At 39.0% G+C, this 243,087-nt stretch overlaps 8 protein-coding genes and 1 long non-coding RNA gene across 19 annotated transcripts in view; 4 read left to right on the top strand and 5 right to left on the bottom strand.

Annotated features, from left to right (window-relative positions):
* Positions 1 to 1,599: 1,599 nt before the first annotated feature.
* On the bottom strand, positions 1,600 to 21,894 carry LOC109033913 (juvenile hormone esterase). The gene is made up of 11 exons (XM_019046766.2): positions 21,888 to 21,894; positions 18,155 to 18,395; positions 17,509 to 17,655; positions 16,068 to 16,212; positions 14,900 to 15,085; positions 13,352 to 13,548; positions 10,622 to 10,772; positions 9,194 to 9,381; positions 6,754 to 6,889; positions 2,310 to 2,436; positions 1,600 to 1,809 (listed from the first exon to the last, which is right to left on the bottom strand). Exons 2-11 carry the CDS (start codon positions 18,353 to 18,355, stop codon positions 1,644 to 1,646), a joined length of 1,644 nt encoding a protein of 547 aa, XP_018902311.2. The 5' UTR covers positions 18,356 to 18,395; positions 21,888 to 21,894; the 3' UTR covers positions 1,600 to 1,643.
* Positions 21,895 to 34,570: 12,676 nt separating this feature from the next.
* LOC109033947 (uncharacterized) lies at positions 34,571 to 177,117 on the bottom strand. Of its 3 annotated transcripts, none has more exons than XR_002009102.2 (5): positions 176,587 to 177,117; positions 91,401 to 91,461; positions 45,424 to 46,856; positions 39,043 to 39,198; positions 34,571 to 35,367 (listed from the first exon to the last, which is right to left on the bottom strand). XR_002009102.2 is itself a non-coding variant. In XM_019046810.2 (3 exons), the coding sequence occupies exon 3, from the start codon at positions 46,814 to 46,816 to the stop codon at positions 44,972 to 44,974; it is 1,845 nt and encodes a 614-aa protein (XP_018902355.2). In that variant the 5' UTR covers positions 46,817 to 46,856; positions 91,401 to 91,461; positions 176,587 to 177,117; the 3' UTR covers positions 42,812 to 44,971. The 3 variants fall into 3 exon arrangements, 1 of the variants encoding a protein (XP_018902355.2); XR_002009103.2 differs by having other exon boundaries at positions 39,043 to 39,195; XM_019046810.2 differs by lacking the exons at positions 34,571 to 35,367; positions 39,043 to 39,198 and having other exon boundaries at positions 42,812 to 46,856.
* On the bottom strand, positions 107,692 to 139,364 carry LOC140225235 (uncharacterized). The gene is made up of 2 exons (XR_011900380.1): positions 138,898 to 139,364; positions 107,692 to 108,943 (listed from the first exon to the last, which is right to left on the bottom strand). It is a non-coding gene; the product is annotated as an uncharacterized lncRNA (long non-coding RNA).
* Positions 177,118 to 182,262: 5,145 nt separating the features above from the next.
* LOC109033916 (activator of basal transcription 1) lies at positions 182,263 to 186,684 on the top strand. The gene is made up of 3 exons (XM_019046770.2): positions 182,263 to 182,575; positions 183,486 to 183,654; positions 185,639 to 186,684. The coding sequence occupies exons 1-3, from the start codon at positions 182,422 to 182,424 to the stop codon at positions 185,934 to 185,936; spliced, it is 621 nt and encodes a 206-aa protein (XP_018902315.2). The 5' UTR covers positions 182,263 to 182,421; the 3' UTR covers positions 185,937 to 186,684.
* A 575-nt stretch (positions 186,685 to 187,259) lies between these two features.
* Positions 187,260 to 208,043, bottom strand: LOC109033931 (microspherule protein 1). 7 transcript variants are annotated; one of them, XM_072303401.1, is made up of 12 exons: positions 207,840 to 208,043; positions 206,755 to 206,811; positions 197,949 to 198,015; positions 197,641 to 197,804; positions 196,837 to 196,970; positions 195,717 to 195,997; positions 194,168 to 194,386; positions 192,550 to 192,688; positions 191,387 to 191,510; positions 190,265 to 190,421; positions 189,252 to 189,467; positions 187,260 to 188,562 (listed from the first exon to the last, which is right to left on the bottom strand). In XM_072303401.1, exons 4-12 carry the CDS (start codon positions 197,769 to 197,771, stop codon positions 188,470 to 188,472), a joined length of 1,494 nt encoding a protein of 497 aa, XP_072159502.1. In that variant the 5' UTR covers positions 197,772 to 197,804; positions 197,949 to 198,015; positions 206,755 to 206,811; positions 207,840 to 208,043; the 3' UTR covers positions 187,260 to 188,469. The 7 variants fall into 7 exon arrangements, with proteins under 7 accessions (XP_072159502.1, XP_072159500.1, XP_072159504.1 ...); XM_072303399.1 differs by lacking the exon at positions 197,949 to 198,015; XM_072303403.1 differs by lacking the exon at positions 206,755 to 206,811.
* A 352-nt stretch (positions 208,044 to 208,395) lies between these two features.
* Positions 208,396 to 216,376, top strand: LOC109033937 (protein slowmo). The gene is made up of 5 exons (XM_019046799.2): positions 208,396 to 208,579; positions 209,560 to 209,725; positions 212,004 to 212,090; positions 213,083 to 213,256; positions 215,232 to 216,376. Exons 1-5 carry the CDS (start codon positions 208,548 to 208,550, stop codon positions 215,427 to 215,429), a joined length of 657 nt encoding a protein of 218 aa, XP_018902344.1. The 5' UTR covers positions 208,396 to 208,547; the 3' UTR covers positions 215,430 to 216,376.
* A 5,393-nt stretch (positions 216,377 to 221,769) lies between these two features.
* Positions 221,770 to 224,263, top strand: LOC140225283 (SCAN domain-containing protein 3-like). The gene is made up of 2 exons (XM_072303573.1): positions 221,770 to 222,185; positions 222,672 to 224,263. The coding sequence occupies exons 1-2, from the start codon at positions 221,849 to 221,851 to the stop codon at positions 224,261 to 224,263; spliced, it is 1,929 nt and encodes a 642-aa protein (XP_072159674.1). The 5' UTR covers positions 221,770 to 221,848.
* Positions 224,264 to 224,978: 715 nt separating this feature from the next.
* LOC109033935 (uncharacterized) lies at positions 224,979 to 232,176 on the top strand. Of its 3 annotated transcripts, none has more exons than XM_019046797.2 (2): positions 224,979 to 225,146; positions 227,284 to 232,176. In XM_019046797.2, the coding sequence occupies exon 2, from the start codon at positions 227,424 to 227,426 to the stop codon at positions 230,031 to 230,033; it is 2,610 nt and encodes an 869-aa protein (XP_018902342.2). In that variant the 5' UTR covers positions 224,979 to 225,146; positions 227,284 to 227,423; the 3' UTR covers positions 230,034 to 232,176. The 3 variants fall into 3 exon arrangements, with proteins under 3 accessions (XP_018902342.2, XP_072159506.1, XP_072159505.1); XM_072303405.1 differs by having other exon boundaries at positions 224,979 to 225,178; XM_072303404.1 differs by having other exon boundaries at positions 224,979 to 225,665.
* A 1,029-nt stretch (positions 232,177 to 233,205) lies between these two features.
* LOC109033936 (diacylglycerol O-acyltransferase 1) overlaps positions 233,206 to 243,087 on the bottom strand; it is a 14,470-nt gene continuing 4,588 nt past the window's right edge. The window contains exons 5-12 of the mRNA XM_019046798.2: positions 242,401 to 242,509; positions 241,254 to 241,406; positions 240,343 to 240,490; positions 239,050 to 239,158; positions 237,889 to 237,933; positions 236,737 to 236,915; positions 235,046 to 235,196; positions 233,206 to 234,104 (exon numbers count right to left, since the gene is read on the bottom strand). Coding sequence (XP_018902343.1) covers positions 233,928 to 234,104; positions 235,046 to 235,196; positions 236,737 to 236,915; positions 237,889 to 237,933; positions 239,050 to 239,158; positions 240,343 to 240,490; positions 241,254 to 241,406; positions 242,401 to 242,509 — 1,071 coding nt within the window. The 3' untranslated portion in view covers positions 233,206 to 233,927. The remainder of the gene's footprint in view (positions 234,105 to 235,045; positions 235,197 to 236,736; positions 236,916 to 237,888; positions 237,934 to 239,049; positions 239,159 to 240,342; positions 240,491 to 241,253; positions 241,407 to 242,400; positions 242,510 to 243,087) is intronic.

The following is a 243,087-nucleotide window of genomic DNA, read 5'->3' as shown; positions in this document are numbered from 1 at the left end:
GCTTAAAGGTAATTTCATTGTGGAAATGTTTTAAATCGATAACTTTCGTGACCAACATTAAAAGTTCTACAACTAGGGTGTTAAAATAAGAGTGAGAGAGATAATCAAGAGATAGGGTAGTCCTGTAAAATTAGGGTTGTCATAACCAGCAACTTCAATCACTAACTACCAATAGTAGATTGCATAGAATATAACACCGCAAAGAAAGTACGGAAACAAAACTCTGAGCATGACGACCATTTCTGAAAGCTAAGACTAGACGGTTAAAAGCAGCACAAAAAAGTAGAGGAACTAAGCCTCACAATAATGCTAGTAGCTCATTTTTCCGACACTTCGTCGCTCTCCTGACGTAAGGGCGTACCTCGATTTCTGGATGAGCCCCAGATAGCATGGATTTATATGTGGAACAGGACTCATATGGAAAATGAGATACACCCTTACGTCAGAAGAGCACGACTTTAGGTGCAACAAATCTTATCGAGGTCGTTTATCAACGCATTACTAGGAACAGCCACGGTCACCTCTGCCGTGCTAAGGAAGAACGCCGTATAAACATTCGAGAGTTGCCAAATTTTCCTCAATAAAATGGTTATTTTAGAGGAAAGTTATGAACATTTTTTCTTGAAATTTTCGGAAGTTATAGACCAAATTATAAACCAAATTATCTGAGGAATTGGTAGACAAATATTCAAAAATGTTCCTGAAAATTATTGATTGGCTAGGAGAAATTCGGCAACGACTTACGGCGTTTTTTCTCGCACGGCAGACCTCATTCTAGTATTTTGATTTTCAAATATGGACATTACGTAATAGCGTAAGACAAGTTTTGCATTCCGAATTATTTCCGGAACTCACCTTCGAGTTTCAGGAGCCATGTGGCGCATCATGCTTGATTTTCAAGTGGCCATTGAAGATTATTTAGGGGCCAAATTCACTTCTTGCCTATAAATCACAGCGCATTTAGTGAAAAGTTAGACGCAAGATGTTTCAGCCACAGAACTAGTAGCTATGTAACTTGGAGGAAATTTCGAAAAATCACCTCACAGAAAAATTAGGGTTTTTTAGGGGGAAAGTGGGTAATTTTTTAGGCGCCATGTTGGCTCAGAGCCTTCATTTTTCAGGCGCCATGACCGATTTCTGAGGTGCATTCGGCGCGTTGGTGCTCTGTGAGTTTCGAACACTGTACCCCATGTTTTTCATTCAAGATACAAAATAGATAAGTGCCCCCCAGAATCTGAGATCAAAAATTAATTCATGGCATAGAGCACTGAAAAATTATCACATTGGATCTAGAGTCCATAACTCTTGAAAACATTGACAAGAAAAAATACTCTTGATTCAATCGGATTTTTGCTTGAATCAAAACGAAATCCGCTTAAATTAAAGGGCTTAGTTCTTGATTTAAGCTAGATTTTGATTGCATACTTTTTCTTGTCGATGTTTTAAGAGTCCGGACTCTGGATCTAATGTGTTTTTTTCTTTCCAGTAAGGGTTAAAATAGGAAAAAATTGAAGGAAAAAAAATGCTCAAGATGCATTTATTCAGATGACGTAGCTATAAGGTGCCTAAAAGGTCCACTGCGATTTTTCAAACGAATTCATGATATCTAGTTCTTTGTTGCCCATCAGATTTCATTGGTTGATTCATGATTCCCGTTGCGATGACGATTCGTTGCTGTACAAGGACCGCCAAAAGTTTACTCTCTCTGGCAAAAGATCTTCCTCGACCGTCAGTCCATCTCCCGTAATGTGTAGATACTTTTTTGTATCAGCCGTGTCCCACTCTGGAAAGGCTGTCCGATTTGGTTTCCTAAATAAGGAGAGTAGAAATTTTAGTGCAAAAAAGAATAATGAACATGAATTTTAAAGCATAACGCTTGCGGTATTCTTAACTATTCGGTTGCATTCTTGTTCACTATAAGCAGCCCCTTCTTTTAAAGAAGCTCCCGAGGGGTAACGTTATATACTATAGCTGCTCAGGTCGTTTATTTGAGAAGATCTTAAACATAACACACCATGAACACAACCATTTTTACAAATCCGAAGTAACCCTCGACGGTGAAACTTTTGTAATACATCCCTCAAAGATGTTAAGATAATGTTGCACTACATACAAAAAAATAAAAGCAAAATGATATGAGAAAAAAATCCGACATCTCAATGTTGTAAGACTGAATTTTATGTATGTATGCATTAAGACTATTCTTACTTGAAATCATTAATAACTCATTTTTTTCAAAAACTGCACTTATGCGCTCTGTTCTTCAAAACCCTCAAATAAAGTAAAGATCAAGTATGATGTTCACTTACCCGTGAATGGCAAAATAGGTCCAGAGATCAATATTCCTTTTTGAAACAGCGATTTCCTCGTCAGTCCAAGTTCGGTTTTTAAGGATTGGGATGAAATCGAGTAAGTCATCAGCGTGACTCACAGTTCCTGTAGGAAATCAAGTTAATTTTTGATATGAGGTGTCAGTCAGTAGCGTGGCGTGCTTTGTGATATATCAATTGATATGCTATTTAAACCTATGGGAAAGGATCGATAAACAGGGTGTTCGCAGAGTACACCTTAATAGTCTATTCTTTTACTATAGCTTCAAATGCGGAAATATCGCTAATCGATTGTTCATGCCTCGTAACTGCCGGTAGTGTCAGTTTCTGTAATCTCCATAAAGAAAATTCAGTTTAATTCAAATAAATGCAATGCAATGTTCTTTAATGAAAAATGTAGAAAAATTTTTGTCCAAGTGGAAAGGAAAATTTAATTTTAAAATTTCGATGAGAAACCTTTAAGAATCAGCAAAGGAAAAAACCATTAGGAATAAGGCCAGAACTGCCTGTAACAAGGCGGTAAAATATTGGCATGTCGACACTATTTTGCGGTAAAAGTAGGGCCCAGTAATTTGAAAAATTTCAATTAGAATAAAAAATTTGAGCACTACACAGAGAGAAAACTCAATACAAAAAGTGGGTTAATAAAATAAATACAGCACAAAATAACCCAAGCCTTCGGTTGACTTTGGGGTTTCCTAGTCTCTCCGTTGTTTTCTGCGCAAAATTCACCACAAACTGTACTAAAATCAACACAAAATTTGGATTGATTTGTGTTACACTTCCAACATCAAGGAATGTAATACAAGAACACAAATATTTTTATCAGTATAATAGGACCAGCGGGGCAGAGGGGGAGACAGGGCTCATAGCTGTGGTGAAAGCAGCCTGTCTAGGAGACGGTACTCCAAAATCAAACCCTGGTCCTCCAGGTTGGGGGTTGGGGCATCGGGCTAACTCCCCGATACCCGGAAAAAACTTAATGTTAAAAAGCCTAATAAAGATAGCCTCGGTGATAATGGAAAAAAACGGATTTTGCGACACAAACTACGGAAAAGGACAATGGTTTTTGGGACTTGGAATGTACAGGGCATTTCTAATAAATTGACAGAGGTTGTATCGGAGGTAAAAAAGTATAATGTAGATGTCGCCGTGTTAACAGAAACGAAAAAGAAAGGCACAGGATCAGAAAACTTGGGATGTTATGATCTGTTCTATAGTGGTGTCAGTAAAGATCAACGCGCACAGCAAGGAGTCGCCATACTTATCCGGAAAAGTTTGCGTCCGTCTATAACTACTTGGGAAGCAGTAGACCAGCGGATCATCAGAATGCATCTTACACTGCATGGTCACAAGGTGGCCCTGTTAGGAGTATATGGTGTGAATGATGATGCTCCCGTCAATCTAAAGGATCAGTTCTTTGAGCAACTCAACGACGAGGTTCTGAGGGTTGGAAGGACAAGGGAGGTCATTATCATGGGAGATTTGAATGGTAGAACCGGACGAAGGAATGGTTCTAAAGTTGTTGGACCTTTCGGTGAAGAGGCGATGAATGACAACGGTGCACGCATCATTGATATGTGTGAACAAAACGAGTTGAAAATACTGAACGGATTCTACCAACATCGAGATATCCATAAGTACACGTGGGTTCAGCAAACTCGGGGGCTGAAGTCAATCATCGACTACGCGGTCACCAGGCAAACGAGTACCATGAAGGTTCAACAAGTAAGAGTTTGCCGGGGGTTCTCCTGTGGTAGTGATCACCACTTTCTCAAGGCGGAGATTGCATTTCCGGTTAAGTATGGGCTGCAGAGGAATACCTTGCAACATCAGAAGTGCCAGCCACAAGGAACGAAGATCGAACAAGTGCACTACAACATCGATAGCTTACAGCATGAAAGCGTGAAAGCGCTCTACAGGAAGCGGCTGGATGAGAAACTGGGAGTAGAAACTTTCGATACTGCAGAAGAGTTGTACCAGTTCATCAAAAGTTGCATACATTCAGCTGCGAAGGAAGCCCTGGGTATGTGTAATGAGAGCAAGGATGTACAGAAACCCTACTGGTGGGACAAAGAGGTAGAGGAGGTAATTGAAGAAAAGCGTAGGAAGTACCATGACTATCTGGCTTCTAGGACTGCAGACACCCGCGGCGCGTACAGGAAAGCCCAGGCGAGGGTTCGTCTTTTAATCACCAGGAAGAAAAACGAGTCTTGGGAGACCAACTGCTCAAGGATTGACACATACCTGGGGGGAAGGAAGAGTGCTGAGAGCTGGAAGCTGATCAAAGGCCTAAGAAGGGACATGAAACGGGACATTATATCTCCGATAACAATCTCACAGCTTGACGAACATTTTAATAAATTATTGACGGAAGGACGACCAGAGTTTCAAACGGGGAATGCTGAAAATATAGTCGAGGATCACTCAATGGAAATTCGAGTTGAGGAGGTGGTCAAAGCAATCAGGGAATTGATGAATGGAAGAGCTCCTGGGCCAGGAAACATTCCAGCCGAGTTAATTAAATGTGGGACTGGCAAGTTGGTTAACCATCTCAGGGATTTGCTGCAGAAATGCATTGACGGTGATGACATCCCGAAAGAATGGAAAGAGGCCTGGATAACAGCGTCGCATAAAAAAGGAAGGAAGGATGACTGTGGGAACTACAGAGGGTTAGCGGTGACAGGAACGATAAGTAAAATTTATGGAAAAGTGTTGAAAGCGAAGATCGAAGAGGAGTGGACCCCGTTCGAGGCGGAGGAGCAAGCAGGTTTTAGGGCTGGTCGGTCTACCGCTGATCATCTGTTCTGTGTTACCCAGTTAACCGAAAAGAAGAGAATTGTTGGCCAGGAGCTTCATTTAGTGTTTTTGGATATTGAAAAGGCTTATGATAGTATTCCTCTTGTGAAACTCTGGGAAGTCCTAGAAGAAACGGGTTTTAGTAAAGGACTTATTGGGGCAGTCAAGCAGTTTTATCGGGGGGCTTTTGCTAGAATTAAGTGCCAAGGAAGGCTTTCAGACGGTTTTTTTGTCACCAAGGGGCTTAAGCAGGGATGTTGTCTGTCACCGACGCTGTTTAAGATATATCTAGAGCACGTTCTGAAGGAATGGAAAAGAAAGTGTGCCGGCATGGGCGTCCCTCTAAATGACCAAGAAACACTGTTCACGCTATGCTTTGCTGACGACCAGGTAGTCATAAGTCAAGATCACGATGACGCGGAGTATATGACCCGGAAGTTGGTGGAGGAGTACCGCAAATGGGGCCTCGAGGTTAGTGTCCGTAAGACAAAAAAGATGTCAGTCGGAGGTGCTCAGCAAAGCATAGTCCTGGAGGATGGTCAACATATAGAAAGTTGCGAACAATACAAGTACCTGGGGGTGAACCTGACTTCGGATGGGAAGCTGGATCAGGCCATTCGGGACCGTAATCTTCTAGGAAGGAAAGCCATCGCCATGCTTAATGGGATCCTTTGGGACCAAAGGATTTCCAAAGACAACAAGAAGAGGATTTATAACTCGGTTGTCAAGCCTATTATCACCTATGGCAGTGAAGTGTGGCAGTTGAAGAAGCGGACCCAAGAAATGCTCAAGGCGACCGAGATGGATTTCTGGCGAAGATCGGCTGGAATCTCGAGGAGAGAACGTGTCAGGAATGAACGTGTCCGAGAGATAATGGGCGTTGAGGGGACGATTGTGCACGATATCATGACCAAGCAATTGGTATGGTATGGGCATGTGCAGAGAATGGCTGATACCAGGTTGCCGAAGAAGGTGTTGGAGTGGGTCCCCCCAGGTAGGCGACGGAGAGGGCGTCCAGCCAAACGGTGGGTAGAGGGCATCCATGAAGAGATGGAGAGATGCCACCTTCCGGAGGATCTCTACCATGACAGATTCCTGTGGAGAATAGGCGTCGCAGAGCGCCCTAGCGCGCCGTAAAAGCGGCTCATACATACACACATAACAAGACTGAGAGGGAGAGTATGTTCAGCTCATTCAAATGCATTGGAGTCCTTGCTTTCACCTCAAAACAGTGTGGACCCAACACTATTTTAAAACCTTGATAGAGAATAAGTTGTGAGCAGTTTAATTTTTTTTATTCTTCTTTTTCTCTTTTTCTTTTTTTTTTCTTTGCCGATAGATGGTTAAACCCTGTAACCTGAAGATTTCGTGTCCCGAACATGGTAGATTATAATTATGAAGCCTCCTCTCAAAATTTCCTTTTTTTAACTGCAAACAGTAGACGACCGATTTGGTTTGGCGATGTTGTACATTCTTTCATTTTAAAATGTGGGACATTTTGGTCTTGAAGGATCATAAGACACTCCTCTTTACTATAGTACCAATAACTCAATTTTAAGTTTTTGTGGGAAAAGAGTATTTTTTCCAAGGACAATTACATTGTTTTATTAAAGAATCCTCTAACCTTCGACCCTGTTTTTTGCAACTGGAGTCTTGCGAAAGTCGGTATGTAGATAATCATAGTAATAAAGGTACGCATCTCCCTTGTAATTTTCAGCAGTCGCGATGGTTCCGTGCAGAAACCACCTGTCCGTAAACAGCTGAAAAAGTTAGAGAGTGGGGTTATATAAAACAATAAAACAATTTCGGGGCATGTCAAAATAGGGAATATTTTAAACGCACAGCAATAAACTCTGCATCTTGATTGTGACACTTCAAAGTTACTTTATTACGAGTAACTCATATTTAATTTACATAGTGATTGTGAAAGTATATATCATACTACAGATGTAAGTTACGAACAAAGCCTTTCCATATTTTCTCAGGTACTAATATGGTGTACTTAACTCGAGGAAATGACGAGGAATTTTAGTCGTTCACCCTCATTTTTCAGGTTTTTTTCGAGAATTTTACCCCTGTACCTAGCTTCGGGCATTGCAGTTGAAGGTACGGACTTATTTTTTTCCAAAACTAGACTTCTAAATTTTTAAAATAAGCCCAATATCATGCCGGAGAAATGATATTTGACTGTGCTACGGTCGTTCCACGGTGCATTAAATGGAATTCTCAGCGACCCCAAGTAGCAGTGATCGCGATAAATTGCGATTTAATTGGAGAATGTATCGCGATTTTATCGACGTCGCGATTTATTGCAATATTATCGGGAGAAAAATCGCGATAAATTGCAACAAAATCGCGATATTATCGAACGCGATTTTATAGAGATAAAATTGCAATAAATTGCAATTTTTCATTAACGCATGAATGACGCATATGAAAGATGTTTCTATTCCGCCGCCGCCGTTTTTACCGAGATCCGTTGGTAACTTAACCATCTCATTTTTTTTTATCAATTATTAGTATAATGTTACAAAGACAGACTGGTAAGCTTACCTGAAAACCGGTATTTTTACTGATTTTTTCAGGTAAGAATACCACTTTTATTGGTAATCAATCCCCGGTAACTTTACCATTTTATCTCGGTAATTCTACCACAGTCGATAAAAACTATTGGCGTTTTTCCCAAGGTCCATCGGTAACTTTGCCATCTCACTATTATTGGTAATTTTACAGAGACAGAATGATGAGATTACCAATAGAACCTTATTTTACCAACCGTATTTCAAGGTATGAAATAAAATACAGAGGAGGGAAAAAAAAAAAAAAAAAAAAAAAAAAAAAACCAATGAAAAATCGGTGTCAGTCAACGCAAAGACATAAGTTGTGAGGTTGCGAAGCGCCGATCCATGTATAAGAGGCTTCAATTCGCACACGCAAGTCATATAGCGGTCATAGCATAGTGACAATGTGCTGGCCTTCCACCGTAGCGATTGGGGTTCGAATCCCCGCGGAGGCTCCGGGGATTTTACGCTCGTCTTCGTCAAAGGACCTGACGGCTGAACCTAACGGCAATCGGCTGACAACTTTAACCCCTTTTTTTTGGCGATTTTATCAATCGCTAGGATCATCAACATCTGAGCGATCATCCTCGATCTTATCGCGATAAAATCGCAATTTTTTCGGGCCGATAAAATCGCAATAAAATCGCGAAAAGATCGAGGATAATCGCTCAAATGTTGATGATCCTAGCGATTTTATCGCCGATAAAATCGAGGATAATCGCGACTTTATCGGCGATAAAATCGCGATTTTTCCGTTGAAAAATGCTACTTGGGACATAAAACGTCCTAAAAGTGCGGCCTTGTTCGGAACTTTTCGAAAATTCTCTAAAACTACCTAGAGATTAGCTCTATACACAAAAGAAACATGTTATCTAAGTTTTTAATTATTTAAACTTATTTCCAGATAAAGTGAAATGTAAGGTAAATGCGATTGCATAGATGGGCCAAGGGTGCCAAATTTTGCAAAGTGTCCTCCAAATCATTCGTACGTATCTGATAGTATGGACTTTTAACGTTTGAATCTTTGATCGATCAACGAGCTTCGAAACAAATTTTATGTACGTGATTATTCATGGCTGGAATCAGCGAGAAATTTTTTTACGTGAAAATTTAAAAATGGGTACAGCTCCTTCTGTAATAGCGCTAAAAATGTAAACATACGGCAATTCCAAGAGGATCTGTTACACACAGAGAAAAAAGATTCCAAGGACTAGTCTTCCTGCTCATATTGGAAACCACAATTTTCCGGATCAAATAACCGATGTTATCGGTCGTGGGAACTGAATTTTGGTGCCCGACATGAACCGATTTTTCTTCGCTCCGTACAAAAGAAACAAGCAACATAAGTCAGAGCAAAACTTTTAGTGCTAAACTTTTTAGAAACAAAGTTCGATTCAGGTAAAGCAAGATGAACGTAATTCATAATAATTACAGGCGTAAAAATCAATAGAAACTTCATTATACTGGGAGCCATCTTATCAAAATTACAGTACTTCTACATACTTCGACTATTCCGCCTATCTGGTTGTAATCGATAGTTTTTTGGCCGAAGTGATGTTCCATAATCTCATCGGTGACCGCACGAACTTTGTCCTTCGGGAAATCCTCCCGCAACAGAAGAAGCCTCGGCAGGATATAGTATGGTATGGTTTTCAGATCGTTTTCATACTCCGGTCCAGCATTGAGTATTTCTGAAACGTTTATAAAGATGACAAAGCTAAATATACTTGAAAGAAAATTCATTTTAAAGGAACTCATAATCATTAAGGAGCCGCCTGAAGGATCGAGTCAATGGGGGAAGTCGGATAAAATTTAGAAACTTTAAAAGCTCATAACACCATTCATACAAAACTTTGAGATTTTAAAAGTGATTCCATTGGTTTCCTCGTGAACTTTTCTACTATGAGCACCCCTCAAAATTTAAAATGTGACGAATTAAACATCAAAATATGCAGTTTGAGTCAAAAATTTCATGTCCGACCTCTCTGATTGACTCGATCCACCATGAGCCGTTATGATCATCTAAAAGTTATTTATTGGAGTGAGGAGTCAATTTCTAAAAATAATTTCCAGATGTTTCATTATTTTTATAATTAAAAACATATTGATGATACAAATTTAGTTCTTTTACCTCTTCGGCAGACTTGCTAATTTTTGACAACTCTATATTGAAACGCTCATGTTGACGTTTCATCTACATATAATGATCAAAGCAAATGTAATCAATTTGTTCATTGAAACTTCTACTGAATATTCTTTATAATTTCTCCCTGCACAGAAAATTTCGGAAAATTCTCCTTTGAAGTGCTCTCATCCCTCCCTCCCCTTCCCCCCTCTCTTTCCAAAAAAAAATTAATTCAGAAAAGGAGGTTCTAAAACACAGCAAGGCAGCAAAAGTGCTCTCTGTCTGCACCCAACACTTTAACATATGAACGCTCCTTACTTACATATGGACGTATTTCTATCAAACGGAACTATGTGCATTAAGACATGAGCTCTGAGACCCATAAGAATATGTGCATGACAGGGCTCACGTCATAATGCACATAGTTCCGTTTGATAGAAATACGTCCATATCAATGTCCAAAGAGGGAAACAACGCATCTCCATCGCAGTGTTTCAAAATGTTCGCTCCTATTTTATCATTTCGAGGAATTTTGAAGAAAAACAAGATAACTATAAAGTTTAGAATGTATTCAGAATATGCTGCTGACAGAAAAGAAAAATCAGAGAAGTTTTAAAGTAATTCCGCAGAATAGTTTCCCAAAGAAAAAATAAAGTATCTCAGGACGTTTGCAACATCATAAACGGAGATACATATTTTCGCACTTTAGCCATCAGTTTGATAGCCTTTTTGTACGTATAAATCGTTGGTCAATTCTGAGACTTCAACATTTTCAGTCAAAAAACCGCTAGTTTTTGGTTACTTACTCGGAGCAAATAGCCCTCCTTCACCAGAGGTCATGCCCAACAAGACAGGAATTTTCGATTCCAAAGTTCGAGGGTCCGCCGGAAGGAAATTTTTTGTGCCGTTTTTTTCAATAGTCGGCCTATAAACGATCGGCGGCACAAGGATCCACTCCTATACAGAAACCAATAAACGCCAGATTTATGAGAAATTGTACGGAGGAGAATATTCTTCCTAAGTTATGTTTAACGTTTGCTGTATGTACTACATTTTGCAATAAGGAACCACTATTTCTGGCTCAAATTAGGAACAAAATATACGCCATTGATTTACCTATGCAAAGAGGTGCTTTTATGGAAGAGCCAGAGATAGTGGTTCCTTATTATGAAATGTAATTCATATAAGGTAGCTAACATTATTGTCACGCGTAGGTTATTTTTATATTCAGGGCTGTGGCATCTCATGAGTAATGGGAGCATTTCCCCGGGCGCTGACAAAATGGGAACGCCGAGAAGACAAAAGACAGGCGGGGGGGAATTGAAAAAGAGGAGAGGAAACAAACAAGAAGAGGAGGAAGAAAAGCAAAAATAGGAAGAGAATTGAAGGAAAACAGAGAAGATGAAAAATAAATGGGAAGAAAAGAAGAGTATATTCATTTCAGAATAAAATAACAACTTAATTTGGGGAAAGGCTGCAAAAGGATATAAAACGGAACTTAGCGAGTTCACGCCTCGCGCCATCGCGCCTTCGATTTTGCAGATGCAACACGGACATCCATCAAGCACGAATAGTTGTATCTCTGCGCCGTAGTCAACCGCGCCCTTCTCCTTGCTCTATTTCCATATTGTGTTTGTTTTCAATTGTTTTACTTTTAGCGGTGCTTCAAGGACTGCGTGAGCAACACAGCCGAAGATGTAGACGCAATCGGGCCTAGTTTTCTAACAATCCGCCTGAACCTGATTGTGAGCGATACCTCATCGGGAGTATAGAGGAGAATTTTGCGAGTTCACGCTTCACGCCATCACGCCTTCAATTTTGCAGATGCTACACTAGCATCTATCAAGCACGAGCAGTTACTTCAGTGGAGAAATTTAGAATTTTGGAAAATACTTTTGAATATTTTTGCGTACCTCGGTATTTCATCGCAGGTTTCCTTGAACGAAGTTTGTCGCTGAACTTTTTTCAGAGTGGACCACCAGACAGGGTACGAAGTCAAGCATTCTGATCATGATACGTAACCAAAATTTTACGTAAAACACGATTCGCTTCACGAAAATTACTGAAATTAACTCCTAACCAAGATATTTCTTGTTAATTGACGCGTGAATAATTCAAACCTCCTGCTCATGAAAACGCAATAGTCTACGTGAGTCTATGCGCGCACCAAATGTTACCGTGCCAGTCTCCAGGGTCGGATTAAGGGGGTTGCCACATGAGCCGCGGCCCATGACGGCAAAATCAGGGGGCGGCAAATTTTGAAATTTTTTTAAATGCAGGTACAAAAAAATCGGATTCAGAATAAAATTACAAACAAGAAAAGGTAACAAAATCTCTCATTTCCTGAGAGTTCATTAATTTCTAATTTTGTCGTAATTCGGTGATACAAAAGACTGCGCACCGCCTTTAATTAGTTGAGTTAAGAGAGAAACCAAACACGTAATTTGGCCTGGAGCGGCGCGGCGCAGAGAGAAATGATGACGAGGACTTGAGATGAAAAGCCCTTGACGCGGCGGTCGGCATGTAACACATATTAGCGCCTACAAGACTCCACGAACACTTCACGCTATGCGTCAAACACAGTGCGGTCAACAGCGGTCGGCGTGGCGTGAAACGCACAGTGCCTACAAGACTACATGAATACTTCACGCATTGTGCCAAACGCAGTGTGGTCAGAGCGGCACAGCGGCAGAAAGTTAAAATTATTAAACCACATTTATGTTTGTTCTCTCTTAATTTTTTAGTTCATTTCTTACAAATGAAAGACCTTGTCCACACAGAGATAGGCTTACGGAACTGAACTTTCGCGCGAAGTTCCGTGAACTTTTGATAGTAGTGTTGACAGGGCTTACGCAAAAAATGTGTCCAACACGAGTGATCGTATCTTATGCACCCTTCTCCCTCCGGCACGTTCACTTGATGGTTTTTATTGATGTTTCAGAATGAATGAGAAGAGGGCGGAAAAATACAGGCGGCCCGTGGGCGGCAAGTAGGTAAATCCGGCCATGCCAGTCTCTGCGATTTGAAAATCTGGCAATCTCGATCTTGATGTTTTGGCTCAGCTATAGCAAGTTGTTTATAGTTTGAGCAACACAGGGTGGAAAATGAACATTGCTTGATTGAGAAGCCTGCCGAAACCGTTGTAGCACACGATTGAACTCGCGTAGAATATTGCGTTTCTCGTGACCAGGCAATCCAAATAACCATTGTTAAATAAAAACGTTAGTATCTTACTTAGGAAATGATTTCAGTAATTTTCCATACGAAAATCGTGTTTTACGTGAAATTCTGATTGAGACTGTGACTTGTATATGGGTGTGTGATGTTCTGACTTCGTACCTTATTTAGTGGTCCATCGGTCGTAAGCTATCCCTGGTATAGTTGATCAGCATGATATCAAAACGTGAATTGGCCGATTCTCTACGATATCAAAATCATATCAGCACCATATCAGAATGATATCAACATTATATCAGCACCATGTCAGAATGATACCAACATCGTATCAGTACGATATCAGAACGATATCTCCTTACATGAAACTTCCGAGCTGCATCCAGGATTTGCTGAAGCGGGACAGTTTGCAGACACTCCCGGAGCTCCGATGAGGGATTAGGGGGACAACCGCACAGCACAGCCAATGCCTTCGTCCTGTACACGGCGAGCCGGCGGGTCATAAATCCCCAGGGACAATCCACGGTTCCGCTCATTATAATGCCCCGTTGAATATAATCTAGATCAGAAAGGAAAATCATTTCTTCAGTGCCTAAGCTTATAAGGATTATTTACTTCAGAGCATCATTAGTTTTATGTATTTTTCTCAACTTCGTACACTGGAAAAAAATAATCTTAAATTTGCCCCCAAGAAGTATTTCTTCTTAAATCAATAATTTTGCTGGTTAATATAAGCTACTTTTTTGCTTAACCCAAGCATTATTTTTCTTGAATCAAGGAAAAGTCAGCTTAAAGCAAGATAAAGAAAGTTCTTGGAGGCAAATTCAAGAATTATCATGCTTGATCCAAGCTACTTTTTTTTCAGTGTAGAGCAAATATTTAGACGCATAAAATACAGATAAGTACATATCGACGGTGTAAGTCGGCAATCACATAACTCGGGTTGAGACGTCGCGTCGTAAACTTCCTATTGTGCTTTATTTTTTAAACGGAAAACTATACTCAATGGCAATTGTTTAAAACTGCCATGCTTTTTCTGCTCTGTGCGAAAAAAATTTTGCAAAAACTTCTAGGAATGATGTCAATTTGTTCTCCTTCAAAAAAATAATATAGAGGCGGAGATTTTCAGACACCGCAAACGAGTTATGTAATTTCCGACCTACACCGTCGATATGGAGGCACTTTTTCTACTGTGCAGATTTGTAAATCTGCACAGTAGGAACACATCTGCACAGTTTTAAGGAACCTTGTAAAGTTCCTTAAAAATTACACCCGTGCAGTCTTAGATTTGATTTCAATGCTGAAGTGCTAAGGAAAAACGTTGTATGGGCATTAGAATTTTCCCAAATTTCCTCTCAGAGAATATTAATTTCTAAGAGAGTTTTAAGTATTTTTTTTGAAATTTTAAGAATTTTTTGATAAAATTACGAAAAGAATTCTTAGAGAAAAATTGGAGGAAAATTGTTCAATAATTTTCCCGAAAATTCGTGATTTGTTGAAGGAAATTCGGCAACATCCGAAGGCTTATACGATGTTTTCCCTCAGCACGGCGGCATAACTCAATATTGAATTATTATGCACATTTTCCCGTAGACAATTGCATTTAAAAACTATAAGAAATAATATTTTAAAATATAAAATGAAATCCATGAAATAATATGACATTTTATACGTCATTTTATTACATAGATTTCGGTGAAGTTGCTCACAAAAATTATAATAAGAGAGGATTATTTCAAAACACAATTTGATAACACGACAAACGACAAAACATTTATCCATCCTATAAATTTAGAAGGGGGAGATGCAGGCTTACTGCCCGCCATTCATTTCTCTGTGTTCCAGAATCCTGGCATATTGGCTAATTCGTCTTTGCTTTTACTGTTACTTATTTGGGTGTCCAAACTCACCTTTGCTGAGTGGTGACAAGAGATGCAAATGAGTTGATGCAGCCCCTGCGCTCTCTCCCATTACGGTGATCAGATCAGGATTCCCACCAAAGTATTCAATATTATCATGGACCCATCTAATAGCCAATGACTGATCTTTCAAACCAATGTTCGCAGGGATAAATTCATCGCAAGTGGTAAGAAAGCCTGTTGAAAAACAGAGGAATAAATACTGCCGTGCTAAGAAAGAACGCCGTGGGAGCTTTCAAGCGTTGCCAAGTTTCCTTCGATAAAAACCGAATTTACTGGAAAAATTGTGAATATTTTCTCCCAAAATTTTTAGACAATTTTGTACGCAATTCAATCTAAAATATCTGGAAAAATCCAAGAGAGCTATGCATGAATGAAGTCAAAGATACAAGTTTCATCAAGGGAAATTTGGCAACTCTCGAATGTTCATATGGCGTTCTTCCTTAGCAAGGCAGAATGAAAGCTTGATGGGGATCCATTGTCTTCAGACTGTATTAACAATTGTTTCTATAAACTACCAGCAAGCCGAACTCTCCATATTATTATTCATAAATTGATTCGAGAAGACCTAGAAAGCAAACTTCAATATTCCAATGAAAAACTTAGGTAAAAGTCTGAAGTAGGAAGAACTTGATAAGTGATGTGTGTCTAATTTTTTTTTTAAATGACTCCAAAATTGTCCATGCAGAAGTATCAGATTACTTTTTCCAAAAATAATGCCTGGGGGAGCCCTTAGAGCTTTATTTGCCACCAAAAAAGTGTAGTACACCCGGCTTCCTCGATACATAAGTAGTTACCATGAAACCATGGTGGGTTTCAGCGACGACATTAGAAGTACAGTAAGCTTTAAATCAATTAGTTAATGAATCTCATTAAAATATATCTATGAGCTTTGAATATCAACAACTCACATGCATGCGCAGAGCTCCCGGAACTTTGGCGGAATAAGTTAAAGCTACATGTAAGTTGAAACTCATTTCGTCTGCGCCCAAAAGGGGCGCAAAAGGATGCTTATTGCGCAGCTGAGAGTTCCGCAAACCTTTGGTCAAATGGACAAGGTCTTTTGTGTTTCGGAGTATTTATGCCTCTCTGAAAGTCTAGAAAATTTTGTTACAAAGTTTCCAAGTGCAAAGTTCACAGAATGGCGGGAAAAGCATACCTAGAACACCCAATCTATAATTCACGGTTACCAAGCAGATGTCTTTATCCAGCATTAGCTCTGGCCCATAAGTGGCGCTACTCCCTGCATCGAAATTTCCGCCATGAAAGAAGATCATCACTGGAAGTTTTGCCGATTTGTTAACCTAGCAGAAACAGACTGATTACGTGCAATCGATGACTAGAGTGCCTATATAGACAGAGTACGGCCATTTCTGTGCCAGTTTTTCATTGGTCGCGTGAAAATAGGCTGACACGATGTTCTTACGGCCGTTAATAAACAGTCAAGATGACTGTTATCAGCAAGCAAGTTTGAGGTTATGCACATCTTATATCCTCCTATGATAAAGGCGAAAGGCGATTTAAAAGTGTTATCATGTGTTTTTTCATGTGTAATTCGTAGACGGGCTAGTTTAAATTGTTACTGCCGTATAATTGAAATTTTTGTAAAATTTTAGCTTCTTATCGATGTTACGGTGAGCCAGATTGTTTGTTTATTAAACGAATTAATCTCCAAATTTAATGTATTCTTTCCTTGTCCTAACTTTTAATTTTGTACTACCTTTTGTGACCCCTACTTTAAATTTTTAAATTCTGTACAATATTTTGATCTCTCCTCTAAGGTGTTAATGGATCAATTGAGGATGGCCCGCCACCATGAGGGAGAATGCAATAGTGTATTTTTCCTTCGGAAAATACACTAAAACAAAACAAATTGTGATGTATTCAATTACATGATGCTAACCTCAAGCGAGCAATTGACAGAGAAAAGATGACAAAAGAAACTTACATACACTAAACGAGAAATGATGACTATAAAATGATGGATCGAAACATCTGGTGTGTTGTAAGTTTCTTTCTTTTGTCATTTCGCCTTTGTCAATTAATTGCTTGCTCATCATCCAATTGAATACAATTTTTTTTTTTTTTTTTTTTTTTTTTTGGCTTGTGGCTCGATTATCATCTTCCTTTCTAATTTGAGAGCTCAGCCAGCCAATTCGCATTCCAATGTATAAATATTTCGTCATTTTCGGCCAAAGTATCACAGGCGCCATGCGACGTTTAAAAATTGCCGCTGCCATTTTATTTTTTTACAGAGAAATCGTTTGGTTGAATTTGTTTGAAAATGTCACTGAATTTTATCGACATCACAAAGATAATTTAATGAAATTTTCGGACAGCTTCGTCGATCAATTTCTCTGTAAAAAAAATGAAATGTCGGCGGAAGCTTTTAAAAGTCGCATGACGCTTGTGATACTTTGGGCCGGAAAGTGACGATTTGACCTGCATATATATAGAAATGCTTTACAAAATGGAAGGTAAATTCCTAGTCTCCGACGTAAATAACCTAGTTGCTGATCGTCATAATAAATATTAACTGACAAACTTGAGAATATTTGCTTACCTCCTCGTATTCTTCAGTCTGTGATTCTATGACCTACCTTCGGTGTATACACATTGAGAGCAAGACAGTCTTCCGTCCCCATGACCTGCGGATAAGGGGCATTATCATTCACAAGTTGAGGGCAATAAGGGACCTTTGTGGTTGCATTAATAGGGTCGTCCCAGGAGTCCAGTTCCTCCGGTTCCTGGAGGATTTTGAAGGAAAGCATAATTTTTTATGTAGATAAAAAAAAAATCATCCTGTATGAAAAATTAGAAATTTTTATTTATTCTTTAATCTCAGAAGTCTATCGGTTACTTCAATACGTTCAATTTTGCAATTTTTATTCTGTACGATTCATCAAATTTGAACCTGAAAATAGCGTAAACTTGAGCTGCTTTGCCAAAATTCTCTGAGCATTCCTTCACGTAAGGAATGTTCTCCTGGGAAATTTCACATTACGCCCCTTTAACCAGCCAAGGGTCTACGCCCCTCAAATGCGAGCCAGTCCGACCCTGCCTTCATTTTTCAATACAACTTCGCCACACCATTAGGAACTAAAAATTAAAAAATGAAACCTTGGGGCAATTGAATTTTCTTGTAATAGGGCAGTACGTGCGGGAAAGAAGGGAACATTTTTGAGTGGAGTTACGACGATTTTGCTGTGGACGGCAGTATAAAGCTCATCTTAGCTTGGGACTTACCTGGAACCTCATAATTCCAACAGGAGGCTTAGCATAGGGGATGTTAGTGAAGCTGTAAATGATACGATCGCCAAATATTGTCCTAAGTCTGTCAGACCCGATGATTTTACCCTTAGGTGTTGAAACTTCAATATTTTCACAAAAACAAACGCCTGCAGCGACAACCAGCAACATCCATTTTGTCCATGCTTCAATCTCCATTATGGTTGTATATTCGTAAAATAACGGGTTGGCTCGAAACCTGCATCATTGAACATAGTTTCCGATTATGCAGCATCTCGTCCAAGACATCGAACTTTAGGCTCACCTTTCACCCTTAATATACTTGAATCAGTGAGTTCGAAAACACACCAACTCGGAAAAAAGAAATTGTTCAGGAAACACCTAAAACTGCGCAGCGGGCGAAGAAGTTAGTTTAACAAAAACCTTTTCGGTGCCAAAGGACAAGTACTTAGAGACTTAGTAAAGCACCAAGTTGAAATCGATACATCATGTTTGATGACAGAGAATTAAGCGTTTAAAACTTTCCGAGTTGGTGTGTTTTCGTTTTCACCGACTTTCAGATTCATAGTCTGCCCAGAAAAATGTATATTTTTCGACCTGAATAACGCTTGAATATTTTTATAACTTGTTGGTACAAGGTATACTGAGCCGAAAAAGAAAACCGCAAAATCGGGTGATCACCTGTTTCCCTTGAAATGGCCAAAAATTGGTATTTCCAATGAAATACTTAGATTTTTCCCTTTTCCCGTCGCTGTTTCGAGCACTTCCGATGGCAATTTCGAAATTTCCTTTTGAGAGCAGATGCTTCTATTCATAAGTGTTACTAAACCGCAAAAAAGCGAAAATCGAAAAAAACCCAAGTTGGTGTGTTTTCGAACTCACTGATTCACTTGTCTGATCATCTCGTCCAAGGACCAAGATCTAGGACTCCGCGTGCTCATCGCTCAACTTTTCACCTCCTCGCTAGAGCAAAGAGTCCAATAGCACGGGGACCTCCCTCACTTTTAATGTCCTTCCATTCTTCATCGTAATAGGAAATAGTATACTTTTCTTATCTAATCTAACTTAAGCTAACCTGACCTTACCTTACCTTACTAACCTACTAACTCCACCTAATCTAGCCTTAACAAACGCACAATGTTCTACAAGAACACATTTTCCTCGCCTTTACTTCACCCGATGTCTTGACCGCCCTGCCGATCCTCGCTGGCGGGACAAACGCTAAAATCTCTGCGACACTTAGACGACGCGTCATTATTTATGACTTTCTTCTAATTTTAACCGTAAAAAAACAAAAATAACTATCATAATAGCTACGATTTAGAATCTTGGACCGCGGTTTTTTTTTTGGTAAAAAGAAAAAAAGGAAAATTGGACCAATTCTAATATTGTGACGAAATTTCCCGTGATTTCAATTAAAATCGTTCGTGAAGTTATTGTAAATTTTTCAGAGAATTAGCGCGTATCTTTTGAAAAATATTGAATGAAAGGGAAGCATTAACCGTGGTTTGCAACCTTGCAATCGAGGAAAATCAGCTCCTTTTCGCGTGGAACCATCGATATTTAAGTTCGTTAACGGCAGGCGTGACATACAACTATTTGACCACGGGTGTAAGCATGTTGCAGGTCCGCCGGATTGAAGGCGCGTCAAACTGCGAAGCTATCTTGACCGCCCTGCCGACCCTCGCTGCCAGGACGAACGCTAATATCGCTGCGACACTTAGACGACGCGTCATTATCTATGACTGTCTTCTAATTTTCATTGTAAAAAGAGAAAACATAACTACCCTAATACCTACGTTATAAAATCTAGGACCATGGTTTTTTTCGGGAAAAAGAAAAAAAATAAAATAGGACTAAATATAATATCGCGACGAAATTTCCCGTGATTTCAATTAAAATCGTTCCTGAAATTTTTGTAATTTTTTCATAGAATCTGTGCCTATAATTCAAAAAAAATAAATGAAAGTGAAGCATTAACCGTGGTTTGCAACCTTGCAATCGAGGAAAATCAGCTCCTTTTCGCGTGGAACCATCGATATTTAAGTTCGTTAACGGCAGGCGTGACATACAACTATTTGACCACGGGTGTAAGCATGTTGCAGGTCCGCCGGATTGAAGGCGCGTCAAACTGCGAAGATATCTTGACCGCCCTGCCGACCCTCGCTGCCAGGACGAACGCTAATATCGCTGCGACACTTAGACGACGCGTCATTATTTATCACTTTCTTCTAATTTTCATTGTAAAAAGAGAAGAAATAACTACCCTTATACCTACGTTAATATCCAGTTGAGGTAAAGGCTGAATAGGCTTCTTAAGAATATCGAATTATTAGCGAGTGCTTTCTGTTTACATGCAGAAAGTATTGTCTATAATGGTTTCTGCCTGAGACTAAATGCTCTAAACGGAATGTTTAGACATGAAATCGACAGCAAAATGTAGATATATTTAAGGATGGTTTCTAGGTGCCTGCGCATTTTCCAACTTACATGTAAAAGACCAATTTAACTAAATTTTGCGATAGGAAACAACGTTTCCTGGCTCAATTTAGAAACAGCGTACGTGCCACTTGTTTTCCCACGCAAATAAGTCATTTTACGGGAGAACCAGAAATAGTAGCTCCTAATCGCAAAATTTAGTCCAGTACTCCAATTTGATAGGAAAACTACCAAATCTCTCATATCGATTGTGATATTTGATAATTACCAACTATACCTACTTCATTTCTCTGATAGAATACTAGTCCACGCACTTTTCAAAAAATTATTTTTCACGAAATTTTCAAAGAATATCGCTGAATTAACAAGCAAAAATCAAACAAAACTCTGTACGAAAACAATGATCAGGCTTTTTTCGGAAAAGTAAAATGTGACAGATATTTGCAACGCTGCAATCCGGAATACGTGATTTGGTACTCTCGCCAACAAATTACGACGGACTTAAAGATACAAATATTTGAACGTATATCGATGGTGAAACAAACCGCGTGTGCAACGATTCAGACTCCTTGTCCTACTTCATTTTTAAATGGAAAACTACTGAAAGTCAATTATTTTGAACTTCCGTGATTTGTCACCTCTGCACAAAGCGAATGTCATGAAAACTTCAAGGAAGAATATTGATGTGTCTTCCCTGAGAAAAAGGCAGCGGAAATTTTGAAAAACTACAAACGAGATCGGGGTTTGGGAATTTCACCGTCCAATTAAATCTGAAAGGACTTATCAATCTCAACCTGACTTTGAGGCCAATGAGAACACATTCATGACGAGAACAATGTCACAAAGGAGATGGTTCCTTTTTATTTAATTCCAGTTGCTGTTATACTTCTACAGCACCTATATCATTCCATTTAAACGATTTTGGTGTAATAACATTTTATACGTATGTTTGTTGGGCCCGTTCTCATGGCCTAGTTATACTGCAAATATATGAGCTTACTTCGGTTAAATGATATTATTCTTAAGTTTTTTCGTGCTTTGATGAAAATGGTCTCTTAGAACCCAAAATGCATTCAAATTTTTTTTAATCAATGATTAAAAATACCTATATGCGATAGCAATATACACTGTTCCTTTGATCTCATTCATCTGAGTTAAATAGATTGAGTAAAAAAGACAGTGAAACACGTGAATGCAAGAAAAAAAACTGATATATCATTGAAAAAAAATATTGAAAATTTAAACCAATTGAACATTATTTTAAAAAAGAATGAATTGTTAATAAGGGTACCTTAAAAACAAGCAGTGAGCTCCAACACAATGTGTTGATAAGGCGCGTCATTAACTCGCACATATCAACCCCTTTAGGTTTCATTTACAGAGATTTCAAAAAAGGCAAGCAGCACAACAAGAGAATTCACGATCCAACACTGCAAGGTCAACGACGCACCTTGACGAGACCGTGTATTGTGAATCTAGAAAGCTATTCGAACAAATTTAAGTTTTTTGATCTGCCTCAAGCAAAATCTTATCAGATTCTTGAAGAAAAGTGCTACGGAAAAATTTAAGCGAAGAAAGGAAAAATTCTGTCGAACTCCTAAAAGATAAAGTCGATTTAAAGGTATTTTGGGGCTAAAATACCCAAATCACCGGTATTATAAATCCCGTTATATTATTGAAAAGAAATTGACTCGATATAAATGCAATTGTATTAAATATGTCTTGATTTTGTTATTTTAAACGTCTTTTCATGCAAAGAAGCTCAACCATGTCCATGCTTTATTCATTCATGAATTGAAAGTAAGCAATCCACATCCCGAAAATCTACCGATTTGCCGTAAAAAATCGCAGAAACTTGATATACCAGGTCGATGTACCCACTCTTTGAATTTACCAATCAATTTAGTGAGTGCACGTATGTGAAAGTCAAAATGCTATAGTCATTTTGGGTGCATTCATTTTTCATGAAACAATTGTAAGTAATTTCAATCACGAAAAACCATAAATTTTCCGTATAAAATCGAAAAAATCAAAATATGTCGACTCCCTGACGTGAAAATTAAATTCTACGTATGAAAATACTTATGTATCGATATGCTGAACAGAATGCCCGCCTCTCCTCGTAATTTACAAACCGTTCCTATACTCATCTCAAAATTTTTCTCAGAGCTTTGTGTTATTATCAGCTTCCATTTAAACCCGGTTTGATGGCCGAATCGGCTGCCCAAAAAGCAAGCCATTTTTGAAGGGCTCTATGAGAAATTCGTGATATTATCAGCTCTCAGGAAATCACCCCATGGGTAAAATTGCTGGTATAAATTTTCGAGTGCTTAAAATAATCGTATTCAAGAAACTAAGGCATTAAACTATGGAGTCAATTTCGTTTTAATAATATAACGGGATTTACTTGGCTTCAGGTCAAAATTCATACAAGGAAGCCCCTTGCAAGAGGCTAATTTTTTGTAATTTCACTCAATTTTTTCTCCTTTTTATAATTGAATTGCTTGTCACATTCTGAGGTCAATCATATTAAATTGTAATTTATACATTTCTTTTTTTCCCCCTTCATTTTATTTTTTGTTTGGAGAAGTTTTGTTGATTTCTTCGGATTTCGAATACTGTAACTTCTCTTCTATTTTGCCGATTTTTATGAATGAGACCTCTTTTAATTCGTGTTTTAACGGAGAGTAAGGAAAAAATTGCTAAAAACTCGCGAAACAATTTTTTTTGAAAATTGGACGAATCCTAGCGTGACGGTGAAATGGTTAATGAAGCGTAAGTAATTGGGCGAGGGGCTGAGGATCCCGGCCTCGCTTGGCGACCGTCATTAGCTATTGTTCGTCGAGACGCCGACGCAGTGATCAGGAGCGTGGGGAAGAGAGGGGTAAGTGGATTCCTGTATGAGCCACGTTTAACTAATGGTCTAATGAGTCTCGAGGCTCATCACAGATTGCACTTACACAGATTGCACTGTATATTTTCACATAAGAGGTTAATAAAAGTTTTCAGTCAGTCTTTGACATCTATTGATAATTGTTTTGGTATTTATTTATAATTACTACGTAATGATATATTTTTCTTATTAAAAACTAAGAAAAATATATAATTACGTAGTAATTATAAATAAATACCAAAACAATTATCAATAGATGTCAAAGACTGACTGAAAACTTTTATTAACCTCTTATGTGAAAATATACATTTTATCAGCTGACACTGACAATGTTGTCAGATGAACTGCACTATCAGAGCACGGGTACCAACTTTTGCAAAGTATAACCGAGGTTACAGATCTGTCAAAGCAACGTTTTGAACAAAACGGAGGAGTTAAATTCTCATTCCGAGAGTGCCGACCTGCTCAACCATCCTCGAATCAGTTCGCTTGATTCTGCTTATATATGCATATTTTAAATCAGCGCGTCGCATTCTTAGGCTTTTTTTAAAAAAACCAAGTAACGTAGACTCTTGGTATTCACTGCACATAAACTAGAGACCCCCAGAATGAGAAACAACTTTAAATCATAATTATTGACGGATAAATAAACTTTTTACACGCTTTGGAAAATCTGAGAAGTTCGCGGTAGTCACTTTTCGGTAAGGAACTAAGGGACTCGGTTATTGTATCGAGCAGGGTTCGAAACGATCGCAAAGGCGGTATACTACGTATACGCGCCAACAAGCGATGGATAAATCGTTAAAAAAGATAACATGAAAAATAAATGTTAAAAAGGTCGGTAACTTGAACGAGTGAACTTAAAAGTACATACTATACTAATCGCAGCCACTCCTGAGGTAAAATTAACCAGATTCATTGCACGTGTCACGTGTTTTACATTAAAACACTTGTAAGCAAACCACTCGGAATTTTCAGTTTATCATCATCGATAGCGCCAGGGTCTCCGAAATTATCTTGGATAAGAACAGTTGACTGTGCGATCTCAACTATTTCTCGAGTTCTGTTATCTTACTTATCTGCAAAAATTTTCCCTCGCTTTACTTTTTCATCTCATCTTTCTCTTTACGTCACGCATTGATTTCCTACGAATGAAATTATTCATTGATTTAGGGGCGCATCCGACCTCCTGTAATGTTCTGGTGCTGGGCCAGTGTACGTAGGTGTACCGTGGTGGTACCGAATATGGGTATGATGAATGAACGAAAAGACAACTACAGGTATCGTGGGTACAAACTATGTATAAGTCGATAGGCGTACAGTGAGGTGACAACAAATCTAACTGCTATGTGACTATGTCAGGAGGTCGCGATCCCGGCGCGGCGTGGTGGCCCTAGCGATGCCAAAATCAGAGTGTGGTCTACTGTCTCCTGGTTGCTGTTCAAGGGGATGATCATGATGAAGGGAAAGCCGGGAAAGAAACAGGTAGGGAATCATCCGTGCCAGGCGGTACCGGGCTAACGGGAGTTCCGAGGTCGCGGAATCGCGGACAAGGGAGGTGCCTGGCGCGGGGTTGAGAGGATGAAAAGGAGAGACAGGCGCCAGGCTGGTATAGATAGATATAGGCATGTTGGGGCACACAACACTCCTCCCTCCATGTGAGAAAAAAAAAAAATTAAAATTTCGAAGAAATTTAAATTTTTTTTTTTTTTTTTTTTTTTTTAAAGGAAATTGGATAATTGAAAAATGAAGAGGTAGTATAGAATACATGAATGATGGAGGTAATTTAGAGAATATTAAAGAAAGTAGAATGTAGATATAGACGTAAGGAGATAGTTTGGAGAAAACAGAAGAAATGTAATGTATGTTGAATTGAAATGAAGACGAATTAATGTGAGTGAGAAACGCAGGTTGAAGATCGCTGATTACTTTTTCGAATGTAATTGGGGTTTTCATTTTTATGTTCGTTCGTAGCTGGGTGATGATTTTTTACGTTGAAATTTGCCGAGTGAAATTTAGGGAATGAGTGCAATTTTGTGAGCAGTTTAAAGGGTAGGTTGGAGAGCATGTTTAAAAGTTTCTTAAAAACAGTGTTGTCAGAGATTTTAACAGAATCTTGGAGAAAATGAAGGATCAGAAGTAAGTGCAGTAGCGTGGTGATGAAAACGGACTCGCTTAGAAAAAGAGCTGAGAAAATGAATATGGCTGGATCTAATTTAATTTTGATGTTAGAACATGAATTACACTTTGATTTATCGAGAGAATGTTCGCTTGTGGTTTTATTGGATTTAAGATTGTTAGGAGAGGAAACTATGGGCGTTTTAGTTAACACTTCATCTTTAATTTTACCAGTGTGTTGCGGTTTTGGGAGCGACTTTTTTGTCGATTTTTGTGATGGATGTGAATTAGGCGATTTATTTTTTGAAGTCCTTCCTCGGTTTTCAGAGCGATTATTTTTAGCCTCGGAACTAACATAATTTTTGGAGTTAGACTGTATTTTGTTTTGAAATTGTTTGGATTGATGATTGGGGACAGAATTGCTCTGAAAATTTTTGATTAAATTGTATGGTTGAAAATACAAATTTGGACTGTAGTTCTTGTTACTTTTATCTTTAAAGCGTTGATTTTCAGATTTTTGAAGGTTATTCGGATGGTGATTAAATCGAACGTTGATATCAGATTTTGGGATAAAATTACAATAAGAAAAATATAACGAGCTTGAGTTTTGCTGATTACCGAATTTTGAAGGGGAACGATAACTTGGGTGCTGTTGAATATCATGATGTATGCGACTTGAACGCGAGTTAGTATTTTTGCTTTTTGAATGTTTTATCTTTAAATTTGGGAAAAATGTAGTTAATAAATTTCGATTGTCAAGAACGTATGTTTTAGAGTCTGAAGTAACAGGATGAACGTTAGAAGAGTTGAAAGTGTCACTATTTGATGAATGGCTAATAGAAGATTTTGAAGCAGAAGAGGAAATTTCAGAGTACACAGGTTTGAGAAAATTTTGATTTTCATGAACATAATTTGAGCTAGAATCTAAATGTAATGACCTTGAGTTGTTCATAGAAGATTTAAGATCAGGATTTAACAATGACTTGGTGAGTTCAAAGGTAGAATCTGTAGGTCTAAGGTTAAAGTTGGGACACATGGAAGTAGTGCTTGAATCGATCGAAGGATCAGGCGAAGAAGTAGTATTTTCAGATAAGTTCAGAGTATTGGAAAGATTATCAATACTATGCTTATCGATACTATGATTATCTATGCTATGCCTAGTAGTACTAAATGTACGTTTGCAAGAATCTTCGGACAATGAAGTTTGATGCAACGTTTGCTTAAAACTAAGAGTTTTGATTTGATTAGAATTATTTTGATTTCGATTTTCCTTAAGATTAACATTAAAATTATTAGAAGGGAGTTTTTGACCTTCTTTAGATGTGGGATCCGATTCAGGAGGATCTGAAGTAAAACTAGACTTAACATTACAGTCAGAATTTGAATGCGATTCGGAGTACGGCCTAATATCATGAGGATTTGAAGGAGAGTTTGACTTAAAACTAGAGTTAAAATTTGACTGTGAATGAGGATTCGGCTTGAAATCGTTAGAATTTGAAGCAGATTTTGACTTAAAACTAGAGTGAGAATTTGAATATGAATTCGAAGAAGTATCATGATGATTTGAGAGAGATTTGGACTTAAAACTAGAGTAAGAATTTGAATGAAGCGAATCAGAATTCGAAGAAATATCATGAGGATTTGAGAGAGATTTGGACTTAAAACTAGAGTAAGAATTTGAATGAAGCGAATCAGAATTCGGCTCGATATGATGAGGATTTGAAGGAGATGTTGACTTAAAACTAGAGTAAGAATATGAATGCGAATGAGCATTTGGCTTGAAATCATTAGGATTTGAAGCAGATTTTGACTTAAAACTAGAGTTAGAATTTGAATGTGAATCAGAGTTCGGCGACTGATCATGAGGATTTGAAGGCGAATTTGACTTAAAACTAGATTGAGAATTTGAGTGCGAGTTCAAAGACCTCAAATTATTAGAATTTAAAATCTTTTTTGACTTAAGACTAGGTTCAATATCTGTATCAGAATTTGATCCAAAGTTTGAAGGAGAATTTGAATTAATACTATCAAAATTCGTATGAGAATTTGAATCAGGGTTTGAATAACGACTTGACTTAAAACTAGAATGAAAATTTGAATTTGAGGAAGTGATCGACTTAAAAGTAGTTTTAAAATTTGAATCAGGATTTAATCGATGATCTGGAGTTTCGAAAGAAAAAGAATCAGGATTTGATGTAAAATTTGATTCAGGAACAAAAATAGAAGTACAGTTGGAAATGGAATTTGAAAGTTGATCGAGATTTGAATCATATTTGTAGCTTGATAAAAATCCTACATTCCTATTTGGATATGCGAATTTTGAGTTAGAAATTGAAGATGTTTTCTTTTGCTTCTGCTTGTTCAGAGTCTCCATAAAAGTTTCTAAATTTTCAAATGAGTCTTCTGGAATTTTATTTTTAATAACTGGAGGTAACTTTTCACTTATGACTAGAAAGAAGCATACTGCAGCTTGCTCGGAAAGGGCGTTTTTGACGAAATTAAATACACTAATTAAGAAATCATATTCGTTTTCAGTAAGTTTTGAAATTCTGGGAGAAACCATTTCTATTAATCTTAGACAATATTGAGGTTCATCCGTGGAGAATGCACAAGGAGGTTTAGCATCAGAGATAGTGTCTACATTCAGACTTACCCAAATTTTACAATTTAAATGATTATGTTCTGTAGTTTGACACTGCGGACAGTACTTACCAAAATTTTCCCGTAACTTAGACTTTAAATCACTCTGAAAGTTGTAAATTAAAGCATGCTTGAGAGTTTCCCAAGAATTGATGGAATTTGCGTTTAATTTATGGCTAAGATTTGAAGCTAATTTTGGAATTAAAATTTGAGAGACTACTTGCTCTCGAAGCAAAGGCTTGGTAAAATAAATGATAGTTTCACATGATTCAACGAATTCGCCATAATTGTGTCTGTCACCACCGGAAAACGAGGGAAGAATAACACTTAGAAAATGCGATGGGTTTTCTAAATTACACATGTTGCACAAAATTTCGATGAGCTTTGAAACGTTGAACTTTGGGCGGTGTGGTCTTGGCCGTAGTGTATCCAGAAAATGTTTAGTTTCGATAAACTTCGCGACGATGCAGTCCTGATGGAAGTATGTCCAGAAAATAGGCGAAGTGCTCGGATGTCCGTCTTCTCATCCTCTTTTCGACTGCCAGACGACTGCCAGAATGGTTGGGAGAGTTCTTTTCAAGGGAGTAGTTCTTTTACCGACTGCGCCACTGTAATGTTCTGGTGCTGGGCCAGTGTACGTAGGTGTACCGTGGTGGTACCGAATATGGGTATGATGAATGAACGAAAAGACAACTACAGGTATCGTGGGTACAAACTATGTATAAGTCGATAGGCGTACAGTGAGGTGACAACAAATCTAACTGCTATGTGACTATGTCAGGAGGTCGCGATCCCGGCGCGGCGTGGTGGCCCTAGCGATGCCAAAATCAGAGTGTGGTCTACTGTCTCCTGGTTGCTGTTCAAGGGGATGATCATGATGAAGGGAAAGCCGGGAAAGAAACAGGTAGGGAATCATCCGTGCCAGGCGGTACCGGGCTAACGGGAGTTCCGAGGTCGCGGAATCGCGGACAAGGGAGGTGCCTGGCGCGGGGTTGAGAGGATGAAAAGGAGAGACAGGCGCCAGGCTGGTATAGATAGATATAGGCATGTTGGGGCACACAACACTCCCCTAGAAAACTTGGGGGCATGAATTTCAGATTAGCCTTTGCCCGTGCCAACAGATACAGGATACGGCACAGCTCCTTTAACCAGCTGGTTGGTTGTGAGCGCCTTCAATTGCAGCAAGGGCCACATCTCATGCATCCGCGATAATAAGCGTCATAGTCATAGACGGCGACTTGACCCATTGATATCAGAGAGGCTATCGCTATCTTAAAATGAAACGAGCTTATTTGATCGGAAACTCGTTCGATTATAGCTATATTTGTAAACTTTCAGGGAAAACAAAAGAGGAAAAAACTTTAAGTTTTTTTTTTCTTTTTCTTTTTTTTAAACGTGATCTTGCAAAGCTGCTGTATTCCAATATATTTACAATAGATTAACGCTACAAAGTCTTATTAGGGAACAAAATGTCTATACGATAGCCTCCTTCTGACATCATTTTGATTGCTAGAATAGTTTTTTTTTTTTTTTTTTTCCAATTTCGATCGATTGACCCGACCTCGCGTAGTTTGGGCTAGTTTTCACAGAGATCTATAGTTGAACTGAACTATTGTAGAAAAAATCCATCTTCAATGCTGTCGTTTATTCTTCTCGTATTTTAATATATTGAGGGTCAAGCCATCACAGTTATTTTTAAGTAATTATTTTGAATTTTCTGTGCCCTTTCAAAAGGAGAATCTCAGTGAATTTCACAAATATATCGAGTCATGTTTTAAGAAAAAACAAGCAAATTTTTCACAGGATATGCACTATAACCAGTTTTACTTGAAATCATTAACATCTCAATTTTTTTCAAAAAGTGCACTTATCCGCCTTGTCCTCTAAGCCCCTTAATTGACTATTGAGACTATGTTTACATGTTGAACCAATCGACAGCGATACAATCTCACCTGTTTGATGTATCGAATACGATCCATGCGAACGTATTAGAGCTTTTCCCCCTTGTTTTCCTTTCTTCCCTATGGAACGAGCAGGCATGCATACGCGTATGCGTTGTCTGCCGTGGTAAGAAAGAACGCCGTATGAACATTCGAGAGTTGCCAAATTTCCGTCGATAAAACGTTTATTTGGGGGAAAGTTATGAATATTTTTCCTTGAAATTTTCAAGAACCTTATGTAAAATTAAGGAACAAAATTGCCTGAAAAATTAGAACACAAAAATTCAGAAGTTTACCAGGAAATTCGTGTTTTACCAAAGGAAGTTTGGCAACGCCTGATGGTTCATACGACGTTTTCCTTAGCAAGGCAGTTGTGCCCTGCTAGATTACAGATGGGTACTTGTTACGCAATGGTACTTTGTACGAGTGGACATGCGCTACGACCACCATGTTGTAAAATTTATAATGAGTCTTCGGACAAATATTAAAATTACACTAGTGTACAAACTTGGGTACTTTTATACGGAACGTGGCTGCACGGCGTAGACGGGCAGTAAATAATGGGGATCACCTCGCCCCCCGCCCCATAAACCAAAACAGAGAAAAAAGGTTCAACTTGAACTCGAGTAACCCGGCTCTGAGCTTCAGGCCCTGCATCTTCGGGGCTCTCAGCTTTCTCGCTTTGATAGAGTTCTGACAAGTGCACCCAGAAAGCTCATTTTTCAACGAGCGTCCAGACTGCCGTGCTAAGGAAAAACGCCGTATGAGGTCTCAGGCGTTGCCATATTTCCTTTAATACAAGAGGAATGTACTCGGAAAATTGTGAATATTTATCTTCAAATTTTTTAGGCAACATTGTTGGCTTTTTAATCTCAAAGATCTGAAAATTTCTAGGAAAAATACGCATTACTTTCCTCAAAAATATATATTCATCCGAGGAAACTTGGCAACTGTCGAACGTTCATACGGCGTTTTTTCTTAGCGTGGCAGCAGGACGATCCAGCCTCGGGATGAAGAGTCGGATGGGTTTCGTTGTATATGTAGGTATGTCCTCCTTCGAGAGCAAGGGAACCAGAGCTGAGGTGTAGGGAAAGAATATTGACCAAAACGTACTAAGTCTCAGTTTGGCAAACAAAAATAACTTGAGAGAGGTTTTGAAATAACTAATCAATACGATTCAATCTGTTCTGTCTGTTCTGTTTCAATTTTAGGGTGATTCAACGGACGCCACTTTTTGTGTCAGAGCGACGTGCGATATATCGCATCGATTAGTTCCATAATTTCAGCTACTTATCATTTGTTTCAAATTTTGAGACCGCACCTCTGTTGTCATGAGACTGAAGAACTCATACCACACATTTGACAAAGAAATTTAACGAAATAGAGACGTAGTTTTTTAGAGGAAAAATATCGCATTCGATCTGATATCGAAACTGCACTCGAATGCGATATTTTTCCTCAAAAAAACCACGCCTTTACTACGTTGAATTTCTTTGTCAAATTAGGGACATGAAGTGTTTAGACTCATGACAACAGAAGTGCGATCTCAAAGTTCGAAAAAATGACAAGTAGCTGAAATTATGGAACGAATCGATGCGATATATCGCACGTCGCTCTGACACAAAAAATGGCGTCCGTTGAATCACCTTAAGCAATGAAGTTGGCTCGCTTCTCTTCAAAAAACAAGAGAGACGCGGTAATTTCGAAGTATTGCAACGGAGATACTTATTGGTTTTGCGCTTCGGCCGTCAATGTGCAGAAGCTCCCTGTATCGTTTCAAGATAATTCCTTTCCCTTCCAGATTTGATGAATTCCACATCACGTGAAATTCTTGGCAAAAAAATCGTGAAATATCCTCTTGAAAAAAAGTAAGCTGTGTTTTCTCAGGATTCCTGTAAGGAGGTCTTCAGGTTTTGACTTTTTCGACAATCCAATGAATAGGAATCAGCAGTTTCATTGTGCGGCTGCATATGAGCATGTGCGAATTCTGCACATTCCGTCCCTTGAGACTAAGTGAGAAGCGACGACATCACAACACTCATCTCCTCGAACGGTTTTCCACTAATTTGGGGGTGATTAGTGCATAGAGCATTGACAAAATGAGCGCGGGGTTATCTACCAGGTCATTCCTTGGTCTTTGTTTTGATTTCAGATGACCGACCGCCACGCTGCCCGCCGCACAGTGGATCGAGTCAATGGAGGAGGTCGGAAAATATTTGGAAACTTTAAAATCTTATAACTCCATTTGTAGAAAATGTCGAGATTTTAAAATAGGATCCATTGGTTTCCTCATGAAATTTTCTACTAGAAGCGCACCTTAAAATTTAAAATGTGACGAATTAAACATTAAAATTTTCGATTTTAGTCACAAATTCGTGTCCGATCTCTCTGATTGATTCGATCCATTTTTTGCCGTACAGTGATCAGTAAGCGTAGATGAACTGCATTTTGCAATTCGGAACTATTAATTCTCGCTCATCTGAAAAAACACTTATGTGCATAGGGAAAATAATGGCACATACGTTGTTTTAAAACTGGGCGGGAAATTATGGTTCCAAATTGCAAAATGTAGTCCAGATCATCCAGGGTCCTCAGAAACTACAGTCTTGGCAAAATCCGAAAAAATTAATAAGGCTGGTGACTCCAGAGTAACGTGACATAGTTAGATAATAATGTACGGATGATTTCATCATTGTAACGAAAACCAGGGCTGTGTAGCCCCAATGACACATTGGGGGTGACTACTTAATATTTTCGTCCACTGTGCGTTGCTCTAATCCTTCGAAGCCGACTCACCCCTGAACTTGCTCCACAAGGCGTGAAATCTCGCGTCTCTCGTGGGAGAGTTCGAATCAGGAAGAGCGACTCCAAGTTGAGAAGGGTAGGGAAACTAATCATACGCGTGGGAGAGCACGAAAACGTATTGAATGAACACAAAGCGAGATTAACACGTAAGTCAGACGGGACGAATTGTCGTCTTTCTTGACAGATCTCTGCTTTTTGACAACGGCATGAGGGTGTGACTGATGTGGCTGATTACTTACCTCCTGTTCCGGTAGGTTTTTTAAGTCAACGTCATCTTCGATCGTGGAAAGGGTTGCTTGTAAAATGCGCCTCGAGTTAGGTTCATTCGGATTCATCTTTTTTCTCTTTTTTCTTTTTTTCTTTTTTTCATTTTTTTTTCTTTTTTTCTTCTTTGCATTTTTTCCATGTAAATTTATTATTGTTACTGCCCTCTTTAGAGGTGTAAATGGCCTTAGATGCTAAAGCACCGCTTTAAAATAAAATTATTTTACTACTACTACTACTTATTTTCTTTTTTCATTTTCTTTTTTTTTATTTTTTGCATTTTTTCTTTCAGTCCTTTCTTTTTTTCTCTCTTTCTTTAGGTATAAATGGCCTTAAATGCTAAAGCACCGCTTTAAAATAAACTTATATTACTACTAATACTCCTTTCTTTCTTTTTTTTTTTTTTTTTTTTTTTAACTGGGTAAAGGAATATTCTGTATGCCTCAGTATCTTCCAAAGGCCCGAAAACATTAGAAGAGATCGTACATTACTATTGAAAGAATATTACGAATGAAATTGAAAGCAATAACCTATTGCTAGGGAGTTTTATCTCTTTTGCAGGCAAAAATTTGCAAAAATAGTGTTACTCCCATTATTCAATCTGGAAAAACTATCTTTATACCTTTTTTTTTTTTTTTTTTTTTTTTTTTTTTTTTTTTTTTTTTATGCAGCCCCACGCTGCGAATTTTTTTACGAAATATTTCAGCAATACTCTCTAAAAATGTTGCTTTTAATCAGAAGGTGATTTAGTAACATTATTTTTTGTGTTTCAAGAGGCCAGCATACTGTCGTGCTACGGAGGAACGCCTTGCGAACTTTCAGACATTACTAAAGTTCCTTTCATTAATACGAATTTTCTGATAAAATTTATCAATACTGTCCTTCCAATTTGCCAGAGATTCTAGAGTCTGAAATATGTGAGAAGTTCAAGAGAAAATTTGTTTAAATTCTCTTCAGAATAAATATTTTATCAGGGGGAACATCACAACATTTGAATGCCCGTTATGTTCATACGGCGTTTTTCCTTAGAACAGCAAAATATCCCCTACTTATTGCATCCCCGAATTATCATTATCACCTCTTTTCAGAAAGGACACTTAAAAGTTTTTATCTTCAGAGGGGTGCGTAAATCATAAACCTAACCTAACCTCATAGGATCCATATACTCGACAGGGCCTATGTTCTTCGGACTGCATTGAGATAGTTATCTAAACGTACTTTATACATTCTGATTTATCACCATTTTGGATATCCGAATATGGGTTGTAAATTTTTTTTGCATTTAAGAGAGAAAAAAATAAAACATAAAGCATATACATTTTGATCTTGATATATTTTTTTTTTACATTCATTGATTTTGGTGAAACAAGTACAGTAAATATACTTGATACATATTGAAGAAAGCTTAAAATAGAAACTTGTATTTACAGTTCTGTGACAAAAGATGACTGATTATACTTCCGAACGTCAATGTACCTACTGCATTCTCGGCATGGAGCTTAAATACTTGCAACAAGCTGATTACTGCCTTTGGGCTATTGACGAGGTCGTAAATAATCGGAATTTATAGGATTTCTATTTGGTAAACCGTTGCAAACAAAAGGAGAATCTGCGTCTACAAAGGCTCTACGAAAATCCCCCTGTAATATATTAAAACCCACAATAAATGGAGAAAATCCTGGCAGTTAACGAAATTAAATTACGAGCATAAGAACTTTACGCAGCATCCATTTGATATAAATCAGAGCTGTTCAAAACAGCTGTCTTAGCATTCTTCACTCAAATGTACAAGCATAATTCGAATTCTACAACAAAGATTTCAACATTCATAGAGACACCCACGATTAAAATTAAACATAAACAATAATAATAACTTTCAGACATAAGACTGAGATTGAGACTAGATAAACTGATACGTTATAATACCAAGGGTCATAAAAATAATTTTAATAGTCGATAAATAAATATATTAACAACCTTAAATAGTACGAAAAATAAAATATTTATTTTACACTGCGTTTCGTTCAGACTGTGCTGCTAGCTCAGACGAAAAACAGATCATGAAGACAGCATCAAAGAAGGCAGATCACTGGAAAACAGATCCCAAACGTCTAGAAAAATAAAAAAAATTATATGAGTGAAATTTTCTATTGAAGACTTATGAATGCCTAAAAAAGTCTCGTATGAATATGAACTAACGTGCATCATATCTATTCTTACTCTTATTACTTTTTAGTTTTAGGAGCATCAAGATATCCAAGTATGTATACCGCAGACGAAGATATCCGAACAGTTTTGAAAGTTTTTATTATTTCTCATGTATGCAACAGTTGATGAATTCTGAGAAACAACAAATAAATATAAAAACATTCCTCAAAACTATGATGGATTCTTATAAATGACTTAACTGACTGAGAGATGGAAAGTTCAGTATATATCACTTTATTTCTTTTTTTAAGCATAATTTCCACAAACTAGGTTTTTCAGCGGAAAGAAATTTTACTCATCCTTGGCTTCAACAATTACCACGGGGTAAAAAGAGAACTAGAGTTTAAAATAAATCTATTACAAACTTTGATTTTTTTAAGATAAAATAATTACGTGCGTGTAAGTGATTAAAAGGTCCCACACATGCATCAAACAATGACTTTAGATATTCCTGGTTGTAAATCTAGAGCAATTGTTTTTTTTCGAGGTGCATCTAGAGTTATTTGGATCCGTATGAACAAGGCAAAGAGGTTAGACTATCATTGAAACCCACTAACTCGTGGGTTGTTTACTGTTTGTGCCACTTGTATAGCTTCGAGATCTTTGTCCTTTGCAATCATTCATACATGTAAAACATTGTCAGATGTGGACCTTCCTGTGGTGAAGAGTTTGGATTCCTGCGGGTAATTCGTATTTCGGATGAAACAAACCAAGTCGTTTCGGATTTTTAAAATAGATACATGCATACTTTAAATGAGCATCCAGTAATAAAGAGCATCCCCGTAGATTGTGCAAACATGAATGAGGAAGTGGCAAAGATTCATCGTAAAAACATGTTCAAGAAAAAATATTCTTTCAGGTGCGTGACTTATGATTACTTAGGCTGGTAAGATACATATATGAATACTGAAAGCAATTATTCACTGCATTATCAGTATCGTTCATTGATGTATCTTGAAATTACTATTTTCTCCTGTCTTGATGGAATTTCAATTAGTGATCTGATATTGAAAGGAAAAAAATGAAAAAGAAAAAAAAAATGTGCGTGAATTACATAGTATGCTATTTCAAAGAGTAAGCAAGTAGTATTAACAATACAAATTTTTAAACTTGAAGTTGAAACTTCTTCCGAAGATGTCTTCCTATAAAATAAAGGAAGAAATGTCAGAAAACGGGAGAATATACGTATGTCATTTTTTTAACTTGAAAAAACACGAGTCCCATCATGTTTTTACGAAAAATCTCTTACAATGTCTTACTAGGAAATACATTTGATGGGTTTTGGAGATAAGATGTCCAAAATGTATGATTGATTCATATAAAACATCTGGAAATCTCACTCGATGGAGAATTGAAGTAAGAATGACTAATGCTTCATGATTTCTCACATTCTCTTAAAATTGATCCTCAGACTCTACTTCTATAAAAACTAACAATTAGATTTGAAATCAACAAGTAACACCTAATTTCAAGATAATATGAGTCTCCTCCAGCGATTTCGCTTCTTTACAAAATAGCACTTTCCCGGGAAGGTCATCTTTCTCCAAAACCCCATACAGCTAATGAGAATTGCTCATGCAAAAACACGTAACGTCAAAACATCATTTCATGAAAAAGCAAATAAAACCAATCGTGACTCATTGAAATGCTGCTAATGGCTCTTATTGATCAGTGATACCGAGTTTTCTTTACGATCGTTATCAACAATTATACAGTTACGTGTTTTTGCACTTCTTGTGGTTTAGCAAACATTCTAAGCAACATGGAGCTAGTAATATTACGTACTAAAAGCTGTGCATAACTTTGGTCATAGTAAATTTAAACAAGATTTCACGTTCTACATGAGAGAAGCGAGGAAAGACGACTTGAGGTCGTTTTGATGCTCGCAAAGAGACAACTTTGAATCCAAAATCACTCAGCAAAGATCCGTGATACGTGGTAACACGCACTGTAACTTACAAAGCAAATTCTTTCTAGGCAATACAAGCAACAGATTGCTGTAACTTTCATTTTGCAGGAATTACTATATTACTTTTTAATTTTCTGGAATACATCCATAGGCGCATTGATTTTAAAATTTTCAAAAGAATTGGTGCGATCGTTGAAATTCGAATTCACAATTTCGAAAGTTAATCATTTGACGCTGAAAAACCCAGATTCGTTGCAATACTAGTTATAGAGTTATGGCGATTCGGAAACATTCTGGTGGGTGATCGGTTCAAAGCTTGAATAAATCTACTTCATGCACATTCTTAACATCCTATTTAAAAAAAAAAATTCAACTAAATGTAAGTGTAACGCTGAGCGATGTAAATGAAAATAATTGAAGCAATTAGCAGTTGCTTAAAAACTTAAACAGACTTGATAATTTTGATTTATTTTTCTACATACTCATCAAGAATTTACGACGCAAATTTAAGCATTCCTATTTGTTTTCAAAGAGTGCTTGATTTCTCAGAGGAATTAATAACATGCATCATGAGAAAATGTTTATAAACGGGAAATATAGGACTCTGACACATGTGAGTCAATACTATTCAAGAGAGAGGTATTGGCTGTGTGAGAGTTATTATATGAAAAATCCCAAATAGAAAGTATAGGTACACCCTCAAAATACGTTATCTCAAAATAAAATTTCGTTGAATAAATAATGATTAATCAATACAGCACTGTTGAAATGGTAGAGAAAAAAGCGTTGAGCTTCCAGTCTGTCTTCTTGACTGAAAGAATGACAATGAAGTAAGCATTACATTTTAAGAGTGGAGGGGAGGGCTCCAATGTATACTGCATTTTATGATGTAAAAGTATTATCTTCAACGGGAGTCATGCATTCTTGGAAAAAATAAACAGTGTTGAAAACATTCATGAGCAATAATGGTTGACGGTTATGACATGCAAATATTTCCTTTTCTTAAGAGGTCCCCTTTCCTCCTCCTAGGAGAACTTTGTAAAAATCGTATTTCTTGAATGTTTCGCCTAAGTTATGGAGGTAAAATATATAGATTGCATTACTTGTGATGGGAAAACTGGGTCACGAATGAAGTTCACACGTCGAAGTGTAAAATAAAAATTAATTTAAGACGTTAATACTTGGATTCTCGTATTTTAGAATGTTGGTACTACCTTGCATAAAAATATACCTAACAAAAAAAAACTTGGAAGTATCAATTCAAGGAACCAAGGCTCACGACTCTCAATCATTATACAAAATCAATAAACTGGGATACATTAGTGAGATATGGAACTAAAATTGTGGGTTTAAGTCCAGGTTTTCTGTAAAATTTAAGTAAAAACTTGCATGCCACAATAATTGTGGCATGCAGTGTGTGGCAAGTTCAATTATTGAACTTGTTTGGAATCGGAAAATAAGCAACCCGATGGCCGATCCAACGTCAAAATTTCCGATTTCGCGAGACATGTTTCTGAAGTTTGATCGCATGATATGGTATAACCCCGCAAGCAAAATGGTAATGAAAACGATGATGGACAAGCATTTTAGTGAGACCAAATGGTGTCATTCTACGCCCAAGACAACCCGACTGACATTACTCACGAGCCAAAAAATAACTTTGTTTTACCAGGTTTCTTGAAATGGGAGGCGAAAATCGGTTAACGGCCGAAAACAGCACGGTCGGGCTTGCGTTGGATTTACGCATGCTGCCAACCTAACAGTTCTAGAAGCTTGCTCTGGCTTATTTTATACACAGGCAGTCTATCTGTACCTGAGGAAGCTACTGTAAAATAACAATTACACGATTAGAACACATTGTACATGAAGTTTTGTGACAAGACATAAATTTACACTTGGGTGCTGAAGTGAATGAAAGGAAGTAAAAAAATTCTACAAAAAAGTATGGGCAGGGGAGGAGGACGTCATGAAACTATGCTGCTTTCCAATTCTTGTGCAAGTATTAAAATATACTTAACAGTTATACTGATTATAGGATCATTTTGTTCTATGCATGTGCTTAGTGTGTGCTTGTATGATAAAAATTCCACCTAGTTTTGGATAATGTAAAAATTTCTTTGTTAAACTTAATGAGACTGTATGAGGCAGTATGACACGCTGTTTGAGACTGTTTCTAAGTTTTGATGAGTATGTAGGTGAAAGGCACGCAATTCAGGTGAAAATGTATTAGATTGTGATGAGAAAACCCACCAACCTCGAGACAAAATTCTCGTGCACTCAAAGTACTTGAATTATTTAGACGTATTTCTGTCAAACAGACCTATGCGTGTTAATACGGGTTCGTGTCTTAAAAGGTACACATAGTTCCGTTTGACAGAAATACGTCCATTTTGTGCCTCGTGACCTCGCCTTCTTTGCAGCGATATCAAAGAAAACTGTAAGTAAGTGGAGCAAAGAAGAAAACTAAAAGTTAAAAATTAGACACGTGTTTATCATGCATCCACTTGAAAATTTGGTAAGTGCTTTAAATTGAACTATACCTACAAAGATTAACAATTATTCTGAGAGAGCTTTTTCCATAACTACATATTTACAAATATTTATAAACTTTGCACGAGATAACTGAATAAATAATTTACAGAATATTCCTACGTCACGAAGGATTGTGATGTGGGCGGCATCCGCCAGCAACGGTCTGAGTACATCAGACATTCTTTATGTTCCTCCTATATTTTACTTCAATAACAGAAAATTGAAGACTGAACTTGAAATGTTTTAAATATACTCATTATAAAGTGGAAAAACTCCACAGAATGTCTTACGACGTTATGATGCCCAGTGCTCTGTAGAAAATTCACATTTGGGAGGAAATTAGGCAAAGTGAAACATCGAGACTCGTCCTCGTCAAATTATTCCACATCATGCCGTAAAATTGAATTAAACGGCGACCTGGGTTCTATAGATTGCATTTTCTGGTACAAGAAAATAATGGCCAAGAAGTAGAGAGAGACATATGGAGAGAAAAGGAAACAAAAAAAAATCCAAAGAAATTACGACTCATTAGAGGTAGGTTAGAGGAAACTCCTCATATCATACTCAGATACCTCATTTTTCCCCGAGGACCGGCAAAATTGTAATGCATTTAAGTACTGCAATTCTAGTAAAATTGACAGTGTCGGGATAAAATCAGGTATGATTTACTTCATCCGTATATGTAACGCTGGAATTAAGTTAGGCCGTAAGTGAAACAATCAAAGCTTCATGTTAGTGTCACGTACGATGGATACATTTTAATGCCTGGATACAACTATTCGGGTTTTATGGATGTCCGTGTTGCATACGCACGGAATTGAAGGCGTTTTGACTCTTCGCCGAGTCCAATCAGAAATGAAAATCAACCTACGACGGTTAAAGTAGAGCTCGGCGAGGCAGGAGCATGACCCAAATCAGTTTGTGAGGAAATATGTCTTAGGTTACGATTGCTTCAGGATTATCGATCCAGCGATCTGGTGGTATCTTTAAAATTTTGTCAAGTTGTGTAAAATATTTGTTAGAAATCTTAAAAATTGATAATGAGCCGTATGCTTCAGGTAAATTATCAAATGAGAATGAAAATCCTACAAAAATGCAATTCTGTTGTTTATTTAATTTTTCCGCGTGCTCGCTTTGTAATTGTTATGATATGTTTTGAAATTTGATTGTTGGCAACTTAAAGTACACTGATAAATGACGCGGCTGAACTTTCAGAGAACTTGATTCGGCTCCGGAAATTATGTCACTCTACTTTCTACTTATTGGCGAATCAGAAGATGAAACTTTAGAGGCTTGTTGTCTTTATGAGGTGTTTCAGGTTCCCTCCTCTAAGAGAATTTAATCAATGTGTCCTCTTGCGCTAGTTGCAAAGAAAATTGTGTACGTAAACTATTTTTGCTTCCTTTCCCTTTTATTCCTCCTAAGGAAGATTATATTCACTGATTAATGAAAAAGCGGAAAAGGCACTTTGTTCAGTAAACAAAAACAAACAAGCAATAAAAAAAGAATGCAGAAAGGAAGAGAGCTACCGCGGCGAAAGGAGATAGAGTAATTAATTATGAGTAATATCCTGAAGTAAGTATCATTTACATTTTTTGCTTGTCTAATAAAAAAAAAAAAGAAAACCGAGGAAAAAGAGGTTGAGACTAACAACTTATCTAGTATGAGTTTGTATGTAAATATACACACTGTGATAGGGTGTGTTCGTATTGTGTATTTGTGAGTGTACGAACTTATGTCAGCCAAGGAAGTAAAAATTCCAAGGAGTCTGGATCAACATCAAAGTTAAAGAGCAATTTTGAAGTAACTGTTTTCCTGCTAAAAGATGGTTAAACACGGATTCATTTAGTTGAAAGACACTGATGCTATCGAGGTCACTCAATATAAATAATACTGATCGATTATAGATACGGTAATATCTTTTATCTATTGACACCGGTATTTCTGAATTCAACAAAAACAAAAAACAAAAACCATAAAACCAATTCCAATTCGAATGGACAATGAAGATGGGTTGCCTTGTGAAGCACTTCCTCTCCTACTTTTTTATGATGTAAATTAAGTATTAACATGGTAAAATTGCATCGAAAAATTGGTTTTTCACATTCTTCCCAAAAAATGGAAAAACTCAACCTGGCTATATTCGTAGCTCCTCAGTGGCCAAACATTAGCTTTACTCGAGAAAAATTTAAAAAGAGCTCCGGGTGTATTTTTCTGGCTTGATCTTATTCTAACTGATCTTAAGTTTTTTGGTCCCAATACTACGTCAGTAACTCTGCGGCACAGCTATATAAATTTTGCAGGCAGAAAAAAGGGGCCTTTCTTGTAAAGAACACAGTATGTGCTCATTTTCACTTCGTAAGATTTTAAAGTGACAAATATCTAAAATAAAAACTATATTAAAAAAAAAACAATGCAATTTCTGGAGAAAATACATCTGAAGATAGTATTTGAAGAATCCGAGGAAATAAATATTAGGTGGATCATACCTATTTATGTAAATTTGTGGTATTAGTTTCTTCAATTTGTCTGAATTATTTTAGAGGAAAGTCTGCGTGTGTTATTTCTTTCGATTCAGCAAATACAGCCAGTACGATCGCAAGAAAAATGAAAACAATCGTAGTAGGTTGCTTAAATCTTGTGATCGAGCAAAATTATCAAGTCAATAGAGAGAGTTGCGAGTAGAAAACAGAGTAGTTAAAAACTACCTATCAAGTAGGTAAGAGATAGCGTTTTTTCAAATATTTGAGGGCTGGATGCACGAAAACAAGGAAAATTTCAAGAAATTGTACCTATTGATAATTTGAAAGTCATCCTATGGCCGAGGGGGGTTCTTTTTTTAATAAGTTAAAAGCTGATCCAATGATGGAAAGAATTGATATCGAAGTATAAAGTTCGATCATCGTATGCTCCTTAGAGCATGCTAACAAATATAGGTAAGGCTATACTTCTCACCTGAATTGAAAGGAATATTGAAGAGTTAAAAAATCAAATCAAATACTAAGGCAAGCTGTGTCTTTGTGTGAAATTATTCACGGTAATTAATAAATCTCTCCTAAGACAATAATTCAAAATGTAATACTAGAAATCTTGACGGTCTTAATAACTCTTGCATAATCATGGTTTAAAACGCAAAAAATGCAATGATTTATTGCTCCTGAAATAGTGCGATCGAATAATAAAGCATAACCATAACCATAACCAAAAAATTAACAAAATTGCATTAAAATCTCAGTGAATTTGAGCACATACTAACAAAAGCAAATGTACGCACAACAAAAAACAAAAAAATAAACCTAAGAAACCTAAGCAGAATCAGAAACATATGAACAAGCGTTAAGGGTTGAAATTATTAAAAATGAAATCAGTTAAATACATAAAAGTTACCGAGAGAGAAGCCGAATCGTGTTCTCTGAAAGGTGAGCCATGACACGCTTTTTGCGTTCATGTGAAATCAAGGCGCGCTTTCCCCAGACAGAGCAACATTTGGAGACCGTTTACAATCGTGGAAATACTTTCATAGCTAATTCTAAACGAACCACGGTTGGCTGTTTTATAAAATCGCAATCATCCATATGAACTGAAAGAGGAAAACTCTCATTTCGGGGAAAGTTAAAAGCAGAAAGAAAGAAAGAACCCAATCAGTCTTAGGACTGTCTCAAAAGAGGGCCACAAATCTGGGTTAGCTCTCTGATAAGTTCAATCGACATGACCGAAATTTGATCAATTTTAGAACAACTGTAATTACGATAACCTGAGACACGACGAAATTATCAACAAAATTATTTCTTTCGCGAAATTGGATACATAAAACTTACTTAAAATAGAGCAAGCCATACAGTAAAAAATCAGAAACTCGGTTGCTCTTACGAGAAAAGACTCTGTTAAAGTTTTTTTTCAGGCATAAGATGATTCTAAGCCAAACCGATTTGGTTTTGGTTTCAGATAGGTTTAAGTTGATTCGTGGTTTTGAAGCTGTTGGATTAGCCGTGTCGATACCTAACACACTTGAAGAACTCATCACACAATAATTGGACGTTTTCCTGTAAAATAAATCTACCTATCTGCATCTTCTAATGAGCCTAAAATAAATAAAAAATTAAAGTTCAAACATGTTCAAACATAAAACATGTTTAAAAATACAAGTTTATCGGGGCCTAAGCGGACATGCGGCAAAACTTATTTTGGAAGCCTAGAAAGGCAATTACTAGACTGTATAATAAAAGCAAATATATGTTTTTGAGAGGAAAGCTGTAAAACATGTCCTTTGGCCTCACTTCTTCAGATTATTCTTGTAGTTAAAAATGCATCTAGAAAACCAGGGTCGCCAGTAAAACAGAAACAAAATTAGAGACGCGAAGTATCAATTCTTTGGTGCCATGCATATACGTAATGAAGAGATGTGTTTATCATCAGTACAACAAGCATCAGTCACACGAGACCAAATGATGACTTAACTTCACCATTCGACTGAAATTTCAGGTTCAGACAATTTCGGACCTACGTGACGTCACGGGCTCGTATCCAATCAAGGGCAACAATTATTTTTCATTGGGAGAATTAAAAGCGGTTATGTCGTTGTTTCGAGATTGATCAAATCAGACCTGGACAACAACATCACTTCTCCTGATTCCCCCTTGGAAGACATCGATACCCATCGAATAATCGATACTTGCCTGTGGTGTAGATCTTAGAACAGAGAGCGGGTAACCCTAACCCAGGGGTGCAACCCGTCGTTTCCCGTACGAGGGAACGTAACTCAATTCCAAGGTTGCAAAGTTGACTCAGAAAATTTATTGTTTTACAAGAATGTACTTGTGTACGTTTTGTCGAAAATTTTTCTAATTTTCGTATGAAATCAGAAGAAAAATCGGCGGAATTTTCGGTTGTAAAAGATCTAGATTCTCCTGGCAAAAATCATTTTGCCAGGGGAAATTTGGCAACATTGAAATGTAATTACGTTCCCTCGTGAGGGAAACGACGAACTATAGTACGGATCTGGGATACCGTCCAGTCGCTAAATCTGGGAGGTAGACACTCGATCTACGACCGTAGCTAAAAATCGTTCACGTGTGCACAGTAAAAGCAGTCACAGTATCCGTCGAGAACGTCGTGGTGGCCCAGTCGGCACTTTCGGTGGACTCCGTGTAAGTGGTTTGGTCGGGAGGTGGGTTGGTGGTGGTCGCATCTTGCGTGGTTGTTTCTACGTGATAGTCGGAGGAATTAGGAACAACGATTAAAAACGGCTTCTTGACCACCGCTTCGATAGCCTCGGTGGCCGTCGACGAGGGATCTGTGAGATTCCGTCTGTCCTCGTCGAGGGATACTGTCGTGGTGGAGGGGAGGGTTTCGTCCAGGCTGGTCGTGGGGTAGGTGTCCGTCTCTGTCGTGGGGAGCTCTGTGATGGGGGTCGTGGTAATGGTCGCGGAGGCAGTGGTGGTTTCGTAGTAATCGGACGAGTTAGGAACAACAATTAAAAAGGGTCTCTTGACCAGGTGAACGGTCGTTTCGGTATTACCTAAACTCGAAGGAGCCGCGGCAGCGTCGGCGTCAATACTGGTAAGATTCGGTCTGTCGCCGCCGCCACCGGCCGTGTAGTAGGCCGGGAGTCTGTAGTTACCGTTACCACTATGACTGCCCGCGTGGTAAACGGTGCTGCTGGCCGGTGGCTGCTGGTAGGAGTTGCTGAAGGACGCCGTGTTGTACCCGCTACCGGCCGGTAGGTTGTAGATATTACTGCTTCTCACTGGAGCCGTGTTGTAACCGCTCGCACTGCTGGATGAAACGTCGTAGGGACCGCTGTTGGACGGGCTCTGGGCCGTGTTGTACACGTTGCTGCTGGCGGTTGCCGTGTTGTACAAGTTACTGCTACTGCTAGGCGCCGTGTTGTACGCGGCGCTGCTACCGATCGGGCTCCGGTGGAAGATGCCACTGGTGCGAATCGGAGCGATGTTATAGCTGCTGCCGCCGATCTTTATGGGGGCCGAGTTATAGCTGTTGCTGCTGGTGGCTACTGAGGCGGTGTTACTGCTACTTATCGGTGATGTTTGGTAAACTATACTATTGCCACTGCTGGCGACGGGTGATGTATGATACACGTTGGAAGCGGAGTTCTGACTGTTGCTTCCGGGCGCTGAGCTATAGGCGCCGATTATGCTACTGATTGTAGCGGTGCTGTAACTACTGTCTATACTACTCGAGTTTGAGCCACTGCTATTACTTGGAGCCAGATGGCTGCTCCCATTGACAGTGGTGATATTGGTCGTTGTTCTCTCATCTGTGGCGATGGGATATTCAGTGGTGTCACCCTCGGTATCGGGTGAGTCTGTGGTGACTATGTAGGTATTTACATCGCTGAATTCGCTTACGGTTGTAGGCAGATCACTCTCCGGGGTGGAGCTGAGCTGGAGGCTGATGCTTGGACTTGGGGGTTGGGAGCTGGTAGGTGGGGTAACACTGGTGGTGGGGGCCTCGGTGGGCGGGGGTGAGGAGGGGGTGGTTTCTTTGGCGGAGCTGTTCTGTTTCATGAGGGGGATGGAGAACTGGAAGGGGCCTCGGTCCTCCTCGTTGCTGCTGGGCACGGAGTTGGCGCTGGCGCTAGGCGGCGCCGGCTCCGGGGGGAAGGTGCCGAACATGGAGTTGAGCTTCTGGAGGAAGAACTCCCACTGGTTGGCCGGGTCGAGCTTGACGATCTTCACGCAGCGGCCCATCTGGTCGGTGCGGTAGCCCTCTGGGCATTTGTTGATCGGCGGAGCGATGAAGACGGACTTGGGGGTGATCCTGCGGACCGCAATGTCGCCGGTGGGGATTTGGTCCTCGATGAGCAACCACGTCTGGAACTGATCCGTCGGGCTCTCGAGACCTTCAGCTGCACACCAGCACACCAGAAGAGACAGCACGATCACCAACATGCCGCCGTCGCATTCAGGACACCCCTACCCCGGCCATCGACTGAAACACAAGAAACACAACGACTGATTACTAATTCACTCCGGTTAAGATACATCATTGGATAAAGAAACTTGACATGAGTACTGACGTGCTAAAGGAAAACGCTGTGCGAACATTTAAATTTTGCCATTTTCCCCCATAAAATTTGTATGTTTTAACACAGAAAAAAAGTATGGTAAAATCTACTGTAAGTCTACTTGATTTTTTTATACAATGATAGTATTTAGTAAATATATCCAGAATCATAATAGTATTCACCAGAACTTTGGTGATATGTACTTTAGTATGGTAAATGCTACCACAGAGTCTGGTATAGATTACCATACTCAGATCACTGTGTCAGAGTATGGTCAAATCGACCATATTTTTTTCAGTGAAATGTCAAAATTCATCAAAAAACCATCAAATTGTTTGCCTAATGTTTAGGTTTACAATAGTCCAGGTTCTTATGTACTCCCGTGGAACGGTAAGTGAAGCAAGTGTGGAAAATATCTTAATCTCTTCATTTCGATGCGTAAAAAAAGAATTTCGATGTTGTCAAGCTCAATTTTGCGTCTAACCCCCCAAAATCAAGATGGCGGCCAAAATGGGGGCTCGGGGGGTGAAAATTATGGAATTTGATTTTGATGTCATGATTGGGGTCAATTCTTATGTAATTTTGGTCGTAGAATCCGAATTTGAGGTCCAAAATACTCTCCGACCCAAAGGGATGCCCCAAATCCAAGATGGCCGCCAAAATCTCCAAGATAGGGTCAAAACTGCGATACGTATGTAAAAGTGCCAAGTAGGGTATCCTTGGTAGGGTTCTTTGGGTCGTAGATTTCACCTATGATGTCAAAAACTTACCACGGATCCATTGAAGCCCAAAAAAAATCAAAATGGCGGCCAAAAGGGCTGCCGTTGCGGGGTGAAATATTTTGTTGAGACAAATATCGTCGAATGAGGTGTCACTGTATAGGTTTTTTGGGTCGTAGATTCCAAAAATGAGGTCCAAATAACAAAATAAGCTGATAGAAGTTCTCCAAAAGCCAAAATGGCGGCCATAATGGCTGCCGCCCAGGCATTGAACGCGTTTGAACAGTAGGGTGTCCCATTTTGGACGTTACAAAAAAAAAAATTGCGAAATCCAACAGAGATACCTGCCAAAAAGTTGTCTCATAGTTAGAAAAAAAAGCACAAAAAAATCTCAGGGTCGTAGCTAAAGTTTGAGTGGTCCCGCAAGGTACTTAAGATGTTTCACCGATTTCTCATCTTGGCAATCTTGGCGATCTTGCAGATTTTTTTTCGGTAAATGCAATCGAGGTAAAAAGTCGCAAATGCGGATAATGAGACTTCTGATACTATATTTTAAGAGAAAAATAACGGTTTGGACCCACGAGGATCAGAATCCCTCGTTCTTAGCTCTCAAAATGCAAAAATCAGCGATTTTAGCATTTTGTAGTCAAACTGCTGCTCGACCGTCGCTCGACTTAAATGTCGCGGCATTTGACGCGCTGTTTCACAATGATCCCATTGTAGGAGTAAAAAGTCCTTCAAGTATGTTCATTAGAGGTGTAAGAGGGTCACTTTGGCTAATTTTTGTTGCTTTTAAACATTGAGCTCATTGTTTAAAATGTTTTTTTTTTTTTTTTTTTTTTTTAATATAATTTTCCTGTTTTTCATCATTTTTTATAATGGTTTAAAAAGGGCGACTCATCTTACACCAAAATTGAACTCCTTTGGCGAACAATGTACGTAGATGGTCAAATACTACCTCTAAAAAAGTTTTTGGATTCAAAGCCTCCCAAAAAAGCCGATGTTGCCATATTTTATCCCCGGAAAACACAAAAAACTGAGTACCTATTTCAGTATTTGGAGGCTGTTCCTCACCGAGCTCATTGAGCAAATTTCAGCAAACCTTGAATTTTCATACGTTATGACCACATTACTAGTGATTATGTACTATCGCCGAATTTAGTTTCACGCATAGGCCGCTCCAAATCAAATGTAAACTGTGCGACGAGGCGCAGCGCGGCGAGGCGCGTTTCGGAGATATCGGGTGCTAACTGGACCTATCTCATCTCATGCCAACGAGGAAAACGGAGGCACATGAACAATTGACAAATCTGCTACTTTTTCAAGAAAATATCCCTCAGACAAGCATCTATAGGTGCAAACCCATAATTGACAGCGCAACACCGCGGTCACTCGAAAATAGAGCTAAAATTTCATGAGGTGCAACTGATTTTTTTCTTCTAGACACCGCCGTGCCGGCAGGTTACATGGAGTTCTTTGGGACAAAGGCGTATGCGCGCATCCGCCCTTTTTCCGGAGAACGCGTTTTCTGAAACTGGATTCTTCCTAGTTTCAGGAAATATACATAGTGTATTAAAAAGTCGTGCCCCCCCCCCCACCCTTTTTACACAACGATCCACGTTATCTTGTAGGGATCATAGGGGAATGTAGTCACAATGTTCCGTTTTTGCAAGTATACTCTCAAAGACTTGTTCTTTCAAACTAATTAAATTTCGTGCGAAGATATTGGCTAGTACCAACGCTATGCACTTCTGAACTTTCAAATGCGATTTCCGCGGAACTACCTTTTTGAGCACACACCCTTGTTCCAAAGGACTTCTTAATTCAGGATATACTTCTTCGCGCAGGAAGTTTGAAATTGACGCAAAACTGGTCCGCTGTTGAATATGAAAGATTACACAAGTATACACCGAAAAAAAAATGAATGCTTCATTAGCGAATTCTCGTGTAATATTCAGCCCTGGGTCCAAGTATGACCTCGGTTTGTCCCTGTCTCTGCCATTTTCCAGGCAAATTGGGATTATTTAAAAATGAATTTTCCAAGGAAAATTTGATTTTCTGGAATTTGATGCATGATCGAGATAAACCGAAGTAATTCTTGAATTTAGGGGCCAAGGATACATAGACACTAGCTAGACATGTATTGCATACCGCATGTCCAAAAAACATGTCTCCCTTTTTCTGATGAGAGTTTTCCGGTCAAAATGGCATTATCCACCCACGAATCATATATAAAACTGATCCGTTGTTTTGAGTCCGGAAGGACAAAAAATCATTTTATTCAGATAGCTATAATTGAGCTACTATATCTTATTTGTTGCTTCTGACCCCGAATCGACCTTTGTATATTCCACAACCCACTAATTTTCCGAAAGATCGAGTTTGCAACAAAAAAAACCCTTATTCAGATGCCAAAAATACGCATTTGTATAAACCTTCGGATTTCCAAAGTATTGGTCAGAAGTATATATAAAAAAAAAAAACACGGCCATTCTCTGATCTAGCAGCAAACATATAGTTAGTGGAAGGTCCTCCATTAAGGACCTAGATAAAATAATTTTTCCGTTCTTTCGGACGAAAAACAAAATGATGCGTTCCACTTGGGGCTTTACAAGCGCATTATGTCATTTGACTGGAGAAAAATTGTTATTAGAAAAAGTGAGAGACATTCGTTGGACGTGCAATAACCTGTATCCTTTTGTATTATACTCGATCCAAAAATTACCTTATTCATTTCTATCGGACACCAGTTCCCTCGTAAAATTAAACGTTCCTCGCATGGACGGACTGGCTCACATCTAAGAGCGTGGACCCTTGGCCGGTTAAGGGGGTGTCGTATGATATTTCCCGGGGGGATGCACCCCCAGAGAAAAATTTTTAAAATTGAGCGTGTTAAAGTAACCGATGGACTTGTGAAACGAAAAAAAAAGAGAACAAATCACAGCTACCAGACGCATCCAAGCTCCGTTATTTCTAGAGATTCTGAGGCAGATCTGGCCACCTAAAATACTGCTTTTAAACACTAAAAGTCTGAAAATGATGAACCCAAGAAACATGACAGCTGGAAAGATCTTTTTAGCTTCCTCGATTGGAAAATGAAACATGCAATCTAGTTAGTACAAGGTGAAATTTTGAAGGAGAGAGAGAGGGAAAAAGAGTGTTGAGTCTAGCAAAGGACAAGGTGTTTAGTAAGGCAAGTAAAAAAAAGAGATAGGAACAAATCAATTAAATGCATCAGGTATATACGGCAGGAAGATCCATTCAGCAATAATTTTGTTGGAAATGAGAATATTTTCAGACGTGACCGAACAATTGAAGCCTAACTTTGTGAGATAGCATAACCAAATTTTATTGAAATTCACAGACTGAATGGCCTATTTTGGATCCAATGTTGAATACTGACTTTTTGCGAGGAAGGTGCAGTCATTTTAATGATATTTTTATTAACACTTAAATGCTGAAGCCGGGTCAAATTGCGAGGCTTCCTAACAAAACCTGCCCCGCAGATTGGATGGGGCCGGTTCACGCGAGCTTTAGATGTTGGTCTGCAAATCATTCCAAAAAAGAATCGAGTATCAAATCAACACAGTCGAAGAAAGGAGGGACCTATTTGGGCCTCTTTTTTAACTTTTCTCCCTGAATCTAAGAGACACCTCATTGGCAGCACATAGCGGAGCATTGCGAGTTCATGCCCCGGGCCATTGCGCCTTCAATTTTGCAGATGCAACACGGACATCCATCAAGCACGAATAGTCGTATCTCTGCGCCGTGATCAACGCGAGTCCTTTCCCTTGCTCCATTTCCTTATTGTGTTGGTTTCGTTTGTCTCACTTGTAGTGGTGCTTTAAAGGCTACGTGAGCAACACAGTCGAAGGTAAGAAAAACGTAATCCGGCCTCGCTTTTTAACTTTTCTCGCGGATCTGACTAACAGCCTAGAGAAGAGCATATTGCGAATTCACGCCTCACGACTCACGCCATCGCGCTTTTAATTTTTCGCGATAGAGGATCACTTTCCGAGTCCAAAACACCGACGATTTTTGAAATCAAACAAGTACGGATAGAGAGAAAAGGGTTCAAAGATAAATATTTCAACTCGCATATCTCGTGAACGGTTTGTCGTAAAGCGATGATCTTAGTCTCAAAATATAGAGGAAACCACCACCTTTCAGACAATGATGACAAAATTGGTCCATTTTGAAAATGTCATCCATTGCTGTCACGTTGCCGTAGTTCAAATTTTCAATTTTTAGCTGGGGCGATACCTTTATAGGTCACTCCTAGATTAAATCATTCGTCAAAAATGACAAGATCAGGATAAATGAGTAATATGCAATGGATACAGGGAAATCAAAGTTTTCGATCATACAAAAATGTATGTTTACCTTCAACGGTTCGCTGGTAGAAATAAGAGGAAAAAAGAGGAATTGCTAATAAAATCGTACCATTTGAGCTTTTTAAATTTAAGTCCATCCTACAGAAACGATTTGAAAAAGAGGCATGAATTTTTGTTGATGCAACGAGAGTCAGCTGAGGCTGGTCTTGTAACATTCATATGTCTCGATATTTTGTTCTTTTTTAATAATTTTCTTCGGGAATTAGCTATAATGGGGTATAAAAATGCACAACCTTGCAATTCGTGATTGGTTTGGGGGCATTTGGTGATCTTGGGACTCGGAACAAACCAGGTCCAAGTGTACCACATCCACTTTGAAAAATCATATCTCTCCTCCAACTTGTTTCCTCAGGATAAACTTGTGCTTGTTTTAAAGCTTAAACGGTCTACTTTCATCAAAAAATAGTTAGATTACTTTTTGTGCGATTCCTTCAACGTCGCAGCTAAAAAGGTGAAAAACTGAACATTTGAACTTCGGCAACGTGGCAACAATGGATGAAATTTCCAAAATGGACCAATTTTGTAATTATCGCCTGAAAGCTGGTGGTTTTCTCTACATTTTGAGACCAATATCATCTTTCTACGACAAAGCGTTAGCGAGATATTGCGAGTTTAATTTTTTTACTTTGACTCCCCTTCCCCTCCCTCCGTGATCGTCCGATTTCAAAATGCGTCAGTGTTTTAGACTCGGGAGGAGATCCTCTATCAACTTTGAAAATATTTCGAAGATCAGGCCAAGGTTGAAACGGACAATTTGGAATGAGGTCCTTTCTTCCTTGCTCTAGTCACAAGAACAAGAGGCAAGTGAGAATGGGAATCGATGCGCGATACGTCATTACGAATCTTTGTTTACATTCCAAAGAGCCAAAAACGTGAATTCTCACGGTGAATGAGTGAAAATGTCTGTGTGTGTTTCATGTGCGTCTGTGTTAGTGACTACGCGCTCACAAAGGAACCAGTGCGTCTTCATGAGAGCGTTATCAGGCAACGCGCCGCGCCGCGCCGTCGCTGAATAGTCACCAGAGACTCTGCGTGAAACTAAATTCGGCGATAGTACATGTGTTTATCTATACAGCCTCCCACCGCGGCGCGACGTTGCCACATACCATCGATAAAATTCGATAGAAATCTGCGTTTCCTTAGATTTGAGCCATTTTTTCGGATATTGCACATGGAATACTTATGTAAAACTTAAAATGCAGTATTCAGAGATGGAAGGGGATCATACCTTGTGGCAATAATCATTATTTTAAGATCCTTCGCTTATTGACGACCCATTTCTTACGAATTCTAAGCATGATGTTTGTGGTGTCTCCTAATCTTAGGGAGTGCAAACTCCTTGAAGGACTTTGGGAGGGTAGAGGAATTTCCACTTTGCGGTTTGAGAAGAAAATGGGGAAATTACGAGGCAGCATTCTTAGCAATCGGTACCCGTCCAGAAGGACGGGGGTGGGGGGGAGGGCTAGGTTTAAGGGTGGGCAAAAATTCAGCATTGAGCACCCGTGTTTTTGAAATGTGGCACTGTTTCGTTTTGGTCCGCAGATCACGGTCAATGTTTGAAAGTCGCATCCTCGTGCACAAACATCATGACTAGAAATCGTAAGAAATGGGTCGTCAATAAGCGCAGGGTCTTAAAATAACGGATATTGGCACAAGGTATGATCCCCTTCTATCTCCACGGAAAAAACGAGTTTAGGGTCGGGACCTAAGGGGCAGGGCCGGTCTTACACCCGGGGTAGGTAAAATTGCTTCACCTAAACATCGAAGGGGCAGGCCCATGCTGAAGTTAAGGTTCAGCCCTACCTGCCTCAGGGCCCAGTCCTACCTGAGGCGGGGCCGAGTACTAACCACATAGGGCTGGGCCCTGGAGAAGGTAGGGCTGCGGGTCCTGAAGAAGGTAGGGCTGGACCCTGCAATGCGGGAAGGGCCGGGCCCCCTAAAAAAGAATTCGAGGATGTTACTCTACTTGTACGAGCATATTTCGCGCGCTCAATGCACTGTTCTATGAAGTACTCACACACTGCCGGTAATATCGTCTTTTTTTACCAATTTTTGACATTTTTTTGGCTTATTTGAATTTTTTTAGGCCCTTAACCGTCCGAAAGCAATTGAAAAAAGGATATCAACCAAAAGTATATATCTTCAGCTTGAAGTATAAAACAAAAAAATCAAAAATCGGAGAGACTGTAGCTTGGATAATTCAGTTTGAACATTGAATGGCATTTTATCGATGGTATGTGGCAACGTCGCGCCGCGGTGGGAGGCTGTAGAGATAAACAAAGGTACATAATCACTAGTAATGTGGTCATAACGTATGAAAATTCAAGGTTTGCTGAAATTTGCTCAATGAGCTCGGTGAGGAACAGCCTCTACCCTCCCAAAGTCCTTCAAGGAGTTTGCACTCCCTAAGATTAGGAGACATCACAAACATCATGCTTAGAATTCGTAAGAAATGGGTCGTCAATAAGCGAAGGATCTTAAAATAATGATTATTGCCACAAGGTATGATCCCCTTCCATCTCTGAATACTGCATTTTAAGTTTTACATAAGTATTCCATGTGCAATATCCGAAAAAATGGCTCAAATCTAAGGAAACGCAGATTTCTATCGAATTTTATCGATGGTATGTGGCAACGTCGCGCCGCGGTGGGAGGCTGTATAGATAAACACATGTACATAATCACTAGTAATGTGGTCATAACGTATGAAAATTCAAGGTTTGCTGAAATTTGCTCAATGAGCTCGGTGAGGAACAGCCTCCAAATACTGAAATAGGTACTCAGTTTTTTGTGTTTTCCGGGGATAAAATATGGCAACATCGGCTTTTTTGGGAGGCTTTGAATCCAAAAACTTTTTTAGAGGTAGTATTTGACCATCTACGTACATTGTTCGCCAAAGGAGTTCAATTTTGGTGTAAGATGAGTCGCCCTTTTTAAACCATTATAAAAAATGATGAAAAACAGGAAAATTATATTAAAAAAAAAAAAAAAACAAAAAACATTTTAAACAATGAGCTCAATGTTTAAAAGCAACAAAAATTAGCCAAAGTGACCCTCTTACACCTCTAATGAACATACTTGAAGGACTTTTTACTCCTACAATGGGATCATTGTGAAACAGCGCGTCAAATGCCGCGACATTTAAGTCGAGCGACGGTCGAGCAGCAGTTTGACTACAAAATGCTAAAATCGCTGATTTTTGCATTTTGAGAGCTAAGAACGAGGGATTCTGATCCTCGTGGGTCCAAACCGTTATTTTTCTCTTAAAATATAGTATCAGAAGTCTCATTATCCGCATTTGCGACTTTTTACCTCGATTGCATTTACCGAAAAAAAATCTGCAAGATCGCCAAGATTGCCAAGATGAGAAATCGGTGAAACATCTTAAGTACCTTGCGGGACCACTCAAACTTTAGCTACGACCCTGAGATTTTTTTGTGCTTTTTTTTCTAACTATGAGACAACTTTTTGGCAGGTATCTCTGTTGGATTTCGCAATTTTTTTTTTGTAACGTCCAAAATGGGACACCCTACTGTTCAAACGCGTTCAATGCCTGGGCGGCAGCCATTATGGCCGCCATTTTGGCTTTTGGAGAACTTCTATCAGCTTATTTTGTTATTTGGACCTCATTTTTGGAATCTACGACCCAAAAAACCTATACAGTGACACCTCATTCGACGATATTTGTCTCAACAAAATATTTCACCCCGCAACGGCAGCCCTTTTGGCCGCCATTTTGATTTTTTTGGGCTTCAATGGATCCGTGGTAAGTTTTTGACATCATAGGTGAAATCTACGACCCAAAGAACCCTACCAAGGATACCCTACTTGGCACTTTTACATACGTATCGCAGTTTTGACCCTATCTTGGAGATTTTGGCGGCCATCTTGGATTTGGGGCATCCCTTTGGGTCGGAGAGTATTTTGGACCTCAAATTCGGATTCTACGACCAAAATTACATAAGAATTGACCCCAATCATGACATCAAAATCAAATTCCATAATTTTCACCCCCCGAGCCCCCATTTTGGCCGCCATCTTGATTTTGGGGGGTTAGACGCAAAATTGAGCTTGACAACATCGAAATTCTTTTTTTACGCATCGAAATGAAGAGATTAAGATATTTTCCACACTTGCTTCACTTACCGTTCCACGGGAAGCTTTTTTTGAACATAAGAACCTGGACTACAAATCCAACATAGAAAATACATACTCTGAGTACCTAACATCTTTTAATCAAACTTTAAAATTATAATAATGATCAAGCATTCTTGTTCAAGAATGGGCCTGTTGCATGCAAGAGATACAGCCGCGCGAATAGACTTTTCAGAGGTTAAATGACACGAAAATTACGATGGTCACATTAAAAAAGTCTGAAATACACTCCTTACTGCGCAATTTGCGTTGTTAGGAACGCGCTTTTTCAAATTTCCCGCGCCTGGGGGCAGTTTTCTAATCACCGGAAACGAGCAAACGGCGGGCTCGGTGATTTCCGGAAGATGCCGAGTCGTTGTTGTTGTTGTTATTTTTTCCTTCAGTTTGTTTACAAACCCAACGTGATCTCCTACAGTGGTCCATATACGCTTTATGCGGTAACCAAATCGATCAACTTTTAAATATCCAACGCAATCCTTCTACATTTCATTTCACGATGTCACGAGCTCCGATTTTTAGGTTATGTTGTCAGTTTTAGTTGACCGGAAATAGCCGCGAGTTGCCGTTAATTGTTTCCGTTAGAAAACTGCCCCCAGACGCGGGAAATTTGAAAAAGCGCGTTCCTAACAACACAAATTGCGCAGTAAGGAGTGTATTTCAGACTTTTTTAATGTGACCATCGTAATTTTCGTGTCATTTAACCTCTTAAAAGTCTATTCGCACGGCTGTATCTCTTGCATGCAACAGGCCCATTTGAGCGAAACTATACGCATCCATATAGCAAAGTATGAATATCCTACTTTTGCTCGGATTCCCCTCTATGAAACATTCATTTTTGAGGGAGGCTATGCATATTTTCCCTTGAAATTTTTCAGTTACTGCAGATCAAAGTGCGGATGAGGTGCTCTGAATAACTGGGCGAAAAATATCCAGAAATTTTCCTTGAAAATGTTTAATTTATCGAAGCAAATATAGCAACGCCGCACAGTGGACCGAGTCAATAGGATAGGTTGGACAAAATTTGGAAACTTTGAAGGCTTATAACTCCATTTATGCAGAGCTTTGAGATTCTAAAAGTGGTTTCATTGGTTTTATCCCGAAATTTTCTTCTGGAAGAACCCCTTAAAATTTAAAATGTGACAAAATAAACATTAAAATTTGCAGTTTTAGTAAAAAAAATCATGTCCGACCCCTCTGATTGAATCGATCCACCGTGCGCCGGAAGGCCCATACGGCGCTTTTCCAGAACACAACAACAGAAACGGGACGTTTTTCGGCTTAAAACAGAAACGGGAGTTCCACGAGGGATAAGTCCACGTGCTACCGCAGACAGGAACATAGGAACAAGGAAGAGGAGAAGATTCGAACGCATTTATATCAAAAGGAACTATACCATTCTGACATGATCCCTGAGATCCACAGGAATACATGCATGACAGGGTTCATGTCATATGGGATAAAGTCCCTCTTGATTTAAATGCGTTCGTGTGATACGAAAGAGGGAGTGCAGAACAAAGATGAATCATTAAACAGAGAGCACGCGCTTGTCTGGAGGAGCAGTGCCGTGGCGTGAATTGCGATATATCGATCGTTATGCCATTTAAACCTACGGAAAAGGATCGATAAAGATGGTGTTCGCAGCGAACACCTTAATAATCGATTCTATAGCATAGATTTATATGGCATAGCAATCGATATATCGCAATTCACGCCACGCCACTGTGGAGGAGCGCTCACCTCCGCATTATTTTTGGCACCGGAGTGGACGGGAATTGATAGGTCCTGGTTACACGCGATTACACGACATTGACATTGCGCCGAACGAGACGAAAACATCTTCCAGATAGTCATCATGCCCTACAATTTTATTTTTAACCACTTTTATATGATCCGCGGACGACCCGCCCCGAGGACTGAGAAATGAGGCAGGGAGAGAGAGAAAGTTATGGGTTATTACGGATGTGCGTCCATTAGCACACAGATTTCCGGAGTAAAAACCAAGAAAAGACGTCACTTGAAATCGCTGTGAAAAATCGACTGGAATAGAGGCGGTTTCCGGCTGAAAATTTAAAAGAAAAATCAGAATTGACGCTGAGGGGTATGCTACTATGCTAAGGAAGAACGCCGTATGAGTCATCAGGCGTTGCTAAAAACCAAATTTTACGCCTCAAAAATTGAAAAATTGTATGCAAGTGAGCGATTTTACATACTCAACGACTTGTGTAGTGATTTGAGCTCCTGTAACATTTTCTCTTCAAATTTACTGGGAAAATCTTGAATATTTTTATTCAAAATTTTCAGGCAATTTTGTACACAACTTAATATAAAATATTTGAAAATTCCAAGGAAAAATATGCATGAATGTTGTCAAAAACACATGTTTTATCAAAGGAAAGGCAACTCTCGAATGTTCATATGGAGTTTTTTCTTATTACCACGGCAGTATGGAGGGCACGGCAGTATGGAGGCTAGGCATTCTGCCGTTTTGCCTTCAATTTTCACGGTATGCCAAAATACACCACATATATATGTATTAAACAATCTGGGTGCTTTTTGTGCTATTTTTAAATTTAGCCTACCGATAGAACAAGTCAAACTATAATTGAGGAATTTTGATGCAATCTATAGTCCTCTACTCAAAATTCAATTATTGATTCTGAATAACTGCTATATTGAAACAGTAATTCATCCCGAAATTTCTTTGGGGATGTGTAATTCCTGTCTGGCGTAAAAGCAACAAAGGCCTATAAACTGGAAAGATTCTTTTGATGACAAAAACTAGGCAATGTGAGTTTGAAAGATTTTGAAATTTTAAGAAAATTGGTGGTTTCATTTAGATATTACGAAATGTAATGCATTTTTCAACTTTTAGTTGGTTACATTTTTACGTTTCGTCAAAATCGAGGCACCGGTGAATTCAAACCTGCCAACATAAACAAAGTTGCGCATAATAGTGAGTAGGAGACGAAAACCGGAAAAACGGCATGATCATCATTACATAATTTGGCTGACAGCTAATTACGTGAGATTAAGTAAAAAAAAATGGATACCGTCGTATGTATGAGAAAAGCTGCAATACAAGGCGAAGTGGATGAAATAATGATTTGATAGCGTTATCAATGTACTGATTTACAACTCGTCTTTTACACCATGACCATCATTGCCCCTCTTTCCAGTGGCGTGACGTGAATTGCGATTTATCGATTGCTATGCCATTTAAACCTATGGTAAAGAATCAATTCTTAAGGTGTTCGCTATACGAACACCCTGTTTATCGATCCTTTTCCATAGGTTTAAATTGCACAACAATCGATATATCGCAAAGCACGCCACGCCACTGCTTCTTTCAATACAACCTACGCGCCGGTCAGTGGCGTGGCGTAAACGATTGACTATCGATATTTTCCCTTTTAAAGCTGTAGTAAAGAATAGGTTATTGAAAGGTTCCTTGCGAACACTCTGTTTATTGATCCTTTTTCATAAAGGTTCAATAATGGCGGATCAAACGATTTACCGCAAAGCACGCAACGCCACTGGCGCCAGTGATACATTGGGGTGGTATAAAAAATTGGATTGCATTTTGCAAAACGGAACCAAGAGCATTTCAATGTTGCTAAGATTGCGCAACTCTTTCGCCTTCCAAGTATAAACTGATGATCTAAACAATTTATATCTTTACTCTCAATCAACTATAAATTCACGACAAAAATGATCTTGGTTAATTTAATTTTTTGCACGATTCCAGTATTGAAAAAATTGTAAAGTGCACAATCCTAGCAACATTGGAATGCTCTCGGTTCCTTTTTACAAAATGCCATCCAATATACCAAAAGACAGATATTTACTTTGAACTAGATCGCATATAGCAAAAAGGAACCAGCGCGTACAGTGCTTCCAAAATCGTGTTCGTAATATACACAACGCTCTGAGGAGAGAGGACCGTTTAGGGCTTTTTGGGGCAAAAAAAAAAATAAAATAAAATGGCAGCAGAAATTTTGAAATGTCGCTTAGCGCTTGTGATACTTTGGCCGGAAGGTGACGATTTGTCTCGGATCCCTTTCTGATTCCTCTGATATGCGACTTCTTTTTTCAGCACCACGTGGTAACCGTGCGCGGGTTCATTGATCAAGGCGCGGAAGTAATCACTGCTCGGATCCCTCGCGATCGATCGATCGATCGGTTCGAGTTGACGATCGATTTCCGCGGGGAGAAAGTGCCGCTTTGGCGCGTCAAGCCCGCGCGCGCCCATTCGCACGCGCCCATAGAACGATCGGCTGATTACGGCGCTGCGAACTTTGGCCAAGGTCACGCCCAGTAAAGCTCCGCCTTGCCGAACTTACTCGAACTTTAGCGAGGAGAACATAGTCGGACCCTCCGGTAAGGCTGTAGGAATGGAAAAAGATGGAAGGGGGGGTGTCTTATTCGGGTGAATGGAGATGTCGCATGTGTGAGGAATTTGCGATTTGACTATTCATTTTTATGTAAAAGTTTGCGATGAACACGATGGTGCCACTGGTTTTCTCTGAAATTAACTCCCAAGCTCAAAAAAAGCTCTCAAGTTGAGGCCAAAATGGAGGGAATATCCCACGCTATCCTGAGAGTCCACCTCTACATCAAGACGAACTCTCCATGCAAAGATAGGGAGCAAATACATTAGCAGGGTTGCCGTGTTTTCAGTTTTAGGGTCCCCAAATAAAGTGGCAGCCTCAACCCTTTTATGCCTTTTCGGCCCTTTTCGTGCCTTTTTATTTTTAAATCACTTCATTTTACAGCCTCTCATTTATCGTTGTTACGTAATTGTATATTTGGGTTGATTAAATTGTTCCGCATTCCCTGATAAACCGTAAGCATGGACGAAAGAGGCACGCTAGATTCCTCAAGTAAGCAGGCATAATCCACGATAAAAAAAAAAACAACAAGCAAGCTGTACCGTATTATCTAACACGAACGTCATTTGCAACATCCTCAGATTTTATGAACGTTTTCCACGCCTCCCATTGTCTTGGGAAGGAGAGGCAGTATTATCTCGAGTAAGAAACGATATTTATTTGAAGCATGACGATGCGCAAAGTTGGGTACAAGTTCAAGAACGAATGGGATCGCGTGATTTCCGCACATGCGATCCGACCTAGCTGGTGTATTGGTTGAGTCTGCTGAATTACTGCATGCACTGTACAGGGTCTCTCAAACAAAACTTCGCAAATCCATTTTTATGTCTAAATAGGATCTCAGATCCTTCCATAACCTTTCATCTTTGAAGATTTCTCTTATGAGAATATAACTCCTTAAACTTTGTTGAAAAAATAGATATAACAAACTCGTTGAAGTTCCGAATTTAACCTCTCAGCGAGCTTTGAACACATTTCGATTATGGACACCACGGAGGGATTATTTAAGGTCGAGTCCACTGAAAAAATTGGTACGCTGTTTCAACACCTAGAATGTCAAAAATGTGTCTGGTGATTCTAAGATGCTGTTTAGATTGCCCACGAAATTGAATTTGCATTTACAGGATGTAAAGTTAACTGCGGGGGCAGTAAAGGCAGCATCTTGGGATTACCAGACACATTTTTGACATCCTAGATGCTAAAACAGCATATTATTTTTTCAGTGTCGTAGGAATATCGACAAATATATATACCTTAATTTCTATTTAGAGTGAAAGAAGAGGCTGTGTTGTTATTTTAGAGGAATTTCTACGATATTGAAGCAGATTGTGTTTGATTTGTTTGAAAAAATACTAATGACAACAGTGAACAGTGAAAAAATATATTTCAATGCAACCTTGACGGGGGTGATTCAATAATTATTATCGAACATTTGAATCTGACGTAAGTCTGAATCTATCGATTAGCTCCCATGGAGACATATTATACAGTTACGCGTTTTTTTGGCTTAACGCGATAGATCGTTTTCGGGCGTAGGCGTGGCCTGAGACGCATGTTCACTTCAAGTTCGCAAGTAACGTCATAAGCCTCAGTTACTTAATTTCTCACTGATGGATTGCCGCGTCCGTAACAGTTGTAGACTCCTCTTGAAAAAATTACCTTTTGCTTATACTTTTGCGTATCGCTTTCTTTTTCGAATATAAACTTGAGGAAAGTGAAATTTGAACTGGACCGACTCCCAAACAAACGCACAATTGGCCACTTCTGTGCCCCACGCCTTCATTTCTTGAGGTACGCTTTTCTGTATAATTGCATACACGTTGGCCACTCCAAAAACTCTAGTCGCTTTATCCGTGGACAGCCACAACGCAATTAAGTGGCCTCGCCTCGTTACAAACTCAATTGGGCGTTTTTAAATCAAAAGGAGCTATCTCCATTGTGAAATGAGCTCTGTTTTGAATGTTCTTATGGGTCCCTGGGCCAGGGTCACAACGGAGATAGTTCCTTTGGATTCAAAGACGTCAAACTCGACTTCCGGTTATTCTCATGCACTTATTGACTCGCCGAATCCAAAACTCGTAAACAAGTGTCACATCCCGAATTTCCAAAATAAAGAAAATTAAATCGAACAAGATGGACGTTATGATATCCAAGGTTGTAATTTATTGCGCTGTCATTTTAACATCTACAACGTTCGCTCAATCAATCAGATCATAACAGTCTGACGCATGAACAGCATCCGTTCATTTACTTCGTGTTTTTATAACGTTGAAAAGTCGTCAAATTTTCCGGTGAAAATTTAATTCGCTAAATTTAACCGTAGGACACTCCCACAATTTGGCGACATTAGACTGACGGACGCAAGATTAATTTCTGTGGCAGATGTCTTGCGCCGCACAGTGGATTGAGTCAATTGGAGAGGTCGGACGAAATTTGGAAACTTGTTTCCTATAACTCCGTTTATACAAAATTTTGAGGTTCCAAAAGAGGCTCTATTGGTTTCCTCGTAGAATTTTCCGCTGGAAGTACCCCTAAAAATTTAAAATGTGACGAAATAAACACCAAAATTCTGAGTTTAAGTCAAAAATTTCATGTCCGGCCTCTTTAAGTACCTCGATCCACTGTGCGGCGATGAGTTTTTATACAGGCGTAGAGAGGGAGCCGAATCGAGTTAATTGAACCGAAAGATGACATTTTAAAAAAATGAAATTTCATTTTGAATTTGAGGGCGTTGCTTGATGTGCGCGTCAACTAAATTACCGAGGTCATTATTTGCAGCAATAAAAATACACGCCAAGGTGGAACAAATGCGTCGGATTGGCAGCATAAAACTCTGAAGTTGGAAGATCTGAGAGTTCACATAACTACCGGAAAATACGGTTAAAATTGTCTTCTTTCACAATTCTGAATGAGACACTTATTATTTAACTTTTAATTTCCATATTTATGATGATTCAATGTCTAAATTATTTTCTAGAAGTTCAAGTCAAGTGAAGTTTGAAAATTAAACGTTTGTTAGGTAGACATAAAATTTGCAAGTGCGCAATCGTAGAGTCATGAATAAATTAAACCTCAATAAAATTTAATCGACTGTTAGTCGTGATTTTGGGCATTCAGTAGAAATGAATAACTGATATTTTTTTCTCACTTTCTTTCTTTCTTTCTTTCTTTCTTTCTCTTTTTAATATGTATTCTTTCCAACAGTTTCTCTCCTCTTGCAAAGCACATTCAGCGTATTTGGAGAAATTTGTCTATCTTCTATTTAAAAAATGTAATCAAGAACGAAAATTTTGTCGTAGAAATCGTGTTCTACGTGATATTTTGATGAGATCAAAATGCTTAAATCTGTACCTTGAACATATCAAAATGAGAGAGACACAGCGAGGAGTGTCTTAGCGCTTCTTACTAGCCGCAGGACGGGGCGAAAGTGAAAAACTACTGTGTGCACGCAACTATTCGAGCTCTCGAGCCGTTCAAATTGCCATCACGGTCGTTGAAGGCGAACTGAACTGGATGAGAGACACGCATAAAGAGTTTCTAGTTGGTCTATAGAGATACTTCTTGTTTTGCTTTCTTAATTCATCATCAAAACGCATCGTTTTTTTTTTTTTTTTTTTTTTTTTTTTTTTTTTTTTTTTTTTAGTTTAAATCCTACCAGTTCAATTACGTGTATCGTTATGTTCTTTCTCTTGATTTTTACGACCGGAATCTGGGTTTATTAAACCGCTGTCTCTATCCTTCATTCATTTTAGTGTTTCCGTTGACGACATCAAACTTTAAGTGAGTCGATGAGTGAAAGTAGGCGTTATGGTGTTTAACAGAGACCCAACGGAAGTTCGCAAATATTGGATCTGACAGCTTGCTCTTGACGCGCGAAGAAACAAAGAATTAGACAGCTAGTCGCCGGTTAAATATTGAGGGCGTTGGCGCCGCCAACCTCTCGCTGCTGCTAGCATGACGCTTGCACGACGAAAACCAATCTTGTTAGATCTTGCCATAAAAATTCGTGCTCACAGTCTCATTTTTTCCCCTCTAATTTCAATGGTTTCATGCGCGTAAGGTGAACTTAAGTCCCTTCATCTGACACACCCCTTCGTCTGACAGAAAAAAAATGGTTGCTTCAGAGGTCACTGAACCGATGCATTCGACGCAGATTAGGCAATAGATTTACATTTTGCTCATCTCAGTATGAACCAAACTCGAGATGACGATTTTCATTCTAAAATTGAAGCATTTATCGGTAAAAAGGTGTATGAGGGTTGAAATTTTGCCATGATTGTCCAATTTTTTTACAGCGTTTGCGGCAGATGAAGTTCATTCAAGTCAATTTCCTTCCTTACAATAGTGATGAAATACTCGGAGCAGCTTCAAGGAGAAATTCATAGTAGAATTGTCGGAAAACTTACTTACAACTAGAGAACTATGTTGCACAATTTTAGCAGCATTGGAAGTCTCATACGCTCTTTCACCCAAAAATACCTCACTTGTGGAACCGTTCAGAGAAACTATCAATGGATAGATCACTAAGTGAAGTGCAAGACTATTTTATGTTCCTTTTCCACTCACGGAAATTTTTGTGTTTATTTTTGTCCAGGTCCCTAAATTACTTTTTTGTTGCAATAGTTAATGGGTAGTGCTTCAAGTTCGTCCAAACTTTACCGAGACATCATCGGACAAAATGTTCTTTTGTCGTAGCGTCTAATGGGATTCGCGATGAGAGGCGATAGTCGAAATTGCTGAAAAAAGGAAATCAGGAGAACAAAGAATCTTAATTCGAATTAACAGCAATTAGCCGCTGATGAGAGGCGAAACCAGTTATTAGAAACTTTCAAACGAATGACCTTCAAAGATAGAGATCATCGACTTGGCTCAAGATAATTTGCTCCGTTCGTTTAAAAATACTGTTTAGAATCTGATCCTTGCGCCAACTTAAGCGGTATGTTTTTCAGAACTTTCTATCTTCTGAAGAAGGAATTTGCATAAACAGTTTTAAAATTGAACGGATTTGACTTTAAACATTACATTCGATTTCATACCGTATATTATATCATCCCATTATTTGTATTTACCATTTTTAATACATTTTTGATTAGACTTAGATACGTAACAGCTGCATTGATTTCTGCAACATAGTTTGAATGCTAGTTTAAGGTTAAAAAAAGCAAATATTCTAGGAAAATCTCATCGTCATTCTGTCCGCTATTAATATTCGTGTCTTCCTCACACTCTATATAAATCTCAGCTATCCTTCATTTACTTTACGCGGATAGTATGTATGAGGAAAATAAACATGGCTGCAGTGCTTACTGACAGCAGAAGATCAAACTGATGGCTTGAATTCTGTCTTCTCATCCTAAGCGTCATAATATTACGGAAATATGAGCGAGAGTCGTGTGGTTACAATCACTTCACGGCAGATAGATATCTGCAAAATTGCAAATTGTAAAACGCAGTTCAACCCATTAACATCTTAAGCGAAGCATTTATCTGCTTTAACACTCAATGCCTTCTGCCGCTCTTCTTGATAAACGATGTATTTTTCATGTTGCCCACTATAAAAACCTGATTTTTGTCAAAAACTGAGACGACCGTTTTTTTTTTGATGCCTAATTTTTTGTAAATACTGGAGTGGAACTACATGTTTTCGAACTCATTCGGTGACTCAAGAGCTTGCGAGTTCTTACTTAAACTTACGATTTAAAGTCGTAAGCAAAAAATGAGAGCAACTTTGAATTTGAGTTCTGACATAACTGAATAGATGAAAAACTTTTGAAAGTTGAAAGTAGAAAAAAAAACACCGTTAGATATCGGAAGGAGAAAACTACTTCAATCTGGAGCATTTTTACGCTCATAAACGAAGTAATATGAGTGTGAATCAAATAATCTACATTTTTAACAGAGTGAGCTCCGCATTCACAAAGTGGATTTCACTCTTTACGCGGAGTTAGCACAGCTTAGAAAGGAGTATCTTTCACTCCCTATTCATGACACTCGGATTTTTGGGAGCAAAAGAGACTGCGGACAGAAATTCACCCCACATTTCGAAATTTTTCACAGTTTAAATTAACATTTTTATCAAATCAAATTTCAATTGGAACTATTCGAGTTTTTGATTTCCTGCCTGAGAAATTTCGCTTTCAAAACTGACCATTGAGTATTCAGTCGACTGAGTTGATCTCAACAAATGTAATCGAACCACGCCCTAGATGTAGCGGGGCCCCCCTGGCTGGGTGAGCTTTGGGTATCTTTGACCATTCCTTCCATAACTAATAAAAATCGCAGCCGCGAGTAAAGGTCAACTCGGAAATTTCAAGTTTTCCCTTTCAGATGTCAACACTGCCGTGCTCAGGAAAAACGCCGTTTGAATTTTTCGACACTGACAGATTTCCTTCACTAAAAACCGAATTTACTGGTAAAATTTTGAATATTTTTTTCCAGAATGTTCAGACAATTTAGTACAAGATTAAATCTAAAAACTCTTAAAATTTCAAGGGAAAATATGCATGAATGTCGTCAAAAATACATGTTTTATCAAGGGAAATTTGGCAACTGTCGAATTCCTAGTTCCCTTAACCAATGTAAAATAAAAACATTAATATGTTAGTAAGGAGTTGATTTCAGTCATTTTCGTTGCACACTCGTGTTTAACGTGGAATTTCGGCTAAGACACATATGGCAGAATGCTTCGCATTTTGACTATACTGGTCCATTGTAGGCAGTGCTCCCATACCATGTCCGTCAAAAGTTCCGGGATTCCTTTTAAATTTTTTCAAAGTTCTGAGAAATTTCCGGAAAATGTAAAAGATCCGGAAAATTTCGGGAATTACAAAAGTTCCGGGGAAAAGTCCGTAAAATCTCGAAAGTTCTGGAATTCGGAACTAGTTCCGGAAGATAGGAGCACTGATTGTAGGAAAACTTATTCGACAGCAAGAGTCCTAGCTCATGACAAGAACGATATTCCAATTTTCCGCGGAAAAATAAGCGTCGAAGATTCGAAACTTTCTTGTCCCAATTCCTCCCACTTCATGACCATCAAAAGTTCCGGGGTTCCTTTTAATTTTTCTCAAAAGTTCTGAGAAAGTTCCGGAAAATTTCGGGAATTACAAAAGTTCCGGGAAAAATTCAGGAAAATCTCAAAAGTTCGTTTCGGGAAATGGGAGCACTGATTTTAGGAAAACTCGTGCGACAGCAAGAGTCCTAGCTCATGACAATAACGATATTCCCATTTTTCCGCGGAAAAATAAGCGGCGAAGATTCGAAACTTTCTTGTCCCAATTTCTCCCACTCCATGACCGTCAAAAGTTCCGGGGTTCCTTTTAATTTTTTTCAAGAGTTCTGAGAAAGTTCCGGAAAATGCAAAAGAACCGGAAAATTTCGGGGATCACAAAAGTTCCGGGAAAAATTCAGGAAAATCTCAAAAGTTCGTTTCGGGAAATGGGAGCACTGATTTTAGGAAAACTCATGCGACAGCAAGAGTCCTAGCTCGCGACGATAACGATATTCCCATTTTCCGCGGAAAAATAAGCGGCGAAGATTCGAAACTTTCTTGTCCCAATTTCTCCCACTCCATGACCGTCAAAAGTTCCGGGGTTCCTTTTAATTTTTTCAGAGTTCTGAGAAAGTTCCGGAAAATGCAAAAGATCCGGAAAATTTCGGGGATCACAAAAGTTCCGGGAAAAATTCAGGAAAATCTCAAAAGTTCGTTTCGGAAATGGGAGCACTGATTGTAGGAAAACTTATGCAACAGGAAGAGTCCTAGCTCGCGACAATAACGATATTCCCATTTTCCCGCGGAAAAACAAGCGGCGAAGCTTTCGGAAGGCGCGTACGGGAGTCAATAGGTCACTCGATCAAACGGAGGTGGCACGTCCGGAGCGACAAGGCGACGACGCGCGACCGGTGAACTTAACACGTGAATTACAATGACGTAATTGGTAATCGGCGGCACGTCCCGACGACGTCCACGATCTGTCACACTCCACGTCTCGCCCATCCTCGTCGGTCCATCACTATCGTAAGCCTCGTCTGGACGCGGTCTGTTCGTGACGTCACTCACGAGTGTCGCGCTTGTCCTCATATTGAGGATGCGTCGCGTCGCACAATGGACCGAGTCAATTGGGAAAGTCGGACAAATTTTGGAAACTTTGAAAGCTTATAACTCCGTTTATACGAAATTTTGAGGTTCTAAAAGTGGTTAAATTGGTTTCCTTGTAAAATTTTCTCCTAGAATCAATCATAAAAATTTAAAATATGACGAAATAAACATAGAAATTTGCTGTTTTAGTCAAAAGTGTCATGTTCGACCTCTCTGATTAACTCGATCCACTGTGCGTCGCGTCGCGTTGGCCCGCTCCATAGAAAAATCGAAGAGGCAAGGCCAGGAACTACACTGAAAAAAAAATCTCGGTGTATTTACTCAGAAAAGGGTAAAATTACCAAGAATTCAGGGTTCTATTTGATCCCAGTTTTTTCTTGGTAAAATTACCATTTATGGAATTGGTAATTTTACCGAGAAATCTCGGTAAAATTATTGAACTTTCTCGGTAATTTTACTGGACCTTGGTAAAAACGCAAATATTTTTTATCGACTGTGGTAGAATTACCGAGATAAAATGGCAAAGTTACCGGGAATTGATTACCAATAAAAGTGGTATTCTTACCTGAAAAAAAACAGTAAAAATAACGGTTTTTAGGTAAGCTTACCAGTCTGTCTTGGTAAAATTACCAATAATTGGTATAAACAGTGAGATGGTAAAGGTACCAACGGACCTTGGTAAAAACGCCGAGAATTTTTTTTCAGTGATTCGTTTTGAAGCGAACCTTCGCGATCAATATCAAACGAATTGATGAGTGCTGAGTGATGCCGATGATCGGTGAAAGCAGGAGCCAATCAGGGTTCAGATTTTTTGTTTAAATGAAATTAAGAAGAATATATGGACGTATTTCTGCCAAACGGAACTATGTGCATCGTGACGTGAGCCCAGTTATGCATGTATTCCTATGGGTCTCAGGGCTCATGTCTTACTGCACATTGTTCCGTTTAGCAGAAATACGTCCATATGAAAATACGAAACACTAAAACGTAGCAAATTGCAAACTCAGCAGACTTGAAATGACAAAACACAACGACAGAAAGAAATGACGAAACAAAAATTCTGATGAAATACGAAGTTTCTGACATCGATTGCATCAATTCAAAAATCGAATTCAAGGGTCGAGGTGAATGCGAAATTTATAAGAGACTAGCCGTGATTAGCTCGCCTTGCGAGCTGTCACGCCTAGCCGGGGAGTGCTCCTGGACCCCCTCCTCGCTTCGCGATGAACTTGCGACTCGCTCCGCGAGCCGCCACCGCCCCGCACAGTTTTTATTATTGATGAGGAGACAACATCTATCTTAATCTTCTTTTTCACCAAGTTTTACAGAAATTGATGTTCTAGGAGTCCGGACCGCGTTTTCGTGCGGGGCCGCCATCTTGGATTTGAAAATATTGAAAATCCGACCAAAAATGCGAGTTTTCCGTCGAAATACACCTCCTAATACCGAATTTCACAAAAATCGATGGATCGGAAGCCTAGATAGCAATTTAGACCACGTTCGTCATCTTGGATTTTTGAATTTTGAAAATCGGACCTTAAATTCTAATTTCCCGTCGAAATATACCCCCTGATACCGAGTTTCACGAAAATCGATCCAACAGGAGCCAACTTAGCATTTTAGGCCACGGCCGCCATCTTGGATTTTGAAATTTTGAAAATCTGACCAAAAATTCGAGTTTCTCGTCGAAAAATACCCGTGGATACCGAGTTTCACGAAAATCGATCAAACAGGAGCCGACTTAGCATTTTAGGCCACGGCCGCCATCTTGGATTTTGAGATTTTGAAAATCCGACCAAAAATTCGAGTTTCCCGTTGAAAAATACCGCCGGATACCGAGTTTCACGAAAATCGATATAACAGGAGCCGACTTAGCATTTTAGGCCACGGCCGCCATCTTGGATTTTGAAATTTTGAAAATCTGACCAAAAATTCGAGATCCCCGTTGAAAAATACCCCCGCTTACCAATTTCCACAAACATTCGTCGAAAAATACCTCTTAAAACCTTAAATTTCGTCTATAAGGCAGTGACGTCACGCAACAGGATTGAACCTGTTCGGCGCGATGCGCGTAAACAACCGCATATCTCCAATGTAATACTATACGGAGAAATAACTTTTCGCTCTTGCGGGCATCCGAGGCAGCGGATTTGAATGGGAATAATTTTAATCAACTCCTCATTACAATAGCTAAGCGTGTACCAATTTTAAAGGAAATCGCTTCGGCCAATTTTTATCTAGGGGGGGCAGAGTGAGTGGGAACAGCAGCTTTATATAGAGTAATAGCTCGCTTTGCGAGCTGACACGTCTAGCCGGGGAGTGCCCCTGGACCCCAGTTCTACGCTTCGCGACGAACTCGCGACTCGCTCCGCGAGTCGCCACCGCCCCGCACAGTTTTTAACATTAATGAGGAGACAACATCTATGTCTTAATCTTCTTTTTCACCAATTTTTACAGAAATTGATGTTCTAGGAGTCCGGACCGCGTTTTCGTGCAGGGCCGCCATCTTGGATTTGGAAATGTTGAAAATCTGACCAAAAATGCGAGTTTTCCGTCGAAATACACCTCCTAATACCGAATTTCATAAAAATCGATCGATATCAGGAAGCGATATAGCATTTTAGGCCACGGCCGCCATCTTTGGATTTGGAAATTTTGAAAATCTGACCAAAAATTCGTGTTTCTCGTCGAAAAATACCCCTGGATAGAGAGTTTCACGAAAATCGATATAACAGGAGCCGACTTAGCATTTTAGGCCACGGCCGCCATCTTTGGATTTGGAAATTTTGAAAATCTGACCAAAAATTCGTGTTTCTCGTCGAAAAATACCCCTGGATACCGAGTTTCACGAAAATCGATATAACAGGAGCCGACTTAGCATTTTAGGCCACGGCCGCCATCTTTGGATTTGGAAATTTTGAAAATCTGACCAAAAATTCGAGTTTCTCGTCGAAAAATACCCCTGGATACCGAGTTTCACGAAAATCGATATAACAGGAGCCGACTTAGCATTTTAGGCCACGGCCGCCATCTTGGATTTGGAAATTTTGAAAATCTGACCAAAAATTCGAGTTTCCCGTCGAAAAGTACCTCCGGATACCGAGTTTCACGAAAATCGATCGAACAGGAGCCGACTTAGCATTTTAGGCCACGGCCGCCATCTTGGATTTTGAAATTTTGAAAATCTGACCAAAAATTCGAGTTTCCCGTCGAAAAGTACCCCCGGATTCCGACTTTCACGAAAATCCGTTGAAAAATACCTCCTAAAACCTTATATTTCGTCTGTAAGGCAGTGACGTCACGCAACAGGATTGAACCTGTTCGGCGCGATGCGCGTAAACAACCGCGTATCTCCAATGTAATACTATATGGAGAAATAACTTTTCGCTCTTGCGGGCATCCGAGGCAGCGGATTTGAATGGGAATAATTTTAATCAACTCCTCATTACAATAGCTAAGCGTGTACCAATTTTAAAGGAAATCGCTTCGGCCAATTTTTATCTAGGGGGGGCAGAGTGAGTGGGAACAGCAGCTTTATATAGAGTAATAACTAGTCGTGATTAGCTCGCTTTGCGAGCTGACACGTCTAGCCGGGGAGTGCCCCTGGACCCCAGTTCTACGCTTCGCGACGAACTTGCGACTCGCTCCGCGAGCCTCCACCGCCCCGCACAGTTTTTAACATTGATGAGGAGACAACATCTATGTCTTAATCTTCTTTTTCACCAAGTTGGACAGAAATTGATGTTCTGGGAGTCCGGACCGCGTTTTCGTGCGGGGCCGCCATCTTGGATTTGGAAATGTTGAAAATCGGACCTAAAATTCTAATTTCCCTTCGAAATACACCTCCTAATACCGAATTTCACAAAAATCGATGGATCGGAAGCCGAGATAACAATTTAGACCATGTTCGCCATTTTTGATTTTTGAATTTTGAAAATCGGACCTAAAATTCTAATTTCCCGTCGAAATACACCTCCTAATACCGAATTTCACAAAAATTGATGGATCGGAAGCCAAGATAGCAATTTAGACAACGTTCGTCATCTTGGATTTTTGAATTTTGAAAACCGGACCTTAAATTCTAATTTCCCGTCGAAATATACCCCATAATACCGAATTTCACAAAAATCGATCAATATCCGGAAGCTATATAGCATTTTAGGCCACGGCCGCCATCTTGGATTTTGAAATTTTGAAAATCTAACCAAAAATTCGAGTTTCTCGTCGAAAAATACCCCTGGATACCGAGTTTCACGAAAATCGATATAACAGGAGCCGACTTAGCATTTTAGGCCACGGCCGCCATCTTTTGGATTTGGAAATTTTGAAAATCTGACCAAAAATTCATGTTTCTCGTCGAAAAATACCCCTGGATACCGAGTTTCACGAAAATCGATATAACAGGAGCCGACTTAGCATTTTAGGCCACGGCCGCCATCTTGGATTTTGAAATTTTGAAAATCTGACCAAAAATTCGAGTTTCCCGTCGAAAAGTACCCCTGGATACCGAGTTTCACGAAAATCGATCGAACAGGAGCCGACTTAGCATTTTAGGCCACGTCCGCCATCTTGGATTTTGAGATTTTGAAAATCCGACCAAAAATTCGAGATCCCCGTCGAAAAATACCTGTGGATACCGAGTTTCACGAAAACCGATCAAACAGGAGCCGACTTAGCATTTTAGGCCACGGCCGCCATCTTGGATTTTGAGATTTTGAAAATCCGACCAAAAATTCGAGATCCCCGTTGAAAAATACCCCCGCTAACCAATTTCCACAAAAATCCGTTGAAAAATACCGCCTAAAACCTTATATTTCGTCTATAAGGCAGTGACGTCACGCAACAGGATTGAACCTGTTCGGCGCGATGCGCGTAAACAACCGCGTATCTCCAATGTAATGCTATATGGAGAAACAACTTTTCGCTCTTGCGGGCGTCCTAAGCAGCGGATTTGAACGGGAATAATTTTAATCAACTCCTCGTTACAATAGCTAAGCGTGTACCAATTTTAAAGGAAATCGCTTCGGCCAATTTTTATCGAGGGGGGGCAGAGTGAGTGGGAACAGCAGCTTATATAGAGTAAAATGGATTTCAACGGTCTCCGGCGAGACCAACAAAGAAGTCGAATGTCATTAAAAAAAAATTGGCCTCCGGCCAATTTATGCGCGGCGCTTCGCGCCGCGTACCGGCGCTACGCGCCGGCATTTGGGGGGCTTCGCCCCCCCCCATCCGCTTAGCGGATTGGTGCGGGGACCGCACGGGACTTTCTCGCTCGAGCCGGCGCTTCGCGCCGGCATAGACACTTTTACTGGAATATTTAGAAAAATACTGCCAATTTTACAAAATCATAAAGTTTGATTGGAATTTTGATCACAGGATAATAGTTATGAAATTTTTATTCAAACCACTGAACTTTATTGTAAATGTCTTCGCGATATGTGATGAATTCATATATTCGGCCTCGACTTGTTGATTTTATGAGGCATCTTCAATTAAATATGTAATTGATTAACAAAGTCTCCTGTCAAAGATGGCGATCCGTAAAAATCTTAGCTTTTCTACGATTCATTAGGATCCATTAGATTCATTGACATCATACTTCAGATACGATTTTATATTATAATCTCTCCTTAAGCACGGTCAAAAGCCATCAAATATCTACTTGAATGGGTAGAATGACTATTCGATGTTCAAATAGTCTTAAATCTAAACGGTTTTCGCTTAGCATGTCCCAAATTTTAAATTTGGCGGGCGAATCTACCTGCTGGAAGGTTCACCACACGCCCGCCAGGAGCGCCATCTCCTTACCGCGTATCCCTGTAATTCAAAGCGAAAACAATAGAGAGCGCTGAGAGCGCCATCTCCTTCAACCAAACCTCGGGTTCTAACAATTTATAACCTCCTTTATTAAGTAACAAGCATTAAATCAGTCATATTTGTGCCGTATTATTATATTATATTTGTGCTTAGTACCTCGTAAAAAGGAACCGCGAAAGATGGAATCTGCCGGGATTCTAAATTCATTAACAACAAACATATTAGTATTTAATAAAGATGTAAGTGTCAGTTTTTGCGTCAGCTTGATGACTAATAGTAACTATATATTGTAAGTACTTACCTACCTAATTAGTTGTCTAATTTTGCTTGGTGTATACCTACGGAGTAATTTTGGAAATAGTATATGATGCATTATATAATGCATTTGAATTCCTAGGTTTCACCTGACTCAAAGCGTTTGCTGCTATTATCTAGAAGCGTTCCGACTCATTTATCAGAGAATTGAGCGTTTCCTATCGGCCCCTCTGCAATTATGAGATTAGTCCAAGAATCCTTTAGGAACCTAAATTAATGACTCAGATGGTGCTTTTGAGCCAACTTTCAAAGAATTAAAGGCATTTTTTCAAAATCTACAGTCCATGAGCTCTCCGTGTGACCGAAGTGCTCTCCTCGCTATATGACGCGTAACCCTTCAATTTTTAGTTTAGTCCAAAGACCTCATAGGAACTTACATTATTGAACCAGGTGGTGCTCTTATGCCAACTTTCGAAGAAATGAAAGGCATTTTTTTTCAAATTTACAGTCTTTGAAAATGAGTTGTTTGTGTGATGTCGCGGAGCAAAGTGCCCTACTTTTGGGCCTCGTAATCCCTTGAATTTTGAGATTAGTCCAAAGATCTTTTAGGAACTTAAATTAATGACCCAGGTGATGTGCTTGATGCCCACCTTTAAAGAATTAAAGGCATTTTTCAAAATTTACGGTCCCTCAAAATGAGCTTTCCGTGTGATTTTGCTGAAAATGGACCTTTAACCCAATTTGACCCTAGCCCCCCCAAATTTTAGCGTACCCCAAAATCGTTGGACGTGCATAAGGAGACCATAAATATGGTGTTCTGTGAGAATTTTGAATGAAATCGAACAGATAGATTCTGAGATATCGCTGTAGACAGATTTGGGGGACGCCGGACGGACGGACACACATTTTTTCAAGTATGGTTATTTTGACTCCTGGGACCTTAAAACGTCTAGAAATGATGAAATTTCAACTTTTTTTTTTTTTTTTTCTTGGAGGATGACAATACTTCCTCTCTACCCTAGGGGAGCGAGAAAGTAAAAATGCACAATCGTCGAAAATCATTCAACGGCGAATGATATCCGCGATCGCAAAAATTCGCTTTTGACGTCGAAGCAGATTGTCAAATAAGCAGTGGCGTGGCGTACTTTGCGATGTATCGATTGTTGTGCAATTTTAACCTTTGGAAAAGGATCGATTAACAGGGTGTTCGCTGCGAACACCTTAATAATCGACTCTTTACCATAGGTTTAAATGGCACAAAAATCGACACATCGCAATTCACGCCACGCCACTGCAAATAAGTCGGACTCTCTTAATCGAAGGGGATCCCGAGCATTTCCCTTGGGAAATGCCCGTATAGCAACACACTATACCCGGATTTTGAGGAGGCGCCCGCTCGCTTTAAAATTTCGTTGGTGCTCGATGTTTTATACTTCATTTGAGTTTCGCGATTATGAAGTCATTCCTCTCTAGAGTTCATACAAGCTTAGCAGATTTATGCGGGTATTTTAAAATTTAAATTTGAGACCAGAATTTAAAGGCATGCACGATGACACAGCAGTTCAAACCTCATCTATTTAACCGTGTACATTCTTAAAATGTAAACAATTTCCTGGCCCCCGCCAATAACTAAAGCCATCCAACTTTTTAAGTCCGCTTGGAATATTATAATGAACCGTGAGGGGGAAGACGCAGATCATAGAAATATGTCATACTTAAGAACTTCAGGTCTCTACAGCGGTCCGATTGCTGGAACTACTTGTATATGTCGCATTACAAGACAAGGCATATACCTCTATCTAAACCATCATGAAATACATCGCTTTTCGATGTCTCATCGGGCTGCTTAAAACTTCTAATAATCAGCCCGCTGGTGCATGGAACTATGATAATAAGATTTTTTCGACGTATTCGGCGTGGGATACGTTTTTGCCTAAACGTTGACACCAACAGCGGAACACTCTTTGTTGTTTGGTTGTACCTAAGTTCTAGAGGGACATGGTTTGGTAGTGCGCCTGTGCATATCCATCGGTCAAAAGCAACTCCTAAACGTCAAAATAGCTGCCTATTCGTTCGAAATGAAGGCGAGTCACAATCCGTTTGGCAAATGGTGGTATAGCTCAAGCTCGCTCTGAGATACGATACGATCGTTACGCGCCTTCACTTTCGACGAATAGGCAAAACCAGCTCCTATGAGTTGGTATAGCTGTATTCTCAGAAATAGATCTTTATCACGTCAAAATAGCTGTTTAATTGTTCGAAATGAAGAAGAATCACACTGTTACTCACAAAAACTGCACTGCATTCTACGAATCACACTGTTGCTCACAAAAACAGCACTGCATTCTACTACACTAATACCTATTCCTGATTTATCTATGATAAATTTCTTTACTTTCGATCAGATATTTAACTAGGACTTATTTATTTTATTTTAATTTTTATCGTTTCAATATCAAGCAAATTGTGCAATTCCAAATGTTACACTTATATTCATTGCAATTTAATAAATCGTGAGTCCATGTCCACTCTTTAGTCCGGACTCCTCCTCTCAAAAAAAGTGACATTGAAGACCCATGTCACAGCCTTATTTAGGAAGACGTTTCGTTCAATAGCAATGAATTTTAGTTCGTCGAAACTTTACTATTGTGTTGTGACACGGTGACATTGACCCACGAGTTCCAAGTCCGGATGAACGCCTAGACGTAGTGCAAGGGCTACGCTAGGCTAGACCGCAGAAGCGGCAAACGGACACCGAAAAAAGAATAGATAGTGAGTGGATAGGATATGGGAAGGGGGAATAGATAGGGGGCAGAGAGAAAGAGTGATTAAAGATCGTAGTATAGTGAATTGCGCGCTAATCGTGCTCGCTCCAAATAAGACGTTCCGTCGACGCGTCACTGACCTCCACCACGACAAGCCGAATAATTTTCACCTAATATGCAGGCACGTATGCCAATTGGACCGCGTTTAGTAGAAAGGAACCAAGCCACATCAGGTATTGTCAAAATTGACAGGGGAACTTAGATTTTTTTGAAGAGAGCGTGTGTGCGGATTTTCTTAGAAAATTTTAAGGGATTGGCTTTGTACTATGCAGATAGTTCACTGTTTGCATGGAAATCCCCACAGCCTTTTGCATGTAGATATTTAAATCGTCTAATTAAAGGCAATAGCTGATGTGGCTTTTGGTTCCTTTTTTGCTTACCCCGGTAAAAATTGGCGATAAGAGCTGCGTTTCAAAATACCATAGGAATTCTTATAGCTGGCTAAAGAAGGCTACAATCATATAGCTGACTGTAGAATGCGAAGAAAATCATACGGCCGGGCTATACGAAGCGATAAAAAATTATGCAGCCGGGCTTTACACTTTATCGCCTGGCTGTTGCTTTTTCGCCATCGATTATAAAAGGCTATGAGAAATTGTGTAGAAATTTGTGTGCTTTGGAAATCATTAAGATTGATACGGAACCACCTTAATATTTACAAAAGACACATTATATTTTCCTTTAATACATATTTTTTTTTCATCAATTGAAATGAGAATAATCCATACAGGATGAACAAAAATTTCAAAATCATGAGTTGAATAACGCTGACTCCGCCAGATTAAGTATTAGAGCCTAACACAAAGCGGAGCGGCGACGCACTGGCGCCTACAAACCTAACAGGGATACTTCACGCATTGCGCAACGCGTGAAGTATCCCTGTTAGGTTTGTAGGCGCCAATGCGCGTTTCACGCTGGCTGCTTGCCTGCCGCGCCGCAGCGTGCCACGGCGCTTGAAGCGACTATTTCACACCGGAGGTATTGCACAGTATCATACGAAATTGACGGCGCTCTAATATATTAGTGATGGCAGGCATCCATCAAAAGTATGGAGCTTTCCTCGCAAAATAAATCAAGATACTACGGCCCAAAAAGAGAGCAGTGGTCCAAAAACTCACTAAGTCCTAGCATACGTAATTAGTAACGTTTAGCATACACTTCATTGCCTGGCTGTTGCTTAATCGCCATCGGCTATAAAAGGCCATAAGAAATTGTGTGGCCGGCTATAGAATCTGTTGGAAATCTTACAGCCGGCTGTAGGTCTATGGTATTTTGGAACACAGATTCTACTGCCAATTTTTACCAGGGTAACGCGGTCCATATGTAAGAGCCAAAGTTGTAGAGCAGGCGTGAAAACGATCATCCTCGGTGCAGTAAATTTAACGTACTGCGGACTCCGTATTTGAATGAACTTATAGGTTAGCTTAAAGTTCACACGTTAATTCCTGACTCTCGTGAAGAATCAAAATGTATTTGAACTTGAATTGAATTCCGCTACTGGCAAAAAATACATAGATTGACTTGTGAAACGGATCCCTTAAAGTTGAAAACACTATATCAATATTACGAAAACACGCGAGTTTCCAAAGAGACCTTCACAAAATTATTGTATACTTCCATTTTTTAGGCTATATATCAGGGAATTTTAATTAATTTCGCTGAGTCATTTTTCAGATTTACCTTAGAATTTCCCAACAATCTCACAGAATGACAAAGAGTATGGGAATCAGAACCGTCTCAAAAACCTTTCAAGAGAAAAAAATTATTACATATTGTCCCTCCTCTGACGTAAGGTTAGATCTTAACTTCCACGTGAGCCTTGTGTTTCATATGAATGCATGCTTTCTAGAGCTCATGGGGAAATCGAGATACGCCCTTACGTTAGGGGAGCGACGATTTTTTATAGGTACACAAAGCAGAGCATCATTTAATAGCCTAGAATGCTGAAGGTCTAAAAATAAATAATCAACTAACTAAAGAGTAATATTTGAAAAAAATAGAGACTTTCAGGTAAGAGATAATGTCACGAGGTGGCCATGTATTCTTAACGAAGGTATGAAAACATTCTTACAAATCTCGAGCCATTTTTTCTCCAGTTTTGTTAGCGCCACCCTCCGCACCCCCCCCCCCCCCCCGCCAACAAGAGTATCTTATATCAAGACCGCCGCTATAGTCTATTTATTGCAATGTTTGTGTATACTTATAGATACAGCTCTCATGTTTCTCTGATATGGTTATCTAAGTCTGACCCTCGTGACCCTTTTGGAACACCTACGGTGAATAGTTGAAGAAACTCATGAAACCGATTAAAACGTAATAAAATTGCCTACTACTTAATTAATCATCAGCAACTTTCTACCAATTTAGCTGCTGTCGAAGCAATCGCACTGACTTTGAGGAGTAAACGAGTTGCTATGTGCGTTAGAAAGGCATTGTAGAAGCTATAGAAGGGCATGAGAAATTCAATTTTCCCGTGACCAATGTAAAATAAACACGTTCGTATTTTAGTTATGAGTTGTTTGAAGAATTTTCGTTGCAGAAATCGTGTTCTACGTAAAATTCTGGTCAAGGAACATACCTGCATCATTCGTACTGTGTCTAGTGGTCCATTAGGAACTAAAACTTCTCACGGAAAAAAATTGAATGTTGATTCAGCATTTTTACTGTTCATGTGTACGATATGTATCAAATGATGATTTTACATTTAAAAAAAATGCTAACTCAAATTTGAATTCGTTCAATTAACGGTGGAAACCTAACATTTCTTTTATTGTAAAATCAGCATTTATACTTGTCGCACATTTTTTTTGACATTATGAATGCTGAGCAACATTCAATTTTTTTCCGTGCTGGCTCATTTTATCAACAACAGACGCGCTATTAGTTTCCCTATGCAGATAAGTGGTTTTATGTATAAGCGAGAAATTGTAGTTGTTAATTGCAAACTAAAGTCCAATAATTTTTAGTAGAAATAAATTACCGAATCCCTCAGAATCGAGGACAGTAATGATCTCCGATTCACACGAACTACCGAACGCCCGGGATGTCACTCTGAAACTGATTTAAGCACGGGCGAAAATCTATAATCGGGGACAACACCGACAAGGGCCCGAAAAAATCCTTGGGATGTCCATGCCGGTTTTTTGCCCGGTTGTTCCCAATCTCAATCGTCGGTTCGGGGACGATGATGGGCTGGGGGAGGGGGCCCGCGGGGGGCCAGGGGGGCCGATGACAGATGACCGGCAGATAAGAGCCAGCAGGTTGGCGCATCGACCACGGCCGTTCCGCGGTTCAGTGAACTAAAATTTCATTGTTCGACCTGCGCGAACTTTAATTGATCGGTGAGTCGCCGCACGCGGCACAGTGGTTCGAGTCATTAGGAGAGGTCGGACAAAAATTTGGAAACTTTAAACGCTTATAACTTCATGTGTATGTCGCAGGCAAATAATGAAATCAGGCATTTTGTCAAATGCCTAGGCAAATAGCCAAATGATTGTCTACAAAATTTTGTGAATTTATAGCGGAGAGCTCACGAGTTTTCAATGTTTGTGGGAAAATATCTCATCAAACCTACAAACTCTTTTTGTCTCTTCCTCTGAAATTGCTTCTCATATTCTTAAATTTTGAAATTCTAAAAACGCTGTATTCTCTGACATGCTGAACATTTCAAGATAAGTGTCTACTCAGGAGCTAAACTCGTTTAGAATACTATTTTGTGATGCAAATTTTTACATAGAATTTTTTCCTACGGGGGCGATTAATTATTTTGTCTAAATTTAGAGAAATAATCAGAATTTCAATCTTAGCGAGAATATTTGACTATTTGCCTAGGCATTTGACAAACTGCCTGATTTTACCATTTGCCTGCGACATGTACAAAACTTTGAGGCTCTAAGAGTGGTTTCATTGGTTTTCTCGTGAAATTTTCTTCTATTAGCACCCCTTGAGATTCAAAATATGACGGAATAAACATCAAAATTTGCAATTTCAGTCAAAAATTTCGTGTCCGACTTCTCTAATTGTCTCGATCCACTGTGCGCGGTGGGACTCGTTATCATCATCGGCAGTGGCAAGGCGTTAATGATCGATAATCGATATTTCCCAATTTGAAGCCGTGGTAAATAATCGATTTTTAAAGTGTTCGTTGAGGACACCCTATTTATCGATACTTTTCCATAGGTTTAAATGGCAGATCAATCGTCGTATCGCAAAGCACGCCGCCACGCCACTGATCATCAGCCGATGTGGAGTATTTCACCCGCGCAACGACCTCACCTCTGCTGATGACCGCGTTTTCGTTCTACCTTGCTGAGGAAAAACCACGTATGAGCCCTCAGACGTTGCTAAATTTCCTTCTATAAAAAACAAATTTACTGGGAAAATTTTGCATATTTTTCTTCTAATTTTTACACAGTTTTGTTTGTGATTTAATCTAAAACATATATGAAAGAACCAAGGAATGATGCGTATAACTTTCCTCAAAAATAATTATTTCGTCAGGGAAATTTGGCAACCTTTGAACGCTCATACGACGTTCTTCTTCCTTTGAAGGCCCATTGTTGATGATTTAACTTTTATTCGTCTTGAATCGATGAATGGATACGCGGTATACCGGCTTAAGAACTTTCGGGAACACTTCCACAGTCTATTGATCAGCCGCCAACAGTCAGAAATTGTCAGGAATCCACAAACAACATGCGTGATGACTTGTGAAATTGCAATAATTCGCATCGACATGGCAAAGGTTTCATTGATCAAGATAAAAGATCTTCGAAAGCATAAATACGGCTGTGAGCGCCTTCAACTCCCGGTGATACTCTCCGCTTTTAGTTAGTTTAGTTGCCTATCCAAATCAAACCCAGCTTACTTGATGAGTGCATGTCAAAGCGGTTTATGGGTGTCAAAAAATCCGGAAAACCCTACTTTTGTGTACTTTTTGTAGGGTATCTACAATTTCCAATTGCCTGATGTTCGATGTTAAAGTGTCCTCTCTCGAGTCGTTTTTACACTCGCCGCAAAGGAAAAAGACCGAAAGAAATCTACTCCAGCACTGGAAGAAAAAACACATTAGACCTAGATTCCAGACTCTTAAAAATATCGACAAGAAAAAATACTCTTGATTCAATCGGATTTTTACTGAAATCAAGAACCAAGCCTCTTAATTTGAGCGGATTTCCTTTTGATTTAAGCAAAAATCTGATTCAATCAAGAGTATTTTTTCTTGTTAATGTTTTCAAGAGTCTGGACTCTAGGTCCAATGTGTTTTTTTTCCAGTGAACCCTCTCACTAACCTGAGTGAGTCATTAATGTCTCTTGTACATGTATAGTGTCCTAATAAATGTAAAACATGCGTTTTACCCCGAGCTTAAAACCCAAGAGTATCATTCTACTTCCTGACCACCTGCTGCTCAAATTCCTCGCCGCTTCATCACGCCCCGTTCCTTGTGGTGTGCTTGACCCTCCAGTGCCCATTACTCTTCATAATGTCGCCCTGATTAGCGGTGGGGGGTTCTCCAACCGTGAGTCATCTTCATTAGTGGAGTAGTCAGGCCATGTTTTTCCTAACTCTCGCTCATCCAATCGGTATCTCCCTGTCGCATCGAAATCGGAAGAGACGGAGGTTTTTTTTTGGTCTCGGTCGAATTTCTCGCTTAATCGTTGTGTTAATCCCTCAGGCACGTAGATAGGCTTCTCTGCCGCGCTAGGGAAAAACGCCGTAAGAGCCTTCAGGTGTTGCCATATTTCCTTTAATAACCAAAGGATTTACTGGAGAAATTCTGAATATTTTTCTTCTAATTTTTTAGGCAATTCTGTTCCCAACTCAATCTAAAATTTTGGAGAATTTTAAGGAAAAATATGCACAACTTCCTTCAAAAATACATTTTTTAATCGGGGAAATTTGGCAACTCTGGAGTGTTTATACGGCGTTCTTCCTTAGCACAGCAGCTCCCTTCGTCCACTTTCTCCTCATATGTCGAACGGTCAAATCGATGGTCTCGATGGAGCTTTACGAGGAGACTCGGTCAGTTTATCGAAATTCGATACGTGATAAGTTTCCCCATAAAATACCATCGGGATATATCGACCATTTACGGTCGCAAGTCCCACGCATTGGGCGGAAATGCGTGCAAGGATATGTCATGAGGTTCGGATTATAAATTGAGAAAATCTGAGTCACCGAAGACACGATTTCTTCTTCTCCTTTTTCTCTCGGATTATCCGTCGCCTACCTCTAGCCAAGTTTTTTTTTCGCCGTGTCTGGGTGAGAGGGAGATTCTTGACCATGATGAGTCATCTTGGCTCGGGCTTCCGTCTGGTCAGGGTTGAACTAAAGAGATTTTGCTGCCGCAGAGTGTTGCTGACTGTGTCACTAATCGACTCTGTCCAGTGGCGTGGCGTGCTTTGCGATATAACGATTGATCTGCCATTTAAACCTATGGATAAGGATCGATGTACAGAGCGTTCAAACGAACACCTTAATCATCGATTCTTTGCTATAGCTTGAAATGTGGAAATATCGATAATCGATCATTCACGCCTCCTCACGGACTCTGTAGCAGTGCACGGTGATTTTCCTCCATTGTGGAGACAACACGTACATATGTACAATCACAAAACCTCACGGTAGCGGTAATTATCTGTCCTTAATTTCATTTCGGTGAATAACAATGAAAGGAGAATGTTTCCAATTTTCAAATTAAGAACCCTGTGGTCTCGTAAAGTTTCGAATGAAGAAAGTTTATTAAATTAATTAAATTTTAAATTTTATTCCTTGCAGAGACGACGACGTGCTGTTGTACCCCGGTATCCGCGACCCCGCCATCCGCGGATTCGCTTATCCGCGATCGAATTTTTGCGTCCAACTCTAGTGAATTTCTTCCGCAAATCATAGGTGAATGTAAGCATTTTCCATTTGACGTGTACCCTAACCCTTCATTTTCCATAAGATCAATGCCCCCGTATCCGCGAATTCGGTATCCGCGGGGTTTTCGCGGAACGTAAACCCTCGCGGATACCGGAGTATTACAGTATAAGCCCCACAGTGTTGTTCAAATTACTTTCATGAGAGAAACTGTAAGCATATGGTAGATTTTTGGAGTAAAAATTTCATTTAGGCCTCCGTATAGTTGAATTGCGAATAAAGCACAAACGTTTACAGTCTGAAAAGCGTTGCAAAACTAAAACGTCGTTTCTAGAGAAAATGGCTCATTTGTTATCGACAAAATGTGATCATTTGGCGTCAAACGCCGTAATTGAAGTAAAATAAAGCCTTGGTATAGAGGTTAAATGAAGAAATAAGGAAGCTCTGGAATATCAACGGACCATAAAATGTGCAAATTATCCGATAGTTGTGAACATTTTTTATGTCGTTGATCGATTAAGGTCAAATTGTCTCTGTCATCGACCTAAAACAGTTAAAGTGGGGAAAAATCAAATTTTTTGCGTTGTACCATGTACCATTCTACGCCATTTTCATGTTTCGACGCAGTGAAAATACCAGACCAAGAATCTCATTTGCGGTGTTCAGAAATATCTCTGCTCCCATTTTATTTCATTTGACGGAGAACGAATCAATTTCATTCCTTGAAGTTTTCACATGGTTTTCTTCGCACAGAGAATAAAAATCGGAAATTTTCACAAATTGACGTTGAGTGGTTTCTCATGTAAAAAATAAGTATGGTGGGAGGTTTGCAACGTCGCAAACCGAGATACGTGGTCTGATAGTGTCACCTTCGATTTGCTTTCTTTAAAACCACTATTTTTCTCCTTTAATCTTTATAATGTAATCAATCGGAGGAATCATTCCATTCCGATGGAAAATAATGCACGATTGTACGTATTTATGCTAAAAGGAACTATTTGCATAGGATTTGCGTGAGACATAGTTCCTTTTAGCATTAATACGTCCAATTTAAAGGTTGAATTTGAAAACTTTTCCCGAGTCGAGAGTACGAGCATGACGCATTCAGTGGCGAGGCGTGATAATCGTATCGATATTATCCCATTTGAAGCTATGGTAAAAGATCGATTATTAAGGTGTTCGTTGCAAACGCCCTCATAATCGATTTTTTTTCATGGGTTTGAATGGCATATCGATCGATACATCGCAAAGCACGCCACGCCACTGGACGCAGGATACTTTTGCGCCTTCTAAACGCCATACTTATCGATACGGAAACGAAAGGCTAATTAGGATAGTGTTTTGCAGCTCATGGTTTGGGTGGTAATTACTTTCCGTTCATTAGTCCATGTTTGCAGAGGTTCGCGTTCGTTCCGGCGTTGTTTTCCTGATTTGAAAAAACATGGATTTATCATCACGGCTTGGGGGAGACGAGTCAAAAATAGATTTCTGGTGGAAGTTTAGAGGTCAGCACGAAAGTTTTCGAGTACGGTGAACGAGCGGTTGTAAATTGATAAATGTCGAAGTTCATTATTCGTAAATATATGAAAAATATGAACAAATCTACATGAAATATGAAAGTGATATTTCTCGGTTGATTTTTAAATTCTGGTGCAATTCGGTTCATTTTCTCCCAATGTCTACGTAAATTGAATTTGAAATGAAAGAGGAAGTAGCAAACATTAAAATTTATAATCAGTGCTGTAAAAATAAATTATTTAAAAATAAAATCCACCCTAAAGGTAAGCATTCATGAAAATCACCTCCTTTCTTGGGGGTATTCTTGTGTGGAAGAGGAAAAAACTTAGGACCTTGATTATTTCCAAATAACTCAAAAACTAATGCATGGTTTGATGGATTTTTGAAAAAAAAAGCTCCTCATTATGCTAGGATTGGACAAACGTGAATTTTCGAACATTAATGCATGGTTTCTACCAGGATCTGCATAAGAAGGTCAAACATTGCCTAATTTCCATTTATGCGTAACTACCCAGTTAATGGACCAACATTCTGCTTTGATTTTTTGTGAATATATGATTGTTATACTCTGCGGAAAATCGGCGAAAAGTTTCAAGGCATCATCCTTGTTTACTTTCGTTTGTTTGCCTGTAAAAATACGGTAGAAAACCAGGCAACATGAAATTCAGTTGAAGTAATTCTGGTTGTATCCATTCCGTTTTTGCATTAAAAGTTGGATGTCAAGGATTAAGTACAAATAAAATGGACAGTTAAGTGGTTCTCATCATGAGTTCGCGATTGGTGGTCCTGTTTGCGGAAAAACTGCGCTCCCAATTTTCCTGCTGGAAGAAACAGAGGAACACAATGGAGTCAGTTTTCTAATCTCGAGAACGTGCGCAGTTCTTGTGCGACAGAAAACCAGATCCGAGTTCAAACATGCTCAGAGAGCGGACGATAATGAACCGATAAAACTTTACGAGGAAAAATCTTTTTGTTTTGAATAAATTCTTACAGATCAAACGTGTGTATACACGAGCGACGTGTTCCGAAAAAAATCAAAACTAACACGTGCTCTCTTATTTCTACTTTATCGCCGGTTGACAGCGACGAACATAAATTGAGGAAAGACATGATTTAAAACTCGTGGATTGAGTCCGAATCGAACGTAAAGCATAAAATCCGAAATAATTTGATTTAAAATTTCGCGGAAATTGCAAGGACTTTTTAGCGAATATCAACAATCTCACATGATAACGCGTCCGAGCATAGTACATTAATATACAATTTCGTGGAACAATAAAAATTACGACGGATCGATAATTAAAATTTTCCCAGAATATTTATTTAGAAGGGAATCGGATGATATTATCTTTTTCGTGGAAATCGCAAGGACCCTTTAAAGGATATTATACAACTTTCAAGACTGCAAGATGGAATTTAATAAAGCACATTTTTACTATTATATAAAATTTTGACTGATCGCTATTTATAAATTTTCCGAGAAATGGTCACTTTAACGGGGAGGATGAAAAAATTAGAGATACTGCACGGCGTTTTATACAAATTACTGTACTAAAGAGACCGAACCGTAGAAGAAAACGAACGGTAATAAAAATAGAATGCAGTAGCAGATATGCGTCTTTATCAGGTGAGGAGCTTCTGTACTTTAACGCCCCCGGCATATGCAGACATCGTTGTCACATTAAACTTTACTGTTAGTGTTGGGCTTGATGAAGCAAAAAAGACACAATGATTGATTACACGGAGATAAAAACATGAAAAATTTGAATTCCACGATTTTACACAGGCGTCAGTAGAGCTTTTTGGTGAAGTCAGATATCGTTAGCATTGTTTTAGTTCACGATAGAATTATTGCAGATGAACTAAGCGTTGGTGTGAGATGTTAAATCAAGTGAGCGTTTATCATCAATCGTTCTGACTGAAATGTTAAAACAAAAATCAGTCGAAAATGTATTCACGAATCAGAGAAAAAAATGTTTAGCACCATTTTTCTACTCGCAATATAAACGGAGGTGCTGTCTTTTTAAAACACGCTTGAGGGGTTCATAAATGCATGGTAGTGATGCACGATTTGTGTAAAATGCCGTGATTGAGCACCTTGCCCCTTTGAGCACAGCAATCACTGTTGGAAAAAATCTGCACTGTAAGCCAATGGTAGACAGACAAACCACTGTTAGCATCAACTCGGTGGATGACGTCATGTGGCGGGTTTTCAAAATCCCGGAGTTCGAAGTATGAATGATCCAATTAAATTGTTGCGTCTATTATGCTAAAAGTAGAAATTTGGCACCTCAGTGAACTTAATTATTAATTTTGTATTTGATTATCAAAACAAGTGAGTCTGTGATACTGCCCCATTCTATTGGCACGTGAATTCAAGAGATTATTTTGAGTACTTACTTGACTTGAAGAGTTTTTCAGAGGGTTTGTTAGACGCATGATTAAACTAGTAAGAACTATGGGACTAAGAGATGGAAATATAATGGTGCCTGTGCCTAAAACATGCAGATCTCTCCTTGGCGCACTTTTTATAGAGAAATTGTTAGGAGACTTCGTCGAAATTTTTAGGAATTTTCAATCGGTAACCTCTTTTGTATGCAACAAACATATTTTGTTGCACCGACATTAAACTATATTACTGGAAATCATATTAAGTAGCAAAATCTTCTGATAAGTCGAGTAATAGTCGAGGAATGTCAGTTAGATTTCTCATCGTATCAATCAGATGTCCTCATCATTGACCACACGATACAAACATTTTCTGTAATATCCGCACCTTGGAAAGCCCAGCAGCTTAAACCCGGAATTTCGGTCCCGGTTGCCAGCACCGAAAAAAAGAGGTGCTGAAATAACATCTTGGATGTTAAAAAAATGTGCGACAACTCTTGGATGTTGTCATTACCACTCAGGCTTTTAAAGTAACATGCATCCTATCATGCTACGTTAACTGCCAGAGTGTTAATAGCAACATCTAAGAGTTGTCGCACATTTTTGTAACAAACGTAACATCCGGGATGTTACTACAGCATCTTTTCTTTTCGGTGAAAATTTGGCAATATATTTCTGACAGCTCTCCATAATTTTTCCAGCTGGCGGCCGTTTTACCAAATTTTGGTGGTCGGAACCAGGAATCTGGGCTCTGGCTGTCGCGTTTCTGGAAAAGCGGATATCGCAGAAAGACTTTTTCGCCACGCATGGTATTAAAAACGTATATGATGCGTAATCAAGAGATGCATGTCAAGGAACAGTTGCTTTCCCGAAGTAAAGATACTTTCCCAATACACAATTCCCAAGAATTAACTGAAAAATCTAAAAATTGCCGCTCGAAATATGCTTTTCACAAATTCCAACTTACTAAATATTTTTTCTGAAATCAAGAAAACGCTGTTTATTTTAATCTACTGTTTTGCTTATCGCGAGAGTTTTTTCCTTGTTCCTAGACAAATTCAGCTTGAACCAAGATGAAAAATTTTTTGGCGGTAAATGTAAGAATTATGATGCTTGAGCCAAACATCTTTGTTTCTTTTATCAATATTTTTAACTTTACCTCCCTCCCTCCCCCCCCCCCCTCCTCGAGTTTTTTTAGTGAAAAGAGCTCAAAAAACCACGTGGCAATGATGGAGCATCCACGAGGCGGCAGAAATGAAGAAAAAGAAGAAAGTGCCAACAACGATTCCTAACTTCGTCGTGGCCTTGCTGCTTTGAGGGGTTAATGGTTGAAGGTCACCCGTGGATAGATCTCAATTGTAAAGTTTGGAAGTCCCCTTTGTTCAAAGGACGATGAATAGTGACGCCAGGAGCAAACGACACCAACGGTCGGATTGAAATTCCACGGCTACAATGAGCACCAGAAACAGATATATTGTCTCTGTTGCGGCAGTGATATAATTGAGAGACTCGCTCGGCGTCGCAAGATTTGATTGGTAAGGACAATCGCTAGGAATTTGCCCCTCTTTTGGCATTCTTTATCATTCGAGAATTTACTCGAAGGCTGAATAAATTTCGAATGGCTTGAATTTACACCGAACGATTGCTAACTTTCATCGGATGAGAAGAACGTACTTGGTCTAAGCTTCAACACACCGGGAAAAATACAGTAGACTCTGAATTATCCGGATTAATTGGTGCCGGGCCCGATCCGGATGAAAAAGAAATCCGGATAATAATAGTAAACACAAACACCACCAACCAACACCACAGTATTCTTATTATGTATACATCATGTACATACCAACACGAATTTAAAAGGTTAACGCCAAACTGAACGACTCAATGGTGGTTGTGAATGGTGGCCGACAACGATAAATTACAATATAACGATTAAAGCGCGCAATGCGTGAAGTATTCATGCAGTCTTGTAGCCGCTAATGTGCGTTTTAGGCTAACTAACCGACTGCACTGCGTTTGGCGTAATGCGAGAAGTAGTTATGCAATCTAGTAGGCGCTAATGCGTTCCACGCCGACCTCACTGTTTGGCGCAATGCGTGAAGTATTCCTTCAGCCTTGCAGGCGCCAATATGCCTTGCGACCGCTTCTCCGCGGATCCGCTCACTTATCGGAATGCGTACGTAGTTACATGGTTGCAAAATCGATCCGGATAATCCAGACTCCGGATAATACGAAGCCGGATAATCCAGAGTCTACTGTATTCCACTTCATAATTTCCGAACAATAGTTGGACCGCGTTTAACAGAAAGGAGCCAAGCCACATCAGCTATTGCCAAATTTAACTGTGCAATTTAATTTTTTACGAGAGAACGTTTTTGCTGATTCCTTTGAAAATTTTAAGGAATTTGCTTCACACTATGGAAAAAATTTACCGAAATTTGCACGAAAATCGGCACAACCCGATTCTCTAAATAATTCTCCGTATTCCGACCCTCAAAAGATGGCTACGCCTTGAATTTTTGGTGATCAAATGAGGGCAAAATTAAGGTTCACCATAATTGGAACTGGAGAGTTCAATGGGTCAGTTGCGCTGGTCACAAAATTATATACTGATGCTTGATTCTCGTAGATTACCTAAAAATAATACGATCTGCCCAAACCACAACTTTCTACGTTCAATATTAACCGAGATATCTCACTTTGAAAAGTACAGTTTTTGACGTCATCCACCGCGGTATTGACACCCTTGGTTTCTTCCACCTTACTTTCATCAAGAAGTGTGACGCACATTTGCACTGGTTACTCAACGTGAAACTCCGGCGACAGCAAGGTGGAAGAAACCAAGGGTGTCACTACCGCGGTTGATGACGTCATATACGGAATTTTTCAAAGCGATATCTCGGTTAATATTGAACGTCGGAAGTTGCGATTTGGACGGATCTTAATATTTTTGGCTAATCTAAAAGAATCAGGCATCAAAATACCATTTTGTGACCAGCGCAACTGACTCATTAAAAGGGTCTGAATAAAAATGTAAAGTGTAGAAACTCACTTGAGAAAATGTAGAATTTGCTGAGTTATCTTTTTTCTCGAACTTCCAAACGGCACATCACCTGGAACAGAAAATACACATAGAATTCTTTACTTTCATTTCATAGATCATCTCATTTAAATCCATTAGTTACCCACAAAGGACCCGTCTTTTCCCTCACGAAAGAACCTGACTGCATTTCAATGTTGCCAAATTCTCCCTCGCAGCTTGCATTTTATTCGGAGAATCTTAAGCATTTCTGACTGAAATTTTCACTAATTTTTTCTGATCTCGTGGAAAAATCAGCGACACTTCGGACTAAATCACACAGGTATATTCTTGTAAGAAATTAAATTAAAACAGACGAATTTATTTAAAGAATACGACACAATGGATCGAGTCAATTAAAGAGGCCGGACACGAAATTTTTTATTAAAACTGCAAATTTTGATGTTTACTTCGTCACATTTGACATTTCAAGGGGTGCTTTTAGAAGAAAATTTTTCGAGGAAACCAATGGAACCACTTTTAGAACCTCAAAATTTTGTATAAACGGAGTTATGAGTTTTAAAAGTTTCCAGATTTTGTCCGACCTCTCCTGTTGACTCGATTCACTGTGTGCCAGTTCTTTTTCTCAAAATTCAGTCAAAGACCCACCACGGTCCTTTGTCAACCTCCGTCACATTTTAGTGTCGAAGAAAGCAAGAGCGGGTGTTCCAAAAGGGAGGAAATCTAAATTACTCTTAGAGGGGGAAGCCGCCGTGAAACAAGCCGTCTAGACCGAAAAGAAGCCGAAAGAAGTGAGAACGCGACCTGGAGGGTAGTCATAACTCATCAGAACGGGGCACACTCGCGGCCGAGAGGGTGGCATCCAGCTAGGGGGTTGGAAACTTACCGGAAGAGTAGCTACCCCCCTATCCTGTCACCCCTCATCGTGGAGTTGAATAATTTATGGCTTTTCTCAAATATTGCACGGGGGTGACGTCATGCCGGCAGAGGTCACGCACCTGTGAGAGGGTCGGCCGTCGGGCAGGTATTGACTTCCGTTTACGCCTGAATCGCATCCAGCGCGGTTTAATTGGTTGTTTTAAAAAAGGAGCGAGGCCGTTTTTGTATGAGCTCTGGGTGTATAAAATACACGGGAACTGGAGTTCATCTAAGAATTGACTTACGTGTGAAGACCACTGATTCAGTTTTTTTATTTCTGACTGGGCGAGGGGAGGGTGCACGCTCCGCTTCTTGATAAAGAGGGTGACACATTTTACTCACGGTTCAGGGCAAAAAGTTTAAACCGAGTTTGCTTTGACATGGATTTGAAACGCTGGTTTTTAAATTGTAAATATAAAAAAAACGGTTGATTTGTTTTAAAAAATGCGTTTAAAATTTTCTGCTCATGCAAAATGTTATGTAGGTATCACTAATTCGTTGCTTGGGTGCCCTGGTAAAAATTGGCGATAGGAGCTGCGTTTCAAAATACCATAGGAGTTCTCACAGCCGACTGAAGAAGGCGATAGAAAATCATACAGCTGGCTGTAGAAAGTGGAAAAAATCATACGACCGGGCTACACGAAGCGATAAACAATTATACTGCCGGGCTATAGTTCCTACCGCCGGGCTTTACACTTTATCGCCTGGCTGTCGCTTTTTCGCCATCGGCTATAAAAGGCTAAAAGATATTGTGCAGAAATTCGTGTGCTTTGTAAATCCTTAAGTTTGTACGGAATCACCTTAATATTTACAAAACGCACATTATATTTTTCTTTACTACATATTTTTTTTCATCAATCAAAATGAGAATAATCCATACAGAGTGTGCAAACATTTCAAAGTCATGAGTTGAAAAACGCTGACTCCACGAGATTAAATATTAGAGCCTAACACAAAGCGGAGCAGCGGCGCACTGGCGCCTACAAACCTAACAGGGATACTTCACGCATTGCGCAACGCGTGAAGTATCCCTGTTAGGTTTGTAGGCGCCAATGCGTGTGTCGCGCTGGCTGCCCGCCTGCCATGGCGCTTGACGCAACTATTTCACACCAGAGGTATTGCACAGTATCATACGAAACTGAAGGCGCTCTAATATATTAGGAATGGCAGGCATCCATCAAAAGTACGGTGCTTTCCTCGCAAAATAAATCAACATACTACGGCCCCAAAAGAGAGCAGTATTCCAAAAACTCACTAAGTCCTAGCATCCGTAATTAGTAACGTTTAGCATACACTTTATTGCCTGGCTGTTGCTCAATCGCCATCGGCTATAAAAGGCTATAAGAAATTGTGTAGCCGGCTATAGAAGCTATTGGAAATCTTACAGCCGGCTGTAGGTCTATGGTATTTTGGAACACAGATTCTACTGCCAATTTTTACCAGGGTGACAAAGGGGCGTAACTACACATTGAGATGAGCATGGGAAAACATTGAGTTTTATAGACGACAGGGTTAATCGCAAAGTATAGTTACGCCTAAAGAATGAGACCATGGCAGAAAATGACACGTAGGTGGTTTCCTTTTATAGTGATTATTGATAGCGACATGTCTATTTGAGCATTTCATTGCCTAATTGTAATTTATATAAGTCAACTATCAAAACATTCCTGCACGCAAATCTTTATTTTTCTGAGTAATGCTCACCACTAATAACCGCGGAAGGTTTGCTGATTTTAACTGCATTTTTTTGCGTTCCAAATGATCGTGTGGTTTAAGCGCGTGGCTTGCCTAAAAAAGGGAAATAATACTTTTCTGGCGCCACGCCGTTTCTTCCGCGGTTATTCTTAGCAGCGATACTGCCGTGCTAAGAAAAACGCTGTAAGAGCATTCAAATACTGCCAAATTTCCTCTAAGAAAATATTTATTTCTTAAGATATTTATGAATATTCCTCCTTGAAACTTTCAGACAACTAAGATAAAATTACGATCAAAATTCTCGGAAAAATCGGAAGAGAAATATTCGGAAATTTTTCCGGAAATTCTTGATTTGTAAAAGGGAATTTGGCGATGTCAGAAGGCTCATACGACGTTTTTTCTTCGCACGGCCGGTAGGATAGTGCGGGTGGGGAAGTCTTCGACATCCGTCTCAGGCCGCGACGAATTACGATAGCGCACGCCACAGGCATCGCACAGTGGCCAAAGGTGGATGCTATATCTACATGGTAGTGTATGGATATTTTGAATTAAATTGGAATTTTGGAGGTTAGGTGCACTGAAAAAAAATCTCGGTGTATTTACTAAGAAAAGGGTACAATTACCAAGAATTAAGGGTTCTATTTGATCCCAGTTTTTTCTTGGTAAAATTACCATTGAATTGTATTTACGGAATTCGGTAAATTTGAATTCCGTAATTTACTGGACCTTGGTAAAAACGTAAAAACGCCAATATTTTTTATCGACTATGGTAGAATTACCGAGATAAAATGGCAAAATTACCGGGAATTTATTACCAATAAAAGTGGTATTTTTACCTGAAAAAAAACCGTAAAAATACCGGTTTTTAGGTAAGTTTACCAGGCTGTCTTGGTAAAATTACCAATAATTGGTGAAAAAGTGAGATGGTAAAGGTACCAACGGACCTTGGTAAAAACGCCGAGAATTTTTTTTCAGTGTGATAGAGTTTTTAGGTCCTAAAAGGGCACTCAACTCATGTACGCTAATCGTCAAGAATAATTTATTATTACAATAATTGGACCTATTTATGCTAAAAAGGAAGTATGCAAGTGGAAAGATGGGGTTTGCTCGTGGTGAGCTGGATAAGAAACAATGTAAAAGTGGGTATAGTTCCTTTTGAGAAAATGAAATAGCGGGATTTGACATTAAATCAAAAGGAACTGAGCGCTAACTCGTGAGCCGTGGGCATGTGACAAGAGCCTTGTGGGCAGGGCTCATGAGTTAAAGCCAAGCAAGAACGGCAATGGAGACGACTTCGTTGCCACTGACGTCACTGGCGCTTTAAAATCCCCATTTATTCTTACGACCCGAGCACTAACGAGCACACTCCATCTTTCCACGTGCACACAGTTCCATTAAGGTGATTCGATGGACGTCATTTTGTGTGTCAGAGCGACGTGCGATATATCGCATCGATTTGTTCCATAATTTCAGCTGATTGTCATTTGTTCCGAATTTTGAGATCGCACCTCTGTTGTCACGAGACTGAAGAATTCATGTGCCAAATTTGATCAAGAAATTCAACGTATTAAAGGCGTGGTTTTTTCAGAGGAAAAATATCGCCTTCGAGTGCAGTTTCGATATCATTATCGAATGCGATATTTTTCCTCTGAAAAAAACACGCCTTTAGTACGTTGAATTCCTTGATCAAATTTGTTACATGAATCCTTCAGTCTCATGACAACAGGAGTGCGATCTCAAAATTCGAAACAAATGACAAGTAGCTGAAATTATGGAACAAATCGATGCGATATATCGCACGTCGCTCTGACACACAAAATGACGTCCATCGAATCACCTTAAGCATAAATACGTCCAATCGTTACGACTCATCGTTTGTTAAGTACGCATTTGATTTAGTTTTTGCTGCAGGTTGGCACACTAGCTTTTTCCATTTGAAACTGTGATGAATGATCGATTTTTGTTGGAGCGCCTAACCTCTTCGCAAATCAGATGCGAGCTCACTGTGAGACGTGCGAACTCGCGAACTCGCGAACTTGACCAGCGGCGCGAAAACGGCCGGAAATGCCAGGCACTTACCCGCTTCCGACGGACCACCAAGAGGAAGCGGAGCAAGATGCGCGAAATTCACCTGGATCCAGAACAGAGTTGCCAGAACGTGCAGGGAATTACAGGATTTTCGATTTTCGGGGCATTGAGATATATTTCGCTTTCTAAACTGTTCAGGGATAAAAATGCAAATTCAGAGGGAAAATTCATGAGATATAGTCCGTTTGAAAGATAGAGGATTATCGACTAATCGAGAGACAGAGGATGGTACAAAAATTGTTAAATATGAGAACTTGTACGACGGGTATATCGCAGCTATACATAGTATTGTCAGGATTTTATCACATGCTAAGAAGGCAGATAGGCTCAAATTTTAATTGGTAGTTTTGCACTAATTTTTGTATGTTTTCCACTAAGGTTTTCTGAATTTCCAATACTTACAGAGTAAAAATTAATCAAATCTATGAGCTTTCGTTATAGGTGCTTTTCAGATGATCCACATATATTTTAACTGTCACCATTAAAGAAATTCTGCATTTCATACATGCGGCAAATTTCGAGACAAATACCCATCAATGCACTAAAAATAATTTATTTACCATCGTACGATGGAAAATAATCAGAATTTCAATCTTAGAATATTTGACTGTTCACCTGATCATTTGTCAAACTGCCTTATTTGATCACTATTTGCCTGCGACAGATACATTTTTCGACAAGTGCCAAATTGAATAATACCTCGATGTAAACAGCAATGCATTAATTCTGCAACGCTACGAATAGTATTCATACTCTAGGATTACAGGGCATAGAACGCAGCAGAGTGCACTCAAGCAGATCGATTATTGAAATCGATAGACAAATCGTTAGACAAAGGATCAAAGCAAAAATGGACCGATTCTAATGGTTGAAACAGGAGGCTGCTATATACTAAAAGGTGGTCAAACTATTGAAACTCTCGTTGGTTGCCGTTTGTTAGTCTATTACTCACCCCCTTAGGCCATTGCAACCAATCGCTTCCACCTATAGGCTTGCTCCCTTGGCACCTTTGTCTTTTTTTTATTTTCACTGTATATCCTATGTCTATAGCTTTGTCTATCAATCACAATAACTTTATGACCTCCGTGGTACAATAACCTTCAAGAGTTGCCTTTAAGGTTAGTCTATTTCTTACCCCCTCAGACCATTGCAACCACCCGATTTCACCTTACGGCTCGCTCGCTTTGCCCTTTTGTATTTTTATTTTTACTTTCACTCTAACTCCTATGTCTATTACTTCGTCTATCAATTACAATAACCAACCAGCAGCACTATTTTAGCTCGATGGTTGGGAATTGTGCTCAGGAACTACCCATTTTTTTCCCGCGAACAGTAGAATCGAAACTTCTCGATGACGTATATCTGAATCAGTCCATAACCCCGGGACCCCAGGGCCGAGGGGGCATTCTAGGCGGGGTAGGGGGGGGGGGCGAGCGATGACGCATCGAAGGAACTGGGAAGCGGACCGTGAAAACGCGGGAACGGAGAGGAAAACCGAGGCAAAACAAATGGACTCTGGTTATCAGCGTAATTGCGGTACTCCCGGCCACCGCACAGTGGATCGAGTCAATTTAAGAGGCCGGACATGAAATTTTTGATTAAAATTGCACATTTTGATGTTAATTTCATCACATTTTAAATTTCAAGGGGTGCAGAAAGAAGAAAAATCCACGAGGAAACCAATGAAACCACTTTTAGAACCTCAAAGTTGAGTATAAACAGAGTTATAAGCGTTTTTAAAGTGTCCAACTTTTGTCCGACCTCTCCAATTTACTCCATCCACTGTGCGACGGTGCAATCGCAAACCCAATCCTCGAGTTGCTGGTCGGGGATTGAGCTGATTCACCCGCGCAGCCAGGCAAGTGTGACCAGCAGTGCTGCCCTATCGTGCTCAGGCTGATTGTAAGCTAAAGCTGAAGTTAAGCGAGTCACTAAAGCCTGGGGGCTGACAATAGGTATAGACAAAGCTATAGACAAACACAGAAAAAAATTTTGACTTGTACCTTTTCTTCCTAAATTCCGTAAAGAAATTTTACCCCAATACCACAGCCTTATTGACATTTCTCACTTTGGTGAACCATCTTGAAAAAAAGCGATCTATATGCTATAGAACTATAGATAAAAGTGTAGGCAATAAGTGTAGGTGTGTAATTGTTTAATCAGTAGTCTTCAACTTTGACGGTATGTCATTAGAGTTAGTGATATGGACCGGAGGTCATTTTTTCGCTCCTCTGACGTATCACGTCGGGACGTATCTCTTTGTTGGTAAAGGACATAGAATTTGGGCGTTTGGGCGGCCATATTAATTTGTCTTCGGTCATTAAAACATGCACATATCATAAGCACAACGACCAAAGCTGACTATTGAATGTAAGGGCTTATCCAAATAAAGCACGGACTCATCGGAAACATAAAACAGCAGGGAGTTCACGTCTTAAGCCAACGAGAGAACCTCGTATATCCTCACTTAATCAGCCAGAAACTAATCATGAGATATTCCTGCCGAAGAGCACTCCTTTAGATGAGCATCCAAATCTCACAATCAGGATCCGGCGAAAATGAACGCTCTCACAGTAGAAGTATGCTGATTGCCTCGACCACAATTGCTGGTTGCCGACAAAGTGGGTATTTGACCAAAATGCCACGAGTTAAGCCGTCTCTCCGAGTATCGAAGCGTTGATGTCGATTTAGGGCTCCCGGAGACTTGAACGAGCGGGTAGGAATGATAGAGAGCATGAAGTTTATCAGGATTTATACTACTATTTACTACTACTACTACTACTACTACTACTACTACTACTACTACTACTACTACTACTACTACTACTACTACTACTACTACTACTACTACTATTGCTACTACCTCTCCTACTACCACTGGCTAATATCTACGGTACAAATTACTGATGAAACGAACCTAATCACACATTTTCATCTATAGCTTTATGGTCAGAGAAATGATTAATTTATCGAACCAATCTTGAAAAATAAACTTCTTGAAAAACTTTTTAAAATTGTTAGTTAACGGAGCTTACTAACGCACGATTATTCGTGCTCGTCTCTGCAATTTTTGAATTGAAATCAAAGGCTAACTGACCGAGGTCTCTCTCTCGAGGTCCTGGATGAACGATGGATGAAATTTTCAATTTTAGTAAAAAAAACACGTCCAATTTTTCCTTGATTAAACTTCAGGATTATTCTACTAGCTATAAATACTATAATATACTGCACTGAAAAAAAACTCCGCCAGAGGAAGCCGTACTTACGGGCTATGTAGACATATCGTCCACGATAGACTCAAAGGCCAAAAGTTCCGGGCGTAGCAGCCGGAGCTGTCGAAGCTACGACTCCAGCACCCGAAACTTTCGACCTCTGAGCCCGATATACGTCTAAATAGCCCGAAAATGTTTTCTTTTTTTAGTGTGGCTGTAATATGTATACTAAATAAGTAAGCAAACCACAACAATTTTTTTAGGTTTATTTAAAAATGGAATGTATATTTTGGATGATCAAACATAACCCAATTTTAAAAGTGTTGACGGGCATGACAAAACATACTGTCGGGAGCTTTCCCATCCTGTCGTGACCGTAAAAATCGAAACCTAGTAAGTGTAATCGCGCCCGATTGCGATACCGCGACCTCCTCCGGTAAAAATCAAACCGATTCACTCAAATCGATTTTTTTCCCCTTTTCTTTCAATAATCATAGTTCCTAGATATCGAGCGATCCAGTTCGGATAATCAGCCCGGAGCTCAACGACGCGACACCGGTTGACACACCGGCCGAGTCCCCGACGACAACACCGCTGGATTTGATCGATTGCGGAGTTCACGGCTCACTCCACCGTTGCCGAATTTCGCCACCGACGAAACCACCCCGCGACGGGCGGGAACTCGGCCGAAAACCGGGGGTTTCGGCAACGGCGCCCGGTTCGCGGTTGCGGTTAAGCATCCGGCATGACGGCCCATTTACCATTTACCATTCGCCATTCGCCATTTGACCATTTTGTAATCGGCGAGACGTGCTAACAACTTGTTGCGACCGATCTCGGTTCTCGGCTGCGCCCGCGATGCACTCGGCTCGCGCGAGAAGCCGTCGCGTACCTCAAATACCGCGTGAGCCCTGTTCCCTATTTAACACTACGCTTTTCAGGGCTCATGTGGGAATTGAGATACGCCATCATGTCAGATGACCGATAATGTGTAATCGGAGGTACGCGTGCGTGGGGTTGGGTTTTTTTGGTCGCGAGTATACAGGGTGATTCAAGGTTACATCGCTGCAGGAGCGTGTTCCGTGGGTCTTCTAAATTAGAATACCTATACAAGGGAGAGTATGGACAACTCGAACTATGTAGCACTTAGGGCCCAAAAGGGTGGGTAACTTCGAAAACGGAAAATGTCACTGTCGATCCTTAGACTCCAATATCAAACGAAAATGGACAGGAAAATTCATAAGTAAGCATTCTTCCGCGAAAATGAGTAAGTTTATTCAAAAACCTTGTTTGAATCTTAATCGAAAATATCAATGGATTGGAAAAAAAAAAAAGGTTGCAAGAAACATTTTTTGAAAAATAGAGTAGCTCGTATTCATCTAGCTTGGTAGAAAAGCTGAAGCTTAAAGATGCGATGCATGTGCGCATGTACTTACGTATGTACGCACGTAAGCATGTACATATGGTTGGTTGGTAGATACGTTTATTTGGTGCTTTTAACAATTGAGCCATTAACACCTTAGAGGAGAGGTCGAAATATAGTACAGAATTTAAAAATTTAAAAAGTAGGGGTCACAAAAGGTAGTACAAAATTAAAAGTTAGGACAAGGAAAGAATACATTAAATTTGGAGATTAATTCGTTTGAAAGAGAGGGATTTCACGAAAGCGCTTTGAAAGGATGGTATGGAATCAGAAAGTGGAGGGAAAATTTTGGATCTTCGCACGTAAGCATGGTTGGTTGGTAGATACGTTTATTTGGTGCTTTTAACAATCGAGCCATTTACGCACGTAAGCATGTACGCATGTACACATGTACGCACGTAAGCATGTACGCATGTATACGCACGTAAGCATGGACGCATGTATACGCACGTAAGCATGTACGCATGAACGCATGTAGGCATGTACGCACGCACGAACTCGACACTTCCGGATACGCAGCTTTTCCCTAACTTGTGAGTCTTTTTGTTCTTTTTCCCGGCCTTCACCAGGCTTTGCTAGGTTTTCCTCGCTTTGACCACTCTGTTATCTCATCAACAACACATAACCATGATGTAACCCCTAGCGCAGAAAATGACATGATCATTACCCAACTTTGGATCGATGTTATGATTTTTTACATAAGTCTTTCTGCCTCAGAAGTCCAAACGCGATTTTTTAATGATCCTTGGATCTAAAATTTATTTCTCTTTTTTTCCTGTTATTGGACCTCATCCTTACCACCCATCAGAACACTTTGAACATGTCTATGCATTTTCCTTCGTTGATCAAGAATAAACTCTCGTCTCTCGTTTACTCCCCTCCTCAATGGCACTGCTCTGGACAATTTGTGACAGTATCTGTAAAAAGGGATCTGATACTACAAAAATGAGTTAGTTGCTGTAAAGAAGAGGAAAATCTGGACACTTTAATGGTGGTTTAACCCTAAAAACTCATGAATTCAGGGAAATGTGGCGTCCTGAAGTTCTAAGAAAAAAAATTGACGAAATTTCGGACGACTTTATTTTTCGTGTAAAAACAAGAATCGAATACGATTCGATTTGGGTACCTTGAAATAGAGATACTTTTCCTCGTCCAGGGAACGACGAATTTTCTGTCGGACGACAAGGTCCTTTCTCAGAGATCCTGTCACATTTTAATCATTCATTTAACCGGTGAGCGATGGCAACGGGGCGTTTCAGTCAGACATCCTTGGTGCTGCAAGTGAGATATCGGCAGCTGGATGAAATGGAGTGCAGTTGCAGGCAGCGCTGAGCACGGACGCACAGTGGATCGAGTCAATTAGCGAGGTCGGGCATGAAATGTTCAACGAAAGCCGCAAATATTGACGTTTAATTCGTCATATTTTAAATTTTAAGGAGTGCACCCAAAAGAAACTTTCCCGAAGAAACCAATGCAGCCACTTTTAAAACCTGACAGTTTTGTACGAACGGAGCTATGAGCTTTTAAAGTTTCCAAATTTTGTCGGACCTCCCCCATTCACCCGATCCATTGTGCGACGAGACATGAGTGCTCGCCCGATGCCAGAAAACCCTGCAGGGTTACAACTCTACGAGTTATGTCGACGCGTTTCAAGGATCCAGTGACCAGTTCGACCGCCCATCTTCTTTGCGTCACTATCGGTGACGCGACGACCGCCAGGTTTCACCGAGAAAGTTGAGGATAAAGCGCTGAGTAAATGGAAAACAAGCGACCGAGTTGTCATCCGCCTTAAAGAAAACCGCGTCGAATGGTGTGGTAACTGGGGTAGACTGTATTATAAGCTCCGTAACCTACCTCATGTTTTTATTAAATAAATATAGCTCTAAAACGATCTTTTTTGTAGATGAGGATAATTTGAGCAGCCAAATGGAGACAGCGTCGATAATCGCGAAGCTTTTTTATGAGTCTTGAAGCATAACTGGACTGAATTTTGTAATTAGGGACTTTAGGTTCTGCATGGATCGTTCGTAAAAACACTCATGTGTCTACGAAAACGGATGGAGCATACGGATGACAGAGGGGGGGCTGCCGAAGAAGATATGCTCGATTAGGTTCCTCCTGGAAGGATACAAAGGGGACGCTGGGGTCACCCAGTGAAAGGGTGGCCGGTGGCGACAGGGGGTTTTGCACGGAGAAAAAAACTTCGTGCGTGGGACCCGAAGTTTAGGCCATATGGATCTCTGAAGTTTTCGGATTGAGCATCTGAACATTTAAGGTCCAGCTGTTGAGGTTTGGATCACACATCTGAAACTTCAGTTCTTATATCTGAAGTACTTCGGTTTTCACATCCGAAAAACTTCGGTTCTCACATCTGAAGTACTTCAGATGTAGGAACTGAAGTTTCAGATGTGTGATCCGAACTTTGACAGCTAGACCTAAAGTGTTCAGATGCTCAATCCGAAAACTTCAGAGATCCATATGACCTAAACTTCGGGTCCCGCGCACGAGGTTTTTTTCTCCGTGTGGAGGAAATGAGGGAGTGCCAACTCCCTGAGGGATTTTGGAAGGATAGGGGACTTTGGCGGCTGGGTGTCTCAGAGCGACAAAAAGCGCTATGAAAGCGGCTAATATGTATGTAATCATCTAGACCGGACACTCAAACATAGAAACTCGACACGGTTCGGTCCGCCAAAGTTGGCAATCGCATCAAAATCGAGCGACGATATCGATTCGTGCTCGCGAAACACGGTTGAATTGGATCTGCCGGTGCTGTCACCTTTCGTCGAAAATCTCGAACCGCTCTTCACCAATCGGTAGGAGCAGTTTCTCGATACTGGGTGACAACGTCGATGTTTATCCATGTCCCTCTGCATGTCACTTGCACAAGTGCAGCTACATTGCGGCTCCTGGTCGGCCGATCGGCGGTGTCGCAAGGGCGGCCACGGGCGACCGCAAGGGAAAACGCCGTATGAACCTTCAGGCGTTGCCAAATTTCAATTAATAAAACACGAAATCCCCGGTAAACCTATGAATATTTTTCTTCCAATTTTTCATATAATTTTGCTCGAAATTTCACCTAAAGTTCCTGAAAGTTTCAAGGGAAAATATTCATAACTTTCCTCCAAAGTAAACATTTTATCGAAGGAAAGTTGGCAACTCTCGGATGTTTATACGACGTTCTTCCTTAGCACGGCAGCGCAGAAGACCACTTTGTAACTCGTCCGGATAACCCCTTTAAGTGTTGCCAACCCACCCGGGCGATTTAAAGCCTTATCGCTGTGTTATCCGGTGACCTTAAAGTGCTCTTAATCGATCAAGGTCAATTTGAAAGCTTTCGATGGAGACCCATCGAGTAGCCCGCAGGTTCTTCCTTAGATAGCATCGTCGATCAGCGGGCCGATTATTGAAACTTATAGTTAAAGCTATAGACAAAGACGACACAAGGGATTTGGAGGGATCCTATTGGTGGAAGCAGGTGGTGGCAATGGACATAGGAGGTAGGTAATGGACTAACTAACGGCAACCTACTAAAGACCCGACAGTTAGTCGATCATTTTCTTTCTTAGTCTATGAGAACCAGCCATGTCAACCAATAGGATCGCTCCATAATCCCTATGTCTTCTTTGTCTATCGCTTTGTCCATCAGTTTCAATAATCGGCCCGCTGGAACCCAATTGACCCGAGTCTCGCAAGAAGGAGCCAAGTAACATCTAATTGGACCACATTTTGCAATTAGAACGGACAATTTTTGGCTCGTCAGTGGAAAAACTTGTATGCATAGGGAAGCTAATTGTGCATATGTTGTTTCTGAACTGAGTCATAAACTATAGTTGGACCGCGTTTAACAGAAAGGAACCAAGCCACATCAGCTATTGCCATTTTAACTGTGCAATTTAATTTTTTACGAGAAAACGTTTGTGCGGATCCCTTTGAAAATGTTAAGGAATTTGCTTCGTACTATGGAGAAAATTCACTGAGATTTGCACGGAAATCCGCACAACTGTTTTCATGTACAAATTTTGATTAGCCGATTAAATTTGGCAATAGCTGATGTGACTTGGTTCCTTTCTGTTAAACGCGGTCCAGTTCCTGACCGCAAAATGTAGTCCGATTGGAGGCGCGGCAAAGAGGTTTGAAGTTACTTTTCACCACACGACTTATATTCGAAATATACCTACTACTCCTAATAATAAATCCCTGTTTACACACAATTAATATTTTTTTATTAGTTTCCTTTTTTTATTTTGTTTATGGGATATTCTAGAAAAATGGATTTAAAATTGAGAAAATGTATACACCCTCTTGATGTCATTAGACGGAATTTCCAATTTTAACACATGCGTTTTAGCGGGTTAAGTTATTTTCTCGTATATCCCTCCAGGATTATTCAATTTAGAGACCTATATAAGTTCGCACTGTAGTTTCCACTTTAACATTCTTCAAATTTCAAACACCTACTAATTCTCCATTATAATGCTTTAAGGACCAAAGTTTTCTTGAGGACTCCAGTTTTTCCCATACAGTTTTTGAAAATTCTGCCTCATTGTCGCTTCCCTGACATAAGGGCGTTTCCCTGTTTCCACATGGGCATGGGCCCTATAAACCATAGAGTTATATGGAGAAGAGGACTCACACGTGGAAATCGAGAGACGCTCTTGCGTTAGAGGAGTGACATTATGACGTCACAATGCGGAACATTTTCTCATTCTTAATTTTCTAAAATTTCCCATAAGAAATAATAAACGATACTGAAAACCAAGCTTATAAAGCACCCTCAGATGAAGCAATAAAAGTTTCTTATGCAAATGCCCCATTCAATTCTCATACTATTTAGTGCAGCCATTCGATTTTCTTACTATCTTACTGCTCATTCATGCGTCTAAAAACCATAAAATTCAGTATATTGTAAGATCAGTTTTTGTCGCATAATATGGCAACAAATCTGATGTATGGGTCCGGTGGTCACTTAGAAGGAGTATTAAACGCGAGGCGGCGTTGCAAATCGTAATTGAGTTTGCTGCGTGTAATTACTAATGACTAATCCATTGAACCGCTTCCAAGGTGGAGCACGAGGGAGGGAGGGGGGAGTCATAAATTGGGGGGACCTCCCTCCGATCATTCAGGTGCGCAAGGTGGGGTTACCGGCACCAACATTCGATGTCGCCAATTTGCGATGATTTTTCTCAGATTTACTAAACTCGTAAATGGGCGTCTGATATAATGAATCGCGTCACTTTTCTCGGTGGAAAGAAAAATTATTCATCAATATTTTTTGAGAAGACTCTTGCGCATGCGCATTTATTTTCATTAATTAATTAATTAATTCATTCATTAATGGTGCAAATAAGTCCTTTTAGAAAATATTGACAGTTAATTAGTCTTGTCAGCCATTTGTAAAAAAAAGAAGGAAGAATGTTAGGTCACAAATTGAATCGCTTTGAAGTTTCGTGACTGAAATTTTTTCAAACGAAAGTCCACGGTTGGGAATGTCCCTCAAATAAAGGGGGCGGATTAAAGATTATAAATATTATTAAATAAAGGGGGGGGGGTTAAAAATTACAAATATTACTAAGATTGCAGAAAAATGTCCTTTGTACAGGGTTATTTTTGGACAATTTAGAGGGGAAGTTAGGAAATCAGGGAATCAGACCTTTCGAAAATCAATTTTTTTTTAAAGAAGCGATAAATATATTAAAAAATTATTTTCTGATAAAAGTCCCCGTTTGACTTTACAAATTTTCTCATATAAAATTCAAATATGAACGGGAAACTGCCGCGGTAAGCTCATTAGTCATCGAGTTCTTCTTATATCCTGCGGTGCACTTCAAATTTTTTATTCCTGCCAAATCACTTTACTAGCACTTCAGCTTTAAGGCAACCACACCGGGCAGAAATTTAATCAATAAGGATACGATGCAACCTTGATCGATAAATCACATTATTGAATAGGATGATTCGGTCATCAAAGTTCACTCCATGTAAGAGCCATAAAATTTTTATAATCACCCCGCAGATCCTCGACTCTTGAAAATCCGGCTGAGGTGACATGGATTATCTTTGATTCGGTCACCTTGGATGATCGAAACACGGACACTCCTGATTTTCTGCGTGCTATTTCTGTTCGTCTCATCCTCTCTTATTAATTTCGTCTACGTCTACAACAGTACTAATATTAAGAATAAGCCGAGGTCACGGAATTATTCGGATTCAAACCCTACAATGGTCCGGCGTAGAAAGCTAATTATGGTCCGATGCGATTCACGAGTAAAACAACTTAATAGTGGCTGCTGGACAATGTGGATATCTTTGCTCCACTGGGAATCTATAAGTACATGGAAAAAAATTAAAAGTTGATTTAGCATTTATACTGTTAGAAAGGTGCCCGACAAGTTTCAAATGCTGATTTTACAATACAAAAGAGCTAACATGACATTTTAATTTGTACGTTTTGCAGTGGGCGTAGTTACGTTAGCATTTGTTAAAATGTAAAATCAGCATTTGAAACTTATCGGACATCTTTTTAACAGTATAAATGCTAAATCAACATTTAATTTCTTTCCGCGATAGACCTGATCATTAAAATGCTTCATTTTGTTTTGAATTCTCGATGGTATGCCACAGTTTTTTTGGAACCAAGAGGTATAAATGGTCGTTAGTTTTTCGGTAACGAAACATTTGCTCGGTAAAAAGCTGAACACATCTGGAATGTAGTTACGGCGTTTTCCAGTGGCGCGGCGTGAATTGCGATGTATCGATTGTTATGCCATTCAAACCTATGGTAAAAATCGATTATTTAGATGTTCGCTGCGAACACCCTGTTAGTCGATCCTTTTCCATAGGTTTAAACGGCAGATCAATCGATGTATCGCAAATCACGCCGCACGCCACTGGCGTTTTTTCTGGGGACGGCAGAATTCTAAGCCTCCAACTAATTGATAGCCGAAATGAATACAAATTACTTGCGAAATTTTGTTTAGACTTCTATTGAAGAATAAATCTGAGGGGTTTTCATGCAACATGGCTTTGATGTGCGCGTAGCAAGAAGCCAAATTGAATTGATAAAAGGTGGCATTAATAGGGGCGCGCTCGATAATGTGACTAGTCATTGGGTTTGGGTTGTTCCGCCGCACAAGGCAACAAGTCAATGGGAAAAGTCGGACAACATTTGGAAACTTTAAAAGCTCGTTACTCCATTATTACAAAACGTGGAGGTCTGAAAAGTGGCTCCATTGGTTTTCTCGTAAAAATTACTAGAGACAGTTCCCCTCAAACTTCAAAATTTCACGTAATTAACGACTAATTTTGCTATTTTAGTTAGAAAAATCATGTTCGACCTATTTCATTGACTCGATCCACTGTGCGCCACAAGTCCACACTGCCTCACCTGTCTTTATACTGTCACGCATTTCTCTCTCACAATTGCCAGCTTTATCTCGATTATCCTAATGTCTAAATGTAAAATCTTAGAGCTCGTGATTATTATATGGTGAAGGTGAATGTGCATGGAAAAATTCAGGTGTTGAAACGTAAATTATAGCACTCATTCAGCCAGGATTTTCAATAAATTTGTATTGTCTAAAACAAAGTGAAGCAACTATATCAAAGTAGTTTCAAAATCAAGCAACTTCTTCTTCACTTTAAAAAAAAGTAATGCATATGTAAAGTAATATTTACACGATGGTTTTTATGTAAAATTATCAATTTAATGGTTAAAACATATTTGCTATATTTTATAGGCACTTTTTGCTTATATAAATTGAGATACTCGATTTATGCAATACTGTAATCAAGTTTGGTTCCCTATTGTTAGATGTTATTCATTTGTTCGGGGAAACATTGGATTCCTTAGAAACGAACTTCAAAACAAATAGATATTCGTACAAAAATGATTGGCTCTTACGCGCTCTGAAAAATGGTCACTCACGAACGCATAAATACGCCTTAATTAAATATTGAGATCTATAAACATTTCATCCATGATAAGTGTGCATGGGGACTGAAAAGCTGTAAAGCATTTTACAAGAGGAAATATTTTAAAAAAAAAGAAGAGCTAAATACGGAAAATTTTACTTTAAGAATGGTAGTTTTAACATCAATAGCTTATATCCCTCAAAAATTGCTACTTTCATCAGAAAAACTTACACCCAAGATGATAAAGTCCTAGACTTACTAGCATAATCGAACTCTTCCTTGAACAAAATCGGTAGGGTACAACTCACCTGAAAGCAGAAATAATTCCTTACATTAGTGAAATTTTTGTCAAAGCATGAAAAATTTTAAATAAAGATATACAACTATTTCAACTCCTGGGCTGCACAAATTGCAACCATCGAGTTGAGGGCAAACTTGCTTTCTCACTCATACTTCCAGTTGTTCAAAATTAAGTGCGAGAGCCGGACAACATTGTAAATTTTGAACCTCATCAGTCTTCGTCAAAATATTTTTCAGCGGGTTGTAGAATCCTTTCAGTGGCGCGGCGTGCTTTGCGATGTATCGATTGATCTGCCATTTAAACCTGCAGGAAAGGGTCGATAAACAGGGCGTTCGCAACGAGCATCTTAATAATCGATTCCTTACGGCAGATTCAAATGAGAATAAATCTATATTCAATAATTAACGCATCGCCACTGAATCCTTTCTTGTGCGAATTTTGCCTAGTTTTCTACCCTTTCGTTGAAGTCTCCGAGATCGTGCACGAAATTGATTCAAAATTTCTCTCTCGAAGAGACCGAGTGGAATCTTAAAATGTCTTAAGTTCTAGTAGTGACACATGTGGGCTGATTATTGAAATTGATAGACAAAGCTATAGACAAAGAAAAAAAGGGAAAATAAAGCAATCCCATTGATAAAAACATGTGGTTCTTGTAGACGAAGGGGGGAAATGATGAATTAACAATGGAGTTTTTATCCGTGGATTAGTCTAGTATATAATTAGCGCTTTTGTCGATTATAACTTCCATCGATAGGATCGCTCTATTTTCCTACTATCTTCGTTGTCTATCGTTTTGTCTATCACTTTCAATTATCAGCCCGGAGGTGCCGGAGGACAAGGGAAAATTAAAATTAATATAGCTTAGAGGGTGACACTGAACTTTTCTCGTTTCACATTTTCCCGATCACTGTGACAATATTGCAGGCAAAACTGTGTTTATAGGCGGGACTCTTACTGCGAGCAACTTTATCATATCTGTAGGAGAAACAATATCACATGAGTGGTACAGAGTTTAATTAAACCTTGGATGGTTTTTGCAGGTGTTTTATCAGCATCATGTCGGCCTTTCGGTGCTCTCGAATTTGGTGAGTCACCTCTAACAAATGTTACCGGATACCTGAAGCCCTTCGCTATTGCTCATAGGTCTGAATTCAAACTGCGTCTTCAGGAGCCATCGTGTATCCCACCTCCCTCCCCTTTTTGGAAGTTTTCCTTGGGGATATGATATGAAGATTTTCACCCAAAATGCCAGGGGGTGACAGTAGTTAGTTTTATTATACATGTAGAAGAGAACGCTACCAACTGATACGTCATGCTTAAACGTTATACAAGAATAAATGAAGATATTACGGGGACCATGACCGGGCCGCAGACATCTTTTTTAATCACTTATACATAAGCATACTTATTTCCTGTTTGTTCCTCGGGCAGGTCTGCTAATTTTAGCGGAATGCAGTTAATATTTATATCGTGTTTTTTCCCCCTTTCTCCCTTCTCTTATTCTCTCTCATTTGGTATTCTAAAAGGAACCGTGCATAAATTACTTATATCAAAAAGAACTATGTACACATATGATTTTCAAGCTTGATCGTTCTTTTTGATTTATTTCATGTAGATACATAGGTCCTTTTACCATTAAAACGCCCGTTTGAGTCCTCTCTATTCCCTCTCGGTATGAGAGAGCATCATCTCAACTCTTCTCCCACTCGACCTCACCCGAAATTGCGAGGACCACCGCAGCGATTCAGATGTCTCGCGGTGGGGTGTTCGGCCCGTGCCCCCGTGCCCAAAGGAGTGATATCTCGCACGTGCAACAGAAGTTTCCCAAAATAGAGATTTTTAATGTTTTTCCTATCAGAGTTACAGCTCTTCAAAGTTTGGGCCAAAAAAACGTTTTTTTCTTAATTGGACTGCATTTTACAATTTGGAACTATAATAATACCTGTCTCGGTTCGGAAATAACGTATGTACCATTAGTTCCCCTGTGCACATGAGCGTATTTACAGATGGTCTAGAAATTGTAGTTCTTAATAAATAAGACCTACATGTATTGTAAAATATAGGTAACAATTTAATCAGCCCAAAATATGTAAATGAAATGAGAGGAACACGGGGTACAGACTGTAAATAAAAGTAATTTGGACGGGACGTTTCGGGTATTGTAAAATATGGTACTATCGTGACGCCAGTTATGATCGAAAATTGGCACTACCGTGTACTTTGCTACGCTGATCACTTTTCTGACCTTAGAAAAAAGCGCGCGTTCTTATTTAAAGGGGGTGTTGGAGGGCTTGGATTTTTTAGGAGGGGAGGTTGGGACAATATACAACTAAAAAGTCTTTATGATCCCAATATTCGATTCTGAAAAAAAATCGCATTTCACACGGAGGCCATCTGTCTCTGGGTCAATCAGATGAGCTGTTTTGTCGTGCTCGGGAAAAACCCCGTATGAAGTATGCACATTCAAGAGTTGCCAAATTTCCTCCGACTAAATGTTTAGTTCTAAGGAGAGTTATGAATATTTTCACTGGAAATTTTCAGAAAATTTTGATCTGACCCAGTGGCGTAGGCATAGGTTAAGATTCTGGAAGGGGGGGGGCAAACCTCCCACCGGGGGGCCTCTCCCGGAAAATGTTCAGGATTTTAACCCCGTAAAACCCCACTTTTTAACAATTTCACTCATGAAAAATGATAAGAAGCTCTCCACTATACCTCCCTAAAAAGACCTTAAAAAATGGGAAACTGTTTAAAAAAGACCAAGGGGAGTTTTATGTTTTAAGTATGAGATGGAAAAAATCCACTAACTTCCTGAAAAAGAATGAGATAGGTAGACTCTCCAATTCCTTACATTCAATAATTTTGATAAAATTATTATGTTGCCAAAGTAAATTCTGTTATCCGTCGTGTTCTCTCTCCACCCGATTTTTCTTCCTCTCTCTTGATTTCTCTTCTTTTTTTCTCTCTTTTTTGGGGCTCCGGGAGGAGTCTTGACCCCCTGGTCTCCCCCCCCCCCCCCCCGGCAAATAAGCCACTAAATTTCTGACCTCGGATAAAACTCTCTGAAAAATTCGATAAAAAATTCATAGATATCCCTGGAGACTCATATTATATTAAAGGAAATTTGACACCGTCTGGAGGCTCATACTACGCTCTTCCTTAGCATGGGAGTGCAGGCCAGGAGCGAGGGGCAAGAGGCGCGGTGTCGAGTGGGCAAATGCAAGTTGGTCATTTTCTTATTTCTTCGATCTTGGATTTGAAGTGTGTCAACGGATGGTGACGATCGTCGCGGGGGGGGGGGGGGGGGGGGTCCGGCCCAGCCGCCCGGGCCCCGGGGGGCAGTCGCGGCCGGTGGCCGGTCGGCGGCTCCGAGTCGTCTGCGCAGCCCGTGCCGCGGTCACGTGACTCAGCTGAGTATCCACCGTTGTCGATTCTTTGGGATTTAACCGGTCCTGAGAAAGAGTCATACCTATACTAGAGTCCCTTTATACTGAGAGTCAAGACAACGTGAATCCATTTCTGATTGGTTCCCATATTTTAGGCCTTCACTGTGTCACAAACGGGAATAAAGATTACATTTTCACCGATTGCAAAGATTATAATCTGGAATGGACCAGGGAATTAAGGGTTCGGCAAGGAACAAACGGAATGAGAGAAGGAACGGAGAAAGGAATTTGAGAATGGGCCGAACAAGGATTACGAAAAACGTTCAATTTCTGTAATCTTTATTCCCGTTTGTGACTCCATGAGGGGTGTTGTCTTGACTCTCAGTATAAAGGGACTCTAGTCCTGAGAAAGAGTCATACCTACAACTACAGCAACAAGATGATGAAATGGTGCTGGGTCCACACCATTCCGTAAAACAAAGCCGAAAAGTTCCAAAAATTTCAATTAGGGGTAAAAATTTTGAGCTCTAAACTTAAACTCACAATGTTTGACTCTAATTGAAAGTTTTGGAACTTTTTGGCTTCGTTTTCCCCGCGAAATGGTGTGGACCCAGCACAAATTCACCACCTTCTTGCATAAAGTTCGTGTCATTTCTTAGTGCTTTTTCCCCCTAAAGCACCTATAAAGGGAGAGTATGGGCGCGTCGGTAATTTTGAGTTTAGGCCATGGGGCTTTAGGGCCCGAAAGGATAGCCAACCTATGAATTCAAATTATCCAGAATGATTGGATACTGCGATTTGTACGACCCGTCGGTTTTAAAGCACGTATTTGACTTAGTTTATGCATAGATTCACTCATTTTTGCAACAGGACACTCATTTATGGCCATCTTGGTTTGACATTCGAATTTGAAGATCAAAAGTGATATTTTTGTGTTAGAAGGTTGGCTGCCCTTTTGGGCCCTAAGTGCACCATCTTTCGACGTGTCCGCAACTACTCTCTCGTACAGGTACTCTAGTCTATTCTAGAGCATCTTTGTGGGGAGAGAGCGGACATGTTGAAATATGATGCTCTTAGGGCCAAAAAGGGTAGCCAACCTTCTGACACGAAAAAAACTAGAAAAATGTTCCTGCCAGTCCTCAGACTCCAAACTCAAATCAAGACGGCCGAAAAATGTTCATAGATGAACATCCTTCCGGGAAAATGAGGAAATTCGTGCAGAAACAAGTCAAATAAGTGCTTTGCACACAATGGGTTGCAAACATTTTAATTATAGATCATTCTGGATAATTTGAGTCCGTGGGTTGGCTACCTTTTTGACCCTAAAATCTCTATGACTTAACCTTAAATGCTACCCATGTGCTCTTTTTAGGGCCCGTGTTTTTTTTTTTTTTTTTCAGGAAATCGGGCAACGTGGATCGGGCCGCGTACGCTAGTTCAAGTTGACGTCCAGGTTTGAACAGCTGAACTAGCTTTCCATGAATCGAGTCTCGATCTGGGTGTGTTAGCAGTCAGGGCTGATGGACAGCACGGCCTGATCGGCGCAAGGTGTGACGTAAGCTAGGATGAGCGCGACGCTGATCGACATGGGCATCGCCGAAGGAAGTGCAGATACGTTACTCGCGAATATGACGAGCTCATCGGTCACATCCTCATGACATCCTTTCCGATTTGAACCGCATTTTGCAATTGGGAACCACAACTTCTTACTCACTCCAGAAACGGTGTAACTGCCACTGGTGGGTTTGAAACTGTAGTGCCCGCAATTGCAAAATGAAACCATTTTTTGTTGTAATTTACGATCAGAGACAAGAGACCCTCCACTGGCCTCCTAGCGACAGGTGGAAGATTTTACTTTCGGGGATTCAACAGTTCCTTATGGACAATTATTAGGGAGCAACAGTCATCACCCTAATTTCGGCTGTTGACCTACCTACATGGTCGATGATGAGCTTCGGTTGACGTCATGAGCCAAACAAGTTTCCCAACCGTCGGCCATTATCGGCTTGTTTGCAAAACGAAACTGCCAACACGTTGTTAACCATCAACCATGTAGGTAAGTCAACAGTAGAATGCTGAAGTCCCGAAAGTAAAAGCTTCCACAATGGCCAAGATACTAGTGGAGGGTCTCTTGTCTCTGTTTACGATTCAACTTTACTGCACCTGGCAGGAGTCAGAGATGAATCGATTGTTGCTTATGTGCTTAAAACATGTGCATTGGAACGCTAAACATAGCGCGAAGGCACGGAGAAAAAAACTTCGTGCGTGGGACCCGAAGTTGAGGTCATATGGATCTCTGAAGTTTCCGGACCACGTATCTAAAAACTTGAGGTCCAACTGCCGAGGTACGGGTCAGACATCTGAAGTACTTTGATACATATCGAAGGGTTCGACATGTATCATCGGCAGTATGTTAGGCATATTGTCGATCGGGAGATTGTGAGAGCCGCACATCGCGAGTGCGCGTGGGTCGTGGCCAGATCTCAAATTTCGCCCGCAAAATCGAGTATATGCAACCCGGCCTACTGCAGAGTTAAAATAGTTGCATGTAGGGTCCGAACCCAACTTCGTACGCTCCTCCATTGTTCTCCTTGTTGCTTTAAGTTGAAAGAGCGTTCCGTTATTTCCGATACTGAAATAGAGATTCAGATTTTATCAAAAAACTTACTATTAAACATTCTGAATTCCCTAACTTGAACCGCAAACTGATAGATGGGCATATGACATAAAGCAAATGCAAACTTGCAATTAGAATGTGAAATCAAAATGAAGAATCTATGAATCAGGTTCACGATTAGACCCTGATAAAGAGGGTCGAGTCAACTTTACTCACGAGGAGACCCATTTTATTTTTCAGAAGAAGGCCAAACTTCCTGAACCTTCGCTCGATGGGGTATGAAATTTCGGCGATTCCTGCACGAAGGAACGTAGCTCAGTTACATGGTTGCAAAATTGACTCAAACAATTCAATTCTCACTGTTTCTGATTTTTACATGAGATCAGAAGAAAAATTAGTGAAATTTTCAGTTGTAAATTCCCAAAATTCTCTCAATACAAATGCAATTTGCACGTGGGACACTGGCAACATTAAAATGTAGTTGTCGCAGGCAAATGGTCAAATCAGGCATTTCATTTTCATCAAATGCCTAGGCAGATAGTCTTTTGATGATTCACAAAGACTTGTGCGTTTTTGACGAGGAACTATTAAGTTTCCATTGTTTTGAAAGGAATAATTCATCGAAACTGCCAACTTATCTTGTATTTTGCCCTCCAAATGCTCCTCGTATATTTTAACTTTCAGAATTTTAAAAAGTCTGTATTACATGACATGCTGAAAATCCCGAGATGAAAGCTCGTTCAAGGACTAGATTTAATTTATTTACAATTGTATGATGCCAACTTTCACAGAAACTCCTTATCAACTTGAGAGAATAACTATTTTCTCTAAAATTAGCAAAATAATCAGAATTTTGAGCAAATAAGATTATTTGACTATTTGCTTGGGCATTTGACAAAATGCCTGATTTGACTAATTGCCTGCGACATAGTTACGTTCTTTGGTCAGTAAAACGACGATTTAACATTCGAGCTCATACCATCGCCAATCAAAAAGCCACCAATCAAAATTCCACCAGTGCGCAATAATTGCAAATGTACACGAGGTTTCGTGTGTCGTCAATCATAGTAATCGACCTCCAAGATCACCTCTGCCGAATTCTATCCCCGAAAAAGTGTGAACTACCAATTTGTCTGCTCTCGACCGTCACCGACTTTAACGAGAGCTTGATCGAGTAACGGCCGCTCATCATAAACCGGGCCCAATTCCGACCACGGCCATCCGCCGCGGCAATCCTACGAGTCGTAAATCGTAATCCGCCGTACTGTTGAAAAACGACGTATGAACATTCCACACGGCCAAATTTATTCTCATAAAATATTTATTTAGGGAGAATCTTACCCTAAATCATAAGAGTAACGTGAAACCCCTAACGCCTGAGAAGTGCGCTACCCCCTCCATTTTACTCTCTAGGCGTGTTGCAAAAAAGCCCCTTTTGCGGTAAAATGTATTTTTTTAACTGAATATTGGACAAAACAAAACACAAGGAAATGGGAAATTTTATTCATTCAAGAAAATGGGAAATTTTATTCATTTAAGAGAATGGGAAATTTGAGTCATTTAAGAAAATGGGAAATTTCATTCATCTTAGCAAATACTATCAAAATTTAACCTGAAAATTTAAGGTGCATGGGTAAAACGGTTTATATTTATAAAGTGTTAAGTTCCAAAAAACGAGAGAAAATCTTGATGGATTTATTGCGTTCTTGCTGAGCACGGCAGATACTGTACATTAATTGTATAAAAATTAGAGTTTTTATGAGGATAAATTCGGCAACGTCTCAAGGTCTATACGTCATTTTTCCGTAGGTCGGCAGTAATAACTGTAATGATAGTGGCGTAAAATCCTCAAATCACCGTTGATCCGCGCCCGGCTCAAATCGAGAGAGTAATTGATCGATGCTCAAGTGTGATATGTAACAGGTGTGCAGAAGTGTCCGTGTCGCGGGGCCCCGGGGGGAGGGCCCCCTCGTCGGGGGTCGGCGCCCCCTCCACGTTTTCGAGACCTTGTTCCACTTCGGCTCCGAGTACATGGCGGGCCCGCACCGACTCGTCCCATGTCTCCTCCCCCGTCCGCCCCCGCCCCCCGCGCGTTGCCAGATCGGGCAGGAACTCGAGCGAGGACTACCTCAAGACGTCATCCACTCGTTCGGCCGTGACGTCAGAGATTAGATTCTCAAAGGATTCAACCCGGCGGGCCGATTATTGAAATTGATAGACAAAGCTATAGGCAAGGAAGAAAAAGGGATATGGATCGGATCCTATTGGTGGAAGCGGGTGGTTGCGATGGACAAAGTCATCCACTCATTCGGCCGTGACGTCAGAAATTAGATTCTCAAAGGATTCAACCCGGCGGGCTGATTATTGAAATCGATAGACAAAGCTATAGACAAAGAAGAAAAAAGGGATATGATATGAATGGGATCCCATTGGTGGAAGGGGGTGATTGCGATGGACAAAGTCATCCACTCATTCGGCCGTGACGTCAGAAATTAGATTCTCAAAGGATTTAACCCAGTGGGCCGATAATTGAAATCGATAGACAAAGCTATAGACAAAGAAGAAAAAAGGGATATGGATGGGATCCTATTGGTGGGGTATGCAGGCACAAGTTCTACGGCAAAAATGTCCACGAGCAGAAAGTCTACATTCTTTGGTCTACATTTACAATGTCTAGAACTAAAAAGTCCACTACGAAAATGTCTACAAATAAAAATGCCTTCTAAAAAAAGTCCATACTCAGAGAGTTCACTTCTGAATGGAATAGGTAGTATGAACTCACATCAGTTACTTATTTAGTTGTGTATGGAGAAAAATCATCGTGTGTTCATTTTCCTTTAATAGACGCGTTATATGTAGACATTTACTTTCTCAGGCATTCTAAAAATAGACTTCTTAATTGTAAAAATTTTGACTGTAGACCAAAAAATGGACACGTTTTTTGAGTAGACCTTTTTTTCGTAGACCTACTGTCCGTGATTCATTGGTGGAAGCGAGTGGTTGCAATGGACGAAGGCAGGCTGTATAATAGACTAACTAACGGCAAACCACGAGAGACCCGACGGTTAGTCAGTCATTTTCTCCCTTAGTCTATAGGTACCACCCATTTCAACCAATCGGATAGCTCCATACTCCCTGTGTCTTCTTTGTCTATCGCTTTGTCTATCAATTTCAATAATCAGCCCGAAGGGACGTAGGTGGATCCAGATGGGACTAGGAGAGTGCGCCCCTCCCTTGTTCGCCCGCAAAAAAGGATGAAGGAAAGAGAGGGAAGAGAGAATGTAGGAACGGAGGAATAAAGAAGGAGGGAAACTTATAATTGGATGTATTTATGCTAAAAGGAACTAAGTCTCACGCAAACCCTATGCATATAGTTCCTTTTAGTTCCTTTATAGTTCCTGGGCATAAATTCGTCCATTTGGTGATTATTCATGATGAAATTTACGCAAACTGCATGTTGGATGTTTTAAAATTTTGAAAATTTTCGGGGCGTGGTGGCTCCGGACTTCCAATCTGGAACCCCCCCCCCCCCCCCCCCCCTCGATGTATCTGGATCCGCCTATGCCGGGCGCCAATCACACACAGCACTGTTAAAACTCGATGAGTGAAATTCGGGCCTGTATGGATTCCGCTCCACACTCATATAACTAGGGATTTGGGGCGCTGTGCGAACTCCGTCACAGAATTTAACGGATGAATTTCTAGGAGTGTACATTTTCGAAACACCGCGCTGTCGCCGTACAACAAATTTTTATCGAGTAAAATCAGAGGTCAACGCAATTTCCCGCCTGGTGATGACTGATGAGCAACTTGCTGAGCGAGAAATCAAATTTAATTCGCCTGAAGGCAACTAATTTTTAGCGGTGTGAAAAAGTGATAATGAACTTAGGACTGACGCACCCTCAAAATTCGTCATTCCCCAGACGAAAGAACGTAACTGCATTTTTACGTTACAAAATTACCGCTGGAATATTTAGAAAACGTTGCGAATTTTTTTATGAAAATTTCCCTGAATTTTCCTCCGACCAGACACAGAATCAGCAAAATTTCAATCAGAAATCGCACGGTCGTACGCTCGGGTCAATTCTGCAACCTCGGAATGGAATTACGTTTTTTTCGTATTAGAGACGACGTATTTCGAACTTGCAGGTCTTAGGAGGCCACAACCATGACAATACTTTCCAATTTTTACAAACCTATCTCTATGTCTCTCCATAGCAAAATTGATTGGTTCATTCAATAATTTCTCTCGTTTCAGTAAACTTCAAAACTTCCAATTTTTTCTTGTACAGTTTTGTTGTTAAGAAAAATTTCTGCGGATCTGGGTGTCTGTTTAGAAATTTTAAAACCACCTAGTGCGACAGAAAAAAAAAGAAAAAAAAACTTAATTCTCTTACGGTTTGGCAACAAGACCGGACTGATTCGCAGGTGCATAGTCTCCTCTTGCAGCTCAGCGGGTGGCTAGCGGCTCCCTCATAATTCGCGACTCACCATAAATCGATCATCATTTCGAGACCCGAGTGATGCAACCGACAGTCAGCAATCAACGTGAAATTCGGTAGTCGGTTCTGAGTCCTCCTTGTCTTGACCTAATAAATCACCTCTTCACGGCGCATCGAATGCCACTCCTAGGCGAAAACCTCGTATCCGCTTGAGATCTCCGCAGGAGTTATGGGTTTCTTGCTTAGTACGGTGGTGCTAACCTCAATTTGGTTTGATTTGTGCGCTTCGGCCAGGATTCACGACTGGAACTGCTCGGTAAAATGCCGCCATTCCTTCCAATTAGCGTAATTTCACAACCAGGAAAAAATCCGGCGTATTTTACGCTTTCGCCCCGATTCTCAAAGATCGGCCGGAGACGAAAGGACAGCAGGTATGGGGGGGGGGGGGGGGGCGCTTGCTGTGCATTAAAGGATTATCGAGAGAAAATTCTTCCAGCGATTACAAAGGGCATTTATTTTGATTTTCTGACCTTATTCCCAGAGATTGCAGACGTCACGTTGGTTGCTTTTTCATGAATTATTAATTATTGATTATTTGTTTTTAAAACAATTTGACGACTAAAATTATCCGCGAAGACAGTGAAAAGTTATCCGTCGAAATTTAAAAGGCAATTTTTCAACCCAAGTCGATAAAATCGCTCTACAAGTCCTGTCCACCCTCCCATCCTCCTTTTAAATAAGGGTCACGAAAAGAAGTGCTATTAGGGGTTATCCCCTAAAATTGTGTCTCTGCACCAATTTACTGAATGATACAGGCATTTCTAATTAATTGTGGTAGTAACGCAACTCTAGTTGGAATAGTATTGCAACATTTGGATTAGTAAGCTAATTTATTAGGGTGCTACCTTGCGCTACCACAAGTAATTGGAAAACATATCGTCTAACAAACTTGAACCACAACCATCTTGAGTGCTAGCGGACTGTTTATTGAAATTCATGTACAAAGCCGTAGACAAAGAAGACAAAAGGTATATGGAGGGATCCTATTGGTGGAAGCGGGTGGTTGCAATGGACAAAGGAGGCAGATATAGACTGACTAAAGGTAACCCACGAGAGATTCTATAGTTAGTCTATCGATTTCCCTTTAATCTATAACAACCACCCGTTTCGACGATTAGGATCGCTCCATACTCCTTATGTCTTCTTTGTCCATTAATCTGTCTATCAATTTCAATAATCGGCTCACCTGGGTAGTTGCTGGTAGAGTAAGGCCCTATCTCCACGGAACGTTTCATGGGATTTGTCCCAGGAAGAAATCTATGCAATCTATCTGACTATTTAGTCAGTCCATCATGTAATCCCTTTGTCAATAATTAAGCACCGCCCATTTCAACCAATAGGATCGCACCATTCACTGAAAAAAAAATCTCGGTGTATTCACTAAGAAAAGGGTAAAATTACCAAGAATTCAGGGTTCTATTTGATCCCAGTTTTTTCTTGGTAACATTACCATTTAGGGAAGTGGTAATTTTACCGAGAAATCTCGGTAAAATTATTGAACTTTCTCGGTAATTTTACTGGACCTTGGTAAAAACGCTAATATTTTTTATCGACTACGGTATAATTACCGAGATAAAATGGCAAAGTTACCGGGAATTGATTACCAATAAAAGTGGTATTCTTACCTGAAAAAAACAGTAAAAATACCGGTTTTTAGGTATAAGTTTACCAGTCTGTCTTAGTAAAATTACCAATAATTGGTAAAAAAGTGAGATGGTAAAGGTATCAACGGACCCTGGTAAGAACGCCGAGAATTTTTTTTCAGTGTTCCCCCATTGTCTTTTTTGTCTATAGCTTTGTCTAATAATTTCAACAATCAGCCCGCTGACGTCTTTCATGAACGGTACCTGAAAACACGTCGATCCCGATCTCGACGGGGCGCGTTTAAATATTATGCAATGATTTTCGATGAAATCTATATGCTCGGTGTTTAATCGTGATAGGACTCCGAACTTTTTTCCCGGATCAAGGAGTTGTTTAAATCGAGCGGAGAAATATGGATTCCGCCCGCCACGAGCCGGTTGAAAATCAAACAAACGTGGCGTCTAAAAAGGTCAAAGGTCCTACAGATTATTCACTTCTCTAGACCGCCGACTGGAGAGCGCCGGAGGAAAATTTCACACTCGACGAGAAATAGCGGGCGGAGCAATGACCCCTCTTACTCTTCCCTTGCGGTCGGAGGCGGAAGCGTTTAAAATGAAGTGTTTCTCTAAAATTTCCTTTTTAAGTCTGACTGATTGTGAGTAAATTTTTATGCTCAAATGTCCCACACTCGATGGTCATGGAGGTCATTTGTACGAAATCTTAGGGGTATAAAAGCTTAAAAATGAAGGTTAATATTCCGTGAATGAGCAGGCAAATCCTCACAAATAATTCTGAAATTGATCTAAATTTATGATAATTTGGATTACATTTAAAATGTAGGAAGGGAAACCTTCTACTTCCTTCCGTTGCCTTCAATAATTACGCCCCTATTTGCAACTAACGCAAATATAGAGATAGGTAGAGCTTGTCTCAGGTAAAGAGTAAAGGTTCCCTTTTCCAGCATTGGATCATCGCATTTGGACTGCATTTTTCACTGAAGTATATGAGCGTTTCTGACTTATTTTAGAGCAACATATGTGTCATTCGTTTCCTAATGCATATAGGTGCTTTTGAGAATGAGCCAGAAATAGAAGTGCCTTCCTGCAAAATGTAGTCCATCATTTGTAATATTGCTCTGAAGAAGGTACCCTTTTTGAATCAGGATTTTCCATAGATATGGACAGGATGATACAAGATTTTTCAATTGTTTCCAAAAAATTTTTGCAGGTCTCTAAACTCTAAAACGTCTATCTGTTAGCGAGTCATCTGACTGCGTCGACTTATCAGGAACTATGGATTCGTGATTATTCTGCAATTTTCTTTCAGTTTTTGCGATTTTTCTTCGTTTTTGAGATTGCGATAGAAATCTCCTTTGATAGAAAGAAATTGTACAAGACGAAACAAACCAATATTTCTCATGAAATTTTCTGAAATGATCTAGTTTCACCTAAAATTTTTCTGTACAGCAATGGGCTCTAATTACTTTGTGAATTCATAGGTTGACTGCTTTTTCGAGCCCTAAAAGCTCAATGACCTAACCTCAAAATTACCGTCATGTCCGTTCTCTCCCTTTACAAGTACTCTAGTTTTCACCATCGCCAAAGTTAACGGTGGAGGGCCTTAACTCGCCTTTCGAGTAAAAAAAAAAACGAAACCAAAAAAACCACAAGGATTTGTTTTATTCCCAATAGCTCTGGTTCTATTTCCGATACAATGGTGGACTGTGCTATGCCACTAAGGAAGAACGTCGTATGAACATCCGAGAGTTGCCAAATTTTCTCTCGTCAAAAATGAATTTTTGACAGTCCTGAATATTTTATCTTGAAATTTTCGGATACTTAAGATAAATTAGGAACACAATTCTCTGTAAAACTGGACGGAAAATATTTGTAAAATTTCCCGAAAATCCGTGATCAGTCAAAGGAAAGGCAACGTCTGAAGGCTCATACGGCGTTTTACCTTAGCGTGGCAGTGCGGCTGTCGGACTCAGGAAGTGGCGAGCGGCGGGTATTGTGAAAAATTAAAGTGCGAATCGCTATTCTACCGCGCTAAGGAAGAACGCCGTATGAACATTCGAGAGTTGCCAAATTTCCTTTGTTAAAATGTTCATTTATGAGGAAAATTATGAATATTTTTCCTTGAAATTTTCAGGGACTTTCGATCAATATACAAAGAATATTCTCCGTAAAATTGGAAGAGAAATATTCATAGTTTTACCAGGGAATTCGTGTTTTATCGAAGAAAATTCGACAACGCCTGGAGGCTCATACGGCGTTTTTCCTCAGCACGGCAGTATTACCTAAACGACCGATTTATTACTTTCACTGACAAACGGTAACGAGCTCGTTGAGAGGAGAAGAGAGGAGGAGGGGGGGGGCGATTGACAGTTCTACTTTCTCGGGCGACGATGATCGCACCACGTCCCGACACCGGCGCACAATGGTCATGATCGCCGGAAAATTCGGTGCTGGCGATAAGTTGTCGAATAATTCGGAGCCGATTCCGAGAACGGTACCCTCTGTGCGATGGGTATCGCCATCGATTGTATTTGAAGAGGTTACATTGTTTGGATCGAGTATGATGTAATCGATACCTGTGTCAACGGAGATTCGCCGTGGTGACTTCACGAATCATGGATTAGTGTTACTGCGAGCTGGTTAAATGATGGAGAGCCACAGTGGTGTGGTGCTAAGTTTTGGGATTTGCGCACCTAGAGGTTCAGTTACGATCAAATTGAGCCATCAAACTGAAGCTCTGATCGGTGGAAAAAGACCTGAGGTGAGTATGCGACCAATGAGAGGCTCGATTCGATCGTGTAACTGGACCTTAATAACGTCGAGAGCAAAGAATCACAATGCTTGCCCAAATGAATTGGTTTCTTACCGATTCTGTCGCACTAAGGAAGAACGCCGTATGAGCCTTCAGGCGTTGCCAAATTTTCCTTGATTAAACACGAATTTCCTGGTAAACATACGAATATTTTCCTTCAAATTTTCCAGATAATTTTGCTCGCAATTTCACCAAAAAGTCCTGAAAATGTCATGGAAAAATATTCATAACTTTCCTCAGAAAAGAACATTTTATCGAAGTAAATTTGGCAACTCTCGAATGTTCATACGGCGTTCTTCCTTAGCACGGCAGTATTGTGAGAGCCGCACATCGCGAGTGCGCGTGGGTCGTGGCTAGATCTCAGATTTCGCCCGCAAAATCGAGTATATGCAACCCGGCCTACCGCAGAGTTAAAATAGTTGCATGTAGGGTCCGAACCCAACTTCGTACGTTTCTCCATTGTTCTCCGCGTTGCTTTGAGTTGAAAGAGCGTTCCGTTATTTCAGATACTGAAAAAAGGTTTGATCCATTTGTTACCTCAGGTCTTAATTTGGCCCATAAGGGCTGAGATGTGAATTTCATACTTTTTACCTGGATATTGAATACATCGTGCCGTTATCTCATCCAACAAGATGTAAAGTGGCCAAAACATCTTAGGAGTCCACTTAGGAATTAGTAGAATTCTTAGAAATTACTGATTCTGATATACACTGAAATCCCTTATATCTCTCCTCTCTGTTGATTCTACACTTTATCGAGAGCTTTATGACGTTCATTGCGAATCAGTGAGTTCAAAAACACACAAACTCGGGTTTTTTTCGATTTTCACTTTTTTACGGTTTAGTAACACTTATGGATAGACGCATCTGCACGCAAAAGGAAATTTCGAAATTGCAATCGGAAGTGCTCGAATCAGCGGCGGAAAAAGGGAAGAATCGAAGTATTTCATTGGAAATACCAATTTTTGACCATTTCAAGGAAACGGGTGACCATCCGATTATGCGGTTTTCTTTTTTCGGTTCAGTTTACCTTGTACCAACAAGTTATATAAATATTCAAGCGTTATTCAGGTCGAAAAATATGAATTTTTCAGGGCAGACTATGAAAAATCAGTATCTGAAAGTCGTTGAGAACGAAAACACAACAACTCAGAAATTTTTAAACGCTTAATTCTCTGTCATCAAACATGGTGCATCGATTTCAACTTGGTGCTGTACGAAGTCTCTAAGTACTTGTCCTTAGGCACCAAAAAGGTTTTTCTTAAACTAACTTTATCGCCCGCTGCGCAGTTTGAGGTGGTTCCTGAACAATTTTTTCCCGAGTTGGTTTGTTTTCGAACTCACTGATTCATATAGCGTCAGGATTAAAGGAGAAACATACCTCACGGCTCTTAAACTCGCACCCCGTGTAGAAATCTATCGGGCCGCTAATCTCAAGACCTCGTTGCATGGACTCCACTCGCCACCGAAGTATTTTCCCCGGCGATTCGTTATGACATCACACTCGGGTGCTGAGTAAGGCGGCAAACTCAGCGAAGCACCATCGATTGTGCGGTTAAGTCACTTCGTTGAATGATCGATTTTTTGAAAGACATACCGTGCAACGAGCGAATAAATGGGCATTTCGCGGGCGCTTGGGGGGGGGGGGGGGGCGCCGGCGACCAGGAAACGCGCGTTGCGGCGGCGCGGCGGGCGTTAGATTGTCACTTTCGCCGGCGCGGCGCGTGTTTTGCATTTCGGAGCGGATCATTTCCACGCGAGACGTGCGCGCGCAGCATCGCTTTGCGTTACCAGCGCCCGATAACACTATTAGATTAGCGCGGAACCGCTCATGTGATGTTGAAACTCTGAAGGGGAAAACCGTCGAGTTCTCTTCGTGTTTAACGCTGAGTCCGAAGTTGGGGACAAGAGGCTCAACTGCGAGGCTGCAAACTGAATAAACTTTAAGGTGATTCGTCAAGCTCAAGTGACGTGGTTGAACTGGCATGCGATACATCGCATCGATTAGGTCAACAATCTCGGCAGATTTTGAATTTTTAGCAAAAAAAAAGGACGATAGCCCCTGCGCAGGAGCCTAGAATCATTCTTTACCCAAAAATTTGCAAAATTCAGAGAAATGAAAGCAGAATAGTGTTTGGAAAAAAACCTCGCATTCGATTCAGCTATCGATTTCTGTATCGAATGTGAGGTTTTTTCCCCAACACTATTCTGCTTTAATTTCTCTGAATTTTGCCAATTTTTGGGCTTAGAATGATTCTTTAGGATCTTGCGCAGGGGCTATCGTCCTTTTTTTGGCTAAAAATGTAAAATCTGCCGAGATTTTTGACCTAATCGATGCGATATATCGCACGCCAGCTCAACCACGTCACTTGAGCTTGACGAATCACCTTAAAGGTAAATCTTTAAAACCACGCGTCTCAAACCGGGCCTTCTCTAACCCTCTTATTCGCCCTGGAGGTTTGATATCGGATCATAGATGAGCGACTACCCCGGTGAACCCTGGCGGAGGAGTGGTAAGGAATTATGCAAGCTTGGGATCCTATGGTAAAAACTTCTAATTATTCGTGGAAACTGGAAAATCGCGTTGTTTTAGTTCATGTTTGCAGATCGAAAAGGAAATGACCAATAACGTCAACCCTCTTCAGGAAACCTCACACGGGTCTTTTCATTAACAGCCTCTAATCGCGTCACTACTGAAGATCACTGCTGGACTCCATTTTGCCATCAGGAATGACTGCTCCTCCTGATTTACTCGTAAAATCACTTATCTGAATAGAAAACTAATGTTACGTATTACTTCTAAAATGAGCTAGAAATAGTAGTTTTTAATCGGAAAATATAGTACCATTATTTCGTGTTGATGTGAATAATAAGTGCTAAGACGTGGTAGCAAAAGTAAAAATTTTACAATTAGGAAGTACGATTTCTGGCGCATTGGTAAAAGCACTCATCTACATGGGGAAACTAATGTCACGAACGATGTTTCTACAATTATCTGAAAACAGTGGTCAATACAATCTTTACGTACTGACGAATCATTCAATCACGGAACATAATTTTATAATTAACCGCTGTCAATGCGATATGTTTTTGGCGTCCGTTTTTGCATTCGCCAGCTAATTTTCGGATTTTTTATCGTACTTTGACCTCGGTTTATTGACCAATCAGGGCCGTTAGAGATGAGCTAAACTCAACATTTCGAATGGCTTAATCGGGAGAGTATCGATTTCAGTCTGGACAAGCGAATTATTTGCTGTATGATAGCTTACTTCAGCACCGTTAGATTCAGCCCAAATGCATGGATTATCTTGCTCTCAGTACATGAAACGTCAACGCCCCGATGATTTAAGACGGAAGATTTCACGGATGAAATGAGAAGCCGTCAGTAAACAAAAGTATCAAACGATAAAAAAAACTGAATTGTAAGTGTTGGGTATTCTACGATCATCCGCAAACAGGACTCTGAAGACAGTGAGCTCCAAGCAGTGGCACTTTTGCATGTTTTTTCTTCATTTAAATCGATTACAAATCTCGATTTAGGTGAGACAAGCTGCCTCACCAAGAATCGATTGTTTTTAATTCATTTAAATGGAGGAAACCCCAATTACGACAACCAAATGCGACACTTACTAACTCGTTACTGGCACCGTGAGAAAAATTTGGAACGGAAACACAAAAAATGAATCTTAAAAAAAAGATATTATACGTATAAATTCTCAAATTATACGAGCGGTGCATTCTTCGGTGAAAAATTGACGCCTAAAAATTATGCGTGGCAACACGTCCGGTGCAAAATAAGGAATGCTGCAGGAATGTTAGTTGAGATGATCCCCAGAGTCTTTGAACTGAGAAGGAATGCAAGGAAAAAGTGTCGAGATGTAATGGTTATATTGATGTTTGAGGAAAAGCATTACTATAAAAGAAAATAAAGCTGACTCGCTTGTTTGTTTGTTTTGCGATCACCTACATTTACTCTGGTGATTTTAAAATAATTTTGTCGGCGATGTCTAATGGATGAAGATTGCTAAGCAACTTAATTTTGAACATAAAATTCCTCATATGATTACTGATGAATGTTTGGATGAGCACTTCGTTGTGCAATAATTTAATTATCATGAAGCAACAAAACTTTCTCGTGCATTCACAAGAATGAAAAAGAACTTGATCTCTTTTCCACTGACTCAGAAATGTTAATAAATGTCAGAGTCGAAAAGTTGGATGAGGCGAAAAGCGTCAGTAGTAGTAGATCGAGTCAATAAGCGTGGTCGGACAAAATTTGGAAACTTGAAAAGCTCATAACTCAATTAATACAAAATTTTGAGGTTCTAAAAGTGGTTTCATTGATTCTCTCGTAAAATTGTCCTCTTCAAGCACCCCTTGAAATTTAGAATGTGACGAAATAACATCAAAATTTGCAGTTTTAGTCCAAAGTTTCATGTCCGACCAGCTGATTGACTCGATCCACTGTGCGTCATACAGCTGGAATGGCCTTGCGAAACGTTAACGCGTAAGACTTTTGGCTGACTCAGAGACTTTAACGCAAGGGTAGAAAAGTCGGATGGGGCGAAACATGCGATGCAACTATTCCGACGCCCAATCAGGTAATATTGCATATCAAAAAAAATGAAGGAGAACGTGAACTCTTTTCGGCTGACTTAGAGACTTTAACGTAAGGGTAGAAAAGTTGGATAGGGCGAAACTTGTGATGCAACTATTCCGACTTTCAAGTGGGTAAAATTGCATATCCACGAAATGAAGGAGAGCGTTAACTCTTGTTGGCTAACTCAGCGACTTTAACGAATGAGTAGGAAAGTTGGATGAGACGAAACACGTGATACAACTATTTTGACCTCAGAGAAGATAAAATTGCATACCCACAAAATGAAGGAGAAACATGGCGTTTTATAAAATCCAAACTATTTGGTTCGTCAAACCCAACTTTCAGTTCGTGTAATCGAACGTTCGATTCATATAACGGAACTATTGAGGTTGAAAGAAGTGATAAAAAATTTCAGTTACTTGAACCGAACATTTGGTCAAACGAATAAAAAATCAATTTTATTCTGAACAGTGGACGCTCATCGCATTGATTTTCACAAAAATTTAAGAGAAGGATGTTGACATTTTGTGCAAATTAAAGCAAACACGCGAGTCTTCAATAATAGTGAGCAGGAAGTGTTAAATTGGTGGGAAAAGTCTTGCGTGAATGTTGAATTTTATTTAGATAATTACTACTCAAGTGTTGAATTTTTTAAAAAAAATACTACAGATGCGTAAAATTTTTGAGAAACTCACTGCAAAAGCATTAAATAATGCGACCGCATTTAATTTTTTGAAAATTACCGCGGATGCGCTGGTTTTTAGTGAAAATTACTGCAAACTCGCAATGTCATAGTGCGTCATTGGCGGATCCAACAAATTGGCAACATTAGGAAATATTCCCCATTTAAACAACTGGAAATGTATCGATTCATAGGAGGGCCAAAGCTCCTACAAGACTCGATTATTTAACATAGGTTTAAATGAAGGAAGCCCAGTGTTGCCAAATTGCTGGCTCCGCCTCTGTAAAGCGTAAGCGATCCCTGGTTGCTCGAGAATGCGCAGGCCGAGAGTGACATGAAACGTAAGACAGAAATGAAAGATTGAAAATGAGGAGTTAGGTGCAAAAGGGGCGTTAGGTCCATGACGCCCCTTTTGCAGAGACCGGTTTTTCTGAATCCTCATATCCTAAAATGTAGGTGTACCAATTTTCATATTAATATGTCAAACATTCACTGAGATACAGTAATTTTAAAGTAATTTTAAAGTAAGATACAGTAATTAAAAAGGGGCGTCATTGAAACTTTCGTATTTCTCATATTTTAAAAAAACCCGCGATTATTCAGAGCTTCTAATTGTACAAACTTAAACTTGATAAAATGATCTATATTTAAACTTACCACATTATTTCCATATCTTTAAACATACATTCCATTTGTACAACAACAAACTTTGAACACGAATAACTCAAAACGCGATTTTGTCAATGACGCCCCTTTTGCACCTAACTCCTCAAATTTCAGTAAAATATTTCATGAAATCTCAGGAGGCTATGAAATATTTCATATCTTTCAGGGGCTAGAGTATGCAAACCGCACTTGAACATACAAAAATAGAAGAAAGTCATAATTTTTACATTTTACGCAAAATGAAAAGGAACCGGTATTTTTCAAAATCTGTCATAAATTTCTGGAATTTCACGAAATGTCTCAAGTGAACTTTCAAGATTTTTGAAAGCATTGAGAGTTCAAGCCTCGCGCCATCGCGCCTTCAATTTTGCAGATGCAACACTGATATCCGTCGAGCACGAATAGTTGTATCTCTGCGCCGCGCCGTCATAAACGCCCGTCCTTTGCTTTATTTCCATATTGCATTGATTCAGTTGGTCTTATTTCCTGGTACTCTTGAGAGAAAACGAGTCTATGTTTATATAAACCCCGAAATACATAAAAATGAAAAAGGCTTAGCTAAGACTATAGACTTGTTTTATTACATGTACATTTAGGCCGAGGAACACTGAAAAAAAAATCTCTGTGTATTTATCAAGAAAAGGGTAAAATTACCAAGAATTCAGGGTTCTATTTGATCCCAGTTTTTTCTTGGTAAAATTACCATTTATGAAATTGGTAATTTTAGCGAGAAATCTCGGTAAAATTATTGACTTTCTCGGTAATTTTACTGATCCCCGGTAAAAACGCCAATATTTTTTATCGACTGTGGTAGAATTACCGAGATAAAATGGCAAAGTTACCGGGAATTGATTACCAATAAAAGTGGTATTCTTACCCGAAAAAAACAGTAAAAATACCGGTTTGTAAGTAAGCTTACCAGTCCGTCTTGGTAAAATTACCAATAATTGGTAAAAAAGTGAGATGGTAAAGGTACCAACGGACCTTGGTAAAAACACCGAGAATTTTTTTCCAGTGAACTTCCTGCAGCCCTGCTTGCAGGTTATTCCCGTATAAAAAGGCGGATCGAAGAAATTTCCAGGGCCAGACACAGACGCGGAGGAGAGAGTTTGGCGAGAAAGCTGAGAGGGCGGAGCAGCCCGAAAAACGGTGCGGTGCGATTCGGGAATCCATCGGATTTTGAGCATGGGCATTGCCATTCTCTCGGATGACAATGAACTTGAGACGGGAGAGGCGGAAATGCGCGAGAGACGGGAATCAGAGCGTGGCGCCGCTCGCTCCCGGAGTCGGGAACGGTTCCTCGATCATGGTTCAAGTCCACCGTTCCTTTGTCCATCTCCAAGCTCCGCTGTCACTCGCCACCTCCCGCCCACGATTCTGCCGAATTGAGGAAAAACGCCGTATGAACCTTCAAGCATTGCCAAATTTCTTTTGATAAAACATGAATTTTCGAGGAATATTCGTCTTTCAATTTTTCGGGTAATTTTGCTCGCAATTTCACCTAAAGTTCCTGAAAATTTCAAGGAAAAATATTCATATGTACACACATAAATAAATTCGAGTACCTTTACAGCGCGCCCGGGCGCTCTGCGACACCAAATCGCCATCCTTGCCTATCGATCCAGAGGCCATCTAGTAAATGGCATCTTGTGATTTCATCTTAAATGCCACCTATCCACGATTTTGCTGGACGTCCCATACGTCCTCTCCCAGGAGGAACCCAATCTAGTACCTTCTTAGGCAATCTGCCATCCGTCATTCGTTGAACATGAAAAAAGGAAAAATATTCGTAACTCTCCTGAAAAATAAACACTTTATCGAAGGAAATTTGGTAACTCTCGAATGTTCATACGTCGCTCTTCCATAGCACGACAGCACGATTCTTTCGAGCTGAGGAACAACGCCGTATGAGCCATCAGGCGTTGACAAATGTCCCTCGACAAATCGCGCATTTTCAGGAAAATTTGTGAATATTTCCCCTCCGATATTTCAAGGTATTTCGCTCGTAATTTGATCTAAAAAGTCTGAAAATTTTGATGGAAAATTTTCATAACTTTCTTCAAAAATGAATATTTTAAAGAAGAAAGTTGGCAACATTCGAGTGCTCATACGACGTTTTTAGTTAGTACGGCAGTGCAAATTGTATTGCTGTCATCTTCATCCGTGCATTGGACTTGTGTGAACTTCATGTCGGAGCCGAGATGTGAGGGGAAATGATGAGATGATAGCTAGTGGGACTTAATTGCACGCCGAAGTTGTGAAGCTCGCTCTGATAACTCGTAGTTTTCCCTACGAAGGAACGTAACTCAATTCAAAGGTTGCAAAATTCCCTAGAAAAAGCTCGATGTCTTTACAAGAATGTATACCTATTAAATTTTTGTCTAAAATTTTCCTCATTTCTGCGCAAGATCAGAGTATAAATCAGTGAAATTTCCAGTTAGAACTGCCCAAGATTCTCATTGCAAGAATGCAACTCGTCGTTCTTAATGAAGTGCAAGTTAAACTTTTGTTCTTAAACAAATCTTGTGCTATTCTTGTGAGAAAGTGTTTTCAATTGATACATATTCTAACGTTGTTACTTCTGTTTTTAAGTGTACCACATGCTTGACAAAAAAAAAAAAAACATGCTTGACGAACAAGCTCGGAAACTTCGGAAAGCGTCGGAGAGATGACTTCGAACGCGTCGGTGTCCATGCAAACACAAGCGCAGCATGTGACCTTAATGACCGGTTCAAAAACTCTACTCGGTGAAAGAAGAAAAATGGACCCGTTGACATAATAATTAAATCAAAAGTAGATTTAGGTTAAGAGCGCGAAACTAGTCGGGCTCCACCGTCTGTGACAGTGACAACCTACGTGCAAAATTATGACGACAGGTGCAGAGGAAAAACGCAAAAAAAAAACACACACACACACACAGCAGAGAAAAAAGAGGTTGTATGCCAATCTCGCAGTGTTATATGAGGTTGCCACTGCGATGATTTTATCTTGAATAATTTTTCATCACTTAGACGTGTGAATTTAATTCATATTAATTCAACTGAATGACACGGAGGTAAGATAGTGTTGGGTACACTATTTTCAGGGGTATGCAAAGTCAAAAAGTTCAAAAGTTTCAATTAAGACAGTCCAAAATTGAAATTTTTTAACATCATGGTCTTGTTTTCCTGTAAATAGCGAGGGCACTATTCTCCTACCTTGTTACATACAGTTCTGGCCACATTTTTTAAAGGTTTTTTTCTTGTCCACTTAAAGTAATAAAAATTATGAGAAATTGATACAATTTTACAAAATTTTAATTTTATAAAAGTTGTTTCAATATTCAACCATTGAGAACAATCAGGGCCGATTTTATCAGAATGCTGAGGGTGGTTTTCACAATGTAATGGTGATGTATTTATGTTTCAAATTCCTAGAGAGTTTTCATTGAAAAAATTTGTCAATTAATAAAATACTATACTCCCCCTCCTCGACAATATTTTATCATTTGTATCATTCCACTGATTACAAGTCCACCTTTGTTCGCAAAAGTGAAGTGTTTGATGTGTGCTGAGGTCATATTATTCTTATGTAATTAAAGCCAAAAAAAAACCGAAAACTAGAATTAGAGTTACAAAATGAACTCTAATAAGTGTCTAAACTCCCCTCAGTATAGCGTAAACTCACTATCAGTGGGGTTGGCAAGTTGAGCCCGCCCTGTGTAAGAGCCGATGCATGGAGAAGCGTTGAGTGTTGGAAAGTGGCCGAATCGGATGACGGGCTGTAAACCGAAATTCGGCCAAGCGGAAGATGACAGAAAATCAACTGGGTTGAACTTGGATTCGGGAAAGTTAGGAAGACGAGAGCTTGGGATGGAACCGGATCTGTCGGTCTCCTTCGCTCCCACACGCTCCAGCGCCGCCTGCCCGACCGTTTACACGCGCCTCTAATAACCGCTGAAACCTAGAATCAGCCCGCCTAGCGCCGCTCCAGCAGCGATGCCGTATTTTGGGGTTCGCCGGTGGACATTGCATGGACCACATTTTGCAATTTGGAACCGCAATTTCTACCTCTGTTTAGCAAAAATGTACGCACATAATTATGTGTACTGAAAAAAAAAATTTACGGGCTACATAGACATACCGTCCGTTCCGGGCTTAGAGGCCGCGAAAGTTACGGGTGCTGGAGCCGTAGCTTCGATTCCTCCGGCCTACGCCCGGGACTCCCGGCCTCTGGGCCCGGAACGCGGACGGTATGTCTACACATCCCGTAAGTATGGTTTCCGGGGCCGGAGTTTCTTTTTCAGTGCGTTTTTAAAGATGAGCTAAAAATCGTATTTAGTAGAGTTTGGTGTAGAAACACCGTCATCAATAGATTTGATTGCCGAGTTGTTAGATTGTCGTCAAAATAATAAGGCAAATATCTGAATAAAATCCACGGATATATGTTTCAATAAGAGGTGCCTTATTATTTTCATCACAATCTAACACCTCGGCTACAAAACAATATCAAAGCAAATAAAATCTATTGAGACTTAATTGCAGTTTCTAATTGCTAAGTGTAGTCCGCATAATATACGCCGATTCCTGGGATCAGTCCGATCATTTATAGTGCTCCTGAGTCGAAGAAACTGACTTTTTGGACCCTCCTAAATTTTGAAGGGACCATCCAAAAATTAGGAACGAACCCTAGGGATTATATGGGTTGAGCGGGATTTTCGTATCACCTCGCAGAGAAAAGAAGCTGTTACAATACGAGTCTCATTCCGACCTCCCGATTCTGGGAACGTATACTGTATAACGTGAACTTTCGGGGACAAATATTACGCTTACTAGTTCAAATAACGAAAAAATTTGGAACAAGTAAAGTTTGGTGTGACCCAAACTCACAATCAGGGAATAAAGCGCGAGGCTGAATTAGCACGGGGTTCTTCGTAAGTCTTAGATTATTTAACAGCTTCCTCTGTGGGCACAAGCCTGCAGGAAGCCTCTTGCAATATAGCTGTGCCTCTGGCGTGACGGCGCACCTCGATTTCTAAGTGAGCCATAGAAAGCATGGAATTATACGGCGAACGGGGCTCACGTGAAAATGGAGGCACGCCTTTACATCAGAGAAACAACGACATGCAATACCTTGGCGGCTGATTATCTGAACTGAAATGGCGCCAGGCTGGATTAGCGATTAGCGTGGCTTAAAGTTCCAGCTGCTTCTAGCCCCGTGAGTTCCGCTGAAGTTCCCCAAATTACGCAACGGGCAACAAAGACACAGCCGGATTCCCTTGTTCTGAAATCCGCCGGGCCTGCACGGTTGCCCACTATGGAAAGAAACCCGATTTCAACCGAGCCCTGGTTACACGAAAGGATGGGTTAGTTGTGCCTGTTGCAGGATGGTTGGATGGTTTAGGATGGTTGATAGTTCACTGGAAGAAAAAAACACATAGGATCTAGAGTCCAGACTCTTAAAAACATCGACAAGAAAAAATACTCTTGATTCAATCGGATTTTTGCTTAAATGAAGAACCAAAGCCTCTTAATTCGAGCGGATTTCCTTTTGATTTAAGCAAAAATCTGATTGAACCAAGAGTATTTTTTCTTGTCAATGTTTTCAAGAGTCTGGACTCTAGATCCAATGTGTTTTTTTTTTCCAGTGTTCCAGATTAGCAAAATCTGATAAAATCTGTTAAAACGCCATATTTCTGCATTAAATACGAAGGCAAAAGTTCCCTGGCCGCTGCGCGACGCACAGTAGATCGAGTCAATAGGAGCGGTCGGACAGAATCTGGAAATGGTGAACGCTTATAATTCTGTTCATACAAAACTTTGAGGTTCTAAAATTGGTTCCATTGGTTTTTTCGTGATAATTTCTTCAAGGGGCGCCCCTTACAATTTAAAATGTGACGAAATAAACATGAAAATTTGCAGTCATAGTCAAATATTTCAAGTTCGACCTCTCTAATTGACTCGATCCACTGGACTACGCAGCCCCTACGCCCTAAGGATAGCTTCGCGCCCTTAAAGGGCTACTTCCTGCGTCATATTTCAAAAATTTATAGAAGTAGGAGTAGGGCCCAAGTAGAAATAACTATTAACTGCTGATACCCGCTTGGAGGTCAGTGTGGTAATTAAACCACATGTTTTAATAGAGACCTGTTACTTCTGGCTCTTATTAAAAACAATGTGTGCAACATTGGTTTCTCGGTCCAGATAATTTTGCGCTTCCTGGATGAGTCAGAAACTTTAGCACCTTAATGAAACTTTAGTCCAATTGAGAGTTAAAAATTGTGATTTTTAAAACATATTTTAATTTTAACATGTTCGCGCATACTTCGGAAACTCATTTCCCTTCAGATAAAAAATTAAATTAATTTGACTTACAGCACAACCGGTTACCTTTTGATAAAACATTTTTTTTTACGATTTGATCGTGCCGTAGAACTTAAATTCTGAGTGAATAATAATATTAGTTCTAATATAGTTGAGTGGTGTGTGAGATTCAAAAATTTAAACCTCTCACCTGCCCCCATAGACAGCTCGAGGAGGGCCTCGAAGGATTTCATTTTCCTATTTTCCTTATCCACTCGTATCACTACACGATAAAATATGAGGTTTTTTCTGGTGGATTTGGCAACATCTTTTGTCGTAAGTATCTATTGCGCCTTCGCGCCGCAACTCGGGAACTTAAGTTGCAGCAATTACTTAACTTTTGTTTACACATCACTCAACACTTGTCACCGAGGTGTTCGCCAAAAATTGACACCAATAACTGTCCCGACGCGTTATGTCATTCATCTTCACAATGGAGACGGTTTCCTTCATTAGGTCCATTCAACGGGTGTGTATATCCGCCTTACTTCTCGGAACTACTTATACTCGGATCAAAATGACTGCAATTGAAGTATGAAAAACTAACGAATTTTTGACGGTATATCTTTAATAAATGAAAATCTTCTCCAGAGTGAGAAGTTGAGGAGAGGAGATATAATACTTAGATTTTCAGCGTTACGTGTTTCATGAACGGTCTCTTGGTTCTGAGGTGTGATATTCAAACGGCAAACTAAAACTTGGCATTTGAAAAGACTTTATTATAATTTTTTGCTAATCAGTAGAAAGCAGCCATAAAATTACAATTTTGATGACTAGAGGCGGATCTAGCAATTTCGCAACCCTGGATTTCTTCCATTTAAACTTATGCTAAATAATCGATTCTTGACGGAGCACTTGGCCCCTCCAAGAATCGATACATTTCCATAGGTTTAAATGGAGAAAATACAATGTTGCCGATTTGCTGGATCCGCCAATGCTGACGACGGGCACAACTGACCTATTCTTGAGATAATGAGGAAGGAAAATGACCCATTAAATGGCCGTATAATTCATTTTTTGGGCAGCTATTCGGTCTCAATGCAACTGGCGATGCCGCGTTCCATACCTGCAGAAAACCACAAATTTACGTGAAATTTGAATTCGAGCTACGCGGTTTTTCCGAAGCGCGACAGTCCTACCTGCCCCCCCCCCCCCCCCCCTCAAAGTCAGTCCGTAATTAAACATCTATTACCGTTCGTTCTCCGACATCATGGGAAGAAAAGTCACTGACGTCACCCAACTGGAAAAATTTAAGATTCTAAAAAATTTAAAAAACTTTTAAGACAATTTTTGAACCACTCACTTGCATAAAATCTTCTTTTCACGGAAGCGGACGCGTTTCGGAGGTTACCTGCCCTCCATCATCGGCGCGACTGGTCAATTCCAATCAGCTGATTTCGGTCCCGGATTATTTCCCGTCCCTCCATCGTTGTCACATCTCGAGTGTATTGTTGTAAACAGTCTGTTATTTACTCCCGTTAGATCCGTATTAAAAATGTTGTTCTTATTTTGGTACCAAATATGTACCAATATTTTGGTACATGTACCAAAATAAGAACAACATTTTTAATACGGATCTAACGGGAGTAAATAACAGACTGTTTACAACAATACACTCGAGATGTGACAACGATGGAGGGACGGGAAATAATCCGGGACCGAAATCAGCTGATTGGAATTGACCAGTCGCGCCGATGATGGAGGGCAGGTAACCTCCGAAACGCGTCCGCTTCCGTGAAAAGAAGATTTTATGCAAGTGAGTGGTTCAAAAATTGTCTTAAAAGTTTTTTAAATTTTTTAGAATCTTAAATTTTACTCTTGTGTAGTGTTTTAAACTCCTAAAAAAAAATCGTTTCATCAACTGGAAAAAGTCTGCAGAAACGTCCATCGGACGCCAGAGGCGGATCCAGCAATTCGGCAACACCGGATTCCCTCCATTTAAACCTATGCCAATTAATCGATTCTTGTCGGAACACGTGGCCCCACCAAGAATCGATATATTTTCATAGATTTAAATGGAGCAAAACAATGTTGCCAATTTGCTGGATCCGCCGATGACGGACGCAACGCTAACCGTTGGGTCACGAGATCTCATCGGTCAATTACTGAAACTTCAATATCAGACTGTTCGAGAGTTGGAGGCGTGGACGTTCTATGACGTCAAGGTAACAGTGAAAATTACTTTTAACGGTTATAGATGTCCTCCGGCTGATTGTAAGATTTGCGCACGTGTAATTAATATGTATGCACTAAATGTATTAATATCGATGCGGCTAAAAGGGAACATTATTACAGTGAACGAATAGACCTTGGAATATACAAAAATGTGAACACTTTGAGACTCATTGGAAAAAAGCCGCTTGGATTTAGAGTTCAGACTCTTAAAAACATTGACGAGAAAAAATACTCTTGATTCAATCGGATTTTGTCTTAAATCAAGAACTTAGCCTCTTAATTTAAGCCGATTTCCTATTGATTCAAGCAAAAATCCGATTGAATCAAGATAATTTTTTCTTGTCATTTTTCCAAGAGTCTGGCCTCTAGATCCAAGCGACTTCTTCTTCCAGTGCTCACATGAAAACGAGTATGGAACCTTTTAACATCCAGGGGCTCATATCCATCCTATCCTAGAAACATCAGGATAAACAATACATTCGAGACAAGCATGCACTGCGCATTTTAGCATGCTGTATATACCCCTCGTCTAATGAGTAGATATATATTGTAGTTCAATACATTTGTATTTTTTCAAACTTACACGCACAGTTGTAGGAATGTAGGTAGATTCGATCCTTTCCCTGGTTTAAAATAGTTCGTTCGAAACTCACCTGCAATCAAAAGAAATTAATTCGAATTAATACTCAGATAATTTTTTACTTAAAATATGATATTTGTTTCGGTGTCAGCTGAAATATTTACTTAAATTAGAGGCTATGTTGAGGAAACAAACTATCATTTTAGAACCTTTTGAATGGCCGAATGACATTCTCTGACGTTGACATGAACACTAATGACCGAGACGCGAAAAAACTTGTCACTTTGAGAACAACCTGCGTTGAGCAGAAATGAGGGTATGAGATGAAAGTGTTCTCGCTTGAATTGCATGTAGGCTTTTAATCAAACTGGTTGGCAAGGTTGAGAATTGGACGTATTTCTGTCGAACGGAACTATGGGCATTATGACATGAGCACTGTTAAGCATATATTCTTATGGGTCTCAGGGCTCATGTCTTAATGCACATAGTTCCGTTTGGCAAAAGTACAATCAATTCATGAGTGCGCATGTGTGGGCTCCTCATGTAGGCTTCGAACCAGATGACCTCTCGTGAGGCCATGATGTAAAAAAAGTGTGGAGAGAAAGTAAAACCTACTACACTTTTAAAATGTGTCGGTCAGTCCGGACGGTGATAATTGAGATCATAAATGAGTCTCAGTGGGTGCAGTAGCTGTAAAAAGAGACGAGCACAATAACAACATATTTTGTGTTCTTGTGCTACGGACGGATCCAAAATTTGGATTTATTTTGGTCAACTTTGCGTCCACATTATGACGGAAAACGATGGAAAACCGGGAAAATCACAAAACCAAACGAAGATTTGGGTTACTTTCTGTTCCACTTATCATGTTAGCCGAACTTTTGTGTTACTTATTCTCTCTGTGCTGGGTGCTGGGACCCTTCTGCAGGGTCACTCCGCTGCGATCATTGAAGTTGCCAAACAGTAACGGGTTGTCTCAACACTTAGAACCATAAAAAACACATTGGATCTTGAGTCCAACTCTTTAAAAACATCGACAAGAAAAAATACTCTTGATTCATCGATCTGCTTAAATCAAGAACCAAGCCTCTTAATTTGAGCGGATTTCCTTTTGATTTAAGCTTAAATCTGATTGAATCGAGAGTATTTTTTCTTTTCAATGTTTTCAAGAGTCTGGACTCTAGATCCAATGTGTTTTTTTTCCAGTGAATGAGAATTCATAAGAGAATTTTTGCGTCTCACTAATCCTGTCCCACATTGAACCAATTATCTTCCAAATCACGTGAGCGCCAAAATTGCGGACGGGAAAAACAAGAAAAAACGTTTCAGTTACTTTGTTGACAATCTTCGAATTCCAAAAAATGTATGTTCCTTTGGAAGGCTATTTTGAAATCAGAGATGATTGATGATAACAGAGAAAACAAAGAAAAACAACCCCTCTACCACCAAAATAGAGATTGGCGCTTACGTGGTTTGGAAAATAATCGGCTCAATAGAGAATTTGCAGGTGCCTGAAGTTTGATGAATTTCGTATTTTAGTGGAAACTACAGAGTGAACTGAGCACGAGGATACCCTTGGTTCATGAATGGAACAATTATTGGAGAGATATGACAAAATGATCTAATCTGCTAAAATACATGTGTTTGAATGGGAAATGCCTGCCAGATGACGTCACTAGGCGATGCATTTTATCACTTTCAAATCTATTTTTATACTATTTTTCACAAACAAAAAAAAAAAAAAATTATCAAACAATTACTGTGAAATCAGCTCTTTAAGCACTTCCAGATGAAGAGAAAAATACAAAATTTGCATGCAAATTCTCCGTTGAGAGTTTCTTAAAACCGGAGAACGACGGAAAATCAAGGAACGAGCTTCTTCTTGCTCCTCATTTGGCAAAGATGCAAGTCAATTGGAAGTCAGGCAACACGCACCACACAATGGGTCTTGCCAAGGTCAACAGATGAAAACACAGGGAAACAATAAAAGTGAATAAAATAAGATCAAATCGAATAATGCAGGGAACAAAGGGGTTTCTATAGTGCACGGAATGGAGGGGGCAGGAGGGGAGGGACAGTGAACATTATAGACAAAAAACGAGGTGTTTCCAATCAGCTAATGTGCAAGTTCGCTTTGCGGTCTGGCGTTTCTGGGTGCCCCCTGCTGAATTGCTTGCGCGCCGATGTAATTTTAAGTTCATACACAGCTGCCAATTTCTCGGTTTTACCGAGCTAACGATGGCCGAGAAGTCGTGAAATCGATTTGTAGGTATAACTAATAAGAAAAACTGGGGGAATCGGTGGACTTATAGTAAGAATACTTTTCCCGCAGTTCGCAACACCGTACACTGAAAAACCAAGTTGCGGGCTATAAGACATACCCGTCCGTTCCGGGCTCAGAGGCCGAAACTTCCGGGTGCTGGAACCGTAGCTTCGATTGCTCCGGGTGCTACGCCCGGAACTTTTGGTCTCTGAGCCCGGAAAGCGGACTGTAAGTCTATATAGCCCGTAAGTGCGGCTTCCACGGCCGGAGTTTTTTTTTTCGTGTAATTTTGGTCGAGTCCATCGGAAAATCTGATTAAAAAACAAAGCTGGAATTTCTAAACTGGACTAGTCTGGAAAAATTTGGTTCACATTGCTGCTCTTGCCTGGCATAAATACAGCTGATATATATATATATATATATATATATATATATATATATATATATATATGTATAATGCTGAAACTACCTGTCTGTCAGATTGTCTGATGATCTGATTGGCTTTACCTGGCCTTGTCACAATCGAGTGGGTCAAGATCATGATAACTTGCCTGTCAACAGATCGTCAATTTATGAAACGTTGGAACTTAAGTCATAAAGTTGTCAAACTGAAGTCCATAGAGGGCCCAATACGTTATTCGACATTCAGTTACGAGTATAAGGTGAGTCAACAGTTGAGTGTTGGGAGTCCCGAAAATTACTGCTTCCAGCGTTGGCAACATAGAATTTTAGAGTCCCTTTTCTGCCGTGCTAAGGAAAAACGCCGTAAGAACCTACAAACGTTGCCGTATTTCTTCCAATAAAAAACAAATTTACAGGCTAAATTCTGACTATTTTTTCTCCAATTTTTCAAGCAATTTTTTTTTTACAATTTAATCTATAAATATCTGAAAATTTAAAAAGAATATGAATAACTTTTCTACAGGCTTTATACAGGCTAAATTCTAACTATTTTTTTTCAAATTTTTCAAGCAATTTTTTTTTTTTTTTTTTTTTTTTTTTTTTTTTTTTACAATTTAATCTATAAATATCTGAAAACTTGAAAAGAATATGAATAACTTTCCTCAAGAGTCAATAATTGGCAACAGCAGACTACTTATACAACGCTCTTCCTTAGCACGGCAGTCTTGGTCTCTGCGTTTTTGTCACAGTCTGTTCGATATTACTAATCTTGCTGTGCACACTGAAAAAAAAAAATCTCGGTGTATTTACTAAGAAAAGGGTAAAATTACCAAGAATTCAGGGTTCTATTTGATCCCAGTTTTTTCTTGATAAAATTACCATTTAATTGGTCATTTTACCGAGAAATCTTGGTAAAATTATTGACTTTCTCGGTAATTTTACTGGACCCCGGTAAAAACGCCAATCTTTTTTATCGACTGTGGTAGAATTACCGAGATAAAATGGCAAAGTTACCGGGAATTGATTACCAATAAAAGTGGTATTCTTACCTGAAAAAACAGTGAAAATACCGGTTTTTAGGTAAGCTTACCAGTCTGTCTTGGTATAATTACCAATAATTGGTAAAACAAAGTGAGATGGTAAAGATACCAACGGACCTTGGTAAAAACGCCGAGAATTTTTTTTCAGTGCATGTACTTTGTTTTTCTGATTAAACAATTTGAGAAAGTGGACCTCGAATCCAAGGATTTCCACGATCCCTAATCAAAAACACTCATCCACTGTTTGAATCGACTCAGTTTTTCTGCGATTGAGAGAAATACAGAATATGTGGTTTTGCGATTTAAATCCTAATCTGTGCCGAAGAATTATTCACTGAGGACCACTGCGGCTGATAAAGTGAGTAATAACGTGATGAGTGGAGGAGTATCACTAATCGCACGAGTGCTCGATTTTTATCAAAATTTCACACTCAAAGTCGCGGCATGCATGCACTGACTGCCTCTTCCGCTCTGACTGAGTCCGGACTGTAAACATCATCTGGGATAATTCTGATAAACAAAGCGACGTTTGGATCAGTGATTCTCAACCGTTTGCATCATGCGTTTTAAAATTCGATGGCCAAAGTGCGAAACTACGTCTCTTTATGCATTGCACTGAAAAAAAATTCTCGGCGTTTTTACCAAGGTCCGTTGGTACCTTTACCATCTCACTTTTTTTACCAATTATTGGTAATTTTATCAAGAGAGACTGGTAAGCTTACCTAAAAACCGGTATTTTTACTGTTTTTTTCAGGTAAGAATACCACTTTTATTGGTAATCAATTCGCGGTAACTTTGCCATTTTATCTCGGTAATTCTACCATAGTCGATAAAAAATATTGGCGTTTTCACCAAGGTCCAGTAAAATTACGGAAAAAGTCCAATAATTTTACCGAGATTTCTCGGTAAAATTACCAATCCCATAAATGGTAATTTTACCAAGAAAGAACTGGGATCAAATAGAACCCTGAATTCTTGATAATTTTACCCATTTCTTAGTAAATACACCGAGATTTTTTTTTCAGTGCTGCTCGATAAAATCTACTAAATTTTGGAGAGAAATTACGGAGTTATATTCCTCTGAAAAAAAGACTTGTTTTAGCAGACGAGGTCTCTTTCCTTGGGCGCGGAGGCGATTTAAGAACCACTAGATAGAAAAAACGAGAGCTACTCGTATGAGTAGGTAAGTATCACAAGCGTTGCTCCTTGACATTGATTCTGGCGGAATCCGCGAAGATTAGACCGGAAAAACAATGAGAATTCAGAGCTCACTGAATCATCGATGCCGGCTGTTTTCTTCTAGTTTCCCGATCCCACTGCTCCGCGATACGATGCGACAAAAACTACTTGTTTCACGCGATGTCACGACTATCCTCCGCGCTGAAACCCCTAGTAAAACGTCAGGATTATGATAAAACAATGCTGTACCGAGATTAAACCAGAATGACGTAATGCCGTTGATTTTGTCCGGAAAAAAACAAATGTCGATTGAGGCATCACTAGAAATTTCCTGTAATTAGAGAACCTTCCTGGTTAGATTAGCATTCGAAAAATTATTTGTATCTCTGCCGAACGGAACTATGTGCATTAAGACATGAGTCCTGAGACGCATAAGAATATATGTATAACAGGGCTCACGTCATAATGCACATAGTTCCGTCCAATTGTTCGTCGCTACTGAGAGTGATTCACTACTACTCCGCCGTGCTAAGGAAGAACGCCGTATGAACACTCTGCTGTTGCCAAATATCCTCCGACAAAATACTGATTCTTTAGAAAAGTAATGCATACTTTCTCTTGAAGTTTCCAGATATTTTAGACTAAATTGTGAAAAAAATTGCGTGAAAAATTTGAAAAAAAGTATTCAAGATTTTTCCAGTAAATTCGGTTTTTATCGAAAGAAATATGGCAACGTCTGGAAGCTCTTACGGAGTTTTTCCCTGGCACGGCAGTACTCGGCTGTTTTGTCAGTCGCTATATGCCTGTGACTTCATGGAAACGGCTCAAAAATGAAAAATGCAAATGGACTATACACCGGTTAACATTTAAATGTGCAGTATTTGCAGGAGCAAGTGCACCCGAAACCGGTTAACATTTAGCTGTACTTGCGGAAGCAAATGCAAGAAGATCAATTTAAAGTTTAATTTTTAAAATGTCGGTGTAAATCATGATGGAAGACCCTTTTGAAACACGCGTCCAGGGAAAGAATCTACTTAAAATTCAAGGAAGTATGATTGGCCCTGAGAGAACGGACAATTTCCCAAGTTTACTTGATTGTTGAATTTCCTTGTTGCGAGGGTACCCCGTTCACTTTTGAGTTACATCCTGGATTTTTTTACATTGTCTTATTATTACATTTGCAAACTATTTTTAATGACTGTTTATAGCCGCACATTTACTATTTTTTGAAAAATCCTCACGCAGCTACGATCGCACAAACTAACATACGACGGATGCAAAAATAACAAGAATTATTTGTGCAATAATGCGATTTCTCTTCAAATTACCAGAAAATTTAAAAAAAAATCATCCGGTATTTGAACTTACGGAAACACTCATTCAAATTTTAAATTTTTGCCAAGAGGCGAATTTATTTGTTCCTCTAGTGTCTATACTAAGGGACACATAATGTGCATCATGAGTTGTTGTTTCCTTGAATGTATTTTTCGCGTTCACGACGCAAAGCGTAGTTTTTATTTTAAGATAACCAAATCACAAGTGCGTAATATCACAAGACGCACGCAATTTGATAGTGAAAATAGAAAAACAAATATCTCGACGTAGTCACAAGTTCTATGTCGAATTTTACTTTAATGCGGATGGACCAACTGTGCAAAGGCGTAAAAGTACACGGGACGTTTCGGTGACTCACGAAACCATTGTCAACCGCTAAATAATTACTAAAATAAAAAAGAAATTAAAATCAATAGAGACCAGCACGGCATTACACAGTGATGAAAGACTGCAGTGATAACAGGAATAAACAAAAAGATCCGAAATATCAACAAACCTCGAATCCCGTGTACCTATTTTAGCCTTGTTTCCACTGTTTCCATGTTTTTCTTTTACTATTTCCGTTTTGGGCTGCCTGTGTACCTTTGTCTTTGTACAAATGCGTATAATTCATTGTACTTAAATCTTTCCTCAAAATAATTCATTTAAAAATAAACTAATTTTCCTTTTGAAATAATAAAGCAACAGTAAAAATTGAAACAACGTAATAAATACGCACACGTTTTTCTAGTTTCATAATCGCCACGATAAATGCCAAGAGCCAAGTGAGTCAACAAACTCATCATCAGTCACCGAGAAGCAAAGGCATCCAAAGGAACTGAAATACATCCGGCTTAGGGTATTGCTCAATGGGCAAAGGAATGAATACGGTAGAGTAGGAGTGCTGTCATCGCGCATGAACGAAAGACTAACTCGCAGCTGTCATGTCATCCATAGAAATCAACAATAAATTACTGCTCGTGTAATGATGAGCTTCCATTGCTCCCAATCGTCAAGGACCTATTTCATCGCATTTTGAAGATACAACTTAATTAACGTAACTGTAATGCTCGCTGCATATCCATCCGATTGAAGGCGAAATGGAAGGTACGCGACGGGAGATTCCCAGCCAACGCCACTGAACGGATGAGGTCCAGCAGTTTGATTCCTCGACTTTGAACGGATAACTGCTTACTTTGACGTGTTACACATTGAACACTTTCACCACATGTTTGGGGTCCGCTCCCTGGTCACCAAGCGGTCCAACCCTTTTCCTTTATGTCTCATGGTCTGTTTCAAAGTAGTAAAACGCTGACTTAGTATCAAACTTGAGAATAAAAAATGAACGTCGTTCCGTTCATACAAATCTCCTGCCTCTTCCCCTCTCCACATCCTTTAAACGGCCTTTAAAAAATGAAATATGAGAGGAAATCAAAGGGAATTCATAGGAGGTTTCGTGGCGTTATATGGTTCAAATCTCCCTGAAAATTTAAATCAAGGTATGAAACTATACAACGCAAACTTCAGTCCATCTGATTCGTCTTGGTTGATAATTCTTACTTGGACTGCATTTTGCAATTTGGAACTATGAATTCTGGCTCTTCTGGAAGAACACTAAAGTGCATGGGGAAACTAATGGCACATAGGTTGTTTTTAAACCGGGCTAGAATTTATAGTTCTACTGGCTATTCTGGAAAAACACGTATGTGCATAGGGAAACTAATGGCACATACGTCGTTTTTAAACCGGGCTAGAATTTATAGTTCCAAATTACAAAATGCAGTCCAATTTTACCTTGATTTTTCTCACAGCGCAACATTCTAAACGATTAAATTCCCCTCCTTGATAATTTATTGTTCTCGTAAACGAACTTTTCTCGGTAGATCAGGCAACGTAGCCTGGGAATACGGAGCGTGTCAGCGTGTCAGGGGAAAAGCCACGGTGTTTACCGGAGTCATTTGCCAAAGCTCCATTTCACAGCGCCGAGCCTTGTGAAGCTATAGACTCGGACGCATAGTTGCCATTTTGCGGGTAAAATCCACTCGATTCACATTGAATTTCGTCAGAAATTGATGAAATCTCTGAAAAAAATGACGGTGCTGCACGAGCGGGCGTTTATGTATTAGAAAGTGAAAGTGTTTACATCACACATCTCCGTTCGAAATGCAGGATTTAAATAACACAAGACACACATCATTCAGATACGGGACCACTACGGACGTACGCACACACGCGCGCGTACACGACTCGTGATCTTGGTCGAATGCCTTGGGTGTGTGCGTGTGGTGGGAGGGGGTGAACATCCTCTTTTAGGTCCTCCGCTGCCTAACGAGTCGTAAACGCTGGAGTAAAACATGCCTAGAGAGAAAATAGGAAGTGGTCCAGTGTGCCCAGTGACGTAATCAAAGGTAAAGGAACCCTACACCGGAATTGTGAACTTACTTAAAAAAAAATTCCGGCCGTGGGAGCCGCACTTACGGGCTACATGGACATACCGTCCTTGTTCAGGGCTCAGAGGCCGAACGTTCTGGGCGTAGCACCCGGAACAATCGAAACTATGGCTCCAGTACCCGGAACTTGCGGCCTCTGACCCCGGAACGGACGGTATATCTATATAGCTCGTGACTATTTTTCAGTGCAGAATCAACAGAATCGTTGCATGCAGCAAGCCTGCAATCATTGATACATATAGGTTAGTTCAGCTAAGTTATAGAATCATTTTCTGGTAGTTTACGCTTATAGATTAGGAAAAACTAGTATAATCTGATCAAAACGCCAAGTTTATACGTCCAATACTAACGGAGAGATCGCTCATTTGGCAACTGATTCAACGAAATAGAAAATAATCAAAACCGATGTCCATCCGATTGTCACGTACCAGAATCTTTTCTCAGTCAATAACGCTATAAATAACGCCGCTAACTGGACACGTTACTCGGAAGAATGACGTCATCTGGATGTGGACCACGGCAAGACGAGAAACCAGCAGCAAGGTGAGCGAGGGGAGTACCCATTGGCCGAATTGGTCAATGAATTACCACTGTTGCCAATCGGTGCAGAAAAATCTTCAGTTTTGACTCTCGCGACATGCGTTTCTCCGAACCTCTGAGTTGCCATTTTATTTGAGTTCGGAACTTCCGATTCGGTGACTGACGAATCGCACACTGAAAAAAAACTCCAGCCGTGGGAGCCGCAATTACGGGCTATCTAGACATACCGTCCGTTCCGGGCTCAAAGGCCGAAAATTCCGGCTGCTGGAGGCGTAGCTTTGATTGCTCCGGGTTCAGAGGCCGAAGCTACGGCTCCAGCATACGGAATTTTCGGCCTTTGAGCCCGGAACAGACGGTATGTCTATATAGCCCGTAATTGCAGCTCCCACGGCCGGAGTTTTTTTTTCAGTGCAACGTTGGTGCATGATTTTGGTACCGCTTCGCGAGGTAGTTCTTAAAAAGGCTCGACATGTCGAAGACCAACGGATCTGATTGGTCGAATCTGGTAACAACGGTGTCCACTGGTGCTGGTGATTGATGAGACAAACCGGGACCGAGCTACCCGAAGAGGTTCGGAACTTCAAATAAAATTCGCTTCAAAATAAAAATTCTTAACACGGAGACGGTAACGCAACGGTGGGCAGGAGTGCTGCAACCGAGGAAGAGGGAAAATCCCCCATTGTCACTTTGCGGTGTCAGGTTGGCCAATCGGCGCGCATGCGCATCAAGGCCAGGGTGAAGACGCGACCGACTCCGCCGAGACGAAACACGGAAACAGACGAAGAAGATCCGAGTGGATGATGAGCTCGCTGAGAGAAAGTTGGTCATGAAAGGTGTTACGCAAGGAAGGCGAGCGCCACCACTCCGCGGAAAAGGAGCTAGAGAGAGAGAAAAAAATTTCAAGGTCCCCGAAAAATTTGGGCTCATTAAACTGTTCTCGTGAGAGCCCGCGGTCGCGCATTACGGCCTTTAACCACGACTCCCCTGCCGAAGTGTTCGACGCCGGATGTCCGGGAACGGTTCGAGACACTGAAAAAAATATGGTAACATCTACTAAACTGCCGTGCTAAGGAAAAACACCGTATGAGCCTAGACGTTCCCAGATCTACTTCGCAATAGAAACCGATTTTTCTTGGAACATTGCGAACGTTTTCCTTCAAAATTTTCACATAATTTTGTTCGCAATGGAGAATTTGCATGCAACTTTTTTATTGCCTCATTTACAAGTGCTTAAAGAAGTGATTTCACGGTATTTTTTATAATTTTTTTTCTGATATGGGAAATAGTATAAAAATATATTTAAAAGTGAGAAAATGCACCGCTTAGTGACGTCATCTAGCGGCATTTCCCATTTAAACTCATTTATTTTAGCAGATTAAATCATTTTGTTATATCCTCTCCGATAATTATTCAATTCATGAACCAATGTTTTATCTGGAGAAATTTGACAACTCTCGAATGTTCATACGGCGTTCTTCCTTAGCAGGGCAGTATAAGTCCACTTGATTTTTTACATAGTCATACTGTGTAGTGGAAATAACCAGAGTAATAGTAGTATTCACCAGAACTCTGGTGATACTTGCCATAGTATGGTAAATGCTACCATAGAGTCTGGTGTTTAATACCATAATCGGATCACTGTGTTTGAGTATGGTAAAACGGACCGTATTTTTCTTTTCAGTGCAGGGAAAGAATTTTTACAGAGTTGGACAAAAATGCATCAAGTCATGTTCGAGAACAAAAATTGGTTGGAAGTTTTTTAAATTCAATAGAGGTAGTTGTAAATTTCCTCCTGTTGAAGAAAGCATTCTGAAGAAGCATGCCTCCTGCCTTTCTGGATCCACCCATATTATGGTTCAATCGTGGGAGGAGCATTATTACATCATTACACGCGATGAAGAAGGAACTGTCTTGGTGTGATGCACGCTAAATGGATGATAAGTTTTGCGGTTAAACTTATTAGTTGCCGAAAAATGCTCTAATGGCAATTTTTTTCGACCGGCGCTTTAACCTTGGCGTGTAACACCTGGCTCCCAGTTCCTCGGACCCGTAATTCATCCTTAAATCTGACGTTTTGAGCCAGTGGAAAACAGAGGACATTGTTTTTCTCGTCGATGCGCAAAAAGTGGGGGAAAAACAAATGCAAAGTGGAAAATCAGGATCGTAGCAGACTAGATTGACGGGTGCGGTAAACAACATCGAATTTTTACAAGGAGAAACGAGGATTAGACGATTAGACGCCAGTTTGCTCGGAAAATGTGCACCCCACTTTTTTATTTTGCTGGGCTAAGGAGAAACGCCGTATGAACGTTCGAGAATTGCCAAATTTTCTCCGATAAAATGAAAATTTCCCGAAATTTTCCGGGACTTCAGATCAAAATACAAATAATATTCTCTGAAAAATTGGAAGAAAAATATTCATAATTTAACCACACTGGAAAAAAACCACATTGAATCTAAAGTCCAGACTCTTGAAAACATTGACAAGAAAAAATAATCATGATTCAATCAGATTTTTGCTTAAATCAAAAAAAAATCCGCTCAAATTAAGAGGCTTGGTTCTTGATTTAAGCAAAAATCCGATTGAATCAAGAGTATTTTTTCTTGTCGATTAGAGTCTGGACTCCAAATCCCAGTGGATCCCAGTCTGGATCCAATGTGTTTTTTTTCCAGTGCAGGGAATTCGTGTTTTTTTGAAGAAAGTTTGGCAACGCCTGAGGGTTCATACGGCGTTTTTCCTTAGCACGGCAGAACAGCGCCGGGGGTAAGAACAATCGCACGTGCAAATCGATCACAATATGATCATGCATTATTCATCTTTGCCACTCTCTGTCTTTCCACCGGGTCCTTCCCGAAATTCGACGGGCGAAATTACCATTTGCGGCGTGATTGTTCGCCACACGTGGATCTGGTTTCCGAGGAGCTTGTCTCATTTAGATGACACTAAATGAACGGCCTGGTGCATATGAACAGGTTTACAGCAAAAAAAGTACAGTGAGCGGACCAGCGTGACCAGTGGCGTGGCGTGAATGATCGATTATCGATATCTCGCCATTTGAAGCTATGGTAAAGAATCGATCACCAAGGTGCTCGCTGCGAACACCCTAATAATCGATCTTTTCTCATAAGTTTGAGTGGCGTATCAATCGATATATCGCAAAGCACGCCACGCCACTGAGCGAGACTTTTGAGTGAAGGTAAGCGAAGTCCTGTCGGTTGCTTGTAGAAACTTGTGGCAGCACGACGCACAGTACTGCCGGCTAAAGAAAAGCGCCGTATGTACATTCAAGAGTTACCAAATTACCTTCAATGAAATTGTCGTTTTTGAAGAAAACTGTGGATATTTTTCCTTGAAATTTTCAGGAACTTAAGGTGAAATTACGAACAAAATTATCAGAAAAATTGAAGGAAAAATATCTACAAATTTTATCAAAAATTCGTGATTTACTAAAGGAAATTTGGCAACGCCTGAGGGCTCATACGGCGTTTTTCCTTAACACGGCAGAGTAGACCAATCGATAGGAGGAGTCGGAAAAAATCTGGAAACTTTGAAAGCTTATATTTGCGAAAATATGAGATAAAAAAGTTCGAAAATGGTTGCATATGGTTTTTTGTGAAATTTCCCTTCAGGAACACTCCTTGAAATAGAATTTGAGACGAAATAAACATCAAAATTGGAAATTTTAGCCAAAACTCACAAGTTCGACTTCTTCTATTACCTCGTTCCACTGCGCGACGTTAGGTCAAAGATCGATGTATTACCAGTGGCGCGGCGCGGCGTATGGCGTGACGTGAAAGACAGAGTATCGATATTTCCCCATTTGAAGCTGTGGTAAATAATCAATGAATAAGGTGTTCGCTGAGACCACCTTGTTCATCGATCCTTTTACATGGGATTAAATGGCAGATCAATCGATATATCGCAAAACACACCACACCACTGTGTATTACACCGAAAAAGTATGCGCCGAATCTTTGGTATTCCATACTGCTCGCACTGTTCGGCTCGTCGAAGCTGACTCTAGGTTTATTGGATTGAACCCTTGAGTTGTGTGATCGAACTCCTCCAAGAAGTTCAGTCCAATCGGCCAGTGCAACTTCTTAAACCGAATGTTCGGTTCGATCAAACGAAAATTCGGTTGGAGAACCCGCAAGATCGGAATGGAAAACCAAGTTTCGTTCCGAAATCCAAATTTTTCGCTCGTTTAGCTGAGGGGATTGCCCGCAAATGCATTTTGCTATTCAGTTTACCCAGCGCTTATCATGAAGGCACCATTTCTTGCGAGACGAAGAAACGATACAGCGATGCACTGCCGTGCTAAGGAAGAACGCCGTATGAATATTCGAGAGTTGCCAATTTTTCCTTTGATAAAATTTTCATTTCTTAGGACAATTATGCATATTTACTCTTGAAAGTTTCAATACTTTTCAGTAGAATTGCGAGGAAAATTATCTAAAAAATTGGAAGAAAAATAATCATTCGTTTACCAGGAGATTCGCGTGTTTTATGAAAGGCAACTTGGCAACGCTTGAAGGTTCATACGGCGTTCTTCCTTAGTAGAGCAGTATTGTGAGAACCGCGCATCGCGAGTGCGCGTGGGTCAGATCTCAGATTTCGCCCGCAAATTCGAGCATATGCAATCCGGCCTACCGCAGAGTTAAAATAGTTGCATGTAGGGTCCGAACCCAACTTCTCACATTCCTCCATTGTTCTCTGCGTTGTTTTGAGTTGAAAGAGCGCTCCGTTATTTCCGATACTAATGAAAAGGTTCAGATTTTATCAAAATACTTACTATTAAACATTCTGAATTCCCTCACTTGAACCGCGAGCTGATAGAAGGGCATATGACATATGACACATAGGCCTAGTATTCTAAGCATTGGAAGCCGTAAAAACGGTCATATTTTTGAAAAGCAAGGAGTTCAACGTTAATTTTTAAAGCACCGTGAGCATCAAAACACGAAATGTTTGGGAATAATCACATCGGGAACAGGCACTGGGGAAGACAAGAACTGGACGTACTCCACCCATACAAGGCAAACGGTTATAATAAAATTGCAATTTACAATGATCAATGACAAATTATGTTAATGACTTGGGCGTCAAAGCAGGGCAAAGCAAGTTTATAATCGGTTCACTGCACCGCTTTAGGATAGTTGCGCGCAAGGTTGCCATTCCTCGTTTAATTATGCCCATTTTGCCGCATCCGCAATGTGCATGAGGTAAATTCATACGCTGAATGCGGCAACATGATGGACATTTTATTAAATATGGGATGGAGACCTTCGATTCCATGTGACAGACCTCCTATATTGGATAATGTTTTCCTCTGATTTATTTTCCTCCGTGAAACCATAGATTCTCACTTGCATCTTGCAAATCATGTATGTGATTGCCAGTATCAAACCATTCTTGGTTTTTCTTTTTTTCCCTTCGCTTAATTCCGTGCTATTAGGTATTGAATTCCCGTAGAAGATCTCCAGTGAAGATATAATCCTTTCAAAGCGATTCCCATGCATCAGAGAATTTCCGATTTTTTTTTTCTTAGAGTAAAACGCATTTTTACCCATCTAAGGAGTCACATAATTCAAAAGTAACTTTTCATTGACAGTTTCGAAGATGAAAGATGCCATAACGATCAGCTTGACGTTTGGCAAAAATGCAAAATAAAATATTTCCATCCAACGTTTCTAAATTTCCGATTGCGTTTTATTTATTTATTCTCTTTGAGGAAATTTACCGAAAACCGTTTGACGGATTTATTTGAGGCGAATGGAAATTTTAATTTGTAGATCAATCATTTGTGCATTTTTGTGCCAAAAATCATCATCCAAAATCTTAAAATAAAGTCAAAAGTATACGGTTGCCATTTTGCGACCGATCTCGGTAGGTAAACAATATCGATTGTTGATTGAGAAGAGTACGTATGACTTTTTTTTTTAGACTAGGTAAGATGATTTTAGGCACAAAAATTCGTTGATGATTTATGTACACACTGAAATTTCGCTTTTCCCAAAATAATTCAACTGACAGTTAAAATTTGAAATAATCGATCGTACCCAACATGCATTGCACAACTCTGAAAATACATCTGAACATGGATGTATGCTCTTTGTCGGAAGGTCCTCGAAGCACAGTGGATCGAGTCAATAGAAGAAGTCGTACATGAAATATTTTACAAAAATTGTGAATTTTGATGTTTATTTCGTCACATTTTAAATTTTAAGGGGTGCTCCTTGAAGAAATTTTCAAGAGAAAACCAATGAAACCACTCTAAAATCTCAAAAATTTGTATGAACGGAGTTATGAGCCTTAACAGTTTCCAAATTGTTTTTCCAAACCTCCAAAACTCGAGAAAACCGAGGCAAAACAAATGACTCTGGTTAGCAGCGTAATCGCGTAATCCCGCCGCCGCACAGTAGATCAAGTCAATTAGAGAGGTCCGACATGCAATTTTTGACTAAAACTGCACATTTTGATGTTTATTTCATCACATTTCACTTTCAAGCACTGGAAAAAAAACACATTGGATCTAGAGTCCAGACTCTTGAAAACATTGACAAGAAAAAGGACTCTTGATTTGATCAGATTTAAGCCTAAATCAAAAGGAAATCCGCTCAAATTAAGAGGCTTGGTTCTTGATTTAAGCAAAAATCCGATTGAATCAAGAGCATTTTTTCTTGTCGATGTTTTTAAGAGTCTGGACTCTAGATCCAATGTGTTTTTCTTCCAGTGTACCAGTTTATACCTTCGATAGCAATCGCCAAAAATCAGTCCCATGTCATTCGATGGAACGGAACCAACAATCGACTGTCACGCTAGCGGGACAAACGTACCGCGCAAGAGGCTCACTTCTAAAACCGGAAGAACTCGTCTCGTTTCGGGGGTCGCAGGGCCGGCGCTCGGAAGGGATGCGGCGGCGCCGACGACGGCAAGGGCATTTCCGTTTCGCGCCCCCGTAATTGGGCGGCGGCGGGGACCGCCCGAATGCGGCGGGTGACGGCCCGACGGGTGCCGGCGGTGGGCGTGGGCCGTATAAATCAGCGATCCCGCTCCGTCTTAAGTGGTCGCATTAGTCTACCGTCGCACGGTGGATCGAGTCAATAGGTGAGGTCGGACAAAATTTGGAAACTTTAAACGCTTATAACTCCGTTTCTATGAAACTTTGAGGATCTGAAAGTGGTTCCATTGGTTTTCTCGTGAAATTTTCCTCTGGTAGCACCTCATAAAATTTGAAATGTGACAAAATAAACATCAAAATTGGCAGATTTAGTCGAAAATTTCATGTCCGACCTCTCGAATTGACTCGATCCACTGTGCACGCGTCGTCGCGGCGAGATGATGTCTGATCACCTGTGGATCCGCAGGGGGCGGGGCGGGGGGGGGGGGGGACACGCCGCGGCTTTCTCTGTCCTCGCGGGCCCCCGCTCGCCCCGCCGGTGACCTCACTAATAACAGCGTCAGGTGCAAAAAATTAAAACACAAATCTGCGCCCGCTGTTGCCAGAATGAACGCTGCTGGCGAGAGGGGAAACCGAGACAAGAGACCGTATCTCGGTTATGGTGGAAATTTTTGCTTTCGGGACTTCAACATTGAACTGTTGACTTACCTATACTGGAAAAAAAACACATTGGATCTAGAGTCCAGGCTATTAAAAACATCGACAAGAAAAAATACTCTTGATTCAATCAGATTTTTGCTTCAATCAAGAACCGAGCCTCTTAATTTGAGCGGATTTTCTTTTGATTCAAGCAAATATCTGATTGAATCAAGAGTATTCTTTCTTGTCAATGTTTTCAAAAGTCTGGACTCTAGATCCAATGTGCTCTTTTTTTTCCCAGTGCCACCTGGCCGTTAGATTAGGTTAGGTTAGTAGGTTGGGTTAGGTTAGGTTAGGTTAGATAAGGGTGGATGCAAAGTCACGCACCCATGTTTAACAACGTGTTGGCAGCTTCTTTTTGCAAACAAGCCGAAGTTTGGGGAACTTCTTTGGCTCATGATGTCACCCGATGCTCATCATCCACCACGAGGGTCAACGTTACTTTACGGAGGTTAAAATGGACGTAGATTTTCAAAGATAAAATTGTATACCCGCAAATTGAAGGAGAACGTGAACTCTTTTTCGGCCGACTCGGAGACTTTAACGCAAGGGTAGAAAAGTTGGATGCTGAGACAAAACATGCGATGCAACTATTCCGACGTCCAATCAGGTAAAATTGCACACCCATAAAATGAAGGAGAACGTGAACACTTTTCGGATGACTCAGAAACTTTAACGAAAGGATAGAAAAGTTGGAAGGGGCGAAACATGCGATGCAACTATTCCGACGTCCAGTCAGGTAAAATTGCATATCCAAAAAATGAAGGAGAACGTGAACTCTTTTCGGCTGACTCGGAGACTTAAACGCACATGCAGAAAAGTTGGAATAGGGCGAAGAACCTCATATTAAAATATTTTGACTTCCAATAGGATAAAATTGCATAGGCACAAAATGAAGGAGGACATTGTGCTGTACATCACAGTAACTATTCGGTTTGTCAAACCCAACTTTCGATTCGAGTAACCGAGCGTTCGGTTCGTATAATTGAACTTATGAGGTTAAGAACTGATTAAGTAAATTCGGTTACTTGAACCAAACGTTCAGTTATAGGAAAAGAAAATCGGTTTCATTCAGGAGAAAGAACGCTTATTGCACTGATTTTTACAGAAACTTATGACAAGGATGTTGATATTTTGTAAAAATTAGTGCATACGCGTGATTTTCACAAAATTAGTGTGAAGTAATTGAATTTTTTAGAAAATTATTTCTTTGATGTTGAATTTTTCTTTAAAACAGTGACTGCAAAAGCGTTACATTTTTAATAAATTAATGCTAAATTAATAAGTTTTGAGAAAATTACTGCGAGCGCTCTATTTTTTGATGAAAATTACCGCGAAAGCACAATGCCATGTGCATAGCTGAATCCCTTGTTGCTCAAAACTGCGTAGGCCGGAAAATCTCCTGCACCCTAGGGACAGCTGTTTATAATAAAAAAGCACTATAATTATAGTGCTATAATTACAGTATATAATTATACATTATAGCTTAGAAAATCCGTTCTTGACACTTCAATCCTCACTTTTTAGTTTTGTTTGTATTAAAAACTAGACTAATTTCTATCAAACGAAACTATGTGCATTAAGACATGAGCCCTGAAACTCATAAAAATATGTGCATAACAGGGCTCACGTCATAATGCACATAGTTCCATTTGATAGAAATACGTCCAAATTATTTTAATGTATCATTACGCACTCCAATATTATTCAACACGTTGAAAAAATGAGTTGAAAACTTATGCGCAGCATAGCTTATACATGCACTTAGGTACGTGACTGCGACAGCTCTCAGGGTTGACTTGGGCCCTCTGCATGAAATTGAATAAGATCTCAACTTATTGAACATATTTTCGTCGGAGCGCGTTTCAAATTCTTCGGATGAGGAAAATTCTCTCTTGAGCACACGTTGACATCTCATTTCAAGTCGGACATCATTCTTGCCATACCATTGTCCGGTGTGTGTCAATCATAAAATTTTCAAAATTGCGATGTTTAACCAGACAGACATATTTCCGAGCTAAGAAAATCGTGGTGCAAAAAATCATGACCATTATAAATATAAATAAGGGTTACATTTGAGCTGTCTTATCTTGGCCTAGGCCGTTCTCCATTGAAACAGTTAGATGGAGGAAATGGTAAAGGTTGGAATGAAACCGAAAATTTCAGTCAACTTTTTTACCTACAAGATAGGAAATTAAAAAATTTAGATTACTTTTCTCCTTCCGATTTAGGCAGTAATATGCAGTTGTTATAGGTACATTGCCGACTTTTAATCTTGATTTTCCATTTCAATTCTTGAAACATACGAAGGCAAAGCCAAAAAATTAATCTACTCTTAGTAGTCCCAAACGGAACCTGACGTAATTGAGGAGGAGGGTGAAACAATTAGAATTTAAAATCCAAGTTAAATATTGGTTTTAATTCAGTTTTAAGAGTTCTTAATGCACCGACATTGTTAAATTGAAGATAGGAAAAGAAAGTTACATCGATTTTCCCTTGATGTATCAGCAAAGGCAGTAACTGTTATATACAGAATTTCACGATGAGCTGTTCCCTGACTGAAATTGGTTGGATGGCATTTACATAGAGGAATTAGCTCAATTGCACTATTTTCACAATTGTGCGAATTTTTCGCTTTAAAAGGTACCAAAATTAATGCTCGGAGTTAAAATACATGAGTTCGTTTTCCTTTTAAATTTATAATTATTTGGTAGAAAAACAAAAACTATTCGCTACTTCAGACATTTATTTTCAGCTAAGGATGAGGATATACGATTTTTACGAGACTAATTGAGCTAGTTTCCTCGGTCAAATGCGATCCAATGCAGCTCCATGCAAAATACCGATGTGAAAACACCGCCTTAAGGTACGTTTACCAAGTATGTAATTAAATATTTTCGGAGCTTCGTTATGCAATTCTTACGTCTCACGCCGAATCCGAAACAAACATAAACTTCGTTTTTTCTCTCGACGGGCAAACGCTCTCAAATCAAGCGTCGAACTGAGCGAATTTACTCAGCCCTGAAGAAACGTGATTAAAATGCCATTAACCGATGCCGACGGTCAGTCACTCGTCACGTACGTGTGAAACAGCGGTATCGTCGATTATCGATATATTATCATTTAAAGCTATGTTAAAGAATCGAGTTTTAAGTTATACCTTGATGATCGATCATTTTCCATAGGTTTAAATGCCAGGTCGATCGACTCATCGCAAAGCACGACACACGACTCGCGTGAAAGTGAGGCGCGTGAATTTTTTTGAGGTTAGGGCGATGGTGTCGCAAACGGACCCCGTGTGGTTTCACAGAAACTCGATTAAAATTGCATCAAACGGAGTAATTAAAGATGTATTTACTCTGTTTTGGCCCGGGCTGCGTGGGCCTGGCAAGAAAGCCGTGCAACAAACGAAAACCACTCAACTCGACTGAAATCCCTATGCAGATAAGTGATTTTTGAGAGGCGGAATTGTCAACCGGTTTCACTCTTCGACTCTTGATATTGCATTGGATAATCGATGAAGCGCGTCGATATTGCTCTGGTCACCTGTGGACAAATTGGATTACATTTTGCAATGAGGAACCACAATTTCTGGCTCTCCTATAGAAACACGTATCTGCATGGGGAAACCAATGGCACGTATGTTGTTTCTAAAATGTGCCAGAAATAGTGGTTCCTTGTTGCAAAATGTAATTTAATTCTTCTTGCGAGTGAACGGATGGAAAAAAACCCAAAGGCGTGGTCAAAACTCAAGTAAGGGTTCAAAGGTTCCTCCCGAATGTTCTTCACAATTTCCAGTGTTATTAGATCTATAGGCCCCTCATTCATAAGCATTTTATACCATAGACCCTGCTTAGTTACGCCGGAATCTCATGCAGAATATAAGGAGCTGAATCGGAACGTGGTTGAATGGTGCTCTGAATTTTGCTCGTGTCTCTCAAAATTCAGAAAACCGACGAGGAGCTAGGCTCAACAGTTATAACTTTGTCTGGACTGTTCGAATAAATTTGAGACGATTGTGGATGAGGTAGACTCAAAATCATGAAATGCAACCGTTGAGATACAGAATTGCAAATTTAATCAAATTTCTAAACGACTGTATTGGGACAATTTAGTCTCTACATTAAGAGAGATAATCATTTTCAACGAGGGTCATTTCCCACCATCCAGAATTTCTGGAGGGGGGGGGGGGGCTTCTTGCGCCCATGGCCTTGCCACTGATAACGGTAAGAGGAATCTCCTCAATCCTTCCTAGATCACACTGGGAACCGTATACCGCCTCTTTGCCGATAGGAGCTAAATAAGGAACGACTATGATAATGACCCTAAATCCACCAGGTTGTCCAATGTACAAGTACATCTCAGGTCATAAAATGACGTCATTTTCATTGTGGGTTGCAGATGCAGCTTCTCTCAGACCGGACACTACGCGAGATAGTTACGTGCCGGCCGGTGGGGTTTGCGTGGCGCACAGTGGAACGAGTCTTTAAAACAAATCGGACGTTAACTTTTTGACAAACATTGTAAAATTTTACGTTTATCTCGTCACAATTTCAATTTCAAGGGGTGCTTTTTAGAGAAAATTTTACGAGAAAACCAAAGAAACTACTTTTAAAACATCAACATTTCATATGAATGAAGATATACGTTTTCAAAGTTTTTGAATAATTTCCGACCTCTCCCATCGACTCGATCCACTGCGTGGCGCGGCGCTGTGCACGAGCGTCGCGTCCGTCTCATCGCGTCTGAATATCAATCAATTTCGGGGTCTCACAAAACAGTGACCTTAACCTCTGAGCAGCTCGTTGAGTCCGAGGAAAATAATACGACGGCTCCCAATTACCATTTCATTTCATTTCGTTTCGTTTCGTTTCATTTCATCTTTGATTCCGGCGGGATCCGCGCCACGCTGCGACGTAGTATTTCGGGCTTCATTACAGAGCATCGATAAATCCCGCGCCTTATTGGACCAGCTCCGCTTTTGTGGCTGTCTATTAATTGGGACGAGTTCCTGTGGTGGTTTCTACAAATCGTCGAGCTCTTTACGAAAGAACGTAACTAAATCTCGATGCTGACAAATGTAACTGTTGCACAATATTTTTTTTTTTTTTTTTTTTTTTTTTTTTCTTTTTTTTTTTTTTTTTTTTTTTCTGTTTTCCTTTGTTTTGTTTTTATTGCTTGTATCAAAAGAACTTTTAGGACGAATTCCAGTGGCGTTTTCTGTATTTATGCATATCGTCGAGATCCTTACGAAAGAGCGTAACTAAATTTCAATGTTGCCGAATTTTGCCTCGCAAATTGTCGGAATGTCGGAAACGACGATATGTGACCGTCCGCGGAATAAGAGTTGTCACACAGTGGATCGAGTCAATTAGAGAGGTCGGACATGAAATTGTTAACTAACACTGCAAATTTCGATGTATAATTCGTCACATTTTGAATTTTGAGGGGTGCTTTGAGAAAAAATTTCACGATGAAACCAATGAAACTACTTTCAGAGCCTCGAAGTTTCGTATAAACGGAGTTATAAGCGTTTAAAGTTTCCAAATTTTTTCGGACCTCTCTAATTGACTGTGCGTCGATCCACAAAAATTCAAAATTTATAAAAAATGACCAGAAAATTTCAAACCAAACTGCAACCATGCCGGTTTGAAGTTCCCAGGTCCATTTTTCTGTATCACATTCATTGAAAATTGAAGATTTTAGGTGCAACCGAGCAACTTTGTTTTGTCTTCTCTGCTAAAACCGAGAAGCGTTCGTGGGTCAAAAGGCTAAAAATTAAAACTTAAATTGGTCATGGGAGCCTTGATCACTTGGCAGTGACTTTGACCGTGGAAAGAGAGACCTTAAGAACAGTTTACGCTACAACTGCAGGCGCAGGGCCATTTTGATTGAACTGTCCGACGGGATTCCGCCACGACGTTGTCAGTTCTGACATTTTAACATGATAATTGGTGTAGGTAATGCTAATGCTAATGCTAATGCTAAAGGCTATGAGGCTTTTCTTTAGTAAAAAAAAGCCTATGTATGAGTATGTAAAGTATGAGGTATGAGGTAATGTAAAGTATGTCTAATGTAAAGTATAAGACTTTTTTCTAGTAAAAAAAAAAAAGGGAAACAGTGCTTTTGACACTGTTTTGAGATTTTGGAGGGTGATTTTCGTCACGAACATTCTTCAATGATTATCTGTAGACGAAAATTTTGATTTTTCCAAAATACTCCACCTAATGGTCAAAATTTGGGATCCATCGATCGTACCCAGAATACATTGTGCGAAAGTTGAAGACCTACCTTAACTTTCAGAATTTCCAAAAAAAAAGGAGAAAGAAAAACTAGCCGTGTGACGGCAACGTAGGTTATAAGGTCAGCAAAGGGAATTACGAGGAGGCGACGAATGAGTCGGTCAAGCTTGCGGGTCAAAGATGAAGCATGGAACAATTGGAAAGGTGAAACCGGTTATCCAACACTTGAACACTCCGCGGCGAAAGGGTCATCCTTCACCGACTGTTTCTTCCGGCTCTGTCCAAACTCAACGCGGTATCACTCTCCGGGTAGACAGCCGTTGCAGTTCGTCAAAGAGCTTGATCGTTCCCATAAACTTATGACCCTTCACGGGGACAGGACGCTAGACTTCGACTAGCCCAAACGCCCCCGGGGATTCGTTGATTTTGAACTGCGGAAGTGAACGATATCAGCCAAGTCCACATAGAAACTGGAAAACCTACACTGAAAAAAAAAAAATGACGCTATGTACTGCCGTGCTAAGGAAGAACACCGTATGTACCTTTGTGCGCCGCAAAATTGCTCTCGGTTCAATACGAATTTTCAAGAAAACTTGCGAAAAATTTCCGTTCAATTTTCCAGAGAATTTTCTTCGCAATGTGGTCTAAAGTATATCGGAAGATTTCAAGTAGAGATATTCATTATTTGTCTCAAAAATTAATATTTAAGGAGGGGAAATTTGGCAACTCTCGGATGTTCATACGGCGCTTTTCCTTAGCACGGCAGTACAGACATACCATCTGTTCCGGGCTCAGAGGCCGAAACTTCCGGGTGTTGGAGCCGTAGCTTCGACTGCTCCGGGTGATACACCCGGAACTTTCAGACTCTGAGCCCGGAACCCGGACGGTATGTAGCCCGTAAGTACAGCTTCCACGGCTGGATTTTTTTTTTCAGTGTAGCTTCGATATGGATCGACTCAAGCAAGTGGGATCAATAGGGCCATTTCGTCGTCCCTCTAGCGCACGGTGGATCGAGTCGATAGGAGAGGTCGCACAAAATTTGGAAACTTTAAAAGCTCATTACTCCGTTTATACAAAAGTTTGAGGTTCTAAAAGTAGGTCCATCGGTTTCCTCGTGAAATTTTCTACTGAAATCACCCCTCTAAATGTAAAATGTGATGAAATTAACACCAAGATTTGCAGATTCGATCAAAAATTTCATGTCCGACCTCTCTAATTGACTCGATCCATTGTGTGACGTGAGGGTGTTCTCGATTTCCATGTGAGCCCTGTTTTACATATAAATCCATGTTTTCTGGGGCTCATCCCGAAATCGAGATACGCCCTTACGTCAGAGAAGCGACGATATAGAGGCCCCTGGTTTTTTATGATTATGACAGTCTGACCATTACCAAAGTCCGAAGTGTCAAATCGTGATGTAAGTGAAAATTGAACGGGATAAGGGGAAAAACCTGAAAGTTAGTTAGCAGTCATCAATTTCCAGAATTGCATCATCCATCGTTGGTTTCCATCCACTATCGTTCCTCCGAGGGACAACCTCTCTCAAGTACCTTATTCTGATTTTTTTATGTTCACCAGTTGTCTGGTTGGACAGCCCGGTGAATTATGATTACGTATGGTATAAAAGCAACAGACGTGCAGCTACGACGCATTTGACAGTCGATTTCAAAGTACCCAGAGACTCTTGGGGTGGTACCAGTTGCCTGCATCGTAAAATTATGGAAATTGATGACTTATGGAAGTTAAAACCACGAGAGTAATTTGCGTAACTTCCAAGAAACTGCAGTTCATTTTCTTGGAAATCGACTGAATTTGTGGTAGTTGCAAGGGGATGAGGAGAGAAACACAAGATCTACGGGTCATTGGTGCCAAATGAGTTGTTTAAATTGTAGATGGACTCAATAATTACTTTCTTACCTCCTAAAAAAATCCAGCTCCTAGCCAGAGAGTAGAGGTCATATTGGGGCGTAAATTTTGGCAAGCATTATACCCTCCTTTTTCCAAAATACACACATCGTTTGATGTAGCCCAATCGGCAAAACTCCCTTTTTTTCCCATGAATTGTGCAGAAGTCTACATTTGATAAAATCGTAATGAAACGATGGTTGTTCATCTTACCATCTCCCTTCGCCTCGCACGTAGAAAATCAAGTCAGATCTATACATATGAGCATCTACACTGACTATTTCTCACGTTAAAAACATTTGGAACAATCAGAGATTCTAGTCATAAGTGCAAAATTTTCCAGTGCGGTAAAGTATGCTAAATTGAAACTGTGGTGTGCGTAAAACTTTCTTCTATACAATCATATAGAATCTATATAGGATCGTATCGTAACTAAAATTTGGCCTTCCTTGGGGTAATTTTCGTCAATTCACGGGAAATTCTCGGAATTTGTTTGAAGCTTCTAACTTTTACAAATGGATTCATAGAAAACCTTTGCCTACCATATAAATTTAAAAATAGTATTTAAAATCTGCTCAAACTCATAAAATCAAGTCAACACGTAATTTTTTGAAAATGAGGTGGATTACATTTAAATTAATTTAATAGGATAAACTAAATAATTAAAGCTTTAAAAAAGGACAACTTTTACCTCTTCCCTTGATGCTGCAACACTCCTTTCGATAAGTCCACTACACGGAAAAAAAAGCACGAGGTTGTTGGATGATATGGACATTTCCAATTAACTGTGGTAGTACCCCAATTAATTATGGTAGCACCCCAATTAACTATGGCAGTCCACTTAATTATGGTAGTACCCCAATAAATTAGGTAACCAACCCAAATGTTGCGGCACTACCCTAACTTGAGTTGCGATACTAACAAAATTAATTAGAAATGTCCATATCATGCAACAAATTGGGGTAGTACCACAATTTTAGGGGATAACCCTGACACTTTGTTTTCCGTGAGGAGCTAATCCACGAGGAGCATTAATCGCTTTTTGGTTATCTGATTATATCGCCAAATCTGGCATCCTGGCCGTAGACATACACTGTTACCTATCGTAAATGTACGTATCCTTGAGTTGGAGCCCATTTATTCATCTCGACTCACCCGCGAAGATTAATACCACCGAGGCGGCCCTCGCTGAAATGTGAACCTATCATACCCGTTGAAACGTACCAAGTCCTTTGTGAAATGAGCCCCAAATAGTTAGTATCCTCGTACAATCTAAGGCTCATCCGGAGATTCTCCCGCGGAGTTTTCTGCGAATGATTTCATGTACTGTACCTGCAGTTTCAATAATCTTCGCGACCCGTGAAGGGAAACTTGCAAGTGTAATCAGAATCGTAATGAAGGTCTGCCTCTTTCCCGCTGCACCGCGGGCCGAGGCGTTGTGTGCGGCACTTTGTAATTTATAATGCATGTAAATTGCTGAAAAATGGGATTTGTATACGTGTGCGCTACGCGCCGGAGTCGTGTCCTCTCTCCGTCCCGAGCTCCGAGTCGATGAACTTCGCGCGTAGTATTGCGCAGGAGTGCATGGTATGGTTTATTTGGTAAAATTAAAATCGGCTATAGAGAGATTTTGTAGGTGTCTTCAATTTTGTGAATTTCGTTTTTAAAATGATACGATGGGGATAACTGAGTGCGAGGATATCCTTGGTTTCTGAATTGAACAATTGGACGTATTTATGCGGAAAGGAATGATGCGCAAATGGAAAATGGGGTGTGCTCGTGAAAGCTGCATAAGAAACAATGTAAAAGTGGAAGTAGTTCCTTTTGAGAAAATGGAAAAGCGGGATTTTTAATTGAATCAAAAGGAACTGAGCGCTAACTCGTGAGCCTTGAACATGTGACAAGAGCCTTGTGGACAGGGCTCATGAGTTAGAGAGTTCCGCCACCTGCCGCTGACGTCACTAGCGCTTTTAAATCCCCATTCATTCTTAGGGCCCGAGCACTAACGAGCACGCCCCATCTTTCCACTTGCAGTTCCATTTAGAATAATTACGTCCAATTATTGAAGAAAATGTGAAGAAATAAGCTAATCTGCTAAAATACATAAGTTTAAATGGAAAATGCCGCCATATGACGTCATAGGCCGGCTCATTTTCTCACTTTTATATCAATTTTTCTCTAATTTCTCATGTCAGAAAGAAATTATGAAAAATACTGCGAACTCAGCTCATTAAGCACGCTCAGATGAAGCAAAAAAAGCTGTGTGTGGAAATTCTCCATTAAATTGGATTTTGGAAAAAAAAAAAAAAAAAAAAAAAAAAAAAAAAAAGTCGCACCATTCCTCCAAAAATGGTGACTGGCGTCATGCATGGCAGCGGGCTGATTATTTACATGTACAGACATAGCTATGGAGAAAGAAGGCAAAAAGGAAATGAAAAGATCCTAGTGGTGGAAGTGGGTGGTTACAATGGACAAAGGAGGTCCAGAATAGATTCATTAACGGCAACCTACAAGAGACCCTATGGTGAGTACATCATTTTCTCCCTTAGTCTATAACTAGGGGGCTACACCCCCTGGCCGCTACGCGGCCCAACCCCCTGAAGGCGCTCCGCGCCATCAATGGGCCGCTTCGCGGCCCTATTTTTACCCTTCTATCAGTGTTAGTTTTATTTTTCCCCTAAAAAATTACGATATGAGATATACTTTAATTTTAAACTTTATACTTAAAATTACTTTAAAATTAAAAGGACGCGTTTTGGAATGACTGCTTGATGAAATATTGCAGTAAAACAATGAACAATGATAGTCAGGTAATATTTAGAACTTCATGATTAGGGGATCGAACCCACACCGAGTTCAAAGTGGTCGCATTCGACGTCTTAAACGACTCGGCCTCCGCTCGACGTGAGGTTGACGTCGCGAATCTTGTGTAGATAAGTGTAGAGCCGATGCGCAGGCTACACAGCTACTGCGCAACCTCCTCGACCACTGCGCATCCTCCCGCGCATAGCGGTAGCAGTACCGGAGCATTCTGTAAACTCACTCACTTTTATAACGTGATTTTAAAAAAACCTGGGTCCTTTTTCCAAAATCTGATTACAGCGGGCTCATCTAGGGCCTATTACCTCTCGATTTACGCAAAAATCATGGAAATCGGCTCGGTAGAACGCTCAAACGAACTATGACAAAAAGTATAAATTTACATTGTTTAAATGGGAGAATTCGCAACTTTACCACGTAATATAAAAAAAACCTGGGCCATATTTTGAAAATCTGAAAAAAGTTGGCTTATCTAGAGACAATTGCCCGTCGATAGCCGCAAAAATCATGAAAATCGGCCCGGTAGAACGCTGGAACTGAGCGTTACCAGTTTCGCAAAATTAGGAGGTCTTGGAGCTTATAGTATAGAAGGAGCCACCCATTTCAACCAATAGGATTAGGGGTATAAGTATTACCAGTATTACCATGTTGCCAGATTTCCTATCAGAAAATATCAATTATCGAAGAGAGTCATGAATATTTTTCCTTGTTTTCAGACACTTTAGATCAAATTACGAACGAAATCCTCTGCAAAATCGGAAGAGAAATATTAACAAATTATCCCGAAAGTTCGTGCTTTGTCGTGGGAAATTTGGCAACATCTGAGGACTCATACGGCGTTTTTCCCCAGCACGGCAGTGTATGGGAACATCGTTGAACCAGTTCCTCGGTGAAGGGTCACGGTCTTTCGAATTTGGCGCCCGAACCGTTTAGCCTCCGTGCAATTACGGCTCGTGGTTCGGTTCCGGCCGCACTTGTGGCCAAAAAACTCGATTAAGACAACATTCTCCGGATTAAGATTCGGATCGGATCAAAATTGGGGCATATCCGTCGGCGGTATATTCAAACGGGTTGCCGCTCCGCCGTCGACAGGCATAACGTCAAAATCGCTGAAATATTTCGCGAATCTCACCGGCGCACATTGGATCGAGTCGAGAAGAGAGGACGGACAAAATTTGGAAACTTCAAACGCTTATAACTCCGTTTATACAAAACTTTGAGGTTCTGAAAGTGGTTCCATTGGTTTTTTCGTGAAATTTTCTTCCAGGAGCACCCCTTAAAATTTAATGCAATTAACATCAAAATTTGCTGTTTTACACTGAAAAAAAAATATCGGTGTATTTACTAAGAAAAGGGTAAACTTACCAAGAATTCAGGGTTCTGTTTGATCCAAGTTTTTTCTTGGTAACATTACCATTTATGGAATTGGTAATTTTACCGAGAAATCTCGGTAAAATTATCGAATTTTCCTCGGTAATTTCACTGGACCTTGGTAAAAACGCCAATATTTTTTATCGACTATGGTAGAATTACCGAGATAAAATGGCAAAGTTACCGGGAATTGATTACCAATAAAAGTGGTATTCTTACATGAAAAAAAAAACAGTAAAAATACCGGTTTTTAGGTAAGTTTACTAGTCTGTCTTGGTAAAATTACCAATAATTGGTAAAAAAAGTGAGATGGTAAAAGTACCAACGGACCTTGGTAAAAACGCCGAGAATTTTTTTTCAGTGTGGTTTCCTCGTGAAATTTTCTTCCAGGAGCACCCCTTCAAATTTCAAATTCAATGCAGTTAACATCAAAATTTGCTGTCTTAGTCAAAAAATTCATGTCCGACCACTTTGATTGACTCGATCCACTGTGTCGCGGTTCGCGGTTCGACAGCGCTCCCATTCAAACGGGTTTCAGTTGTGCCTAGGCCGATTCGCGCCGCTATATTAGAGTCACGAGACCGTGGTTCTGCCGCGCTGAGGAAAAATGTCGTATGAACCTTCAGGCGTCATCGAATTTCCTCCGATTAAAAACTTTAATTTTTAAAGATACAGTTGGGTATTTTTCTACCAATTTTTTAGAGAATTTCACTCGCAATTTGATTCCAAGTTTATGCAAATTTCAATGTGAAATACTCATAACTTTCCTCAAAAATTACCGTCGTATTAGGGGAATGTGGCAACTCCTGAAGGCTCATACGGCGTTTTTTCTTGGCACGGTAGAGTTGCCGCAAAGCTTTTTTGATGAAGCAGTTTATGAATCACAAGACGATGCTTGATCAATGTGTAGGCGATCATGACAAGCATGAACACATACAAAGTTTTGCAATTTTTTGCGTTATATTAGAAGAAAAAGCAGCACAATTTTTACCTAGTTAGAGATGATCAATAGTTTCGCAATTGAAATACAATTTAGGGATAAAAATTTGGCGACATTGAGATGTTGTCCACATGTCCGAAGAACGACAAGTATTGATGTAGAGAACCAATTTCGAGTTTTCCGACATTATAATTATCGTATTTAAACGAAGAAACAAAATGTTGATGAATAATTTAAAAATAAGTCAAAAGGTTGAACTAAATGTACATAAAAGTGAGTTTACCCTGTCACTGTGACAACGATGCCACTTAACATCGAGTTTCCACCGAAATTGATCAAATTTTTTTATCAAAGTTGTCTCTTAAGTGATGAAATCCTAGTTTCTGGCTCAGCGAATTTTGGAGAGAGATATTCGAATCAGATGAGCGCTGTGGTGACTCACCTGATTCACAAACTACTAAAATGTAAACGAAAAAAAAAATGTTCAAAATGGCTCGAGGTATACTTTTTCGGAAAATGATGACGCCAGGAGACAACGCGACACCACGCGAACACGACAGACGACACCCACTTACTTGCCCATCCGTCTTAGCACGTGCTCTGCGAGTACAAGCCGCGTTTACTTTCGTTTCTCTCAACGTTGCCAGGTATCACATTCGTTCCGAAGAGGCAAAATAATACTTTGAAAATTTTGGATCACTCAGCAGAGAAATAAACGCCCACTTATCAAGTGGACGTATTTCTGCCAAACGGAACTATGTGCTCAATTTTTATAAATTGTTGTAAATTATGAGCGATCACGACTGTTTTGGGGGTTGCACATTTACTATTTTGAAGGCGATTGAGCACTACCAGATGAAACGCGCTTAATCTTTCGTTTCTAAGTCATTCCGAATGGGGTTTCTTCATGGGTCCCTAAAGCACAGCCATAATTCATCGTTTTCCGCACGAAAAAACTTAACTCCATTCCAAGGTTGTCAAATTCACTCACACAATTTAATTTTTTACGAGAATAGACCTGCATAATTTTCATCAAAAACTTGTCTGATTTTTGCATGAGATCAGGAGAATAATCAGAGAGATTTTCAGTCAGAACGTTCAAATAACTCCTGTTGAAAACGCAATTTGCGCGGAGACATCTGACAACATTGAAATGAAGATACGTTCTTTTGTGAGAAAAACTACGAATTGAAAAATAACCCGTGCTGGACGATCTATGTACTCGATTTTGGAGGAGAAAGTTGGACCAAAAAACAAACCAAACCCGAAAAATATGAGCAGAAGAGGAAATCCGTCGGCAGCGAAATCGGCTTCCTCAATCCAATCGTGACCCGAATTCGACGACGAGCCGATCTCAAAACGCAGTCTGTGGGTCGAAAATCGACACTGGATCCCTTCCCGACTGCGAGGAGAAAAAAAAATCGGAAACCGAGTTTTTTTCGTTTCTTTTCGGAAGAGATGATCGCTCGCGATAGAGTGACCTTAGATCGCCCACGAACGAGCGTGTTTCATTTCCATCCGCGGCCGGAATCGGACGCTGCGCCGTTGCCATCGGTCGGTCATCGTTCACCGGTCCTCCCCTATCCCGGCTAGGAAACTAGGCGAATTTTCTCGCCGAGATCTGGCAGCGGGCGCGCCGATGCGCGGAGAGATTACGCATCGGGCATCGGAAGAACGGCCGCTAACCGGAAGTATAAACTCAATGAAACAAGGCTTGAACAGCTCCTACCGTCCGGCCGTTCGCGCCGTCAGGAAATGTGAGAGTTCACGTTGAGTTGGCCAAAACTTGATCCTCGGGCTGAACTTGACCGTATTTTTAGAAAATAGGGCGCCGAAACCACCGGGCCACCGCGGATGGATCGGTTGCGCTGATCGGAGAATCCCGTTTTGATGGTTCGAAATTATATATTGGCAAAAAATAATAAGCCTCAGGTATATCGATCGTGTACGGACACTCGAAAAACACGTGGTTGACGTCATTCACCTCGGTAGTGCTAACTATGAAGCCCGCCTTGCACAGTTAAAAATCGAGGAGTGATACTCTGTGCTGGCGTCTATATACCACCGAAGACCCGCAAGTGATTCTCACGTTCGTGAGGTTGCGTTTTGGAAACACAACAAACCCATTTTCAGGTTAGGAATTGGCGGAAGAGGGCGGCACTATACACTGAAAAAAAAAAAAAAAAAGATTGGTGGCATTTACCATTCCTATACGCTGTATTTCACACAGCGTCAATTTAGAGATTCTGCCAGAAGAAAGGTAAACGTTTCTATGTACTGGTGCAGGTAACCATTTCTCTGGCAAAGTCGACTTGAAGATTGGTAGAATTTACCATTCCTTCACGTTCTGTGAAATACAGCGTGACGGAATGGTGAATTCTACTAATCTTTTTTTCAGTGTACTTGAAATCACTGTTTTTTTTGGCTCTCTGAAGGAATAATGTCACTACTGCTATCTTGCCTGAAACTACGTCATTTTTCGCGCGCACTTACGGCTTTCTCATAGGTCTCGTTTTTAAACAATTAAGATGAATTTTTCTGTTTCAGCTATTTCAGTGCTTTCATCTATAAGAGATTAGACGAATTTTGAAGGAAGCTCGGTTTTGAAAATTTGAAACTAGGTACTGCTCTCTTCGCTACCACGGCAGAGTTAGTCCATCATTTTCCCTCTTATTCTAAAAGAACCACCCGTTTCAACCAATAGGATCGCTTCATTTTCCCCCGTGTCTTCTTTGCCTATAGCTTCGTCTATCAATTTCAATAATCAGCCCGTTGGAACAGTTCGCATTTCCTCTGGGAGACTCATGGAGGAATACTGTAACTTACCGCTGTCTTGCCTGTCACTATACGTCATTTCTTGCGCATTTACGGCTTTCTCATACGTCTCGTTTTCATGAAAATAAGAAAAATTTTGCTATTTTAGCTAATTCAGTGATTTCATCTAGAAGAGACTAGACGAATTTTGAGGGAAACTTGATTTCAAAAATGCCTGAAACTACGTCATTTTTTGCGCACTTACGGCTTTCTCATATGTCCCTTTTTTACACATTGAGATGAATTTTGCTGTTTTAGCTAGTTCAGTGCTTTCATCTACAAGAGATTAGAAGAATTTTGAAGGAAACTCGGTTTCGAAAATTTGACACATACTGCTCTCTTCCTTCGTAAATACTGATCCCTCCAGTGCGACGACGTCGACAAACGGTGAAACCGGCAATGGAGCGGGTTACTTGTAACTTGTTGAATAACCTATGGGTGGTAATCGTCGAACGGTCGACGAGTCATAATAATTATAAGGTTTCAAGAAAGTTATTTTCATTTTCCTCGTGCTTTGACCGGGACCGTTTCCACTCACACACAGGACGAATCTTTGATTTATCGTCGAGTCACACTCCGGGCCCTGCCCCGCGTCGCACACTGGGGCCGGTCGACGGGAGAAGTCGAACAAAATTTGGAAACTTCATAAGCTCATACCTATATTAATGAAAGAGGTTTTAAAAGTAGTTTCATTTGTTTAATCGTGAAACTTCCATCAGAGAGCACCGCATAAAATTTGCAATCTAACGAAATTAACATCAAAACTTACAGTTCTAGTAAAAAAATTTAGTGTTCGACTTCTTCAAAAGGCCTGTTCTATTGTGCGCCGCGTCGCGAGTTGAACCTCGTTGCCGCGGGCCGGTAAAATTTCGACGCGGGGACACGGAAAATGACGTCATTTTCCGTTCAACTGGCGACAGCGACTGCGCAGGCGCAGGGGACGAAATATGCGGTTCCACAGACAAAAGTTGAGGGCAACTGCGCGGCAGAGGTGCGCGATTGGATGAAGTGAATCCTATCCAATCCTGGAGCCTATTCAATCATCTCTACTAAAATCTCCTTAATAAACAATCAAAAGACATGTATTTATTCAAAGATCTGTTCTAAGACCGTTTGTCAGTCACGTTTTGGACTACATTTTGCAATTCGGAACTACAGTTTTTGGCTCCGTTTGGAATTGAGGATTTTTAACAGTGTGCGTGTTGCGTTGCCTAGAGTCCCTTTATACCCAGAGTTAAGACAACTCACTTTTGGTTCGGCTGAAAGTGGCCTAAAAAAAAATCCAATTCTGATTGGTTCTCGCTTATGGAGGCCGAAACGAGTGCACCAAGATGGCGGTACCTCGAATGTGAACAAGAATAATGAAAATATCACCTAATTGTGGTTTATCAAGAGTAAATTGTTATTTCCATCGGTCCAAAATGAAAATAGATTAAGAAATTATTCACAAACCAATCTAATTTTCGTTTTAATTGATCAATTTGTTGATGTTGTTGTTTTTGTGTAACAGACATCGCAGGATTCCTGATCCTTATCCATCAATATCGTTCGTTTGGGTGCACTCGTTTCGGCCTCCATGGCCAGCCAAGGCCGGCTGCCAGTCAGCTGATAATCGAGTTGTCTTAACTCTGGGTATAAAGGGACTCTAGCGTTGCCAACGTCTGTGACAAACAAATAGCTTCAAAATCATCGCACTCTGTCGCGCGACCAACCTCGCGTCGCGCTCCATCAGTGGAGCCGTGGCTTAACGAGTAATAAACGCCACGGCAGCTCCGTAATAAATGACCCATCGGTAATTATACATACGTGCCCCGGGCAAAGGACAATTAAACTAAGTGAACGATTATTTAATTTTCGGAAGACCTCACCTTACGCTACTACCACGCGGGTCGATTGGTTCCGAGTTTCCGAGGTGACCGGAGGCATCCAACCTGAAGACTCCAGGTTGCCGTTCGCTCGCTCCAAAAACGCCGTATGAGCTTTCAGACGTTGCCAGATCTCCTTGACTAAAAACCGAATTTACAGGGAAAAGTTTGAAAATATTTTTGTCGAGTTTTTCAGGAAATTTTGTTCGCGATTTGATCTAACATATCTGAAAATGCGACGATGAAATATGCATACCTTTCCTCAAAAATACATACGTAACCGGAGAAATTTGGTAACTCTCAAATGTCCATACGACGTTTGACCTTAGGCACGGCAGAATTAATTACTCAAAAAGCGCAGTCCCTTTATACGGGGAGTTAAGACATCTGAGATCCTAATGTCACAATCTTACCATCACACAGTGGGTCGAGGTAATGTCAATAGTAGAGGTTGGACAATATTTGAAAACTTATGAAGCTTATAATTCCGTTTATATTTATTATACAAGACTTTGAGATTTTAAAATATAAGTTTCCATTAGTTCCTTGTGAAATTTCTAGGGGTACCTCTGAAAGTTTAAAATGTAACGAATTAAACATGAAAATTTGCAATGAGAGCCTGCAGTTTTAGTCAAAAATGTCGTCCGATTGACTCGATACACTATGCGTCACATTATTAAGCGGTGCGTAGCATTTTCCGTAATCTTTTACTAGCTTAGCCCATTCTCGTTCGCGTATACCACCACCAGCTCCCCATGGAGTATACTATACTGCCGCGTTACCGAAAGGAGCGTAAATTAATAAAATGCGTAAAAACTTAATTTTTGAAAACAAAGTTAGACCAGTCTCCGGATACCCACACATCATGAATCGCTTTTCTGTCGATGCATTCAAGTCTCTCTCAAGGGAAGTCGATGGACACCGAGGGACCTGCGGGCTGATTTTTGAAATTGATAGACAAAGCTATAGACAAAGAAGACAAAAGGGATATGGAGGGATCCTATTGGTGGAAGCGGGGGGTTGCAATGAACATAGGAGATAGGTAGCAGACTAGCTAACGGCAACTCACGAGAGGCCCTGTAGTTAGTCTATCATTTACCCCTTTTGTCTAGAAGAACCACCCATTTCAACCAATAGGATCGCTTCAAACCCCTATGTCTTCTTTGTCTATCAATTTCAACAATCCGCCTGCAGCAATGTTACTTCAGTGGCGAGGCGTAATAATCGACCATCGATGCTATCCAATTTGAAGCTGGAACCGATTATCATGTTGTTCGTTGCGAACGCCCTGATAGTCGATATTTTAATATAGGTTTGAATGGCATATTAATCAATACTCCACGCCACTTTTTTACTTGCTTTTGTAGTATGTAATGACTACCGATATTCCCTCCCAAGTCGATTATGATAAAGATTGATTGCCTGAAAGGGAAAAATGGTCGATTTTACCATACTGTGACAAAGTAATAAAAGTGCGGTAATCGAAAGACGGACTCCGAGTAGTATTCACAATAGGTACTGTGCCGTAGATTTCAAACATCAGTATGGTAAATGATACCACGAATCTGGTTCTATGCTTGCCTTCATCTGAGAGTACCTAGTTCTGTGACAAAAGTTAATTAGACTTATGAGTGAGGGAAAAGTAGAGGAAACGTGGAATAGAGCCCCTTTGATTGGGATAATAGGCAAAAAATCGTACCAAAACGTTAGAAATTAATTCACCCCGATTTTAGAATAGTATGGTCTGTCCTGTGGATTACTTTTGGTGATTATCAAATGCCTGTTCTAGATATTTTTTTTAAAAAAAAAAAAAAAAAAAAAAAAAAAAGTTCAATTATTTAAAAGACGATGGGAGTTCCGCATCTTCTGCTTGGTTACAATTTGAAAAAAAAAAAAAAAAAAATATATATATATATATATATATATATATCATAAAACACAAAAGTACACAGATCAGCAGCAATATATATCTAAATATACCTATTCATTTTTTAGGTGTGAAATTTTTGGATGATCGTCCTAAATATTCATTATTATTTTGATTGATAATTTTCGTTTCAAATTGTCAGCGAGTAATTTAACAACTCGGAGTCGATCTTGCGTGTACTACGGCTACCTCTGACTCAGATCACAACCCAAACGCATTTAAAAACGTACAAGAGACCGATCACTTTTTCATTCTCAAAGTTAATTGGACATCGTGTACATTCACCACAAAAAAAAAAACACCTTTATTACTTCGATGCCAACTTTTCAGGGTACATGACTTTTTTTTCCTTGAGAAGCAAAACCGTGTTACGTACGCCTCGAAACTTTAATTAATTTTCGTATAGTTCATGAAAGTAATACTGTGGAGCTTTCGGAAAAATTTATTGATTCGGTATCGTATTTTTTTTTCTTTCAAGGGAAGTGAGATAAAATCCTCTACGTAGAACTTTGGCTGCAGCTTAGATAGGTGAGTAATTTTTCGTTTAATTCTAAATTGGACAGAGCAACTTTTCTGTAGATCTTCTGAAGAGACACGCGTATAATCTACTGTCAAATTATACACGCGCGTTCAGCATCCCTTTCCTCTATCACCCGCCCGAGTTGGGATTAATCAGTGACATTTCTTATCTCAGGATGCTCTCGTTCATCGTATCCTCAGCGTAGTTCAATTCAACTGTGCGACAGAAAATGACGGAGCAAAGGTCCATGTAGAAGTCAATAACGTATTTGCTCTGATTCAGAGGCTCCAGTAAAAATTAAGAGCAAAGGTTAATCTGTCATCCAAAGTTATTCCTTATTATTGAAAAAAAAAAAAAAAAATACAGGAAATATCAGCGGAAATAAAAATTATAGAGTTAATCATATTTTTCTGATGTTATCATACAAAAAAATAAATAAAAACTGGAGCTTTGAACGATCCTGTAAATAGATGTCGAAACAGGTAGAAAGTAAACATACCATTGATAAGCTGGATTCGAGGATGGATCAGGTGAAAAAAATTGACAGCACGATCAGCTAATCCAGCACAAACTTATCCACAGGTAGTTGAAAGGAGAGCGCAACCGGACTGGGCTTAAGAAAGATCAGGTTTAAAACACATCCACAAAGCAAAACAAAGTAGAAAAAAGGAGCAACAGGTGTTTCGTGTCGCTGATTGATTTTCGGCCCGTCGTTTTCGCTTTACTCGATTCTTTATTTCTTTATTTTCCCGTTATATCATCGGCTCGGCACTTTTTCGGAGGTAGAACACACACTCACACACACCAAACTATTTAGTACATCCGACACTTGTTTCGGCGGCGAGGGATGGGGGCCGACTCCGTGAGGGACCACCTGGAAACACTGGGCGGGGGAGAGAGAGGAGGGCAAACACGAAACACGGTTTAAAAAACCAAAACGCGGCGGGACGCACGAAAAAAGTGACTCGCAGGTTAGAAATGGTGCTCTTCGCGCACCCGTCTCTAGTGACACCGTCTCACCTTCTGAATTCTGAGTCCGGCTGGTCCGAGAGCGCGCCGCGCCGACCGCCACCCCGCCCCGCCCCTCCCCCCGCCGCGCTCAATCAGCCACGGCCGCCACCGCGCCGCGCCGCGCCGCGCCCGGGAGAGATGGATATCTTTCGGCTTTTCTGATATTTCAGCACGTCTGCACCGCGGGATATGGGGTGGACCCCTTCTTATTTTGTTTCTAGTTATTCCGCTATTTTTTTCTTCTCTTTTTCTCTTTTTCTCTTTTTCTCTTTTTCTCTTTTTCTCTTTTTCTCTTTTTTATCTATTTTCTTCTTTTTCCATCTTTTTTTCTTGTTTTTCCATCTATTTTATCTTTCTTTCTTCTTTTTTTATTTTTTCCCCCTTTTCTATCTTTTATTTTATTTTTTTAATATTTTCTGTATTTTTTTAATCTTTCTTTCTTTTTTTACTTTATCTATTCTTATTTTTTTTATCTTTTTTTATATTTTTATCTGTTTTTTTTTTGTCTTTTCTTAATATTTTTATCTTTTTTTGTTGGCCATAGATCAACCAAGTTGGCTCAAAAAACCTTTGCGCAGACGTAACAGTTCCTGAAAAGTGTCCGAAAAGTTTAAAAAGTCATGAGCCATGAATGGCTGATCGATAAAAATAAACTTCCAAGCTCCGCGCGACCATTGAATGTGTAATTTGCCTACTTTGCCATTTGAAGGGGTTTCATTCGCAGCTGGGAACTTTTACGTCTGAACAGTAGCGTTTCCGTGCGTATATGCTAGGGAATCATCATTGTTTCTAATTATTCCGATATTTTCACCATGCAACGAGAATGGTTTTCTCACTCTCTCTCTCCTTTTTTTTAATAATGTTTTTAGTCTTTTTTTTTTGGCTGTGGATCAACCAAGGTGATTCCAAAAATCTGTGCACAGGCGTTACAGTTCCTGACTAGTGTCCGAAAAGTCCAAAAAGTCCTGAACCATGAATGGCTGATGGAGATAAATAAACTTCCTAGCCCCGTCCAACCTTTTAAATTGTGCTTGCCTACTTTGCCATTTGAAGGAGTTTTATCCGCAGCGAGGAACTTACATGTGAACATTGGTGTTTCCTGCGTATACGCTAGGGAAGCCCTTAAATTAAATTTTATGGAAATATCTTCGTATTATAAATTTATTACCTTAGAGACTTGGATAGAAAACAAAGCTAGCATCAAAATCGTCGGCATAGTTATCAATACTACGATGCAAGATCCATTGACACCGCTGGACACGCATCCTCGAATAGACTATTACTAACTTCACGGTGTATGTTCTGTGGCCTACCTCCAAAATTGAAGGCAAATTATAATTTCGTGGATCATCTATCTCCTTTTCGTATTAATTGTGCTTCCTCTACATGTTCAGAAAGAAGACGCCTCTACGTCTGAGAAGTCTGTGATCTCAGTAGTCAAGTTGTGATTTAGCCTCTTCATTAAGAAAAAATAAATACCTAACTTAACATATAAGGGCATACATATTAAAACATGAATTCTTTCAAAACGGAAAGTTCGGGAAAACACCCCCAAGAATTCTATGATATTTCACAGGAAACCTAAAAAATATGAGTGGTTCAAAAAAATAACAAAAATATTAGTTTTTTTATCAAACGAATCCTAAAATTCTGGAATGAAGTTTTAGCTTCAGCCCCAACGCCGCTCCGCGCCTGGTGCCTTTATTCATAAGTCTGCTGAATTACTGTAATTCTGGGCTCTTCTAAAGTGCCTTCATATTTTTGCACATGCAATTCGCTCTCCGAGAAGTTAGAATAGTTGCTCGCGATCAAGGCTCCTCTATGCAGTTACAGCGCCAACTCAAAGTTCCTTCATATTTTCGGCTATGCAATTTGCTCTCCGAAGTGTTAGAATAGTTGCTCGCGATTAAGGCGAACCCACGATGACGGCGCTATATGACTTTTCTTTGATTATTAAGCAAAAAGTGACTGCGATTACTCGAAGTGCCCTCATTTTGTGGGGTATATATAACATTTGATTTCTGAAATGTTAAAATAGTTGCTCAAATTAGTTGGGAGTTAGGAATATTTTTGAGTTCAACTAGCTGCAGTTATTCGCGCAATTTAAAAACCTTACTTTTCAAAACGAAGAAAAAAAATTAATTAATGTTGCAATCGAGTTTCGGTCACTATATCGACTTTCATCGGTCACAAAGCGTTGTGCGTCAACATAGATCAACAATCATTATATTGGTTGCTTACCCTCCTCCTTTGAGGCGTTTTGACTACATTGTTGAACCTCCAATTTTGACAACTGGGTGGCTTTTGATTATTCTGATTTGGGGAGAGGCAATACCTTTTTCAACCATTCAGAGAGAAAATTTTTCACAAAAGAGTTCCCTCCCCTCTCCGGAGTTTTCCTGCAATTTTCGCGGTTTTACAGCTTCTTTGAGGTTTTTTCGTTGACGTGGTTTTCGCAAGTATACTCGTGGGACACGGTACGACAGCTCTGCCGTGCTAAGGAAAAACGCCGTATGAACATTCGAGAATTGCCAAATTTCCTCCGATAAAATGTGTATTTTTGAGGAATGTTATGAATACTTTCCCTTAAAATTTCCAGGAACTTTAGATAAAATTGCGCAAAAAATTATCTGTAAAGAGGGAAGAAAATTATTTACACATTTTCCCGAAAATACGTGATCTACGAGAGGAAATTTGGCAACGCCTAACTAAAGGCTCATACGGCGTTCTCCCTTAGCACGGCAGAGCTATGGTCTATATAGTCTATCTAAATAATCTTACGCGAACTATATCGGTCCTAACTCCTGTTTTTCTACCTGCGAAAGCACGATATAAAAGGTCAGGCGGTTTGGCACCTACCGCGCCCCAAAAGAAAATAACTTGGTAAATACAACTGTGTTTAAGAAACGTCTTATGATCTGTATGTAGCCGTTGCTCAATTTCTACGAGTAAAAACCAAATTTTCCTACGATGGTATATGCATTTTTACTTGAAGATTTCGCAGAATTTTATACATAACTGAATCCAGTGCGTCTAAAAATTTCAAAGACAAATATTTATAACCAAGTACTATTCTCATAGCTAAATATAATACAAAAAATATAATCCTAATACAAAATTGTTATAGCAATAATTCTCAAATGTTCCTACGGCAATCTTCCTCGGCACTGCAGAGTGTTGCAAGTATTAAAATTTTACGTATTAATGCCAAAAGGAACTATGCGCACAGGGTTTGCTGGAACATGTAGTTCTTTTTAGCATAAATATGTCCAATCATGCCTCTGAGAGTAAGATTTTGAATGCATATGCACTTATTACCATGACACATTTCGCCGTGGTTGCTATTTTGCAAGTGAATTGAAGCGGCTGTGCTTTGTTGCTTTACGAAAGTATCGTCCGGTCCTCTGAAAAAACGGCAACTGCCTCGCTCTCTTTCTCTTCCTCTCGGTCAAACTCGTGGCCTTGGATGGAAGGCGTGACACCAAAGGGCCCGAGTAAAAATAACTTTTACGATAAAAAAAGAAACGAACGAAACAATCTCGAGGATGCTGTTTTCAATAAAGAGTCGAGCGCAATGTATCCGCGAGTCCTTTGCGAGCGGACGGTTGCAATTAGTTCATAACTCAGCGCGCTGCGTCGCTGGAGGGAGGAATGGACGATCACAACAACTGAAACAAGACGATTTACTATAAATTTTGTTGCGTAACCTGAGAGATGAATCTACAGCATTCCTAGAAAAATTCGCCGCGACTTTCACATTCTCTGAGGCCTACGCTGAGAGTTAAATAAGATGGATGAAAAAGAGACAAGTTATACAGTCTGAAACGAGGGTATTATATTGTTTGCTCCTTTCGCCTGCTCCTCGCAATGACCGATCATTTCCTGGAGAGCGAATGTTCTGTGGAACAAGCGGGTCGAGGCAGTTCCTTGGCTTAAACATCATTGTAAAAATTTTGACGCTGTTGTTGGATTACTGCTACCTTCTGCAATATACTTGTAAAAGAAACGCGAAATCAGAATTTTTTTCAAAAGGAAATATTCCATGTCGTATACGTACTTTTTATTGCACAAATTGCAATTGTACCGCGTGAAGAATATTTATAATAATATTTATAATTTATTTTTGACTCTAATTTTAATTTTTGAACTTCTTGGCTTTGTTTCCCCCGCGAAATGGTGTGGGCCCAGCACCATTTCTCCAACTTGCTACATATAGTTCGGGCCACTTCTTGGTGTTTTTTTTTTTTTTTTTTTTTTTTCATGAAGAAACTTGTTTGTTTATTAAGCTGAGTGCTCTCCTGGGACAGCACGACTCACAGTCAGCTACCAAGGAGGTGCAAATTTCAAATGCAATAATTAAAATGCGTCCGGATGGTACCACATCCCTTGACCCATTTAAACAGCCGAAAATTTCAAAAACAATGTTTCATAATAGCTGCTCTCAGGGATCAGCACGACTCAGTCTGGAAAAATCAGAAAATTCAAAAAAAAAAAAATTTCCTGTCAGACAACGTAGCCATTTCTACTTGACCGGAAACGCAGTGGGGGCGGGAAAAATCGATAATTTATGAAATATCCCACGAAATTTCACGCGACTGGAGCTGCATTTATGAAAACTATGAACAAATTATTTCAGGAGATGGTGATAAGAAATCCCGGGATGCTCCAGCATTAATTTTCACTGCTAATGCAGATTTCCCGCCTCGCGCTGCTCGTTAAGTGCAACGGCCAATCAACGTTGTGCGCGGGAAAAGAAATTGGCGCGCAAACTTCCCGCTGCGCACCGCCCGTAAAGTGCAACGGCCAATCAACGTTGAGCGCGGGAAAAGAAAATGGCGCGCAAATTTCCCGCCGCGCACCGTTCGTTAAGTGCAACGGCTAATCGGCGGTAAGGGTGGTTTCATCATTTGAACCGTGATTCCAACCAAAATTTTCGATTCTAAAAACAAATTTGGTGACAGCGACCGTCTGACTGTTATATGCGGGTTAGAATATAAAAATGCTATCGAGGCGCAACTACGAAGTCATGTCCGTCAATTCAAATTTCCCGCTAGTTTTTTGTATTTCTGCCGCAAAATGTATTCATCCAATCAGAGCTCTCTCTTTCCCGCTCTGTTATCAAATGTAAACAAACCGGCATTTTTTGTTTTTTTAGGTTAAGTCATGTGTTGTCATCATTAGATCAAACCGATAAACAAAGCTTAGACATCTGCAATGTTTTTAATAAAATTCCTTATTGAGTGCGTGTTCAATGTTTTGTATTATTTAGATCAGTTTCCTACTTCTCTCTCTTTTAGGCAGTGTATAGTGAATTAATTCAACCATGGATAAAGAGGAAGAAGCTCCAGCAAAGAGGCGCTCCAAAGGAATCGTTTACCTATCCACCATACCGAAGTACATGACTGTCACCAAACTTAGAGAGCTTTTGGAAGTTTATGGCAAAATAGGAAGAATCTTTCTCCAGCCTGCAAAAAATCGTAAGAGTTTTATTACCCAATCAATTGGTTATGCTTTTATTCGAGTCTTATTTTGTCAAAGAATGGTTAGAATGGAATACTCCGTCAGGTCGCTCATTAATCTTGTAGGCACCCATTCTGAAATTTTAACAAGGGACACATTAGGTATTAGGCTTTGATGATCTGCAGTAACTGAACTAATCCATCAGTATTGACTTACAACTGGTGGTAACATCGCCGATCTGAGTTACTTGAAGCACTGAATCAGTCCAATAGAGCTGAAAGAGCTGAAATGAGATTCTGAAGTTCTGCCCTGAGACCTGACAGCGTATCATTACTAGAAGTTGTTCTAAATTTCAGGGAGAAAAACCATGTTTTAGTACTAAAATCAGGGTGTCTACAAGTCCAGAAAGTCCGAAAATAGTACTGATTTTTAAGGGGGGTCCAGAAGTACTGAAAAAGTGCAGAAATTCCGCAAAAGGTCCGGAATTTGTTTCACTTTTTGGTCATTTTTGGCTCAATTTGAGCGAGAAATTCCAATTTTATAAATTTCGTCAAACGGTGGTATTGAAAAAGTACTAAATTTTTCTATTGAGGAAATACGAAATACTGAATTTTTCTATTGAGGAAGTACTGGTTTTTTTGGGAATGTACTGAAAAAGTACTGTAAAAGTACTGATTTTTGACCCACCTGTTTTAGTTGACACCCTGCATAGTAGTATTAATACAGTAATAGTAGTAAGAAATGCCATCCTAAGAAGAAAGCTTAAGTGTGTTCTCATGCCAGGAACAAGGTTGGTTGTAGCAGTGAATTTGACTACTGCCTGTTTCTTCAGCCCTTCATCATACTTCATCAGCCTTGCAATCTCAGTGTGCTACATTCTATTGTTTCAGAGCGCACTTTAAAAATTCAATTTTGATTTTTTTCCAGCTCACTCAAAGAAAAAAAAACCATCAAAACATTTCGAAGAAGGGTGGGTAGAGTTTTTGCGCAAGAAACATGCGAAGCAAGTTGCAGCTCATCTGAACAACAAGCTGATTGGAGGACGAAAAAGGAGCAAATTTTATGACTGTATGTGGAACATCAAATATCTTCCTAGGTAAGGCAACTTCAACTGGTTATTTTATCTGAATCTGTGAGAATGAAAACACACCAACTTGAATACAGGCAAATTTTTTCAAAGGTGCCCAAAAATTCCTAAAGCTATTGAAGATGGTGCATCTGTCCTGCCCGGCTGCAAGTGGTTGTAAAAACGTTGTCACAACATTACTGCCAAAATTAACATTGCAGCAATACTTTTGAAACGTTTTAATGACGGTATTTTTAGCAGTTGCCGGCAGGGATTAAGCACTTGTGCCTTTTGTTTTCCTAAGTAATTTGTCCCTTGGCACCGAAAAGCTTTTTTTTAGACCAACTTTTTCACTTACTATAAAGTTTGGTGTGTCTCTTAAACATTTTCATTTTTCGCAGTTTATGTGTTTTCATTTTCACTGATTCATTTGTGGTTTTGATTTCTTTAACGATTGCAATTTGGACTACATTTTGCATAAAAGAATCACAATTTCTGACTCATTTTAAAAACAACATGTATGCATTTGATTCCCCGTACAGGTAAATACTTTTATGGATAAGCCAGAAATAGTAGTCTCTATTGCAGAATGTATTCTATTTAAGGTGATTCGATGAACGCCATATTTTGTGTCAGAACGGCAAGCGATATATCGCATCAGTTGGTTCCATTTTTTCAGCTACTCGTCATTTTTCTCCAATTTTGAGATCGCAATTCTGTGGTCAGGAGACTAAAGCACTCACTTACCAATTTTAACAAAGAAATTCAACATAATAAAGGCGTGGTTTTTTCAGAGAGAAAACATCGCATTCGATACTGATATCGAAACTGCACTCGAATGCGATATTTTCTCTCTAAAAAAACCACGCCTTTAATATGTTGAATTTTTTTGTTAAAATTGGTAAGTGAGTGCTTTAGTCTCCTAACAACAGAATTGCAATCTCAAAATTGGAGAAAAATGACGAGTAGCTGCTAAAATGGAACCAATTGATGCGATATATCGCATGCCGTTCTGACTCAAAATACGGCGTCCATCGAATCACCTTAAATGAGGAAAATCTATGGCTTGCGCAACTGACACTAGTTAAGGAACCTATGAATGGTTGAACCAGAAAAGCACACCTATCACTGACATTACACATTTTCTGTCATATTGCATCTTTTATTCAGACAACTAATTTTTACTAACATAGGTACATTTTTGAGAACTTAAGTGCTTTAACCACTCTTTGTGAGATTTATCCTGTGATCATTTAAATAACATTTGTTTCTCTATCAATAAAAATGTAGTGAAAGCAAAATTCTAAACACTTTATTTAAAATAAAAGTTTCTCTTGCCTACCTTTCAATGTGAAAGTAATTTTTCAACTTAATTTTCCTTTTTTCTGGGACTACATCAATCTGTAAACTCTGTCCTAATGTACCACTCGACACAGTGTGAAACTAAGTGTTAAAATACAAGTTTCCTTATCTGAATTTTTCCCAGAATTCGATAGATGAATTGAAAATTTCCGAATTTAATTTACAAGTGCATGATTTGAGTTTAATAATGTTATTTGTGTACATCATTTTACAATGCCTGCTGCCGAAAAACCAAAGTTTTATCGAGCAGTGAATTAATTTCGGTATTTTCAATGAAAGAACTTTCATGTCTGCTGATTTTTTTTACAAGATTAGATGCGCCTTGTGTCAAACAAAAAAGGAAATGCGTGTGAAATCAGGTTCTTGTTCTTCACCCGACGTTTCAGTTGTTTTTAGCAGCTGAATTGATCTACACTGATAATGGTTTTTCAGCGAGCGGAAAGTTTCAACCAACTATTTACAATGAAAACTAGAAATGTTGATTTTTCTCATGTGACCTAATTTCCGAAGTTTTTGATACATTCAACGTGTTCTGGACGGTATTTTGATGAGGAACATGCCTTTTAGCAGTCTTATTCTCACCCTGTCTCATGGTCTATTTGAAGATATACTTTGCTGATTCGTTGAGCATATCCTTTTTCTGGTGTCACAGGTTCAAGTGGGTGCACCTTTGTGAGAGACTTGCCTACGAACGAGCTGTGCAAAAGCAGAAACAACGATTGGTCGTGGCTCAAGCAAAACGAGAAGCTACCAGTTTTGCTCTGAACGTAGATCGAAGCGAAAGACTAAGCAAGAAAAAGAATAAGAGGCCAACTGCCCCTGCAAAGGAAATCGAATATAAACAGCGGAAAACGGAAGGAGAGATTTTAAGCAGCAAGAAGAAGACTAAATCGAAACCGGTTCCTGCGACTGAGGATAGGAAAGAATTCATCAAAAATCTCTTCAGCTAGAAACTTGAATAGCTGCTGTTTCAGGAGAGTTGTAAGGGTTTCATTACTTTTGTTCATTGAGCTATCCCTTGGTGCTAGTTTGATGAACTTAAAACCTAAACGAGCTCGGTGAGCTGCTTTTTCACGCAGGAGCCTTGATATAATGCACTGTCTTTGTGGTAATAGAGAGTGCTATGCTGCCGTGTTAAGGAAAAACTCAGTATGAGTCTTCAGATGTTGCCACATTTCTCCCTGGTAAAATACAAATTTTCAGGGAAACCAAGTCCTGGTTCCTCGGTGGAGTGAAAAGAAAAGGAATGTGTGTGAAACCATGTTCCAATATTTATTTGATACCTGGGTTTTTTTTTTAACCTATGGCATAGTGTTACTTATTCGGAACAACGCAATTTTTGTTTTTTTGGAAGTTGAATTATTTTTCCGTTACATGATATTGAAAATTTGTATCAAAGTTTTATTCATTGAAAAATGAATACCAAAAATTTGAAGTTTGAAGGTTAAACCACCTTGCAGAGAGACCTCTGTAAATATTGAATGAATGCTATTTTTTGGTTTGCTGATCTGAAAGACTCTGCAATTCTAAGACATACACCATCAGTCCATTACTCATAATGCTTTACCTTTGTGCCTTTGTAATTTTATCTCTTCTGATCGTAAGAAAGATTATATTCATAGTAATAGTGTTTATAATGTTTAACGTATTTATTTTTTTAAAAATGAAAAAATACATGTTTCTTTATGCAGAGCTTTATTCTTATTTCTTTAATTCTTTAACCTGCCAAAACAATTAATATTTAATTTTTATGGAAAGTTCGGTCAAAAAAGCTAGGTGAAACATGACAGTTTTAAAATACTTTATGAAATTCTTTCAACTTGAAACAGCCTCCAGACCTGCATAATTTGTATGCTATCAGATGAAACGGTAAAATCTAATTTTTTTGTCAGCCAAGTCCTGTTGTCAGGATGTGAATCCATTCCGAATGGAATATGACATTGTAACGCTTTTTACCAAGTTTCACCAAAATTCACTGTAATATTTACTTCCTTGATACTAGAACGAAAGGTAATAATTAATCCAGTGGTGTTGTATATTTTTCAAGTATTTTGATATGTACTTGGTTATGAACCAAGCCTGCATTACAAATTATTATTAGAGAGAGAGGGGGGTCAAATCCAGTGCTACCTAATACCTAAAACCAAAGGAGTAGAGGAGGAAAAATTACTGGTCACACATCAAACAACTTACAAGTAGGAAAAGTGTACGTAAAGAAGAAAAGTTATGAAAGAAGGACAGATAGTTTGGAAGAACACAGACTAAGTGGGACGTAGTTTTTGAAAACACCGTTTATTGCTTGAATAAAATTATCACCTCACAATTGAGAGGTTGTTTGCAAAATTTTAGATCTAAAAACGTCAAAATTGGTGAACAGCATTCCTTACATTATATTGACAAAACTTATCTCAATTAAGTTCTTTTTGTCTGTGCAAGAAATCTAAACGATGTAGTTTTTGAAATTCAACTTTCAGAGGTTGTATTTTGGACTTCAGTAGTAATCAAGAGACGGACAGGAAGTGTGCAACATGTTTGAAACACACGTTGAAGTATTGAAGAGAACAATGCTCTAATTTCCTTAAATTTCTCTTTGGTAACTAATTGATTTTATTCTTGGACTAAAAATAATAACAACACAAAATCCCATTAGAAACATTGGTGGTTTTTAAAAAATACATTTCTGGAAAAATGATTACGCTTTAAAATGGACTATTTAGTAAACACTCCTCCTTGCATGGAGATCCCAAAATGCATAGCACCCTTGTCCATTCTCTGATTGGACGATCAGTTCTCTCCATTAGAAAAGAGTACGGCTACCCATTCTTGGTACGTATGCTGAGCTAAAAATGCTTAAGCCACGAAAAAAATGGCAGTTCAAAATGTTGCTCTACTCACTGAGTGAAAAACTTAGGGGCAAAAAAATAGTTTTAATCTGAGATGCAAAGTAGTGTGTAAGAGGGCAGCTGGGAGAAACATTAAAGCACATGACATGTGCATACAGATATACCTCTCCTAGAGTGCATTCTGGCCCCCTGCAACACACAAACGCCACAAGTGATGGCCTTCCTAAATATTATGGGGTAACTAACATCTTAGAATTTCTTTGTCGACGCCTTGCCGCCATCCTTTCACAGAGCGTTTATGTTGCCTTTTTCTGGAGGCTTCCCAATTCAAAATTTTAAAACAACTTCTCCTCTAACATTCTTACATATATACATAGTACATTGCATATCATTCCTGTATAAATAGACTAAAAAAATTTTCCTGGAAATTCAACAAAATGGAGAACATCTAAATTCATAACAGATGAAGAATTCAAACGATAGATGAGACACAGAGTAAAATTAAGTATCAACGAGTACGACAAAGGAAACTTCTTACTGCATGATATTGAGGGAGAAAGGAACTTCATGATTTTCTTCATAGAAACCTTATATTTATTGTTAACCTGTAAAAAGAGGTATAATATTCCAGGATGTCTCCTCACAGAGATGAGATGTTCATTTTACTCGCTTCCTCTTGGACAACATTCATGAGTTCCTCATTGATCAGAAACAAGAACCTGAGTCCAGCAATCTGTAAATAGAAAAAAATAAGGTTGAGGCTACGGCTACATCTTAAAAGATAGAATCAATCATAGCCTTGAATTTTTGGACCAACAACTTTAAAATAGTGCATTTCCTTCAGAATATTCACTAAAAGGCCTGCAGTACAATTCTGATGAAAAGAGCTACTTTAATTTTAAATTGTTGAATTCTTAAGAAAGTGGGGTGAACTTGGCTCACAAGAATTGGACTACATTTTGCAATGAAGAATTACCAATTGGAGCTTGGTTTAGAAACAATGTATGTACTGCTAGTTTCCCCATACACTTTATAAGTTTTTTAATCTTTTTTTTTTTTTTATTTATTCCAATACACAACGCCAAGAGAGCCAAGATGGCATCTGGAAATATCTCTATTGTTGCTGCCAAAAACTTGATCACATGTTGCCTTTACCGCAATCTATGGACCATTGTCAATGCATAGCTGTAAAGAATGTACTTTGCACTAGATTTGAGGAAATGCACTCTTAGATTTTTGTGAATATTCCCCTGTGAATTTGTACCAAACAGCATATCAAATCTTAGAACCCTTGATGAGATTCATATTTTGAGAATTGCACAATTCTACAAGTTATGTACTATTACAGGGGTGTCATATCACTGCCATTACATTACGTATGGAGCTAGTGCTTCATTAAAAATTCTATCAATGTACGCTTACCTCAAGAACTGAATTGTTTGTAAGTTTGTACTTGTGCCCATTTAGAATAGGCTTAGCATCTACATACAAAGCTCTCTTTCCTTCGCTGGATATGTAAAAGTCTCCATTATTGTTCAACCGTATAGTTCCTTGGCGTCTTGACACTTTCCAAGCAGGACCTTCCAAGGATAAATCCACATCCACATTATGGTCTCTTGTCTTGCGTCCGATGGTTATCTAATATTAAAAAATTTGACCATTTGAGGGTTAGAGGTCACAAAAATCAAGCATGAGCCACAAACTTTCTTTCTTAGTAGTTTTTTCGAACAGATTTTGTTCTCAGGCAAACAAACCACTTAATTATTTGTTCTTATTTACATCTGAAGGGTATTGCAAAAATGATTTTAGAGAAAAAACTATAAAGGCGAATCCATTTTATTATTAAATAGATTGATGAGATTTGATGATGTAGGGCAAAAAGTTAATTTGTTTTGCTATAGATTTCCTCAGTTATTGAGATTCAATTCCTTAAAAAAAAAAAATAGAGAGAAAAAAGGATTACTGAAGTAGTTTAAAAAATAGACAGATCGACAAGCCTGATTTAATTGGAAACAGATCTTCAACTTGGCCAGAAAATGGATTTCAATTTTGAATCGGATCTCAGAAATTTATTTGATTTATGAGATATTAGAGTCTCTTAAAATTTACTTGACATTTCCAGCCTAAAAGTTCATGTTATTTGTATCACATTGGAGTACCTAATTCATATAAAATACTTGGAAAAAATGCGAAAGGTAATGCATGATATCGCCCCTTTTCTGATGTAAGGGTGTATCTCTATTTTCATGTGAATCCTGTTGACCATACAACTCCATACTCTCCAGGGCTCATGAAGAACTGGACTTACGCCCTTTCATCGAATATTCATACATCGATTACCTACTTTAAGAATTCAAAAATTACCGTGAAGTCATAGATAGTGCTCTCCTACTCTCTAAAGCAAAAAAAAACTAAGATAAACTTCTTTAACTCACCTCTTTGGAACGCATCAAGTATCGAACGACACAGCCTTTCAAAACTGCCAGCGTCTGATTATCAAAATCTTGAGGAGTAATGCCGGTGACAGCATCAACGAGTACTTGCCACCTGCTAACTTCATTTTTTAGAACGTTGATTTCCTTTTTAGCTCGTCTGAAAAAACCGAGAAAAGTTTTCATTAAAACCACACCTCACAAAACTAACACCACAAAAGACGTCCCTAGCTATGAAAGAGAGAAAAAAGTTTGTAACCAGATTTTTACTGCGTAACTAATATTTTATGTTCCAGAGCTGAGCTTGTGAGATCCACTTCGAATCAGAAACACTAACTTCTAGAACAATGTGTAAGCCTTGAAAGGAGTTAAAGTACACACCTTTGTAATGTGAAAAGTGAAATTCTTATAGGTTTCCTGTAATCTGCGAGTCTATATTCGAACTGATTATATCAGAAATGCCTATCTAAATACCAGTCCTACTGAGTTTGAAGTTTCATTTCTCCATAAGACTCAATGTTAAGAAAAAGAGTTGAACTGAAGTTAAAGCAGAGGTCAGAATATTTATTCTAGACTTTGAATTTTTGACCAGGGGAAAATTTGCGACTAGTAGAATTCAAAACTATTCCTATCTCGTTTTTTTTTCCGAAATGCAGCTTGGTGCGTTTTTGTTGAAACCAGACTCAATATTTTTTGAAGAGTGATTCAAAGTAGCATTAAAAGTAAAATATTAATTGGTATGAAAAAAGTAAAATGTATACGTTTTACTACACATTCAATAACACAATAAAAAAAGGCAGAGAATCACAAATTGCTAGTGTAGAAGTCAAACTACACTACACAAAAGAGAGATAAATTTAACGAAATAAAATGAGCAAGTTTGATTAAAAATAAGAATTTACGATTGAATTCCGCAAGTTGAATAAAAAGACAAATAAATCGAAAGTCACCTTCTTGAAAACTTGATTGATGTATCGTCTTTCAAAGTCCGAAATTGTTTTTAAAAGCCTCTCATTAAAAAGACTTTGATTTTTTATTGCATTTTATTTATTTTTAGAATCAAATGGATATAATAGAGCAAAGAAAATATTGCCTAATGGTTGGAAGATTCACTGAAATACAAACCTGTCAGTTAAAGCAAGTTCTTGGTCTAGGACAGCATCTCTTGGTTCACTCAACTCAGTGTCGTTCAAGGTTTCCTCACAGTCTGAAAATGTCAGAAAGTGTTCACTTCGCACCACAGTTGGATCTGAAAACAAGGTAAAAAAATATTATTTTAATTTCATCTGCCAAAGGACCAATAAAAAACAAGCAGGAAGCTCCAACGCATTCGCGTCGGAAAGCGGCTCTGGCGACGGTAGGTAGTTGTTACGCGTTTACGGTTTCCTTGGTAACCTTTGTTTGCTATCAGCTGATGTCGAGTAGTATGACTAGGAAGCTCCAACCACGGCATTCTTCGAAAAAAGCGCGAAAACTCATAGATTTGAATTTTCAAATTTTAAACGTAAAGTACATTTTTTCCAGTGCGAGATTAAAGCACAGACCCGTTTTGAATTATTGACAGTATCACCATGATTCCAAAAATACACTACACAACATAGCATTCGCTCACAGGAAAAAGATATCAATTAAAATAAAATCAGTCCCCCCTAAACAGCAGAAAATGGCGCCGATTCCCATCAACCAACACGCGGTCTCTCCAATGTAACATGGTCCGTTGATACTCCCCAGCTGGGACTGTCCGGAATAGCAGCTCTAGTGCAAGCACTAGAGCCGCTAAAATGCATGCTGGCTGAAAATGTCTTCCTTCTCTAATCTGAGGCGTATTTTGACAATAAGACTGCAAAAACGCATCTCTTGGTTTGCGATGGTGCAAACTTATGTCATAATTCATTTTTTGAGTGGAAAAATACTCGAAGTCATTTCTTGGAAACTTTCCTAATTATTTATCTCTATGTGAAGAATATTCTACAAAAAGTTCAAGCAATGGTGTTGATTCGGTCTCCTTGGATATAATAAAATGGCAAAATATTTAAAGATTGAAAAATTGATTTTGTGGTAGTGAAATTTTTGACAGAAAAATTGAATTTATAAATTAATGTTTGTGTCTTTGGTTTTAGTCTTGCGATGATCTATCATCAATAACGGGTTCAGTGCCAAAAAGTTTATTTCCAGTTACTCTCATTTTTGATCTATGAACGTCCATGGCGCATAAAATTTTGGGCTGATACCCTGTTTGGTAAGCCTCCGTGAACATGCTTGTGTCATTTTTATAAAAAGATAATGACCTGTTTGATCTGAGATCAGCTGATATTGCTTCATTAATTGCCAATGAGTGTACAACGCCTTTGCAGTTCGCTTAGGGTAGAAAACAAGTGCATTGTTTGTCAGCAGTTCTTGAAAGGTTTCTAGCGTTGGGTTTGATGACTGGAAGAAGTGGAAAAAAGTTCAACTTAGAGGATGGAAAAGCAAACAGATTACATGTAACAGTCAGATAGAGGGGAACAAAAGTGAAACGGAAATGATATCTAGAGTTAAATTCATAAAAGCTACCTGCATCAAATTACAATTTATTGAATGATTGGTGCGACTGTCAAGCATTATTGATCGAGTGACTTGTTCCTGTCTCTTTTTTGTCCCATTTATGAATAGGTTGGCTCCTTATCAGACAATAGCTATTTCAAGTCATAAAGCCTCATTTTCAGGTCACCTCATGTTTGCGATTTCATACCACTTGTTAATTAAAACATTAAAAACAAGAAGAAAAATTTATGATAAGGCATATTAGGCGAAAATAAACAAACTAAGGAAATGGAAATTATAAACTGTAAATAAAAATGAACTAAACAAAACACATCAAAATAAAATTTGCATAAAACTCCATTAGCTTAAAAGTTTTACATAATTTTAATTTCAATGAGTTTTGTCTCCTTCAGTTTATTATTACTTATAGTTCTTGCTTCCGGTTTCCGTTCCCTTAGTTTGTTTTCAATTTTGCTTTAGATACCTTATTCAATCATTTTCTTTTCATTTTCAATGTTTTAAATAACATGCGGTAAAAAATCGCGAATAAAAGGTGATCTAAAAATGAACGATTATGGCTTGAAATATCTACATATAACCAGATATGGTACAAGAGCGACAACTTTTACAGAGCAGGTAATTTTGAGTGGCATCATTTTGAAAATCAATTGTCACAAGAGATTCTCACTAAAATCGGGAAGTAGTTCCACAGAAAAACAAAAAACAAGAAATTTTGGACAAAATTTAAATTGGCACTTAAAAATCCCAAACTGTCCTCTGCCTATAAAAAATTCTGTCTCCCACGCTGTCCTGCCATGAAAGCACAGTATATGTAGGAGAAAACTTGACTCTTACCATAAGTTGTTCTACTATATAATGCTTACTCTACACATTTAGAGTAACAATTTTATGCCAAAATTAGAATTGAAGTATAAACATGTGAGTGAGGATAAACATGGGCTTGGTCCATAGGACGCTCTGTAATCAAGTCAAGGTTGAAGTTGATTTTCTCTGAAAGACTATTATTCAAAGTCAATGGAGAATTCGCACACAAAAATTGTATTGTTTCATCTGTGAGTGCCTAATGAGCTGAGTTCGCAAATTTTTTCCTGACATGGGAAATTGGAGAAGAATATACTTAAAAGTGAGAAAATGTGCGGCCTCATGACGTCATCTGGCGGCATTTTCCATTTAAAAACGTGTATTTTCGCAGATTATGTTACTTTGTCTTACTTCCTTAAATAATTGTTCAATTTAGAAACCGAGGATATCCTTGAGGCTCAGTTTTCCTAACAGTATCATTTTTAAGATGAAATTCACAAAATTTCAGACACCTACAAATTCTCTATTGTATAATCACACATCTGCTCTTAGGGAACTTACTACTTTCACCGATGCTAATAATTGTTCTTCTGCTACCGAAAACAGAGCTTTGGCTTCAATACCAGCGATGACTTCAGGGTGCAAATTCCTCATGGCAAGGATAGCCAACCTTGAGATGACCTGGTCATACAGCAAAGCATACCATCGCTGCTGAATCTCTTGCAATGTAAAGCGACAAGAAAATTTGACTCCACGTTGCACCGTCCGCAAACAATTTGTCTGTGAGGAGAAAAAAGAAAAGAAGGTATAAGAACCCGATTTATTTTTCTTTTTTTTTCGTAATGATTCAAATAGAGTCAATTCAGCCTTAAATTTACAGAACCTGCAATCGTAATTCAAGAGATAAATATATTGTTTTCAGATAATGATCTCCACTTAGGTACTCTCCTGCCATTCAAAGCACTTTGATTTAAAGAATGGCATGTGCTTTTGCAATGGAACACACGCAGTTTAAATTTGTTATGAAAACTCACTTGCACGTTGTTTTTTCCTTATACTAGTTTGGACGCGTTCCGGTCCCTTCGTGAGACCATCATCAGCAACTCAAGACTCGAAGAGACTAAAATGCGTCCAACCAGTACTTATAAGGAAAAAACAACAAGCAAGTGAGTTTTCATAACAAATTTAAATTATTAAATTCTTGTGCGAACCCGAACTCAACTGTTACACACAGTTGCCCCGGAAATTGTGTGTGTTCTTTGTACCGAGCGTTTGTTTGCCATCTCGGCAGAGTGAGATTGAGAAATTGTGTGTGTTCCATTGCTCTTTGACCCTTTCAATACTACAGACGAGTTAACTTGTCTTGTGGCTATACCCACTCTTAGGCTCCCCCATTTTCATAGAATGATGAATCAGACTTTAGATACACATCAGCACAAGGAAATGTTATTATATCATGTTCAAACCATAGCAGACATTAATGTTGCTGCTTGCGCCACTTGCACAATGCAATTCTCTTTCCTAACCTGATTCATAGGATTAGTACGACAAAACTGTGCTTAGTATTAAACTCATTCAAAATAAAAGAAAGGAAATAAAAAGCTGACAAACATACTGTCGTACAGCGCAAAAACGCCGTAAACGCCATTATACATTTTTTGGAAATAAAGTATCATAGCAGAAAAACTTGTGTACCTTGGGACAATGTTTTTACAGAATTCTTTCGCAAATACTATCAAGAACTTAACTTGAAAATTTGAGGTGCATGGGTAAAGACAGTTTTTAAGTTATAAAGTGTTAAGTTCCAAAAAATGAGGAAAAATCTTGTTGGATTTACGGCGTTCTTGCTTAGTACGGCAGCATATTAAAGTTCTGGAAAAATTTGAAAGTCTCAGTGGGAATGCAAAAAAAGCGGGATTCTGAAGGTGACCTTTTCCTCAACCCTACGACAGTAAAAATCATAAAAAATTGAGCAAGCTATGAAAATTATAGGATAAAAGTGAAAACACCTTCGGCCCTGATTTTAGCCTTCATTTTATCGGCTTATCCAAATAACGTCCACAATCCAGCATTTTCTACACCCCTAGTTTCGAGAGATCTGAACACTTACTTGCTGAACATTGATTATTAAAGCTAGGTCGTCCATAGGCTTCCACCGGCCAAGATCTTTGGTCGCAGACCCTGTGTTGGCATGCTTAGTTGCTTTCCGGTAGCGACTGCCACCGCTTCTGGAATTACTACCCCCACCTGAGTTTCCGCCAGCAATACCTGAGCCACTGTTTGGGAGTGATTTGTTGGATGCTCTCCTGGGCGGTTTAATTACTGTATCCATCATTGGAGAATTGGACTCACTGGGAGTTAGACTTGGATGCTGAATCGGTCCACCGGCACCTATTAGGATTGAAACATTTTTTATAAGATCGGTTGTTAAATACTGATTTATATTAATTCATAATTTTTTTCTCTTAGCTCTGATTATTTTTAGAATCGACATTTTTATCTAAGAGCACTTGCAAATTATTCAAACTAACATATTATAATATGTTAGTTAAATACAAAGATAGATAGATGTTATATAAGATTATAATCTTCAATTAGGGCTACGAATGCATCCAAAGCAAAAAATAAATATGAGTAAAATATTCTGAGCCGACTAACAATCGGTAAAATTACGCATATCGTTCTTGCAATTTAAGTCTCTCGATACTTTGTCAAAGAAATTGATATACCTATTATAAAAATTATTATAACATTATTTTCAGGCCAGGGATGCGGAGCTGTATTTCAATGAAACCCTTGGGTGCAAAGTACAAAGCCGGACTTTTTCTTCAGACTCCTCTCCTTAAACATGCAGCTGTCGCGCTACAGCTGTGAGGCAAGAATTTAAGGTGAGGAAAAAACTTTGAAAGGAAAAAGTCTATTTTAAACATTAGAAGTTGAAAACTCCTCCGCAAAACAGCCACTAGGACTCTGAACCAAATGAATACCTAATAGGCTGGATTTTGACTGAAATCTAAAGACAAAAAGATTCAAGATTTTACTTTAAAGATTTTTATCTTTCATGAGAAAAAAGGGGGCATCTAGTGCCCTTGAATGAATAAAATTCTTCTTTTGCCCAAAAATGTAAGATTAGCTTTATTTCCACCCATTCCAATTTAATCAAACCACTCCCACTTTTTGACCTGAACCCTTCCTAAGCATCCTACTTACCTGTAACGACTAGTACTTACTTGGTGATGGGACATTTAAAGATGACGTTCGGATTCGCTGAACTTTACCGCTTGCAATAGGAGCCATACTTGTGTTTAAACTTGACTCAACTAACTCATCATCAAATTTTTTTCGTTTGATTGATCTAGAACTACTGTGAAACAACATGTAAAAAGAAAGACTTCAGCACAGTTATTTAAATTATTATTTGGGATATGATTGCCTCCTGAGTATTCAGATACATTGACTACTAATATTAGAATCAGTGTAACAAATAAGTTTGTTAGCAATTTTCTAATTTTATTTTATTACAAAGAAAGCAATTTATCAACATTATTTTCTTGGAATTTTGAGCAATTTACATGGTTCTCTTTAAAAACATTCTCAAAAGTCGTACAAAAAAAAATTCTGCAAAAATTAAATGAGCTATAGAGAGGTGAAGATCGTAAACGCAGCATTAATAGCAAAAACAATACCAATCACTACAAGCAAGTCAAGAAATATAAGTGAAAGAACTAAAAACATTCAGTTCACATTTCTTTGATGTTATTGTTCCCTCTTTTTCTCGTTCATTTAGACCTGTTTAGAATTGAAAATATTGAACCTACTTGAATCAAGGATTCAAAATTTTTTTAGATATCTCCTAGATAGTAGGCCATTACTGCACTCAATCTTCTTAAAAGTGGTGCTATCTGTTGAACAGACGAATTAAGGTTGAATTTAGTCCTGCAAACACTGGGTTTGAAATCATCCTTCGCTCAAGCCATTGAGAAATAGTTGTAAGTCAGTTATTTTATACCTACAGAAATATGATAATTACGAACCTTCTTCTTTTCATGTTGAGCTCTGACAGAGAGGGAGAATGGGTCGAGTCTGTAAAGGAAATAGGGGTGGAAGGCATGCTCTCTAGGTAAGAATTCTCAGACAAGGTTTGGATGGTTGAAGATGGCTCCATACTGTATGCTGTTAATTACTCGCTGAAAAGAATCTGTGAAAAAAATAAAAAAATGAATAGTACTTAAATTAGTTGTTAACTTATTAACAATAGAGCAAAAATCTGTCTATGATGAATCTGAATAACATAAAGACATGACGTGGAAAATAAGGCACGGGACTGAAATATTAGACTTACCTAATTATTTTAATTTAGTCAACGTTTACGGTCCAACATTCACTACTTCGACCGCCTAGCTTGATTTCTGGTGTAAAAAAATTAAACAAAAACATCAAAACTCAAAAAAATCACTCGTGGCAGATATTTGAAAACTTATTTAAGGTCTCTCTAGAATCTTTGATAATTATTTTATTACCTACTTTAAATAACTGTTCACAACTTCAAAAGCCTATTTCAGGAGCTTTTCATGCAAGAAGGGCACTTCTCGGTTAGGTACTGTGCTTCAGAATCACCACTAATATTTCATTCTTTGCACGGAAAGTATGTGCATTCATCTCATTAAAATTTCTACCAGATATTCTTAATTATTCTACAATCTATGATGTTCTTTAGAGACAATTCTGGATGAAGCACCCATTAGATTCCTCTCTATGACATAAATTAGCAAAAGAAATCGTGAAAACCATAACTGAAAACTGCCCTTCTAACACCCTGCAGGACCTCAATTTATACCTGGAAATTTCTAAATTTATTCAAAAACTTTTTCACACATATCTACTGTAACTTCTTTTTGAGGACTTAATAGAAAGGTAGAAATTTTCTCCTTGTGTGCTGGATGGGTACCTATGCAAACTTTTGAAAATATTATGAGCGAGTCCCAGGGAAGGCCTCCCCTCCCCTTCAACCCTGGAAAGTTGTAACAGTGTAATAATTGCTCAATATCAGTAGACCCCCGCAAAAGATGTAATGGGCTTTTGCCATCCCACTTCAGAATTTTTTTGATATGCTTATGAACAGGCCTTTGAGATGGGCGAGAAAGATTTTAATTTCTATAAATTCTTACAATATTTATCAACAGACATTTTGGATAGGCGTGTTCTCTAATTCAATGCTTGTCCAAAGACAGTTCGTGAACTTCATTGGCGTGTCAAGTTGTGTCGGAATATTATAGAGACTTCTGCTACTTAAATTGCCTTTCCTCCTGGACCGTTTACATGGTATAAACATTTCAGGACCTGGGCAAGCAATTTTCTTAGTTGATAGAAATTAATGCAGACAATACTTAGGTAGGTACCTATATAAATACTTAATTTTAATTGAGGGGCTTGGAAGAGAAGGCCATAAAAGCAGCTTTTGAAAAAAAAAAATTATATATTAATGATTTAAATCAAAACTCCTCTTGATGCATATTCTGTGAAAAACTCGCTTCTAAATTCCAATTTTTAAGCATCAAAAAGTCAGTTTGAATTTTCTTTCTGACATAAGGATACATTTAATTTCGAAACTTCAAACACATATTTCTTGAAGTAGTAAAAACAGCACTTATGCACCTCGTCCTCCAAGCCCCTCAATTTTAAAATACTTGGAATTTGAAAAATCTTCATAAAATCTTAAAAAACTTTCTGAGTTTTAAAACTTCCTGATTCAGTTACTTGCCTGAAAATGAAAAGGTTCTTGAAATTATAATCGTTTCATTATGTGTCAATTTCTCTCTTTTTTTTGAAATGAAATAAAACTCAAGATCTGTAATAAATTAAGTGATTTTAGTGTGAACTGGTGCTTTTAGGCGTACAGTTTGTAACAGGATTTGAAGACCACAAGCATTGAAAACAAAAGTGTATGAACAAAATTGTTTATTTAACAAAGTTGATTGAATAGGACAAACGTAACAAAATTGTTTGAAAAAATAATTACAAAAAAAGCTCTATTGATATAAATGCAACTCAAGTATTTGGAAGTAGGTGATACAAACTTCAGTATGAAAATTTTAGTCCTGCCTGAGAAGAGAATTGTCACAAAAAATTCAATCGCTAACTTCCATTACCGCTAGGTTTCTGAGATTTTTCAGAGGATGTAGGTACCATGATTTTTTCCTGGGACTTGAACAATGTTGAGGGACGTGTCAATGTGTCAAAATTAGGTTTTACATAATAATTAAAAATGGAAGTTAATGATGAAAATGGTTTATCCTGGGAGGCTCTTGAAAAAAATAAAATTAAAAGGAATCCCAGACTAACAAAAATAAGAAGATATTAAAGATTCACGATTTAGCTCTTGTAATTGACCACTGGAGACTTATTATTAAAAACAGGCTAAGTGCCGAAAAGATGATTATGATTTATTCACATTTATAATTTTGAAAATTGCTGCAGAACACACATGTCTTCCGGATATTATACAATATACTCACTCCTCTATTGTTGATGGCACTTGGCGCAGAGTGCAGTAGGTTTTCCCTGAGGTTCAGAACGAAACGTTACATCTAACACAATTTTTTTGGCACTTAGCCCATTACTGATGATGAGTCTTTAATGAAAACAATGAGCATTTATTACTAGATACCTATTGCAAAAGGAAATCTATGCTGAATATGAGCGATCATTACAGCTTATGAGTTAATTCTAGGAGATCTTTCATCCTAAAAACAACGAAATCGTTGTTTCCAGTCTTTTTTAAAATTTCTAACTTTTCTTGGGCTAGTAATTCTATGATACTAATCCATGGAACTCTTTTTAAAAAGGTTTGAAAATCTTTATCATCATCATTGTTTAGCTCTAACAGTCTGACGATCTGACCGAATAAAGGTGTCTTACCATGACAATGATTTTCTAACAAGTCCAACAAACCTCTAACATTTTTTGGGACTTCTTCTTTGAAATCTTCCAGTCGCAAAGAATCGAGAAGCTTCTCCAATTTATTTACGTTATTACTCAAATCAGGTTTTTCGGAACAGACTACTCGACAGCAACTCTTCACAAGCAGAGGTTCAAATTCAGAGGGTATATCTTGGTACTTGAAATTGACTAAATAATGAGAAATAACTGCTAAAAACTTATTATACATCTGAATGATAGCAACTGGCGTGCTAGATTCTCCATTTTTGCGGTAAAGACTGAAAAATTCATCTACAAGATTTTTCATTAAAAAGCAAAAGCTATTTACAGTAAAGTCTCCTGATGACAGAATAAATTTTGAGAAGAAAGAAAGGAAATTTTTGCAAAAACCAGCCCAATTAGTCCAATTATAAAATTCCCAGCAGATCAAGACTCTGTCCTTTTTCAATAAATCCAAGAAGTTTATTAGTTCCTTTGAATTTATAACTTCATCTATGGTTGTAATAATTAAAGGTATTGGAACTGAACATTTTAAGGAACTAAGGGTCTTGCAAATGCGTGTTTTCAATTCATCGTAACTTTCATTCTGAGAAAATATGACAAGGCCATTCATGCCATGACAGCTACTGGAATCGTTTGAGCCTTGCATCATGTTTATTGACATAAAAACTGGGATATTGTGAGAGGTAATGACAGAGAAGCCTTCAGAAAAGTTACATCCTTTTGGAAGCAGGGCACTGCTCAATGATTGTTTCAGAAATGTACCTAGATTTTCATCAAAACGATCTCTTGGGGGAAGAGAAAAAACTAACTTACAAAACAGGAACTGAAACGACTTGTTCATTTTTAAATTTTCATCTACGACTTTTTCTGCTAAAATATCTCCAACAAATGGTACATCAAGTTTGCTTTGGTTCAATTTACAAATTACTTTTCCTGTTGATTTTAATCTGTTGATCCTTTCACTTGTTCTTATACACGGAACACTCGTTCGATTCCCGACCGTTCCCCAAAGAGCTAAATTTTCATCTGCCGTCATCCTCACCAAGGCTGGAAAATCAATCTTTGCTTGGCGAATTTTATCAATTTTTCTCTTCCAAGTTTTAGCATAATGTCTAACGGACAAAGCTTTTAAACGCATCCCGAGGTAGTTTCTAAGAATTTTCAATTCCTCATCTTTTTCTTTCAACAAATGCTGCCGACGAATCTCTTCTTTCAGCTTTCGTTGTCTCTCAGCTTCTTCCAATTTCCTTCTTCTTGCCTCTTCCTCCTTTCGTTTTTCCTCTTCTTTCATTCTCCTCAAACGCTCTTGCTCTTCTTTTATTTTCCGTTGTTCTTCTCTTGACCGCCTTTGCTTTTCTTCCTCTTCACAAATTCTCCTTTGCCTTTCGATTTCCTGCTGACGCATTCTCTCCTGCTCAATGGCTACTCTTTCTAGTCTTTGTCTTTCTTCTTCTTGTTTTTTCTTCTCTTCTTCTTGTCTTCGCCTCTCTTCCTCTTGTCTCCGCTGCTCTTCCAAAAGCCTCTGCTTCATAAGGTTTTCTTCATTCATTCTCCTTCGCACTTCTTCTTCCATTCTTTTGATATCCAATTCTCTTTGAAGTTTAGTCATCCGCGCTTCCTCTTCCATGCGTTGTTTATCTCTCATCAAAGCTTTTAATTTTTGGACTTCCAGTTCCTTCTTCATCTCCATTTCTTGCTCCTTCTTGAGAGCTTCCCTCTGTTTTTCTGCTTCTAGTTTTCGAAGTCTTGTTTTTCTCTGCTCCTCTGCTTCCTTCATTTTCCATTCCTTTTCTTTTTTTATCAAATCTTCAAGGTGCTTTTCTTTTTCTAGGTTTCGTATTAGACGTCTTCGAGCCTCTTCCAAAGCTTCTAGGGAACTATCCTCTTTTATAACTACATCCACATTATACTTACTACCTTGATTGGCAGCATCAGGATGATTAAGTTCAGATTCATTATCAATATCTATTTTTGCATATGAACTATCATCATCACTGAACTTCCTTGGGTCTTCATCGTCAGAAATTATTTGAACATCCGAGTCTGAATCATACCTCATTTCTGAGGGTTCCAGCAAGGGTCGATAAGAGAAGTCAAAATCCTGCTTCAGTTTCATTTCTTGATCAATAGCTTGATAGGCCAGTTTATTTAATTTACCCTCATCATCAAAACTACTATGAACTTTGTGTTTTTCATATGGGGGCAGGGCACTACTCTTTACAACAGCGTATGAAAGGGCTTCCCGCTTGTTGAGAACAATAAAGGAGGATTCATCGAAATTAAAAAGTGTATCGCGAGCAAAGAATTCATCACGATTAATTATGACTTCATTCGACTCAGAGTTGAAGCCAATGCCATCATTTTGGCAAAACTGCTGTAATTCTGCATTGCCTAATCTCAGGGACTGCTTAACAAAATCAGCATTCAGTGAGAATACTTTCATGGGAGGAGAATAGGCTTTGATTATAATAATGAGAGCAGTTTCTCTAATAATTGGGAAATATGTTTGCAGCAAACAACTGTTTAGATAGGAAGTCTTTTCAACTAAGTCAAAAAACTGAGCATAGGATCTTGAGGAGAACAGGAGATAGGCTTTGACAGCTACTTTAAGTTCTTCTGATGCTTGAATATGCTGAGGGAAATTTTGGAATTCCCACAAAATATCACTGCTGCTTAACTGGAGAAGAACTTGGTAAGCTTTGAATTCAGCTTCGTTTGTACAAGCGCCTGTGCTTGATAGAGAATCATAAAGGTGGTTCAAAGAAGAGAGACAGTTCATGATATTTTCTCGATTGATTTTTTGATCGAATATTTTCATTTCAAGACCGTACAAACGGTCATAACATGCGATGTGGAATCTAGCACACTGTTCAATGATGGATACAATAGATATATCGCATAACTGCTGCTGGGTGATATCTTTGCGGATGCCTCGAAGACGATCCCAACAAAAATCAAACCACTCGGACACTGATTCTTTCAGGTTGGAGTTGTCGATTTCAGGGATAATGTAGTTGATTAAATAAGACATTGTCATGGTCAACACAGGGGCAGGGCGTAATTCATGAGGCAAAGGTTCCTCTTGATCGGCAGAGCTTCTAGAGTATTCTTTGATTGCTAGCTCATGGATCATTTCTTTACCTTCTGCTTCAAAGATGGAGAACAGGGTGCGGTAATCCCTCATTATTCTCTCTTTTTCAGGACACATGTCTGGACAAGTGCCTTTTAAAGTTGACTTGGATGTTGAGCTTTTGGCCAAGAGTTTTTTCAACCATTTATCCCTCTCATTTAAAATAGTGAATTTATCTTTCAAACTTTTGGCCACTAGATACTTGAAATCTTTGGGACTCATTTTGCTCTCTTTTTTCTTCGTGCCTGATTCACTTTTCGACACTTTAGCTTGCTTAGGTTTTGTTAACTTAGCAGAAGGCAAGGTTATCTTCATCCTCGTTTCCCCTGAAACCTGAATTCTATGCCCAGAAGAGAGATCTGGATGATCTACTGGCTTATTGTTGGCAAGATCTACAATGCTTGATGAAGGTCGTTTGATTTTAGGGGCACCTAGGTGTTCCATCATCAACTTACGCGAGCTTCTGATTCTCTTTAAGGATTTTTTCTCATCTGCCTTGTAGTTGTGCAAGGGCGGAGCAAAAACATCATTTTTGGCGCTGTCACCAAAAACTTTTTCATCATCATCCTCCAATAACTCTAGGTCTAAATCTTCGTAACTTCGACCATCTTCAAGGGAGAACATTCGAGGATCAAGAGAATGAGCTTCAGCTATGGTGAGTAATTCGTCACGCCAAACTTCACCCTTTTCAACTGCATTGCGGGCATCTTCTTCTGTTTTAAAGTAAACATTGGCTGAGGAATAGTCATCACTTACGGTGACACGTGTAACATGGCCAAACTGAGAGAAGTGTTGTCGAATCGTTTTCCGATCTTCAAATCCTTCAGGCAGGTCAACAATGGTGATTGTTCTGCGTCTGCTCCTTGATTTTGGCCGGCTGGGATCCATTTCGTAACAAACAATTTTAACTGCACAGAAAAAAACCAATCAAGCGTTTTAATATGAAGGAATAGGACAAATATAATTGATTTTTTTCTGTGGGTTCAATTTTGAGTTGACTCAACACTGAAGCAGAAACTATGAAAGAATCCAAAAATGAAGAATAACAAATAAAAATTGAATATAATAGATTACGTATCCAATGATTAAGTAAGAATGGGATTGAAATGAACAAGAGGGTGGTGATGACTTTCTTTAGAATAAAAAACAGAAAATGGATTCCAGCCGTTCATGGCCAAATGACATGAGTTAAAACATTGGAAACACAAATACAAAGCTACTCATAAAAACACGAGAAACTCCAAAACTTCATGGATATATGCCGTACAGAAGGCTGAGGCAAGACTTTTCACAGGAGAAAAATTACGACTAGTTGAATTTAAAACTCCTCCCAACTCATTTTTCCTCCTGAATTACACATTTGCGCCTTTCTGTCACACACCGCTGATTATTCGGCCACACTTAGGTCCGGCTTAACCTACCTTAATTGGCCGGTAAGTAGTGCAGTTTCGACTCATCGATGAATGTTGTGCCTCCGTGTGAAAGACCCGACAAAATTCGGCCCAAGTGCTCCCTTGGGCATTCTTCCATCTAAGTGTACTTATCCAATGCAAATTGGTTTGTCTGTTTACCAACCACAACTCAATGATTATATCATCCTTTCACAATCCTTGAATAATCAATAGAGCCATTCGGAATTCATGATCAAACACCTCAGTTGTTGGATAATTCAAACAAAGTTTAATGACGCCAACCATTGAGCATTGTGTAGTTCCGTTTCTAAACATTTTACTTGGACGACGCACCTTAGATAGTACGGCTGTTATGGAATCATGTAGCGGTTGTATCATAGAGGTGTCGCTAGCTAAGTTGGCTCTTGTTTACATTTTGTTTCAGTACAAGCGCCTGTAATGCAATCGTCCAATGGCGAATGAGGATTGACCAGAGACAGGAGACCCTCCACTGGCCTCTTGGTGACAGGTAGAAGCTTTTACTTTCGGGGACTCAACAATGCCTTATGGACAATTGTAAGGGAGCAACAGTCACCACTCATATTTCAGCTCTTGACCTGCCTCAGTATAGGTGACGTCATGAGCCAAACAAATTCCCCTTACTTTGGCTTGTTTGCAAAATCCAAACTGCCAACACATTCTTAACCATCAACCATGTAGGTAGGCCAACAATAGAATGATGAAGTCCCAAAATTAAAGGCTTCCACCATTGCCAAGATACTAGTGGAGGGTCTCTCGTCTCTGGGATTGACCCATGACTGCGGCCCGATCGTGAGTGTTATCATATTCAATCCTTATTATTGCTTCTTGTGGCGACTGCATCGTCGCCACTTGCAAACTGAATGTACACGCATGCCAATTCTGTTGACAACACCTCTAATTTATCTCAGGAATCATGTGCTTGAGAAATGAATGAAAGCAGTGACTAATTCAGAAGCACATCAATTTTTCAGAACGCAAAATTAAATCCTTGCACCACTAGTAGATGGATTCCTTGTGAAAGGCAACCAAACTCTGAACTGCAGATCAAGTAAAGGGCTTTTTTTTTATGCGGATCGCAGTGGATCGCGGTGGATCGTGAGGAACATCGGTATTTTTTTATTCCGTTCCTCAGCGTGATCCAAGCGTTCCAGGTGGATCAGAGTGGAACGCTGGATCGCTCTTCCGAGGTGGGGCGAGCTCGCGATCCACTGTGATCCTAACCTAATGCGAGGAAGTTGCCGTCCCCAAAAAATCAAAACAATAACAAATCGAATCAAATTCCAAGTTTGGATTTTTTTATCACTTGGAACACTTGGATCGGTCCGGATCACTCAGGATTCCGATCCAGTGCGTTCCACTGCGATCCACCCTGATCCGCGATAAAAAAAAAAAGCCCTTAAGGCGCAGAACTTAACCTCCAAAGTCACAAGGCACTTTGTACCCCCAGCTGGACAGACGCAATTATTGACGCATCTACAAAATTGTGGGACAAAAATTGTGATGGTAATACACGATTAAAACGATACATGATAAAGGGGCCGTGGATTCATGCTTCACCCTAAAACTACCGGTAAAAGGTTGAGATGAGAAACCGTCCGACAAACTCAACTTGCACAACAAAAGAAGTTGAAATGCGAACTTACCAGAACAAAATAGTTGAGACAAAAGTTTCTTCCACAGACGTTCGCATCGTTAGAGTCCTTTAATCACATTTTAAACAATTAGAATGCAACTTCTTAATTATATGGCGTGATAAACTATGTACAGAAATAAGTTCATGTGCGCAATCACGGCCTGGCGCAATGAAAAATGTAAACAAACATGTAAGTAAACGATAAAAAAAGAATTTAATTTTTACCAAACTTCCAATTATTCCTTTTTTCGAATAAAGGGAATTTTAATGGCAAATTCTGAACCAGACGCTCTGATTGGTCCAAAGCGGTTCATTCCATTTATTCCGAGTTGAACCAAATTAAGCGGGAATTTCAAATAATTCCGGATATCCTGTTTTACATATCGTTTCCGTTTCCGGTACAACAGTGTTGTCAGTTTCACTAAAAAAACAAAACTGACAACACTGTTTTACCGGAAACGGAAACGGTAAACAGGATATCCGAAATTATTCGAAATTCCCGCTCAATTTGGTTCAACTCGGAATAAATGGAATGAACCGCTCTGCACCAATCAAAGCGTCTGGTTCAGAATTTGCCGTTAAAATTCCTTTTGTTCGAAACGAGGAATAATTGGGAAAAAAGACAGCGCAACGCACTGACGTCATCATCGATTTGCGCATGCGCTCCCTCAAAGAGTGGCGCGCTTATTCAAAAGTGCGGACTTTTTTGGGCAGAATCTTACCATCCTGAGGATTTTGAGCTCTGTTCTGGAACATGAAGTGATTGATATCGTCTTGATCTCTCAAAATTCACATATTACGGTGAGGAGATTACAGAGCTGCATAATTCTCGTAAAATAAGACGGTAATATTCGGACAAAAAACTGGACATCATGCTCATATCAAGCATGTGGCACCATCATGTTCGGCTCTAACTGCATGTATGGAAGATGCCTCACGGATAATAGAAATAAGGAGGTATTTTGGCTGGTTTTATGATAAAAAATGAAAAATAATCCGAGTTCTTCAGCTGTTGGCAATGAAGATATACGCGTTTCTCAACTTAGCATGTATCTAGTCAGTTCGAACTGATAACGCACGACTGTATTTTAGTACCGCATCGAGAGAGTGGAGGATTGCTGTTTATGTGGAGAGGACACTTTGCAAATAATACCGATTTGTCGCAGCGCAGTCTTGTCACATTTTTTACTGAAAAAGTCAAAAGAAAATATTTTTTCGCCAGAACAAACTCATCACCTCCCCTCCCCCTCCCAAACAGGTTTGGAAGTGCGGCGCTGCTTGCTGCAAGCTGCAACAACGATCTCCCCAAAATTTCGTCTAACACGCATGGTGTGCCTGACCTGCGACAAGAATAAGAACTCCATCAATTGCAGAGCCAATAAATTGAATCACATGTAAAATCGCTGATCATTTGAGTGAGCTCAAAGTCAAAAAAGTCATTCTCTTGAATTTTGTACCAATCACATGATATGGCGAGATTCAAGATTGCCGCGTCTTCGAGATTTTTTATTCAAGATTTATCTCCGCGGTGGTTTCTAGAGTGGTTTCTAGTTTCTATGAAATATTTGAAGAATGTTATGCGATCTGGCAATCTTTACTATGACGCAACCAGTGGTGTCTTCCTGCGAAATGAGCGTTGGATCCCGCCCCTCCTCCCTCGGTCCTTTCCTCGAATCGCCCCCTCTGCGAGTGGACGTTATCAACATCTGTCCGTCGAAAAAAGCTTTTTGAAGTTCTTATATTCCCTCGATTTTGAATTTAAAGCATTTGTTTACATTTCAGTGTCTTCTTAGTGTTTTAGGGATGAAAATTTGGACAAGCGAGCATACTTTCAAGTAAGTACATCGTTCATTTTCTTTACTTAGTGAACATAACCTCCAAGGTGACTGACCAATTGGCCATGGATTCCTCGAAACTCCTGCATAAATAATGATTAGAATGTTTAGAATTCTGACGGTAATGTCAGCAACTCATGACGCAAGTTGAACTCACTCCGTCTGAAATTACTACAACAAAATCACGGATGGAAATCACCTTCCTTAATTGTAACCTTTATGAAATTAATGCAGCTGCAACTAACGACATTCGAATCCTGTTTGTCGCTTACATATACATATTAGCCTCCCGAAAAAACAGAAGCCACAATTTCCTAGCTAACAATGGCCAAGAAATATTCAACCCATGGTTTTTTAACAGGCCATCTTTTTAATTTTATGTGATCATTTCATTCTTCAAGAAAATTACAAGAATCGGTATGTAGATATATAGTGAAAAAGATTTCAGCTTCAAAGTCCAATAATATCCTGATTTTGCTGTAGATTATCACCCTTTGCCCTGAGTTGCTAGAAAACTAGTCTCTGCTAGGTCTTCAAGACAATGAATCAATGCAGTCTTAGCGAATTGGTCATTGATTTTGAATTTCTCAAATCTAGTAACAAGTCTGTGGCATCTTCTATCTTGTTAAAGGATTTATCAACTGTGTTTCATTTCTTCCCCTACGCCCGAAGTAAAGTTTGTCCAAGTAATGAATTATTGCTAATTTCTTCTCCAAAATATTCAATGGGGACATGACCTTTTCATTTGGTTTTTTTCCTTGATGAGTTTCCTGATTGGTAAATATTATTCAACAGTTCCACACGTAAAATTTAGTGTCTCTTGAAATTTACATTCTTTTTTACGGCCATTCTGTTGAGGCTTTGCTAGTAAGGTATGAGATAAGTATCAGCCAAATAAGCAGATGTTGATGAATTTCATGTGCCCCCTCCCCCCCTAAAGAAAATCACATCTATAAAATTCATGATTTTTCTAATTGCAGTCATCCATGGGAAAAAGTTGTGGAAGCTGCATGGCGCAAATATCCGAATCCAATGAACCCTGCCGTGACTGGAATAGATGTTGTTGACAGACAAGTCTCAGATGGTGTGCTTATAACAAAACGACTCATCGCCTCCCAATGGGGCTTGCCAGGATGGGCAGTCAGTGTAAGATTTTTTTTATGTTTTCATCAATATAGGCTAACGACCATCCCTATGCTTTCTCGTTTTTTAAAACTTTAGAAGATTCTTCCTACATGAAAGAATTTTTATTTCTTTTCAAGAATTTATTTTTCAATTTTGTGCAGACCTAAAATCGTCACCTTCTGGCCAAAATATCACAAGCGCCACGTATGCTTAGACAATATGTTCCCAGACATCTCAATATTGTTTTAATTGTTTCTTTAAAACTGTAGCACTGGTAGCACATTCTGGCATGAAAATTTCAGGAATTAATTTTGATGAAAAAAGAAGTATTACCAACCCAAGTAAAGTTTTCATGTGATTCTGCTCATTAGTTTTTTGTAATATATTGGAAAAGTTTGAGAAGCCTGGCAACTTTTTTCATTTCCTAAGCTTAAATGGTGCTTGTGATGCCATAGGAGGAAGGTAACGAAATGTTACTCTGTTAAATACTCTCCCCCCCCCCCCCCAAGAGAAAAAAATACCCAACAGGAAGAAGTCTGGATCCAAAAAACTTGAAACTAATGAAAATTTCAAGTCTGGCTAGAAGTCTCCTGCTTCTGCCTATCATCAATAGTCTCAAACCAAGTTTTAATACTTAGTGCTCTTAAAATTTTCCGTTTTTCCAATGATAAGCTCAGCGGGCTTTTGCATGATTTTTGCAGCGATGAAAAGTGCTCAAAATTGCTCAATTTTGAGTTTTTTCAAGGTCTTGTGAATACTTGAATTTAGCTCTTCACTAGTTGTTAGCGACTTATTTTCATTGTTAAGAAATAACAATGAATTTGATGATAATGGATCGTTCAAGAAGATTGGGATCCACCATTCCACCCTCTATGAGAAAGAAAAATCCCCGACTCAGACTCCAAGTCCTTGCTGCAATAAAAGCAGCAATGACGCTTTTTTGTACAAGCAACCATTTAAAGCTTACTATTTTTGAAAGCTTTGAACAAGAAAGAGGGGGCAATATTCTAATCATCAAAAATTATAATACAAATAAAGTACCATGGACTTAGGTAGGAAATAAATCCAAAAAAGGTTTTTAAAAGTGCTAGATTTTTCATTCGGCTACATGAATGAACTACTATGTTTTAATTGAACCTATCTCTCCTTTTCTACCTCCCTATCAATGCTCAGAGATTGACCTCCAAGTTAAATGTCTTTAACATTTTATGCACTGTCAACAACCAATGAGCCCTTGAACTCCTACTAATATTAAACAAGTGAAATGAATATCCATGTTCTTATTTTCTGATGTTGGTAGACACCCTGATTATTGAAGGCACTATTCGAGTCTTTAGGCACATTTCTTTTTTGTTAGTCTCCGTATCCGTCTTATTCTTATATCTTAATGGCCGTTCCTGCAGATGCTTAAATTCAATTTCCATTAAATTGTGTTCGAGAACTTGGATTTGCAACCATTTTGCACTGACAGAATCTACACCTCATACTCCCACTTTTTCTTTCTTGTGGTTATCACATATGACAGTCTTAGCCAAATTTAAGACTATTTGATGAGATGCCAATCTTATTAATTGTAAGCAGTTAAATTTGGATTAGCTCAGTTGCCAAAGATAAATTCATCTTTTTTTCGCCTTTGTGGTGGTAATTGTTTCAAGCTTCTTTAGTTGAAGCACTCCGTGTCTCTCTTGTAAGAAGAAAAATAAAACACGTTTATAAAAAAAGAAAGATAGAAAAAAAATTATTACCCTCCTTCTGGAATAATAAGTGAGAATTTTATATGTTTTTCATGACGAAGCAAATTTTCAGATTCTTATTGCTCATTTAATGATTTTAAGCTTGAGCTTTACCGAGTGACTCTTAAAAGACTGTATATGAATGGATAGGGTTAAGCATAACAGTCACATCTTTATTTCAGTGTCTCAAAAACCCATCTCATTTTAATTTTTTGGAAGGAAATCAACCAACATCCCCACTCTAAAATTATCGCAATTTTTCTTGCCCTTATTGAGGGTTGTTTCTACAAAATTTTAAGCGAAAATGTTGGTTGGTTTCTTTCCAAAAAATAAAAATAGGTGATGAAATTTTGAAACACCACAATGTTGATGGAACTGTTTGCCTAGTTCTATCCCATTGAAATCAGTTACTTTTTTTCAGACCTCTCTCTTTCGAAATACCTGATGTCATTTATGGACAGCCCACTGGAGTGAAATTCTTTGTGCAACATTTCTTAAAATGTTGACAAATAATTGCAACCATTGCATCATTTAAATTCATTCTGATGTTTCCTTCTTTATTTCAGATCGTCGGACCAACTAGTGTGTGCTATGCAAAAGAGTATTCTACTGTCAATCCAGAAAAAAAAACCATGGAATTGAAATCCAGAAACGTAAGAGCTCCAATTTTAAATTTTTGATACTTTATGAGTGTAACTGCAAGTGATATTTTCGAGCAAAGCGACAAAAGTTATCAAAGCATTCGCCGCATTGTTTCCTGAAACAACTGGAGAGGAAACATTTGAAAACTTTCGGCAAGAGCATGATTGTGCAAAAAATATGTACCTCTTTAACGAATCTATAAAATACATAAAAATAATTTTCATTAGGTTACCATAAAAGATAGTACAAAGAAAAAAGGATGAAACGCACTAGTCAGTAGACACAAGTTGAACCATAAATGTGTGGCTCTGATCGTATGATCATTATCTTGTGTCTGAAAAATAAGTTACAATATTTCCTGAACGGGGCTGTTCAGTAGGTGTGCCTCGGATAAATATGTGTCTTGGAGCTTATAAAAGCCTGAAGCTGCAAGTTTATTAACTGGAAAACGTAGGTCTTAAGTCAAAGTAATGAGAAAAACATGTCATCACTCTTTCGCTTATATTGTTGTTAGAAGGGATGAACCATGGTTTCAACCACTGTGAATCCAATGTAACAAATCCTCCGCACAATCCTCGCCTATGTAAGTGTAATGTAGGTAATACTCTTATCTGACCTTTGGCACTTTTGGAAAATTATCTTTTCAAACAGCAAGGACATTGCAAGCATGGCTGAGCACTTGCCACAATTGCAGCTGGAAAGTAGGTAAATAAACACTCACTGTAAGTAGTAATGGTTATAGAGGGCATGTAGTAGTCAATTCTTAAGTGATTTCCTGAAATATTTTGGCACAGTATTTTTCCGTTTTAAATGGAGTTGGATTTTTGGAGACATTGAAAGTCGTTTCTTCAGCTGAAATGTGATTTAATGAAAAATGGAAAAATGTAGGCATGCTCCTGCTCCAGAAAACAGGATGCATTCTCTTATTTCAAAAATTTATCACACTTCTGTAACACTGTTCAGGATTTTTTTCTATTTATTAACCCTGTTCCTTATTTTACAGCTCACATTTGGATCTATGATTGCTGTAGATGAAACTCTTAGGTACGAATCGCACCCAGATGATGCATCGAAAACAAAGTTGAGTCAAGAAGCTGTTGTGACCGTCCAAGGAATTCCTCTTTGTAGCTATGTTGAAAATTTACTAACCAGCAAAATTTCACACAATGCCAACAAGGTAAATATGTTTCCAACTGTACAGAGTTTAACAGAAACCCACCAAGTTGCATTTCGGAAGAACCTGAGTTGGGAGTCATTCAGAATGAAACAAGTTGTAAATTTTCTCCTAATAAAAATCCAATGTCAAGAAAATATATTTTGAACACTAAAAAGGTTTTAGCTTTAGATTAAAGCTTTTTTCTTAACATGAGTCGTACCGAAGCTCCAAAAGGGAAGAAACTTCAAACCTCTTTTTCTTGGCTGAAATTTGAAGCGACTTATTGTGTTTCTGATTAAGTCTTTCTAGTTTTCTTCCAAAAATCGTGCCCATTCAAAAATGTTGACCCTTTGTTTAGAAACAGTGTGGAACTCTGGGAAGTAAGGGAATGTGTTCGGAATCAGTGGAGGCATAGAGCAAAGGGATAGTAATCCAAATTTGGAAAGGCAGAATATTCTTATATTTTGAAAACATATTATTTAGAAAATAATGGGCGCCTTTCAAAAACCATAATTACATGGGCCACCACTTAGACAAGGTCTGGACTAGTGAAAATCTCACATGTTCAAAGAGAAGTTTGTTAATCTATCCCAGAACGAGATATCGAAGGTCAAGTAACTATACTGCCCATCTGCAAACGAACGATTTTGCAAAATGAAGAAAAAACTTCGCCAATGTTGTATTTTAAGGTTAGATTTGCAATTTTTCATACATTACATTGTCATTAAAGCCCCTACAGAATTGAAAAAAAACCAAAATCATCAGCTTATGTGTTTTATACTGTAGAATGCGGCAAAGGAGCTAACTCATTTTTGCCAAAATTGTTGGTTAGGCGGTATTGTTCGTTAGCCATTAGTGTTAAAAAGTATTTTTTGCAGAGATCTAACGGAAGATAGACAATACGAATGACATCATTTCTAATTTTGCAATTTAATCAATGTTAATGGGCCACTAGACAAAGTCTGTACTAGAAAAATATGTGACTTGTTTTCTCTTCTAAAGCTCATGTTGAATACGAATCATACAACAGGAGGTTTGGAAATTGACGCCTGAATGAGAAATCAACAGGTGTTCGTAGTGCAGATCAAATGAAAGTTAGATTTAACAGAGGACATATGTTAGCCATTTAACCAATGTGAACACTTTACACGTAAATTGTGTTTAGGAGTCGATTTCCAGATTTCTCACCGTGAGTTTCGTTTTCCTCTTGAAATTTTGAAAAGAAAGTATGTCGCTCAACGCTACAATTTGTACTTTGTCTAGTGGCCCATTGTAAATATTTTTAACTTGCTTCAGAATAGAATTTCAGACTCCCCATTGTGTGATTTGTTTTCTCTGTCAAAGTTTGAAAAGAGGACATTACATGTAATGTGTTAATTAATAAGAGACTCACTCTAGTTAATGATAGAAAACTGCTGTTATGTTGCCATGAAGGAAACCTGATCTCAGAATTAATAATATAATTTTATTGAATATGGCTTTGAAAACAAAAGTAACTTCTAAGAACAGTTATCTGGGACGAAAAACTAGATTTTGAGCTTTAAACGTAATACTTTTGTTTTACTAGAGGGTTTAAAGTTTCTTTGTACTCCAGCCATTTTGTGTCTTTATCAAGGCAGATAAAAATTTTAGCTAACTTTTCTTGAAACCCATATTTATTGAACTGAGAATTTCTAAATGCCATGACTTCAGTTTGATTTTTGTTTTATTTTGATCTAAAAGTGTTTGTAGAATATGCTCATATGCTTTGGTATCAATAATCAATTTCGAGTATTCATGGACCAAGGTCCTTTCTTCCGTGGATAGTCACTTTTGAGGTGTGGGTGTGAGAAAGTTACTTCTTGGCTGCGTTATTTGAAAATCTCCATCGTTGATGTTTGTCCATCAGAAGAATTTTATGGGTATTTTAGTGCCCTTCTCGCACCCAAGGCCTCTAATGTACCCTTGACACATCCTTGCCTCTCAATGTCAATGATACTTTCTGGTTCTGTTACAGGGGCGGCAAGCAATTGAGTGGGTGATAGACAAAATTGAAACAGAAGTGAAGGATTTGAAAAACTCAGCAGTGAAAAACACAGATGAAATCCTAATGAATACGAAAAAATCCTTCGGAGAAATTACGACAGCTGCTCGGAAATCCATAGACGATCTCCACATAGGAAATCAGAGCAGTCAAAGTTATCCGGAGGTGTAAGTATGCACCTCGTCACGTGAATACATTGCCTGCCGGCTGACGATTACAGTGTGAATTCAGATTTTGGATTGCTCCCACCGCCAAAATTTTCACCTCTATAGATAATTAAACAATGCTTATAGTCTGTCGGAGAGTCAGAATTAATTGCACTATGTAGAAGCAAGGGTAGCGTTTGAGCTATTGTAAGATGAAGACACTGAACCAACCCTGTATGGTGGCGCACCGCACAGAGGGCTGGCTCCTCATGAATCGCTTGCCCCACCACGCCGCTCGGCGCCTAGTACAGGAATTTTTGGCTCCAGGTTCAAATCCGGGGAAAAACCGCCGCTCCAAGACCCATAGCCTCCTGTGCGGTGGCTGATGCCTGCACAAAACCCTGAAAAGTGACAGTTGACGAAGGGTGGAGACACCCTCACCCTTCAAAACAGTGCAAATTATTCCGACTTTCCACGATTCTTTCCATCTCGGACAGACTATAATAATTTTCTAAAGAGTATTAAGTCGGTTTCAGGTGCAGTTCCAGTATTTATTGGAAAGTCAAATTTATTTTTGTATTTCCTTTGTGATAAACAGTTGTAGTACGTTGTTTTATTTGAGAGCTCAATGTTTTCAAATTTCTTCATTTTTTAAAGTTTAACTTTTATTCGATTTTTATAACATACACCTGCCAGAGTTCACCGACAATAACATTCCTCAGCCGGATTCAAATTAATTGTGATGATTTTTCCTCATAATTTTGGTGCTCCTGTGCATCGCGGACTCTTTTCAAAGAGAAATTGGTCAGACCACTTTCTATGCATGATTTCGGATTTTTTCTGTGATTTCATATGTAGCCGTTTTGTAATCTCTTATATAAATGTACCTTACTCCTAATTATCTGTTATTTTGTGCTAAAGATAACAACATGGAAATTTATTGTTATAATAAAGCAAAATTTTTATAATCTACTTTTACTGAGTTTTCAATCAACTTGTTTGTTTCACACTTTGTATTTCTGATTTGTTTACAATTTGAAATAGAAAAAAGCTTAACATTCATCCGAGCAAACAGGTTGAACATAAGAAATGAGGAAAGTAATCAAATGAAAAATTATTCTTTACTAAATTATTTATCTCTAATATAAAAATATTTTTATTTTATTTTGTTTTTTCCTTAAAAAAAACTACGAGTTAAAAAATAAATACATTAGAACTACTTATGTAACAGCTGAATACAAACAATAATACTGACACTTGAAAATAAGACACTAAGTTTTTTACCTTTTCATTTTGAGAAAGAAGTGAAGGGGAAGTTATTTTGGTTGGAGGCATTAAAACTCTGCATAATATTATAATATGGCACAAAAGAAAAATGGAAAAAAGACAATATTTCTTTCAGAGGGCTGTTCTTAAAATATGTGACATTCTAGGGGGGAGGGGAGGGTTGAGGCGAGCATTACGCCTGTAGTTCTTACATGTTAATGGATACGACCTATGCAGGATGGATCGAGTCAATGGAGGAAGTCGGAGAAAATTTGGAAACTTTAAAAGCTCATAACTCCGTTAATACAACATTTTGAGGTTTTAAAGTGGTTTCATTGATTTCCTTGTGAAATTTTCTTCCAGAAGCACTCTTTGAAATTTATAATGTGACAAAATAAACATCAAATTTTGCAGTTTTAGTCCTAATTTCATGGCTGACCTCTCTAATTGACTCGATCAACTGTGCTATGTCACAAACGCATTACAAAAAGGGGGAGAGGTTACAAGGGTGAGGGTTATAAAAAAAAATTTGTTCATACACTGAAAAAAATGTTTCCTAAATACAAGGCGGAGCCGTCTTAGACCAAGTAAACTGGATACTTAAAAAGTATCGACAAGAAACGGAGGTTTGAACTAAGACAACGGAGTTACCTTGGATCAAGAAATAGCGTTTTCTCAATCCAACGCTCCACGTCCCCTTAAAAGAAGAAAGCGTTTACTTAAAAAAAGGAAACATTCCATGCCGTGAAAATATTTCCTAAATTTAAGAAATTATCGTTGGTTTGAAGTGAGTATCCGTCGTATTGATCTAGGTAAACTGTTTACTTAGAAATAGGAAACAGTTGCGTAACTCCCACGTGCATTTACTGGCTTCAAGTTAATGGTTTGTTTAAAATTAGTAAACGGCGTGTTGGACGGGAATGCGCGTTTATTGTATTGAAACCAACTGTTGTCTTAGAATTAGTAAACGGGGACGCCCGGCATGAATGGATGTTGCCTAACTCCCAGGCGTGTTTACTTATTTCTAGCCAATTGTTGTTTTAAATTTAGTAAATAGTCACTGCAGGTATGCACACTGCACCCATATCATATGTATTATTATTGATCAATAATAGCAAAAAATGGTTTAATTTATCGAATTTTTGATGAAAAAAATTTTCAATTGTATATCTGCAAGTATCGAAGACTCGACATGGCAAGTACCGACTTGCAAATTTTGGCCTACCTATCGGGATTTGAACCTGGGACCTACAGTTTACGAACCTAACACCCTACCTACTTAGCCATCGGGGCTTATGTCTACGTCGGCCGAATTTACACTATATAAGTCATTGACTTAGGCTCTCACCATTATTGTGATAGTGAATATGCGTGAGACCTGATGGGTTAAGATTTTTTGAACCCGAAAAGATGAATTTGGAGCAAAAAAGAAATACGCGTGTTACTGTTGTCACTTTTTTTACGTTTATTTTTGTTTCTTTCCCATCTTATATTAATTTTTAATCTCTTTAAAAAGAATTTAAAGCAATGCGCCTTTTTTAAAATTTTCTCTCTTCATTTTTTCTTGAAGAATCGCTGACTTTAAAAAAATAAGAATAAAGAATGAAACTCTTCGAAAATGTTTGTAACACAATAACTTTTTATTTTTGATGACTGAGATTGTTACATTTTTTAAATATTACTAGTTCTATTCAATTCGATTATAATATTCAAGACTATTCTGGACCATTTATTAGACTTTTCTATTTCAATTAGAATATTAATAGTTCTATTCAATAGTTCTAATTAATTCACATCGGGCGGAAAAGGAAGAATGTGAGCACTATAAAAGAAACATTAATAGTTCTAATTCCTTACTTTAAAAAATAAGATTTGAAAAATAAGCTTTGAGATTTTCTGGATTAAGGCATCTTTTTCCGTGGACAGTCACAATTTATTCATAAAAAAAGTTCAATCTTCGATTACTCTTATATTTTACTCAGTTTACATAATCACACGCGTGACGTTCTAATATTTTATTGTATAGCTGCACTTCATTTTCGTTACACTCTCTAAAGTTGATAGGAAGGTGGTAAAGAAGTGCTGGATCCACCCTATTTTGCAGGGAAACAAGGTAAAAAGGGTCAAATGCTTCAATTACGGTAAAAAATGTTGAGCTCTTATGAGTATCCGTACAAGACTGTGGAGGGAGGGGGGGCGGAAAGATCGGTCCCGACAGGCCCTTCGACCCAAAATTTCCCCGGACACAAATGAATCAAAGTTTTAAATATCAACAATTTTGCACTCGCAAATTCCTTTCGAAAATACAGAAAAAACTGTATTTTGTTTTCGATCCACTCCATCGTTGCGTTCATAAATCAAAGGGACCCGGAAAATCGATATTGAACAGTGTAAACACTACGTAGCAGCAGAGTTATTCGATTATCTTCATCTGTCAACTTGGTGGGTGACATGCTGAAAAGTATGATTCTCTCCACATTTTTTAATTTCTTCCTCGGCCCTTAGCATAAGCATGCATTTTATTTGACCCTTTTTAATTCTATCTGCGAGGGATCTTTCATTCATCAGGACAGGAAAAGTAAGGAAGAAAATAAGTAAAAAAAATTGCGATTTTTTAGTGTGAGGAAATACATTGTCCGATGAAACTGAACTGAGGCAATGCAAAAAACTCCCGGCTTCAATCTACTTAAGTATTTAAGTCCTCTTTATGAGGCCCCCTTCATTTAAAAATAAAAATTAAAACTTCAAATGCACAGTGCCGATCTATTTAAAACAACGCAAATATTTCCTCTTCCTCTCCTTCTTTACTTCTTTATTTATTTAATTTTTTGTCGACGCCGAGCATATGAGTGATTTCTCAAAGGACACATTAAATGAATTTCTCCCTAAAGAACAATTATTTTGTAGACAAATATAATGGGCATCTTGATTTTTTAACTTCCGTCTCCTTTTATTCCGTCATAAATGGTGTTGGTTTAAGCAGATGCTAACGGCATCTGGCAGCAATTGCATGTATCATTCTCATAGGAGGCGTCACCATCCGGTTTACTAATTTTAAGGAAACTGGTTTCTTCTTCGAAGCAAAATGTTATATTGAAAGTAGGCAACCGCACATGTCCCATGCCGCATCCGTTCCCCGCGGAAGGGACTCACTCCGTTTACTACTTTTAAGGTAACTGGTTTCTTCTTCTGACGTACCGTGTTTTCTTTCATCAAACAAGCTGTTGGGTTATTAAAAGGCAACAGCGTCCGGCTTATTGCATCCTCCCCCGCTGAGGGCGTTCGCCCCGTTTACTAATTCTAAGGAAACCGTTTTCTTCTTTCGACACAACGTGTTTTCTTCTACCAAGCAAGCTGTTGGGTTAAAAGAAGGCAACAGCGTCTGGCTTATTGCATCCTCCCCCGCTGAGGGCGTTCGCCCCGTTTACTAATTCTGAGGAAACCGTTTTCTTCTTTCGACACAACGTGTTTTCTTCTACCAAGCAAGCTGTTGGGTTAAAAGAAGGCAACAGCGTCTGGCTTATTGCATCCTCCCCCGCTGAGGGCGTTCGCCCCGTTTACTAATTTTGAGGAAACCGGTTTCTTCTTTAAACGCAACGTGTTTCACTGTACCAAGCAAACTGTTGAATTGTAAAAAATCAACGGGCGTATTGCTAATTGCATCCGGTCGCCTCGAAAGGAGTTAGCCCCGTTTACTAATTTTGAGGAAACCGGTTTCTTCTTTCGACACAACGTATTTTCTTCTACCAAGCATGCTGTTGACTTAAAAAGAGGCAACGGCCGGACTCAGAAGGCGTTCACCCCGTTTACTAATTTTAAAGAAACTGGTTTCTTCATTCAAGCAAAAGTTGGCTTATTTTAAAACAACGTTTATTTTATTTAAGAAAACACGATTCGCTTGTCTCAAGCGAATCATGTTGTCTTACATGAAGAAAACCGTTGGTTTCTTCCAAGTCAAACCCGTTTTGAAATAAGTAAAAAATCCAAGTAGACGCGTTTACTTAAATTCAGTAAATCTTTTTTTTCCGTGTAGAAATAGTACCTAGAAAGGTCATCATCAGACTTTGGTTGATTAAATATAGTACGATAAAATAACAATGATGAAGAACAATTGAATGTATATTAACATTAATAGATTAAAAGGCACCATAGTAATGCACTTAGGGAGAGACGAAATTAAAAAAATCGGCGTTTGATGTGCTGATGATGCCCCAGGTAAAATTTTTCAAGCATGGAAGAGTTCTAATCCATCTGCTTAGCATAAGAAAAGTACGAAATACCTTCTTAAGATCTGCTCAATACAAAATATATTATTCAGACGATGGACTGAACATTCTATAATTAGAGAGAAAATGTGAGTGAGCAAAGAAAGTTGGGAATTTTCAATAAATGTTTCAAATTTTTGGTCACTTGGGAGGCCATGCTTGGGAACATAGTAATTGAAATTGATGCCAAACTTGCAGGTTCGCCAATACCCCGTCCCATTTTGTACCCATTACACCCCCACCCCCACTGATTTTTTCATCCTTGTTACATTAGACCATAGGAAATTAAAAGAATTTTATTACTGTTACAAGCCAAACTTCATTGTAATTCACAATCAGTTTCGATGGTTGCTGATCATCTGAGGTTTTTTTTTTACTGACCTCTGTGTGCACGTTTTTGCTGTGTGTGTTACCGGCAAACCCCGTTTTTCAGGCAGACCTAGGTCTGCCTAGGCAAACCTAGGTCTGCCTAGGTAGACCTAGGTCTGCCAAGCACCTCGTTTGGCAAACCTAGGATTGCCTGAAAATTTTAGGCAGACCTAGGTTTGCCAAAAGTGATTTTAGGCAAACTAGGTTTGCCAAACGATTTTTTTGGCAAACCCCGTTTCTGATTTCTACCGCTAAAGTGACTTTACCGGAAAACTTTTTCTACCGCTAAAGTGACTTTACCGGAAAACTTTTTCTACCGCTAAAGTGACTTTACCGGAAAACTTTTTCACCGCTTACTTGGCAACAAGGGAAGCACTCGTGAGAAAAATTCGGCGGCGTTATCAGTGGACATTCCAATTAGATGACAGGGAAGACAAATTCTTGTGGATTAGGTGCGAACGGTAGCGCACCAAACACGCTTCGCGGAACGCGGCGTCCACGGAGGACAGTGATCAGTGTTTTGTTTTTGTGCAACGGAGTAATCATGGCTACCGCGAACGTTAATTTTGAACTTTTTTTACGTAGTTTTATAAATGAAGATAGTGAAAAAAACCAATTGCATGTTATTCCCAGAGAACAGTACAGTGATCTGATAAATGAAGTGAAAGCCGCGAGAAGTGCTCGGAATAAAACCCCCCAACAGAAGAGACGTGTTAGGCGGTTTAATGTTATTGAAATCGGGGGTATAGAAAAGTTGGTGAAAGCAACGGGAACCGATGACATTGTGTATTTTGTTCCATTGGAGGAAGTATACGGAACAATTGAAGCGACTCATGCTGCTATTGGACACGGAGGTCGAGACCGGTTGAAAGCAGAGCTTGGTAAGTTTCGTAGTTAACCATTATTTTTATCAATTTTTTTTTTTCTGTTTATTTTCTGTTTTTATAGCACGAGCCTTGACGTATTCTATATGGTAATTTTTAAAAAAATAATGAACTATGTTGGTCTCAGATTTATTTTAATTTTATTATGTCACTTAATATTATTGATTATCTCACTAATTTGTTCGGTAAATTTTTTGTTTTTTTTTTTTAAATTCGATGTAAAAATTAAGCGCCGCCAGTCACACTCGAACCGTGGACCTTTCATTTCGCAGTCGAGAATCCTACCTCCGAGCTGTCGCTGCTTATCTTACCGATCCACGATTTTCACTGTACTTAGCGGCACATGCAGCGGACAGCTTGTCTCAAGGCGCGAAAATAGGAGAGCGACTGGGTCAAGTATTTTCCCATCTATCTATCGCGGGAAAAATACTCGGCACTGGCTGACTTGTTTGAAATTACTTGTCCTTGTTTTTCTGCTTTCAGGTCGCAAATATGCTAACATTACGAGACCTATGATCGAAAAGTTTCTAGGGATGTGCGAGGTCTGTGCCGGGAAGAAAACCAAACGAAAAAGAGGACTCGTGACGAAGCCCATCCTGCACAAACAGCTAAACAGTCGCTGCCAGGTCGATCTTGTGGACATGCAGAGTCAAGAAATCCAAGGGAAACGGTTCATCCTCAATTATCAAGACCACTTAACAAAATTTATTCAGCTTCGAGCCCTCTCGCACAAAACAGCTGAGGAAGTAGCTGCGCACTTGAAGGACATCTTCTTAACTTTTGGGGCACCGTGTATCCTTCACAGCGACAACGGTAGGGAATTCGTCAATAATATTATTAAGTGCATGAAAATACATTGGCCGGAGTTGCAACTGGTCAACGGTAAGCCGCGCCACAGTCAAAGTCAGGGATCCATTGAGCGCGCCAACCAGGACGTGGAAAATATGTTGGCGGCGTGGCTAATTGACAAAAAGACGAACCAGTGGCCCGACGCGTTACCTTTCATCCAGTTCATGAAAAATCGTGCTTATCACGCCGGTATCAGAATGAGCCCATACGAAGCATTATTCGGAATGAAGCCAAGAGTTGGTCTCACTACAAGCAGTTTGACGCCGGATATGTTGGCGAATGTTGAGACGGAGGAGCAGCTGGAGGAGTTATTGGCTTCCTCACAGGTCAATGAAGAAAATGACGAAGAAAACGACGAGAATGAACCGGTGACAACTTCCGCCGGAAACACTACCCAGACTCAACCACCTCAACTTAGTCCAGTCACAACTTCCGCCGGAAACACTACCCAGACTCAACCACCTCAACTTAGTCCCGTCGCAACTTCCGCCGGAAACACTACCCAGACTCAACCACCTCAACTTAGTCCAGTCACAACTTCCGCCGGAAACACTACCCAGACTCAACCACCTCAACTTAGTCCCGTCGCAACTTCCGCCGGAAACACTACCCAGACTCAACCACCTCAACTTAGTCCAGTCACAACTTCCGCCGGAAACGTTTGCCAATCGTGCGGTGCTGACTTGGACACAACAGAAGAAAAACCGGAAGGCGAACATGAAGTCTTGTGCGGCAACTGCGCGACGAGGAAGAACATCCGAAAAGCTCGGAGTCAGGCAGCTGCTGGTTTGGAACAGCAAGCTAAGAAGATGCGTCTGCACTCGGACAAAACGCATCCGCCAGCGAAGGTCGGCGACAACGTAACAATACCTATACCAGACGTGGACAAGCCTCGTGCTTGTTTAAGAAACATAATCGGCGTAATTCTCGACAAAAACGAACACGAGTTATACAAAATAGGGACCAAAGACGGCATCCTCCCTAAAAGGTACTGTCGGTCGGAATTCGACGTGTGCGCCACGGCCTTCATATCGGTCAGTGAGGTGCCAGCCGAAAAAAAGGTTACGGTACGTGCGGCCGCAGCCAGTGTTGCTGGGGGTTCTGCGCAGGGGTTCGAAAGGTGCAACTGCAAAAAAGGTTGCACCTCAAACCAGTGTAAGTGCCGCAAAAATGGCAAACTGTGCAACTCCAAATGTCACTCCAGCCTCAGCTGCAACAATAAATAAATTTCCTTTGAATGTACTTTTCCTCTAAAAAATAAAAAAGTGACAAGAAATCTATAATGATTTCGAATTGCATCAATTGTGTAACGTTTTCCCTCATGCCCTTTTTTAAGCACTTGTGATATTATGATATTATGTTAAAAAAGTGACAAGGAATCTGTAACGATTTCAAATTGTATCTTTTTTCAAATTGTAATTGTAAATTTTGCATTTTTTTTCCAATTTTTTTTGCTACTCAGATTTCTCGTGCCCTGTTTTAAGCACTTGTGATATTATGTTACACTGTTATTCAGCCTCACCTGTGATTCTTTTATAATAAACCACCGCTCGCCCCGGTCTGCGTGGGGATAAATAGTTGTTTCTCATTGAATTCGTACTGTCACTTTAGCGGTAGAAAAAGTTTTCCGGTAAAGTCACTTTAGCGGTAGAAAAAGTTTTCCGGTAAAGTCACTTTAGCGGTAGAAAAAGTTTTCCGGTAAGGCCACTTTAGCGGTAGAAAAGTTTTCCGGTAAAGTCACTTTAGCGGTAGAAAAAGTTTTCCGGTAAAGTCACTTTAGCGGTAGAAATCAGAAACGGGGTTTGCCAAAAAAATCGTTTGGCAAACCTAGTTTGCCTAAAATCACTTTTGGCAAACCTAGGTCTGCCTAAAATTTTCAGGCAATCCTAGGTTTGCCAAACGAGGTGCTTGGCAGACCTAGGTCTGCCTGAAAAACGGGGTTTTGCCGGTAACATGTGCATGAGATCTAGTAAGATTTAAAGAGGGTTGGTAAATATTCTATTTACATAATTTTCCCGCGAAATTTTCATTTTCACGCGGAATTAGAATTTCCAATTTTCCATTCTTCCAATTCTGCCCGAGCATCGATCTATTCTACGTTTTAATAGTGTGAGTGACTTTATTCCAATTTTCCTATCATCGTGAGTATGACAAATGAAATCATAGATACCTAATTCTGCTACACATGACATGCATGTAAAGCACATTCTTGGTGGCGTCAGGCAGTAGCCACAGCCACCCTTGTACCCACCAGCCCGCAAAAAAATCTCTTAGAACAGTGACAGACAGTAATTTCACGATGGAACACTTTGAGTTTGGCTGTTAAGTGGTTTTTTTCTAGGAGTAACTGGGGAGTTTTCGAGGAAAAGGGCGTACAAGCCTGGAGGCCCTTTTTCAGAAAGTGTGGTTTTCAGATTTCCGTAGATACTTTCCCCTGTAGGTATGTGTTCAATATCTCAATTCTTGCAATTCGTTGCAATTCTTGGAGCTAAGCAACCCTTTGAGTGACAACAGGATCACGAAATTTTAGTGCAGTTACTTACCAGAAGGAGGGCCCATAAGTTCAGGGGCCATTAAGGCGTTTTTCACCTAAAATTCCGTTCTGATGGTTCGCTGAATGAATATTAGGTAACATTGAAAGCAGATTCTTTGCTACATTGAAAAATATCTATGCTGTTCTGTATGCTCCTATGCCTGGGAAAATACTGAGGTCATGGACGCTTTCTTATATTGGTAATCTCCTCTAACAGGCTAGGTACCTTACTGCTCTACACTATCAGAGGTGTCATCAGCTAAGCTGGCAGTTGTTTACTTTCAGTTTGCGTTGCCGTCTTCCGATCTGTGTCTCTTCCTGTCTAATGATCAAGGATTGACTGAGGGAATGATCATGAGCAATGCCAGCACCGTGCACAGAGACCTCAATCAGTCCACGCACTGCGCATGACTGTCCAAAGTGATCATTTGCCAACTTAGCTTTAATAAATTTGGATAGTGCATTTGATTCCTACGCCTTTGACAGTGTCTCTTTCACTGGCGATGAGCACCATATTGTACGAAATTGCCAAAACTTTCGAAAGGGGGCCAGGCAAGCATCAGTGGCCAGCGAAAGGTGTCAACCATTTCATAAGTGCAATATGCTGAAAAAGCCATCTCTCCTTACTATGCTGAGTCTTGAAATTATTAAATGTGCCAAGGTCAGATGAAATGTCGCCTATAAGGAATGAGATATCTACAGCATAGCCTAGAATCAGGCATGGTATCAGGGGAGATTGCCATTGTGTATTAGCCTTCAGGAAACACTAAAAAGTGAACTATCGAATGATACCTACACTCAAATGAGGAGTTGCCTTTTAAGTTGTTGGAAAGCTCTGATGCATAACGATGGCCAATGTGCAAAACCACGTATATCCATTGCAGTGTTACAAAATTTCAACTCATATTTTATTTTTTTCAAAAGAAGCAAGCCAGCCTCATAGCATAAAATTTTAAGCAAAACATTCTACAAATAGGTACCTAGAGAAGAAAAATCAAGGAAGTTTTTTGAAAAATTATGTTGTCTAGCTTGCCCAAGAACCCTAGTAGCAGAACAAATTTTTGTTTTTCTAAAAAAAGTATAAAAAAAACATATCTGTTATCTAAATGGTAGTTTTATATAAAAAACGTGTAACGCTTATATTAAAAAAAAAAAATCAATGTTCAGACCTGACCATAATATATGAAAAATGATAAAAGCTAGATACGGTAATTTTTTTTAAGACAATTTTTTTATGTAACACATGCATACGAAAGTGTTAAAAGTGAACATTTTTATGTAACTATTATATAAAAAAAAGGTCATTATTTTCGTGAGCTTTTTGCGAATTAGAAGATTTTCTAGTATGTTTGCGAAAAGCTCACGAAAATTATGACTTTCTTTTATATAATGGTTACATAAAAATGTTCACTTTTAACACTTTCATATGCATGCATTATATTAAAAAAATTAACTTTCGTACATAATCTTTATCTTTTCCTTCTATGGTTATGCTACTAGGGAAAAAACTAAAAAGGAATTATTACAGGAAGTGTCTAAAGCTGCAAGCGAAAATATATGGTTTTGCACTTCGGCCTTGGATATGTCCTGTCTGAAGTATTTATGATGAGTCATTCTTTTTTCAACTTCCTCCAGATTTTAACAAAAATGACTACTTGAAATATTATTGTTTCTAAAAGACATGAAACTTACAAATTTTCTCTTTTCTTTCAGATTTCATTTTGGTGATAGCACGGTACCAATTTGAAAGGGAAATTCTTGAAAAGCAGATAAATACTAAGAAGTTTATAGTAAGGCTGTGCATCTTCAATTTAAATACGCAGGAACAATACTTCCTTATCCTCTCAAGAAAGATGAGCAGCAGTGAGAATGAATCATCACTCTCAGGAACAACAAGCAACAGTGCGAATAGATCATCACTCTCAGGAACAATGAGCAGCAGCGAGAATGAATCATCACTCTCAGGAACAACAAGCAGCAGTGAAGAGGAATCATCCCTCTCCGAAACTGAGGATCAGATACCAATAGAGCAGTACCTCCACTCTATAATAATTGCCAGGTGTAAGTATCGCCCACCTCATGTTGCCCATACCTCGAATCCACTCTTCGAAGAGGATTTTGCCAGCCTGCTTCAATCGCTGAAAAATTACATTGAAGAGACTCAAGCCAGTGCCCTTAATTTGGAACAAGGAGGATTTGGGGTTGAAGAGCTAAAATCTATCATCAACCTCCTCATTAATTCCAAGGCAAGAGTCACAGAGCTTGACTTGGGTTTTAATAATTTTACAGGAGGAATGTATGAAGTATTTGATTTGTTAACCAAGACAGAGGTAAAAAAACTTAATCTGGGTAACTCTGAGTTACCAATCAAAGACTTTTTGGACATGATGAAGCTTTTTTTTGTAAATATCTCGAGGTTACCAATCGATGAATTTCTGTACTTGACAGAGCTATCAGTAGATACGAAGATTACTGATTTCAAGTCAAAGCTTATTTCTGCAAAACTTACAGCAAATCAAGTTGAAAGATTAACTGCAGGTGTAATTGCCTCTGCTGGAACGAAAATTGATTTAAGAGCATGTACCTTTGAGCCAACAAGTGGAGCCCTCCTTGTTGAAGCTTTGCCTTACACTTTTGTCACTTGCTTGTGTCTGGCAGCGTGTTCCTTATCGCCTGATATTCTCAGGTCTTTATTCTCCAGCATACATCAAACTTTAATAACAAATCTGGATGTGTGTGGGAATTCTGTCAACGACTGTGTGTTGGAAGATTTATGCTGTAATCTGAGAGCATCCAAGTTATTAAATCTAAATCTGAAGTTCAATTGTATTACGGACAAGGGAATGAATGCTTTAGCAGAAGGACTGGTGAATTCTAGTGTGATGGTATTAGATGTTGCCAATAATTCATTTTTTGGTTTTAACGATTTTGGTAAATACTTAAAAGATACCAATATACAAGACCTTGATCTTTCCTGTAACGACATTTTTCATGGACAAATGTTTTCACCTCCTGACTTTTTGAAGGAGACATCAATTGAAAAGCTATGCTTAGATGCTTGTAAACTCAATGATTTTATAGGTCAAAAACTAATTCAGAGTATTCGATATTCCAGTGTGAAATATTTATCCCTAGCCCATAATGATTTGGGAGCTGTAAGTTTTTCAACATTGAGTAGTGTGTTGGGTGACTCAAAATTAACAGAACTATTTTTGGACGAGAATTGTACACTGTCAGATTCTGAGGTCATTTCTTTTGCAGAGAGCTTAAAAAGCTCAAAAGTGAGCCACATTAGTTTTGGTGGGGATCAAAGGTTACAGTTACCGTCAGCAGTGCCTCTCTTTCTAAGTCATAGTAACGGATCCTCTATAACCTCAATTGATCTCGGTGGCAGTGTAATTACTGAGGAAATCCTTTCTATAGTTGCGGATATTTTGCACCAAACTTCAGTCAAGAAGTTACAACTTCCTATAAATGAGATAGGTAGAGGTGTTATTAAACTTGCTCACAACTTGCAATTTTCATCCATCACACATTTAGATCTAAGTAACAATCGAATTGACGATCTGGGAGCAGAAGCGCTGGCAATATGCTTAAAAGATACCAAAATTATAGACTTGAACTTGAGTCTAAACCTTATCACCAATCAGGGCGCTCGAGCTTTCGTTGAAACTCTTCAAAACTCAAACCTTCTTGTCTTAGGTCTTGCCTATAATAAAATTGAAGATGATGGGCTCATAGCACTAGCAGAATGCATTCAAAACACATTTATTACAGATTTATCTGTAAGAGGAAATGCTGGGAATAGAATTTTACTCATTGAAAAAGTGCTGTTTGACAATCGCGTCGCTCTTCATCATTTTGTCACTCTTTTCAATCAAATAGCTCCTAAAGCCGGCGAAATCTTCAACTTAGATTGCCCAGAGGATTCTGCTGTCAGCACATTTGTGGAAAACTTATTAATTTTTTATAAAACCTTACTGGATCAACCTCGTTCTGTTATTATTCTTTCTGAGAAGGCCACTATCTCTTTGTCTGTAACAGAAATTCGTCATTTGATGTTTGAAGTATTTCCTTTGCAATTCAGTGTATTCCTTGCTAACAGACTAGGAGATAACACCTTAGAGCATCTTCGTGTACTGAGGAAAGCAGAGGAGCTAGGCTTAGACAATATTGTAGAGAGTCTCCTTTGGAATCGTCCAGTTTATATCATCAATGAAGAACATGGCATTCTACACCCATTTGTTTACAAGCTACTTAACAAGTATAAACAGCCTCTGTACAATTTAGCTATAGAACCTGAAGCCAGAACAAAAATTCTCACATATTTCTCCTATCACAATGATCTTTCTGATGCTCAAGATGTTATCAAATTACTACATGACAAGGAGATAAAGTCCTCCCAAAATTCCTGTCAGCCAGAAGCCTACAAATTTTCTTTTGCTTTCGAAAATGAGTGCTGAATGCAAAAGTTGAGTAACTCGCAAACCTGCATTTATTCCTATTCTCTTGAAAATCTTGGAAACAATTTTCAGAGACCTTTCTGAAATTATTGTGGAATTGAAAAATATACTTGTCCTAAAGATTTGGATTTCTTGTAAATAATTTCAATATTTTCATTTTCCTGCTGTCTTCAAGTCATTTAAGTAGACTGTTAATTCGATCCACCAAGTTTTGCGATGTAGTTTTTCTTTATTCATTCCTTCATAGAGGGTTGGTTGATCTATGATCGAAAGAGATTGCATTTTCTTTTCCCTTATTATTGATTTTGAAGAAGATGTATGTTTTTAAGGCCACATCCTTTGTGAAGTTTTTCGGCGTTCGTTTTTCCTATTTTTTGGTTTTTTTTTTTTTTTTTTTATTTTTTGCCGATTATTGCGCTCCCTCTGTGCTTTCCACAGCTTTAGTACCTTAGAAGTCAAAATTTTTGATCCTCATGCTCCCATAGATAAAAATGATTCCACCGGCCCCCTCATCTTTAAATATTTGATAAGCAAGCCATTAATTTTGCATCAATATTTTCAGTCTTCTGATTGTATCTGATATTTTTTTCCAAAATGTAGTAAAGCATTTTTGAGATTCAGCAATGTTCACTTCTTTTCGTCCTGCTGCTTTTCTCTCAACTTTGAGTTTTAGAAAAAAAACAACCTACTTTATGTTCTCAATTCAAGGTTTTCTCTTTATCTGGAATGATCGCTTTCAAATACAAAACTTTTAGAAGTGAAAACATAGCAATCAATTAAAGACAAATGATGTTGTTCAAGTGGAACTCTATGAATTAAAACTGCACAGTAAGCGCTAAAAATCTCAATTAACAGTTATTTGTAGAGCACGAGTGGAAATTTATCATTTTATAATTACATAATGTTTTTTTGTTTTTTTCTGAGCCTCGAGGCAGACATTTTGTTACATTTCCTCTGGAGTTCTCAGAGTTTGTCCCATTTTGAGGACAAATCGTTCTTAAATTCAAGTTTTCTTTGTTGTATTTTTGTTTTCTGTATTTATTCGTTCATTTAATTTTTCCAATATTCCTTCCATTGTAGTCGTTTTAATTTAACTGTGATGAGATTTTGAAACACATGTGATTTATGAATTGTACATATTTGATAAGTTTAATATGTCTCTTTCAATCCCTAATAGATAAAATCTAATGTAATATCTAATATTGTCACCAACAGTATTTTGTTCATGGATTTGATTTATTAATTGTCTTCTGTTAACCACTTGAAAATAAAAGAAGTTTATTTTGACCTCGTTATCATTATTTTTTCAACATGAAATTGTGTTCACTTTTGCACAGTGCTAGATTGCTCCTTGAAAGGAATCATCCATTGAATAAAAAGTGCAATGTCAAATACTTTAGGGAGGGCACACAACAGAAGATAAGTTTTGAAAATAAAAAATAAAAATTGAAAATTATACTTAACTGCATCAATTTCTTGACAAGCTTTTTTAAGCAAAATTTGAAGTCATCAGAATTCCCTACTTCTTGCAGAAGTTTGTGCAAGTTGCCGCAAAGATTTATGGTGAAGTAACATGATTCTTTCATCTTTTTAAGTTGAAGCGAGTTTGTGCTATTTTTTGTTTTCAAGATCAGAATTTCTCATAGATTTAGCTGGATTGAAATCCTGACATCTAAATAACATAGCAGCTCCGACAGTAAAGGACTGATATCCATGCAACAGGCCTTGTCTCTGCCACAGGAATCATACCTCAATTTTTTTACCTAAAATGTGAGATGTTCCATAGTGAGGCATTTTTTGGACTCCATTGCAGATAAAAGTAAATTGGGCCACATTTTTCAATCAAGAACCAATATTTCTGGCTCATCCATAGAATAAACCTGTCTCCACAATGCCACTAATGTTACATGTGTTGTTTCTACCAGGAGTTAGCTGAGATTAAGGTCGAACTCTATCTGGCCCGCCATTAAAAAATGGAGACTGAAGTCCAAGATGAGCTGTTTACCCCTTTATTTCGTAGCAGTGTGATTTAACTTTTTAAAACTTCTCTGATTCATGGAGTAAAATAATTATAAAATATGGGATTGTGCGAATTGCCTATTAAAATTTTCCAGTACTTTAAGATTAAGTACTTAATTTCTCGAACTGACAAAAGCCAGCATCTGACTGAAAATCAATTGATTGCTTGAAAAGTGAATTAATGGATAGCTTTCTTTTATGTCTTTCACTGCAACTATAAACTTTAAAGCTCTCAGTGTTCAAAAATGCAAAAACATTTGTAAAAAAAAATGATATATTTTGCACTAAAATAAACATTTATAAAAATAATTATTATGAGTGTGAGATTGAAATTTTGTCCCAATGGACTTTGTAAAATTTAAAAAATTTGGAAGATGTTTCAAAGAGAAAAAAAAAGTGGGAGGGGGGGGGGCGATAATCGAACAAATCGACGTCCATTGCATAAGTTTGAAGTAATTTAAGTAGTTTGAATTATTTAAATTAAAACAAAGAAAATCTCTACGTAGAATTGAAGTTCAATGAAAATCAATACTGATAAATTGCGAACCACTTGGCATCAGAACCAAAAATTGATGATTGGAACAATGTTAACTTACTTTAATTTTCCTGGAAACTCTATGAGAGAGGTTACAGGCAGTTTCTTCAAAATATACCTTCTCAAGGAAAGAATATTACATCGTTGCATTGTAGAAACATGAAAAAAGATTAGAACATATTTATGCATTGCAAGGATGCACCTCTTTCACCAGTTTGTCATTTCCCAGATGAAGGAACATAAAGGTTGCAAAATTGACTAAAGCATTTAAATTTTTAGGAGAATGTACCAGTGTAGTTTTTGTATAAAATTTTTTGATTTTCGCATAAAATCAGAGGAGAAATCAGTAAAATTTTCCGTAGAAATTTCCTAAGATTCTCCGGGTAAAGGTGCATTTTAAAAAGAGAAATTTGACGCTTAAAAAGTACTTACATTCTTTTGTACGGGAAACAGAAAATCGTTCACTTCTTCCTCTCAAATGAGAAGATAAAGGTAGCAACACTTCATGGTTTCAAAGAGAAAATGTCTATTACTTCAGTTGCCCTAAACGCATTGTTTCATTTACTCAGAAATAAGAGGTAATATCATATTTAACTAAGCAAAAGTGAAATCTAAACATTAGTTTGGAAAAACCTATTTATTTCAAAAGGGCATTTCATCCAAAATAGATATAAGATGCCGACAGACTGATTAATGCAATTTACTCTTTCTCAACTGGGCACAATACTATTTATTGGCTAAATGGCATGATTTTTTAATCAAGACTTCCGCTGGCTGAAGCCTTAATAGTTCCTCGAGAGGTGTGTCAACATTTCCCTTTAACTTTTCTGTCCCGATTTTTTTCATTTCCTTTTTATTGAATATTTGCTCATTTCAGTTATTCAAGTTTATAGCCCCTTCTTCATTCCAAATTCAGTGTATCAACCCCTTCATCCAGTAATATCAGTTTTATGATGATGACTTGATCGACAAGATCAGAGACAACCAAGAGTAAAACCTTCCAATCAGAGAGAGCCAACGAATGGCATGATTCATAAAATTAAGCTCCCTTTAAATACTCCAGCTCCGCTCTATTCTTGGTCCATTTCCATCTTTTTGACCCAAAAACCTGTATCATGCTTCTCACACATTTTTCAGCGTTTTTCAGTCAAGTCCAAGTGTTACATTCTGAACTCTGATATATACCTGTGGATTCAGTTTCTGCCAGTGCGTTTATTCAGTGTACTTATTGGATAAACTGATACTTAAAATGCCATTCTTAGAGAGCTGTTAATACCACTTAAAATTAAGTTCGATTCAGCAAAAAAGATATGAAACCGGTAAGGCGAATACTCAAGACTTCAGGCATGACCATACTTGTCCAGCAACGACTGACCGAAATGGGTGATGACATAATCGTGGTAATACATCATTATACAAAGCGGCTGTCCGAGGATCAGAGATGCCCATACTATGATGTTGCCCCATCGCTGACCGAATCTAATCTCCACTTGATGGCAGAACATTGATAGTGGGATCTGAAAAGAGAACACGGGTTTGGTTGAATGGAATGGCTCGATTGAGGAAATGCATGGTGAGTAAAATGGGATTACCCCTGTAAAAACTCATGACTCTGAAGATATTTTGAATTTACAATTTTTCGAAGCTTTCGATTCAAATAAATTACTCATCATTACTCCTCCCATAACAGCTGTTGATTTTTAAAAATGGTGCCATATTATTGACTCAGAGACTAATAAAACCACCGCACAAAATGCTAACTTTGAAGTATCAAAAATGTCTCCTCATCAATATTTTATGCATGATTAAATAAATGAAATAACAGCAAAAACACGGGGTGCAGGCTGTAAATAAAAACAATTTGGACAGGACGATTTGGGTTAACATTCCCTTTTTCAACCTCCGAAAAAAACACAACAAAAATTAAAAATCACACATGAATGAGCCGCCGCTTAACAGGAAGGCAAACCTTCCCTTGTCCCCCCCCCCCCTTGCTTGACTTCCCCTTGCTTAAGTCTAGCCTTGCTGTTAAGCAGTGGCTCATTCATGTGTGATTTTTAATTTTTTTGTTGTTTTGTTTTGTTTTTTTTTCGGCGGTTGAAAAAGGGAATATTAACCCCAAGACGTCCCGTCCAAATTGTTTTTATTTACAGCCTGTACCCCGTGTTTTTGCTTATATTACATTTACATAATTTGGGCTGAATAATTTGTCACATATATAATTAAATAAAGATGCCAAGCATTATCAAATTTAAAAACGATTGATAAATAAAAATCAAAGTTTTTAGGTAAGATTAAATTAGTTGGTTCGAAATTACAGTTTGTGCAAAGAATCAAAATCAAGTTGAACCGTTAGGTGTAAGTAAACTTGTCAATCAAAATCCTTGTTCTTTCCATTTTTATTAGGTTGGATGTATACGAATTAAATATGGGGAGTATATATCGGAAGAAATATTACCTGAGCCATCATTCCAGCAAATGCCCAGACTTTGTATGTTCGTAATGGAACGCTCACAAGATATTCATGAAAAAATGCACTCAAAAAGAAAACTAGGAGAGTAGCAACATTCCGGCTGAAGCCTTTCTCGATCAAAGGAAGGTACAAATGCCTATAAATAGAATAAAACCACTTTATCAAAGTTGTGTGTGACAAAAACAATTGGAAAGTTCTACTACCTGATAACTTTTATTGAGGTGTTGAGAGGCGAATTAAAAAATAAAACAACATACAATTCAATCCTGCCTTCTCTTTCTCTCTTCCCTTTTCTCATTTTCTCTTTTGCACTCTTCCCGTTTGGCTGGATCAGTTCAGTCTCAAACTTAAATGATTTTTATCTTATTTTTTCCCTTTCTAGAGCGTCCAATACTTGCAGTTAATTGTATTCACAATTTTATGAGATCTTGGACACAAATTTCAGGTAGCTTCGAAGCATACTAAGTAACATTAGATAAAATAACGTAGATAAAATTTTGAGACCCTGAATACACTGAGAATGATTCCCTGTTAGCACCCAACCCTTAATTTTCAACGATTAATTGATAACCTCACAGCAAAAAAGTACATTTCAGAAAAATACTGTCATTGTTAAATTCATTTGCTCGTTAATCATTAATTTTTTTCGAGGAAGGCAGAAAATGCATGGTGGCACATCAAACCACTGCAGGTTACATTCTGTGACACAGAGAAAATTTGGAAAGCCTTAGCCTTTGATTTGAAGTTTCGAGTTGTTTCAAACTTGTTTCAGTATTTAAAAGTACATTTTCTTGAGGGACCCTGCACAAAAAACTAATAGAATCGATGCTGGCTTTTCGTCGTTATTTGATTTTAAATTTTTGATGATCTTCAAGGAACAATAAGTTTTAAAAAACGAACTTTCTAAGTGCCAATTTTGAGGTAGGATGAGCAAAGAGAGAATATATTTTGATTTTTACTTGATTTTTTTAGGGAGAGGTGGCACTTCAGCTGTGTTGAGTTTAAAAAGCCTTTCGTTCTAAAGCAGTCAGTCTCATTTTTTTGGCTGAGAAAACATGAAATGAACAAAGAAAGGCAAAGAAAGATGAGCTCTCCTCGATTGACAAAATTCCTGCTAAATTAGTGTTTCTTAAAATGCTGAGAAGTCACTTTTTAGCCCTGCTTTTCTAAGAAATGGCGTTAATGAAGTTTAATATTAAAATATCATCATGCTCAGAAGGTTGAAAGGGAAATCATATTGAATTATAATGAAATTTAGCAGGTGGCGAGTTCCTTGGTTTTCTTTGTAGAGTCCTTCATGGTTTTTTTTTATAATTATATATTTTTATTAAAATAATTTGAGAGGTTTTTCGGACATCTGTATCTGTCCTCCGACCCATGTGACTGTCCACAGAAGCAAAATTTCAGTAGAACCACTAGTGTTGAGCTGGGTCAAAAAATCAGATTTTAAAATTTTGACAGGAAGCTGTCTCGTACAAGCATTATGGAATTTTCACAAAACACTTGTGAATAATGGAGTCCTTTCAACCCTTCAGAATTTTTCACTGCAGTACGCAAGGCTGGTACTTAAAATTAAGACTGATTAATTTCAATGGCACATTTGGGAATTTTCATAATAAAATCCTTTTTTCCAAGGTTTGGTAGGTACGTTTCATGGAAAGTTCAAAAAATATTACCTGACAGCCCATTTATGAACTGGCGCATTCCAACTTCTCCAAAAGGTATCAATATTGTTGGCATTCCACCAGTCCAGATAAAAATTCCGGTCGGCAAAGTGCATTATTTCACCTACTAAATTGAGCAACGAGTGGAAAAGCAGGTAAAAGAAGATCAGCCATACAAGATGATTTGGGATCTACAAGAATGAAAGTAAGACTGTTAAAAATGGTGAGGGGGAAAAAATTACAAAAATGATTCGATCAAAGCCTGGCCAATAAAACCAGGAACAACTCCTGCAAGAGGAGAAATTCAGGTGAGCCCTATTTGCATCATTACCTGTCTGTCTCATTTCAGCATTTATCCATTGCTTCAGGATTAAAGTTGCCAAAATCTTATGCCAGAGGTCAGCACAATTCATATTTTTTGAGTGCCCTCTTGCTTGGTTTTAACTCTTACCTGCGCAGCAGACCCTTAATTTCGAGTTTTCATAAATTTACCGAGGTCAGGCTTTGCAAAACTTTTCATCCTTGTCTGATACATTGTGCACAACTCACAAGAAAGAAATTGATACAGTCAGAAAAATTTTCAAATTTATTTGCAATTAGACTTGATTTAGAGGCAAATAGGATGTTCGAGTTGACAAGTACAGAGACTATTCCTTTTTCGATTAAGGTACATTTAGACAGCGGTAAGTCGCTCATCAGGCTGTCTAACACGCCTCTTGACCAGCTCTCTGCCAAACATGACCCTTAGGGAGGATAGGGAGTGTTTTGGTAAAAGGCTCACCAAGTAGCGCATTAGATGGCTTGACGTGTCGTCTATATGTGCCTTCACTAGCCAATTATGGAAATTGAAAGTGGAACCATGCAAGCATAGATCTCAATCAAAAAGTTCCAAAATTGCCCCATTCCTTCATTTTCTTTGAAAGAATGTTACCAGATATCCTTTGAAAAGGTTTCAGAGAATATTCCTCTAAAGACAAAGAAAAGTCCCACAGAATATTTCTTAATAACGATGATCAGTTTTTCTTTGAAATAGTATAATGGAACAAAGCGTCACAAAACAAGATGAAACATAGACTCATAGTTTTACCATCAAAATGTTTGATATATTCACTAAACTTATTCATCAAAAAATCACTCAGCAAGCATTATGCTTATATTACTTACCGACAGCTTCAGTAGTCTTTCAGTGGCTTTGGCCGGTTCCATGTTCTATAAAAAAATAAAGACATAATTATTTTATTATTGGTGAAAAAACATTTTTGTATCTTTGAATTAGGTTTATAGAAACACAATAAGGCCCATTCGAGAAAAAATTAGTTGGGAGCTATTTAGAATTTCTTGAACAACGATTGAAATAAACACAGCTGTGAATGTAGTGTGAGACGTCTTGGATTATTTACGGTCGAAAATTTCTCCGTTTAGGGAAACGCTGTACTTTTGGTGATTGTTGTTTTTTTAAAAAAAAATCAGTATTGCATAAAAAACAATTCAGCAATTAAATTCAGTGGCAGCAAAAAATTGCGATAACCCTCAATTTTGAGGGTACTTTATTTAAAAAATGAATTTAAAAAAATTGTTCAATAATCCAATTACATTAGCACATCTTCTAGAGTCCAAGCCAAATAAGTTTACGCACTTCTAGACTGCAACAGAAGATCATCTGACATCACTTTTACATGTAAAGTAAGTGCAAGAAGCAAGATGGCGGATCTTCTGTCTCAGTACAGAAATGGGTAAACTTGTTTGGCGTGGACTCAAGTTTGTTTTATAAAAAAATTACTTGTGAAAATAAAAATTGATTAAGACGCCTCACACTGAAAGTTTGATCTACACGAATATATTTTTGTCCATTAGAAATGTAAGAAACAATTTAGGATAATGAAGGTTCGTTTCTTACAATGATGAAAGCTGATAACTTTGGTCAATTTTACCGCCATAAAAAACTGTATTATGTAAAAAAAAAAAAAAAAAAAAAACAACAACTTAAGCTGGCTTTAAAATCTTACAGGGTAGAATGGAACAAGGATTTTATTTTTCAAGAAATTTAGAAAAGCTAAAAATAAACACCTATAATACAAAAACAGAAAACTTTAAAATTACTGTTCATTCAGGTTTTATAAGCGCCCATTTTTTATCCTTGGAATTAAACACTAAATGGTTTCACTCAATATGTATCTATTTATCTGATCAAAATCACTTAAAAATAGATTACCAACGATGAGATTACATACTTTTTAAAGTATCTCCGGTCCACAGGTTATGCGACAAACTATGAGACTTTATGAAATTAAAATTACAGGTAAGAAAAATAGTACAGAAACTTACCGAAAATGGAATCAAAGAGTTTTTTACAGATGGGATGATCCATTGTTGAAATAATGAAGCCAAAACCTGTAAACCAATTAAAACCTCTAGCAATCGTTTCACTAAAAACCTATTGATCAAAGGGAAAAAGAGAAAGAAACAAATAAATCATTAAAACAGGGCACATGGAAACATGCTAATTAGTTCATACACCTACAAATAATTCAAATAATGATGAAAGGAAGTTCGGAAATGTTAGGAGCAAAAATTAAAACCTCTCCTCTGCTTTCTCATCCTCCGGAGCAATGTTTTGACCAGGATGCAGACGCTCACGTTGAATACTCCCTTGAGACCAGCGGTCATTAAGGTACTGCATACGCTTGTGGCTCACGACCAACATAGCTCCGGTGGGAGAATTCACCACTTAACTTTTGTATTTTTGGTTTCTTTGGGAGAAAGGGAAGCCACAACACCAGGGGAAATACGTAACTAAAATACCATGGTAGGCAAAGTGTTAATTACATCCTCTAGTAGAAAAAGATTCAGGTATCATACATGCATTTGTTTGAGGCGAGGCTGCATTTTTTTTTATTTCAATATAGAGATGACAGCAGTGCTTGAATCACCTTCCTTTTTTTTTTATTCATCACACAAGAGAAAGGAATGAAAGACATGAAAACCCATAAAAATCCATTTTAACATTGACAGGTGAGCAAGGAAATCACATTGAAAATCACATAGATCGAATAGCTAGGAAAGAAACACTTCTAGTTATCATGAACTGGTCTTTTTCATATTTACAGGGAAATGAGCGTGCAATAAGGCATACTGAAGGTCGGCCATACTTTTTGAAAAAGGTGAGACAATTATAATGACAATACTAAGCCAAAGACTTTTCCTGTGACAGGTGTCTTCACTGACCTTATTGATAAATGCACACGTTTAAAACACGTACATACACAAAACATGACTGTAAAAATAACTTTTGATTCTCGCTAAATAAGTATAATCCCAAGGAGTGTTTCTTTTTTTTCAAGTTCTCACTTTCTTTTGTGATGCACCTGTCATGCAAACTCAGACTCTTCTTTGAATATTGTAATACTGGACGGAATTATTTAATTTTATCGGAGGTTTTTGTGACAAAATGACACCCAAATATTTTTCTCCTCTCAAAAATTTAGACAATTTTCAAAACCTGGATCATTGTAGTTCACACTTTCAGTTCACACTTATCACTATGCAAGCTCAGAAATCCTCCATAAATGCATAACAAAGTTTTTAAAACCCCTGAGTGGGTACATCACATGCGCTCACCTTTTCCTTATTCTACCCGTTCGGGGAAAGTTCAATTCGTAGCATAAAGTTGGTGCAAACAGGAAATAGAAAAGATCTCTGACATTCAAATTATTTGGATACACTACAATTTTTGATTCCGGAACACCATTGCTGAAGTTTGCAAAATCTGAAAAAGAGAGTGAATAAAAATGAGAATAGTCATCGACAGTGATTAGTTTTTATGCTGGGAACAAAAATTGGATACTTGGCATAGAACTATACTGCCATGCTAAGGAAAAACGCTGTATGAACATTCGAGAGTTGCCAAATTTCCTTGGATAAAATGCTTATTTTTGAGGAGAGTTGTGAGTATTTTTTCTGAAAAATGTCGGATAATTTACATCCGACTGCGGATGAAATTCTCTAAAAAAATTGGAGGAAACAAATTGACAGATTTCCTTAAAAAATTGATTTTTGTCAAAGGAAATTTGGCAACGACTGAAGGCTCATACGGCGTCCTGCTTTAGTAGTGCAGTATACAGGTTAGGAGTAGATATGTATTTTATGCACCACACAAAAAATGGATGAAATCTTTACAAACGCAAAATGATAGTCATACTGCACCTTTAAAAAATATTAATTTTTACTTACAACTGATCAAAATATGCATCCCCAAAATTCAACTCATTTATAAAAACCTAAGCAGTATTTACAACTTATTAATTTAGTGTACGTCAGAACCCAGATTATTCAGATATGACAGGAGCAAGCTCACTCTGAGTAAGTGAAAACCCCAGTTGATGCAAGAACTAAGGAAATACTGCTTGATCACCAGAAAATTGACAGATCCAACATTTTCTGCACCCCTGATTATCATCAAAGTTATCTGCATGACTTGTTTACAACTTGGTAAAAAGGCATGTTAGCAGTGGCAGCTAATCTTTGCTTACCGGCATTATTGAAGAATAAACTCTGGCGCCGAACATGCGATTTGATAAATGCTCTGGTTTTAGAGTCATTCCGGCACCATGCATTTGTGTGCGCATAAGACCACAGTTTTAGGAACAAAATTGAGTATTCAAAACATACTGCGCTAGCACCAACTGAAAAAAGACGGAAAAATCAATAACAATTACCTGTAATTCTTTATTACCTGTAGTACCTGTGCTTCTAGAAAGGTTCATTCAAAAATTACATCATACACCAAAGGTTCATTATGGAAATAAGTAATTATCCAGTTATTACTTTTTTATACCCTTATGTACATACATTAAGATGATTGCATATATTTCCTCCTAGGAAGGTTGCAATAAATAAACGAATAAATAATAAATGAATCAAACTGCCAAGGTATAAAGTGAGTCATTTGACAGCCCTCTCATATCTGCTAAGTTTAGAGCTGTTTATCCCTTTTTACACCTTCCAAACTTATATCGATGGCAAAAGTGCGATACTATATACCTTCAATGCAGTTGTTCTAAACTTCCGGTACTATTTGATTTTTTCAAAGAGAAACAAGGCAACTTTACAGCTGGAAATTTACACAGAGTATTCTTCCAAGAGAGAAAAAAAACAAGGAAGTTTTTAAGAAATTGTGTTGACCAGTTTTCCAAAAAAAAAATAGAGTATGACAGGTAGTCTACAACATTGCGAACACAGATAAATGGTTTTGCACTTTGATCATCAATATGTTCCAACTATGTCACAGAGAAAAGACCTTCCAAATTGTTGACAATATGCTGAGGGAGAAATTACATATTGACGGTGAAACTATCAAACCACGTATCTCAGTTTGGGACGTCGCAGACTTCCTGTCATACTTTATTTTTTAAATGAAAAACTACTTAACGTCCAGTCTTGAAAATTTCTGTGATTTTTCCTCTTTGTGCGGAGAAAATTCTATGAAAATTTCAAGGAATGATATTGATTTGGTCTACTTCAAAAAAATAAAATGCGAGCGTAGATTTTTAAACACCGCAAACGAGATACGTGGTTTGGTAGTTTCACCGTCGATATTCAGAGATTCATCCTTCTCTGTACTTTAAAAACTAGGAAACTAAAATCATCAAGAAAACTTGCTTAATACAATTGACTTACTTAAACTAAATAATGTAGAATATGAATGGATTAACACCATTGGAATAAGCACTAGAATTGTGATGTTTACGACATGAGCGATCATTCCGACCTGCTGACTGATGATGTGCTGGAAGCAAAAAATTTGTAAAACACATGAGACAAAATGTTAATAGAAATTTCTCTACTGTGCATAATCAAGCATTTACCTTTTGAGGATTCTTCTTTGATCTCTTACATGGTTCCGGAATAAATTATTTAATTGAATGATTTACTTCAAAATCTGCCAAACTAATGCAAATTTTAAGTACATTTAAATATAGTCTACCAGTGTATTTGGTAGAAATCTTTCAAACTTTCATACTATATTCTGAAGAGAAAATACCGAGAGATCGTCAGATGAATATATTTCACTACTTTATTTGTATATTATTTTACATTATTACCTCATTTTTATATTAATGAAAAATGTGGCTGGGCTTCAGTAAAATGTTGTGAAAGATGAATGTGTTTTCATATCGACGGTGAAACTACCAAACCACGTATCTCGGTTTGCGACGTCGCAGACTTCCTGTCATACTTTATTTTTTAAATGAAAAACTACTTAACATCCAGTCTTGAAAATTTCTGTGACTTTTCCTCTTTGTGCGGAGAAAATTCCGTGAAAATTTCAAGGAATGATATTGATTTGGTCTACTTCAAAAAAAT

This window comes from Bemisia tabaci, chromosome 8 (assembly GCF_918797505.1).
Source record: "Bemisia tabaci chromosome 8, PGI_BMITA_v3".
NCBI classification, from domain to species: domain Eukaryota; kingdom Metazoa; phylum Arthropoda; class Insecta; order Hemiptera; family Aleyrodidae; genus Bemisia; species Bemisia tabaci.
This window is presented reverse-complemented; position numbering and strand designations above follow the sequence as displayed.

Excerpts from the sequence above, each read along its gene's own strand:
- LOC109033935 (XM_019046797.2), top strand. The coding sequence starts at position 227,424 with ATGAGCAGCAGTGAGAATGAATCATCACTCTCAGGAACAACAAGCAAC.
- LOC140225283 (XM_072303573.1), top strand. The coding sequence starts at position 221,849 with ATGGCTACCGCGAACGTTAATTTTGAACTTTTTTTACGTAGTTTTATA. Across the intron at positions 222,186-222,671 it reads CCGGTTGAAAGCAGAGCTTG|GTCGCAAATATGCTAACATT; the intron begins GTAAGTTTCGTA and ends TTCTGCTTTCAG.
- LOC109033947 (XM_019046810.2), bottom strand. The coding sequence starts at position 46,816 with ATGTTGGTGATCGTGCTGTCTCTTCTGGTGTGCTGGTGTGCAGCTGAA.
- LOC109033913 (XM_019046766.2), bottom strand. The coding sequence starts at position 18,355 with ATGGAGATTGAAGCATGGACAAAATGGATGTTGCTGGTTGTCGCTGCA. Across the intron at positions 15,086-16,067 it reads TTATAGATTGGGTGTTCTAG|GCTTTCTTACCACTTGCGAT; the intron begins GTATGCTTTTCC and ends GTTTTTCAACAG. Across the intron at positions 13,549-14,899 it reads CTTGTCACCACTCAGCAAAG|ATTATATTCAACGGGGCATT; the intron begins GTGAGTTTGGAC and ends TTTCTGATCTAG.
- LOC109033937 (XM_019046799.2), top strand. The coding sequence starts at position 208,548 with ATGAAAATTTGGACAAGCGAGCATACTTTCAA. Across the intron at positions 212,091-213,082 it reads TGGAATTGAAATCCAGAAAC|CTCACATTTGGATCTATGAT; the intron begins GTAAGAGCTCCA and ends CTTATTTTACAG. Across the intron at positions 213,257-215,231 it reads TTTCACACAATGCCAACAAG|GGGCGGCAAGCAATTGAGTG; the intron begins GTAAATATGTTT and ends GTTCTGTTACAG.
- LOC109033931 (XM_072303397.1), bottom strand. The coding sequence starts at position 204,566 with ATGGATCCCAGCCGGCCAAAATCAAGGAGCAGACGCAGAACAATCACC.
- LOC109033916 (XM_019046770.2), top strand. The coding sequence starts at position 182,422 with ATGGATAAAGAGGAAGAAGCTCCAGCAAAGAGGCGCTCCAAAGGAATC. Across the intron at positions 182,576-183,485 it reads TCTCCAGCCTGCAAAAAATC|CTCACTCAAAGAAAAAAAAA; the intron begins GTAAGAGTTTTA and ends ATTTTTTTCCAG. Across the intron at positions 183,655-185,638 it reads AACATCAAATATCTTCCTAG|GTTCAAGTGGGTGCACCTTT; the intron begins GTAAGGCAACTT and ends CTGGTGTCACAG.